At 44.8% G+C, this 243,793-nt stretch overlaps 2 protein-coding genes and 1 long non-coding RNA gene across 8 annotated transcripts; 1 reads left to right on the plus strand and 2 right to left on the minus strand.

The window, feature by feature from the left end:
- Positions 1-21,360: 21,360 nt before the first annotated feature.
- LOC122495823 lies at positions 21,361-101,762 on the minus strand. 3 transcript variants are annotated; one of them, XR_006300614.1, is made up of 4 exons: positions 101,650-101,762; positions 97,630-97,722; positions 75,499-75,614; positions 21,361-23,044 (listed from the first exon to the last, which is right to left on the minus strand). It is a non-coding gene; the product is annotated as an uncharacterized LOC122495823 (long non-coding RNA). The 3 variants fall into 3 exon arrangements; XR_006300615.1 differs by lacking the exon at positions 21,361-23,044 and adding an exon at positions 67,830-68,227; XR_006300613.1 differs by lacking the exons at positions 21,361-23,044; positions 75,499-75,614 and adding an exon at positions 96,025-97,380.
- A 57-nt stretch (positions 101,763-101,819) lies between these two features.
- Positions 101,820-208,868, plus strand: EFR3A (EFR3 homolog A). Of its 4 annotated transcripts, XM_043601777.1 has the most exons (24): positions 101,820-102,060; positions 140,431-140,507; positions 145,170-145,297; positions 147,003-147,153; positions 149,775-149,896; positions 154,852-155,001; positions 155,562-155,699; positions 158,718-158,796; positions 163,418-163,553; positions 165,481-165,648; positions 170,535-170,649; positions 171,601-171,652; positions 174,140-174,312; positions 174,762-174,837; positions 179,670-179,831; positions 180,713-180,844; positions 182,197-182,264; positions 183,235-183,362; positions 184,329-184,379; positions 191,825-191,916; positions 196,698-196,746; positions 200,579-200,682; positions 201,437-201,486; positions 206,466-208,868. In XM_043601777.1, exons 1-24 carry the CDS (start codon positions 102,051-102,053, stop codon positions 206,569-206,571), a joined length of 2,517 nt encoding a protein of 838 aa, XP_043457712.1. In that variant the 5' UTR covers positions 101,820-102,050; the 3' UTR covers positions 206,572-208,868. The 4 variants fall into 4 exon arrangements, with proteins under 4 accessions (XP_043457712.1, XP_043457715.1, XP_043457713.1 ...); XM_043601778.1 differs by lacking the exon at positions 184,329-184,379 and having other exon boundaries at positions 101,838-102,060; XM_043601779.1 differs by lacking the exon at positions 101,820-102,060 and having other exon boundaries at positions 140,446-140,577.
- Positions 208,869-213,016: 4,148 nt separating this feature from the next.
- OC90 (otoconin 90) lies at positions 213,017-243,082 on the minus strand. The gene is made up of 14 exons (XM_043601781.1): positions 242,845-243,082; positions 236,284-236,349; positions 234,920-234,976; positions 232,797-232,971; positions 230,168-230,280; positions 228,162-228,290; positions 227,956-227,997; positions 226,412-226,462; positions 224,402-224,449; positions 222,496-222,549; positions 218,532-218,648; positions 217,341-217,512; positions 214,775-214,881; positions 213,017-213,351 (listed from the first exon to the last, which is right to left on the minus strand). The coding sequence occupies exons 1-14, from the start codon at positions 243,080-243,082 to the stop codon at positions 213,017-213,019; spliced, it is 1,704 nt and encodes a 567-aa protein (XP_043457716.1).
- Positions 243,083-243,793: the final 711 nt, after the last annotated feature.

The following is a 243,793-nucleotide window of genomic DNA, read 5'->3' on the forward strand; positions in this document are numbered from 1 at the left end:
AACCCAGCCGGAATGAAAATGTGACTAGCTCTCACACCTGCGGTGGAGGGCGCTTATTTATTTATTTTTAATTAATTTACGTTTATATAAATTATTGTTAACTTGGTTTCCATACAACACCCAGGGCTCCTCCCAACAGGTGCCCTCCTCGATGCCCATCCCCCACTTTCCCCTCTCCCCCACCCCCCCATCAGCCCTCAGTTTGGTCTCAGTATTTAAGACTCTCTTCTGGTTTGCCTCCTTCCCTCTCTGTAACTTTCCCCCCACCCCTTCCCCTCCCCCTGGTCTTCTGATTAAGTTTCTCGGGAGCCACATGTGACAAAGAGAAAAAGCTCTCGGGTACGTAAGGGAAGAAAGGAATGTGCGGGACGCCAAGATTTCCTCACATGATCTCAAAGGTCTCCTCAGTTCGGGAATTGTTTGATTCCAATAGCACCGTGCCAGGTAGCTTTAGGGGCCACTTCCTGTCCTGATTCCTGCTTTCCTTGTGCCTTCCTTACAAGAGAGACCCTCCTGCTTCAAGAAATCAACAGTCCAGCCACGGACCAAGTGCTGAACTCATGGTATTGCTTTTCTTTATGACCCTCGATCATTGGTATGGTGTTCGATTTATACCTCAAGACACAGGAGCCTGAAGAAAGGGGCAGCATGCCAGGGTCCGCAGGTGTGAAGGGGGCATTGTGGGTCCCACGTTCTTGTACCCACGATGCTAAATCCCTGCTTTGAGTATTTTGCTCAGCAGAGAAAAGTGCACGATGACAGGAGAGGGAGAATGGAACCATCCATGGAGGTAAACGGAAATGGGGAACCATGGAGACCCCGGAGAGAGGCAGAAATGTGTGTGTAACTTTCCAGCTCCCAGGTCCACGTGGCCCAACGGTACATTGTTTCCTGCATTTGACATCCATGAACTTGCCTCTCACGTCTCCTAAGACTCCCCCTTGACTTAGGCTGGCTTTAAAGACCTTTGGTTGACAAGAACATGCTAAGAACCCAAATCAGAATCACAGAGATGCACAGACATCATAGGAAGCACAGACTGTGTACCAGGCTCTGGGAATCATGAGTCATTTGGTTTGGCCGCAGTGATTTTTTTTTTAACGCTTTATTTATTTTCGAGAGAGACGCAGAGTGCGAGCAGGGGAGGGGCAGAGAGAGAGAGGGAGACACAGACTCTGAAGCAGGCTCCAGGCTCCGAGCTGTCGGCTCCGAACTCCATGTGGGGCTTGAACCCCCAAACGATGAGATCATGACCTGAGCCAAAGTCAGACGCTTAACCCACTGAGCCACCCAGGCGCCCCTGACTGAAGCGATTTTGGATTCAACAGTATCCCAGTATGCCCCCAATGGACTAGATACTTAGTTACTAAACAGACAAAAGTCTACAAAGGAACATGGATGTCCTCTCAGAGAACTTATTATTTATTCGTTTATTCTGCCACTTGTACCTGTTGCCCCAGGAGTAACAGCCTGGAAGCCAATGTTGCAGCACTCTCTGGCCGCGTCTATGCAGGATCCCTCCACCTCCTTACCTGCCCAGGCCTGCTGCCTCAGGCAGGGCCCCTGCCAAGCTTGATTTACATAAGGTTCTTCTGTGTATCTGTGCAATCCTGGAACCCCACGAACCCTGAGGACTGGAGCAGACCTTAGAGAGCATCCATCCATCTTCCCAATGTGCAGAAAGGCAGCTAAAGTCAAGTCAGGTAGAGTTACCGTCCCAAGGCCCACTTTTTGTGGGGGCCCCGCTGCGGATTGGCCCCAAGTCTTAAATGGAATGGATTTTCAATGGTAGAAATCCTGAATTCGTAGGAAACTTCTGCAAGCGTTTGAACTCATGCCACAAAGTGAAGAATTCACATTGTTCTTTTTTTTTTTTTTAATTTTTTTTTCAACGTTTATTTATTTTTGGGACAGAGAGAGACAGAGCATGAACGGCGGAGGGGCAGAGAGAGAGGGAGACACAGAATCAGAAACAGGCTCCAGGCTCCGAGCCATCAGCCCAGAGCCCGACGCGGGGCTCGAACTCCCGGACCGCGAGATCGCGACCTGGCTGAAGTCGGACGCTCAACCGACTGCGCCACCCAGGCGCCCCTAGAATTCACATTGTTCTTGGCAGCCATGCACATTGTAACTCTCAGCTACGTCCCACGAGGACACGACCATGGGTCAATCGCTCCATGATCCCTGAAGCTCGCTCCCAGGCCGTCATGAGCTCCGACTGCACCTCCAGTTTGGAAGGGAACAGGCTGGATGGCCAATCTCAGACTTCCCTAGTTCCAAGGAATTTTGAAACTCCTCCCTTTTCGCACACTGTCAGGTTCCCCTCTGTAGCGTCTCCGGCAGGCGGACACCCAGCCCCTGCTGCGATACCTCTGAACGTAAACAGTTTGCTGCTTCGTGAGTCACCACGGTTACCTACCAGAGAGCTCGGATGGCTTCCCGGTATGACTGCAGTTTTCCAACCTGAATGTGACGGGGCAGTCCTGCGTCGTCCTCCAGCCGGGTCTACTCCTTCAGCTCTCTGAAGACCTTCCGGCAATTCCAGTCTTTTCCATTCCATCTCCTCCATCCACACCCCACTCCTTGACCAGCTCCTCTGTGAGCACCCGCTTGCTCTTTCTAACCTCCGTCTCCACTCCTGCATTTTTCTCCAGGAAAGAAACACGGGCATCAGAACATTAGCTCTGGGTTGCCAATTAGCATCCCTAGGAGTGCAGAAAGAGCGGGTTATCATTTTGTCTTCTCAAAGTAAATTAGTACCATTTACCCTTCTCGACGTTACGGCCTTTACCTGGATCTTCTTAATTAAGGGGTCGCACCTGCAATCCTGGTTAAGGAAATCTATGTTTACTCAGGGATTCCCATGAGGACACCGTGTGGAACAGAGAGAAGGCGACGGGCAGAGTGACTGAAGTCACCAGCAAGGAGAGCAGCAGTGAGGGTGGCTCCAGGAAGCAGGGGGAGAATGACTTGGTGGACACAAGGGAATGAACAGTGACCAGGGGTCTCAAGAAAGCGGACTGCGGGGGGGGGGGGGGTGCTCACCATTGTTTGTGGCCCATCTGGCACCACTTCTGTCTTCCTCTGCTAACTCCTTCTGTGATCACCCCACCCAAGTGGCCAGGTGACCCCGGCTGGCCAGACGCCGGGACAGAAACAGGTTGAGACCAACTAGGATGGAGACTTACATAGACCTGATTTAGAAAACACTGCAAAAAAAAAGTGGGGGTGCCTGGGTGGTTCAGTCTGGTGAGCAGCGGACTTCAGCCCAGGTTATGATCTCGTGGTCCATGAGTTCGAGCCCCACGTCGGGCTCTGTGCTGACAGCTCGGAGCCTGGAGCCTGCTTCGGATTCTGGGTCTCCCTCTCTCTCTGCCCCTCCCCTGCTTGCACTCTGTCTCTTTCTCGCTCAAAAATAAATAAACATTAAAATTTTTTTTTTCAATGAAAATAAACATTCCAGGAGTGTCTGGGTGGCTCAGGACGTTAAGCATCCAACTCTTGGTTTTGGCTCAGGTCATGATCTCATGGTTTGTGAGTTCGAGCCCCACATCAGGCTCTGTGCTGACAGCCCAGAACCTACTTGGGATTCACTCTCTCTGCCCCTTCTCTGCTTGAGCTCGTTCTCTCTCTCTCAAAAGTAAATAAATAAACATTTTTTTTTTAAAAAGAAGAGAAGCATTCCACTTTTCCTTGGAAATAATGAGCTGTGATGATCCTATAGTCCTAGAACCAATGGTCTGTGGCTCATCTTTCCTGCCATGTAAAGAGAGCCATCTGGAGAATGAAATCAACACATGGAGGAAAGTTGAACAAGGACATGCTGGGATAGACAAATCCATGATGATCCCATTTCAGCCCCTGGATCTCATCACTGCCGAACCCACGTTTCTGAACCTTAGACATTCCAGGTATAGGCAGTTATAAATCCTCATCTTACCCAAGCCTACCTTCAACCAAGAGTCCTGGCGAACACATGGGTTGAGATAAAAATCAGACCACACGGACAGGTGTAGGAAGAAGTCCTCCAAGAATCTGAGGCATGAATTTGGCACACAATTTGGTACCCACTACCAAGGCCATGGCAGATCCTTGAATGTGTTGGAAAGTTCGAGCTTTCCAATTATCCAATTATCCGCTGAGAATTGCCAAATCGTCTCTCCGGAAAGGGAAACATTTTAGCCCAGAGGAAAGAAAAGCAGCAAAGCTTCAGATACTCACAGGAAGGTGAGCACTGTGTTCCCTCAATTATTCAAGTACCATGTCAGCATAACAGCCGTGTGTCTTGGGTTGGTAGGCTGACGCAGTCTCCCACAAAATAGCATCCGGACAGCCTTCTACTGAGGCCCATGGGCAGACCCTTCTAGGACCTCATTTCGGACCCTCTTTGCGGAAATCGACTTACTCGCTTAACCGACATTATCTTGGCGCCTTCTGTGTTTCAGGCACTGCGCTTGGCATCGGGAAACAGCCATGCACAAGGACAGCAGAACCGCTGCCCTAAGGGCACTCACAATGGAGTTGGAGACATGATTTAACAAGCCATCACAACGTCACTGTGCTAATAAGAGAGTAACAGAGTTCCAAGGGAACACATAACGAAGGTATCTGTTTTCTATCGCTGTGTGTGAAATTACCATCGACTGAGTGTTTGAAAACAGCACGCAGGGATAATCTCAGGGTTCTGTGGGTGGGAAAGCCCAGTGGATTGGGAGGTTCTTTGCTCAGGGTCTAGGAGGACAGAATGAAGGGGTCAACCGGGCAAGGCTCTTATCCGGAGCTCATTCAGTTTGGCAGCAAAATTCTGCTCGGTGTGGTGCTGGCACTGAGGTTCCCGTGTCCTTGCTGGCTTTCCTAGGAGGGTGGGGGTGGGGGTGGGGGCGGGGGTGGGATGCTCTCTGCCCTTGGAAGCCACTCTCATCCTTTCTCACGTGGCTCTTTACATCTTCAAACCGGAAATGACACTTTGAGTCTTTGAATCTAACATCCCCTTTTGCCTTCCTCCTCAACCAACGGCCAAAGAAAGTTCTCTGCTTTTAAGGACACAGGTGATTAGATTCGGTCAACCCAGAAAATTCCCCCCTCTTAAAATCGACTAACATAGGATTTTCATCAGATCTGCAACGCCTAGATTATCGTTTGACTAACTCACCAGGGAATGAAAATCTTGAGAGCTTCTTTAGAATTCTTACCACAGCAAAGCACCTAATCCAGGCTGTGAGAGTCACGGAAGGCTGCCTGGAGGAAGTGGTATGTGAGATGAGCTCAGAAATTAGCTAGAAAGCCACTAATAGGCAGAGCAAAGTTCCCAGTGAAGAATCAAGGGAGATCTAGGCACATAGGAGAATAGGAGGGGGAGATTCCGGATGGCTGGAGTGAAGCTTAGAGGAAAAAGCAAGGAAAGATGATATCAGAGGGCAGAGTAAGGACACCATCATAAACTTTCTAGCAAGCGGGGTGCCCGAGTGGCTTAGTCAGTAAAGTGTCTGACTTCAGCTCAGGTCATGATCTCACAGCTCGTAGGTTCGAGCCCCACATCTGGGCTCTCTGCTGTCAGTGCAGAGCCTGCTTCAGATTCTCTGACTCCCTCTCTGCCCCTTCTCCATTCCCAATTTCTCTCTCGTTCTGTCTCTCAAAAATAAATAAATATTTTTTTAAAAAAAAAGGTTCTAGTAAGCTCTGCCCCACCTCCCACATCTCATTCAAGTGCATCAGGTTGGATGGACCTATGTTAGCTCCCGGTCTATCTGAAATTAAAGCTTTTAGCTTTTTAGCCTCTGCAGGAGGCTGTGTAAGGACAGTGTTTCCGAGTCCCGTACCCCGTAGGCACTAACAAAATGCTTCCCTTCTCCTTCTCATCCTCTTTTTGTGCTCCTGTTTCCCTCGAATCCTAAATTCACAAATTCATTCTTTCACAATATACTGATTGAGCATCTTTTCTGCCTGGAGCGGCTATGCACGGAAGATACGAAGATAAATAGATCCGTGTGAGTGCTTCTGAGGAGGCCACAGTCCAGAGGGATAAACTGATATGTAGTGTCGACAAATAAATCACAGAGCACGCAGGTAGGATCGTCATGGAGGTCGTGGGGTTTGGGAAGTATCCCTTCATAATTTACCCAATAATAATAATAATAATTTACCCAATAATACCCAACTTGTGGTGTGGATGTGGCATCTAAAATAGTCAACCTGCAGGAGCAGAGAGCAAAATGTGGCTGGCAGGGGCTGGAGGAGTGGGGGAAATGGGGGCGAGATAGTTGGTATTGTATACTCGAAACTTGCTAAGAGGACTGCTGCTATGTTTGGGGGTTTTTTAACGTGTGTGTGTGTGTGTGTGTGTGTGTGTGTGTGTGTGAACCAACCGATCCACCCAGGCATCCCAAACAGCTGCTCCGTTAAGTGTTCCTAACACCAAAAATAATGCTCTCCGGACGGAGTCTCCTCTCCCTCTGCAGAGAGGCTGCCGGCATCTTCCTCATAGAGCTGCCGTGGGGGTGATGCGTGTATTAGAAGTAAAGCGCTCAGGGGCGCCTGGGTGGCTCAGTCGGTTGAGCGTCCGACTTCGGCTCAGGTCACGATCTGGCGGTGTCTGTGAGTTCGAGCCCCGCTCGGGCTCTGTGCAGACAGCTCGGAGCCTGGAGCCTGCTTCCGATTCTGCGTCCCCCTCTCTCTCTGCCCCTCCCCCACTCACGCTCTGTCTCTCTCGGTCTCTCAAAAAATAAACGTTAAAAAAAGCAACACACACACACAATTTAAACAAAAAGACGTAAAGCGCTCAGCACCCGGCGTGGCGCACGGTTCAGGTTTTTGGAAGTGGCTGCTGATATAATTCACAGAACCAAGGTTTCTATATATATCTATAAAGTTGCATTAGGTGTACAAAACTGCCAATTTAGTAGGATTCCCCTTCTAGGATTCTATACAGTCCCTTTTCTCAATGTAACTCATCTTAATTTTTTTTAACGTTTATTTATTTATTTTTGAGCGAGATAGAGACAGCGCAAGCAGGGGAGGGACAGAGAGGGAGCAAGAGAGAGAATCCCAAGCAGGCTCCATGCTGTCAGTTCAGAGCCCGATGAGGGGCCCGATCTCAGGAGCCGTGAGATCACGACCCGAGCCGAAACCAAGAATCGGGTGCTCAACGGACTGGGCCACCCAGGCGTCCCTGTCTGTAGCTCATCTCCGTCCAGCCTTTCCCTCGATGGCACCTGCTACAGTAACTGGGCGTATTAGACAGCACCTGCTTCCCTCCCCTTGTACAGACGGGTCCTCAGCAAAGTCTCTCACTTTCTTTCTAGCACAGCTCTTCAAACACAGGAAGACAGTGCTGTGGTCGGCCCCTCCACCTCTGTCCTTCCTTTCCATCTTCTTTCTCTCCCCGTCTTTCCCTTTTCCCTCCCATCCTTCCTGGCTCACTCCCTTCTTTTCTTAGTAAGAATTGCTATCGTTAAGGGCTGGACACATGTGCTAAGCACTCTACACAGATAATGTCAACGTTTGCCTTACGACAACCAGTTTAGTGGATACTATAATCCCTTTTGGCTTGTTTGCTGTTGACAGACCTTGAAAGGAAGGCTCAGAGTGGTGGCGAGGGAACCCCAAGGTCACACAGCTAATGGAGAGAGGACCTGGAGTTTAAACACGGACTCCTAAGTCAAGTGGTTAATTAGACCTTTATTCTGTTTCTTATCCCACTATTTCAAAACTACAAGACAACCATCTTAAGCAGAATGCTTGAGGTCATTTCCCAAAGCGCACACGGTCGGAAGTGACTTTTAGGCTATGAAAATCAATCAAGGCAGCATTTAACCTACAGATTACAAAACCTCCTGACTGGAAGTGTTGAATTATCTTTCTACACCCAGATTGGTCTCAGCACGGGACCAGATATCGAGCGTGGCACATGACGGTCAAGTTACAAGGGACCGTGAACGCCCACTGTGCGTGGCTGCAGAGCTGAGCTCTCACCCAGGCTGCTCCAGGACCAACTCCCCCCTCACGCTCAGCAGCCCCGCCTCTAACTCTGACCCCTTTATGGGACACACAGATGCACCGGCACCTCCCATGTGCCAAGCACACACTGGGCATGTCCCCGTAGGCTGTTTTGTAACAGTGGAGAATGGATCTTCGGATTCGCTTTCCCCATCGGCACCCTGAGGCTTCAACACTATGGCACGCGGCTCTTACAGAGCCACATACAGGGGCGCACGTATTTATTCAGGCAGAGGCTCGCTTGTGGGGGCAGAATGTATCGTCTTCTTCCCTGACTTCCCAGAGCCCATCCCAGGATACAGCAGGTGCTCAATGCACGTGTGCCGTGACGAAATCGGGCACATCTCTCTTCTACGGGCTCCTTCAACAATGGCCTTAAGGCAGAGACAGGAAGCAATGGGTCTCATTTATAAGGTCTCTAAAGATGACTGTGTCTGTTATTTATTCTTCCTGTGGCATAACATTGTAGCCATTCATCACGTGTGCCAGTTCAGTTATTAAACAGCAGACTCAGGTAGGGTGAGTTATTTGCTTCAGTGTGTGCTTCAATTCCTGAGATTTATGGGGTGTGCTCCTGAATGCACACAGTGGAAGGAGGAGCCCTGGGTTGATTGTGGCGGGGGGCGGGGCACGGAGGGAGAGAACTGGAAGTTGATAGAGCTTGCTCCTGCCTCCGTATCCTTCTGGCCCCTAGGATGGACCCACCCTTGCTGAATGGAATCAAGGGACAGGACATGGGGTTTTAGTACTTTTTTAAAAAAAAAATTTTTAATGTTTATTTATTTTTGAGGCAGAGAGAGACAGAGCATGAACGGGGGAGGGTCAGAGAGAGGGAGACACAGAATCTGAAACAAGCTCCAGGTTCTGAGCTGTCAGCACAGAGCCCGACACGGGGCTTGAACTCACAGACTGCGAGATCGTGACCTGGGTCGAAGTCGGACGCTTAACCGACTGAGCCACCCAGGCGCCCCAGTACTTTTCAAAATAATCCTTATCTAGAGAGCAGGCAGATACTCCAGCTTTGCACCAGACAGACCTGAGTTCAAACTCCAGCTTCACTAGATGACCCTCAGGTAGGTCACTGACCCGCTCTGAGCCTCAGTTTGGTCATCTGTGAAATGGGGGGGGGGGGTGATAATCCCTTTTTCCTTGTGTCACAATGAAGATTAAATGAGATGACATACTGAAAGCACTTAGCCTGTGCTCCTCCACTAAATATTTATTCATTTATACAATGTAGGTGGATAGCCAAAAGGACAAATTTCCCTCAGCTGCAATATTTGTCGGCTCGAGCCATCATCGCAAAATATTTGGGTGGCTTGCACAAAACTAATCTATTCCTCACAGCTCCGGAGGCTAGAATCCCAAGTTCAAGGTGCCAGCTGATTTGGTTCTGCAGATGGCCACCTTCTTGGTGTGGGTGTGTCCTCACAAAGTGGGGACAGCTCTGGAGCCCCTTCCTCTTCTTATAAAGACACCAGTCCTGTTGGGTTAAGACCCCACCCTTATGACCTCATTTAACCTTAAGTGCCCCCCCCAAAGACCCTATCTCCAAATATAGTCACATTGGGTGTTAAGATATTCACACCTCTTCACACCCTTCACAACCTATGGATCTGGGGGGCGGGGGGGGGGGGGACACAATTCAGTCCATAGAAGCTACTCTTTGAGAAAGTTGAGCATTAGATGGAACCAGTCTGGAATTGGAAGGATCCGGGCTGCAGTCTAGGCAGGCAGTTGGCAGAGCAATGCCCTGGTTTGTCCACTTAGAAAACTCTTCCTCAGGGGGCACCTGGGTGGCACAGTCGGTTAAGCGTCCGACTCTTGACTTCAGCTCAGGTCATGATCTCACTGTTCGTGGGTTCGAGCCCTGCCTCAGGCTCTGTGCAGATAGTGTGGAGCCTGCTGGGGATTCTCTGTCTCTCTCCCTCTCTCTCTGCCCCTCCCATACACTCTCTCTCTCAAAATAAACAAATAAACTTAAAAAAAAAAAACCACCTCTTACTCAGGCCCAACAGCTCTAATTTTTCTCTCCTCTGTGAAGAGTCTTCTAACCTCTCTCCTCAAAACCAAGACTTCGTCCTTTGAACTAATACACGACTGCTTTCATGTATTAACTAACGTCTCACTCTGTATTGTGTAACTATTCACTCCTTTGTCTCCTCCACTGCAGTATAAACTCCTCCAGGGCCAGGACATTATTTTGTTCACCTCTGTGTCAGCCACGGTTATGACAACAGTTCAATAAATAGTGGATACATGGATGGATGGATGGATGGATGGATGGACGGACGGATACATGGATACGTGGAAACATAGATGGACGGATAAATGTTTTCTCAACAGAAAGGCCAAAGGAGATTCTGAGGCTCAAGAATCGCAAGCAGGTAGCTGGTATCAGAGAGTTCTATCAAGGAGGAAGGAATCTCTCCTACTTCCTGAATTGGGTTTTAGGGCAAAGTCCCAATGTCTGGGAGTAGAGCTAGCAAGAGTGTGGCAGGGACTAGTGCCAGGAAAAAACTGAGGTAGAAGACAGTTCACCAGAGAAGGAAAGAAGCAAAACCAGAAGGCAACTTCAGGAAGAAGTTCAAGGCAGAAGTCGCAGATGTAGCAAAGGCCGTGCACCATCGGCCAAGCAGTAGAGAATCTTGAGCATGAACAGTGGATACCACAGATGCAGGGCTAGTTAAATACTCTGCAATTTAAGGCAAGATTGGTCCTGGTAACTAGAGTTTGAGCCACAGGTCTCAAGCTCTCAGTTATTAGAGTCATGAGACACGATCTACATGGCAGGCTGGATAAGACAAAGTCCTTCGTGTTGGCCAAGGGCTGTGCTGGCCTCTGATAAGTGAGGAAAAGGCTAAACAAGCTTTGATCTCCTTGAGGCTAAAGACGTTCCCCTGCCTACACACCCTCCGTGCCCGAGTGGGGCGGCTCAGACCCCCTGTGCGGGATAAGCTCAGCAGACAAGGGGCAGTTTGGTTTGAGATGGTTCTCTCTTCCTGTGGAAAACAGAAAACTTAAGTTGGAACAATCGAAATTCGGAAGAACAAAAGAGTGGATGAAAAAATAGCTACCATTCACTCAGAGCCAGCTGAGTCCTTGGAAAGATGTTCCCTGTTCCTGCATAGCCTCTCATGTAACTGTTCGCAGCAACCCTGTGAGGTGGGCAATGTTGCACTCACTTTTCATGTGAGGAAATAAACTCAGAGAGGTTAAGTGACTTTGCCAAGATCACAAAGCTCACGACTAGAGAAATTAGGGGGAAAGCCCATTCTCTACATTGTTCTGTGTTGCTTCTTCAGTATTGTGGGAGGCTGGATAATAACGGCCCCCCAAATATACCCACGTTCTAATCCCCAGGACCTGTGAACGTGACCTTCTCTGGCCAAAGGGATTTGTAGATATGATTAAGCTAAAGATCTTGAGAAGAGATTATTCTGAACATCTGGGTGAGCACTGAATGTAATCACATAATCACGAGTGTGCAGGGGGGGACAAGAAGGTCAAAGGAGGAAGCAAGAAATATGACAACAAAAGCAAGAGGCTGGAGTGATTCTAGAAAGATCCAAGGAGTGCAGACAGCCTCTGGCAGCCAGCAGAGGCCAGGAAATGGATTCTCTCCTAGAGCCTCCAGAGGGAACCAGGCATGCCTGGTTCTATCAAGCTGGTTCACTCAGCTTCCGTCCAGTGAAACTGACCTCCAGAACTGTAAATACTACATTTATGTTGCTTTAAGCCACAGCAGCCATGGGAAAATAACACAAATAATAAGATTAAAAAATTGAAAGATGGATGCTAAAAATTTCTAGAGAAATTTTTTTATTATTTTTTAAGTTTATTGATCTTGAGAGAGACTGTGGAGGAAAGGCAGAGAGAGAAAGGAAGGGAGAGAATCCTCTCTCTCGAGACAATTCAATTTTTTATTATTTTTTAAGTTTATTGATCTTGAGAGAGACTGTGGAGGAAAGGCAGAGAGAGAAAGGAAGGGAGAGAATCCTCTCTCTCGAGACGATTCAAGGAACTGGACCTCATGACTATGAGATCCTGAACTGAGCCCAAATCAAGAGTCAGACACTCAACCAACTGAGCCACCCAGGCGCCCCTACAGAAATTTTTGAAAAAAAAAAAAAGGTGCTGGAACACCTGGGTAGCTCAGTGAGTTGAGCATCTGACTCTTGATTTTAGTTCAGGTCATAATCTCACGTTTTGTGGGATCAAGCCCTGCGTTGGGCTCCACGTTGACAGCACAGAACTTGCTTGGGATTCTGTCTCTCAAAATAAATAAACTTTAGGAAAAAAAGAAAGATGTCAACTGATTTCATAATGGAAGATGTCATCGAGAATATGGCCTCCAACTTCAGCTGAAAAATAAAAAGTGTACTGATGACCTCCCACTCCGCCTAAATTCACAATATGCCCATTTCAACTCAATGGAGGCATTTTCCCCCCTGAATTTTCACATATTCTTTTTTTTAATGTTTATTTATTTTTGAGAGAGACAGAGACGGAATGCGAGTGGGTTAGGGGCAGAGAGAGAGGGAGACACAGAATCCAAAGCAGGCTCCTGGTTCTGAGCTGTCAGCACCGAGCCCACTGCGGGGCTCGAACCCACAAACCTTGAGATCATGACCTGAGCCGAAGTCGGACGCTCAACCGACTGAGCCACCCAGGTGCCCCTCACATATTCTTATAACCTATCTCACCACCCGAAAACGTCACAGCCACTTATTCAAGTACGGCACAGGAAATGACATCCACTCGCCATTCAGGTTTGGGTGGTGGCCAGCCAAGAAATCCCAAAGCTGTTCACTGCTGGTCCACTCGGCCCAGATGAGAGGCGTGTAAGGAAGCCCTCCCAGAATCTCCATCCTATTCAGCCCTCGCCATTAACCTTGTCAATCTGGCAGAACAGGGGTTATTTTTAACCACCTTTTTTTTCTATAGGGAAACTGGGACCCAGAGAAATTTGGTGCTCTGCTTAGCATTACACAATGGAGCCAAAATTAATGCTACACAGAAGAGCTCTGGGTCTATGTATTAGCCTGCTCAGGCTGCCATAAGAGAGTATCACAGACTGGGTGGCTTAAACAGCAGAAAGTGATTTTCTCACATTTCTGAAGCTGGAAATTTGCGATCCAGGTGTGGGCCGGGATGGTTTGGTTTCTACCGTGGCCTTGCCCGTTGGCTTGTGGAAGACCATCTTTCCTCTGTGTCTTCACATGGTCTTCCCTCTGTACCCGTGTCCTAATTTCCTCTTTTCAGGACACCAGTCAAACTGGATTAGGTCACCCTGATGACCTCATTTTTTAGCCCATTATGGTTTATTATAAAAGGTATAAATGAACATTCAGAAAAAGAGGTACATAGCGCACAGCACAGACACTTCTGTCCCGCGGAGTTTGGGTGATGCCACCCTCCCAGCACATGAATGTGTTTACCAACCTGGAAGTTCTCCAGACCATTCTGTGTAGAGCTTCTGTGTGGAGGCTCCATTATCTATACTCATGATGGAGGAAGTTGTTGGCTGCTGGTGATTATCATGATCTCCAGCCCCTTACCCCTCTCTGAAGGGCTGAGGGATGGCATTGAAAATTTCAACCCTCTAATCCTGCCTTGGTCTGGTTTCTGTGGTAAACAGCCCCCACCTGAAGCTATGAAAGGGCCCACCAGGAGTCGCTTCATTATTCATTAGCATTCAAGAAGACACTCATTACTCTGGAGATTTCATGCCTAACGACCTCATTTTATTTTTATTTTTTTTATCAAAAAAGTTTTAATTGTTTATTTTTGAGAGACAGAGAGAGGGAGAGACAAACTGCAAGCAGGGTAGGGGCAGAAGAGGGAGACACAGAATCCGAAGCATGCTCCAGCTGTCAGCACAGAGCCCGATGCGGGGCTCGAACCCACGAACTGGGAGATCGTGACCTGAGCCAAAGAATCGAAGAATCGGACACTTAACTGACTGAGCCATTCAGGAGCCACCCCCCCCCCCCGCCCCCAACAACCTCATTTTAATTTAATCACCTCTTTAGAGAACTTATCTCAAATACAGTCACATCCTGAGATACCAGGAGTTTGAACTTCAACACGTGAATTTTAGGGGGATGTATTTCAGCCCATAACAGTCTTTAAGGTTCTGGACCTATGTTACTTTCTGTCTCTATCAAGCATCTCCAAGAATGACACAGTTACCTGTCCACAAGTAACACCAACTAGCACAGCCTTCTCAGGGTTACCATCCCAGAGTTCCAATTTCTACTTGGCACAGCCTAGCTTCAAGGAGGAGACACGGGGGAAGAGTCTAGGCTATCAGAGTCCCAGACTAGTGACTGCACTCAAGTAATTCTTACATAACGGATACAGGAAGAGCCCTCTTCTGAAGCGGTGAAGCCTCCGCGGTCTGACAAGCAATTTGAACTCACAGAAAGCGGGATCCTGCAGTAAAATCAAAAGGGATCTATTCTGGTGCCTCCTCAGTAAGGGATTGCTCTATGCTTCTCTGACAGGTGACCTTTAAGCAAACGCAGTGCAGCCAGATTGAGGGGGCTCCTTCCCAGCAGGGACTGTGAGCGACGCGAGCAACGTGCCAGCCGTCCCCTCGTGTGCCAGCACAGACCCCATCACGGCTGAGGGATAAACAAACATCCCTTTACGAATGTGACCCCAGCTTGTCAAGCAATTTTCCAGTTTGATTACATTTTCAATTAAGTTTTATTCTGAACAATATTTGGAAGTGATACCTGTGGTTCCTGCAAATGAAAAACCAAATTGCTCTGGCAGATTTAGACATTTCCTATGTGGACAAAAAAGGGGGAAAAAACCCAGCACTCAAGCTCTGGATGTCATAACCATTATGCCTCCAGGCAAAGACATTTTATAGTGCTTCCCACACCTTCCCAACCCTCTGCTTCCCCAACATACACACTGACACGTGCATGCTTTCCGTGAACCTCAATTTCTATTTCTTTTTTAATTTTTTTTTCAACGTTTATTTATTTTTGGGACAGAGAGAGACAGAGCATGAATGGGGGAGGGGCAGAGAGAGAGGGAGACACAGAATCGGAAACAGGCTCCAGGCTCTGAGCCATCAGCCCAGAGCCCGACGCGGGGCTCGAACTCACGGACCGCGAGATCGTGACCTGGCTGAAGTCGGACGCTTAACCAACTGCGCCACCCAGGCGCCCCGTCAATTTCTATTTCTGATAGTGGCAAGCAATTATTTTTCTTTCTTGGAAAATCGGTGTAAGTCCTTAGGTTGAGAAAAGGGCCACTGTAGGCCAGTCCATCCCAAAGACAACGTCTGGAATTATACTAGAAGGAGAGATAGGAGAAGACTGGAGAACTATTCATCTCTCTGTCTGTCCCCCGTCCCTCTGGCCACCCCCCATGAAAGCTGAAAGGCAATGACTTCACAATGAATAATAACCACATCTATAATTGAAGGAGCACCGACGATGCACCACCCGCTACACTGTATTCTTCACAAGTAATTTCCCATTCAATCTTTACAACAATTCTGTGTTGGTGATGCCGTTATGAGGCTCATTTTTCAGGTGGGAAACCTGAGACCGAGCAACTTTCCCCAAAGCAGCAGAGACAGTGATAGTGGCTGTGTTGGCAGAGTAATAGCTCCCAAAAATGTCCAGCACCTGGGTGGTTCAGTCGGTTGAGTGTCTGAGTCTTGATTTCGACTCAGCCCATGATCTCAAGGCTCAAGGTGAAATCGAGCCCCGCGCCCGGCTCCACGCTGACAGTTCAGAGTCTGCTTGGGACTCCCTCTCTCTCTCCCTCTCTCTCTGCCCCTCCCCGATTATGCTCTCTCTCTCTCACAAAAAAAAAAAAAAGAAAAGAAAAGAAAAGAAAAGAAATCTCAAAATGGGAAGATTATCCTGGATTATCTGGGTGGGCCCAACAGTAATCACAAGGGCCCTTAAAATAGGGGAAAAGGAGGGAGAAGAGTCAGAGGAGATGTGACAAGAGAAGCAGAGGGCAGTGGTTGCTGACTTCAAAGCTGGCAGAGGGGGCCATGAGCCAAGGAACGCGGGTCGAAGCAGCTAGAAAAGGAAATGGACCATCCCCTGAATCCTCCCCAGGACACAACTCTGCCCACATGGCTTTGAGGTCAGTTCCATGAGCTTCATTTCCTGTGCTGACCCCCAAAACTGCACATAATACAGTTATATTACTTTAAGCCACCACATTAGTAGCAATTTGTTACAGAAGCAATAAGAGACCACGTGCTGGCCCAGCTCTCTCCTCTCGGGTCCAAAAATTGAGCAAAGAACAGCCTTCCACGTTTGTCGAAATCCTGCGGTGGTGGAGGCTCACCGCATTCTTTATCTCTTTGCACCCCAAGGGCTCAGCGCTAGAGGGGAGGTCTGCTGCATCAATCGTACTCACTTAGGAGGGAGGCAAATGAGGACTCGTTGGGGTGAAGGACGAGAAAGCCTTATCCTACTGGACCGTGTGGGCTTCTTTGGGGCAGTGTCTACCTACACCGGGGACAGAAGAGACATCCAATAAATGTTGAGCAGTTGGACACGCAGATGGGTGGATACACTGGTAGATGGACAAATGGCATGCATTCCTCGCACGCAAAAAGTGCTCAATAAATAGCCACTGTTATGTGTTCTAGGTGAGGGCTAAGGGTATTAAGGTCACGACAGCAAAGGTGATCATATACCACCCTTCCTATCGTTCCTACCTCTCCAAAGGGTTCCCAGGGACACAGAGACACACGTGGCAAATGGGAAATTAAGTACAGTGCTATTCCACCGAGAACTGTACCGCCACCTGGAATCCCAGCTCAGGGCTCTGGTAGAGACACACGACTTAGGCTCGTGTAGGACAGATCCTCTACCTCTCCTCCCTTTATGACCACCCCAACTTTCCTACCCCAGAAAGTAAACCTTAGAACCACACACTCTGAGATGATAAAGTGGGTGGAAATATGACCTGGCCTGTACAACTAAGCTCTGGGTTGACTGACACACAGAGCCCCCCCCCCCCCCCCCCCCCGTGAGTGGAAGGGAGCATTAGGGACCCGCTGCTACGCGCAGACCCTGGGCAAGAAGCGGAGCTGAGAGGTCTTTCCAATACAACCATGGGCCATTGTGACTTCGCCTCTGCCTAACCAAATCAACTGCTTTTCCTCTGGTGAAGAGAAAATGTAAGAGGCTTGGGCAGAAACAGGTCAGGCAAAAGACAAAGGCAGAATCATTGCTCTGTTTATCATTACTACGACTAGTTCCGATGATGGACGGACAGATCCTCTGATACCCGTGGATCATAATAAAGAGGAAGCCAAGGCAAAATACGTGGAAGGTAGATTCTCTGTGGTAGCCCAAGGTTCTGATGAAAAGTATTTACCTAGTGGGGGCCAGGCTGTATCAACATAAAAAGGAGGGAAGGATTGCTGTCACCTGAATACTTACCCCAGGCCGGGCACTGTGTGTCACACAGGTAAAGTCTCAAAACAAATGCCGAGGGGTGCCTGGGTGGCTCGGTCGGTTGGGCGTCCGACTTCGGCTCAGGTCACGATCTCGCGGTCCGTGAGTTCGAGCCCTGCGTCGGGCTCTGGGCTGACAGCTCAGAGCCTGGAGCCTGCTTCAGATTCTGTGTCTCCCTCTCTCTCTGACCCTCCCCCATTCATGCTGTGCCCCTCTCTGTCTCAAAAATAAATAAACGTTAAAAAAAATTAAAAAAACAAAAAAACAAAAAAACCCAAATGCTGAGTGGAAGGCATTATCATCTAATTGTAAGGGAAAAAGTACAAGGCTTGTGGATGTACAACAACTTGCGCATGATCACTCAGCTGGGAATTGAGAGAACAAACATTCAAACAGGTCTTTTAGCTTCAAAGCCATACTCTTCCCAAGATGCCCAGCGAGTTCTGGTTACAGTTAAGTTTAGCTGACTGGGGCCAGTCAAAGCAGACTGTTCAACAGATAACTACTCCTTTTGTCTCCTCGGCGTCAGTTTTCCCTTCTTCAGATACGAGCCCCTAGATTTTCCTGTGGGGAACGCCCCTCCCCATCTCTAGACATGTGGCTTGACCGGGGCTGACCCCTGCCCCCAGCTCTAGAGATGGTCATCTGCCTCAGGCTGGTCACACGATTGATGCTGGGAGGGACATGTATAATAGATGTCAATCACAGAACATTTGTGGGAATTGTTGGAGGATCTCTCTCTCTCTTTCTCTCTCTCTCTCTCTCCCTCTCATCTCATCTCACCTCAAGTCACTGAGAAGACAGGGGAGAAACTTGACACAACTGGGACCAGCACTAGGGTGAGACTGCCTGAGAAAGAAGTCAAGGTAGGAGAGACGGAGAAACTCCCAACGACGACATGTGAGCACCTAGATCCGGCCAAGCCCAAAGTCAGTATTTCCTAGTCTTTGTTCAGTTGCAAGAGACTATACCATAACTCATTTTGTTCCAGTGTATTTGAATTTAGATGTTGCCACCTACAACGAAAAGGCCTAAAGAGCAGCATGGGCAACATGATTGGGGTTATTTTGTGCATTTACCTCGTTTCCAAGTGGTAAGCTTATTCCTCAAGGAAGGAAAAGTCCAGGCCTCTGGAATGGGAGTCTGGTCCTCACTGTGCAAAGACATCAGGGCCTAGCCAAACAGACTTGGTTTCCAGAAGACATTCAGTCCTCACCAGGCACTGGAATGCCAGACCTTGAGAAGAGAGCAGATGTTGGGGCCTACAGATGGTATAGCCTGGAGGCGGTGAAGACGGCAAGCCAAAGTTCACCCTACCATACGCACACCGTGTTCACGAGCAGAGACTGACTTCAACAGATGGCTGGACCGAGGCTTCTGATATACTGCCTGCCCCTGTTGGGTCCAACTCATGAACTCAAGCAACCTAGGACTGCAGTTGGTGCCCAACCCCAAACCCCACGGTGGGAAGATGGGCAGAAAAAGGTTGAGGCTGAAAAGTAACAAGTATGGAAAGGGGAAAAGCAAGGGACTTTAGGGTCAACATACACCCAAACGCCTCGGCCAGTTCCCACGGGACATATTGATCTTAGAAAAGAAGTCAAGAGGTTATTATGAGGACGCGCTGAGAGTGCTTGCAGGTAAATTCACCAGGTTACATTTTGTAGCCTCTAGGGTGGAGATGATGGTGATGGTGATGGGGGTGGGGGTGGTGATGGTGGCTGTCGTAGTGCTTTTGGTAGTGGCTGAGGTGGAAGGATAGTCACCATATGTAAAAGGTTTATTATGATCCCAGCATTGCATTAGCCCCATTATTTCATTTAATTCTTACAACAACTCAATGAAGCGTGTATTATAAGCCCCATTTTACCCATAAGGTAACAGAGTCAGGTTACACAGCTTGCCCAAGAGCATAGATAGTAGTGAGTGGAAAGAGAAAGAATGTAAGCCCCAGAGCACCTGACTGCAAAACCAGAGCCTTTAACCACTAGGCTTAACTCAACTTACACACAGTTCTTGGAAGCCTCTGGTCCTCTCCGCTGCCCCCTATGCTTCTCATCGGGCCTGAGCATAACAGCGATGCAGTACTTTGCGTTTCCCTAAGTTCAGGGCAGTTTTCAACACACAGTTCTCTACACCTGTGCTTTCTAATCTTTCAAATAAGACAACTCCGTTTTCATGTCTACGTATTTTGTTGATCCCGATATGGGCGTACTTGTCTTTTTAGTATCATTGACCAAATAAATAAATAAAGTAAACACATGAAAAAGAGCTACTCTAACAGCACACAACCTAACCATGTGGATGATCACAGTAGCACCTATCTATATTCGAAGAATAGTTAATCATGTATTTTATTTAGTAAACCTTACTTATTCAGGCCACAGTCGAGGCTTCATGCATGGAGGAATTGGCCAATAGCTCAGTGGTTGGCCAATTACCACTTCTGGATGTTGTTTCACTAGTTCCTTGGGACTTTCCCGTGAAGAATGTAAAAGTAAATGGTGTTGATCCCTCAGGGAATGGCAGTGGGGTGGACGCTTCACCAGCTCAGCAATGTACGGAGAACTGGAAGCTTCTGTTTCCCCCTTGTCACCCTTGGGGCTTTTGGGGGTTCCAAAGGTTTGGTTGACATAGCCAGGAATTAGGCTTTTTATCCCAGCTCATTTACTAACAGACACTGTATATCTGTAGCTCCGGGCATGAACTCCCATCCCCAAGAGCTTGGTTTCCTCGCCTATACAATGGGACCCTTGAGCCAGAACTCTATGGGTTCTTTCAAGGTGCAATGTCGGATGTTATTTATTCTTTTGCATCTGGTATGTTTCCCCAACCCCACTGCTTCAGCATCCATACTGGCCATCAAAAATAACCTGTATGGGGGTTCCTGGGTGGCTCAGTTGGTTAAACGTCTGACTTCGGCTCAGGTCATGATCTCGTGGTTTGTGGGTTCAAACCCTGTGCTGGGCTCTGTGCTGACAGGTCAGAGCCCGGAACCTACTTTGGATTCTGTGTCTCCCTCTCTCTCTCCCCTCCCCTCTTCTCTCTCTCTCAAAACAGTAAACATTAGAAAAGTAACCAGTGTGTTAAAATACAATGAAAAAAATTTCCAATAGAGAGGGTTTTTTATAGAATATAATGTGCTACCGGAGAACTTGTGAATAATGCCACTGCCTTATTAAATCAATAGAACAGTTCATCAATCCCCTTCCAAAAACAAATGTGAGCACGAAAGGGCAATACAGTCTTTTGAAATAGTAGTTTGGGCTGTTTTAACGTTCTGGCCTATTTGCCTCTCCAAATATAAGATACCGTCAAGTGGTCTCTAGGGTACAGGTCTCGCCTAGACCCCTTGCCGCAGCATCGCCTCTGGAGAACGAGACGGTTCTCTTCGCACAGAGCCCAGGAAAGGATCTGACTCATGGTAAAAACCCACAAGATGTTCAGCTTTCCATTTTTCTTCATCAAAACCGTCGGCTATACGATCCAGATTCATTCTGCAATGCGTCCTCAACATGTGGCCAGTCCGAGCCGGCAGTCGGATAGAGCAGTGCTGTTCAAAGACGGTCCACATGTTAAGGATGGGAACAGAGAGGAAATATTTCGAAATATTTGAGGCAATTTGATATCATCACAATATCCTAGCGTGTGATCTTTTCTCTAGTAATTCATTTTTTTTATTTTTTTATTAAAAAAAATTTTTTTAATGTTTATTTATTTTTGAGACAGAGAGAGACAGAGCATGAATGGGGGATGGGCAGAGAGAGAGGGAGACACAGAATCGGAAGCAGGCTCCAGGCTCCGAGCCATCAGCCCAGAGCCCGACGCGGGGCTCGAACTCACGAACCGTGAGATCGTGACCTGAGCTGAAGTCGGACGCTCAACCGACTGAGCCACCCAGGTGCCCCTCTAGTAATTCATTTTTTATTGTAACGTACGAAAGTACTGCTCTGCAGAAGACGGGAACTTAAGCAAACCTAATCCTCACTACGAGTATTCTGAAACGCACTGAATAGGGGCTTCGCTTACGTAAGGGTAAAGGAACAGTCGTTGTGATTCAAAGTTCGCTCACTCAGCATGTTTATCAGCCTTCACCAGGGGCGGCGTGTCTGGTAGCAGGAGCACAGGATTCAGAGTCAGAATGCGTGGGTTCAAATCCTGGCTCGGACACTTAGCAACGAGGTAACCTTCACAAGTTCCTTAACTATGTGTTGGGCCCAATGTTCGTATCCGTAAAACGGGAGTGCATACCAGACTCATATAGTTGCTAAGGACGATTGGATGAGACAAAGCACATAAACTTGACTTAATGCATGGCAAGCACTCTGTCAGTGGTTGATGATAAAAGCAAGAGTGAAGCACCCACCCCCCAGACGCTAGTTAGGTGACTGAATAAACTGTACCCCTATCCTCTGCAGGAAGACAATGTAGGTAAATCACCGCTATTAGTGGGGGTAGAGCTGAGGGAGCGGTAAAGGGGTGCATGATGGAGGGAGGGAAAAGAGAGGAGGACAGTCCTGCCTAAGTGTTCAGGGTGGGCTTTCCAGACAAGGTTTGCACCTAAATAAGGAAAGGAAAGCTTAGTGTTCCGGGAAGACAGGGGAAGGGGTGGGGAAATGCCAGGCAGAGAGAATAGCATGTTCAAAGGTCCGGGGTGGCGACATAATGGTAAATCTGAGCCCCTCAACAGTTCTGCATGGCTGGATTGTAGAAAAGGGTCAGAAATGGGGAGTCCCTTCAGAAGGACGGGCATTCTTTCTTATAGGCTTCCCAATGCTTACCACACACAGTCCCTGTGCACCGTCTCAATAAATGCTTACAGAATGAACGAGGCTGAATGTCAGACACGCCGTGCTGAGAGTTTGGACCTTGCTGTGAAGCTAATGAGAAGTCACGAAAGGTGATGTGGGGAGTAGAGGGGGGACCACGGTGCTGATTTGAAAGATGGATCAGGGGTGAGGAAGGTGGGGGTCGGGGAGTCCAATCACAGCAGCTCGCGGAGATGGAGTTTTGTCATTCTCTTTCGCTCTGATTTACAGATGAGGAAACAAACGTTCAGAGAACTCACTGACTTGTCCAAGCGTCCATAGATTTCACGGACCCAGGTCTTCCTGACTTGGGTCCCATGCCTACCCTCACTTAGCCCACACAGGCTTCTTTCGGTTCCTACCCACAATCCTGTTTGCAGCAGGTAGAGTTCGATCTAGGGATTCCCTAACTCACTCTCAACTTACCGAGACGTAAATACCAGAAAGGAGAAAAGGATGGGTTTTCAGCCATTAGAGCGTGGCTGTGTGTCCGTGCCTGTGTATCCGTGTGCTGGAACATCAGCTACAATCCCCAAAACCCCTGGCAGAGGGAACGATGCCTGTGTGCACATATACCACCAGGGACCAACAGGGATGCAGAGGAACTCACCTTCGGGCCTGAGAGCAGACGAGCCTGAGCTGTTCAGTTCTGTAACAGGAGAGAAAGGCCAGAGAAAGACGCAGCTGAGAAGAGGGACACGCTTGGGAAGGGATGGGAAGGAAAGAGGCGAGGACACACTCCAGGGAGAAGGAAGCCGAGTAGGTGGTAACAAGGCCAGTGGCCAATGTCTGGAGGCAACAAGAAGGTGCTGAGAACTGGACCCCATCGGGACCCTGGCTTCTAAGCTCAGCTCTGGTCTTGACTCACTGTGTAACCGTGGGGAGTTCGGAGGTGTAGAGCACAGGACAACAGTCCCTGACTGTCGCAATATGCGGTAATTTGCAAACCTGAACCTTAAAAAATAAACGCGATGGGGGCGACTGGGTGGCTCAGTCGGTTAAGCGTCTGACTTTTGATTTTGGCTCAGGTAGTGATCTCGTGGTTGGTGGGATCGAGCCCCACATCGGGCTCTGCACTGCCAGAAAATTCTCTCTCCCTCTCTCTCTCTGCTCCTCCCTTGCTCTCTCAAAAGAAATTTAAAAAACAAACATGATGTAACAAAAGGTAGATACTTACTATCGAGAAAGGCTGAACTAGGCTCAGAGTTGTGTTCTCCCGTTTCTTACCCATATGATCTTGGAAAACTACTTTCTCTCTCTGAGGCTCAACTGTCTTCTCTGCAAAGGAAGGACAACCATGGGGCCCAGCAAAGCTTGGGGTAAAGACTAAATAAAATCATGCATGAAGGGGCTCGGCCAGGCGTCTGGCTCGCAGCCCTCAGTGGCTGGGGGCTGCAATGGTGACAATGAAAAGTAAGATGGAGGGTAGGGGGGCAGAAAGAACAGAGGGGAGCAGGAGTGGAGGAGGAGGGGGCGCCCCAGAGTCATCGCGCAGGCCGCCTGGTGCCCTCCTGGCACATAAGCGTATCTCAGTACCTGTTAGACCCCCTTCTCCCTCTCCCGCGCAGCCTACACGACATCATCAGTCCTGAGACTGAGACCCCCCTGGAGCAAAGAAGAAACAAGTCTGTCAGATGGTTCTTCAACCTCAGGACACAGAGGCAATGGCACCACCTACTGCACAATGGAGGTACTGCCTCTACTCCTCAAAGGGCTCTTTGGAACAAGCTTTTTTTTTTTTTTTTTTTTAAATGTTTATTTTTGAGAGAGAGAGAGAGAGAGCATGGGGAGGGGCAGAGCGGGGGGGGGGGGGTGGTGGGGAGGGACAGAGAATCCCAAGCAGGCTCTGCGCTGACAGCAGAGAGCCCGACAGGGGGCTCGAACTCAAGAACTGTGAGATCACTGAGCTGAAGTGGACTCTGAACCGACTGAGCCACCACCAGACAAGGCTTGCCTCCTGTAGCCTCCCGCCTGCTGTACCCCGTCCTACTCTGTGCGGCCACGGCTGACAACAGGCCGAAACGTGGACGTGCGGCTGTGGACAAGAAGATGCCGCACAAAACGTCACCTCCACCGGGCTCTGCTGTCTCCCAGTCCTACCACTTCTCTCTCCCTAAAACGTAACTGAAACGGACAGATGTTTCGCAAATTCCCTTATCTCAACAGAATCCCAGATCAACGTCCACAAGGGGAGAGCTAGGGAAAGGACAGGAGCCACATCCTATGGGATGCCTGAGCTAGGTCTCCAGTGCTGGTTCCCAGTTTACCAACTCCCAAGCTTGCCCAGCACAAACACGCTCTGGCTTTCAGGGGTTGCCGGAAACCCTTCTCTAGGAAAGCACCCTCTCATGCCCTTCCCCTGCCTTTAATTATTCAAAGTCTACTCATCTCTCCAGTTCTCACTGACTTCCCTTTGCTTTTAACACAATGCTTCAGGGGCACCTGGGTGGTTCAGTCGGTTAAGCATCCGACTTCAGCTCAGGTCATAATCTCACAGTTCGTGAGTTCGAGCCCCACGTTGGGCTCTGTGCTGATAGCTCGGGGCCTGGAGCCTGCTTCAGATTCAGTGTCTCCCTCTCTGTCTGTCCCTCCCCCACTCGTGCTCTGTCTCTCAAAAATGAATAAACTTAAAAAAAATTAAAACAGTGGTGACTCAAAGGGGCACTGGTACCCCAATGTTTTTAGCAGCATTTTCAACAATAGGCAATTCATGGAAAGAGCCCAAATGCCCAACAACTGATGAATAGATAAAGAAGATGTGGTTTATATATACAACGGAATACTACTCGGAGATGAAAAGGAATGAAACCTTGCCATTTGCAACAACATGGATGGAACTGGAGGGCATTATGCAAAGTGAAATAAGTCAGTCAGCGAAAGACAGATATGATATGTTTTCACTCATAGGTGGAACCTGAGAAACTTAACAGAAGATCAAGGATACGAAGTGGTGCATTTTGTGTACGGCTGAAAAGAGAACACTTACACGTGTAAATAAATTAGAGGTTGTTTTAAAGCAGGACATCGTTAGTTGCAAAGACGTATGTTTGGGGTTGAAAGTGCAGAACAGATTGAGGCCACAGGGGCAGGAGCAGTAAGGGGAAAAGATGGGACTGTGACAGAGTTTCAGAAATTTCGGCGGGTGGAGGCAGACAACGAAGGAGGAAATTATGACCAGGCTCACTATCTAATCAAAGCCACAGCTATGGGAATGAGGAGGCTGTGTTTGAGAAGCATTGACTCAACCATGGGCGAGGGGAAGGAAAAAAAGAAAGTTAGGGAGGGAGCCAAACCATAAGAGACTCTTAAAAACTGAGAATAAACTGGGGGTTGATGGGCGGTGGGAGGGAGGGGAGGATGGGTAATGGGCATTGAAGAGGGCACCTGTTGGGATGAGCCCTGGGTGTTGTATGGAAACCAATGTGACAATAAATTTCATATTAAAAAATAAATAAATAAAATGATAATTATTAAAAAAAAGAGAAGCATTGACTCAAAGTATTAAGAATTGTCCATAGCTGTGGTCGGGAGTGTCCCGAAATTGGTGAAGAAATCGCAATATTGTGTCGGCATAAATTCCGGGAAGACAATGGGCATCATTATCTCCCTTCGGGGTTTAGTACAAAGAGCGTGCAATTTGGAGACCGATAAGCTTGTGCTCACATCCTGGGACCACTATTAATGAGTTTTATGGTGCTGGGCAAATGAAGTAGCCTCTGTGAGTCTCAAATTCCCCGTGTGAAAATGAGACAAGCAAAACTGGCAATTGTCTGAGAAATAAACGAGATGCCACAGAGCAAACACTCAACACATGTTCCTTTCTTCCTGGTACTCTTTTTGAGTCTGTGCCCATCCACTCACCCAATAAAATATCTCAACAAGGTCCCTGAATACCACACAATGTGGAACTGATATCAATGTCAGCTGACACAAAAGGAGCTCTTCAAGCTCAGGGTTATCAAAAGAAACCCCTACGAATCAGTCTGTAGATAGAGATCAAATTGTAACCTTGAGCAGGAACATACTGAAATATGCTGAAAAAACCGCAAATAACATACAGGGGTCACAGGCAGGGGAGCACGGTATGGATCACCTGCTCGTTGCTCCTCACAAGTGCAGAGACCTATACCCTTAGCCAGTAGAGCAGGGCGCCATCTGTCTCAGGTCCACGTCCATTTCTGCGGCCGCTGCCCTGTCCTCCCTCTGCGCCTCCAAGCCCAGCTGTCAGCACTGACTTCAACTGTGTCAGAGTCATTGCTGAAACTTACAGGCTTTCTGCAAACATAGAAATAAATGCTATTCCACTGCTCTTGCTTACACAGGAACAGTTAAGTGAAATGGCTTCCCTTTCATTAATATATTCCTTCCTTTTTCCTCTTTATGAATGCCTTTATTCCTTTTTCTCCTCATATTCACCTGATCTCCCTCCCAACGGAGAACTATTCTAAAATTTTCAAACACATTCTGTTGCATTTCTGTTTCATTAACAGATCACGAGACAATGCATTTGGTCATTTTCAATTCTGCTTCCCCCTTGACTACCATCACCAGCCTGTGAGCATCTCAGTGATGGGCTCATGCCTTATTCATCTTCGTTTCTCCGTGGCTTAGGACAGTTTTCCACATAGTAATTCTCCAAGATAGATAGATAGATAGATAGATAGATAGATAGATAGATAGATAGATTGATTCAAGTTCTACAATGTTCCAGAGCCTTAAAGCCTATAAGGCATATCTTGCAGATGTTGCAGGCGTCGTTCTAAACCCCCACAGGAAAGTGTGTCAAATGAATTCTCTGGTTTCCCAGGGCATATTAAAGCTACGTTTATGTGACTTAGCTTGCTGTAGACAACTAAGTGTGCAATAGCATTATATCTGAAAAAGCAACGTACATACCTCAATTAAAAAATAACAACCACCTTCTGAGCTTTCAGTGACTCGTAATCACTGACGACAGATCACCGTAACGGATATAGTAATGGTGAAAAGTTTGAAATATTGTGAGAATTACCAAAATGTGACACTGAGACAGGAAGCCAGCAAATGCTGTCGGGAAAAATGATGCCAATAGATTTGCTTGACGCAAGACTGCCATGAACCTTCAGTATGTTAAAAAACAAACAAAGAAAAAAGCAGCATCCATGGAGCACAATAAAGGTAGGTACAATAAAACAAAGTATGGCTGTGCACAGGCGAAAGGTTCACAGCACAACTCAAATGATTTCACTACACCTGCCAGTGCAATCTGAGAATGCCTTCCCTGAACCCACTGCAAACTGAATGTTAAGAACCACTCTCGGCTGGGGTGCCCGGGTGGCTCAGTCGGTTAAGAGTCTGACTCTGGATCTTCGGCTTGGGTCGTGATCCCACAGTTCCTGAGTTTGAGCCCCGAGTTGGGCTCTGGGCTTGCAGCACAGAACCTGCTTGGGAAACTCTCTCCCTCCTTCTTTTTCTTCCCCTCCCGCCCCCCCCCCCCCACCCCCCAGCTTGCACTCTCTCTCTCTCTCTCTCTCTCTCAAAATAAATAAATAGACTTAAAAAAAAAAGAAGAAGAAGAAGAACCAGTCTGGGCTCTGAGAGCAGACATTAGAAGTAAAGACAGGGCTTTGGCACAGAGCCATGACTGTTATTCTTATTATACGTGTTCCCGGTTGATTTCTCAGCCTTTTTTGGTGGCCGGATCTTTTCACAAAGGTGGGAGGAGGAGTAGTATTATAAGAATTTGCATGTAACGGAGCTGCAACTTGAAAGTAAAAAGTTACCACGGATTCCTAGATGAAGGTGTTAGCTACGCTTCTCAATTGTCGAGGCCACACTATGGACAAGTGTGCTTCCGTGAGCGTGTGTGGGAGCGAGGGGTGGGTGTGGCGTACATGGGATACACACTGCTGTGACCATCGGGGTTGAAAACACTGAAAAGCACCCAGACGGGTTCATAAATAGCCTCCCTCAAATCCCACCCTCCTAGCCCAAGCCCCCCTCTCTTTCCGCTGGACTCTTTTGTAAGTTTCTGGACCTCCCTGCAATTCAATGGCTGAAGAGTGTTCCTGGGAGCATGGATGCCCCAGGACGTGCTCAGGTAGCAATCTTCCTGCCTCCGTTCTTGTTGATCATACCCTGGTTCTTTTGTCCTTATTTTTCGCCAAGTTTCAATAAAACTTTCTTTGCTTCCGTTGTCTCGCCATTAACAGAAAACTGGCAAAAAGCTAAAACGTTTTGCGTTTACAAGGATAAACAGCCTCTTCACCCAGAGAAGGTGAAAGTCTCAAAGGACCACGGGGAAGAAAGAAACACCCTCCCCCACATGCCCTGAGCTGCCCTTGTTGCTTTAGACAAAGCCTCAGTCCACTGGCCAGGGACCCTGTACGTGACCGGCTCAAGATAAGGGCGGAGAAAGCAGACCAATTCATTCCCATGATAGAAAGTTGAATAGAAGCGATACCAAGGGTCAAGTGCCTGGATTTTACGGGATGCTGGAACCAGGTGGCCACTTATTAAAAAAAAAAAAACAAAAAAACAAAAAAACCAAAAAACAAGATTCATTTGTAGGGGTAGTAAAGTTACCCCTCCCCGTTCCCAGGGGAAAAACCTCCGGGGGTGCCTGGCTGGCTCAGTGTGCGGAGTGTGTGACTCTTTTTTTTTTTTTTAGAGAGAGAGAGAAAGCTCAAGCACGCACGAAAGAGAGAGAGAGAGAGAGAGAGAGAGAGAGAGAAAGAGAGAGAGAGAGAGAGAGAATATCTTAAGCAGGCTCCATGGGGAGCCTGACATGGGGCTTGATCCCACGACTCTGGGATCATGACCAAAGCTGAAATCAAGAGCTGGACGCTCAACTGACTGAGCCAGCCAGGTGCCCCTAGAGCACACACCTCTTAATCTCAGGGTCGTGAGTTCAAGCCTCATGATGGGTGGGGAGCCTACTTTAAAAAAGCGAAAACGAACCCAAACTACTCTGGAAGATAATTTTCACTGAAACGTAACCGAAGTTCGTTACGTGGACTGTGAGAAAATTACAAATGATATGAAAAATAGGCTGTTGGTTCTTCCCAACAGATGCAGCTGTGGGTGGGTGCGTATGATGGTGTCTGTGTGACTCTTCCTCGTTCCCTGTGCTAGTTCGAGGGTCCCGTTCTCCTCCAAATAAGGCTTCAGGTGCTTACTCCAGGTCGTTCAGGACCATCGTGACCTCCCAGAGTCCTCTCCACATCCTGACCCACACATTTCAGCTCCCACTTCTAACCGCCAGCTTCAAATTCCCGGTGGCAGGCACCACGCGTACTTTTCCAGTCAATGTCATTTCACCGACTTAGCCACCCGGACCTGGCTGCCACGGCGGCAGGGGGAGAGGCAGCGAAAGGTCCAGGCTCCTTGGAAGGTATGGGGACAGTATGCATCTGCACGGAACGGATGGTTTTTGTAGGCATTAATTCTGAACTAACTCGTGGAGTTCGCGTAAGGTCCAAAACATAGTCAAGAGCCAATAAATCCTTTCTGAATCGGACGCTGCGAGAAGCTAGAAACTCGACCAGTGGAGCCAGCTACCATGTGTGACATCGAGCCTCACGGAGGCTGTGGGCTTCCGGATCTCACGCTGCAGAGAGGAAGTGGAGGATTTCAGGTTTTATGGGGGCTCTTGTGAGGCTGAGGTAAGAGCTGCTGGGCACACGGTGGTGAAGACAGTGGATCTGGAGGGCCATCAGACCTGCTCTCCCACTCCACAGGGTTGGGGGCAAATCACTCAACAGCTTACATCCAATACCTCCCCAAAATTGGAGATGGGGCTATCGGAAACCAAAAGAAGCAAATCTGAAGCAAGCTCTTGGGTGGGCTGAAGAGGGCCGCCCAGCTGGAGGTGCCTGTGAGGCTTTTTTTCCAGAGCAATGCCAGCTCTGAATCCCATGAGGAAGCATCTGATTGGCTCAGCTTTGGTTTGTCTCTTCCCCAAACCAATCAGTCATGGCCCAGGGACAGCGGGTTAGGGAGAAGAGGGTTAGGGGCGGCTCAAGCCCTGGGGCAACCGTGCTGGGTCCAGATCAAATGACATCAAGCATTTACTTCCCTCCCTGACACATAACAGGCATTCAACCTAAGATTTTTGCATGATCCTGCTTTGCAAAGTGTGAGGAGCTTGCTTCCTCGTCTGCTAGAACTTTGCTGAACTTATGCCACATTCCCCAGGGGAGAGAAAAGTATAGGAATGGCCCCTGCCTCCAGGGATCTTAGAGCCTTCATGAGAAAAGCGTCAATACAGAATTAAGGGTTTGAGTTTATGATAGAGATCACAAGTGTCAAAAGTGATAGTGAGACACCTTTTTTAAAAAAAAAACAACACAGGGGTGGTGGTAAATGAAAGGGAATTCTAGGAGACAAATAGAAGTTTTGTAAGAAAAATAATTTGGAAAACATCGATTTTGAGGCTAGACTGGAAAGTGATTTTCTGTTCCATTTCCTTAGCAGTCTCATACCCATAACAAAAATAGACTTATTTATAATGCCATCGATTGCCTTGTGTATAGAACTAAGAATATAAAATAGGAGGGGGGTGCCTTCCATTTTGACAAATGCGGAAATAACAAGGAGAATGTACTGAACATTCCTCCACTGCTCCCTCTGGACCTTTTCTGTTCTCTTCCGACTCCCTGCCTTGCCGAGCAATTTAGTTTTATCCCCACGAATGAAGCAATTCACATGATTTGAGTTTGGCTTTGTTTGTGTATTACTGAGAAATGTCCTATACCTCTATCATCCATTACCTTGAACAATATCATGAGGACTTTTGAATATAAATTTAAGAAAAATGCACCACACACGCACACGCACGCACACACTCCACACTGAGGCTATAGTATTAGGAGATAAATTAACATTCCCACTAATCTAATTCAGGCTCTTTGCCTGTTTGCAACATGGAAATAGAAACATCTCCTAATAGGATGAGAGGGCTGCGCTCTGAATATGCGCCGGCCCGTGGATTTTTGCTAGGACTCTTGCCTTCTCTCCTACACTTCATAGTCTATCTCACACAGGCATTTCAATATTGCCGCATCCTGATTTCCTGCAGCGAGAGGCGACTTCAATAATGAATGGCCCTACAATGCAACGAGACCTTAGGGTAGTTTGGATGCGACATCTTTGAAAGAGGTGGCTGTTGTACAGCTGAGAGGCTGGAGGGGTGTGTGTGTGTGTGTGTGTGTGTGTGTGTGTGTACGCACGCACATGCAAACGTGTGTGTTATGCTGAGGCTTATTTAAAGCTCTTTAATCAAAGAGCTAGCTGGTCGAGGGAGAATCATTCCAACCTTGTCTTTCCTTTATTCTACAAAAAAAAGACATACATATATAGCCAACATTTTTCATGCTTTCTCCCAGGTATTTGGTACCTATTAACCCATTTAATCCTCAAAAACATTCAAGAAAGTACATACGATTATTATCACTGTTTTATAGATGAGAAAACTAAGACCCAGAGAGGTTAAGGAAATTGCTCAGACTTAACAGCTGGCGTGTTCTGGAGACAGGATTTGAACTTGGGCGATTTGGCTCCAGAGCTCATACTCTTACTGAATCCGTTCACTACACTGGCCGAAGACATTCTGGGGTGCCACTGACACACACATCAAAACCCAGGAGATTATTCTGAAAAAGCTAATTTAAAAGACAGTCATGAATTAAAACACTCAATTTCAGGGCACCTGGGGGGCTCAGTCCCTAGGCATTTGACTTTGGCTCAGGTCATGGTCTCACAGTTCATGAGATCAACGCCCACATCGGTGGATGAGCCCGAGCCCTGCCTCGGGTGAACATGAGCCCCTTCAGGTAAACGCAATCCTTATTCAGGTGAACCCCACTTCTCTCTCTCTCTCTCTCTTTCTGCCCCTCGCTCACTTGCACTTTCTCTCTTTCAAAAAAAAAGCTTCTAAAACATTCAATTTCAGCTCCTGGCTCCAGACAAAATGGCTACACAGATCAATGAGAAACACTTCTTCCCCTCTGCCCCGCCTCCTCTCAATAAACTTGTACTCCAATGAACTCACGCCAATGAACTCCCTGCTGTCCTAGTAGAAGAGCTCGTACCCCACAGTATTCTGCAGAGGACTGGCCTCACTTAGGGTATCATGGCCCTTTGCGGGTGCCATGATTATTATTATATCTTTAGGTTGTGTTCATCATGTGCCAGCTTTCTTCTAAGTACTTAACATACATTATGGGATCGAAACCATGCCATCACTCTGTGTGGGTTACTCCTACTGTCCACATATTACGTATTACACACTTTGAGAAGCCAACACTCGGAATTCAAGGCTGAAATGTTATCTTGCATGTAAAGCCCACTGCTCAGGGCCTGGTGCATAACAGGCACCCCAAAATGTTGGCAATTATTATTCCTACCACCCTCCTCATTTATCATGATTTTATTTTTTTAATGTCACTTTAAATGGTCTCTACATAGCTCACTGGGGATATAGTTCATCTTAGGACTCAGAGCCATGTGCTTCCAAAACTTATGCCATGACTACATCCAAAAATTGGCAACAAAACTGTGACAGACCTGACAGCCAGTACGTCTGAAGACTGGTTAATAGATAGAGTGTGTTCAGTGGGGTCTAGCTAAGACTCAGGGAAGTCGAAATAATATTCTGTATATTCTCTTTTGCGCTGGGGCCAATAGTTGAAACTTGGGAGGGGCAAATGCTTAACTCCACTTAGGGTGCATTGTCATGATCCACTCTGATCAATATTGAAATGGGATTTCCTTTGTTTGCATCCCATGGAATCTTAAAGCAGAAGGCATGTAACCATTATCAGAGACTCTGGGAAGACTTTCTGTAAGGTAACGCCATGGAAGGGGTGGCTTCAACTCCTGCTTCCAGATTTGAAATTCAACAATTTATAAAGGTCACGGTGCAGCCCAGGAAACTCCCATTCCTTGTCCCAATCCAGACAGCAAGCCACGGCCTTTTCTTTTGTTCACCTTCCACTCCACCTCTTCTAAGACTCAGGAGCTCAGAACTTACTTGATCAGTTAATGGTGCTGATGTTTCTGGGTTTGGGTGAATCAATACGTCACCCCTTGTAGTGAAAACACACACACACACACACACACACACACACACACACACACATACAGAAAAAGAAAAGAAACACAACCCATACTCTTAATTGAATGAATGAAACATGTTTACTAAAGACAATTAGAAAATATAAAGAAAAAGGTAATTCTCCCATAATTCCTATTAATGTGTGGTTGTATAGTTTTCCAGTCCTCTTTTTTAACTTTTCCAATGTAAAAGATGAGTTCTTAAAATGCAGAAATGGCTTTAAATATAAGCATGTTCTGTGTAGTGACAGACTGGAAATTAGACATATTTTCATTGCAGTATACCAACCACTGAGCACTTGACTCTGTGGCAAGCATTGTATCAGTTATTAGCAACATACAACCAAATAAGTCAAGATCCCTTCTGTCAATACGCTCACAGTCTAGTGCAGGAGACTGAAAAGTAAATAGAACCTAGTCAAGTATGCCTGTAAGGAGGGTTGTGGTAACAAGAAGCATGTATGGGTTTATTAGGGCTCCTAAAAAGAATAATTGCCATCATCACACAAATTATGGTCATCATCACAGGAACTAACAGCACTCAAAATCTTCACATTTATTTTAGCTGATTTCAACTTTAAGACAACCTTCAGAGTTGGCAAGCATTTTTGGTTTTATCTCCACTTTTAGGAGGAAACACAGAAACGTAACGAAAGACCGTGGGCTTTGAGGCCAACCAGACTTGCGTCCAAATCTGGATCCAGGCTCTGACCAGCAACCTGGTCGTAACTCAGTTACTGAATGTACGCACCTACTTCCCAGGATTGGTCTCAGATTGATAAGTAGTATCTATAACGTGCCCGATGCATGGTTAAGTACTCCCTCAAAGGCAGCTTTTATTACCGACCAAAGCTCAGAATGAGTCAGTGACTTGCTCAAGGTCATGCAAGCAGTGGACAGAGCAGGCACGCCAAAGTCTCTGATGCTAATCCTGTCTCCTTCTAGACGGCGCCAATTATAATGCTTAGGTAATCATCTATAGTTGGCAGTGGGCAGTGCCAGGAATAGAACAGGTACCGCGTGTGATCTGTATCCGTATCTACGGATGCATTTAACATTAGTTTCTTTTTTTCTCTTACGCGTTCAGGAAAAAAAAAAAAAAGGTTACATCAAAGTTGTCTGATATGTTTCCCAGTAAAAATCTGCTGCCCAAATCCCCAGTCCATGATGTCAACACTAGAAACTACAATTAGAAGAGGGAATTAAACCTGTAGAGAAATCCATCCGAAAACTACAAAATCTACAAAGTCGTTCCTAGGACATGGCCCATTTGCCTCCTTGGCTGTGACTCCACCCTCCCAGGGACCGGAAAGAAGAGCCCACTGGGGACCTCTGAAGATACCAGCTAAGCATCCGTTTCAGTTTGGCGGGCAACGAGTTCCTTCTACAGAAGAGGTTCATCTTCCTGAGCTCCTGTTTAAAACGAAGCAGGACCGATAGAGAAAAGAATGAACAGTGATGGAGAAAAACCCCCGTGTCGACCAGGGAACTGTTTCCTGACTGTGAGTCAGCAGGGTATCACAGTGTTGTGTAACGTGAAGGCACAGTGCCGGAATGAGCCACAGCATCTGAGAATAACCACAGAATCTGGAGTTGGAAGGCCCCTTACAGCAGTCTTTTAGAAACAATTTTTACAGGGGCGCCTGGGTGGCTCAGTCGGTTCAGCGTCCGACTTCGGCTCAGGTCACGATCTCACAGTTCGTGAGTTCAAGCCCTGCATTGGGCTCTGTGCTGACAGCTCAGAGCCTGGAGCCTGCTTCCGATTCTGTGTCTCCCTCTCTCTCTGCCCCTGCCCTGCTTGCACTCTGTCTCTGTCTCTCAAAAAAAGTGAATAAACGTTAAAAAATATATATAAAGAAAAAAACCAGAAAAAAATTTTTTACAATGCAATCGACAATAGGAAATACACTTCCCAAGTGCAACTCCATATACACATACAAATGAAGGAAATACATAAAACTCTTAAGAAATAATGTCTATCCTTACTACATGCGACACATTCTAATATTGCCTATTTTAACCTATTCTATTCTTTTTCACTTCCCAATAAATTAATTTCTCAAGATGCTAACGGATCACAACCTACAGTTTGTGACGGGGGTGGGGGGTGGGAGTCGGGGTGGGGGAGAGAACTGCTATGGAGAATATCTCATCGATTCCCTGTGCAATACCCATGACAGATCCTGATTCATGCCAGCACGAGGTAATCTTTAGGAAGGTCGAAGTCGGGGCATCCGGGTGGCTCAGTCAGTTAAGCGTCCAACTTCGGCTCTGGTCATGATCTCAAGGTTCATGAGATTGAGCCCCATGTTGGGCTCTGCACTGACCGTACAGAGCCTGCTTTGGGTCCTCTCTCCCTCCCTCTCTCTCTGCCCCTTCCCTGCTTGCACTCTAAATAAATACATAAACAAACAAACAAACTTAAAAAAAAAGGAATGCCAAAGTCATCAAGAAACTTGAATTTACGGATAACGACACGACAATGGAAATACCGCCCACCGTTTAGAGCACATACTAGGTACCAGGCCCGATGCTTCTCTCAATGTCTGTACCATTTCGTCCTCACGGCAATGCTTTGCATGGTTCTGTCATCACTTCCATCTTACAGATGAGGAAACTGAGGCCTCCCCCCAGAGGCTAACTACTTGTCACATATGGTCATCTAATTCATTTAGAGCTCAGCTGTTTGCAGGTGAGGGGGACCCGGGCACCAAGGCTTCTGTGATTTCACCCTGCTTTCTGTACAGGAAGCATGGCGACCCGCGACCGGCCCCAAATGCCAACGCTGATCCAATGAAGCATCCCTGCCTCTCCCCACTCCTCTTTCCTCCGCCCTCAGCCCTGTTGACCTTTACTGCCGGGTCAGAAGCGCTACAGCGGCTCCAGGCATAATCCCACCTGACTGGCAGCTAAAGCACACTGAGATACCACCTCACGCCGGTCAGAGTGGCTACAATGAACAGATAAGGAGTCTATAGATGCTGGAGACGATGTGGTGAAACGGGGACCCTCTTGCACTGTTGCTGGGAATGCAAACTGGTATAGCCGCTCTGGAAAACGATGTGGAGGTTCCTCAAAAAATTAAAACTAGATCTACCCTATGGCCCGGCAATAGCACTGCTAGGAATTTACCCAAGGGATACAGGAATGCTGATACATAGGGGCACTTGGACCCCAATGTTTATAGGAGCACTTTCAACAATAGCCAAATTATGGAAAGAGCCTAAATGTCCACCAACTGATGAATGCATAAAGAAACTGTGGTTTATATACACAATGGAATACTACGTGGCAATGAGAAAAAATGAAATATGGCCTTTTGTAGTAACGTGGATGGAACTGGAGAGTGTGATGCTAAGTGAAATAAGCCATACAGAGAAAGACAGATACCATATGGTTTCACTCTTAGGTGGATCCTAAGAAACTTAACAGAAGACCATGGGGAGGGGAAGAAAAAAAAAGAGGTTAGAGAGGGAGGGAGCCAAAACATAAGAGACTCTTAAAAACTGAGAATAAACTGAGGGTTGATGGGGGTAGGAGGGAGGGGAAAATGGGTGATGAGCATCAGGGAGGGCACCTTTTGGGATGAGCACTGGGTGTTGTAGGGAAACAAATTTGACAATAAATTTCATATAAAAAAAATAAAGCCGGAAAGGAAGAGAGGAGGAGGACTTTTCCGTCAATGTTTTTAAGCTGGAAAACCCTTTTCTGAGAGACCTCAGGATTCTTCTGTTTACATCTCCTTGGCCAGATGCCAGGCACGAGCTCGCCTGGGACCAACCGCGGCCATAACCGCTGAGTCCTCTAAGGTGGGCACGTTGCTGCTCGTACGAAATCATGATTCTCTCGGTAAAGACAAGGCCATGGCCGTGGGGAGAGCAACTCACAGTGTCTGCTTACCTTGGCTTTTTAGCATGTGGATCTTACCCACGTTTTCAGTCACATCTCTCCCCACTTTCTCCCAAGGCTGAATTACCCAAATTGTGCTGAACCTTTTTTTTTTAAGCACTTTTAGTGTGCCGTGCCTTTTTTTTCAATATATGAAGTTTATCGTCAAATTGGTTTCCATACAACACCCAGTGCTCATCCCAAAAGGTGCCCTCCTCAATACCCATCCCCCACCCTCCCCTCCCTCCCACCCCCCAGCAATCGTGTCTTGCTAACCTTAGGTCCTTCATTATTCTTCTTTCCTTTCTCTTGAAACATTCGTTAGCTCACCCCCATCTCTTGTGCCTAGCTACCCCCTACCTTTCTTTAAGGTCTTGGATAAAATGTCCTCTCCTGCGGGAAGAGGTGCCTCTCCGACCCACTCTCTCTGCTGGGCTGACATTGACTGAGTTCAGACGCCCAGTCTTGTGCCCTCAATCCCTCCCAAGGTAACTGGTTTGTAATTAATGTTTATTTTTTCTTTTTATTTTTTTAATGTTTATTTATTTTTGAGAGAGAGAGAGAGGGAGAGAGAGAGAGAGAGACAGAGGGAGAGAGGGAGAGAGAGAGAGAGAGAATGAATGACCAGGGGAGGAGCAGAGAGAGAGGGAGACACAGAATCCGAAGCAGGCTCCAGGCTCTGAGCTGTCAGCACGGAGCCCGACACGGGGCTCGAACCCACGAACCCTGAGATCATGAGCTGAGCCAAAGTCCAAGTCTTAACCGACTGAGCCATCCAGGTGTTCCAATAAATGTTGACTGAATGAGTGAGTAAAAGTCACCATTATTAAGTAGAAAGGGTGCTGTATTTTAATATCATCTATTTTGAATATGTGCCAGAGACTTTATCAGACGATCATACATCACATAACAAAATTGCAAAATATATTCATCCTAATTGTATTCAATCAAAGGGATCAAGTTGCATGTTCAAGGCCACACAGCTTGCAAATGACGGAGACAGGATTCAAAGCCTGTCCTGATTCTAGAGCCCAGGGATTTTCCCCTCCACCACACTGCTGCCCGGATCTCTTCCAGCCCTGGTTTGTGGTATGACCGAGAATAGGGGCTGACAAATATCTTCTATGAAGGACCAGACAGTAAACATCTTAGGCTTTGAGGGACAGAGAGTCTAATCCACCCTATCGTGGCTTGAAAGCAAACATGGAGAATACATAAACACAAATGAGCGTGGTTGTGTCCCACTAAAAATATATTTATGAAAACAAGGAACGGCTAAATTTGACTTACAGGCTGTAGTTTGGAGACCCCTGACCTAGAGCTGCCTAGCTTTGGGTTCTTCAACAGTAAAGTGGATGTTTGGACTCTATGCAACTAACATGACTTTCTGTTCGGAAACCCAATGATGAATTATTGTTCTGAAGCCCAGAAAACGTCCTGTTATTAGTGATAGGATGCATAAATGTAAAGGTTGACTCACTTAGTACGTACGCTTCCAAAAAAATTAAAGAGAAATACACAGAGAATCAAAGGAAGAGTTTAGCCAACATAAACTAACAGCGCAAAGAAAGGAAGGGTTAGCTACCTGTACGTTCTCCTTTGTGTTTGCTTTATATTAAAGCAAATGCTTGCTTCAGCATTTTCTGCTGGATCGAATAACCTAACACCTTTTGAAAACACGATCTTTCAGGGCGCCTGGGTGGCTCAAGTTGAACGTCCGACTGTTGGTTTTCAGCTCAAGTCATGAGCTCACAGTTTGTGAGTTCGAGCCCCACGTTGGGCTCTGCAGTGACAGTGCGGCGCCCACCTGGGATTCTCTCTCTCTCCTGCGCTTTCTGCCCCTCCCCTGCTCGCGCATGCACGCTCTCTCTGCCTCTCTCAAAATAAATAAATAAATAAATATTTTTGTAAAAAAGAAAGAAAGCATAGTCTTTCCATTTTTAGCCTCTACCTTCCCTAAGAACACAAATTCCGTATTTTCTCTAGTCTTAAACATCGATTCTTGCTTTGAGAAGTTTGGAATTCCCACATCCAGGAATAACTGTGAATAGGGTTGGCACAGGCAAGCCGAAGGGACCGCAGGAGAGAAGTAGCTGTTTTTCTCCTTTGTTTCTTTTCCTGCTTCTTTTCTTGCTAGGACCTGCACCCCCAGCCCACTCCATACATGCCTTTTATCGCAAATAGCGTATGCCCCCTTGTAAGGGACAGGAAGTTGGAAGGACCAGGTGAGAAGACCTGACCTGACGAAGCCATCATATGCGTATTCCAGACCACGGGAGCTAGACATCTCTACACCAAGACCCTCTGGCTCCAAGGAGAAACACCTGGGCCCTTGTCAGGGTTCTAACCATTTCCTGGATGCCCGGAGGACACGTAGGTATACCAGACCGCCATCCTCAATAAAAACCCTAGACCCGGAACAAAGACAAGACTCATGCTCTTTTCCTTCCCAAGTCTCCCGGTTGGTCAATCTGTATCTGCTTTCTCCATCTCTTCAATAAAGTCCGCTTTCACCTCCTGTTGGCTCGCATTTGATTCCCATCCTGCGTGAGGCCATGCCAAGGACCCTCTTGGCTGGTCCTACCAGTCCTACGGCTGGTCCCCCTCTGGTTCCTCAGACCCGGCCAGCCGGCATTAGACATATTCATTATAAATCTTCAGAAATCCATAAAGAAATATTTACTCATGAGATTGTCGTGAGTATTAAAGAAGATGATGTGCCCGGCACAAAACCGGACGGAAAGGAGGCATTTCGTACACTGTGATTATCGGTGTGGTTATTAATATTCTTGGTTATTTTAACACTGATGTCAGAGGGGATGCCTTGTTCGTGAGAACGGCGGTCCTGAACTGGAGGCAATTTTGCCTCCCGAGGGCTATTGAGCTAGACTTCAGGCATCTTTGGTTATCACAAGTAGGGGCGCTTCTGGCATCCAGTGAGTAGACACCAGAGATGCTGTGAACGTCCCCCATGGCACCGAAGAGCCGCCCACAGCAAAGAATCACCACAATCACAGCGGCAAAGAGAGCCTGGCACAGTCCCAAACATACCACAGAGCGGGTTGTCAACAAATGTTTGCGTTTGAAGGAATAAATAAATAAATGAGTAGATGAGTAAAGACAGTCACCATCACGGTCACATTTTGCCTCTGCCTTATACGTTGCTAAGGAAAACCGGGTCTGTTGATTCCATGATATCTGATGGATACACACACTACATTAAATGCTCCCCGTCGGCTGTGACCTTGTATGTATTGTTCAAAGCTAAACCTCCAATGGAAGGCAGAGTAATGACACACAACCTCTCTATTGACACTGGGGGAATAAATGGGAGTCAGAGAGTAACTGGGCCTCCTTTGCCTATGTACTAGAATCATTCATTCAACCGTTACTTGAACTCCGCTTTGTCTCGCCTCTGTCCTTGGGGCCGTAATGATAAGAATTTCCTTGGGGCGCCTGGGGGGCGCAGTCGGTTAAGCGGCCGACTTCGGCTCAGGTCACGATCTCGCGGTCCGTGAGTTCGAGCCCCGCGTCGGGCTCTGGGCTGACGGCTCCGAGCCTGGAGCCTGTTTCGGATGCTGTGTCTCCCTCTCTCTGACCCTCCCCTGTTCCTGCTCTGTCTCTCCCTGTCTCAAAAATAAATAAAACGTTAACACCAACAACAAAAAGAATTTCCGTCTCACTCTCTGTCCCATCCCCATTCCACCCCCACCAAAGAGCAGGGTGGCACCTGAACCAAAAATTCCCTGTCGCTCTCAGCGTTTCCACCAACAGGAAAAAAATATCTGCGCAGCCAACCCCAGCAGCACAGAACAGCCCTGCTGGCTCCACGCTGACAGGTTGTATGCATTTTTATGGGGTAGGAATAATATGTGGAGATAATTATGCAGAGAGAGCTGAGGCAGAAAATACAGGAACGGTGGCTGAACATGTAAGCACATAATAACTGGGGAATTTCATGGAGCTCCAGGTGGCCAGAGACTTCAGGCCCCCAGGGGAGGATGTGAGTGTTGTTTGTTGATAGAAAAGGCAGTTACTACAGGAGGTTTTTTGTTTTCTGTTTGCGTTTTTGTTTTTGTTTTAAGCCACTGCCTTAAAGGAAGAAAGAGAAACACTTACAGAAACATCAATTTTAAAAATCCCCCATCTGGGAGATTCTGTCTTCCCATGAAATATTAACCTTGGATTTATTAACCCTTGGATGCCTACAGATGTACTGGAATCCACGATAAGGGAGGAAAACTTTTCCCCTTTCCCCTCCTAGGATCTTCGATCGGCCTACTCGCTAAATTGACATAAGACACATTAACAGGAGGAAAACAAATTTAATTTTGTACGTATGGGAGCTCATGGAAACACGACACTCAAAGAAGTGACCAAAACAGGCCGCTTTTGTGCCTCTGAGACCAAGAAACAATTATTCGTGAAGACGGGACAAAACAGAGGGGTTTGGGCTTAGGGGGGCAAATGAATGAAGAAATAGCAATGTTCCTTATTCCCTCAAATTCTCTGTCTCAGGCCACGGATGCTCTCTCCCCTCTTGGTACAGGGAGGATACCTCCACAAGGCAGATTTATTTCCAGCTTTTAAGGGACAAAGGAGGTCACAGTGTCCTTGTATCTGCTGTTTCGTAGGTAACTTTAATTCAAAATAATCAGTATGCTGAGGCGAAGTATTCAGGGATGGCCTATTCTCCCCACCATACATCCTTGAAAGTTCATGATGTAAGGTTGTTTTTCAGATCTCGGTTTTTCACTGGACGTCTCTCATTAGATTCATGACCAAAAGAAAAGTTAGCAACCACTCAACCACTGCTCCAGAACTGCTCATTATAGCGATTAATGTTTTTGACAACTTAATATGAGCTAAGCATTGCAGTTAAGAATCGTATATTTTCTCTTTTCATTGGAAAAACAACTCTAACGTAGGCTCTTCTACTGTCCCGATGTTGCAGGTGAGGGGCAGAGCCTTGAGGAGCTGCTTGGACCAGAGCGAGTGTGGAGGCCAGGCTCCAACCACAGTGCTCCAACCTAAGTCCAATGCGGCCCCACCCACAGCCCACTGGTGCCACTGCGGCCACGGCTGAATCTCATTTGCTAACTGTCTACATGGCTTCGGGAAGGTGATCTAGCTCCTCCGATCGTTCTGTCGGGTTATCATGAAGACTTCATACCAAGAGTTTAGCAAAGTGTGTGTTACACAGAAAACAGGTCAAGGCACCTGGCTCGGTCAGGTAAGGGTCTGATTCTTGGTTTTGGCTCAGGTCATGACCTCACTGCGCTGACAGTGCGGAGCCTGCTTGGGATTCTCTCTCTCTGCCCCTCCCCACCCCCTCTCAAAAATAAATAAATAAACTTTAAAAAAATGCTAAAACAGGTAATAGCTAGTAACTACGATTATACATTCCAACTATTTAATTTCCTACTGCAGAATGAAATCAGGAAGCACCTTGGCAGATAATCCGCATTCAAGGAGGAGACCTCAAGTGTCCTCCTGCGAATAAGGGGTGATTTCGGCTGTGCCTCAACTCCTCCAGCATTGGAGAAGCCGCCCTGCCCCAATCTGACAGGGGCCATCTGGAAGCGGGCAAACCCAAGGACACCAGGACAAGGCGATGATCAATCCAAACTTCACCACAGATATTTGTGAGCCTTAAAAACGACATTCAGCTGCTGCTGCACTTCTGGTTTTTTTCATTTGCTCCCGAGCGGTTGATCCAAATGAAATAAGAAAAGGGAAGGAAAGTTGAAGTTCTGTCTCTTGGTCAGAAAAATCCTGACGAGATCACTACCGAAATCACTCTCTCCGTGGAGTCGCATGAAAGGATCAAGCAGGCATGGGCTTTGAAGTTTGGCACATCCTAGCCCTGAACCAAGCAAGCTGTGTGACCTTGTGTTTCAGCTTTGCTGACCATCACAACATGCAAGTGTAAAATGAGGTGAAATGTGGGGCGTCTGGGGGGCTTGGTCGGTCAAGCGTCCAACTTCAGCTCAGGTCATGATCTCGAGGTTCGTGAGTTGGAGCCCCACGTCAGGCTGTGTGCTGGCAGCTCGGAGCCTGGAGCCTGCTTCGGATTCCGGGTCTCCTGCTCTCTGCCCCTCTCCTGCTCATGCTCTGTCTCTCTCTCTCTCTCTCTTCTTCCAGAATAAATACACATTTTAAAAAATGCTACGAAAAATATGAGGTGAAATGTCGTATGTCCACTACACCGGAATTAGAACGTTATTAAATGTATGTATTCAGAAAAAGAAAAATGAGGTGAAATGGCCACAACAGCGTTGGCAGGGGAGTCAGATGGGATCACACAGGACACTTGGAAAACAGCTGAAGACAGGCTCTGACGTCCAACAGGCCTCAGTTCGAATCCCGACTCCACCATTTCTGAGCTACGTGATGGAGCAAGATACTACGCCTCTGCAAACCTCTTCCTCCTCCCAAGATAGAACAGTATGAGTCCCCACATCACAGGGTGGTGATGACATTAAGTGAGCTGCTGTGCAAACAGAAAACTCGGTAAATTGCCTGGCAAAAATTTAGGTGTCCAATAAATGCTAACCACTAGGTATAATAACTGATCGTCCTTCACAATTTTTTACGGAGCGCACATTGCTGATGACTACTTCTTTTTAATTGTTTAACATTTATTTATTTTTGAGAGACAGAGAGAGACAGACACAAGTGGGGGAGGGGCAGAGAGAGAGGGAGACACAGAATCCGCAAGCAGGCTCCACGCTCCGAGCTGTCCGCACAGAGCCCGACGCGGGGCTCGAACCCACAAACCATGAGATCGTGACCTGAGCCGAAGTCGGACGCTTAACCGACTGAGCCACCCAGGCGCCCCTGCTGCTGACTACTTCTGAACTGACCTGCGCATTCGGTCATCCAGCATATGCTGAGGAAGTACTATATGCCAGATTTCACGCAAAACTTTACACAACACCTTTAAAAGATTGGAGCTAATGCCTGAGAAAGAAAGCAACACAGAATTCAGGGGGATGTAAACAGTATCCTAAATATTTGAAGAACTATCACATAAAATGAGTTTAGCTTTTTTTTTTTTAATTTTTTTTTTAACGTTTATTTATTTTTGAGACAGAGAGAGACACAGCATGAACGGGGGAGGGTCAGAGAGAGGGAGACACAGAATCTGAAACAGGCTCCAGGCTCGGAGCTGTCAGCACAGAGCCCGACGCGGGGCTCGAACCCACGGACCGCGAGATCATGACCTGAGCCGAAGTCGGCGGCTCAACCGACTGAGCCACCCAGGCGCCCCAGCTTTTTTTTTTTTTTTTAGTTTTACTTAATTAATCTCTACACCCAATGTGGGGGTCGAACTCATAACCCCAAGATCAAGAGTCACATGTTCCATGTTCCAGGTGCCCCCAAAAGAGTGTAGTTTTCATCTCGACATCTCCAGAGAAGAGAATGAAGGCCAAGCCATGAAAAACTAGGAGAGGACGTATTTTTGTTTTGCATAAGAATGACTTTTCCTACTGAATAGATCCATTTAATGACGGGACTGTTAATCTTGAAAAGCAGTGAGCTTCCCATTATCGGAACTAACATGGTTTCGTGGACTTCCATTCCCTGCCGATGGACAGATTGGGTTTCCAAATATGCCATGCTATGTCACAGGTATCTCTGTGACTCGCACATGCTGCTCCCTTCCCCTAGAAAGACCTTCTCTCACCATGTATACACCTCCTAGTCAATACTTGAAGTTCTCAGGATCCTTCCCCAAAGTTATCCTACCTGCTGTGATGCTATAAGTTGTGTGTCCTCTACAAAAGCATTTCCACTGTTTAATTTCTACAATCTATGCCATCCTCAATTTGGCTGCTTTGGGGGCCAGGACTATGTCTCTCACCATTTTGTGTCCTTTTAGGGGCTGACACTGTCTGCACATGGGATCCTCAATCAATAAATGCTCAATGATAATCAGTACATTTCTATATCTTGAGAATATCACAGAAGAAACGCTTTAAATCATTTTAGATCACTTCTATATCTGGTCTGTGTCAGTCGGGAGAGACTAGCCCTGTACTAAGAAACATACAATCCCAAATCTCAGGTATTAACCCCTATTAATTCCTCACTCATCCAGAGTTATCCATAGATCGTAGGCTGGGTACCTCTCCAGTGCACCTGTACTCCATGTGGTGACCCAGTGATTGAGCATGCTTCTTGTTGTGACTTCACTGTCTCAAATCAAGGCCTCTGTGATCACCAGGGCACTAAAATAAGGACTGGACGGGCGCCTGGGTGGCTCAGCTGGTTCAGCATCTGACTTCGGCTCAGGTCACGATCTCACAGTTTGTGGGTTCAAGCCCCACATCGGGCTTTGCACTCACACTGCAGAGCCTGCTTGGGATTCTCTCTCCCTCTCTCTCTCTCTCTCTCTGCCCCTCCCCAACTTGTGTGCTCTCTCTCTCAAAGTGAATAAATAAACTTAAAAAAAAAATGTAAAGAGAGATCGGAGAATCCCAAAGGATTTTTTTCCTGTATCAGGAAGAAGTAACACCCTTCACTTCCGCTCGCACTCCTGGCCAGAACCACTCCATGACCTCACCTAACCTCAAGGGGAACTGGGAAATACAAATTTCCATAGTCCTAGAAGGGAAGACTGAGAAGCGGGATTTGTTGAACTCATTAAGTATCATCTCTGCCACACGGTCGTTGAGAGAAAGTATATTTTTTAGAGTGCTATCAATGTTCACCACTCTTCAAAAATAATGTCTTCAAGCCATTTAAAGTATGTACCGAATTGATGCAAATTGCAGAATATCCATGTCCCTAAATCTTAGGTAGGAATTAAAAGTTATATTAGAGAAAAGGTTTATAAAATATTAATATGGAAGTGTTGTAAAATAATATATAGAGCACGTTTTCCATTTTGTAAACGAGCGATTTTTGTGCACATATACATAAGAAGGCTCAAAGGATGTACACCAACGAGTTAAGCCGGGTTATCTCCAGAAGGTGCCATTCCATATGTTTCCATTTTCTTCCTTGTGTTTTTTTGTATTTCCTTTTTTGTTTTTTTACAAGAAAAAATTATTACTTTTGTTATCAGGAAGAAAAGGAGTTTTTCCTTCTAATTTACCAAAGTGATGTACCTGCTGAGCCAAGAAACTATTAAATCACTCAAGAGTGGAATTATCTTTTAGTGCTTTTTGTCTGGGTACTCCGGGGGATTCGTGAAATCCGCCCAAGAGGAGCAGGGCTTTTGCCTTCTCCTAAAATGAAACGTCTAAAAATAATACCCTGCAGAGTTCAGACTTCACAGGTGAGAGAAGCCAACGCCAAATTTAAGAAGAAAAATCACCAGGCTGTGAAAATTTACAAGCACGGACCGTGCCGGGTGCAGGGATGGAGGAGGGTGGCAGATAACCGAGCGGAGGCCCTGCGATGGCCGGAGAGGTCATCAGACCCATCGGGCGGGGACACACAGAGAGCCTTGCAAAAGGTCAGTAGCTCAGATGGGCTTGAGAAAAGGGACAAGAATATGGGAGAAGGTGAAAGAGAAGTCGGCAAAGGGGAGAAGGAGGGGGACTGGGGAAGAATGGGAAGACAGAACGAGCGATGGAATGTGGGAAAGGGGTGAAAGGGGAGTGGAGAGAGGAGAGAAGTGGACAAAGTGGGGGAGGCAGAGATTAACAGTCTGGGTTTTTGAAGTCCGCTACACCTCACTCCAGATCTCGTCCTGCCGCTTGCGACCTGTGACCCTTTTAACACCTGGCCTCTCGACTTCGCGTTTTTCACTTATTCCTTTGCTTGTTTTTAATCCACATAATGAACGCGCTTAGGAAGCCTGATGGCTTCATGCCGCTAACAACTATCTAGCTGCTCTCTCCCTAATCCCGTTCCCGAGGGAAACCGCTTTCACCTTTCTGGGCATTTACCTCTCAATTTCCAAAGGATAGGCCACATCGAAAGTTCTTTTTCTTCTTCTTCTTCTTTTTTTTTAACTTTTTAAAAAAGATGTTATTTTTAAGTATTCTCCACACCCACAACCCTGAAATCAAGAGTCTCATACTCCGCTGCCTGAGTCAGCCAGGCGCCCCTGAAAGTTCTTAATTCTTCCCATCTGACACATGACCTACTTGACTTCCTACTCAGGAAGATGACAATTTCCCTCCCCCCCCATGGCCAGTCTCTGTTTCCCTGCCCCATCCCCCTGCCACTCCCAGATACAGAGACACTCCCTCCCTCTGTACCACCCATGTCTCAACTTTTGGTTAAATTAGCCCTCTGTTTGATATCAAAATACCATTGTAAATAATGGGGGCACCTGGCTGGCTCAGTAGAACATGTGATTCTTGATCTCAGGTTCATGAGTGAATCTGAGCTCCACATTGGGCCTAGAGCTTACTTTAAAATATGTATATGTTATTCTTGGGACACCTGGGTGACTCAGGTCAGTTGAGCACCTGACTTTGGCTCAGGTCCTGGTCTCACAGTTCGTGGGTTCGAGCCCTGCATCAAACTTTGCATTGACGGTGCAGAGCCTGCTTCAGATTCTCTTTTTCCCTCTTTCTCTGCCCCTGCCTTGTGTGCTCTCTCTCTCTCTCTCTCTCTCTCTCTCTCTCTCACACACACACACACACACACACACACTCATGTATATATATTATTCTTCTAAAAAACAATTTTATTTTTAAGTAATCTCTACACCAATGCGAACTCACACCCCCCACGACCAAGAGTTTCATTCTACTCTGACTGAGCCAGGAAGCTACTACAAAAAGTATAAATTCATTGTACATAGGACAGTTATACTTTCATGGTTGTTTGACTTTTTATTTTTTCTCATTTTTATGTGCTTGGTTTTATGCACTAATGCCTAATTTTTCAGGTTTAAACACTGACACAAGTATATTCATCTTTCAATGGGTCACACATCAGGTGATCTAGAAGCTTCTTTTTCCCTTGGAGCCATCTCTGTGAAAGCCCTCTCTACTCCCTGGTCCAACCTAGAGAAATCGCTTTTCCAGGCCTGCTAATGAGATATCATCCTGGGACGGGCTCTCATCATCAACATGGAGATTGTCTTTGTTTCTGTTCATTGTTGAATCCTGTTTGCTCAACTGCATATCTTTTTAAAGCTTGGGTTACACTCTCAGTTAGGGGGAGAATATCGTCAAATTGTATCCTGAAAGAGTCATACAAAGCAACTTTTTCAGAACTTGAATGTCCAAAAGTGCCTTTTTTCTATTCTTCTACTTAACTGGTAGTTTTGCTGGGTGAAAGAAAGGAAGGAAGGAAGGAAGGAAGGAAGGAAGGAAGGAAAGAAAAGAAAGTTCTAAATGGAAAATCATTCTTTTTTAGAGATTTTGTGAAAATATTACAGCATAGGGAGTTCAGTCCATGGTACTGTAATCATATTGTACGGTGAAAAAAACGAAAAAATATATTATCCAATTAGCTATTAACTATACAGGCTCTGAGGTTGAAAACTCTGACACCCTTCTGATTCTTCACCTCTTTCTTTATGCAAACTGCTTTGAGGGCTTTTGTCTATTTGTTTTCTGTATAATTTTTAGATGCTATTAGGTTCTTTTAATAATCCAGATCTCTTTCAGGGCTCCTGGGTGGCTTAGTCTGTTAAGCATCTGACTTCAGCTCAGGTCATGATCTCATAGTCCATGAGTTTGAGGCGCATGTTGGGCTCTGTGCTAATGGCTCAGATTCTGTGTCTCCCTCTCTCTCTGCCCCTCCCCCACTCATGCTGTCTTTCAAAAATGAATAAATGTTAAAAAAATTAAGAACCCAGATCGCTTTCAATCTGGAATATTAACTCATCCTTTCTAGGAAATGTATTAAACTTTTCTTGAGTAAATTCCTCATCTCTATTTCTCACTTCCTTTTCTGAACTTTCTATCATTCATATTTGGGACTTGCTGGTCTAACTCCACTTATTTTCTTATCTTTTCTAATTTCCTCTTATTTTATTTTTACTCTAGTTTCTGGAAAAACTCCTTCAACTTTATTTTGCAATCTTATTCTCGGAGTTTTTATTTCAGATTTCTCATTTTAACTTCTAGCTTTTCAAAGCATGCTGTTCTTATTTCATGGATGTGTTGATTTACTTATTTCCCTGAGAATATTAACTTATAACTTTTGCTTCTTTTAAACTTCCTCTCTTCCTTGAATTGACTATTTTCTACAAGTTTCACTTTTCTTCTTGTGCCTCTTTTAGTCTGAGCTTTTCTTAAAACCTGGTGACCTTTGGCTGTTCATTCACTTGAAGAATGAGGCACTAAAGGTAACTGGGCAAAGCTTATTGGGTGGTAGCCTTCAACAGGGTAACGGAAAAGGGCCTGGACTTTCCACGTGGGACCGCCAACTGTCACTGTCTCTAGGTTATTGTGGCAGACAGTTTTCCCAGAGATACATTCCCCAATCTCCTGCCTGAGAGAAATAAGCCCAGCTGTCAGCATTCTCACAGCTAAGTGGGGAGTAGACTGAGGTCTTACTGTTTAGGATGAAAACTTTCATGTAGTTCCTCTTGTCTCAGACCAGCATCCTTGAATTCAGCCAGGCCTGAACTTCCAGGGTTAAGTCCTCTGGTTAAATACCCCCAGAGAGTCTATCACTAACTGTCTTTGGCTAGGAAGGCGGGAAATGTAACAATCCAAATAATTCTAGAAAGAAAGAAAGAAAGAAAGAAAGAAAGAAAGAAAGAAAGAAAGAAAGAAAGAAAGGAAGAAAGGAAGAAAAGAGGGGAGAAAAGAAAACACTTTTAACCAATCTTACTGTTTTGCTACCAGTGTATCTATCTGTGGCTTATTTTCTTTTTTTTTTATCTTTATTTATTTTTGAGAGAGAGACAGCATGTGAGCAGGGGAGGAGCAGAGAGAGAGGGAGACACAGAATCTGAAGCAGGCTTCAGGCTCTGAGCTGTCAGCACGGAGCCCGACATGGTGCTCAAACTCACGAACCCTGAGATCATGACCTGAGCCGAAGTTGGACGCTCAACCAACTGAGCCACCCGGGCACCCCTTTTTAAAAAAAAAAGAAAAAAAATTTTTTAATCTTTATTTATTTTTGAGAGAGAGACAGTGTGTGAACAGGGGAGGAGCAGAGAGAGAGTCTATCTGTGGCTTATACTTCCCAAGCTGTTCCAGCCAGGATTCAACTGCACAAATTAACCTGTGCCTTGGCTTCCTCCTTTATGGATACTTAGCATTCAGCCTTCTCTGATATGGCCCCCCAGATACGCTCGCCATCTGCTATCCATCTTCTGAATTTTCGTTGGCATCCCTACGTCATCTCCCTTTATGTGCTCTTGGTCCTTCGTGGGTCAGATCTTTTTTTACTCTAATTTTAGTGGCCAGAAGGCAAACAGTATTTCATCTACCATGTTTAAACAGTGTATGCCCTCGATGTATTTGTAAAATGAACATAATAGTACTGATATCATTCATTTTTTATTTATTTACTTTTAAAGCTTATTTACTTATTTTGAGAGAGAGAGTGTGAGTGAGGGTGGGGCAGAGCGAAAGGGGGAGAGAGAACCTCAAGCAGGCTCCACACTCAGTGCAGAGCCCAACACGGGGCTCTGCCTCACAAGCCACGAGACCACGACCTGAGCAGAAATCCAGAGTCAGATGCTTAACCAACTGAGCCACCCAGACACCCTATATCATTCATTTTTTTAATGAAACTAATGAAGTTTGGGGTGCCTGGCTGGCTCAGTTGGAAGAATGTGTGACTCCTGATCTCAAGGTTGAGTTTGAGCCCCAGATTCGGTATAGAGATTACTCAAGTAAACTTTAAAAAGTTAAAAAAGAAAAGAAAAGAAAAAGAAAAAGAAAAAGAAAAAGAAAAAGAAAAAAAGAAAAAGAAAAAGAAACCAACAAAGATTAAGGTGAATGAGATAACTCAGTGTTTGTCAAACTTCAGTGACTAAGGTACCACCTCATGGTTTTTCCTTATTTTTATTTTTTCCTAATATTTTCTTTAGATTTTTCTATAGCCTGACTTGTGATTTTTTTAGCTAAATAATATCATTTTAAAAGGAAACTTTATATCACAATCATCAATAGAAAGTTAGTACACAACTATTAAAATTTGAAAAATGGCTATCTATAGCTTAAAAACATCTCCCCTCTCATCATAGGTGTCACACGCTAGGAAATGACATGCTTGTGAGAAATACTGAAAACAGTGCATAACTGGGAGGCATGAGAAGAATCAGAGTTTCCTCCCCGGCCAGTATACAATTCTGGACTCGTTTCCCTGGAGACCGTACACAACACACGACCTGCACCTTACCATATTTACCTTTTCTCTGATCTAAAGTGGTTTGAGTGGTGCCCCCCACAAAAGATACGTCCACGTCCAGCATCTAGGAATGTGACATTATTCGTAAAAAGGGTCTTTGCAGATGTAATTAAGGGTCTCGTGATGAGATCGTCCTGGAGTATGCAGGCAGGCCCTACATCCAATGACAAGAGTCCTTGTAAGAGACCGAAGAGGAAACACAGAGAAAAGGCCACGTGAAGACAGAGGCAGAGATGACGCTGTTTTCCAAAGCCAGGCAGTACCTGGAGCCCCCAGAGGAGAGAAGAAGCAGGAAGGGATTTTTTTCCTTAGAGCCTCTGGAAGGCGGGTAGCCTGCCGACACCTTCATTTTTGGACTTCTGGTCTCCCCAGCTATGACGGAATGTATTTCGGCTGTTTTAAGCCACTCAGTCTGTGGTAATTGGCATCCACGGGAAACAAACATGAGACCCCAAATCTGGCAGAAACCACGATGGGTAGTAAAATCTTGTCCCTGAGCTGGATAAACAGACTTTGGCAGCTCCTCCCTGCAAACCCCTAAAGCGTGTTTCAGAGGCTCTTGGCTCTGCATCTGGCATCCAGGATTCAGCAGGGAGCATCGGTCCCATGACTCTGCAAATGGACACAGTGCATGGAGTCAAAGCACCAAACCGTGGTTTCCATTAGCACGAAGTCTGGAAACTGGTCAAAGGCAAATGTCTGCTACCTCTGTGCCTGGGGACCAGGGATCCTTAGCAGGCAGGAGACACAGAGACTGATATAATGTCGATTTCTCTAAAGTTCTTGAAGAAGGTATAATAAAGGTCCACAGATCTGGCTCTGGAATGAGCAGTCAAATGGCCAGTTATATTAGGAGGAATGTGCTTTTTCTCCAGAACAATAGAAAAATAAATCCCTTAGCAAGAGGCTCAGGAAAGCTTATTACTTTCATAAAATATTTTTTTCTTTCCTTTCCCAGGCTTGGTAAAGATTAAAAACGGAAGACAAATTGCACTTCACTGCTTGTTTTTATGTGTGCGAACCAAAAAATTCTGTAAAGATTCAATTAAAAAAATCAATAAAGCTTCTGAAAGAACTATGTAATCTGAAGTTCCCCAGTATAGAACTATAATGGGGGGGGGGAGGGGTACACAGAAAGCTTGCAGAATCACTAATTAAAGAAATCGGCTACAATGGAATCATATTTCCCTGAAATGGTTCTGAATCATCAAGTCTGGGGGCTGGAGAAGGGACACAAGAGATCATTTTGTCATCTTCCAACTCAAACGCTAAACCAGAAAAATCCTTGTCTGTTCTTTTCCATAAGCCTCCAGAAAAGAACAAAAAAAAAAAAAAATTCACTCTCCCTTGACAGTGCAGCCAGTGAGTGAGTCACTGAATTAATAACCACCGAGCATTTATTTTGCACCCAGTTCGATATTAATTGGAAAGAATCTGTCTTTGGTCAGGTTCAACAAATTCAGGTTGGAATGCCATTTGTTGGCAGTTCTATCACCCATCAACTACACATCAAGTATTAACGCGTCTACTTTTCACAACTGTTCTTTGAAGCAGTCATTCTTGTCGGTCTCTTCTTATGGAGAAGAAAAGAGATCTCGTAGAAAGCTAAGATATCTCCACCTAGTGCATGAAATCTAACTTGTATGGTCCGATCTTTTATGCTTTCTCCACCTCATGACACGCTTACCTTCTGCTTCCAGATGATTCTCAGCAGGTGCCTTCTTTTTTTTTTTTTTACGTAGGCTCTACATCCAACAGGGAGCTCGAACTCACAACCCCCAAGATCGAGAGTCCCTTGGGGGGACTCTTCCAACTCAGCCAGCCAGGTGCTGCACAAGGTGTCTTCTTGAGACAACAGAGTATAGGCATAGAGCAAGTATATGAGAACTGCCTTCATAGGCCCTTGTAGATAATACAGACTCCACCACCCACCGGCTCAGCCATGAGAAATCGTCTGACCGCTGACTCTGTTTCTTCATTTAAAAAGAAGCAGAGTTATGCCCGTACTGAGTTGTAAATACTGAATAAAATACCACATATGAAAAGTGCTAAGCAAACAGCCAAGCGCTCCATGAAAAGGTGAGCTACCGTTTTCGTCTTCTCTGAGGGGCCTCTCCCCTCCACGTTGCTGTACCTCTTTTAAAGCAGTTAGTTCCTGGGGCACCTGGCTGGCTCAGTTGGCTGAGCGTCTGACTCTTGGTTTCAGCTCAGGTCATGAACTCGCGGTGGTGGGATTGAGCCCTGCATCAGGGTCTGTGCTGAGTGTGGAGCCTGTTTAAGTTTCTCTCTCTCATCTCTCCCACTATCTCTGCCCCTCCCCTGTTTGTGTGCCCTCTCTCTCTCTCTCTCTCTCTCTCTCTCTCTCTCTCAATCTCTCAAAAATAAATAGATAAACTTAAAAAAAAAAAAGGCAGTTAGTTCCCTCCACATGACCTGGTTATTAACCGCTTGGGTGTCTGGGTCTCCGACTAAATTTTAAGCTCCTCGAGGGCAGGTACCTACCTCATTTTCTTTTCCTCCTGCCCAACAGTGCCCAGGTTGACATCACGTACAGCGCAGACATGCATAAAGATGTGACAAATTCATGAAAGAATAAATGGCTCTCATATACTGCTCTCGGGGCTGTAAGTGGCACACCCGTTTTGGAAACTACTTTAGCAGGATCTGTTGACGTGGAACACGCACAGAGCCAGTAATCTCGCAGTTCTGTTCCTAGGCATATACGTGGCAGAAATGCCTACGTGTACACAGGAAAACAAATACGCGCCGCCAGGACGCTTCGTGATAGCCGAAAGCTCAACACGGATCGCATGCCCAGCCACAGTCGAGTGGACCAACTGCCGTGTTTATGTAATGGAATATCGTACAGCAGTGAGACCAAGTGAGCTGTGATTCCACGTAACGACACGGATGAGTCTCGCAAACATAACCCGAAACAAGAGAAACCAGAGACACGGAGGCACATACTGTGCAATTCCTTTCACATAAAGATAATCTAATGGATGGCATTAGAGGCCAGGACTGTGATTGTTCTCCGTGAGGGGTAATAACTAAGAGAGTTCTAGAGAGCTTTGGGGTGCTTTTCAGGTTCTGTTTCTTCATCTTGATGATGTTTACATGGGCCCCACTCAACTTCTCAAAATTCCTCAAGTTTTGCACTTTTCTATATACATGTTTTATATCAACAAAAAAGGCTTAAGAAATGAATACATAATGGGGCACCTGGGTGGCTCAGTCGGTTAAGCGTCCGACTCTTGGCTTCAGCTCGGGTCATGAACTCGCGGTTTGTGAGTTCGAGCCCCGCGTCGGGCTCTATGCTGCCAGCGGGGAGCCTGCTTGGAATCCCCACTCTCCTTCTCTCTCTGCCCCTTTCCCGCTCGCTCCCTGTCTCTCAAAATAAATAACTAAACTTAAAAAAAAATTAAAAACAAAAGAAATGAATACATAACGAACAAATGAAGGCATCAAAAACAGTGGAACACAGGGGCGCCTGGGTGACTCAGCGGGTTGAGCACCAGACTCTTGATTTCGGCTCAGGTCATGATCTCACGGTTCATGAGATGGAGCCCCGCGTCGGGCTCTGCACTGATGGCGTGGAACTTGCTTGGGATTCTCTCTCACCCCCCCTCTCTCTCTGCCCCTTCCCTGCATGTTCTCTCTCTCTTTCTCAAAATAAATAAAGCAAACAAACAAAAGCAATGGAACACAGTAAAAGGAAGATTTAATAAAGACCAGGATTTGGAAGAGACCCAGAATGGTGTAGCTCCATAGGACCCCCATAATCCAGCTGTTTCAGACTTTTCTTACCTCGTATCTTCAATCTCCCATATACCATGTCCTGCCGCACATAACGATTCAGCGTGACCTACACAGATGATTTTACTGCATTCACTGCAAATTCACTGCAGATTCTTCAGTTACCTTGCATTTCCTGACCCCTTAGGGTATGATGTTGAAATCATTCAGGATATGCCGGCCAAAGGATTAGGTCCCAATGTTAGTTTGAACCTATTCACTTCCTTTTAAACTATGTGGATTTACTTTTCCTCTTAGGAGTAACTCAAGTAACTCAAGTAACCCTAACCACCTCAATCACTTAAGCTAAAGGAATTATATTATTTTTAGCTAAAGACCGTTGTTACAACAAAAATGTTAAACACACAACAAATGGGGTGCCTGGGGGGCTCGGTCGGTTAAGTGTCCGACTTCGGCTCAGGTCATGACTTCACCGTTCGTGAATTTGAGCCCCACATCGGGCTCTGCACTGAACGCTTGCTCAGAGCCTGGAGCCCGCTTCGGATTCTGTGTCTCCTTCTCTCTCTGCCCCTCCCCTGCTCGCACTCTGTCTCACTCTGCCTCTCGAAAATAAATCAATGCAATTAAAAAAAATTAAACACACAGCAAAGCTATGTCCCCACTTGTCATGGATTGCCGGTGTCTTGCCCACGTGACCCTGTTCCAGCTGTTACCGTACAGGACTCAGTACGTCTGCCATCTGTCCCTCAAAATGCAGCGTAAGAGGAAATGCAGAGGCCAGGGCTCCAGTGGCAGGATGATATATGTATTTATATCCCTCGACACCAACGTCTTCAGCTAATGTCTTTACATCATTTATGTCATTTCTGCAAACTCAGATGGCTGTCATAAGAAGTGACCCCTGGCAGTTATTCCTTGGTTGGCTGAAATGTATGCTATCATATTCTTTCATTTGCTTGCAAGGAAGGAAGAGGTCATCAATTAGACAGCTAAGAAAGACTTGTATGAGAAGCTATCCTCTGCAAAGTTGACTGATTGCTTGCTTGGAGTTGTAGGATTGCAGTGGAAATCAAATGATCAAAGAAGTCCAGGGCAATACTTCATACGAGGGTGGTTTCTTTGTTTTGTATTTCACTAGCCACACCCACTTTACTTTCTTGAACTGAAAACCATGGCCGTTCCTCTAGTTGCAAAGATGGAACTGTTAGGACTTGGAGGAAGATGGTGATGTTCTCCGGGGGGCCTTTGGCAGCTCTCACGTGTTCTTGTGAGTGTTCTAAGTATTAGAGACACATGCTGTTTTCCCTAACTCTCCAATCCTTTCCCCTTGTTCTCTGATCAAATTCCTAACGATTACTCAAGCTTTTCTGTAGTAAAAGAGGTTTCCGAGACCTCCTCAGAAAGTTCTAGGGGCTCTAGATTTGTGCCACCATAGTCCTTTGCACATGACTGGATTAAAGCCCGTTAACCTTGATTTTTTTAATCCTGCCCATGTCTTTCTGACCCTACAAGAGTCTCCGTGTCTTACAGATGAAGGAGGGTTATCACAATATACCTGTTACCTACCACATGCGCTAAGCATTCCAAAAATGTCTGCTGAATTATCCTCCTTACTGCAGAGAAGTTCTCCTCAAAAGAAATAAAAAGGCTCAGCAAAGTCCAAATATATGCTCTGTTTCAATTTTTCTATCACTCTGTCACAGAAAGAAAACAGGCTAGTTTGATGTATCGATTCTCACAAAGCCACAGGGCTTTTTCACCCCAAACCCTGTGTTCTTATGGCTGCCTAGGAATTGATTTCTGGTGATAGATTCAGTTTGTTTGTTTATTTGTTTCGCGGCATGACATGTTGATGGACCTATATCACGCCACACTAACCTTTTTCTCCTTTCATGGAAATGGACTTTAAATTGCCCCTTTCCCTCACTTTGTCCATGTTGCCCAGTCTTCATGGATCATTTACAATCGCTGCTCGTGGTTGCAATGTCCCACCCGGTCCTTGGGTAAATACAATATTGCTGATTGAGACACATCCCACTTACTTAAAAGGTAACCTAGGTTTCCCCAGGCCGTGCCAGCATTGCGGTTAAAACACGATTGTCCTAACGCTAATAAAGTCGTGTACTTCCATTTCACAAATTATGGTAAGACTCCATCTAATTCAAATTGCCCCCCACACCAGATTCCTGGGGGTCACGGAGTTTGTCTCGGATCTTTGCAAACAAGTCCTCCAGCCCTACCGTGCGGACCCACCATGCTCTTCCTCCTTTGTTCCCCTTGCTCTGATATCTCCTGTTGATTCTGGCCCTGGAACCATCATGGAGCTGCCTGATGTCTTCTGTGGTTCTGTTAATACCCGCTGAATACCCACTAACACCCACTCCTCCAGTTGAGATAAAAGCTAGTTCGACCAGCTCCCAGGTGGCTGGGTTTGTGCTGTGCTAGGGAGTAACTCAGGACCGGGAAAATTGCCAGTCCCCATGCAACTCTCCACCACAGCAGCCTACAAACAGCACTACCTTAGGGACTCCACATCTTATGGTGCTTTGCTGGAACAGTTCTTTCAGGTTTTATCCTCAGTCCCCTCTTCTTAGGATCAGGCAAGAGCATGGTAGGTAGGTCATGAACAAGCTCAGTGGCAGACATGGGCACTATTCAAAATGACCTTGCACTCCTATATAAACCACTGTATTCCAGACAAAATCCTTTGTCCAAACCCTGTCTTTGCTCAGAGTATCTTCCCCAAGAGGCTCCTAGTCCGTGGTGACTTTACAATGCTCGTGGGCATGTTTCAGAGATCTTTAGACATGGCAGTTACATCTAATCACAGCATGACTGTAGTTTGGGATCAAGATGAGCCCCTCTTTACATAATAGAGACCTCGCAGCTACACCTCTGTGTTGTGTCTTCCGACTGCCCCATGCCGTAGGTTTCCCTGTCCGTAGATCACACACCACGTTTAAAATTGTTCTGTTTCTGGGACTTCTGTTACCTGGTCAGTTCAATTCGATTCAGTAAGAATTTACTGAGCACTTTCAATAAGCCAGATATTTGCCAGTCCTAGGAATGCAGCGATAAATAAAACAGGAACCCTGTACCCCAGGGCTAGTTTCTAGCCTCCTGGAAAGACGATTATTTATCATGAGGACTGATAACTTTTACAATAGTAGTTAACTACAGATGCCATGAGAGCACAAGAGGAAAAATGTACAAAGGTTTTGTTGGCTTGGAGGTCAGAGGAGGCTCCCTGAAGGGGATAATGCCCAATCCGAGGGCTGAAGGACAAGTAGGCACCCCCTGAACCAGGAAGGTAGAAAGAACATAATGAACCAAGATGCTGAGGCATGAGCCTACGGAGTTCTTGGGGCAACTCCAAGAAATTGGGTATTACTGAATCACAGGTGAAGGATTAGGGAAGGGTAGTGGTAGGAGGTTGTATCTATTTGTGGCTGCTAAGGCTTACGACCATATCTTTATATTTAGTGCAATCCCCAGCTCCAAATCATGAGGATTTGCATCTTCTCTATGAGGTTTGCCAAAAGAAAATGTAACAATCCTAACCACCTGTCACTTCGATAAAAGAAGAGGCAGTCTTTCAATTAGGGAAATACTTGTCACGAGGGAGAAGCAAACAGCAAAGATAAAAATAGTTTCTGCTGTAGGTTCTTCTATCACTGGTGACCTACCTTCCACAGTTTTCTACTTACTGTTTCTGAAGGTCTTTAATGGTTGAGCACCTATGCCCCAGATTATTTCCGAGAAAGAGAATTCAGATGCTGGTACTCTATCAGTGAGGCGACCTGCCAAGCTCCCATCTTTGACCCAGATGACTCGAATAGCTATTAGGTTTGGTCAGATTTTTCATATGTTTAAAATTAGAAGGCTTGGGACACCTGGGTGGCTCAGTCGGTTAAGGGTCTGACTTTGGCTCAGGTCACCATCTCACGGTTTGTGGGTTTGAGCCCCGTGTCAGGCTCTGTGCTGACAGCTCAGAGCCTGGAGCCTGCTTCGACTTCTGTGTCTCCCTCTCTCTCTCTCTCAAAAATAAATACATAAACATTTAAAATCAGAAGGCCGTTACCCATAGTAAATGGGTCCCTATGAATTTGTTAGTCCAAATATGTAGTACAATACAAACGAGAGGGGTGCAATATTAAATTAATTAGGATTGGCTAACCACTGTAACAACAAACAAGCCAGCAGATTAATACAATAACCACTTTCCCTTGCTCACCTTGTAGCCCAATATGGTAGACAGGGAGCCCTGATCCACACAGGCATTTATGTATCCAGGCTTCATGCACCTTGTGGCACGACCATCTTCAACAATTGGTCTTTAGAATTGCCACAAAAGAGAAGGAATGTGTAAAGGATCCCATGAGCAGGAAGGGTATATAGCTAGACATGACATACAACACTTTTGCATACATTCTGACTTGTGGAACTTGGACACAGAGTCTTAATGGAATTGCAAGGGAAACTTGGAAATATGGTCTTCCCGGGTGCCCAAGAAGAAAATGAAACCGTTCAGGCCAAACACATAGCGCTGCTTCAAACACAGTAAGGGAGAAGAGAGAACGAGGGCTGACCACGGACTTTTGCAAAGTTGATGGCTGACACAGAGAAGCAAAGAGAAAACATGGAGTTATTGCCCCATTATATCTTTGTATTGAACGCTGGACCATTTGCAGGTGATAATCCGGGATGGACACACCATCCTAGGCATGCAGAATGGCAGACGAGAAACTTCTATACTTTTGTGCTGGGATATTTATCTTTGTGAGTTCAACATTTTTTTTTAATGTTTGTTTATTTTTGAGACAGGGAGAGACAGCATGAACGGGGGAGGGGCAGAGAGAGAGGGAGACACAGAATCGGAAACAGGCTCCAGGCTCTGAGCTGTCAGCACAGAGCCTGACGTGGGGCTCGAACTCATGGACCGTGAGCGAGATCATGACCTGAGCCGAAGTTGGATGCCTAACCGAGCCACCCAGGTGCCCCAGAGTTCAACATTTGAAAGAGGTCTGGAAAGCTGCTGGAGCAAACCAGAGAACGGAGTATGGAACTTTCTAAGCTCTGTTTGTGAGTTTTACTAGCAAATACTATAGTCTGAGAGATGGCCTTTAATATTTTCCATTCTGTGTCTATTACTTTTAAGACTGTTGGCAATTTTTTCCCATATAACAAGATGTCACATTCATAAGAACACTTGGCAACACCCATCTCCAAGGGCTGTTCCTCACTGCCCATGGTTGCAATAGAATCAAATTAAATTCGGGAGAAAAATGTACCTTTTTATCATCCAGGAGCAAATATCTACCTAATGATAGAGCCCATGTAACATTTACACATAGATCTAAAACATTAGCATCTTGGGGAAAATGACAGAAAACTAAGAAGGTCATTTTGGCTCATTAGATCAGCTTCTTGCAAAAAGCTTCACAGACCTTGGAGCTAATTCCACATTTTTTATGTTTACCATTTCACTGACTCACTATTTTGTGAAGATTAGCTTTTCTTCAATTCCCCTAAAAAAGTCACAAAACCTCTTCTTACAAGCATGAGATATTATATGAAATACAAAGCAACAGAATAGTTTGTGGAGAGGCATTGTATCTCAAGAAATACGTTTACGATGCCGGTGTGACACAGTTATTTTGTGTAGGAATTTTATATCTCAACATTCTTTCCCTTTCTGCCTTCCTTCCTCTACCTCTGGATAATTGTCATCATGAATATTATTATTGTGAAAGACAGGATAATGCATGTCAGTTTCTCACCATGCTGGCATAGGGATCAAGTGAGACAACGTACACGTAATCATCTTTGAAGTAAGACAATGTTGCAGTGGCTCTATCACTTGGCCCTATGCAGGCAGAGTGGGCCTCTCTCCACAGCCCCGTGTGCATTGGCCCATGACAGCCTTGTCCCCTTGGACCGTGAGTATCTCTCATGGAGTCAGAACTCTGGGACAGAAACGTGTTTGTGATTGGCTGGGGAAAGGGGTGCTGTGACAACCCAGTGGCCATGCATGTGAAATGCGGTAGGCACCAAGTAGGGCCCCAGAATCAATCCATACCCCATCTGAACACAGAGTTGTCAATGTCCTCTATCCTTAGGCAGGAAGACATTAACTACCTCTCAGCCTACTTTCCTACTTAGGCCCATACGCTGACAAGGAGAATTTCGCTTTTGCCCCCAACTCCAGAAATGTTGGAGAAAATTCATCTGATCTGGTCAATCTCTCCCTCCACAGGAGGTTGGGAGATTAGAAAGAGCATGATATGTTTTAGACCAGAAAGATCTATCTTCTAACTTTTTCTTCCATCCTCTTTGTTGTTTTTGTCTGTCCGAGAATGGGTTGCGAGACACGATCAACAAGTCTCCACACACCTGGATGGATAAGGGTACAGATCCAATCCATGGGCAGGTCCTTACTTTTCGATTTGGAGGAAGGTGGGAGGCAGAGGAAGAGAGAGGTTTATTTGAAAGAATCGATTCACATGTTATAGGGGCTGAGATTATAGAGGCTGCAGTCAGCAAGGGGAAATACAGGATGCCAGGTGTACGGTTTCAGTCTGAGTCCAAAGGCACGAGGATCAGGAAACCCAATGGTATAAGTTCCAATCCGAGTCTGAATCTGAAGGCAGGAAATGACCAATATCCCAGCTCAAAGACTGTCTGGCAGAAAGAATTCTTTCTTACTCCTTCTGATCAATTCAGGCTTTTGGTTGTTCTCAGTCTACACATTTCAACGTTGTTCTCATCCAGAAACACCCTGAGACACAACCCAGAATAGTTGGCACACAGACACAATGTCTCATCCTTTGCTAGGGAATTATTTGTCCTACGTGATTAAAGCTAGTGGTGAGACCACCATTTGACTCCTCATCTCTTCTCAATGGGTTGGAACCCAGAGCAGAGGTGTGGTGAGGAGTTGGCTGCAGCAAGCAGAGTGGACCCTGTGCTGGAGAGCCTCGGTGATCATATGTGAGCAGAGTCGGGAAAGGTAGGCACTGGTAAAACCAACCACCATGTAGTCCTTCAACTCCACAAACACATATCCCATCCCTAGATAAGTAGGCAAATGAGATAATAAGTATATGCCTAGAACATTTGTTACAGGATAAATGGTGCTAAGAGATGTGCCTACAGGACAGGAGAACTCAACCCTTGGCGCCTTCAGGGTGTATCTAGATGATCCCCCCCAACATACTGGTTTCTTAGTTTCTTGAAAGTCTCTCCTCCAGTGATCCCATCCCATCTTCATTACTCAAGCCTAGGAGCTCATCCTCAACCTCGTCATCACCCATAATGAACAACTCCGATTAGTTCATGCCCCCACCCTCCGACCGCCACCTTGTAAGTTCCACTCACTCATCCAATCCCTCCACTTCCCCCTCCCCAGTGTCTACTCCACTGACCCTCCCATTGACTTTCAGCCCTTAACATTCTGTCCTCCTCCAGGGGCACCCATCTGACTCTTGATTTTGGCTCAGGTCATGGTCCCAGCGTCGTGGGATTGAGCCCCAAGTCTGGCTCCTTGCCGAGTGCAGAGCCTGCTTAAGATTTTCTCTCTCTCGGGCTCCGGGGTGGCTCAGTCGGTTCAGCATCCAACTTTGGCTCAGGTCATGATCTCATGGCTCGTGAGTTCAAGCCCCCATATGGGGCTCTCTGCTGTCAGCACAGAGCCTGCTTCAGATCCTCTGTCTCTCTCACTCTCTGCCCCTCCCCCACTATCTCTCTCTCTCTCTCTCTCTCTCTGTCTCCCTCAAAAATAAATATGCACTTTAAAAAAGAAAAAAGATTCTCTCTCCCTTTGCCTCTCTCCCTCCCCCTCTATCTCTAATAAAATTTAAAAAAATACATTAAAAAAAATTCTGTCCTCCCAACCAGTTTCAATGCTACAGTCAGTCAGCACAGACCTGTGGTTCCTTCACCTCTCTGAACCACCCCTCACTTCACTCGCTAAAAAAACCACAAAAATCAACCAATCCATTCATGCTTGCCCTTGTGCAACTGAACATGCCTGGGGAGAAAACACCCAACCACTGTTAAATTGTTAAATCGACTGATGTCGATTTAAATCTATGACCAGGAAAAATCAGTCAATCAATCAATCAATCAATCAGTCTAACACCAGGAACTCAAAAGGGGCCTTAACACTGCTCAGCAATCATCTCAACCTTCCCTTCTCTACTCACTCCTCCACACTCCTAGATCACTATTGTAAAACTCCTCTCTCACCAAATCTTTGTCATTGCCTCTCCTAAGCTCATTTTCAGTGGATAAGCTTGCTTTCTGCGTTGAAAATGGAAGTAATCAGATGAGAAACCCTACACCCTCGTACACATCTGCATTTCCCTCTAGGGGGTGACCGTGGATGGGCTTCCCACAATCCTATCCAAGGCAAAGTCTTCCTCTTGTGCTCTGGACTGCATCCCTCTCGATAACATCTCTTCCACCTTTATTTAATCAAACTTCTCTCTTCTCTAGACCATTTATCTCCAACAGCTAGTGCTCTATGTCCTTGCTTCCTTTTACAGCAAACCTCCTTTAAAGTGTTCACTATATTTGCTGCCTCCATTTTCTCTCCTTAAATCCATTCCAGTCAAGATTTCAACTCCTGGCACCCTCAACAAAAGTGTTCTTTTCATGGCTGCACAAAGATACTCGTGTTGTTAATCCACTGGTCAGTTCTCGGCCTTTTTACCGGACCCGTCAGCATCGGCTGACACCATTGGTTACCTCCTCCTGCTTGACTTTGACACCTCTTTCTTCATTTGGCTTCCAGGACGCCACACACCCTTTTGTGTTTCTATCTAAAGGGGGATCATTTTTGCTCAGTTGTCTTTGCTCCTTGCTCCCTACATGTTCTTCCTGAAGTGTCCTTGCGCTTGGCCCTTGATTTCCTTCTCTGTTCCGTCTCCACTCACTCCCATGTGATCCCGATCCCGTCTTGTGGCTTCAAATACCAACTATACACCAACAGCTCACAAGTTCTTATGTCCAGCCCAAGCCCGTCTTCTGAACGCTAGACTCATATTTTCAACTTCACATCTCCACCGATTTGTACAAGACTTGTCAAACTAACATGTCTGAAACTTAATTCCTCATCTTTCCAACCCCCCCCCCACAAAAAATGTGCTTTCATACACAGCCTTCTTTATCTCAATCCATGGGAACCCCGTCACTGTGATTTCTCAGGCCAAAAACACTAAAGCTCCCCGTGACTCCTTTCTTTTACCCTCCGATGTCAGGAAATCCTACTGGCTCTACCTCCAAAATACATGCACCGCCATCTCCTCACACCTGAATGGCTTTAATAATCTCCTAACTCATCTTCCTCCTGCTACATTTGTTTTCTGATGGTCTATTCTGGACACAGGAAGCAGAGGGGCCCTTTTTAAACATTAAGTCAGATTACATCTCTGCTCTGCTCTGCGTCCTCCTATGGATCCCAATTTCAGAATTCTTACAAAGTCCTTCCTCTAGCCTCCTGCAAGACCTTTCCTGATCTGGGCTCTGTCACTCCCTCGACCTTGTCCGCTCTCTCTATTTCAGCTACTACAGCATCCTTGCCCTTCTCTAGATATTCCGGACCTACTCCCGCCTCAGGACCTCTGTACTATCTATTACCCCTATCTGGATTATTCCTGCCCACATAAGTCCCTGGCTCACTTCCTCACCCCCACATGTCTTCACTACAATGCCGCCTTCTTGGCGAGGCCTACCATGGCCGCCTATCTGAAACGGCACTCGCCCCCTCAAGTGCCATATTCCCTCACCATGTTCCACACTTTCTTTTTCTGAAGCACTACCACCTAACGTTTTGTGAAATTTACTTATTATGTTTATATTTGGTTTCCCTCTGCCTGGAATGCAACCTCTCAAAGAAAAATACCTATGGCGCCTTTTGTTCACTGATGAATTCTAAGCATTTGAAATGGAGCCTGGCACATATGAGGCACTCAGTCAACATTTGTTGAATGCAGGAATGAACTCACAGACGCATGAATAAAAATAAATAGGAATTTGTGGGTAACGGGAATAGCAATGAGGCAGGAAGGCGCCTGTGGCGAAACGTGCCCAGGGAGAAACCCCTGGGAACAGAGAAGGCTAAAGACTTCCAAGGGTGAATAAAATTAAATTTTCTATCATTGCCTCACTGCACTATAGCCTTCTTTTGGTGGTTACAAAAATGGCCATGAGTTCTTTAACATATCTCCCATTGAGAGGTAGGGGTCTATGTTCCCCATCCTTGAGTAAGTGCAGGCTTATGGGTGCTCCGAGCAGAGGCTGGATCACACAAGATCGATCTTACGTTTTCTGACGGGTTGTCTCAAATGGTTGCTCTAGAGATCCCCCCTCTTGGAATCCAGCCTTGTTGTGAGAAGCATTAGCTGCATGAAGAGGCCGTGGGTAAGCGCCCCAGTGGACAGTCCTAGCTGGGCACAGCCTTTGAGTCACACGCAGATGATTCAGGGAACCCCCCGACCCTACTCCACTCCACTGAAATTGTCACCCCCCAGATGAGGCCTCACGTATTGGGGAGTAGAGAAACCCTCTCCACAGGGCACTGCCCGCATTCCCGATTTTTTTAAAAAACAATGACCATAATAAAATTACTGCTGTTTCATATCATTAAGTTCCAGGCGGTTTGTGACATGGCAGTAGTAACTGGGACAATCCCTCCTCCAGAGTCACACGCGGGACCAGTGTGACTGGAACACATGTTTGTGGAGAAGAGTCAGTGAGGGCAGAGAGTAAAGAACCAACCCAGAAGGTGAAACTAATTTAGACACAAGAGTCTTCCAGAAGCCAAACCTCAGGGGCAGCCGTGACCAGACAGAGTACAAGCCTCTAGAAACTAGCAGAAATTTTGAGGAATCTGGACCGCATGGATGGCGAGGTAGGGGCTTGACGTCAGTGATGGCAGGTGACCACACCCTGTGTTCTGAGAGGAAAACAGAGGGTCTGCATGATTCTATGTTAGGTATTATTCAGGATCCAAGTGTGGGGTGTCGGAGATTGCCCCAGTAATCCACTGCACCTACCAGGCGACCTTATGTCTCTCCCTGGAAATCTGGGCCTCTTTCCCCCACCCTTCTCTCTCCTTTGTCTAATCCTGGGGACAAAAGAGCAGAAGTAGTCAAGTGAGTGGCTTGGAGGCCAGCTTTCTGGGTCAGATTGTCCATCTGTAAAGCAGGGAGGCACCCAATTTTCAAACAACCAATGACCCCTCATTGCCTTAGAACGCCATCAAGGTCTGCCCACTTTCATGGCCCCAATGTCACTGCTTTTTCCTCTTACCACTCTGATGCCTTTGCCTTTCTTCTTCTATCTGCACCGACTTTCCCCCCAAGTCTTTGCTTCCTCTGCCGGCAATGCCCTCCTTCCCTCACTCTGTAACGTGGCCATCTGTGAAGGAATGTCCTCCGCAAGGCAGGCTGAAATCTTAGCGTGAACCACTGACAGAAACCTCAACTCTCAGACTTTTTTCCCCGCTTTATTTTGAAGTCAAAGGGGGCGGGGGGAGGATGAAAGCACACCCACATCAGGAAAAATTGTTTACTTATTTATTTTGAGAGAGCAGAGGAGGGGCAGAGAGAGAAGAGAGAAGGGAGAGAGAGGATCCCAGTGATGTGGGACTTGATCCCATGAACCGTGAGATCCTGACCTGAGCCGAAATCGGGAGTCAGAGGCTTAACTGACACCGAGGCACCCCTAGAGACTGTTGTCAGTAAGTGATTCCCAGGGGTCCCTGACTGGCTCCACCGATAGAGCATGTGACTCTTGACCTCAGGGTCATGTGTTCAAGCTCCATAATGGGCGTGGAGCCTGCTTTTAAAAAAATTAATAAAAATAAATGATTCCCAGGTTCTTCTCTAAGAGCAGTTTACGGTGAACAACTTCCTGCCTCCGGAGGCCTACACTGGCCGACTCCTCCTCTCACTCCTTCCTCCCAGCATACAGCGACTAATAAGGAAAAGGTCGATATCACAATTGTGGGGGCATGTTTGTCCTTCCCACCCTAACCTCCTTGACACCTGCCAAGATGACACACACATGAACGGAGCACACACATGTGCGCACACACACATCAGAGTGTGACATCATCATCTCTGACACACTATGTATTGGTTGTTGTTGTTTGTTGTCTGCTTCCCCCCCCCTCCTGTCACCGAATTGTAAGGTCCCTGGGACTTAAGTTTTTTGCTCACTGTTATAGGTCTAGTGCGTATATTATGCAACTCATAATAGGATTCATTCAATATTCAACAAGTGTTGAATGCAGAAATGAATGAATGAATGTAATGAATGATGGATGGATGACTGAATGGTGAAAACAACTCACTAAACTTATAAGAGTAGAAGGGCTGCTACTTATTAATTATGCAATCCTAAGCAGGACTTAAATCTCCTAACGAATGAATGATGGGTGGGTGGATAGATGGATGGGTGGATGGATGGATAGATGGACAGATGGATGGATGGATGGACAGATGGATGGATGGATGGAGGGTAGGTGGATGGATGGATGGTTGGACAGACGGATGGATAACGGGTGGGTGGACAGATGGATGGATGGAGGGAGGATGAATGGGTGGATGAATAGATGGATGATGGGTGGATGGATGATGGAAGAACCCACTTAAGTCACTTAATCAGTAGTTCTGCTACTTCCTAGCTTCACAGTCTTAACTCAGAACTTACACCTGTGTGGGCCTCAGTATTCTCATCTGTGAAAAGGGCAGAGCAGCATTTTAAAAGAAACACAAAAGTTACAGAAGAACTAAGTCTACCCATACCTCCACGTGCAGCTCTAACACCATCATCACCATGCAGACTTTACCTGTTCCTCCAACAGCATCTGACCCTCCTCGAGGTTCCTCTACACCTTCTATGTGTCCTTCTTATGCATGATCACTGAGGGCCGAGAATGTGCTGTGGAGAAGAACAGAACTTAAAGACTGACTGAGAAGAGATCCCTGGAAGACTAAAGGGGGCCTTAGGAGAAAGCTAGAAATGCACTAGGTGGCCTGAGAAGGACTTTTTGACAAAATGAAGAAAATCCACAGGAAGAAAGGAAAATAGAGAAGGCAATAAGGGGAGAAAAAGCAGTAAATGCAGCCTCGACCTTCTTGAAATCGGAAAATTATCTGCATGAAAGTGGTAGGATTTTTTAGAGCAAGGAAGGCATAGGCTGAGGGAAATTAGAAGCCCCATGGACACTAGATCCCCATGAAAAGGATGGGAAGGCCACAGGGTCATTCATTACAGGCAAGGGCACAGGAGGGGATGCTTATGTGTCAGTGATTTTCCTGTGTCCCAGTAGAGACAGCAGCATTTATTTACAAAATGAACAAATTATGCAGGGCACCAGAGGCGGGTCTCAGGACTCAGCACAGTGTGGAAGCAGAGGGACCCTGTGCGTGGTCACTGGTATCCCAGTGAAGAGGAACAGTACCACCTAGCGTTCAGCAGCTTGCACCTACCTAGCTTTTAACATTTCACGACTGAAAGAATTTGCGAATCCCGTTCAGCTAAAACATATTTTGGGCTGACGTATAAACAGTTGATTCATTGCCAAGAATAAATATGCAGTCATTCCTCTTATGCTTTGAGAGAGGAAGGATGGATTGGAAAAGAAAAAGAGGGTAAGAGGGTGTTGAGGGTGCCAATTATGGGTCAGGATACAGCCCTGCAGAGCCTGTAAAGGGAGGCAATCAACCCACACAGGAGATCTCAAAGGCTTCTAATTTTGCAGAGGGCTGTCATTCAACTGGGCAAGGTTAAAGGGGACGTGTGTAGTGAGCTGTCCATTGTGCTAAGGCCTAGGGGACACAAGAGGGAGCTATGCCAAAAAACCCAAGATAGAAGTAAACATCAACGTCTGTGGAAACAAAGAAGGGAGGAATTAACTTGACACGTATAAGGGACCGGGCAAACAGGGTCCTCTTCCCAGCTGTACCGTTCCCTCACTGTGGGTCCTCAGACGAGTTACCTTAAGTCTCTCCGAGCCTCAGTTTCCTCCATGAAAATGATGATGGTAATAATGACCACACCGTATTGCAAGGATTAAAAAATGTATTTGAAAGAACCTAACACAATGCCTAACACCTACAAATATTCACTAAATGTGAATTCCTATTATAGAGGAGGCTTCAGGGAAGGTGTCATTGGACAAGTGACTTTTGAGCTAGATCTAAGAGAAGTAAGAGTTTCATTTTCTCGGCTGAAGAACTCTATCCCCCCTTAATTGAAGGAATAACTCGAGATGGATGTGCTTGGAGCAGTGAGGACTGATCGATGTATGTACCCCTCCTTCCAGACAGATAAATGACTTACTACAGGATGTCAGTGGGTGACAGCTGTCACAGGCAGATCACCCAGACCTCCCAAAGAACAAGCAGGTTACGCCCAGGTGGAGATAGCATACTTTCTGTTGCCAATCACCCTTCTCTGCAGAGCCATGGGTCGAGATTGCAGGCTGTGTCCCTGAGGGTGTTCACAGGCCGTGGCTGAAAACGGCAGGTCAGAGAGGTATTTACTACAGACAGCAAGAAAGGTTATTCTTGCACTTTCTGAGAGCAATCTGCTGTTTTTCTGCCTCTAATGGATTCAGAAGGCATTGTCACTGCAGAAGACCAGGCTGATTCCACCCCAAAGATACTTCTCAACAGCACCTGTGCTTTCCCGGCTGGTGCACAAGACACATTTAAAAATTCCTCGGCTTTAACGATGGAACTTGCAGATTCTCCCACATCCTAATCGATAATCACAGGAACACTTCAGGAAGGAGGAAATAGGTGTCTGTTGTGAAAATGAACAGGCTTCTTTCCCTACACACGGCCAAGAGCAGGAAACCAGTTCTGCACATCTCTGTCTTGCTTAGAGCGCCACCTGCCGGTCCAGAGAGGTGCCTTCCTACCCAGGAGATCTTTTCCCTGTAGGAATCCTACAAAATTCATGCTCCTTCACAACCAAGAAAAATAGAGAACGGCACTGTACTAGGCATCAGTACATGCCAAACAAAGTGCAAGTGACACATGCAACCTAAGAGACATCTTATTTCCAGCTGGGAGGGCAGGAAGAGACATCAGAGCAAAGAAATCAACTTGTGAATATATCAAAGTTAAACTTAACTCAGTGTGAAAGCAATAATCGAGCCCAGCAATACGTGCCTAGCGTTGTTAGGTGCTGATAATACTGAAGGGGATACGGTGTTTTACCATCACAGAGCCAACTTCGATAATGAGTGACAATTAAAATACAGAGTGAGAGGGGCGCCTGGGTGGCTCAGTTGGTTGAGCGTCCGACTTCAGCTCAGGTCATGATCTCGCGGTCTGTGAGTTCGAGCCCCACGTCGGGCTCTGTGCTGACAGCTTGGAGCCTGGAGCCTGCTTCAGATTCTGTGTCTTCCTCTCTCTCTGCACCTCTCCTGCTCACTCTCATGCTCTGTCTCTGTCTCTCTCTCTCTCAAAAATAAATAAACATTAAAAACATTTTTTTAAATAAAATAAAATAAAATAAAATACAGAGTGAGGGGGTGCCTGGGTGGCTCAGTTGGTTAAGCGTCCGACTTCAGCTCAGGTCATGATCTTGCAGCTCGTGGATTCAAGTCCTACATCGGGCTCTGTGCTGACAGCTCAGAGCCTGGAGCCTGCTTCGGATTCTGTGTCTCCCTGTCTCTCTGTGCCTCTACCACTAGCTCTCTCTCTTTCTCTCAAAAATAAATATTTTAAAACTGTTTAATAAAAAAAAAAATAGAGTGATCATGTGACCCAATTATAAAGAGTATGAAGGGAGTCTAAAGAAGACAGAAGGTTGAGGGGTCTCCGAGTACAGTTCTTAAAAAGCTAGACAGGTAAAGGCAAAAAGAGGGAATGAAAGAGGCGTTCAGTTTGTGGGGATTAATAGATATATTTAGGGGTGTAGATCAGAGCAGGGGTCATCCAGGGGGTGCCCCAAATCACTGATGGGGAGGCCCCAGCCGCACAGCTTGTACCGTATCCCCGCATGCCCCAGCCAGGGCTGAGTGGACTAGGAGGGAGCACATTACCCAGCCTGAGCTGGGGCGTTAGAACAGAGACTTCAGGGTCTCTGATTGGGAAGAAAGGCGTCTAACTTGAGATGTCAAGAAGCCAGGACTGGCTGTGCAGGTGAAGCAGAAGAGAAATAAAGTCTTCAGGAGGAAAAAAAAAAAAGTTCCATTCCGGTTCAGCACCTCTCTGCTACTGTTGTCTCTCTCCTGGGTTATTTTAGGAGCCTCCTAACACGCATCCCTGCCTCTGCCCTCGCCCCTCTCAGTCTCCTTTACAGCAGGAGGTGACTCCGTCCCGACTCTAACCAGACTCCTTCAGTCCCTCCTTAATTGTGTCCTAGCGTCAGACCTCAGAGTCGAGACCTAAAACAGTTCAAAAAACCCACATGGCCTCCCCCAGAATCACCGATCTAATCTCCAGCTAACTTCCCTCTTGCTCACTCTGCCCTTCCCCCCACGCCTCTCTGCTGTTGCTGGAAATGCTGCCTCAGGGCCTTTGTGTTCCCTCTGCTCTCAGCCTGGAATCTCTTCCTCCAGAGGGCCAGAGGGCCGGTAATGCAGGCATTCACCCCTTTAAGGATTGTTCAAGTATCAGGGCACCAGGGTGGCTCAGTCCATTGAATGTCAGACTCTTGATTCCAACTTGGATCATGATCTCACGGCTTGTGGGATCGAGCCCCAAGTTGGGCTCTGTGCTGACAGTGAGGATCCTGCTTGGGATTCTCTCTCTCCCCCTCCCTCTCTCTCTCTGCCCCCCCCCCCACGTGTGCTCTCTCTCTCTCTCAAAATAAATAAACTTAAAAGAAAAGATTTGTTCAAATATCAACTTTTCAGTGAGATCTCTCTTTATTCCCCAATTAAAAATTAAAATGCTGTATAATATCTCCTACCCCTTGTCCTTGCTGTATTGTTCCTAGAACTTATCACTATCTGACACACTACAGATTTTCTTTATTTAGATTGTATACCGTCTGGCTTTGACCCCACCACCACCTCCAACTGTTACTAGAATATGGGGAAGAGATTTTAACCAATTGGTTAGCTAATTAATGCATTCGTGGAGTAGATGGGTGCATGGAGAAAGCTCCTTCTGGGTCCTAATTGTTGTTCTAGCTCTTAATTCACCTGCTCCTGACCCTGCCACATACCTGCCATTGGGTCCTAAGTAACCCCTCTGCACTTTATGAGAAATTCTTCTTTGGTTGCTTAAAATAATCTCAGTTAATTTTTGTTGTATGGGCAAACTAAAAAGTCCTACTGGATAAAATGAGAGAACGGTCTTTGAAGATGCTCTATCTGAAATAACTTGTCCTCTAAATATCCCGAAGCCTTGCTCCCTTCCATCGCTTACGTTTCCGATCAGGTGTCTCTGTTATCATAGAGGTCTTCTCTGACCACCTTCTCTAAGATAGCAACCTTCTAGAATGGATCTCAAGTGTTCTCACCACACACACACACACACACACACAAAAGTACCTATGTGAAATGATGGATTTGTTAACTAGCTTGATTGTGGTAATCAAGGTATATGTACATCAAAACATCATATTGTAGGACCTAAATATATACAGTTTTTATTTGTCAATCATAGTGATATACAACTGGGAAAGAAAATAAAATGGCGCCCTTCTGTCTCCCCATCACAGTCTATTCCGACCCAAACTTCACGTCTCTTTGTAGCACATATGGCTAGTCTGATGATATATTTATTTACGTACTGCTCCCTCCACTGGAATGTAAACTCCAGGAAAACAGACATAGGGTTTTTATCACTGGATCCTCTGTGTTTAGAATAGTCTAGCACCCAGCTCACACTCAGTACCTGTGTGTTCATCTATTCTACAAATACGTTTAAAATGCCAGTCACCGTTCCCAGTGCTGTGAAAACACCTGCCCTGCAGGAACCTATGTTCTAAGAGGAGATTTTTGTTAACTGTGAAGTGAATACACTCAGAGGTGAGAAATGCAGAGGCTGTGTTGAAGTGTTGCTGGACCTGAGAGTTGAGACAAGAACTGAACTTGAGAGACCACCATGGAGACCCTGGTGAGTCATAGAAGGTTTTGGTTGCTTGCTTGCCCAACATCCACCTCCCCCCCCCCCCCACCAACAGAACACAGATTTTCTACTGGAGAACTACCCTCCCTCCAATTTCGGCAACACTAGATCGATTCTACCTTCAGCTCTAGGAGCCGCGCTTCAATAGACGTAAGCAATCAGCATGTGACCCTTTGGCCACCAACGTTGGTTTGCAGTAGAACGTGTGACTCAGTTCAAACTAGCAAGGCAGGAAGACATATTCGTTGAAGCTTCTGGGCAGGAAGTGCCTCTCTTTTCCATAGGAACTAAAGGAAAGGAACCGCTTTCCTGTGGATAGCCAGGTTGAAGCTGTGTGTTCCAGAACCCTTGCAGCAAACATGGCTTCCAGAAGCTAAAGAATGAACAGTACAAGGTAGCACGTGGAGGGAAAAGCAACATATAGAAAATGGCAGAGTTCAGAGAATTGCCCTGATGATGTCAGAACCCCCTGGAACAAACTGCCTGAAGCACAACTTCTGAACTTTGCTGTCCTACAAGCGAACACACGTCCTTTATGGATTAAACCAGTTTAGTATTTGTCAAACTAGGAAAGGAATACATGCTTGTTGAAACACGAGAAATAGTAAAAAAATACATAAGACAGAGCTAATCAGCTGCTTCTATGTTCCTTCTCACCCTATCTTCTGAAATATCCAATATTAACAGTTGGATGTTGGTATGGGTTGGAATGTGTCTCCCCAAAATTTCCTATGTTGAAGTCTTAAGTTCCAATATCTCAGAATGCGACTCTATTTGGAGATAGGATCTTTAAAAAGGTAATTAAGTCAAAATGAGGACTACAGGTGGGCCCTAAACCAATAATATTTGTGTCTTTATAAGAAGAGATTAGGACAAACAAAGGGAAGACCATGTGAAGATATGAGAAGACAGCCATCTGCAAGGCAAAGAAAGAGACCTCAGAAGAAACGAATCCTGCCAACACCTTGGTCTTGGACTTCTAGCTTCCAGAATTGTGAGAAAATGAATTTCTGTTGCTTAAGCCATTTAGTATATGGTACTTTGTTATAGCAGCTGTTGCAGACTAATACACATTTGTATCTTTCCACACCTATCTCCTTGCTTTCATCTACACCTACAACGTATCTACACACAACCATGGATTCTGTCTTTGTTTCTATCAAAAGATTCCTACAATACACCCGCTTTTGTCACAAAAAGCACGGGTACTGCTAAAAATCAGCTGAGACCAGTCCATCTCACCTATTTCCTAATTTTACATGCATGTGCATGTAAATAAATATAATTTCATATAAATGCCATTATATACAACTTGGGGTCTGGAGGAAGAGTTTTTTGTTTTTCTGTTTGGTTTTCTCGTTTGTTGTTTGTGTGTTTTGTTTTTGTTTTTGTTTTGGGGGGGAGGTACTGTTTTCTTTTACTCTCATTTCTTCCCCAAGGGTTGTCTCTCTTCTTTTCCTTCATACCCAAGATAAACCAAATTAACCACCTCATGTGTGTCCCAGCACCCACACTTTTCTCTGATCCATGTAATCTTTTTATTGCCAAGTTATAGCATTCCAACCCAACTGCACAATCTCTAGGAGCTGACGGCTATAACACAAAGATGTGCCTTCACCCCATCCAGTCCGGTCCCAGGGTGGATCTCATGATAGTTCACGGTGGACCTCATTGTGCCTTAGGGCTCAGGGGTTAAAATGAGAGCCCCAGATGTGGACTTTGCCCAAAGCCGGAAGCAGAAGAAACATGGCTGACCACAGGTGACCTTATGATTGCCTTTGTTAGCACACAAGAGACACCTACTGGAGACCGTCAAGATTGGTGGGAAAAGCGAAATTGTGCCGTGGCTGCTGGATACCCTGTAGTAGTCGGAAAGCCCTACAAAAACTGTTTTGTTCTCCCCAATTTAACTCTCCCTGCCCCAACGTCGCATTTAGATGATAACATGGGAACAGACTGGTCTCCGAAAACAGCTCAGACGCACTGATGGCAATCGGTTGTTACTGTCTAGTGTAAACATGACTTATCTGTGTTAACAGCAAAATTACACAACCATGTTTTTGTGCCTTTATAGATCCGTAAAGTATGAGAATGAGACAAGAAGTTCCCATTTACCTTCCTTTTAAAGACTCGAGTTATGGAACCAGTCCTGTTGCACTTTGCTCAAGGTGATCTGTCCTCAGCAGGGTAAAGGCAGAATAGATCAGAGAGACTCCAGACCCAAGGAAGTGCTGTGAAGAGAACAGTGGAATTTCACACAGGATGGCCTCCAGGTACGTGCCATTCAGAAACCAGCTTTGTGGCCGCTGAGCTCACAGTTTTAGGCCACACATCTACACACCAGCAGCCTGTCTGTGCCCTACCAGGAGCTTTATTTTATGCAGCAACTGATTCCACCTCTTTCTCCAGCGTGAGATAAATGCTCATTTGGGCTCGCACACTAGAAATACCCTGTATTTCAGAAACAGAGTGCTGGGGTGCCTGGGTGGCTCAGTCAGTTAAGCGTCTGGTTCTTGATTTCGGCTCAGGTCCTGATCTCATGATTTGTGGGTTCGACCCACACATCCGGCTCTGTGCTGACAGTGTGGAGCCTGCTTGGGATTCTCTTTCTCTGTCTCTCTCTCTCTGCCCCTCTGCTGCTTGCTCTCTCTAAGATACATAAATAAACTTTAAAAAAGAAAGAAAGAGAAAGAAACAGGGGCGTCTGGGTGGCTCAGTCGGTTAAGCGCGTCCAACTTCAGCTCAGGTCATGAACTCGCATTTCGTGAGTTCAAGCCCTGCATTGGGCTCTGTGCTGACAGCTCAGAGCCTGGAGCCCGCTTCAGATTCTGTGTCTCCCTCTCTCTCTCTGCCCCTCCTAGCTCATGTCTCTCCCTCTCAAAAATAAACATCAAAAAAAAATTTTTTAAAGAAAGTTTTACAAAAAATAAATAAAAGAAGACAAAATGGAGGGTTTTACAAATAGATAAACTCTTCAAAAGAGATTCTGAATAAAAGATATGCACAGGTTAACACATGTGAAGATGGAAAAAAAACAATGATAATCCTCTCAAGCAACAAGTGCAAATCAGAACCATAATAAAATATTTGGGGTCAATAAAACAGCAAAATAAAATGCAGTGTTGGTGAAAATACAGGGAAACTGGATTGTCACACAGTCGATGGGAGAATAAATTCGTACAAGCTTTCCAAAAAGCAATTTGATAATTCATAAGCAAATAAACACATGACTACTTTTGAACTGCAACTCTGTTTATGGATGTTAATTCTGGTATACGAATATTTATTGTCTTAGTAAGCTGTTCATAATACACGAGGCTGTTAGTTTTTCTTTATTTTTTAATTAGGCTTCAGACCCAGCATGGAGCCCAACACTGGGCTTGAACTCACAATCCTGCGATCAAGACCCTGCGACGAGAACTGAGCTGAGACCACGGGTCAGAAGCTTAACCAACTGGGCCACCCAGATGCCCCGATATATGAGGTTCTTAAAAATATGAATGGAAGAAGCTTATCGATGGGGGCATCAAAGGCAAGCTGAGGACAAAGCACAAGCTGACACGCCACACACACCCCCCCACACCAGGTGGGACACCTGTGACGTTCTTCAGGCTCTCCTGGCTACCCAAGAACAAAGGAAAGGGAAAGACAAGTGGTTAACTGATAGAGATCGCAGTCCTGCGGGATGAGTCTCAATCAGTCTGCAACTTAATGATTTACAAAAACAAAACAAAACAAAACAAAAAAAACAGGCAATCTCCAGAAACCTATAGTCAGAGTTTCCTGGAGCCCTAACATCACCCTCCCGTCCAGTGATGCGGGGAAGGAAGACAAGAAGAAAATGTAAATGAAATGAAATTCCTTTGTAAACTGGAGCCCACCGGACAGATGCTTGAGGCTGGTGGAGTAGAACATTTCTCCAGCAACTCCCTACTGTCTTCATGTTAATGCTTTGCTAGGGGGAAAAAACCGCCTTAGCTTGACAATAGCTGGGCCTCCAGTATCTCAGGAGTTCTCTTTAACACACGAGGTTTCTCTTTGGAAACCTCCCTTTTGCCTTTCCCTCCCCCAACTCCACAGTATTTCACCAGTCACCCCTCACCACCCCAGTGCAGCTCCTTCTGCCCCCAGGTCCTGTCCCGGGGCTCTAATAAATCATCTTTTGCACTAAAGACCTCTTAGGAACTCCTTTTTGGCCATCGGCTCCTGACCCCACCCTCCCTCCGAAACTTCATCACCTTCCTGGATGTAGTTTTAATCCCCAAAGGCTAGAGGGATTCAGATCATTCTAAGTGCCTACTTACTGCACCTTTTAAAATGCTGCTACACCCACTGGTCACCATCGAAGCTAAAATAAGGAAGACAGTAGGCTAAAGACTTACTGCATTGGTAGACCGCTAATTCACCTTGCGAGAGTCCCAGACCCCCTGCCCTGGACGTTTTTAGCCTTCTCGTGCCCTCAGCCTGGACAAAGCAGTTGGCTTTGGAGTTAGACTGGTCTCGCACTTGTCACTCATTATCCATGTGTGAGGTCAACTGTCAGGCTTTGGGCTTCAAGGTCCTCATCTGCAAAAGGGGGGGTTATGTTCCCTGCCTCGGGGGGTTCTGCAAGGATTAACTGAAAGAGTGCACCTTAAGTGCCGACCATGGTGCCTGGCGCTTAGGAGTAAATGGGCAATAAATATCCCTGTATGTGTGTAGCTGGGGACCGTCCAGAGCAGCAGTGAATTTCTTGGGCCTGTGACGGAGGGGCTGGCTAGTGTCTCCGCTGTCCCCTTGTGAGTGAAGCATGTGAGGAGTATGGTGGTCTCATGGGTCAACAGCCATTCCTGGTGCTTTTATTTTTACTGCCTTTGTAGCAGAACCTTGATAAATTACAGCTATTTGCACGAAACTGGATTGCACAAATTGGGTATCTGTGTCCACGCTTTGCTTCAATCTCATGCTGAGGTAACGGGATTATTACAAAGTGTGTGTGTGTGTGTGTGTGTGTGTGTGTGTGTTTATTCTCTTACTACGGTCAGGGTCTTTTCATCCATTTCTTACTTAGTAGACAGTAAAATCCTTTGGAAATAAGGACACAATGTTAGGGAAGCACTTCCTTCTTTCTTCTTTTCTTTCTTTTTTTTTAATTAAAAATATTGTTTTAATGTTTACTTATTTTTGAGACAGAAAGAGACTGAGTGCGAGCAAGGGTGGGGCGGAGAGAGAGGGAGACACAGAATCTGAAGCAGGCTCCGGGCTCTGAGCTGTCAGCTCAGAGCCCGACGCGGGGCTCAAACTCACGGACTGGGAGATCATGACCTGAGCCAAAGTCAGATGTTTAACCTACTGAGCCATCCAGGTGCCCCTCTTTTTTTAATTTTCAAAATAATAATAATAATAATAATAATTATTATTATTATTATTATTATTTTGCTATAGCACTCCTCAGTATCTGAAATGGTCGTATTTATTAAATGCTTCATTATTCACTATCTTTCTCATCCCCTGGACTATGAGCTCCTTGAGGGCAGAGAGCACATCTGGTTGTTTTTTCACCCCTGTTCCTCTAGTACCTAGATCAGTATCTGGAACATAATTGGCGTTCAGTAAATACTTGTCAAAAGAGAAATGGAAAAGGGGAATATGCTTTTGTGAAAAGATTTGACCAGCCTGAACCAGAGGAGCCACCCGTGAGGCCCAGCTAATACGCTGTTTTGAAAAATTACTAGGTTACTGAATGTCTATTAAAGTCCTGAACAGGGGCACACGGGTGGTTCAGTCAGTTGAGAATCCAACTTCAGCTCGGGTCATGATCTCACGGTTCATGAGTTTGATCCCCACGTCGGGCTCGCTGCTGCCCCAGCTTGGGGCCCACTTCGGATCCTCTAGCCCCCTCTCTCTCTGCCCTTTCCCTGCTCAGGCGCTCTCTCTCTCTCTCTCTCGCTCTCTCTCTCTCTCTCTCTCTCTCATTCTCTTTCAAAAACAAATAAACGCTAAAAGAAATCCGGAACGTTTGCTTTTCTGGAAAATTACGTGACTTCTGGGAGCACAGTACAAACCCAACTTTTACTGTAAGCAACTGACACTGCTTCTGGGTGATGTGGACTCTTCTCCCCAGTTTCATCCCCACTGATGTGGAGAACAAAGGCCAAAGAAATACAGAAAAATATTAAACTTTCTGGAGCGCCTGGGTGGCTCAGTCGGTTAGGCATCGATTCTTGATTTCAGCTCAGGTCACGATCTCATGGTTCGTGAGATGGGGCCCTAAGACAGGCTCTGCACTGAAAGTGTGGAACCTGCTTGGGATTCTCTTCTCCCTCTCTTTCTGCCCCTCCCCAGCTCATTCTCTCTCCCCCTCTCTCTCTCTCTCTAATAAATAAATAAACTTAAAAAAATACAAATATTAAACTTCTTTGTAACTTACATCCCGTTGACAAATACTTGAGACAGACCAAGTGACCTTCCTCCAAGAACTCAGCTGCCTCAATGTGAATACTTTGCTAGCAGCAAAAGGCAACCTTAGCTTGACATAAACCTGACCTCCAGGATCCAGTAAATCTTCTTCAGCATATAAAAATCCCTTCGGACTTCCTTTGTCTCTACCTATGCCCCGAGATATACGTTAACAATTATCCTGCAAACATATAGCCAACTGATACATATCTGAAGGGTCTCACGACTGAGACAGTAGTAAATGACCTCGTCCCAATAGCAGCAAGCCACTCAAGGGCCTGGAAACCTTGCTTACAAATTCCTTAGAGACTTACACTATCTCTAACCCCCTCCCAGCTTGAAAGTATATAATCAGTCACTTCTCACAATCCCAGGGTAGCTCTTTCTGCCCACGGGTCCTGTCCCCATGCTTTAATAAAACCAACCACCTTGTTTGCACCGAAGACGTCTCAAGAATTCTTTCTTTTTTTTTTTTTTAAAGTTTTATTTATTTATTTTGAGCGAGAGAAAGAAAGAGCAGGGAAGGGGCAGAATCCTCCTTTGAGGTGGGGCTCAAAGCCACAAACGCTGATATCTTGACCTGAACCAAAATCAGGGGTCAGATACTTAACTGACTGAGCCACCCGGGCACCCCTCAAGAATTCCTTCCTGACTGTTCGCTCCCGGACCCCAACATTTCACATCACCTACCACCAAGTCTCCCTCTCGAGAACAGAAGAAAATATTTTTAAAGTATCCCTGAATCCCAACATCCTTAGCAAACACTCTTTATGCTTTTACGAAGTTCTTCGAGATTTCCATTGTGAAAACACGGTCAGATTTCATGGTTGTTGTTCATGGTGCAGCAACACTGTAGCAAGATTACAAACACATAGACAGTCTAAAAATATCTTTGCACATGGTGTGGAGAGAGATCTTCCAGAGTATCCTCTGAAATATCACTCAGAGTAAAAATGCCATGAGGCTGTACTCTCATTATTGTGGGTTTATTCCTTCTTCTCATTCACTTGAAGGTGAGAACATATTGACGACAAAGATGCCCTTAGGCTTTTGTTCTTCTACAAAGAAGTTTCCATGGAGTTCAACAGCTCTCAGTGAATCACTGTAAGACACTGTGTTAACTTCCTGTAGCACACCAGGGCCATCAAGGATTTTCAACACCTTAATACTGCAACCATCTCTCAGAACATATGCAAGCCGCCTCTTAAGGAATGCAGAAACAAAATAGTTCTAACGCATACAAAAATTTTTAAGAAGAAAAACATAGTAAACGGCAGGGGGAGAGAAAAATTGCTAAAGGCTCCCTGCATTCCCTGTAAAGTTTTAATCAGGCACAATTCTGTTGAGCCTGGAATGGGAAGAGAATAATGAGCTTCTATTTCGGGAGGTTATGATCATCAGAAATCCTGACAATACTGATTTACTGCAAGGCACAAAAAAGCCATGGCCTCAGCTGGCAGGGTTGAAGTGCGTCCAGTTCCAATCTCTGTGGAAAGGGGATTGGTGCTTGACTAATACACCAGATCCCTGCATTCCAGAGCTCATGACTGTCTAATCTATAAGGACTCAGGCACAGATTTCCTGGTTTTTTTCCCCCATCTTTTCTAGTGTTTTAAAAAAAAAAATCTATTCATTGATGCAGTGGGGAAGGAGCTGAGAGGACACACAGTCCACATCCTTTTTCAACCAGTGGGGATACCGAGGCAAAGGAAAGTTCTCTCAAGTTCAACAAACAGGATGGACCCACCAAACGGCAAGGAGTTATTTCTACTCTTTGTTTTTAAAATGATAGGATAAATTAGCAAATTTAAAAGCAGCAAATCCCACCGTTCTACTCAGTAGACAAGTTTCATCCGTGCGTGCATAAAGAGTTTCGCCATTGGCATAACAAAGACGGTTATTTTCAATAAAATCGATATGGCTTGATCATGAGACTGGATGTGGAGGCAGAGGACGATAGAAGGTGCAGACCTCTAGAAATCTGATTGGGGTAATCCGACATGGGTAAACCCCTTATGCGTTCCATCATCCCGAGAAACATCCCGAGAAAGAAGGCAGGACCTCATTTTCACAGCCTCCTTTTCAGCTAGACTCAGCCACGTGACTTCTGCACCACCAATCAGATGCTCCAGAACCAGATGTCTATTCAAAAGTGAGAGGTGGGGTGGGGGTGGGGGGGGCGCCTGGGTGGCTCAGTTGGTTAAGCGTCTGACTTCAGCTCAGGTCATTTATCTCGTGGTTCGCAGGTTCCAGCCCCGCATCTGGCTCTGTCCTGACAGCTCAGAGCCTGGAGCCTGCTTTGTGGATTCTGTCTCCCTCTCTGTCTGCCCCTCCCCCGCTCGTATTCATTCTCTCTCTCTCTCTCTCTCTCTCTCTCTCAAAAATAAATTTAAAAAGTTCAAAAAAAATTTGGATGCGTCAGCTGGCTAAATGTCTGATTCTTGATCTCAGCTCAGGTCTTGGCCTCAGGGTCATGGGTTCAAGCCCCACATTGGGCTTCACTCTGGGCATGGAGCCTAACAAAACAAACAAACAAACACACAAATAAGAAAAAGTGAGAAATAGAAGGAGGCTACCAGCACATGGAATTTATTTTTCCAGAGAAACTTGAGAGTAAAGTAGCAGAAGTTCAAGAATACAGAGGCTGGCAGGAGGCCTGGGTGGCTCAGTCCCTTAAGTATCTGACTTGGGGTCAGGTCATGATCTCAAGGTTTGTGGGTTCAAGCCCCGCATGGGGCTCTGTGCTGACAGCTCAGAGCCTGAAGTCTGTTTTGGATTCTTGGTCTCTGTCTCTCAAAAATAAATACACATTAAAAAAAAAAGTTTTCTTTTTTAAAGAAAAAAAAAAAACTTGGAATGTGTACATAAACCCTTTCGAAAACTAGAGAGGTCTTTTGTCAGCTTTATGACCTAGAACTGTCTTTCTCAAAGACCTGGGAGCCCTTTCTTTGTAGTATAAACATTAAGGGGGATACCCCTGTTCCGGTTCCCACCCCAGGCCCCTCTGTCTCCCTCTATTTCTCTCAGAGGGTGGGAGCCTAGCTTGAGTGGGTGCCTTTTTCCAAGTTGTAAACTAATCTCCTGTCATAAAGATATCAGAAGTTTGTTATCCCTCTGGAAAAAACCAATTAGCTAACGCAGAGGGTCGCCCCAATTACCTCGTAAAGTCAGGATGAAGTATGTGTGACAAATGGTGCCATCAAGTCCCCTGACCTGGGGACTAGTCGTTGTCGTTTATCTGGAGAACAGGCAAGTAACGGGTGGCATCTGCTTGGCCTGTAAGAGGGTGAGACCCCTCCTCGCGATCACTTAGCAGAATGCGTCGATGTGCAGCACGTTCTGCTTTGGCGCTTATTCGATAACAAGTCTGCAGAGAGGTTTTCTGGGTTCGAAGATTTTGTTTTTAATTGTATCTCCCAGGAGTAGGCGCTCTGTCAGCCCGGCTGAGGTCCCCGATGACAGCCAGCTGCCCACCGTGGGAATGAGCCAGCCTGGATGTCAGGCCCAGTAAGCCCTCAGATGACTGTAGCCCCGGCCAATATCTGACCGTAATTACACGAGAGACCAGGCCAGGCCCCCTGGCTGGAGCAGTCAATCGTAGAACCATGAGCAGTAACGACAAATTATTGTTTTAAGCCGCTAAATTTTAGGGGAGTTTATTCTACAACAAGACATTACCAAACAAACGACTTGTTCTAGCAACTAAGAGCTGACTGATACATACAACCTCTTCTTCTGTGTGATGAGTATCTTCAGAGATAGGGGTCTGTTCCATCTCTGAACCCCCGTCTTAAAACGGGTGTTAACTTTTTGCACAGAGGGAGTTACTAATACGTATTTCTCTTAAATCGCTTTTTGGACAGATTGCAGTTTCAATCAAGTAAAAACAACAAATTGGATGCAATGCACGTCAGTCGAAATGAACTGAAATGTTTTTATCTAACAACTGCTTCTAAAAAGCATTTTCTCCTGTTTACACACTCCACAGATTATTTCCCTACAGTTGAAAGCCAATACATGGGAAAGTACATGCAGGAAGTACCCAGACTTTTTCATTTATTCAAACCATTTCATGCTTCTGTTCACGGCAGGTAGCACCACGTCGGGTTCTGTGCCTACTTGCCCCCCATTTTAATGGTGTAATTAAAAGCCTTCTATTTGTTGACCAGAGGGACCTCTTCCACAAGCATCCACAGAACATTGTCAAGATTGAAACCAAATGATTAGGCGCAAAAAATGCTATCTGCAGGGACCCATTGTTTCATTTCTGTGGCGCGTCAGCCTGTGCATGTAACAACTGTTGGATTATGTTTCCACAGATGCGGGGTGTCTCCTGAGCCTTGACTTTCCCACACCCCTGACATAATACTGACTCGCAGCCTCCACAGCAAAAGCAGTCCAGACGCTGCCTTTCTGCTTTTTCCAGGATGTGTAAATGCCTTTTAGTTGCAATTTAAATTGAATTTTGGAAACTTAGAACTGGTTTCCTTAGTTAATCTGGACCTTCCCAGCGTGATTAGTCCCTGACACAGAGGCTCAGGAAGCACAGGTTCACGGCATCACTTTCCCATTCTTTTCCCCATCCATTTAAAATTTTTTTTTAACGTTTATTTATTTTTGAGACAGAGAGAGACAGAGCATGAACAGGGGAAGAGCAGAGAGAGAGGGAGACACAGAATCTGAAACAGGCTCCAGGCTCTGAGCCATCAGCCCAGAGCCTGACGCGGGGCTCGAACTCACGGACCGTGAGATCATGACCTGCGCCGAAGTTGGACGCTTAACCGACCGAGCCACCCAGGCGCCCCTCCCCATCCATTTTTAAAAGCCTCATGGCAAGAATCAGCAGACCATCCATTTTTGGCGAAAGGACTGTGGAAAGATGTAGTGAGTGACAGCTAGACCACAAAGTCCGTTGCAGGCGACCACCTCGTGCTCTGCGCTGATGGCGTGGAGCCTGCTTGGGATTCTCTCTCCCTCTCTCTCTGCCCCTCCCCCGTTCACACACACGCTCGCTCTCTCTCAAAATAAATAATAAACTGTAAAATAAATAAGTAAATAAGCAAGTGAGTAAATAAAAATAAAAACACAAAATGTTATGGGCGCACCTGGGTGGCTCAGTTGGTTAAGTGTCCGACTCTTGATTTCGGCTCAGGTCAGGATCTCACGGTTCATGGGATCCAGTATCGCCTCAGCTTCCTTGCTAACAGCACGGAGCCTGCTTGGGATGCTCTCTCTTCCTCTCTCTCTCTGCCCCTCCCCCTCCCCCACTCATGCTCGCTCGCTCTCTCTTTCAAAATAAATAAATAAATGTAAAAAAAAAAAAAGACAAAATGTTAGTATGCACATCCCAGGGTTGCAGGGCAGCCTAAAAACAAGAATGTAGGCAATATCCTGAGTACTGTGTCTGGTTCCTTGCACAGGAGTAAATCAGTGTCACCTTTGATGACTGTCACATCCAGGGCAATACTGGGAGCAAGTTGGGGGCACTGTGCTCTAAGAGAGACATCACAAGATGCAGAACAACAAGAGAAGGAGGACAAGGAAGAGGGGCAAGAAGAGGAGGAAAAGGAAGAGACAGAGGAAGGAGAGGAAGATGGCCAAAATGATGATGGGCCTTGACATAATGAGAACTGGGCAAGAGAAGAGACATCACATCCGGAGGGTATAATGCAGGAAGGTCATGAGAACCTAAATGCCTCACTGCTAAGGAAACAGACCTCATCATTCAGCATTTACATACTGAATGCAGATCTTGTGCCCAGCATGTTCGCAATATTTTTAACAAATTTGCTAATGTTATTTATTTTTGAGGGAGAGACAACGAGAGAGAGAGAGAGAGAGAGAGAGAGACGGAGTGCAAGCGGAGGAGGAGCAGAGAGAGAGGGAGACACAGAATCTGAAGCAGGCTCCAGGCTCTGAGCTGTCAGCACAGAGCCCCACGCGGGGCTCGAACCCACAAACCGAGAGATCGTGACCTGAGCTGAAGTCGGACGCTTAACTGACTGAGCCACCCAGGAGCCCCGGCATGCTCACAATATTAAATGTAGATATGGTTACTTCCTGCATGGAACTTACAGTCGAGAAAGGGTAATATCAACCAAATGCTAATGAAAACACACGTTTGATGTTCTGTTGTCTTTTGCACATTTAGAGTCCTTTGAAGTCCGTGGCATGACCTTCTCCTGATACTAAAGCAAAAGGTTATTTCTGAGTCAGAGGGAGATAAATTAGACATCACTGGTATTTTCTTCTTTACACATTTAGCTTCTGCATTTTTCAGATTCTCTATGATTGGTGTGTATGTCTTTTAAAAACATATCTTTTCCATTAGACAGATTGTATTTTCCTCTCCAGCTGGAGTCATTGGCTCCTACAAAGATTTTTGGTTCATGCGATCAAAAACTATTTTCTCCCACTCTGCATCATTATAACAGCATTTGGAAATTGTAGTTGGTTTATGTGGGCTTATACTAAAGTTATTAACAGAATGTCTTAATATGACGGGGAAGATGTGTTTTATTTCATTGTTAGCACAATTACAAAACAAATAAAGAAGGTCAGATTATGTGAAGAACAATTTTACTGAATATTAGAATAAATAACTACAGGGGAAACTATCCTTAAAAGATTTGCAATTAAATTGGGCAATTTTAAAACTGACTTAATAAATGTGTAAACCCTGGCACCTGTCTAGTTATAGAAAATTGTATTACTTTACCTCCATGGTGAATGAACAACCATATCAACAAAATCAATGACATTTCTCTTTCCTTTTCCTCCATGGCTCATTCTTCATGCTGTGTTTGTTTATCTGAGTCATCTCCCGGTCCCTTATGCTCATACTTATGCATCCCCCCAGGCTTGCCTTTTCTGGTATCATTTAAAAGTGTACAAACTTCACTGTGGTTTTGGGCAGTTAGTCGCAAACTAAGCTTAATAGCAAAATGAGGGATTCCATTTGCCATTGCTCGTGAATCATGGGGGTTTGGGGCCAGCTAATCCCCTCTTGGGGAAAGAAGATTCCTATTCATTTCGCTGCTAAATATCTATTCCTGCCGGCTTCTTTCCTCTCCACCTCATCTTTGCTTCATTTCTAAACTGCTCAGGTAAAAATTCTCTCTTCACCATTAATGATGATCATTAATCACCAAACTCAAGGACCTATTCCTTTCCCCATTACAGACTTCTGTAAATGAGACATCATCTTCCTTTAAAAAGCAAATCTCAATTTTTTTTTAATGTTTATTTTATTTATTTTTGAGAGAGAGAGAGAGAGAGAGAGAGAGAGCAAGCAGGGGAGGGGCAGAGAGAGAGGGAGACAGAAAATCCAAAACGGGATCCAGGCTCTGAGCTGTCAGCACAGAGCCCTACTTGGGGCTCAAACTCACAAACTGTGAGATCATGACCTGAGCCAAATTCAGATGCTTAACCAACTGAGCCACCCAAGCGCCCCAAGTCTCAGATTCCTGAGGTTGACAATTTGAGGGGAAAACTTCACACGGTTGGGGAAGCTGGACCTGTAAGCCCTACCTTCTCCTAAACTTCACCTTCCTCTTTGAGAGACGCTTATCTCAGAGAGACCCAGTGGTATCTGTGTTTTTTCACCGGGAGCCAATCATTTTTTAACAGTCTCTTTCTCTATATGACAAAAATACATTTAGTAATAATCTAAAAAAAATTTTTTTACCATTTATTCATTTTTAAAAGGCAGAGAGAGACAAAGCACGAATAGGTGAGGGGTAGAGAGAGAGGGAGACACAGAAACAGAAGCAGGCTCCAGGCTCCGAGCTATCGGCAAAGAGCCCGACGCGGGGCTCGAACTCTCAGACCGCGAGATCATGACCTGAGCTGAAGTTGGCCACTTAACTCATTGAGCCACCCAGGTGCCCCTTTTAGTAATAATCTAATAATCAATAAAATCAAATATAATCTTGATTGATTTTTTTTCTTAACTTTTTTTTTTTTTTCAACGTTTATTTATTTTTGGGACAGAGAGAGACAGAGCATGAATGGGGGAGGGGCAGAGAGAGAGGGAGACACAGAATCGGAAACAGGCTCCAGGCTCTGAGCCATCAGCCCAGAGCCTGACGCGGGGCTCGAACTCACGGACCGCGAGATCGTGACCTGGCTGAAGTCGGATGCTTAACCGACTGCGCCACCCAGGCGCCCCTTAACTTTTAATTTAAGGGGTGCCTGCCTGGCTCAGTCGGTAGAGGGTACAACTCTTGATCTCGGGGTTGTGAGTTCGAGTTCCATGCTGGGTGTAGAGATTACCTAAAAATAAAATCTTTAAAAAAACATAAAGCAAGGGGCGCCTGGATGGCTCAATCGGTTAGGCGTCTGAATTCGGCTCAGGTCACAATGTCATGGCTAATGGGTTCGAGCCCCATGTCGGGCTCTTGTGCTGACCGCTCAGAGCCTGGAGCCTGTTTCGGATTCTGTGTCTCTCTCTCCTTCTGCCTTCCCCCACTGATACTCTCTCTCTCTCTTTCAAAAATAAATAAACATCAAAAAAAAAAAAACACATCAGTGTGACTGCTCTGGGGGCTAAGGAAGAAATTAAGATAAGGCCTTTTAAAAAAATAAAGCAATTAATTTAAAAAGGATCTTTAAAATTAAAATATCATTCAAAATCAGTAAAACAGTCCATGTATAAACTGAAATGTAAAATGGTTCATGTATAAACTGAGATGTGCCTTTCCAAACAATATTATGTAGCAGAGTTCACAATTTGCTGTTTTAAAATTTAGACACAAATAAAAGCTACAAGTTGTCACTTAGAATTGAAGACCCTCAAGTTTGCCTCTTAATGTTCACAGTCAACGCACTATCATTTATTCCAATTTTGCTATTTAAATAGTAAATTGTTAAATAGTGTTAAATAGTGTTAAAAATTTTTAAATAGTGTTACGGAGATGTGTCGTAACACAGGATTTGGCGATGGGCACTGAACCAGAAGCTAGCTCGAGTAATTTGGAATCGCTCTGAACCCACTCTCTGAATGTGTGTGTGTAGCTGTGTCCGTATGTGTGGAGGCTGATTTTTATAACTGGGAGCTCTTTAAAGTATTCCAAATTGAATATTACGTTTTATTGTAAGCAATAAAAATGTGCCAATTACATGTAAATTACTAGAACTCACAGTAACCACAGAAATTGATTAGCCCTTAGACAAAAAACTTTTTCAGAGGGCATTTTATCACTGACTTTTTTATAATAGCTGGCACATGGTGATAATAAAAGCAAACGCACTTTTAATATTTTTTTTTTCATCGTGGTCAAGTCCTCTACAAAGAATGCCTCTTTATAGCCTGCGTCTGCAATGAACCACAGCCACCCACGGCCTGGCCTTTGGTAAGCCAACGGAGAGGCCTTCTCCAGCCCTTCTAACTCATAAGCAGATCTCCTTCTTCCTATTCCCATTTCTTTTTATCACAGGACACTATTCCTTTGCTTCACAGCACTTAACACAATTCATAATTAGATATTTGTTCACGTACTTTCATTGTCTACCTTACTATGCTGCAGTCACCGTGAACTGGTGATAGTTGGCTGTGTCTATCCCAGCACCTGTTGGATACCTGGCATATAGCAAATACTCAATACATTTTTTAAAATGAATGAACACATACAAGAATGAATAAGCTAAAGTCTTGTTCAGTTAGCAGTGGCCGGGGGTGGGGGGTGGGGGGAGAGGGGAGCGCAGATGAGATAATGTAATATAAGATTCTAATTTATCCAGGGGCGCCTGGGTGGCGCAGTCGGTTAAGCGTCCGACTTCAGCCAGGTCACGATCTCGCGGTCGTGAGTTCGAGCCCCGCGTCAGGCTCTGGGCTGATGGCTCAGAGCCTGGAGCCTGTTTCCGATTCTGTGTCTCCCTCTCTCTCTGCCCCTCCCCCGTTCATGCTCTGTCTCTCTCTGTCCCAAAAATAAATAAACATTGAAAAAAAAATTAAAAAAAAAAAGATTCTAATTTATCCAAAAATAAAGCAGTGATGTGGCATGACTTGGTGTGCCCTGACCAATATATCTACTCTAATTAAAATCATGAGAGATGGAAGTATATAAATCAAATGTCCACAGGTGAGAAATACAACTATCAGGAAGGGCAGGAGTTTGCAATGTTTCTTGTATCAGTGCATTGTTTCTTGTATCAAATATAGATGAGAAACCAAACCAAGGTAGCTTAGTAAACCTCAGGACTGGGGCCAAGAGAATTGATATATGCTTCAAATGTTTAACTCATTAAACATGTGAAATAAGTCATACAGTATGGTGAGTTATTTGGAAAAAGTCCCTAACGGTTGGGGGAAGGGAGGGAATGGACAGGTGGGAGCAATGCCTCATCTCTGCAAAAGGATACACAAAGAGTGTCTGAATCTTTGAGTCTGGTTCCCCTCCCTTAAGACCATTTTATATGAATCCACCAAAAATGCCTCTTTGGTTCTCCTCTTTCTACATGATATTGCTGATAGTTTCCTCTGTTGGCTAAAAATTCTCTTGTAACTGAATCTGATGGGAATGACTACCGGCTGTGTGGTCAGGTAGAACTGATACAGCATCCTGGCCCTGACAGCTCCCTGCCTCAGTTTCCTCATCTGTAACAAGTAGACAAATGACACCCATCTCACAGGGGACTGCGGGAATTCAGTGACAGATGGTGTTAGATTAGCCTGTTTTAAGACTTAGAGGCCCAGCTCACAACAATCACCTTCACTGTGCCTTTCACCCACAGGCGTGGTCCTCAGACGTGAGATGTATACTGTCCACAGGGCTGTTACCTAGCCAAATTCAGTCAAGCTTGGTCCAGATCAGTGCCGCCATCCAGGGGACACATAAACTCATGAGAACTAAGCATGGTGGTTGTTTTAAGGCCCTGAGGTTTGGGGCAGTGTGTTTGTAGAACTATTATAGCAAGAATAACTGCTGTGCCATCTGGATACGGCAGCTGATTGAAACAAGACGTGTATCTGACTCAAACCACACCGTGTATTTTCCTGGGAATGTGGGGCTAGAATGAACACAGAAGAGTTCAACGTGGGTTGCTGGTATTTTGAGTACGGCAGATAATAAAATCTGAGAGCTGTGGAATGACCATCTGTAGTCACGTGAACCGCATAGCAAAATAATCCTTCTGCAGAGGGAGAGGCAAGAGAGAGCCGTGAGGAAGGTACATGACTTCCAATGTTCCTCATGACTTTCCTTTTAAAATGTATTTCTTTATTTTGAGGGGCAGAGAGAGACAGAGAGAGACAGAGAGAATGCCAAGCAGGCTCCATGCTGCCAGCACAAAGCCCGATGCGGGGCTCGAGCCCACTAACCCTGAGATCATGACCTGAGCCAAAGTCAGACGTTTAACCGACTGAGCCACCCAGGTGCCCCCTGATGACTTTCCTTTTAATTCCAAGTCATTTTGAGCTTGCTGCATCCTGCCTTTGTATTCTCATAATAAATTCCCTCTTCGTGTGTGTGTGTTTAAACTAGGTTAAACTGATTTTGATACTTGCAAATCAGATTTGTTTAGATACAGATTTTTTTTTTAATCTAGAAAATTACCTTGTATAGAGCAGGTACTTAAACAACAGTTCTAATATCAACAATTGCATCAATTAGATCACAGGTAAATTTGCTTTTCCTACATTTGGCCCAATAAAACTTTTTTTTTTTTAAAGTAGACTCTACACTCAATATGGGGCTTGAACTCATGACCCTGGGATCAAGAGTCACATGCTCTATCCGCTGAGCCAGCCAGGCATCCTGGCCCAATAAAACTTTTTTTTTTTAATGTTTATTTATTTTTGAGAGAAAGAGCATGAGCAGGGGAAGGGGCAGAGACAGGGGGACAGAGGATCTGAAGCGGCCTCCATGCTGACAGCAGAGAGCCCAACGTGGGGGTCAAACCCACGAACTGTGAGATCATGACCTGAGCCAAAGTCAGATGCTTAACTGACTGAGCTACCCAGGCACCCCAAACTTTTGTCTTTAATATACTTTACCAATGTAAGTTCATGCATTGCATTTCTTCCACTGTAAAATGCCATCAATTGCAAGATAAGCTATGGATTTAATCATAGTGTTTTGGGGAGAAACAAGAAACTCAATGGATGTAACTGTATTTTAAAAATCAATCAACAGAACATATATCGACCTATATAATTATAGCGTATTTCACATTAATTTCACAATCTAAGTTTGACTTTAAGCCTGCTTCACATTCAGCACCCAAAGGTTCTTCTGAATCACATGTGTCTCTCAACAGCTCTGCGTATAATCATGCAGACACGCTGCTTTTTCAAGAACTTCATCTTGGCCTCTATTGCAACTGTTGCTTTGATGGCATTATTTGGAGGCTAATCCAAGTATACAAGAGTTTTAGCTACATTCGTTATTTGATTAAGTTCATAGCGTCACGTTTGTGTGTGTGTGTGTCACGTATTTTCACTTAAATGTACTCTTGCTGAAAGTAAAACACTTTCTCTTAGAACCAGTCAGAAGCATTTGCAGATGGAACTGTGGATGATGAATGATGGCTTGCTGCATGATTTAGTCACAGCAATTCTCCTAGCTTTGCAAATTCTCGTTGTTGTTGTTATCAATGTTCTAGACAGATGTGTGATCTACATGCGGAGACTGGCCATTTCTACTGTTTTTAGTTTTATTACCTGCATACGTGGTAACTTCTGTTTCATTTATTTAAAGTTTATTTATTTATTTTGAGAGAGAGAGAATGCATGGGAGGGGCAGAGAGAAAGGGAGACAGAAAGAATCCCAAGCAGGCTTCACACTGTCATCACGGAGCCTCATGAGGGGCTCCAACTCATGAACCATAAGATCACGACCCGAGCTGAAACCAAGAGTCGGACGCTTAGCCAACTGAGCAACCCTGATAACTTCTGTTTTAATGCTGCACTCTAGCCTGGTCCTTTTGAGCTCATTTAAGCAACAACTAGGAATGCACATTCACATTAAAATTCCACCACATGTGGTCCTATTAACGAGAGCAATGCTGGAACAGTCCACTGGGATTGACTTGTTTCAGGAAGAAACTTACACTGCTCCTTCCAAGGATGGCCAGTTTCAGCTGACATCAAAAACATCAGGTGGATCCTTATTCCAGAAACACTCAAAAGCAAAAAGCATACATCTTAGCATTGAGCAAATCTGGTGCTCTGATTTTATAGCTTAACTCTTTGAGCCCTGAGCATTTCCTGATCTCACATTAGATACCTCCAAGGTAGGATATGTATGTTCTCTCTGATGCTCCCAGCACCACTGTACTAGCTTCTGTGCACATTTTGGATGCAGCAGGGTAGTTCGAATCGTGCACTGGCCAAAAGTACAGGGAATTCGTGTCTCCAGGTGTGAGACTGTGATTCACAGGAAATACGCATTTGGTCATTCACATGACCAATATATTGTATTTGGTGGTTGTCTGTGGTTCCTAGTTCACGGCTACTAGAATCTTTGGAATTTCCTGTGATGAGTGTGATAAAGATGTATTTTGTTATGTTCACAAGGTGACTTTTGTGGGTTTTTTTAAGTTTATTTATTCCTTGAGAGAGAGAGAGAGAGAGAACATGCATGTATGAGCGAGCACACAAGTGGGGAAGAAGCAGAGAGAGAGGGAGAGAGAATTCCAAGCAGGCTCCTGACAGGCAGCGTGGAACACAACACGGGGCTCGATCCCAGGAATCATGAAATCAGACCCGAGCCAAAACTAAGAGCTGAATGCTCAACCTACTGAGCCACCCAGGCGTCCCAGGAAGGTGACTTTTGGAAAGCCCCAGGGAAACCCAAGGGTGGGGACTGGTGGCCAGGAGGACCAGCCACGTAAATAGAGGATTGGGACTTTCAGACCTTGCGTCCCTGCCCCCCACCACCAGGGAAGGCAGAGAGGCTGGAGACTGAGTTCAATTGCAGGTGGCCAATAAGTTAATCAACCATACCTGTGCAACGAAGCTTCCATATGAACCCAAAAGGGCACAGTTTGGAGAGCTTCTGGGTTGGGGAAGACGTGCAGGTGTGAAGAAAGAAGCGTGCCTGGCGAGGGCATGGAAACTCTGAGCCCTTTCTCCACACTTCGCCTTATGCATCCCATCCATCTGGCTGTTCCTGAGTTATATCCGTTTATAGCAAACCAGTGAGCTGTAAGGAAAATGCTCCTCTGAGTTCTGTGAGCTTCTCTAGCAAATGAAACTAAAGGAGGGGTTTGTGGAAACTTCTGACTTATGGCCAGTTGGTCGGAAGTACAGATGACAGGGCAGACTTCCAAGTGGCATCTGAATTGAATTGCCAAGGAGGGGTCGCTGGAACCTCCAATCTGTAGCCGCATGGTCGTGATGCAGGTTGTCTGGGTCCAAGGACCCAGAGGAGGTCCTGTAGGACCTTGGCTTTGGGCGGGATAGAAATCCAACATGAGCTGATAGGAAGTTAAGAGCGGAGTTTGCTGAAGGCAGAGAGAGTGGAGATATAGAGTGTCTGGGAGAGTCAGAAAGGAAAGGAGAGCGGGTCTCCCTTTTGCCTGTGATCTGTCTGGTGCACACGTCTTCTCAGGCATTTGGGAACAAAGATGAGTGCTCAGGTGTCCTCCATAAGTCACCTGTACCCTGGATCCAGAGCTCTTGGTGAGTCAGTGGTCTTGGGAAGTTCATGGGGACCCTGCCTGGTCAAGATGTTACCTATTATGCTGGAAGACATCATTAACTCCTTGACCTCGACAAGGAGGACATTATGTGCCCTGTAAGGTGTGTATAAGGTGGGCGTGTAGGTCCTAGCAGGAATAGAAGCAGGAAGGGGCACCTGGGTGGCTCGGTCAGTTAAGTGTCTAACTCTTGGTTTTGGCTCAGGGGCCAATCTCATAGCTCGTGGGTTTGAGCCCTGCATTGGGCTCCGTGCTGATGGTGTGGAGCCTGCCTGGGATGCTCTCTCTTCTTCTCTCTGCCCCTTCCCTGCTCTCTCTCTCTCTCTTAAAAATAAATAAACTTAGGGGCGCCTGGGTGGCGCAGTCGGTTAAGTGTCCGACTTCAGCCAGGTCATGATCTCGCGATCCGTGAGTTCGAGCCCCGCGTCAGGCTCTGGGCTGATGGCTCGGAGCCTGGAGCCTGTTTCCAATTCTGTGTCTCCCTCTCTCTCTGCCCCTCCCCCGTTCATGCTCTGTCTCTCTCTGTCCCAAAAATAAATAAAAACGTTGGAAAAATAAATAAATAAATAAATAAACTTAAAAAAAAAAGAGTAGGAGCAGGGAAAAGGAGCAAAAAAAAAAAAAAGCGGCTTTTCATGGAGTCCCTCTGGCCTCCCTGTGTCAGGCAGAAGCAGAGGACGCAAGTCTAGGCTCGGGACGCGTGTCCGTGGCCAGGGAGGGCGTGCCATGGCAGTGGCACTTTGTAGGACCGAGCTCTTCGCCCAAGGACACTGTCGCTATCTCGGGGTAGCATCAGAATTGAGCCGAATTGTGGGACCCCCAGCTGGTGTCCAGAAACCCGCTCATCGATGTGGGGAAACCCTCCCATGCTCCCTCCCCTCCAACAGTGGTTCCTAAAATGCCGGGTTTGTCCTAATTCTTGCTCTTTTAAAACAAATACATTCTGCAGTTGAAAATCCAAGACGCAGAAACACCTACAGGCCACTCAGACTCCTTGAGTCACCAGTAAGAACAGCGTTCCCCAACATTCTGGTGTTCCAGAATGGGAACTTTTTTCTTTTATTCTTCTCATCATTTCCAAACAGATCTGCCCCTCCCCACCTTCATTTCATTGGATAAAAAACTGTGTTTGGCTGCCACCAGGTTCCTGCTTCAAAGGCCTAAAGTTCTGGCTTTGTTTCCAGCTACCCCTCCCCCCACTCAAGGCTCAAGGTAAGTCTGATTAGCGGAGATCTTGTCTAACTGCAACTCTGTTACCTTATTTGAGACAAATTCAAGAGGCAGATGTCTCTGTCTCTCACTCTCAACTGCTACACAAAGACTGGGAGAGCACAGTTTACGGACAAAGATTTCCTTTACGAACTTCACCAGCATTGCATGTCCCATGGGATGTAATCTTTTAAAACTAAGTTTTTAAGTTTATTTATTTTGAGAGAGACAGAGAAAGAAAGAGAGCATACGCCAGGGGGGAAAGGGCAAAGAGAGAGAGGGAGAGAGAGTCCCAAGCAGGCCCTGAGCTGTCGGCACAGAGCCTGACGTGGGGCTCCATCCACAAACCGCGAGATCCCGACCTGAGCTAAAACCAAGAGTCAGAGGCTTAGCAGACTGAGCCACTCAGGTGTCCCTAAGAATTATTTTAACTTACTTGAAAACAATATTCAACTGTCACAGTTTATTTCCATCTTCTCAAACACAAGAGGAAATCTGACAACTCTGCAGTGATCCATGAAAGAGGACTTCACCTACTTTTGTTTGGACCTGGAACCTTCCTAACTGATTCTTTGCAGCTTATCTCTTAACTCAGGCAAAAGACCCTACGGGCCAAGCATCCTGTGATGGGAACAGAAACCACCCAGCCAAACAAAAAGGACTGCCCTGAGCCAGCCAGACTGCACGTGACCCCAAGACACGGATCGACTTGACCTTCACTGCCTACCTGCACGTACTCACTGACCTGTGTCCCACACTTTCTTCCTGTAAACCTGGAAGTACTTCTGGCACTTTGGAGACTGTCTTTCGAGACAGATGTTACTCCGCGGTCTTCCTGGTGTGGGCCTCATTGACACAAATTCCTTTCTGGTTTCACCTCCATTCGTCCCATGGCGAGCGGCTGAATTTGGTCTGTTTGGGACCCCTGGAACCAGGTGCCCTTGCCACCTGGCACCCGTCTACAATTACAATCGCAATTTCTCCCCCAAATGAGAACTGATACGAAACCTACTGGCTTTCCTAAGAGTCTTTGAAACAGTTGGAAAACATAATTCCTCTTCTGAAGGGCATCACAGTTCCCTCAGCAGAGCAGACTGGAAGAGAGGCCCTAATTGTTGTTACCTTCTGTTCATCTCTACCATCTCCTGCCAGGCCCTCTGATTTGCTCCGTGGTTGACTCTTTGGACTGTCTGTAGTTAGGAGTTTGGGCTTGGCGGCCCATGAACATAAGTTCAAATTCCAGGGCCATTATACCTACTCAATCTCTCCAAGCTTCACATATTAAAGCAATGGAGATACTCATCTACTCAATTTTTGTGAGGATCATGTCAGAAAATGCGTGTAAAGTTCTTAGCACGCTACTTGGCACAAATGAAGATCTTGATAAATCATACCTCCCACGATGACTTTTCTACAACGGGATTAATTAGCTACAGTTGTCGTGATAACTAATAATAGTTACAACTAATAGTTATAACTAATAACTGATAATTATGTAGTGACGATTAGCAATTGTGATTATGGGGTGCATAACTAACCACCCCAAACTTAAAATAAGTGGCCTTAACATACCTATTTTATTTAGCTCATGCTCCTCTGTGTTGACAATTACGGCTCGTCTCAGTGGGGTGGTCTGATGTTGGTCTGGGCTAGACTCATTCTTGAATCTTTGCTGAGCTGGTGGGTTTGGCTGATTTATGGTGGCCTCATCTGGAATGGATGGAATGACTGGGGCCTCCCCTCCAAAAAGAAGTCCAGTCTTCACATTTTCTATGTCTCTGCCTGCCCAACGTTTGTCATTGTCTCATTGGCCAAAGTTGCAAGGCCCGCCCGGATTGAGTGGAGAAAGAATGTACTTCTGGGAGAAGTCAATTGCGAGAATGCATACAGCCAGGGGAAGAAATTGAGGCTGTTTTTTCCAGTCTACCACAAAAAGCCTCTTCCAAAACTCTGATTTACCTGTTTGCTTGTCTCTGTGTCCTTGAGGTTTCTCTCTTCACTCCTTCCGTGTTGTCTTCTTTTTCTCCTTCAAATGTTTAATGAGCACCTAATCTGTTCAACGTAAAGGAGATACAGCAATGATTAAGATTTGATCCCAGTTGTCACAAAGGTCTTGGAAAGGACCTCACTGCCTACGGTGCCACCATATTTAAAGGAGTAATTTTTTTCTCTCTTTTAACAGCACCACTACACTCTGTGTTAAATGCTAAAGCTAGCTAGCATTTCGGTAAGTGACAATAAAAGAGAATGCTTTCCTCTAATTGTTTAAAATGATAGTGTTTCTAAGGAATGGTTTCCAGCTGTTTTGGCTGATTTAATCAAGAGCTCTTAATTATCACCAGACTTTGCTCCCTATCCATTGGCAATGTCTTTACAATGCACAGAGGACCATGATAGTCGGCTAATGGGATGATCGGGAGGTTGTGCCTCGCACGGTGTTCTAGTTGGCACAGAAAGGGTTGGTAATAACCTTCTGGATTAGAGGTTTGTCTTTTTGATTTGTTTTCATGCATGTTTGCAACTAGTTTGGGTAGCATATGAGTGCGAAATTTACTCTAGCATTCAGAGGGCAGTGATCTCAAAATGCATGAGCTTAACTGGCATCAGAAAGGGCTCAATGAGGTATATGACTCTGAATTAGAGCCTCATCTTGCTTAATTCTTCCCTAAGGCAACGGAACTCAACCTGGCTGCTTACAAACACCCGGGAGCTTTTAATCTAGGTCCAGGCCTAGGCCATGCGGCAGACTAACTACTTTAGAATCTCAGGAGTAGGACCCAGGGATGGGGCTTATTTTAAAGCCCCCCCCCCCCCCCCCCCCGGTGATTCCCAAAGTTCAGTCGAGCCTGAGAACTATTGCCTTGAGGAGATCCACAGAACATTACAACACAAGGGAACATCTCTTGATTTTGAAATTGAGGAAAATTAAGTCCAGGGAGGTCATGGATTGTCAAAAGGTCAGGGAAGGGGGAAGGCAGGATTCAAACTCAGGTTTTCTAAGTCTAACGTCTGTGCCTCAGAAGAACTGGAAAGGCCCAAGTCACTATTAAGCAATGACAGAAATAAAATGGAACAAAATGACACAAAAAGGGCACGTCATTGATATAAATACTAAACAATAAAGGAAACGAAGCAATGAGAGCATCACACTGCATCACGATGACCTTTTGGGAATAAACTTTTGGGAGAAGCCTGCTTGTAGTTAATTCCTATAAGCTGCCAATCTGCTGGCAATTACCTTTGACCACTAAAACATGTGCTAATTAAAAGTGCATGGTCTCTGTGCCTGATTTAGAAATTGGAACAAATAAGCGGACTAAACTGGAAGCAGCTATTTTGGGCAATTTGGCTAAAAGCTAATGTTCCAATGGGATGTCAATGATGATCTTCCCAGTATCACTTTAACTGACAGTACCAGGCAGGCGTTCTTTCTGGAAGAGGAATCTAGCAGCCCATCTCTGTGTCAGCGAGACGTGATGTGCACGTACAAGCACTAGGCAGTGTGGGGACTGACAGAGACAGATAAAGCCCAGTTCCTACCAGCCCAAATTGGGCTTCAAAAGGGGAGCACTAGCAGAGGGGATGGAAGGGTGTTTGCCAAAGGGGAACAGAAGGAGTGGTCCCGGAGAGGCTACCACACTTAGATCAAGTCTAAAGAAGGGGGTGGCAGAATCAGTCCTCTCAGAAAAAAGGGGCAGAAAGGAGCAAAGGCAGGAGGTGAAACAGAGGATTTGCGAAGGCACGGGGGTCTGTATGGTAACCGTGTTACCAAAAGCCCACGTGTAAACCAGAAAAACACTTACGTATGTTGTATGCGATCCTATAATTATGACGCAATTATTCCTGACTTTCAGCTGTCCTTCCTCCGAATCCTTTGGCTGCTGATTTTATTCCTGGCAACAATACAAACCAAAAGACCAAGGGGATTTAAAAAAAAAGAAAGAAAGAAAGAAAAAAAGAACCAAACTCATTACGGGCCAGACTCTCTCAGGGCCTTTGGGATTTGCATCATTTTTGAGTAATGTAAGCAGAGATGTCTGTCCTTTGGAACCATATCCTCCTTCGGCTTACAGGGCACTGTGCCCTTTGGATCTCTTCTATCTTTCTTTGGCTCCACACCCTCCCTCGGCAGGCTTTCTCTGACTCCTGGCTTTAGCTCCTGTCTGTGGGCCAAAGCTTCCCAAATCTCCAACCTTGAGATCCCTCCACCTGCCTCAGCCTGGTATGCCCAGCTGCCTTCAGAACTATTCACTGCCTTCAGAACTAAGCAAAGATGCCACATGGAGCTTAATGTGTCAAGGAGAAACTCACATCCTCTGTTCACACCCCTCCCCAAAGCAACATTCCTTCCCAACTTGTCTACTGCTCTCCCAGTATCATTCGTTTCCTTAGTCCAGCCTTGGAGTTACATAACTAACAGATGCCTCTCTTTTGGTCCCAAGCCAGTAGCCGACAACTCCCAGGGATTTTTCTGCTGCAGTAAGATTCAGCTCATTCCTTTTTCACAGCCACCACTAAGACGAGGCACCGAATGCTCCCTTCAGTGTCAGTCCTAAGGACTCCCCTCCAAGGTTAATGTCACGGTGTATACTCCACAGAACCCGGCTTCTGATTATTTAATGTCACTGTTCTCACAGAGAACCTAGAATGGTTTCCTAAAGGACAAATTTCCAGCTTGCAAGGTTGTTCATTAACTAGTTCTATTTTACCTGCTTTCTCCCCCCATATTCATTGAATACATATGGACGTCGTTAAGTAGTTACTAAATTAAAATGTCCTAGCCCCCAAACGGTGTGCCAGGCAGGGGATACAGAAATACGGACTATGGTTTTTGCCGGTTTCTGAAAAGTGCCTAGTCCGGTGGTGGACTGTAAGCACTGATGGCAGTTTAATTAGGAGTCAATGGGGAAAGTGGAGAGGCAAGTTAAGATACTGTGAAAGTCTCAGGGCAAAAACTGAGAGCAGGAAAGATGTTAGAGATGATAAAAATATGCACCAGTGTATTGAAGGGTCCTCCAAGTACTTGGTAGTTTGGCATTTACTCTTTAGCAAGAGACAGTCTGGTGTATATCCACTGTATACAATCTCCTCTCATCTGCTTCTGTGACTGGCTCTTTTTTATGTTTATTTATTTTTGAAAAGGAGCGAGAGAGACAGAGCACAAGCAGTGGGGGGGTGGGGGGGGAGGGGAGAGACACACACAGGGAGACAGAGGATTCGAAGCAGGCTCTGCACTGTCAGCACAGAGCTGGACGCAGGGCTCGAACTCACAAACCCTGACATCATGACCTGCTCTGAAGTCCCATGCACGACCCACTGAGCCACCCAGCCCCCCCCTGCACAGTATCATTTCTTAACCTTAGAACGCTGGCACTGCTTTCAAAGAAGAAGTTTCTCAAATTTAAATACTTATTTGAAACGTGTCATTCAGTGGATTTAGTTCAAGACCTACGAATCTGCTTTTTGACAGGTTCCCAAGTGAATCAGGCATCAAAAAATCCTGAACCTCTTTGAGAATGTTTTAGACCTCTGTGGCTTGCTTCTATTTCTCCATGCATACGGTCCACTGCCCACGGGGCCTAGCAAAGTCTACGTGCTGTGCCGAATGTTCTAGGCTCCAGGTGTTCGCTCAGTGTGGTGACTATTAGACACAACGATTACTGATGGCACTCAAGAGTCAAGAAAAGTGGCACAGCCAAGTGGCATATAATGCCTCCTGAGGCTTATAATGTCTCTGAAAGTCACCAGTAGGAGCAAGAGGAAATTACATTTTCTGTCCTCTCAAAAAAAGTGCTCAGCCATCACCCCGAACGACCTCAGTGCGTCTCAAATCATGCTTTCAGAGAATCAGAACGCACTGCAAGTTCAACAGTTTGCTAAAAAAAAAAAAAAAAAAAAAAGGTCTACTCATGCCCTCGATGCAATCACGCACACCCTCACAGACATTATAAGGCGGTGCAACAAATATCGCTGACGTACCGCGAGTAAGGACTCATGCAAACGACAAAACGAAGCTCGAAGTTACTCTAGGCGACACTTTCTCTCCAAGTCCCCCACCTCCGCCCGCGCCCGGCCGCTCGGGTCCGCTCCTGGGCGGGGCTCGGCCGTAGGGCGGGGGCGGGGCCGGGGCGGCGGCGGCGTGCTGACGTCAGAGCGTGGGGACGCCCAACGCGGCGTCCGGCGCGCGGCTGGGCCGGCGGTGGCGGCTGTCGCTGGCCTCGTTGCGTGAGCCGCGGGCTCCGCGTCCGCTCCGGCCGCCCTTCGCCTTGCGCCCGGTCGGGGCCTCCGCGGCCCGGCGCCGGCCCGCCATGGTGCCGTCGGCGCGCCCTGCGCGGCCCCGCTGAGCCTGGGTGCGGCGGCGAGCGCGGCTCGGGGTCACCATGCCCACCCGTGAGTGGCCGGCCGAGGGTCGGGCCGGGCGGGGGGGCGTTGGGAGGCGGCGGCCCGCGCAGCGCGCGCTCCCGGGTGGCCCGCTGCGGCGGCGGGGAAGCCGGGCCGGACGGGGGCGAGCCAGGGAGAGCCAGGAAGTGCCAGCCGCCCGGCGAGTTACTTTCGTTTCGGCTCAGCCTGCCCGCGGGGAGGCGTGAGTCCGTTGCACGGACGGGGAAACTGAGGCCCGAGCGTTAAGCATGCCCGGGGAGTAAGTGGGAGAGCCGGAGTAACCTAGACCTGTGGGACTTCGAAGTCCAGGCTCTGTCCCCAGCTCCGTAAGACTTTATGGAAATGCTGGAAGTCACCGCGGTCGCTGCGCCGTCTCCTGCTGACTTCCTCGGGGGGTGGGGGGGCAAGGCGTCGCCTGGTGGGACGCGGGGTTCCTGGGGGGTCCGGCCCGGCCCAGAGCCCCTCCTCCAGGCTCGCGAAGTCCCAGCAGCTTGAATTTCTCCCCGTTGGTAACTCGCCGAGGTGGCTGAAGTAGGTGCTCTTTTGGGAACTTGTTAGGCTTCTGTGCCCCAAAGTGTGGCTGTTGGACCACCTGCTTCCGATTCACTTGGCTGCTGATTACAAGCGCTGTTTGGGGTTCTTCCCAAGGCACATTGACCCCGCAGCTCGGGCCCCGGAATCTGCGTGTTTAATAAGTGGCCTAATAAGTGTTACTGAGGGACTCTGAAGTTTGAAAAACATTGCGTGTTGGGGACATTTGGACAGACGGGGTAGGACAGTATTACTAATGACCCATTTTAAAACGACCCGGAGAATTGCATTGTGACTTGAAACCTAGTGGCCCATATGTGTCTGTGCAAACTAAGGAAATTCCCTAGTTTTGCACGGAGAGGAAGCATGAAGATGATGGATTTGAAACTGTTTTCAATTAGGGCTCTTTTGAGTAAGCGTTTCATATTGTAAAATCTGTAAACACTTGAAAATACGCTTCCAGTTAGCTCACATTTTTTAGAATCCATAACTCCTAACTGTCCTTATTTTGGTAGACATAAAGGGACACTGGATTTCCAGGTCAGCCTCAAATGCATGTTTTGTTTACTGGCGGGTAAAGAGGAATTTTTTTTCCGGATATTGAAAAAGGTTTATGTGATGCTGTGGCAAATCTTTAAATGATCTTGATGGAACGATTACTTTTAACTCGCCCTATTTATGTGGGTAAGGTGGATTTTGTGTTCTGAGCACAGTAATGTGTGTCCTTAACTCATGGTCTTGAAGTTTGTGTTCCTTAAGTATGTCAACTTATGTTTTAATTGTATTCCTCTAGACTGGAGGAATATCATCATCATCATTATTGTTATTTCTTTTATATTGTTTATGATTTCTGAATGTATGTTCTTGTTATCCAGGAATATTTGAGATGAGCATTGTGCTAATCTTACTTTGAGAAAGGAAAAGGGAGAGGCGGTGTAAACACCTACCTTTGAAAGTTAAGGCTTCAAGTGGAATTTATTGGTCAAATGGCAATATAAGTTATGCTGTGAAATTAAATTTTTAGTGCTAAGATTATCTAGCCTCATGGAGAGGATTCAGAAAACTTGTGTCTCTTTTTTTTTTTTTCCCCAAATGTTTATTTTGAGAGAGGGTGCCTGTGTTTGCACACACGAGTGGGGGGAAGGGCAGAGAGGAAGAGAGAGGATCCCAAGCAAAGATCCATGCAGGACTCAATCTCAGGACCAGGAGATCATGACCTGAGCCAAAACCCAGAGTTGGATGCTCAACTGATTGAGCCATTCAGGTGCCCCATTTACAATGCAAAATGAGGCAAGGATGAACCATGGCGTATTTGCATAGTTAGCGATGCGGATTTTATGGTCTGATTGGAAGGCTAGTGAAATGTTTGAGTTATCTCTCATTATCGTTGGTCGTATTTGTTGTGGTACAGTTTCTGTGATTGCGTAAACACCTAGTACCAGCTGGCAGGACTCAGGTGAAGTGGTTGAGTTCACGCTGCCTTTTGTCCCTCTTCGTGGCGAGAACCACCAGCATTGCTGGGATAGTTCAGTGGACCGTGGTACTTCTTAGAAATCCTGCGTGGAGAATAAATGTCAACATAGGCACTTTCTTTGGGGATGTTTTTAGGAAGGAATCTCTCTCCAAATCAACTGAACTTTTTAATTTATCTTTTTTAAATGTCAAATGAGTTCAGAGGCTCAGTTGCAAGCTGGACCCGTTAATCCTTTAAAGCTTTAGTGAATGAATGTATTGCTTTTCTCTTGGGGATGAACACTAGGGTCTCTCAGACTAGAACTCTGAAAGTGACCCTTGCTCTCAGCCTTCGAATTATTCTCCTATTGCTGTTTGGTTGCTAATTTGGAATATTGATACTGTCAGTCATTGAAACCGGTGTTAATAAGCAGAATCTGATGGAGCGTGGTATACCCCTGAAGGCTAAGCAATTGCATTATCACATGAATGTTAACTAGTAGCTTCGTTGGAATTATTTTGGAGAGCCGGCAACTCTTTTGCAGAAAGCAGCTACCTGGAAGGATGCCTGACAGGAAGCTGCCGCGACAGGAATAATTCTGTGGTTATGTCACTATATTCAGCCAGTCGTTTGCAGTAATCACTAAGCACAGATTTTAAGAATGTTTCACTAAATGGTCTTTTCAAACCTACAAGCCTACAATTTGATACATCATGTCTCTAAAGGCCTTTATTTCAGCTTCTCCTTTGAAGGACCGTGAAGAAACATTTTGATCTTAAAGATTGTCAGACCCTGAGTCGGAATTGGAGTGGAAGCGATGTTACAGCTTAATCCAGCCATTTTATTTTCTTTTTCGTTTCAGGAGACTGAGACCCCCACGAGCCTCAGTGACGTGGCTAAGGTCACACCTGGAACAGAGCCAGGGCTCCAGCACACATCCAGTCCCTAGAATCCTTCACCGCGAGGAGTGTAGATGAGGTTTAGTTTTGGTGTTTAGCACCACGTTGATAGTAGTTTACCCTCCCCCCCCCCTTTATTCCCTGCGATTACATGAAGATAAAAGTGAGTTTAGCCAAAACTTAAGTCAGGCATGTAAACTTCTAAGAAAATTTGACATTTTTGCCTTTGCTTCTGTCTTGCCGCAGGACTCCGGGCAAAGAAGGCTGAGGGTTTCACCGGTGTATTCAGAGGATACTTGGTTCTGTAGGCACAGCCTTCCCGTTTTAGTGAAACTGCTTATGTGAAAGGGGTTCCCGAGCTGACAGTTGCCTCGAAACTGGTTCAGTAAAACGTGCTCTTTTATAATCTATGTAACATTATTGTATGTTGGCTAAGGGGAACTGAAACTCGTAACCATTGTTTGCTACAAACTATACTTTCAGTAATTTGTGGTTAATGCTTTCTTTTCTCATTTAGATGTCGGCATTGATACCTGGTCAGATTTGTTAAGCTGTGGTAATGTGGTCACTTCATGTTTGTTTTTTTCCCCACCCATGAGGCTGATTATATTTGACTTATTTTTCAGTCTGTTCTTATGAAAGAGGTGCAAGTACTGATGAATTGTGAAGCGAAAGATGCATGCTGGGTGGAGAGGTTCCATCTGGAAATGCATTACCAGCAAATGACGTATTCCTGGCTTGTGAGCTCTTTGTGTTCATTGGTTCTGTGCACCTCTCCTCCCCCTTCCACCCAGCACCTGTGTGTACTGCCAGAGTCCCAACTGAAGAATTTTCTTTCTCACAGTGACCTTTGGCCTGAGACTGGTGACTACTAGATCTCATCTTTCAGTCTGTCCCCACTCATGGGGCATGGGACATCGAAGAGGGTGTAGATGGTGGGAGGTGAGGCTGGAAGAGATAGGAGCCAGAACTTGAAGGATCTTGTATGCCATGAATGAACTTGACCAAAACTGTGTTCATGCGGTCACAGTCACTGACTGTCCTCTTTATAGGCATACTGGCCATTTCCAATAGACTGATTACTTTATAGAAACTTAAAACTTGCTGTTAGTAATAGAGAATTAATTATTGAATGTTGTTGCGTGCCAGGCAGTATACTTTGTGCTTTATGGGAAATGCCTTATTTCATTATTTTCTACTTTGTGGGAAGCCCTGATTGACATATTATGGAAATGGAGAGATTGAAGTCCAGGAAGAGTTAAGCAGTTTGCCTGATTACAGTGAATGGTAGAGCTGGGATTGGAACAGGTGGGTCTGGCTTCAGAGTCCTAGCTTTTTTTCGTCCTACACTGTTCTGAGCCAGGCAGGAGTTGGGTCTACCAGATACTATCAGTTTCACCATTACTTTTGCTCAGCACTGTGCTTAGTTACATAACAGGTGCTTGGTAAACGTTGAATCAGTGAATCTTAACTGGAGTCACAGAAGTTATTCTTTGGATACCAAAAGCTGAACTAAACCTTTTCCCATTAAAACAGTGTTATGAGAGTTCTATAATTCATGATTAGGTTCTTAGCAGGCCTGCCTCTAACATTGTCAGGCTAAGAATACAGATGGAAGCTTGAAAATTGTAGTCTTAATCAGGATTTCTCAAACTTTGCTCTGTTGATGTCTTGGACTGGATAATGAATGTTTTGTTTGGGAGGTGAGGGCTGCTGTGTGCTTTGTGGGGTTTAGCAGCAACTTGGCCTTTACCCACTGGAGGCTAGTAGTAAATCTCCCTGTTCCCCAAAGTTGTGGCAGTCAAATCTGTATCCAGACGTTGCCAAATGTCCCCTGGGGGAGTCATCATTGTCCCTGGGTTGAGAACCACTGATTTAAATATTTAAATGTTATAGATCAGACTCTTCCTGCAGCCCAGCCTGCTCTCCTATCCAGGGTCCCTGTAGACATTGCCTTCTCAACCTGAAGGCCCAAAGGAACCTGCAGTCTGATCTAGTCAGTAGTGAGCTGTAAGGTCAGGTCAGAGTCAGGGTCAGGAAAGACCCTTGACCTTGTCGGGCAACTTTGGGGAACCTAGGCAGGTTCCCCTTTGCCCATACCTTGCTTTTCCATCTCAAGATTTCCACACAGTTCTAAGTACCTTCCAGAGCTATACCATGTGGATACAGGGGTAGGTGGGCGGAGTAAGCCCAGCTTTCTGGAGAACTTATCTGCCACGGTGGGTGATCTGGAGTGAGCAACTTGAACCAGCAAGTGCATCTTTCTCTGGTTTTCTAGGCAGTGATTTCTAATATTGCCTCTCCGCTCGCTAGCCCACAAATCCCTCTAAACGAAAAAAAGTCCATTGTTTTGGGAGGCAGAGGCCCTTTTTTTCCTGAGTCCAATGAAGGTACTATCTTAGGAGAAAGCTACATATTACCCATTACATAGCTCTGCTTTGGTATGGAATGACCCAGTTGTCATCAACAGCCTTCTGTAGGCATGGGATAGATTGCAGTGGACAGATCTGATTTCATGTAGTCTGTCATATCCTCCCTTTGCATATCTATTTACTGCTGTCCACCTTCCTTTAGGTATTATTAGATAACATGATTCCAATTTTTACTAAAGAAGGAATCACTGTGTAGGTATTTTTATTGTACTTATGAATCAGACAGTCTTTCTGTATGAACTAGTTCTGTTACAAACTCCACTTTAAACTCCTTTGGAGGAGCCCCTGTGTAGACAACGAGTACCTCCTTATCCGATAGTGTTAGTAGAAGGTGTTATTGATGTTGAAGGAAACAGGTTCCTGGCATTCTCAGAAATGGAGAAGAGGGCACAGAAAATCCCAGTATGGCTCCCCCCACTTTAAGGAGGAAAGTGTGGACCAGTAGATAAGATGTGAGCTGTTTGTCTAGGTTAGGGCTTCTTCAATATTTTTGCAAAACAAACCCTGTTGAGAATCTGATGAAAGCAGATTTTCATGTAAACTTTTGCATAGTTTCAAGAGATTCAAAAGCATACTGAGATGTATCCCCTGCAGAAATGGAGATCACCAGAATGGCAGTTGTTCTTCGACCAAAGCTTTGTAATTCAGGTTGTAGAAGAATATCATCGTTTGCCAAATATATCATGCCGTTTTTAATTTTATTTGTTTGTTTTTGAGAGAGAGTGTGTGCGCTCCTGTGTGTAAGGACCAGGTGGGGGAGAGAGGTGGGGAGAGAGAGAGAGAGAGAGAGAGAGAATGAATCTTAAGCAGGCTTCGTGCCCAGCACGGAGTCCGACTGGGGGTGATCTCAGATCATGACCTGAGCCGAAATCAAAGAGTCTGATGCTTAACTGATTGAGCCACTCAGGTGCCCCCATGTCATTATTTTGTAAAGACTTAGAATTGTTGGTTCTAATTTTTATTTTTTAAATTAAAAAAATGTTTATATATTTTATATGTACTTTATGTACTTGTATATGTTTTATATTTGTATATGTTTGTGTATATTCTAAGTACTTTTTTCTTCTACTTTATTGCCCCCTATTTTACATGCTTTTTATAATTTTTTCTTACCTCTCAGCTAGCCGACTGAAACCTTTTCTTATAATGTAGATGAATATTCACAAAGGCTTTTCTAAATTCAGCATGTATAAAGAGAGTTCATTTAGGAACTGTAGGATCACCGGAGAGGGAAAAATGAAATTGAATTGAATTTTACAGCTAAAAAGAACATTTAGTGCAATCATTAAGAGGAAGGTTAAACCAAGTAGGTTAAGTGTGCCAGTCAGCTGGGTAATGGGGTGCTGCCAGAACCTGGGTCATCTGAATCCTGGAGGGGTGTTCACAGCTACATACCCTTCATACTGCCTTCATATGGGATAGAAGGATACACGATGGAAGTATTACAAAAATCTGTGGCTAAAGATGTAAAGGATTTAAAGCTAATGTGAGGGGCGCCTGGGTGGCGCAGTCGGTTAAGCGTCCGACTTCAGCCAGGTCACGATCTCACAGTCCGTGAGTTCGAGCCCCGCGTCAGGCTCTGGGCTGATGGCTCGGAGCCTGGAGCCTGTTTCCGATTCTGTGTCTCCCTCTCTCTCTGCCCCTCCCCCGTTCATGCTCTCTCTCTCTCTGTCCCAAAAATAAATAAACATTGAAAAAAAAAAAAAATTTTAAAGCTAATGTGAAACATAAAAAATTCGATATTTGCAGTTTTTTTCTAAACCAAGGAGGACACCAATTCTGTGTGGTTAAAGCATACACCTATGCTTATAAAAGTCTACGTACAAACATTGATAAAGATTTTGGGGGAAATGATTACATTTCATTAATAAGGAAATGCAAATTAAAAGCTGGAATCATTTTCGGATTGTCAGATTCCCCAAGACTTTTTAATAATAACAGGCAAAGGTGGTGAGGTACAGTACAAAAGGTAGAAGTTTAAATTGGTACAGATTTTTTTGGAAAGTAATCTGCAATATTTTATCAAGTGCTCTAATACTTCTGTTCATTGACCCAGTAATTTCACTTTTGGGAATCTATCCCTGAGAAATTACTGAAAACAGACGGTACCAAGGTTTCTGCACTGAGATGTTTATTGCAGTAATATCTATAAGATGGTGAAAACACAGAAACTTCTGTAGCCAATAATGAGGAAGTGAAATTGAATGAGGAACGTTAATGCAACCATTAAAAATGATACTTTTGAATGTGCTGAGGTTATGAATTATTTTTATTTTCTTTGTAATTCGTGTTTTTCAGATTTTCTATGTAGTTAGCATATAGTCTACAATCAGAAGAAGGTGCTTAAGGCTCTTTACAGCTTTAACGTAATTTTTTTTTAAAATTTAAATTTTTTTCACAAAACTGAAATGAAACATTAAAATACTGCCCTGAACTGGCTTTTGCCTTAGTCCACGGAAGAGGATTTTGATTGATGGATCAAATAGTGTTGGTTGTATATATATCTGGCTTAGGAGAACACTGCCTTTGTTGTCTGACTACAATTGCTGTCCTATGCTGGGAGATGTAAAATGCTGGGAATTACTTTGAACAGTGGTTGGTGGATAATGTTCTTAAATAGGAAGTAAAATGATGGGGCTTTTTTTTTTAATCATTGGTAATTTAGTCTGAAAGGAGGAAGAAATCTGATTTATTAAGTGGTGGTTTCAATCATGAAAACCTGAAAGGTTAAGATGAGTCATTATGTGTGGGTTCAATTTATTAGGAGTTTGCAGGGTCTTTTTGAGTGGGGGCGGGGAATGATTGTGTGTTCTAGAATGAATACAGTTCTAGGGAAGTATGATTGTAAAATGAACGCTGGCAATTCCTCCTATGATTAAGATGTCAAACCTGTCAAAATTCTCTCATTTGTATTTGCCGGCTTCGTGCAGTTCTTGAAATGAGCTTGTTCTTGCATATGCTCTAAAGCACACAGGAGCTACTGTTACTTTTCCTCTTTCCATGTAGGCTGTCATATTCTTCCATCTGTATATTTATTTACCGCTCTTTAACTTCAGGGATTATTAGATAGCATGATTCTCTTTTTATTACAGAAGGAGTCACTACTCAGATTTTTTTCATCGTACCTCCGAATTGAGAGTTTGCTGTGTTCTAAAATTAGGCATTAAATTTTTGCTCTGCAGTCTTCAAAAAGACCTCTGTCCTCCTAAATGCTTTTTATTAATTTATTTATTTAGCTTGTTTTTATTCTTACCTGGTGGGTTATTCAGCTGTACCTTTTTCTTTTCACTAGCTGAACTCCAGGGTATTCCTGCTGCCGGAGTTTTCTGGGTAATGCTAAGTGTTCTTCACACCCCTGCTATTTAATTGACTTTCTGAACAGCTGTCTTGGCAATTTGCTACAGAGTTCTCTGTGCTGTGGATGCACTTAACTTTAAATGGATCTCACTCCTGCTGGGCAGAGAAAATGAAGTACAAGGTGTTCAAGTCTGCCATTGTCAATTCCTGGGACTTCATAAACTTTGTGGAAGGTACTGTGTCAGGCTGAAGGACTGGCCTGGAAGTTGAAAGGAGCGGCCCACTTATGAATATGACCCAAGTGGACTTATGAACTTAGTTATAAGTATTTTTACTAGCTGTTTGACCTGATAAGTGGAAAATGATACTACCTGTCAGGGATACTTAGATGCGGTAGAACTTACGTAATTGTGCTTTAGAGGTAGAAATACCTCGTGAACGTGTTATTAGAATCAGTATGTGTAAGGGCAAGGTAGGTGCTTCTTGGATTATTACCATTTGCTGTCTGAGGTTCCAGGAGGGCTTCTGCAGACAAGAGAGCACTCGAGGCAGATGGGTAGTGGCTGGGATTTGGGGTCTGAGCCCCTGTGGCCTTCTCTTGTTCTCATAGCTGGGCTGTACTGTGCGAACGTCAGAGGTCCACTTTCTTCTGCAGTTCACAGCCCTGATTAGAAACAGCTTACATGACTTGTCCACTCCTTGGTTCACCTTTTCTCTTGGTTCCGTCCTGGTTCTTTGCTTGGTCTTCTGAGGATGGGAGCATCTTTGGGAGGCTCTCCAGGTTTGTCTTACTGCACCAGGTGCGTGAAATGGAACAATTCAGGGGCAGGAAGAGAGTGATGTACGTTTGCTTCGGTTCAGTTCTGTTTCTGTTACCTTTACAAAAGCTCCGTTCCCTGGCACAGATTCTCCTTGTTGGTTCCTAAGAATCCATGTTACTGATCCACATCGGAGGCTTGCACAAGGGAAGCTTGAGCTACCTTTAGAGCCAAAATTTTCAAAGTGTCTTCCATGAATGTATAATAGGGACTGTTGAGCGAGCAGGTGGGCTTCTCTACCTGACGCAGCCACAGCTGGAGTAGCTTTTTATTGTGGGATTCTGCATTCGATTTCTGTAGGGAAATAATGTTGGCTGCTTTTTAAAAATTTAAAATTTATAATCTTAGTAGACTATGCCCTCAGACAAAAACATAAGATGTTTTAGAATTAAAAGCTTAGGAACTGAGGGGCGCCTGTGGCTCAGTCGGTTAAGCCTCCGACTTTGGCTCAGATCATGATCTCGCGATCCGTGTGTTGGAGCCTGCGTTGGGCTCTGTGCTGACACCTCTGAGCCTGGAGCCTGCTTTGGATTCTGCATCATCCTCTCTCTGCCCCGCTCCTGCTCGTGTTCTGTGTTCCTCTCTCTCAAAAATGAATAAATATTTAAAAAAAAAAAAAAAGCTTAGGAACTGAGAGGCAGAAACCAAAGCCATCGACCTGATGCGTCTCACCTCTTTTGCTCTGATGACCTCCAGGAGTGGAACTGTCTGCTTTCTCCTTGTAGTCGTTTCAGTCACACAGTCATAGGTGCTGTCAGTGTGTTATTGGAGTCACGGATGTTCTCTTTCGGTTTTCTCGTTTTCCTTTGGATTTCTCTTAGGGATTCATTCATTCAGCAAATTATTTTAGTGCCTACGTTGGCAGGGCCCTACTGGGTGGGGAATATAGAGATGAATAAAGCAGTCTCTAGCTTTAAGGAGTTAATAGAACCTTGTGTAGATGGCTGTAGCACAAAGGACGCGGTAAGCACCCTAAAATGGTGCTGTGGAGTCTAGAGAAGAGACTGCAAGAGGAGGTGAGTGCAAGGTGCCGTCAGAAGCCCGAGGAGTGATAGGAGAAGCATGGATTTGGGGAAGGTGTTTGAGGTGAGTCATGGGGGGGGAAATAACTAGAAGCCAGTTGAAGTAAGTCATTGGTACTGGGGAAAGCGAAGACTTGAAGGTGTGTGCGTGTGTGTGCGCGCGTATTTGGTAATTTTGTCTTTTAATCAACACATTTATTCAATCCCTGCTACGAGTCAGTTTTCATAGACACTGAGGGTACAGCAGTATGCTCATACTGGGCACAATGGGCGTCATCATGGATGTCATGCCTGCTCTCATGAAGCTTAGTCTCGTGGGGAAGACAAGTCCAGAGCACGTAATTACGCTGACCGGGCAGGGAGCTTTACGAGCACCTGTACCTGTTTCCTTCACCACTGTATGTAGCTTTTGATGTAGTGCTTGGCCCGTGATACACATTCCGTGTATGTTGGTAGAGTAGCTCAAATTACTAAGAGAAACACAGATTGCTATGGAAACACATAAGCAAGGTTGGAGGGAGAACTGTTAGAGGTTATTAAAGTACAGTAGCCTGAGCGATGGGCTTTGAACTTGGATGATGGTAGTGAGGCAGATTGCAGTGGACCAGTCTGTATACTGCTGGGGAAGTACAGTTGATAGAATTGATTGGATGAGGGGTTGAGGGAGAAGGAGGAGTCAGAATTCCTCCAGAGTTTCATGCTTGATCACTGGGGTGAACTGCTCTGGTTCATGCTTGATCACTGGGGTGGACTGAAAGTCATATAGGAACTTTCTGGAGAAAGAGCAATTGGGGAAATTAGGATGGAACCTGAGTCCGTTTTAGGCTGTGATAAGTGTGTGATGCCTGAGAGGACGTTCAGAGCGCATTTGTAGTGGGTGAGATTACTGAAGGATAGGCTGTAAAGAGAGTAAAGAGGCTCAGGGCAGATCCTTGAGGAATGTGTCCACTTAAGGCTTAAATAGGCAGAGGGACCAAAGAGGGAGCAGGTGGCGCATAAATCAAATACCGCTACGACCAGTGCATGACAAGAGCTGTGTGAGACTCAGATGAAGGTCCATTTATTTATAGTAGCACCTGAAACATTCCAATATAGCAAGAAAAGGGGGGAAAAGTGTCTTACTGTTTGATCTGATGCTACGACAGCTTGTGAAGTGCTAGGAAAGAAATCTTAATTTAAAGCTTAGGGATCGAAAGACGATTGTGTATCGAAACCATGGTATGTACCGTCCTGTCCTTAAGTCCTTAACTGTCTTGTCACTGCTTTCTGGCTGGGGGAAGGGATCGTCATTCTAGGTGGAGAGGACGTGAACTGTTCTATGATTCCTGCATAAACATGCTTAATTGTGCAGTTTGCAAGGAGAAATGAAGGCAGCTCCACATATGTAATAGAAAAATTTTCATGTAGAACTGAATTGTTAGTAACTTGTCTCTTGTTGTCTTTTTTGGAGTCTCATTATTATGTGTGTGCGTGAAAGAACCGAATGCTTTGCTGGCGGCAGGTCCGGTGCTCACGTAGACTTGCCGATGAACTGCTTTCTCTCTCAGATGTGAGAGGTGTCTGCACTTGAACTGTCCCCTGAGAACCTCCACTAGCTCTTTAAGTTCTCCACACGATTTTCTCCCCTTACACAGCTAATGCTGCTCTTTTTTCCCTCCGTCCATTGTTTTCTGTGTATTTGCTGACTGTAACTGAGTAAGCAGCCTCCATTCTTCTTTTAGAGAGCGTGAGTGAGGGAGAGGGCAGAGGGAGAAAAGAAAGAGAATCCCGAGCATCTCCGTGCTCTGCGTGGAACCCGACGCGGGGCTCCACTCCACAACCTTGAGATCATGAGCAGAAATCAGGAGTTGGATGGATGCTCACCCCGACCGAGCCACCCAGCACCCCTTGCAGCCGCTGTTCTTTATTTCAGCAGCATAGAAATATTGCTGCTCTTTTTGTTGCCTTGATAGGGTACAGCAGCATGCTGGCTAAGGGCTGAACAGCTTTTAAGAATTTTAACTCTTGTGTAGTTAGCATGCAGTGTGGTACTCGTCTCAGGCGTACAGGAGAGTGATTCAGCAAATCCGTACGTCGCCCAGTGCTCATCAGGACAAGTGCACTACCTAGTCCCCATCACCTATTTCTTCCGCCCCCTACCCACCTCCCCTCTGACCAGCATCTTGTTCTCTTTACTTAGGAATCTGTTTCTTGGTCTGTCCCTCTCTCTTTTTTCCCTTTGCTCACTTGTTTTGTTTCTTAAATTCCACATATGAATGAAATCATACGGTATTTGTGTTTCTCTGACTTATTTTGCTGAGCATAATTCTCTCTGGCTCCAGCCATGTCATGGCAAATGGCAAGATACCTTTTTTATGGATAAATAATACTCCATGGTGTGTGTGTGTGTGTGTGTGTGTGTGTGTGTGTGTGTACGTACTCATACGTACATACTACATCTTCTTTATCCAGTCATCTATCCCTGGACACTTGGGCTGCTTCCATAATTTGGCTCCTATAAATCATGCTGCTATAAACATAGGGGTACAGTTTTAAAGGGCTGAACAATTTTAAAAGCTCTGTATCCAGTGGTTCTGAGGACTAGGAAGGGATGAATATAATTAAATGTGGTTTGGCTGCTGAGCTTTTGTTGGAATGGCAGTTGATTCCACCATCCTTAATTTTTTTTAACCTAAAATTGCATTGTATTTCAGCCTTGCTAAACAAGTTGAGTATTTCCATGAAAGATAATTTTCCATTGATTCTTTAAAATTCTCCAGTATAAGTATAATTAAATATAAAAAATATATAAATATAATTTATGTATTTTGTAAATATATAAAAAATATAAATACATTTCAACAGTTGCAGTAATAAAGTGACTAGTACAAATATATACAGATTTACAGGTTCTTGGTGTATAACAACATCACAGAAAGTTGCTGGTATTTTTTCTTCCATGCATTAGTAATAATGTTTTTAAAAAAATTTTTTTTTGGGGGGGGGTGCCTGGGTGGCTCAGTCGGTTAAGCCTCCAGCTTTAGCTCAGGTCATGATCTTGCAGTTTGTGGATTCGAGCCCTGCATCAGGCTCTGCTGACAGCTCAGAGCCTGCAGCCTGCTTCAGATTCTGTCTTCCTCTCTCTCTGCCCCTCCCCTGTGCGCACACACACTCTCTCTCTCAAAAATAAATAAGCATTAAAAAAAGTTTTAAAAAATTGGTTAAAAAAATTTTTTTGATGTTTATTTTTGAGAGCGCACGTGCAAGTCGGGGAGGAGCAGAGAGAGAGGGGGACAGAGGAGCCAAAGCTGGCACTGTGCTGACAGCAGGGAGCCCGATGCAGAGCCTGAGTCTGATGCTCAACCCCACTGAGCCACCCAGGCGCCCATAATGTCTTACTTTTGAAATCGAAAATTTAGTAAGCCTTGGAAGTCTTACGGGGGCATCAGATTTTACTTTATGATTCACTAAAAAAATATGAGAAAAGATTAGATTGCCCTCTTAGCAGTTTGATTAACTAAAAATCAATTGTATGTACTGACTGTGATGATAATGTGTGTGTGATAAATTAAAAGAAGTCTTAGGCTTTTGACTTTGTGTTACTAAAATCTCATGATTGGAGTGAATACAAAATGTTTGGAGTCTCTGCTTTAGTTAGAAGTTTGGGGAGACTATATCAAACACTGAAACTTGGAGGTTTAAGTTAGGAGCTTAATATTTTTTTATTCAGCTTTTTGCTTATTAGCAAGGCTTATCAACAAGTCTGTGGTATATTTTGCTCTCTTTATTTTTTTTTTTTTAAATTTTTTTTTTCAACGTTTATTTATTTTTGGGACAGAGAGAGACAGAGCATGAACGGGCGAGGGGCAAAGAGAGAGGGAGACACAGAATCGGAAACAGGCTCCAGGCTCGGAGCCATCAGCCCAGAGCCTGACGCGGGGCTCGAACTCACGGACCGCGAGATCGTGACCTGGCTGAAGTCGGATGCTTAACCGACTGCGCCACCCAGGCGCCCCTATTTTGCTCTCTTTAAACTTGGGATAAAAAATAACTTACAGTATGCATTCTGTTTAGGTACATAATTAACGGCGCTACCCGTCTTTTCCTTTACTGTTTAATCAGAAAATGTAAACATCTCAATTCAGATGAAAATCTTTAACATATGGCATAGATGCTGTGGGTGTTGTGAAATTTATAAGACTCAGGGCTGTTGGTATATTAGATGTATTTGTAATTGTGGAAGTTACAAACATCCCCAGCAGATTTAACACTTTTGTTACTCTATGACTAATGGGGAAATAGGAATTTGTTAAAATTTAAGTAGTTGTGGGATTTTAAAGCTGATTTGAATTTTGCTTGATATAACTTATATCCTCCTTGTGAAATATTCAGAGGGTTTTAATTAAAAATAATGCATATCAACCTAGTTAAACTGAAAAAAATTTCAGTCATTGTCTCTGGTAGATTCTTTTTGCTCTTAAGAGTGACAAATTATTATGTTTTGATTGAAGGGTTTATTTTTCTAGACTATAGTGCCTTAGTTTTTAAAAGTAGAAATGGTATTTGTTGGTGCTTTTTGGAAAAGAGCTTACTTTAAAAAGTTCATAAACCATCACTCCTATCACTTTTCGTTATCCGTGTTTTCATTTTGTATAGTAGGGTAGCAGTAGGGTTTTAAACCATGACCTTAGTGTTACAGATGACATGTTAAGATCACAATAGGTCTAATGAGGGAAGTAATTGATTTTTAAAAACACCTTTATTGAGATATAATTTGCATCCCGTAAAGTTGACCTGTTTGCAGTGTATAGAAAGACTGGATCTTTATATAAACCAAAAACCCTGGGAATTACCTGAGCAGTGATTATAAACATGAATTTCCAGATGCCCCACTTTTTTTCCCCTCCAGATTTTGTTTCAGTAGGACTCACATTTTGATAAATACTAGGAGACTTGCTAAAATGAAAGGTCTGAAATTCCAGTTCTTTTTAATCTCCTCATTGTAAAGAAGGTATTTTTATCTGTGCGTTTTTAAACTTGCATAGTATACCTTTAAGTTTAAACCTCTGAAATCATCCAGTATCAGATTACCATAATCACAATATAGTCATAGTTACCGAGGGGAGAAATCACTGTACTTTCTTCTCTGCCTGCTCTGTCTCTAAAGCAAAGGATTCCCATGTTATCGTTACAAAGTAGTGGGGGCTCTGGCTTCAAAACCGGATATTGCTTAAAGTACGGGTTTGCTGCTAGGATTTGGGGAAAGGTTGCACGGCATCGTTTCCATTATTTTCCTTATTGATTTGGGGACACTTGTGCCAGAGCGCGCTGTTGTTACAAGCGGAAACTCAAGTGCACAGTGAATAGGAAAGCCTTTTAAGGAATCCCGGGCAGTGGTCATCGTTTGGCTGTTTGTGAAGTCCTGGGGTTCTCCCCGCCTTTTCTCAGTAGTCGAGTCCTCCATGCAGCTCTTGCTTAGTCTCTGGTGTGCTGGAAATTTAGCAGTGACTTTTTGTGGAGGCGCTCTAAAAGTGTAACAAAAGCATCTCCTTCTTTCCCCCTACATATTCTTATATTCTTAGGGGCATTTTATTTCCTTTTTTTGTTTGTTTGTTTGTTTTTATTATAGCACGGGGAAAAGGACCCATGAGCAGAAAGAGCTGCTTCTTAGGGACATTTTAGAGCTCAGAATAACGTATAAGTAGGAAAAGAAGAGAATTTCTAGAAGTGGAATGTTTTGTAATACGACACATTCTCAGGCTGGGTGTCACTTCTCCATTCTCTGCCATCTGACTTGGTTTTTGTACCATGGTAACAATAGTATAGTCTTGGCAGCTGCATAATATTTTGACTGTGTTACTTCAGTCTCTGAACTAAACGGTTCAGTTTTTTTTTCTTTTTTTAAGCCATTTCAGGAAGACAGTGCGGTGCATAAACTGTTAAGAGCACAGGCTCTTAAATGGATCCAGCAGTTCTAGCTGTGTGACCTTGGATTAATCTTCCTTTCTTGCTTGCTCTCTTTCTCTTTTTTCTTTCTTTCTGTTTATTTTTGAAAGACCAAGAGAGACTGAGCACAAGCAGGGGAGGGGCAGAGAGAGAGGGGAGACACAGAATCCGAAGCAGGCTCCAGGCTCTGAGCTGTCATCACAGATCCCAACATGGGGCTCAAACCCACAAACCATGAGATCATGACCTGAGCCGAAGTCGGACGCTTAATTCACTGAGCCACCTAGGCGCCCTGGACTCTTACTTTTGTGATCCCCTATTTGTAACCTGTAAATGTTGATGATTCATAATAGGGTTCTTGTGAACATTAAGGAAGATAAAATCAGGAATATAGTAGATATTCACATATTTGTTAAATGCATTTTGAAAGAATCAGACTGGCAGATAAGGAATAAGAGCAGGGATCCTGGGGTAGATTAGGCCCCATAGTCATTTGGTTAGGTCTTCAGGTTTTCTTTTTTTTTTTTTTTTTTTTTCTTTTTTCAACGTTTATTTTTTTTTTTTATTTTTGGGACAGAGAGAGACAGAGCATGAACGAGGGAGGGGCAGAGAGAGAGGGAGACCCAGAATCGGAAACAGGCTCCAGGCTCTGAGCCATCAGCCCAGAGCCCGACGCGGGGCTCGAACTCATGGACCGCGAGATCGTGACCTGGCTGAAGTCGGACGCCCAACCGACTGCGCCACCCAGGCGCCCCAGGTCTTCAGGTTTTCTACTCTTTGCACTATATCCTTGAAACCAGAATTTGTGTCTCACGGACCTTGCATTTAGCAGTGGGTGTTGTGTTAGTTTGCCTGGGGCTGCTGTAACAGAGGAGCACAGACTGAGTGGCATAAACACTGTATTGGTTCACAGTTCCGGAGGTCCGAAGTCTGGAATCAGGGTGTTGGCAGGGTCTTTCCCAGTGCTGTGAGGGCAGTGTGTGTTCCAGGCCCCTCTCGCTGACTGGTAGATGCCCCCCTTCGTGTTCACGTGGAGTTCTTTATGTGTGTCTGTCTCTGAATTTCACCTCTTTTACAGATACCAGTCTTTTACAGAGACTTGTCAGATTAGGGCTGCTCTGATGACTTTATTCTAACCTAATTACCTCTGCAGGACTCTGTCTCTTAATAAAGTCAAATTTTGAGGCACTGGGAGTTAGACTTCAACACCAGAATTTAGGGGGCGATACATTTGAACCTATAATAGGTATGTTTGAGACATGAAAGTGAAAATTTTTTTTAGTTGTAAGTTTCCATTTTTAAAACCATGCTTATCTAATAAACTTTGATGTAAGCTGGTGGCATAGTCACTTTTTCTTTTACCCAGACCAAACAGTCATTTACTTAAACTTAAGTATATTTGGCTCCAGAAGAAGATTGGTGGAATTGAGCAAAAATTCTTTCTTTTCATATCTGTTATTTTGTATGCTTCTGCTGGGATTGGGAAAGAATGAGTTTGAATAACTGAAATATCAAGGAATGAATTACAAACTCTGGGGGCTGACTTCAGGTCATTTTGGCATTGGAATCGATTTCAGAAAGGGCACATCGCTGCTAAGTAGAGAACTCATGGGTGTACATGCCATATGAAATTTTACTTGTGATAGTTTCCCAAGGCCGCTGGAACAAGGTACCACCAACGGGATGGTTTAAGACAACAGAACATGCTCACTGTGCTGGAAGTTAGAAGTTTGAAATCAGGGTGTGGGCGAGGCCCTGCTTCCCGAGGCTCCGAAGAAGAATCTTTCCTTGCTTTGTCTAGCTCTGCTGCTTGTTGGCAGGCCCGAGTTCCTGGTTTGTGGCAGCATAACTAATCCCTTCCTGTCTTCCCATCGCCTTCTTCCCTGTCAGTCTCCATGTCTTTCTCTCTTTATAAGGATACTGGAAATTGATGAAGAGCATGCCTTAATCCGGTAGGACTTCATTTTAACTTGATTAGCTGTGCAAAACCTGTTTCCAAATAAGATTACATTCCTAGGCATCGGGTTAGGACTTCAACGTATCTTTTTTGGGGGGAACACAGTTGTTCCCACAGCATTTGTTCATTGCTTTAAAAAGTTAGCTTTACTTTTAATTTCTTTCTCTAATCTTTTAAGTATTCCTGACTTGGGGCGCCTGGGTGGCGCAGTCGGTTAAGCATCCGACTTCAGCCAGGTCACGATCTCGAGATCCGTGAGTTGGAGCCCTGCGTCGGGCTCTGGGCTGATGGCTCAGAGCCTGGAGCCTGTTTCCGATTCTGTGTCTCCCTCTCTCTCTGCCCCTCCCCGTTCATGCTCTGTCTCTCTCTTTCCCAAAAATAAACGTTGAAAAAAAAAAATTAAGTATTCCTGACTAGTAAATGGACAACTTTGTTACCACAAATTAATGTACTTCAGCCTGATAACTCGGAACTGTCCACTGTCCTGACTGCTAACCCATTGCCTTGGTTTTCCAGGTAGAGAGTTATGGTTCATTTTTTGACTGTCTGTTTTAACTGTTTGTTGCAAATTCTTATTTTTTTAATTTCTTTTTCTTTTTCTTTCTTTTCTTTTTTTTTTTTTTTTTTTTTTTTTTTGAGAGAAATAGAGTGTAAACAGGGGAGAGGGGCAGAGAGAGAGAGAGAGTGAGAGTCTCAAGCTCAGTTTGGAGCCCCACTCAGGGCTTGACCCCAATCCTGGGGATCATGACTTGAGCCAAACTGACTGAGCTACCCAGGTGCCCATGTTGCAAATTCCTTTTAAAGTTTCATTTGTCTCATGCTTTCTTTATCAACTCGGTGTGATGAGTTATGTTTGAAATTATTGAACCTCCTCATTTATAACCTGTAGTAGATTTCACTTCCAGGAGTCTGGTAATTGGAATGCATATTGACTACTGAATGCCTATAATTTTTTAAGATGGATTATTCTGTATAGATAGAATGGCATAAACAAATGAATGGGAAGGAAAAAGTTTGGGGCTTGATTTGAGAGCTATGAGTATTCACAGTTTTTATTGTGAAAGATGTTACTTATTTGGAAAGTAAGGCTGAAAAGGTGGAGACTGTGTCTAAGACCAACCTGGCAATGAAGCATAAACAAATTAGAGAGATCCTTATTTTGGCAAAGTTCAACTGACTTCATTTTGAAAATCTTTAAATAAATATGCGTGTATAGCTAAAATAGGCTATGAAATTAATCATGTCTGTTTTATAAATGAGTGATTTGGATTTTTTTGGTGTATTCTGATTAAACTGTCTTATAAATTGTCTAATTGTGGATACTATATTAACCATCTTTTCCAGTATATTCTCAATATTTCTGACGTACAGTGAAATATTTCATATGTTCTTTGTGTTCATTTTGCCTTGTAATTTCACAGCCTTTTCAAAGGCATATGGAAAATGTCAGTTTTTCTTTTTTTTTCCCCACTTTTACAAACTGAAAATGTCACAGACAACTTCTGAGGAGGAATAAAGGCTGTTTCTGTGAATCTGGGTTTGAACCAAAAACTTCAGTAGACTTTCTTGTTACCTGCATGGCAAGTTAATCTAGAAGGAGAATACTAAAGCATGAAAATGAGGAAAAAATGGCAACCGACATCAGCTAACTAGGTCAGCTAACCGACCTTCTTCGCCAGAGTGCAGTGTGGGAAGCACTGCGTCCTCTGACCCAGCCTTTTCTTCAGCTTTCCTTAGAAATCCGTGTCCTTTGACTTACAAGGAAGTGGGAAGAGTAGCGAGTGTAGATGAATGAAATAGACTCTGAAATTGTCCTTTGTAGATTTAGTAGTTCTTTCTTTTCTTTGAGTAATTAAAAATCTAAAATCTGCAGCACAGTGAACATTTTTATGTTCACTTTGAACATTTAGCTTGTGTTGTAAGTTCCTGTTGACTGCTTTACCGTAATTGCTGTATCGTGCTAAGAGTTGCTTATTCACATAGCCCTTCATAGGTCATAAAGAAGAATGTTTAAGGGTGCCTGGGTGGCTCATTCAGTTGAGCGTCCGACTTCAGCTCAGGTCATGATCTCGCCGTTCGTGTGTTCGAGCCCCGCGTGAGGCCCGCCGTTGTCAGTGCTGAAGCTGTCAGCACAGAGCTCGCCTCGAATCCTCTGTCCCCTCTCTGCCCCTTCTGTGTGTGTGCTCACACACTTTCTCTTTTTCAAGAGTAAGTAAACATATAAAAAATGTTTAGTAGATTGTTTCTCATGAGAACTAAGGACCAGTATTACTGAAGTATGATTATTAGCTTTTTACACCATGGGAATAATTTCCAGATCCTGCCACCAATAATTTTGTATAGTCAGAAATGATATTAATTTACATCTAATTAAACTAAAGCTATTTTAATAGAAATCTGAAAATCTGATTCTATTACTTTTTTTTTTTAAGTTTATTTATTTTGAGAGAGAGAATTGCAAGCAGGTTCTGCACTCTGACGTAGGGCTCAAACTCATGAACCGTGAGATCATAACCTGAGCCAAAACCAAGAGTTGGACGCTTAACCAACTGAGCCACCCAGGCACCTTCTGATTATATTTTTAAAACTTTACTCTTTATGCTGAGTTTTGTACATTAAATGCTTTTAGGTACAGTTGTCTTAAATTATATGGGTTTTTTCTAATGTTCAATTTAGAGAGAGAGCATGCACATGAGTGAGTGGGGCAGGGGCAGGGCGGGGGGTGGGGGTGGCGGGGCAGAGAGAGACGGGACAGAGGATCTGAAGCAGGCTCCTTGCTGAACAGCAGAGAGTCCAGTTTGGACTCGAACTCACAAATCCTGAGATCATGACTTGAACCAAAACCAGACACTTAACTGCCTGAGGTACCCAGGTGCCCCTTAAATCATGTTTTAATAGAAAGATCTCCATACCTTACTTTGTCTTTGATTCTGCATTTTCCCTCATAGCTATGAAGGTAATTATCTTACAGTTTTTCACTGAGTGAGTTAAAAAAAAATTTTTTTTTGATGTTTGTTTATTTTGGGGAGAGAAAGAGAGACAGAAGCTCAAGTAGGGGGAAGGGGCAGAGAGAGAAGGAGACAGAATCCGAAGCAGGCTCCAGGCTCTGACATGGGTCTGGAACTCACGAGCGGTGAGATCGTGACCTGAGCCGAAGTCAGATGTTTAACTGACTGAGCCACCCAGGCGCCCTATCCAAGTGATTTTTTAAATCTTTTGGCACAGCCAACAGACTGCACTCATAATTACATTAGTTTCATAATGCCGTTTCCCTGTCGACACGTTTTGGATCGTTCCTACTGTGTACAAAGTGAAACTTCTTGTCCGTGTGTCCAAGATCTAAAGTTTCAAGGAGAGAGTGTATTAATATGTGCATTTGTACAGCTGCTGCTAGTTTATCTTACTGGTTTTTTTCTCCTAGGCTCTACAGCTGAATCAGGAAGGTTAGTGATTTCGCTACTCTAGGACAGCCTTTGTTTTCCTCAGCCTTTCTGGAATACCTGTTACCTCTGTTTATTTTCTTCCTGTTCAAAGGCTGGCTCATAGTTCAGCTCTTTCGCAATGAATAGCTTTTTCCTAATCGTTTCAGCTCACAAAAATCTTTTCTTCTTCTGATCTCTACGGAATTGCCTATTCTACTTATTTTACAAAGTTCATGCTTGGCTGAGCTCACTGTTCTCATCCTCTAAGAAGCAATCTGAGGCTTTTCTAGTTGGAATTTAATTTCTTATTTCGCTTATATTTTGTTAATACTGTTTATGTGTAGCTCTTTCTTCTACCCTTTCAAATGTGTGAGTTCTTGTTAAGTAGTATTTTCCATTGCTGGTCTTTTCTGTACCTTCTGCAGTACCTTTTATAGTACCTTTCAAGTAATTGGTAGTCATTAATGTTTGTTTGCATTTGGGCAAGAACGTCATGTGCATTTAGTAGAGAATCGTTACATTACTTAGACTGACCTTTAGTTCGACAGCAGCTGGTATATTATCCTGCGTGGAAGCTCTTAGGGAATTATCAGTAATTTTGCCTACTTCTATCCTGCGTTCTGTTCTTTGTGGGCATCCCGTGATGTCATCATTTTTACATGATGTCCTTTCAGTGTTTGAGTAATACCTGATATTTTAACGTTTACTGTTTGATATTGTGCGCTAAGCATTTTTTTTAACTAAAAGGTTTTTGTTAAGATTTATGAATTGCATGTAGTAACTTCAAATATGCAGTGCCACAGTCCGTCCACAGTTGGTCAAACCAGTTTATTTTTGTAGTTTATTTTTTGCAGAATCTGTGAACTAGGGCAAAACTCTCTTCAGTTAACAGTAAAATACCTTACTGGCTGTTGCAGGAAGGTAATGCATTGTGCCCATTTCTGACTAAAATGTGATGACAAGCATCCAGAGAATTCTATAGAAATGCTTATGAAGAAATTTTGATTTCAAAGTTCATTAAATAGAAAACACAAAAACAAAAATGATACAGATATACTTTTACAAATATCCCAATGGAAAAATTCTCAAGAACAAGTCATTTGTTTTGTGTGGTAGAAGAAATTTTAAAACAAACAAAACCTCCAGATCTTCTCTCCTTCTGCAGACTTTGCTAATAAGGCACAGAACAGAGAACAGCAGTGTATACCGTGAACATTACCAGGGTCATGTTGCTAGGCAGCATGGCTTCAAAATTATGCATACTTTGAAAATCAAGAAATGGGGACGCCTGGGTGGCGCAGTCGGTTAAGCGTCCGACTTCAGCTCAGGTCACGATCTCGCGGTCCGTGAGTTCGAGCCCCGCGTCAGGCTCTGGGCTGATGGCTCGGAGCCTGGAGCCTGGAGCCTGTTTCCGATTCTGTGTCTCCCTCTCTCTCTGCCCCTCCCCCGTTCATGCTCTGTCTCTCTCTGTCTCAAAAATAAATAAATGTTGAAAAAAAAAATTAAAAAAAAAAAAAAAGAAAAAAAAAAGAAAATCAAGAAATGTACAGAATGGAACATTAGATCAATATTAGTTCTTTTTCGGAGCACCTGGGCGTCTCAGTCGGTTAAGCGTCCAACTCCTGATTTCGGCTCAGGTCGTGATCTCATGATGCTGAGATGTCCTGAGATTGAACCCCGTGTTGTGCCCTGTGGTGGGCATGGAGGCTGCTTAAGATTCTCTCCCTCCCTCTCCCTGTACTGCCCCCCGCCACGCTTATTCATGCACCTGTGCTCTCTCAAACAAAAATATTAGCTCTTGTTTATTTTAAGGTTTTATGTTTAAGTAACCTGTACACTCACCGTGGGGCCGATCTCTACACCCTACATGGGGCTTGAGTTCACGACCTGGAGATGAAGAGTCACATGCCCCACTGACTGAGCCAGCCAGGCACCCCCAGTTCTGATGGCTGTTTCAGAGGCTTAGTTTGTTGATCACAGATTATAGTGTTTTAGTCACAGAGTCTCAGAATGTATTATGTTGATTTTATTTATTAAAAAAATTTTTTTAATGTTTAATTTAGAGAGAGAGAGACAGAGCACGAGTGGAGGAAGGGCAGAGAGAGAGGGAGACACAGAATCTAAAGCAGGCCCCAGGCTGTCAGCATACAGCCCGACGCGGGGCTCAAACTTAACAAACGTTGAGATCATGACCTGAGCTGAAACCAAGAGTCAGACGCTTAACTGACTGAGCCACCCAGGCACACCTATTATATTGATTTTAAAAGGTTATTATTTATCCCTTCTGTGATTTCAAGTTTACTTAACTTCCTTATAAGCCTGTTGATATATACATATATACATATATACATATATGTATGTACATATATATGTATATATCATTAAGATCAACAGACTGCGATACAGTTTTTTTTAATGTTATGGTACCACATTTGAAAGACAGTCACATTGACAGCGATGAAATTTAAGAAAGGAAAAATGTGTTTGTACCTTATTTTTTTGTATGATCATGGAATCAAAACCCTAAAGCTTTATTGTGCCAGAGTTATGCAAAATGAAGTATCATGCCATACACATGATGCCACATACTAAAAATTACATTTAAACTTTACTATTCTTACCTTAGACAGTTACTTGGGGCCTGTAAGGCTTTAGACACAGAAGCAAATATGGGCATCAAAATCCGTATGATGTTACTTTGTCATAAGGTGGATCTTACATACGCTCATATACAAAATAAAATGGCTTTTGGTGAGACATAGTCTTAGGAGCCAGAATAGGTTTATTAAGAACTCACAGGGGTGCCTGGGTGGCTCAGTTGGTTACGTGTCTGACTCCTGGTTTCAGCTCAGGTCAAGATCTCATGCTTTGTGAGATTGAACCCCACTTGAGGCTCTGAGCTCACAGCAGGAGCCGGCTTGAGAGTCTCTCTCTCCCTGTCTCTCTCTGTCTCTACCTGCTCCTGCAAGCATGCTCTCTCAAAATAAATAAAAACTTAAAAACAAAAAGAACTCACAAATCTTCAGTTAAATTATTCTGTATGTGTTAGTGGTTGTTATTTATTGATCTGTACTTTTTGATCTCTATCGGAAATTGAATTTTCATGTGTTCGTTATTTCAATAAAAAAAAAAAAAAGTGAGCACTGTTAGGTAGATGAGTAAGATATAACCCCCAGTCTTCGGAAACCAAACTACTGCCAATACATGGAAGTAAGTGCGGGAACAGATACGGATGTGAAATTACAAAGCTGTGAAAGCCTTGTCAGTTCCCAGCCTTTTAGAACTTCCTGTTCATCATCATTTCCTGAACATTCTGACAGTAGTTCTGTAACCACAGTCTTAAAATTGTCTTTGATGATGAAAAATAGTGCGACAACTAGAGTCTTTTGAATTTTACCTTTCTAGATTAAGAACTTGAATACACGCTTCTTGCATTTCTGGCACCTTGCAAGCAGAAGATACTTCATAAACCTACTTTGGTTGGTTGGCTAGTCATTTGAAATAGTTAAAATATTCTTTGAATGTCTGTCCTGGAAGAACTCCTCAAATGTGGCCCTTCTGTTAAACTGTATCTCTTGTTAGAATAGGATGAGTGCCTAATTCTTGACCTTATTAGAAGAACGGCCTGCTTTTATCATATGTTCAACACCAAGTGCTAAATGAAGGGCAGGGATTCTGCAGACATGGTAAATTTCCTTCTGATCATTATTTTAGTAGAACTTCTGTTTTGCAGTTGTCTCATTCTAGTCAATTTTTATTTTTATTTTTTAAATTTTTTTAATGTTTATTTTTGAGAGAGAGAGACAGAGACAGAGAGCAAGTGCACCAGTGGGGGAGAGGCAGAGAGAGGGAGACACAGACTCTGAACGAGCTGTCAGCACAGAGCCTGACGCAGGCCTCGAACTCGGGAGCCGTGAGATCATGACCTGAGCCAAAGTGGGACGCTTAACCGACTGAGCCACCCAGGCGCCCCTCTAGTCAATTATTTTATCCTTCGTTATTTACTCGAAATGTCAGAACATAATCCATTTCTACATTTTAGGTAAAAGATTTGTATGTTACTGAAAATGAATTGAAACTGTTGAAGTATTAACTAGATGTTTATGAGAGATATTTTATATTATCTGTTTTTTTTAGTAAGATTACAATCTTACTAAACAGTACAATCTTCCTATTTTAGTAAGTTTACAACCGTGAACCATGTGATCAGTCTCTCTCCTACCTCAAGTGTCCAGTCTCCTGGACAGTGATTTGTAGTCTGGATATTCGTACTCGCCACTGGTGTCATTTGTGTTTGGTCAAAATGTTTAATCTATCATGAAATTTTAATTCACATTACCATTAAATCTGAGATTTTTTTTGTTTTTAAAAATGATCTTATAGAGTGTTGTTTGAAGTTCTTGTGTCCTTTATTTACGTCATTGGTACTTTTGTAGAAGGTACAAGATTTGGAAAACTTCTTTGTTTTTCTAACACTGTTCTTTCATAGTTTTCTTTCCGTTACTTCGTTGTCTTCTCTGTCACTTCCTCCTCTGCTGATCATCCCTTACACGTTTGCCTTACCAGCGTTCTCCCAAACTCCCTCCTGTTTTCCTTTGGTGACTCCCAGCTAGCTGCTTTGCTATTGCATGTTTTTAAGTTTATTTGTTATTTAAAAAAAAAAAATTTAATGTCTATTTAATTTTGAAAGAGAGAGCGTGAGCGGGGGAGGGGCACATAGAGAGAGAGGGAGACACAGAATCCGAAGCAGGCTCCAGGCTCTGAGCTGTCAGCACAGAGCCCAAGGTGGGACTCACACTCACAGACTGAGAGATCATGACCTGAGCGGAAGTCAGACGCTCAACTGACTGAGCCACCCAGGCGCCCCTTTCACTCTATTTTGTCACTCATTATTGAAGTTGGCTCTGTCAGCACAGAGCCCAATGTGGGACTCAGACCCACGAACTGTGAGATCATGACCAGAGCCGAAGTCGGCCGCTTAACCAACTGAGCCACCCAGGCATCCCAGGTTATTTATTTATTTTCAAAGAGACAGCACTGTGAGCTGGGGAGAGGCAGAAAGAGGGAGAGAGAGAGAATCCCACAGAGCCCAACGTGGGGCTTGAACCCACATACTGTGAGAGCATGATCTGAGCTGAAATCAAGAGTTGGACTCGTGTGCAAAATAAAATTCTTTCTCTCCTTTTTGATACCCTCTTCCCACCCCAGGATGTATCTTCCTCTGTTCCTTGTTGGTCAGTGACACCACCATCCAGTCGTGTGTCCAAACTGTCCTATCTCCTTGTTATTTTGGCTCCTCCTTCTTACCTTCTATGTTCAGTTGGTTTCCAAGTTGGCTTCATAGGTTTGTCTAGCCTTCTCTCTGAGGTTGCGGAACTTTGTGTGTTTGCAAATTAAAACCACACTCTTGTTTAAACCTCAGAGCTTTCTTCACATGTGCGGCTCCGTCCACCTGGAATGATAATCCTCCCCTCTGACTAATTCCTAGTGTTTCTTCAAGACTCAGTCGTTACTTCTTGCGGGAAGATTAGATGTTGCACCGCTGTCCTCCCATAGCACCCTGGTGTGCCATAGCAGTCATTACACAAAGTAACAGTTCTCTCTGTGATGGTCTTTGACGACTAGAGCATGAGCTGCTGAAGGCCAGAGACTGTGGCCTGGGTTTGTGTGCCCTGCATTCAGCCTGGTACCTGGGGCGTGGTAGGCCTCATTATAAGCTTGCTAAAAGAATACATGGGATCGAGTATACAGGCTTTTCCCAATCAGATACATTTCTGAGGCATATGTATTTGTTGTGATTTTAAGAGGGTTGCAATGGCACCTTTGCCCCCCTCTGAGTTGGGAACCAACTGAGAGAAATCTAAAACTCAGTCTAATGCAAGTCAATATATTAGCTCTGTTACTAGTAAAGCTGGGTCAGAGGATGTGACTTGACTTTTGTCTGTCGTCAGGCTTGTTTGTCACTTGCCCTCCGAATCTGGACTTTTTCACGGTGTGTCCAAGGGGCAATCCCAGGTGGGCAGAGCAGGCATACTGAGCCTTCTTCGGGGAGGGCATCCTGACTCCAGCTTGTTGGTGACCCCATGTGGCCATGTGGAAACAGGTTTCCGACCCAAATACACTTCTGTGTGATACCAAATATCACATAGAAGCAGGAAGAGTGGCTTGCAGAATGCAGTCTGGAGAGAGACCCTCAAGAGTACATTTGTTCATTCACTCAACAAATACGATGTGGAGCGCTCACTGTGTAAGTGGTGCTAAGAATGCGGTTTGGGGTTATGTTTCGGGTGTGCCTAGTTCCTTCGTCCGACTCCCCAGTAAAATAAGACATTCTCTTTCTTTTCTTTTAGTGTTTATTTTGAGAGAGAGCGCGTGTGTGTGCCCTTTGAGAATCTCCCTCTCTGCCCCTCCCCCTGTGCGCATGCTCTCTCTCTCTTAATAAATAAACATTAAAAAAAATAGGAATTCTGGTATCTCATCCTTAGAGATTGACTCAGAAGTCCTGGGTGGGGTCAGAGAGTATTCAGTTAAAAACAGTGCTCCAGGAGGTTTTTCTTCAGCTGGCTTGTAAAGCACCCTAAGAAAAGCATTGATTGTACTGTGGGAACCTAGTTTGCTCGCCTAGGATTTCTTGTGAGGTGAGCTTATGAAGAGAATAAACACACTGACACAGTAGACGACTTGTGAGTGTTGACTTTGTTAGGGGAGTTGAGGACAGTGGTAGTTGTTTTCTGGTGTGATAGTGTTATGCGTATGGTGGAAAAGGCAGCATGACGATATACGTAATCCTCCCCAGAGACTGAAGGTGAATTCAGTCTGTTGCCGTCCTTAGGATTTTGTGTGCATCTGTCTTTCGTTTTTAGTAAAAGAATTCTTGTTTCTGTAACATTAATTCCTTATAATCTCGCATTTATTTAAAATTCTTGATGTTAGCCAATTTTGTGAATTAACACGTCTCACAATGCTTAGCTTATTAGAACGTTGACCGTGGTAGGCATTTTATAAAACATTTAATTATAAATGTCCAGGAAATTTATCAGTTAATGAGCTTTATACAAAAATTATTGCAACTGACAATTGAGATATTAAGGTTGTAATTAATTATCATATACTAGAAAAATTAAAGCTAGGTATACTCAATTTTTTTTTTTTTTTTTTTTTTTACTAGTTTTCTGTTTCTTTTTTCTTTTATCTTTATCTTCCTTGGCTGGATTGTTGCTACTTTTCCCTTATTTTGTATTTTAAAAAAATTTTTTTTTTAATGTTTATTTTTGAGACAGAGAGAGACAGAGCATGAATGGGGGAGGGGCAGAGAGAGAGGGAGACACAGAATCGGAAGCAGGCTCCAGGCTCTGAGCCATCAGCCCAGAGCCTGACGCGGGGCTCAAACTCCCGAACCGTGAGATCGTGACCTGAGCTGAAGTCGGACGCTCAACCGACTGAGCCACCCAGGCGCCCTGAGAATCTTTTTTTTAATTAATTTTTTTTTTTAAATTAATTTTGAGAGAGAGTGAGTGCTCCTGAGCAGGAGCGGGGGAGAGGGAGAGAGAGAGAATCCCAAGCAGGCTCTGCATTGTCAGCACAGAGGCCAATGCAGGGCTCAATCTCACCAACCATGAGATTATGACCTGAGCCAAAGTCAAGAGTCAGAGGGTTAAGCAACCGACTGAGTCACCCAGGCACCCCGAGAGAGGGAGAGAGAGGGAGAGGGAGAGAAAATCTTAAGCAGGCTTCACGTTCAGTGTGGAGACTGATGGTGGGGCTCTGTCCCACGACTCTGGGATCATGACCTGAGCCGAAATCAAGTGTCAGTCACTCAATCTACTGAGCCACCCCAGGTGCCCTAATATTTTATATATCAAATAAGGGAATCCCATACCATTTCAGTTTTCAATTCTGCCTCATCTCATTACTTACCTCTGGATGTCGGGACACAGGAGTGCTGTGCTCCCCTTCCAAGACTGCCACCTGCGCACGTTTGAGGAAGGCCTGTGGTGTGCAGGGTCCAGGGATGTGGTCTTAGAAGTAGGGATGGACCACGTGCTACGTCCTGACTGTGGTGGAGACAGGTGTGAGTGCTTTTCTTACCTGGCGGCAGCTCTGGTTTCAGTGTCATCCGCTGGATCCTTATTGTTGTGGAAGCCAACGTCCGGTGAAATGAAGAGACAATTGCATTTTCTGATTTTAATATTTGTGGTAATTTTTTTTCTGTGTGTTAATTCCAGGAGGTTTTCAAATGGAATCTTGGGGGATTGCATTTTCTTTTTTTTATTTTTTAAAAATTTTTTTTTTTTTCAACGTTTATTCATTTTTGGGACAGAGAGAGACAGAGCATGAACGGGGGAGGGGCAGAGAGAGAGGGAGACACAGAATCAGAAACAGGCTCCAGGCTCTGAGCCATCAGCCCAGAGCCTGACGCGGGGCTCGAACCCACAGACCGCGAGATCGTGACCTGGCTGAAGTCGGACGCCCAACCGACTGCGCCACCCAGGCGCCCCGGGATTGCATTTTCTAAAAGCCAGGATTATTCTATATTTTATTGCTTCTGTTTTGGGTAACTGCTGAGGAATACGTTTCGAATTAAGTATGATAGTGTACTATACTGTAAAGTTAAATGTAAGTATAAGTCCACAAATTGACTAAGTAGGAGAATGTTTAATACATATTTTTTTCTTTAGAAATTGTGACACTGGGGGGAAACATGTTAAGTGTAGACTGGTCATTTGACTCAGAGAAAAGCTGTTTTTTCCTGTGGACAGTGGGTGTCTCCATGTAGTTTTGAAAGTATGTCAGAGATGTGTCTGTGTGACGCTTGTTGTAGACCAAGTATTGCAATGTAATGGAGAGAGAGAGAGTCTAATGGGGCCATTAGTCCCAGTATTGCCTTTGTTGTCCTCTTTTCCACGAGGGTTCTGTGCCTGGGGATAAAGGACAGGTAGTGAAATGGAGAATGAAAGGAGAGAAGGTATAGAATTACAAGTGGAAAGAGTTGTGTAATAAAATATTCCTCTAATGGATTAAAATCCTCTTAAAAGGAACACTTTCCTGACGATAAGACTATTTTGTTCCCGTTTCTTTGACCCCGTATCTAATTAGTCACCAAACCCTTCTGATGCTTCCTTTGTGCCGCCTCCCACATTCCTTCCTTTCTAAAAGCTGTGGGCCATTAGAAGATGCATTTTGGTTTTCCCATGTGTCATGCTCCGTAGTGAACTCTTGCATTGTTCCATCGGACTGTAATTGTCCTTCACTGTCCCCAGTTTATCCTTATAAGTGAGTGCATTGGTTCTGCGTGGCAGCTCTCGGCTGAAGTCCGTGTCCTGCATAAAGCCTCTTCATGTGAGCTCCTAGTGCTTTCTGAACCTCTGTGGGTGACCCTTAACACACTGGAGATCCCTTGTCCTTATCCTTTAATGTTGTCCGAATCTTGCCTTTGTCTTCTTAAGTAGATAGTTACATTTTTCTTTTTTCTTTTTTTTTAATGTTGATTTATTTTTGAGGCAGAGAGAGACAGCATGAATGGGGGAGGGACAGAGAGAGAGGGAGACGTAGAATCCAAAGCAGGCTCCAGGCTCTGAGCTGTCAGCACAGAGCCCGATGCGGGGCTCGAACTCACAGACCGTGAGATCATGACCTGAGCCAAAGTCGGAAGCTCAACCGACTGAGCCATTCAGGTGCCCCGATAGTTACATTTTTCATCCCATGTAGTTCTTCACACAGTGGCTGTGTACACGTTGAAGTACAGGCATAATAACATCCATGTTGTAGGCTTTATATATAGCATGTACATGTATGTGCATATGTATATTTCTATATCAAGTTTTTTTCTTGGGACTGGTATGTATGAGTGGGACTGTAATATTGAGTCCTTTTAATTGTACGAAGCAAACATCTTGTTCTGACACTAACTGAATACATAACTTGAGTTTTAATTTTAACCTTGGAGAAAATTTTATGTGATGCTGCTGACCCTTAAAGGATTCTGGATACATAGAGCTACGGTTACTGAAGTGAGAGATTTTTAGAATCTTCTAATAGAAAAACAGTCTGTCCCTTTTCACCTTGATTATGGATGGCCTCCTGTAGGACTAAAAATAATGCATGAAGTGTTTAAAATGATTCAGTTGACATTGGCCTCTGTGTGTTGGAGCGTTTTGTGGTGGACAGTATACTTTCTTGATGATAATTTTGATTCTTGCAGCACATATGTGAGCAGATACTAAATTTGTTTTATCTATCCGTGAACTCTGGGTCCTTATTCATTTAGTGAAGGAATGTTTTAATAAATATCTGCTGGGGCGCCTGGGTGGCTCAGTCGGTTGAGCGTCCAGCTTCGGCTCAGGTCACGATCTCACGGTCCGTGAGTTCGAGCCCCGCATCGGGCTCTGTGCTGACAGCTCGGAGCCTGGGGCCTGCTTCGGATTCTGTGTCTCCCTCTCTCTGACCCTCCCCTGTTCATGCTCTGTCTCTCCCTGTCTGAAAAATAAATAAAAACGTTAAAAAAAAAATAATAATAAAATAAATATCTGCTATATGCCAGACATGCACAACAATGAGTAAGATGTATGGACTTTCTGTTGGAAGGACTCTTGTTCTGGTGGTAAAGGCCGACATGTAGATAAATATGTAAATTACTGCAGTTGTAGAAATATACATTGAAGGCATAAAGAATCAAAATCCTGTAATCATAGCTGTTCCCATTTAAAAGTATGCAATTTAGTAAGCCTTAAATATGGCATTGAATTCCCAGTGTATTACTTGTAAGAATTGGGATAATGTAATTGCTGTGTAGAAGATGCAGATACTATTCTGCTTCTGTAGATCATAAAAGAAAACTAATTTGAAGTCATACAGTTGGTTCTCATAATAGGGTCTAAGCATTCTTCAACTCCAGTGTCAGTGTTAGTAGTAACTTCCTTTTGTTTTAGAGGATAGATTTATCCCAGGTACCCAGTGCTGTGTTGGTGTTCAATAATAGAGACATTAATGGTTTAATAATGGAGACATTAATATTTCTAGTTAGATTTAACTTATCATTGGATAATATAGTTTATTGAAATAAGTAGCTTATTTTAAAAGGAGTCTTGGGGCACCTGGGTAGCTCAGTCACTGGAGCGTCAGACTCTTGATTTCGGCTCAGGTCATGATCCCAAGGTCGTGGAATTGAGCCCTGCATTGGGCTCTGCGCTGAGCGTAGAGCCTGCTTGAGATTCTGTCTCTCCCTCTGCCCCTGTCCCCTGATCATACTTGCTTTCTCTCTTAAAAAAAGAAAAGGAGTCTTTATTAATTATTCAGAACTCCTTCGCACCCCCCACCCCCAAACTCACACCCACATAGCAAGCAAATGTTGTCACAAAGTACTCACTGGTGGGCCAGCCTCTTGGAATACTGTCCCATTAAGCAGAATTCTCCCAGCACCTTTGTGTGCTCGTGTGCCTGATTCGACCTATTTTTAGTTCAGCTGTGAGGTTTTCTGTTCAACTAGCTACTCAGGTCCTTCCCTGAATGCCTCTGTGGGTAAGGATGGGTTGGAAATTAATTCTAACACCTCACCATCAAATTCTAACACAGAAGAAGGAGGCTGCCAGAGGTCAATGCACCTCACTCCTGCCTGAGATGAGGGCCAGGGGACATTGGTGAGTCCGCATGAGAATGATGTTAGTAGGGAGTTAAGGAGGAGAAATTATCTTGGGGTGCCTTTAAAGAAGAAATGGTTAATTTAGGAGTATGCAGAATTTGCTAAAAAATACGTTACATGTTTTTACGTGGCTTCTATGTTGCAGGCACTGCTTATGTGTATTATTATAGTACCCCTAACCCTGAGAGCTAGTACTCAGCCCATTAATCGTGGAGCCCCATGAGCCTGCCTGTATACTCATTCAGCTTGGCACTTCTTTGGGGTCAGTTTTTCTGTTTCCAGCTGCACCCATGTTCCATTTTCCCATAATTCTCTCACTTGAGACGTGCTGTTTGTACTAGCGTATCATAAGTAAAGTTCTGAATTCCTTCTGCTCCAGGAGAATAGTGGACTCCGTTCTCCTTTTGTACTGGAATTAAATATAAAGGGAGAATCCTGTTGACTGCTCAGATTTGCCAACTGCTTGAGGCATTCTGTGATACGCTTAGTCCTTTGGAAAGAGAACGTTGGGAAGGGGTTAAAAATAGGGTGGTCTGGGGTTCAGACGAGTTTATTGGAAGGGATTAGAAGCGAGGATGGAGAGAGACTGAAGGAACGCTTTAAGGGAAAAAAGCGTGTAAGTAGCTTTATTTTTTTACTTCTTAAACTCTCAAAACCTGCTTTCATTGAACTAGCCACACGTTCTTTTGTAGTATCTTGTTTAAACTCTTTGGTCTTGGCAGCAGAATTTGATATGGATATTATCAAGTTCTTGATAGCTTTACACTTGATGTCAGCAGCCAGTAAGATAAGTCACAGTGCATTAGTGCCCTCTGCTAATTAATTGCAAGTGACGTGAACTAGGCACGTCCTGAACAGTGGTGTAAGGATCCAGAAGCACAAAGATCGACTAGAAAGTAGTCTCTTACGACATGAAAAACTACGTTCAGGTACCTGCAGCTGAATTCGAAAAGCCCTACGAATTGACTTCGGCAAGGGAGTCAACCCCGTTTCTGTGGCTGAGTAGGTCAATGATTTCAGTTTACTTTGCTTCTTGTCATGTTTACAAGTACAGTGTTCTCTTCCTTAAAGTAGTTCATGTTACTTCTTTTGTGATTACTGTCGCCACAGTCATTTTGACGTTATATTCTCTTCAACATGTTCTATAGAAATATGAGTACATTGAAAGTTTGAAGCCTGGTTTCATATGTTGTCTCTGTAGTTGGTAGTTTTTCATTAATAGTAAGTAAGTAGTCAAGAAATTGTTTTTGGATCATTTTGGGTCTTCTGGAGAAACTCACTGTGATCCTTTCTTTCCCTGCATGGCTGTGCATTCCTGGTCTGTTCGTCACACTCATTCCTGCAGTCACGGTCGTGGTTTGGTTTGGAAACTGTCTAGTACTTGATTGTAGTGTGGCTGTTACCCTTTGAAGCCATCAGATCTGGGCTGGAATCTCGGCTCCGCTGCATTCCTTACCAGCAGGGTGCTATTGGACAGATGGCCTCCCTGAGCCTGTATCCTCATTTATCCAAGGGAGATGGTAACCACTTCAGCAAGTGGGTGTAGGAGTAAGTGAGGGATGTTGTAAAATACTTTGTATAACGCTGCACACGTCATGTTCAGAAAATGACATTTTACTGCCTCCGCCCCCCCCCCCCCCGAACTGGTACTGATACTGTTATGAAAGCTTATTGTGAACCATATGCAGAATTTGTTGAGATTTTTTTTAATTAAAAAAAATTTTTTTAACAATTTTTGAGAGACAGAGACAGAGCACTAGTGGAGGAGGGGCAGAGAGAGAGACGGACAGACAGACAGACAGAATCTGAACAGGCTCCAGGCTCCACGTTGTCAGCACAGAGCCTGATGCAGGGCTGGAACCCATGAACCATGAGACTATGACCCGAGCCAAAGTCCGACGCTTAACTGACTGAGCCACCCAGGCGCCCCACCCCAATTTTTTTTAATGTTTATTTTATTTTTTAGAGAGAGAGAGAGAGAGAGAGAGCGAGCGAGCAGGGGAGGGACAGAGCGAGAGGGAGACAGAGAACCTGAAGCAGGCTCTAGGCTCCAAGCTGTCAGCCCAAAGCCCGACACAGGGCTTGAACTCACAAACTGAGAGATCATGAGTTGAGCCAAAGTCAGATGCTTAACCAACTGAGCCACTCAGACACCCCAAGATTTTTTTAAAGTTTATTTATTTTGAGAGAGAGAGAGAGAGCGAGAGAGGCAGAGAATCCCAAGCAGGGCTTGATCTCACGAACTGGGAGATCATGACCTGAGCCAAAATCCAGAGTTGGACGCTTAATGCACTGAGCCACCCAGGCGCCCGTTTGGTGTGATTTTTGAACGATTGGTTTACAAGCAAAGGTTTTCATAATGTCTTTAAGATTATCTCTAGGGCCCTCAGGCACCTTCTGCTTACCCATTGTAGTACTTCTCTTACTGCGTTACTAATAATATCTACCTTTTATTGAATGCTTGATATATATTATATTGCTTGAATATAATTATATTCATATATATGTTCATATATATTATATGCTTGAATATAATTATATTGCTTGAATATATATAATATTGCTACCTTTTATTGAATGCTTGATATATATTATTGAATGCTTGGTATATATTAAAACTTTCATTTTTTAATTTTACCAGTAAGTATGAAGAAGGCATTTATTACACCATTAAACTGATGAAGAAACATAGGCATAGTAAGAAAAAGTAACATGCCCACCCAGCTAGACAGGAAGAGACCCTGAGGTCACCTTGGGCCTGTCTGACTGCAAAGCCCATTCCCTTTAACACCATCTGGCCTGTTTGGCATTTTCCTTTTTACTCCCGTTTCTTGCAGTGGACCTGAGCTTCCTGAAAGTAAGAACTGGATTTTGTGTGTATTCCAAGTTCACATTTTTTCTAAAGCCTCTGTAAAAGCAATGTGTACTATCCAAGAGTGTCAGTGTAAGTGCAACCTAATGGTATTGAGTCTTTTCTTATCGAAAGTAACATACCATTTTGATGGGGACCTTGAGGCAGTAAGACTTGCTTTTCAGTCCGCTGTCAGTCTCCTTGCCACCGTAGCAGCTGGAGTGTGCTATTTTTGGCCTCGCGAAAGTGTTAGCAGAGCGCTCATCTTGATCTTCTTACCAGGTCACAGGCGTTTTTCGTCATTGCATTCCGTAGCTCGGTGCTCTGTATAATGAGCACTCGATACGTATTTGATTTTAATTCTTCAGTGTGTTAATATTTATCTGAAATATTTTTATATTGTCGCGGGCAGAAGTAGAACTTTTGCTTACTTGGCTCTTACCTCCCTCCCCTCCCCACTTCTTTTCCTCTAATAATAGGACCAGTGTTTTTTGCTTTAGGATTCTAAAAAGAGTTCAGGTGTTTTGGTGTTAGTTAATTGAAAAATTCGGACTCTTTAGAATTTTTTTTCTTCTGTTGAAGTAGAAAACATTCTGAACAATAGCATTTTTACATTATCAGCACATAGTGCCAAGTGTATATTGGTGAAATTAATAAACTATTTTTTAAGTAAGTTTATAAACTCAAGAGCAGGGATCTTTTCTCTTTTACACTTTCTTGTATGTGTGGCATCTGGTATGGTCTTAGGCAGATGGTAGGTACAAATAAAATATTTGGGTGTTGACTGATTTGACCACGGGTATCTGTGGTGTTGTGGGAAGAACATGGGGTTACGGAGTTAGACATGGGATGCTCACTTAGCCACTGCTGTTGAGTAAGTTACTTGTTCAGTTCTGCTGTACATCCCACTCCCGTAAAGTAGTGGTAATAATGCCTCACTAATTTGCTGGAAGTGTTACATAATGTATGCACAGTACTCTGTGATCACTAAAGATGCTGTGCAGAGCTTAAGTCAGTCTTGTTTTTATCAGTGCTTTATTGACTCTGCTCTGCTGCAAATCTGTACTCAGTCTTACTTGTTTTGGCCAGTGCTGGGTGCTCCGTTGACATTTAGTATATGACTGCATGCATGAATGGTACATACTTCATGAGCAAAGTGAGATCTGGAGAAGTTGTCTCTTGCATAATCTTACTCTATGAGATAGTCGTAAAAGTCTGCTTATATCTACTTCTTTTAACTTCTAGCTCAAGCAGTCTTTCATACTATATTTTGGTTTGTAAATACATACAAATGTACACATAAACAGAGACACACATACCCTAGTTTTATAAATCATGGGAATAATTTTATAGTGCCTCCAGACCAACATTCCTGTTACTAGCTTTCAGGACAAGAAAACTGATCCCTCTCACTTACATGGTTCTTTCCAGATAGCTAATATGCTTTACCCAAGGCCATGTAGGCACTTAAGTGTAAGGCTTGGAATGTACCCAGATATTCTGGATCCCGATCCATTGCTCTTTCCAAGATACCAACGCCTGAAACTATAATAGAGCAGGCTTGGAGCATTTTTGAAATTCCTGGACTTCCCTTTGAGGTTTTGTCCCCTCACTAATGTAGTTCCTCATATGATGCCTTGTGTAGATAACACATACTGAGTGTTTTTGCCAGCCACTAGGAGCAGACCGTCTTTCAAGACCCCTGTGACAGGTGCTGTAGGTGGATTGGGCCAGGCAGTGGGAGAGTGGGGTGTGCGATGCAGAGAGTAGTGGGAGATGAGATTAGAAAGGGGTAATGGGGGTATGGATTATATGTTTGCTTAAAGGGTGAATTTGGTAAGTTTTGTGTATGTGTGTGTACAAGCGCACACTTGCCCCCAAATGATGTGAAATGGAACTTTGGAATGATTCATTAATATATTCATTTTGATGTGGTGTCTTTGGGGAGGGGAGAGGAGATTTAACTTTTTATTTCTTAATCGGTAATTGAATTCACATGCCTTTTTTTTATTATCAGTGCCAGTTTGAAGGTTTTATTTTAAATAATTCATTAATATTCAGAAGCCTGAATTTCTAGGTCCGTTTACAATATGAATAATCTCGATACTTTGTGTTTTTACTCTGTTTTGAATAGGAGTGTGTTGCTGCTGTTCTGCTTTGCGTCCTCGCTACAAACGCCTGGTGGACAACATATTCCCTGAGGATCCAAAAGTAATTTGATCTACATCTACTGATCCTTCTCTTTGCTGACCCATCCTTCCCCCCTGCTGACCTCCCTAAGGTTTCCCTAATTTCATTTCTCTACTTTTACTCCTAAATCTCATCCTGTACACTGCTATTTTTATATTTCTCTTTTTCTACTTCAAAATGACCCATGCTTGCTTGTCTAATTTTCACTGATCCTTTTCGTAGATCAGTCTAAATTTGGCATGATGGACAGATGGCGTCCTCTTGTCTAGATAGTTCCTATATTTAAGTAATACTTGACAAAAATTTATGAGCTGGTGCCGGATTATTTGTACGAAATGCTAAGAATACAGCTGTGAACACAGACCAGGTTTTCTGCTCTCGCCAAGCTCACAGACAAGGAAAAAATTGGCAATTACAGTGCTGTGTGAAAGAATGTTATGATGAAGCACGCCGTGCTCCTGGAGCAGGTCGGAATGATACCTAACGTGGGCTTGGAGAACAGAGGCCTTCAGGAAATAAAATCTGCACTAAGATCCAAAGAATAAATGGGTTGGCCATTCAGTTTTCAGAAGAGAATTGAGAAGTAAAGGAAGCATGTTCCAGGCAGAGTTTGTTCTCTTTTTACTTAAATGCTTTAAAATTTTTTATAACCGTTAAACTTTATTGTGGAAGATTGCAGTTTTCAGAGCAACTATATTTGAATGATTTTGTTTGACACCGTCCTGAGTTTTCTAAGTTACCTTTAGTCCAGGGTTAAATGGATATGAACAGAAAAATGTTACATGGGTTTGATTTCCCAAATTTGCTTTAAAACGTAGTCAGAGTGCCTGGCTGGCTCAGTTGGGAGAGCGTGTGACTCTTGATCTTGGGGTTCTAGGTCGAGTCCCATGTTAGGTACAGAGATCACTTAAAAATTTTTAAAAAATCTTTAAAAAAATTAAAACGTAGCTAATTACAGAAACCTTTGGTGATCTTAACAGTGATTTATATATTTCATGGTATATGAGATATCTCATTTTAATGAAATCCGATTTCAACATTCAGCCATTTAGAAGAGGTTAATCAATTACATACTATTGACTGCCAGATATCCTGGATAATTTGTGACAGGTAAAAGCCCTAAGATATGATACGGTACCTGCCTTACATAGCTTTCCATCCATTGCCTGACATAAAGCCAAAGCATACTAAATATTAAATCAAAATGCATAAATTAGTAAGCAAAATGTTAAGTAAAACAGGTGGTAAAGTTTTTGCCTCTAAAGCAGAGGTTTTGCTGTGGGGTGGCAGTCTCTGGGAAGCATTCTCGGAGGAAATGAGATTGCTGAGCTTTGAAGGATGTATGCCATCTGGAGAAGTGAGATTAGTCTCTTTGTTGCAAGTGAGGGGCCTGAAGAGAAAAGACAGAGGAGTGCAGGAGAAAGCAAGGGGTACGTTTGAGGTGAAGACCCTTGAAGTGAAGGTTTAAATAGCCTCATTGCAGAGGGTAATGGGTGGTAATCGTGCTGACCATGATTTCTGATCTGAAATTCCAGACATGTCATTTAATAGACTGAATATTCAAGTCATTTCCTTGAGGAGTCTGGGACATATGGTTACTAAAGATAAGGTGGAGGCCAGATTATAGAGGAATGTGAATGACAGACCGGGCTTCTACTTCGTCTGCTTTAACTCCTCATAGGCAGTGAGGGACTTTTGATCACCGGAGTGCTGATAGGTGGATTAGATTAGTGATGACAGGTAGAGAATGGTTATATAAAGAGTGTTTTTGCCAGCTATTGACTGACTGATTGATTGCCAAGTATTAAATAAGATTTGTTTAAATGGAGACTTAAAAAAATTTACATGAACCTCGCATACATGTGGCAATCATAACCCAGTTGACCTTATTTGTTATTATTAATTTATGCAACAACAAAAAAAGGTCTCGTGTGTCTAAAACAGATCAGGCAGTAGGTGCCCAGAGTGCAGGGGTCTACAGGTTACAGTCCCTGCCTTCAAAGAGCAATCTAGTGAGGGGGACAAATAACCAAACCGTTTCTTATCATTATTAACCATGTGATCTTGGACAGGTACCTCAGTTTCTTATCCTGAAATGGAAATTATAAATAGTACCGATTTTATAAGGATCTCATGGATATTAAATGAGTTAATAGAATTCTTGGCTCACCCTTTCTTCCCTAGTGCCCATGACAGTGCCTGGCACATGGTTAGTGCTTGATTAGCATCCGCTTCACGAGTAAAAAAACAGCGTGACGGAACACAGCGATGAGGGCAGTGCGCTGAGCTGAAGGAACGTTCAGGAGGGGCCTCTCAGCCAGGCTTGGGAGGGGGGTGGGAGGGCGCCCCGAAGGCTTTTGGGAGGACTTTGAGACCTGCAGGATGAGTAGGAGTGAGTCATCCCGGTGAGTCAGAGAAGCATCCTTAGGCAGAGGTGAGTTGAGTGACAGGAGTCCACAGACCAGTCAGACTGCTTTTTATAATGCTAAAAGGCGGAGCAGTGGTAGCCTGGAGAGGGAGGAGGACTGCAGAGGAGGACATGACGAATCTTCTGCAAATGATAGAAATGTTTTGGGTCTTTTTTTTTTTTTACTGGTGGTTTCATAGATCTATGACTCTAATAGTTCAAATTATATACTTGGGTGTAGTTTATTTTTTATCTTATTTTAAAAAATGTTAATGTTTATTTATTTTGAGAGAGAGAATGAAAGAGCAAGAGAGAGAGAGAGTGCACCAGGGAGGGACAGAGAGAGGAAGAGAGAATCCCAGGCAGAGCTTGATGGGGGGCTTGATCCCACGAACATGAGATCATGACCTGAGCCAAAACCAGGAGTCGGCCACTTAACTGACTGAGCTACCCACGTGCCCCTTGGGTGTAGAGTATTGTGTATAAATTATTCCTCAATAAAATCAGTGAGGGATTAAAAAAAAAATGGATGAGAGGCAGTCATATTCAGCTGATGATGTGGAGGGACCAATACAGAAGGAGAGGTCAAAAAACCAGGAGGGGCCACCTAGGTGGCTTAGTCTGTTGAGCATCTGACTTCGGCTCAGGTCATGATCTCATGGTTGGTGAGTTCAAGCCCGTTGGCTTTGTGCTGATAGCACGGAGTCTGTTTGGGATTCTCGGTCTCCCTTTCTTTCTGCCCCTCCCCCGCTAGTGATCTCTCTCTCTCTCTCTCTCTCTCTCTCTCTCTCTCAAATAACCATTAAAAAATTTTTTTAAAACCACCACCACAACAAAAACCCAGGAAAGAGAGAGGCTAACTGATGGAGTGAAATCCTGGGCCGTATGAGGCAGACAGAAAGAGCATAAGCAAACGTTTCTCTAAGATGAGTCCTTTGAAAATAGGGGTCTTTTGTTTTGCATGGGGTAGGGTTTCTTAATTCAGGTTCTATTGACCTTCTGATCTAGTTAGTTCTTTGCTTTTGGGCTATCCTGTGCATTGTGGGATGTTTGTTAGCATCCCTGGCCTCTACCCGAAATGCTGGTACACCCCCTGCCCAGCTGTGACAACCCAAAATGTCTCCAGACATTGCCCCACGGGGTGCAGTCTCCCTGGTTGAGAACCACTGGTCTGGAGGGCACTGAGAAAATGGGGGTGGAGGGTTGCCAGTAAATTCTACTCCAGTGGCTTCCATCTTCTGAGAAGGAGGAGAGGAGCTCATTTGATGTCAGAGAGGGAAGAGAGGTGGCTGTAGGAGCAAGTTTGAGGACAACCAAGTAGGTAAAAATAGGAGGGATTGACTCCATTGGTGATGGAGCAGTAGTAAGGCAAAAAGCCAGAGAATATGGAGGGGCCAGTAGAAAGCACAGATTTATAAAATTTTCAGTTGTAGATTCACCATTTAACATAATTCTTTTTTTTTTTAAGTGACCTCTACACCCCATGTGGGGCATGAACTCATGACTCTGGGATCAAGAGTCGCGTGCTCTTCTGACTGAGCCAGCCAGGCGCCCCTAGCATAATTTTTCTGTCTTCCTTTCCACCTCCTCTGACAATCCTAAGGAACCCTTAGTTTCTTGGGCTATATATGACCAAGAAGTTTAGGCTGAGAATTGGTTTGTTGTCTAAGGGTGGGGAGAACCATCGGACCTGTGGCCTGGGTCTCCCTGTAGAGGGCAGAGACAAACGAAAGTTTGCTGATCCCACACCAGGGGACTCTTGTTTTTTTTTTAGTATGTTGGATGAGCAGAGACACACGCAGTCCTTAATACATTCTCATTTATTAATTAAGGCTTTGTAATGATATCAGCAACTTTGAATCATTTTAACAACATGTTCACTGTCGTCTATGTAAAGGAGTAAAATCGACAATGTAACTGTAAAATTTTAAAATCGAAATAAATTTGTTTGAAATCTTTCCACATTTTAAAATACATCTCATTCCTTGCATATTGCAGTTAGTTGAGCAGTCTCTATTTAGGAAGGTGTTACAGTAATTCATCACTTATGAAGGTATATTTAAATGTTCTGCCTAAATGGGACATTTGTTTAACTTTCTGAAAATTCTGTATCCAGAATGCCATAAAAGGAGATTATCGCCAGAAAGTTTCAGCCTAAAGGATGGATTTAATCACAAATCCAGAAGGGGGCATGTGAAGCAAGCAATGCTTGGAAATAAAAAAAGTATCTATGAAGATGTGGACAGCCTACTTACCTCGTTCTTCTTAACTTTTAGGATGGCCTCGTTAAAGCAGACATGGAGAAATTGACATTTTATGCAGTATCTGCTCCAGAGAAGTTGGATCGAATTGGTTCTTACTTAGCAGAAAGGTTGAGCAGGGATGTTGTCAGACATCGTTCTGGGTAAGAAAACTAATCGCTGCTAACACTCTATCTCTGAAAATGCTTCCTAGGCTCAATCATGCTATGAATTGTTTTGTCATCTAGTCGCACAGAGATGCTCTGTGGAGGATAAAAGTTGGAATATTTTACAGGGAAATATGTCATACCATATAGATGCTTGCAGCTTTTATTACTTTCCTGATGGTCATGGGTTTTTATGTTGTTGTTGTTGTTGTTTTTTTTTTATGTCTATTTATTTTTGAGAGAGACACTGTGAGTGGGGGAGAGAGAGAGAGAGGGAGACACAGAATCAGAAGCAGGCTCCAGGCTGCAAGCTGTCAGCACAGAGCCCCATGCGGGGCTCAAACTCACAGACCATGAGATCATAACCTGAGCCGAAGTCGGCCGCTTAACCGACTGAGCCACCCAGGCGCCCCCTGATGGTCATGTTTTAAGAATAGACTCATGTAAGTTAATGGAGTGGCCTTTGGCTTAAACATCCATTAATTTTTGATATTTTAATATTTCTCTAATGGAAATAGTAGAAATTGACTCTCTTAGGGGCGCCTGGGTGGCGCAGTCGGTTAAGCGTCCGACTTCAGCCAGGTCACGATCTGGCGGTCCGTGAGTTCGAGCCCCGCGTCGGGCTCTGGGCTGATGGCTCGGAGCCTGGAGCCTGTTTCCGATTCTGTGTCTCCCTCTCTCTCTGCCCCTCCCCCGTTCATGCTCTGTCTCTCTCTGTCCCCAAAATAAATAAAAAACGTTGAAAAAAAATTAAAAAAAAAAAAAGAAATTGACTCTCTTAGTGTATTAATGCGATATTATAATTTAAAAATCAGTCTCTAAATTTGAAACAAAGATTCTGTTAACCAACCGATTTTTATCTATCAGTGGAATAATAAAAGAGATAATGAACGAGAACTACATTAGGCTTAGATATTAAAGGTCCAGAGTATGTAAGCATGCTGATTTGAAACTGTGCTGACTGTATCCCTACCTATAAATGAAGGTCTGCCTTCTTAGTCTATTCTCTGTGGATGAACAGTACTAACTTGGATAGTTTGGATTACAAATAGTTTTCCATATTCATTTTATGATCCTAGTTTTCTAGAGAACTCCATTCTTCAAGTGATACTGGTTTGCTCTGCTTCCAAATTATTAACTGCTTAGAACACTATAGTGAGTCTTGATACAAAAAGTTCTATAATTATTGAAGCAAAGGTATCTAAAGTCAATTTTCATTTGTGGTATGAGCTTTAAAATCTGATGAATTATAGGGTCGAATTTATGAGCTGTTTACTGATGATATTCTGTTGTTGTTGGTAATGTTTTTGTACACTTACATTTACAAATACAAGTAGATTATATTGGAAATTTTAGGCACATTGCCTATAGTAACTGTTTTGGGTTAGATACGGAGATAATATGGTTAGAAGTCTGGAAAATGGTAGATGTCCATGTTTACAAAGAAAACTGTACACAAAGCTAATGTTGAAGCTCTGGAAGAGTTTGGAGAGGAGGGAAAATGGTGCCATTTTGTATACTTCAGCATGAGGGTTATTGCATAATCTAAGATCGTTAGTACTTGTGAGAAGTTTTCACTTAGAAACTACTAAATTTGCCTTTCTCTGTCCTGCGCATTTACATTTAATTATTCCAGTAAAGAGCACCTAGGAGAATTTGGAGAGCTAGAAATGCTCTGACATTATTGTTCTCTTCTATTTAGGTATGTTTTAATTGCTATGGAAGCCTTGGACCAACTTCTTATGGCTTGCCATTCTCAAAGCATCAAGCCATTTGTAGAAAGCTTTCTGCATATGGTAGCAAAGCTGCTAGAATCCGGGGAACCAAAGCTTCAAGTGCTTGGAACAAATTCTGTGAGTAAAACTATTCTCTAACTTTCAGATTAATAAGCATCTCGAGAATTGGTCTCTTAGAATGTTTTTGCCTGGTAAAGACACCTGCTCTGGTCAGGGCGGTGGGACAGACAGCACAGATGTGGAGGATTAGAACTCTGCTCAGTGGGCGGGGCATGTGACTCTTCATCTCGACGTGTGTGTTGGAGCCCCAGGTAGGGTATGGAGACTTTTAAAGAATAAAATCTTAAAAAAAAAGAAAAAAGAAAAGAAATAGCACCGTCTCTATCTTTTTTGTTGCTCCTTGTGAAACCTCCACTACCACCTGATCATAAAGAGCATTGGGAAATCTTTTGGCCATAAAGTCGTAAAAGTTCCTTATACTCGAAGGCAGCAGGAGCTGCTTATGTCAATGACACCTTGGTCTGTACTCTAACTTGTGACTTTCAATAAATGGAAAGAGAATAAAGTTTCTCCTTCTAAAAATTTTCCAGAACATTCAACTTTTGAATGGTCATTTAAAAAATTTCTGATTTATTTAAAGTAATACGCTTATTGTAGCAAATGTGGAAAATTAAGAAAATATGAAAGAGTAAACAAGACGTTTGTAATTCCAGTTTCTGAAAGTAATCCTTCAGTCTTTTTCTTTTTTTAAAATATGTATTAGAAAGTGGGGAACATGTTATAGATAGACTTCGTGGGTTTTTTTTTCCCCACTTAGATTTTTTTTTAACATTTCCTGATATAATTTAAGGTTTATTTTTATGAAAAATATAAATAGTTTAATCTTTTCTGGAACATCACGCAGCCAGCGTGTAGCGTGAGAATCTTGAAAATTGGAGTCTGATCCCTACCCACCAATGCCCGCATCACCACTTAATGTCAGTGTGGACAAATGATTTCACCTCTTGAATTTCAGTGTTGCTGTCTGTAAGATGGGGAGAAGGATATCTTCTTATGGGGCTGTTTGAATGATTAAATGGGAACTTGCGTGAACCACCTAGCACAGTCCCTGGCACAGAGTAGGTAATGAATGTCTGTTTAATCGCAACGAGGAGTAGTATTTGTGGCCCTTTTCTAGATAATATGAATCATAAAATTAGCATTTAAGACTGGTGACTTAGCTCCGGCAGAATTAATTTAGAAATGCCTTGGTATCATTTCATTTTCTCACATCTGTTCTATTCTTATTTCAGTTTAGTTTTTAGGAAAGTGTTGGTAAATCTGGTTGAATAATTCTTTTGGTGACAGCCTTTCGAGCCATCAGTCTGTATCCTAGCAGGTGTTCATATATATTTAAATTTGTAAGTAAAGTCACAGTGTTGCTTTAGGCGGTCTAGTACCCAGAAGTAACACATCACTGAGTGACTGGAAAGTTAATGAGAAAACAAAGTACACAATAAGGAACCTTAGGGCCAGGTCTGTGAACACGTAGGATATTTAAAACTTCCCAAATACATAGATTTTTTTTTTTTTTTCATATCTAGAAAGGAGGTAGAATAAATTTTACCATCTCAGTACTTTTCTTCTCTGTTGAGTGTACATTTCTTTCAGTTTATGTTCCCTTTCCTTGACTCATCTAATTGGTGTAAGTATTACTCATGCAGGTGTTATGTCACAACTGTCAAGGAAGACTTGGTGTCCATGATTAAGGAGTACAATTTTCTGCAGGTTTGGTTAGGCCCAACTGAGGTTATCATTGAAGCACTGTCTGTATCTAGGAAATGTAGAAGAGCTTTAGAGGAAGACCTTTCCTTCTCTCAGAGAGCGGGCTCACTCACTCAAACTGGATTAAAAAGTTAAATTTAATACTTATAATGCTATATTCCTGATTTTCTAAAGTTTGTTAAAAATTTCCTTTTTTATTTTTTTTATTTTTGAGAGAGAGAGAACACGAGCAGGGGAGGGACAGAGAGAGGCAAAGAAAGATTCCCAAGCAGGCTCTGTGCTGTGAGTGTAGAGCCTGACGTGAGACTCGAACCCACGAATTGCAAGATCATGACCTGAGCCGAAACCGAGAATTGGACACTTAACTGGCTGAGCCACCGCAGTGCCTCCAAAAGGAACTTTTAATTTTTAATTTAATTTAATTTTTAATTTTCTGTTTCTAATGTTTATTTATTCTGGAGAGAGAGACAGAGCACAAGCAGGGGAGGGGCAGAGAGAGAGAGACAACGAATCCGAAGCAGGCTCCAGGCTCTGAGCTGTCAGCACAGAGCCCGACGCAGGACTCAAACTCACAAACTGCGAGATCATGACCTGAGCCAGAATAGAGGCGCCTTGGTGGCTCAGTTGGTTAGGCATTCGACTCTCTATTTCGGCTCAGGTTATGATCTCAGGTCATGATGTTGCAGTTGGTGAGATTGAGCCCTGGGTCTAGCTCTGTGCTGTCCATACAGAGCCTATTTGGTATTCTGTCTCCCTTCCTCTCTTCCTGCCGTTCCTGTGCTCTCTCTCTTTCAAAATAAATAATAAAGTTAAAAAAGTTCCTTTTGTATGTATGTGGCACTTGTGATATTTTATATATTTCATTTGCTACTTACTTGGATAGTTCTTGTTAACGTAACAAATCTTGGATGAAAGTAAATGTGTTCCATACTTTCAAAAAGGTGATAACATGTTTATATTGTTTTGTTTTTTAGTTTGTCAAATTTGCAAATATTGAAGAAGACACACCGTCTTATCACCGACGTTACGACTTTTTTGTATCTCGCTTCAGTGCCATGTGTCATTCCTGTCATAGTGACCCAGAAATACGAACAGAGTATGTATTTACTCTGGGACACAGGGAGCGGTTTACTGATGAGTACTGTGTTTGTATATTTCATAATGATTACCAAAGGAAGTGGGAAAATACTATACATGCTTTTTTCCTAAAATAGGACTTTCTGTGGCTGTTTGAAGGATTGGGTGGAAAGAGTGGTTTCTCAACTTAGAGTAAACTTCGGAGTCTTCCCTGTCACCTGGAATGCCCTTTCCCCCCTCCCCTGCCATCCCGTCATCATTTCTTGTTCCTTTTGCTCTAATCAAACCAGTGGTGTCTTTGCTGTTCTTGAACACATCGGGCGCAGTTCTCCTTCAGGGCCTTTGGACTAAATGGTCTCTGCCTCGAATGATACCCTGGCTACCCATGGGCTGTCCGCCCTCCTTTGCTCAGCTTCCTGCCCACACGTCACCTCCTCAGGAGAGTCCTCCCCTGCTTACCTTTTACTTACTAAATATCAACCCTCCCATCCCGTTCCCACTTCCTCTTTTATCTTCTTCTCATCTCGGTTTCTGTTCCTCCATAGAGTATGAATTCCAGGAGGACGGAGTCCTTGCTTTGAGGGCTGTTCTATCACTAGCACTTTGCATAGTGCTGAGCACATAAGGGGCTCTCGATAAGTACTTTTCGAATGAATACATAAGTGAATTGAATGAATGAATGTCTGTTACTGAATGTTGTCAGTCTGAAGTTATCATAACAACCGATTTGGGTATTTTTAAACATTTCTTCTAGATACTTCCTAGTAATCTGGAATCAAATACTTCTCTACAAGCACAGTCTATAGATTGATATTTATGTCGAAATGAGAAGCTTTAAAGTTAATAATTATAATCAAAATGACCTTGGTAAATACATAAAGTAGTTTGAGCTTTACCATACTACACTGATACAGACTAACCCGAATTCAGACAGTTATTATAGGCAGTTTATAGTCAAGATTTAGCTCGTTTGTAATTTTTACTTTTAAAATGAGGGAATGTGCGAAAATATAAGGAACTAGCTTTTAGTGTGCATGCTATATTGTTTACACAAACCAAAACAAATGTGAGAAGTTATTTTAACTTGGAGAAAGAAAGCTGAGGTGATTTAATAGCTCTTATCAGATACAAACATGCTGTCTGACACACTGTATGTATAATTCTTCCTCAGTTTAGTATTGGCCATTTAGAGTTGCTGCTGTACCTTTATTACGAGTGTAAAGCCTTAGAAAGGTAGAGATAACTGTAATCGTCTTGTTAATTTCCTCTTTCTTCCAACCACAATTAAAATCTTTTTTTTTTTCCTACCTGAAGGACATTTAAAAAGTGTTTTATAAAATTTGTCCCTGGAGCGCCTGGGTGGCTCAGTCGGTTAAGCGTCCGACTTTGGCTCAGGTCATGATCTCACGGTCCGTGAGTTCAAGCCCCGCGTCGGGCTCTGTGCTGACCGCTCAGAGCTTGGACCCTGTTTCAGATTCTGTGTCTCCCTCTCTCTCTGACCCTCCCCCATTCATGCTCTGTTTGTCTCTGTCTCAAAAATAAATAAACGTTAAAAAAAAAAAAATTAAAAAAAAAAAAATCTGTCCCTGTTCTCAGAGACTGACATTAACTTGTTAATGGGGCAAAAAGGTATAGATTGGCTAAAGAAAAGGACACTTTTTTTCAAGATTTTGACCATTTTGTTTTCTTAAAGTAAATTTGCATAATGCAGAATTTTTTTGGTTTGGTATTACAAATATTAGTAACCTCTACACAGACATTTCTCAAATTTTGGTTGAAGTGAATTTTACATATAAACTAGTGTAGGTGAAATGTGTTTGTGATATCCATAATGTTTATGAAAGGGTACATTTAAGAAGTTCAAAAATTTATTATTTATGGTGTCTTATTTTTAAGTATTTACTGCCCCCTAGTGAAAGATTTTGTCTTGTGAACATATTTTCATGTAACATTTTTCTTTAATATTTACAAAAAGAAATTTGAAGTTTTGTAAATACAAGTGAAAAGCCTTGGGGTACATTTTTTTAATTCTGGGTCTTCCGAGAATTGTATGATATTTGAAATTCCGCAGTGACATTCCGTTTGAATGCTGAAACAAATGAGTAAACTAAAATGCTTCTAAGATACTTACAGGGTTTGATTTTTTTTTTTTTGCCACAAGTAAAAGTCCTTTTTACTTTTTTAGGTTTTTTTAAGGCATATTAGTATTCCTATTTAGCTTCTCGCGTAGTTACTTATAATTTCCTTTATTTTTAGCAAAACTGTATCAAATAGAATTCAGGGGGTCTAGAATATGGGGCTAAACACTGTTAGGATTTTCTTAAGATATTTGCCTTGTAGAAATGGTTCCCACCTGTAAAGTTGTACATCATAATCATAAGCTCTAATTTACTGAGCAGCCTTCAGTTAAGGGTGCAATCATCATCATCGTCATCAAAATGATGAACAGTAGTAGGGGCAGCTAACGCTTACCCGGTAACTACTGTGTGCCAATTTACTTAACATTTTATCGGCTAAACACGGTATGTGAATTAACTCATTTAGATCCTTATAACATTCCTGTGCCCCAGGCAAGTTCTATTTTACTGACAGGGAACCTATAAAATTCCTTTAAGGTCATGGCTGGAATATATTGGTTAGGCCAGATCTAGATCCGAATTGGAGGCCAGCTGTGTAGCCGTAGACACCGTCGGTAGTTCACGCCTCCTTTGAATAAGGGCATCACCATCTGCTGGGTCTTGCTGTGTCACGAGGCGCCGACCCACCCTCCTCCTGGCGTCTTGTTTGTTGCTGTGCTCTGTCCCACCTTTGCTCGGTCTTTTCATCAGCCGGGGGGTAGCAGCAGGCACACGAAGCAGACACTGTGGTAGTAATGCTGGGCTTGCCCATTTGTCGTAGCTCTGTAAGAGTCTCTCGAGACTTTGTTTTAGAGAGTGGCATGTATAGGTACAGCTTTGAAATAGGCAAAATCTGTCTTTTTTTTTTAATTAAAAAAATGTTTTATTTATTTTGGGGGCAGAGAGTGAGCAGGAGAGGTGCAGAGAGAGGGGAGTACACAAAATGCGAAGCAGGCTCCAGGCTCCAAGCTGTCAGCACACAGCCCGATGCGGGGCTTGAACTCACAGACCTTGAGATCATGACCTGAGCCAAAGTCGGATGCTCAACTGACTGAGCCACCCAGGCACCCTGGCAAAATCTGTCTTTATGTCTCCTGTTCACTCTCTTACCTGTTCAGTATCCTGTTCTCCATCTGCCATTCCTGAATGCCTGTGTTATATCCCCATGGCTTTGTAAAGCGTGGTCACCCCCTTCCTGGTATCTTTCATTCTTTAAAACCTACAGCTTTTGGAAGACTGCTGACTGAGCTGAATAAATCTCTGTTGATGAGTATTTCCAGTAGTAGCAAAAAAGGAAGTAAATAACAGTCAAACTGGGCCCAAAGGAAGTTGGTTTTGAGCAGTTGGGTGACCAGGTTAGCACTGTTTGTGAGATTTTTCCTCCTCAGCTTTTGTATCCTATTTTTTAGTCATTTTTCTTCTCATTCTTCAATCTAAAGGCTTTTTTTTTTTTTTTAACGTTTATTTGAGACGGAGAGAGTGCAAGCGGGAGAGGGGGTGGAGAGAGAGGGAGAGAGGATCCCAGCAGGCTTCTCTTTTGTCAGCGCAGAGCCCGATGTGGGGCTCCAGCTCACAAATGGTGAGATCATGACCTGAGCCAAACTCAATCTACTGAGTCATCCAGGTGCTCCCAACAGGATTAAAAAAATAAATAATTAAGAGCGAGGAAGAGCTTGAGGAAGTTGAGGGTTGTGGGTGGGGAGGGGAGGGGAAGGGAAGGCAGCCATCTCGCACCGTGCAGGTAGCTCTTAAGTCACCCATGGACGGGTGTGTTTAAAATGGCTGAGCTGTTTGTACTCGTGTCATGATAGCTCTCATGTGTCACAATACCTTTACGGGAACCAGCTTAGTTCTCTATCTCCCTGGACTGCAGGGAGAGGCCCTTTGGGAGAAACCCTGAACAGATCTGAGGAAGCACTGAAAGGTGTTCAGGAAGAGAGAAATCCTGTTTTTACTCAGCTTCCGAGATTTCTAGGCAAAAAAGGAAAAGAATCTAGTTCACATTAGTTTGGATTATTGTTGTCCCTTAGGAAGGCCTAATGCTTTTTTTTTTTTTTTTTCCAACGTTTATTTATTTTTGGGACAGAGAGAGACAGAGCATGAACGGGGGAGGGGCAGGGAGAGAGGGAGACACAGAATCGGAAACAGGCTCCAGGCTCTGAGCCATCAGCCCAGAGCCTGACGCGGGGCTCGAACTCACGGACCGCTAGATCGTGACCTGGCTGAAGTCAGACACTTAACCGACTGCGCCACCCAGGCGCCCCAAGCCTAATGCTTTTTGATTGCATTCTTTTTTATTGAAAAATAATACATAGACTTGATATTAGTATATCTTATAGTCCCTTTAAACTTTAAGTGCAGATTTTAAAAAGATGTTATTCAAAGTAAATCTGGGGGTGCCTGGCTGGCTCAGTTGTTAGGGCACGAGACTCTTGATCTTGGGGTTGTGAGTTCGAGCCCTGCATTGGGGCTAGACATTACATTAGTAAATTAAAAAAACAAAAAAATAAAGTAAATCTTTTTTGGAACTGCCATACCTCTATCTTAGATTTTTGAGATTTTAATTTTTTAGATTTATTGTATTATTTACATTTTGTTGACTGGAGATAATATTTACTTGGTCTTGATTCTTTTAACTAGACAGCCAGAGCAGACGTATTTAAATAACTTTTTTGGGAGGTGCCTGCAAGGAGCTCCTGCAAGGAGCCTGCTTGGGATTCTCTTTCTCCCTCTCTGCCTCTTCCCCATGCACGCTCGCTCTCTGTCTGTCTCCCTCCCCCTCTCTCAAATAAATAAACTTTAAAATGTTAAAAATAAATCATTTTTTTTCATGACACATTTTTTTTCTCTTTTGTAGAATCCGAATTGCTGGAATCAGGGGTATTCAGGGAGTGGTTCGCAAAACAGTTAATGATGAACTTCGGGCTACCATTTGGGAACCCCAGCACATGGACAAAATTGTTCCATCCCTGTTATTTAACATGCAGAAGATAGAAGAGGTTGACAGGTATTTAATACAGATGTTCAGGTTGAGGGTGTGTTACTTTTGTACGTGTGCATGTGTGCTTGCTTGCCCGATAAGAAAGTTGTGTCCTTAGTGTTACATAAAGAGTGGTCTCATAAATGTGAGGGAGTTGAATATGTGCTCCTTTGAAAAATTACTCATCTTCAGTGATCACATTAGGCTTAGTGGACCACAGATTATTACTCATACACTTAAGGTTTTATTTCTTTTAGAATAAATTTACACTTGCTGCTTATTATTGAGCATCCAGTCGTACTAAAAGCTGCAAGTGTGAGAAGTTCTAGCCGAACATCTGTTATTCTGTAGACCTCCAGGATGCTCTAAGGTGGTTAGATCTAACCAAAATAATAATGGTAATAATAACCGCTATTCACCATTTTAAACAAAAGGTTAGGCTGTGTTTATTTCCTTTATTCTTCTAAGATATTTGGGGATAAGGAGAAAACATTTGCACATTGCCGAGGACTCAAGTCTGTTAGCTGTTACAACTAGTGTCGCAATTCTTGCATACGGTTTTCTTCATTTCTCCTTTTCTCCTCCAGTCGCATAGGCCCTCCTCCTTCTCCTTCTGCTGCTGACAAAGAAGAGAACCCTGCCGTGCTGGCTGAAAACTGCTTCAGGGAGCTGCTGGGTCGAGCGACTTTTGGGAATATGAATAACGCTGTTAGACCAGTTTTTGCGTAAGGAGTTGATATCGTCCTGGTTATTTGTGATCGTGCCATGTCAGTTCTGTGCTAATTCACTTACAGAGGACACATTTTGCTGGCATGAGTGCGTTACTGGTAGAAAGTGTAGCATCGTGGGAGGGGTATAGGCGTGAGTCGGCCGCCGTATTTTTGAGTGCCGTTCCAGCACTGTACCAGCCTTTCCCCTGAAAAATGAAATCCAGTCAGTGCTTGATGTCATATGCATCATTCATTGTGAATTTTTCTCCCAGGCCTTGAGATGCATATGCAGAGTAAAATATTCAGCAGTGTCCAAATGTGATGTACCTCTTTTTAGTAACTTCTGTGGTCATTTTTCCTAGTCCCTGGTTCTGTTTCGTGGCTTGCTTTTTCCCGTGGCTGGATTGCCTTAGTGCACATGCACTTCTCTAAATTTCATCTTACACCTGGTGACTGGTCAGAGCAGGACTATTAAATATCTCATGGGTACTTAGACTCTCCCCCCAGGGAAAATGCATGTGTGAACTTTGAGTTTCTCCACAGAAACATTATCGCTTAGGCCTTGTTGTCAAGCCTTCGTACGGTCATCAGATGATAGATCTACTGTATAATAGGCTGTGTAATTTCTGGCCGTGTTTGCTAGTCTTTTGTTCATCGTTTGCCTCATCCTTTTCCCTTCCCAACTAATAATGTCTTCAGAGACATTATTTGACTACCGATTAGACTATGGTATTAGACTTTATACAGACTACTGGAACATAAGGAATTCTTTATTAAAGGCAAATATTTAGGTTAAAGTTGAGCTTTAGTTAATAAGAGTCTATAAACCATGAAATTGTACTAAAAATCATAGAATCATTAGATTTCCAAAGGGATCTCTGATTCTTCCACTGCCTGAAAAAGAAAAATTGAGATTTTGTGTTTAATGACTCTGTGGACATATGGAAATGCTACTGAGGAAATAATCAAAATGATGTCAGCTGTAACAAAAGGCAGATTTATTGTTCAGTATCCAGACATGCTGATTTAATAACGGAATTCTGGTTTTTATGTTAATACTCTTATTAAGTGAGAGGTAATCTCTAAGGCCTTAAAAATCTAGAGAGTGATTGTAGAAGAAAGAAGCTACTAAATTAACTGTGCTTGAGTCGGGTAACCTGAAGTGGGCTTTATTTTTACTATGTAGAACTTAGTGGACTTAAATCCTGGTCAAATGTTAATTAATTAAGTTTTTAATTAAATGTTAATTATATATTAGCTATTAATTAGCTAATTAAATAGTAAATGCCTAAGATACCATGTATTTGGGGGACTAGATACATAAATAAAACTGTCCTCGTCTTCAGCAAACTTTTTTTTTTAAGTTTGAGAGAGCACTCTCATGCACACGTGTGTGCACAGGGGAGAGGCAGAGAATCTTTTTTTTTTTTTTTTTTCTTTAAATGTTTATTTTTGAGAAAGAGAGAGAGAGTGCACGCGAGTGGGAGAGGGGCAGAGAGAGGGAGGGAGACACAGAATCCGAAGCAGGCTCCAGGCTCCCAGCTGTCAGCACAGAGCCCTATGTGAGGCCCAAACCCAGAAACCTCAAGATCATGACCTGAGCCGTAGTTGTTTTAGGTCTTCTCCCTTTTTACTTCCTGGCTCCTGAGCTCTCTAACGCATCATTCATTCCTTTGCTTCCCTGTGCTGTGTTCTAAGGTACTTTTCCAGATTTACTCATGAATTCTCTCTTCCTGCCTAATTTGCTGTTTAAACTGGTATTTAGTTTCTAGTTTGGCCCTGTATCTTTTATAAGTGAATGTTGTATTTGGCTGGTTTTTTTTTTTTTCAAATCTGCCTGTCATCTTTGGTAGAGTTTTATTCAGTTGTCAAATTTGTTTTTAATTTTTTTTTTCAACGTTTTTTATTTATTTTTGGGACAGAGAGAGACAGAGCATGAACGGGGGAGGGTCAGAGAGAGAGGGAGACACAGAATCGGAAGCAGGCTCCAGGCTCCGAGCCATCAGCCCAGAGCCTGACGCGGGGCTCGAACTCACGACCGCGAGATCGTGACCTGGCTGAAGTCGGACGCTTAACCGACTGCGCCACCCAGGCGCCCCCAGTTGTCAAATTTTTATCACCTTTTTTTTTTTTTTTTAATCTTTAAACCTAAAAGTGAACTTATTTTAAATTTTGAATCCATTAATTCCAGTGATACCTCCAGTCCTCAAAGATGAGACTCTGCCTCTCCTTCAAAGTGGCTCTTTAAATCCTAAGTTTGAGCTCACATTCAACGTAACTTTTATTTGTGGGACTTCTTTGAAGCCTGGATTTGTGGTGTTTCCTCCATAAGAGGCTTTATTTTGCTTCTGCTGAAGGCACAGGCACAGGTGTTCTGCAGGCATCACTTTGAACTACATCCCTCAGTTTTTTGATCCACATGGATATTGTGAATTCTGGTAAATCACAGTGAAAGCCTGAGTACTGGGTGTATGGTTGAATTCTTTGGAGAGAATTCTATGGTTCCCCTCAGAGGCAAGACCAATGCGTGCTAGTTTCTTGATAGTTTTCTACAACAGAAAGTTCCCTGAGGCTGTCATCATTTAGGGGTCCTAAAATGATGCAGGGATTTCTGGTCTAATAGCTGGCCTTTCCTGAGTGGGCCCTAAGCTTGCTCTCCGGTCTCCTGTGTATATAACCCTTTACGTCACTAGCTGTCAGCCACCAGAGATCTGAAGATACGCCTAGGACAGCTGCTGACTTCACTGTAACTTAACCTCTCCAGATGCTTGCCTTCTGCGGGGTTTGAACTGAGGGACTTTCCTTTCTTGCCAGCTCATCTAGGTATTTCAGAGTCATATATTCCAGCCTTTTATTGTTGTTGTTTTATGAAAGGATCTGGCAGTTGGGGAAAATGTATCATGTTTCTGAAAATGGAGACATGAACTTTCTTTTAGATAGTATTCTTATGATAAGCTTTGCATATTGTCAGCTTCTAGAGGAAGAAAGCAGAATCGAAAAAGAAACTCTTAAACTAACTTTCTTTAATTACAGGCATTTAGACCATCACAAACTATGGGATCCCAATGAATTTGCAGTTCACTGCTTTAAAATTATAATGTATTCCATTCAGGTAAGAATTGGTTAAGTATTTATCATATTTATATAAGTAATTTTGTTTTTGTATCGATAAGCATACCATTAGAGGTAGGTATACAGCATGTTCTTAGTTTCGTTTTTTGTCTCATTTTAATTTACCACTTATTTTCTTATTTGTCAAGATGAAAAGATATTTAATAAAAAGTAAAATATCTTGTGATGATGTTTATGGTGCGTATATTTAAATATATTGTGTATTTATGTTTCACTGATAAACTGGTAATGGAATTGAAATTCATTACAGCAGCATATAGCTGGTAATAATCACTAGCATTTATTGAGTTTATACTGTTAGAATAGTGCATGTATCAACTCCTCCAGCCTTTATAGAACCTGACGATGAGACACTCGACTGCCGAGGACCACACCTTAGATTTCCCCAAAACCTGAACAGACCCAGGTAGCTCTTAATTCAAGTGGGGATTTTAAGTCTTTTTTTTTTTTTTTTTTTTTTTTTTTTTACACAATCCACATTTTTTTCTGCTTTAAAAAGTCATCCTTAATTCAAAGGAGATATGGTAGTAAGAAGCAGCATAGCTTTTACTGTAGGTCATACGAATATTTGCATCCTAGATGTGCTCTTTACTGGTTGTGTGAACTTGGGCAAATTATTCGGTCCCTCTGAGTTCTAGGTTTCTCGTTTCTGAAACAAACAAAAATTATATTCAGGCACCGAATAATTCATTTATATTTTAAAATAGAAGTACCATTTGTGAAGTGCTGGCTGTACTGTGTCCCGTGACTCTGCCAGTAACCTATATGCTGTCGTTTGGTCCTCATTTTGTACAGCAGTAGGTATTGTTATTATCCCTCCGCAGATCAGAAAACTAATCTTTCGAGACGTCAGATACCTCGCCCATGGGCACGCAGGTAGACAGTGAGGTCAGGATTGAAACTGTGGCCATTCTGTTCCACAAGTTTTGGTCTAAATCAACCAACCATTAAGTTAAAGTTAGCATTCCAAATGTGAGTTTTCGATAAGTGGTAGTTACAATAAAGCCGGTTCGGATGCGGTAGGATAATTTTAAAAATTTATTTTCTGCTTTTATTGGGTTGTAATTGATATATAACATTGTGTAAGTTTAAGGTGTACAACGTAACGATTGGGTATACGTATATATTGTAAAATGATTACCACAGTAGTTTTTTCAAGACCCATTGCCCCACATAGTGTTTTTTCCATCTTGTGAGAACTTTCTTGTAACATTTTATTATTTTTTTACTTATTTTTTTAAAGTTTATTTATTTTGAGAGAGAGCAGGGGAGGGGCAGAGAGAGAGGGAGAGTGAGGATTCTAAGCAGGCTGTGCACGGTCAGCGCAGAGCCCGATGTGGGGCTTGAACTCACAAACTGTGAAATCATGACCTGAGCTGAAATCAAGAATTGGACGCTTACCCAACTGAGCCACCCAGGCGCCCCTTATCAGAACTTTTGAGATTTTTTTAATGTAATTACTTAGTAGGTTAGAAGTTGATCTGACAATCTGTGGACATAATTAAGACTATTCTCCTGATCTTTTGTAGTCTTGTATTTCTTCATTTGCCCTCCTCGTTCACATTTTGTTATTAAATTGTTTTTTGCAAGAAGTAAATTAATAAAGTGAAAAAAACTTAGGGAATTCGATGAACACTTGCTGATTAAATGTTAAGAAACTGCTGACCCGCAGCATATTTTTGGAAATAGCTTTAAGTATAGCATATGTTTTATGAAGTCCATTAATCAAAAATTAAATGGTCATACCTAGTAGAATGGGAATTTGTTTGATAAAACTATCCTGATATAATTAAAACTTCTGGTAAAGTTGTTTTCATTGCTGTTTACCTTAGAATTGTTTATAGGGATCATTCTTAGGTGACATTTCAAACTCTTTCCGTAAAATATTGAACTAGCTAGTCTGACCAGAGTTCGTATTCTTAAGGGGTTACAATAGACGTAGTTTCAAATCGTTTCACATATAATAGGACATTTGTAGCAAAGGGAGACTATTTAAAGCTCATCTTCTGTTCTAAATTGACTTGTTAAAGGTAATAAGATGTGATTAAGAACCAGGCCCTGAAGTTGGACCAAGATCCACAGCTCGGCCTCCTTAGCGTTTCTGTGTGACCTGCTTCACTCGCGCCATGAAGTGCACCGAGTGATTGGGGTTGGCTGCTTCCCGGTGTGGATAAAATGTGATAACACGTATCCGGTGTTTAGAACAGTGCCTGGCACCTGCTTCTGAATCAAGTGTTTTCTGTTGTCATTATTGTTATGCTTAACCTTGTAATAATATGTGATCCCAGGAGTCACCAATTAAACGGTGGTAGTGGCTAGATTGAGCACATTTCCTGTGATAGACGCAATTTTAGGTTCTTTACACAAACAAACTCATTTAAGTGCCACAACAATCCTATGAAATAACTGTTTTTATTTTCTAAATATTGTAGGTGAGGAAAACTGAGGTACGGAGAGGTGAAGTAGTCCTCTCTCTTTTTTTCTTAAAGTTTATTTACTTTGAGAGAAGGAGCGAGCAAGTGTGGGCACACAAGTAGGGGAGGGGCAGAGACGGAGAATCCCAAGCAGGCTCCGCGCTGTCCATGCGTAACCTGCAGCCCGTCACAGGGCTGAATCTCACGAGCGTGAGATCATGACCGGAGCCGAAATCAAGAGTCGGACGCTCACTAGGCCACCCCAGTCCCCGGACGTAGGTGCCCCAAAGTAGTCCTGTCTTAAGTTATAAGCTGTTAAGGTCTAAAGTGATGGAGCCTGAATTTGAATTTGGGCACATCTGACACACTTAACCACTCTATCCTGTTGCTTCTTTTTTTTTTTTTTTTTTTAATTTTTTTTTTTTTCCAACGTTTATTTTATTTTTGGGACAGAGAGAGACAGAACATGAACGGGGGAGGGGCAGAAAGAGAGGGAGACACAGAATCAGAAACAGGCTCCAGGCTCTGAGCCATCAGCCCAGAGCCTGACGCGGGGCTCAAACTCACGGACTGCGAGATCATGACCTGGCTGAAGTCGGACGCTTAACTGACTGTGCCACCCAGGCGCCCCTATCCTGTTGCTTCTTAAAGCTACTCATACATTAATATTGTTTTAAAATTCCCTGTGAGGTGAGCTGTGTGGCAGGCACGCGATAGCCCAGTAAACCAGCGTCAGAAACTTACAACGCGAAGTGTAATCCACCGCATTGCTGTTTGTGCTCCTTTTCCAAGGTGGTGTTCGCAAGCGGTTGTGAACAGGTGCTTTGCTTTGCTTTGCTTAGAATAGCCCTGCTTTATGTGGTGATTAATACTCACTCACTCTCTGAAGTGTCCGGGTTTGGACAGATCAAATTGCCATCCTGTTTATAAGACAAACTCTTACTTGAGTGAGTTTCATGCATCAGAAGCACCCAGCTTCCCGTGTGAGAAGTTCACTTTTGTGTTTTGCGTAAGTTTTGGCGTTCCTCTGTTTTAACATAGCAGAAAGTAAAGGTGAAAATGTTTACCTTGGGTTGTTGTAAAAGTAGATGTGTTGTGACAGAAATGCCAGAAATACTTGGAGACGAATTCGGTTTTATTGATAGAGATGAAGAAGTTTTTTGTTTTTTTTGTTTTTTTTGTTTTTTGCTTTTGAGCAGAGTAGCCATAATGTGGGGCTAACATAATACTGCTTATTAGTGTAAAACCACCCATTCCAAAGGAGGAAAAAAAGCTGACCAGTCTGAAAATTCAGAGAGTGGTGAGGCCTATCAGAAGGCAAACACAGACCAGGAGATTCAGGGCCATAGTCCTTTTTATTTGTTTGTTTTTGTTTTTTTACAACTTGGTGGTAGACCCATTCATGACTCCTGGGTATAGTTAGTAATTTAAAAAAACACAGCTTTGCTACTCTGTTAAACAAACAAAAAAAAAGAAATCGAAGAGTATGTAAACACTTTCTATATATTCTATTTTAGATTTAAGTCCCAGTAGCATTCATTGTGATTGATCAGATTTATCTGTGATAAAATTTCCTTTGTAAGTTATAAATCGCAAAGCTTCTGATATCTCCTGGATTTAAATTTAATCAGGTGTACATTGATAACATTTTCCTTTTGGTACTGGCTTTTGATGAGATGGAAGTTTTGACTGTTTAGCATTAGATATCCATAAGGAGAAATAATATTTATCGAGTTTGGGTAAGAGAAAAGTGCTATAAATGTCATAATCTTGTTTATTTTTAAATACTGTATTTGTTCTATTGTCAAATTATAAGAGTATATAAATGCCTTTGAAATTACAGAGAAGTATGAAGAGAATAAAAACCTCTCATGAATCCTGGCTACTGTTGATATTTAGGTGTATATAATTCTAGTTCTCTATGTATTTTTAAAGAAACATTAAATTTTATTAAGCATAGTATTTTGCAACTTGTTTTTTTCATCCAGGGAATTATAAATATTTTCCGGTATCCCTATTTGTTCTTAAAAAGCATGGTTTTTAATGGCTCCATATTGTTTCGTAACACGAGTCCCAGCCTCCTGTAATTGCACATTTAAGTGTCACATGGTTTTTCACTCTTTGAGAATTCTGCCAGTGTGCGTATAACTGCTCATACGTTTTTGTATACTATCTTGCTTCTTTTAGGCTCAGTATTCTCACCATGTAATTCAGGAAATTCTAGGACACCTTGATGCTCGTAAAAAAGATTCTCCACGGGTCCGAGCAGGTATCATTCAGGTTCTATTAGAGGCTGTTGCCATTGCTGCCAAAGGTTCCATAGGTGAGTGTCCACCAAAAAAACCCACAAAAAACCAAAAAGCTCAAATAAAAAAATTAATGCATTAATCTGTTCCAGAGGTTTTTTTAGTAGGTATAGCAGTGTATGGAAGACTCTTTAAAAATACCTTAATGTGTTTTTTTTTATGTTTTTAAATGTGCTGTAATGTCTCTTGAAATTTTGGGGTCGCATGATTCTCAGACTTCTTTAGTGTACATGCGAGCATTTTCCTCCATATCAGCTTCTCCTTCCCTTCTTCCTTTTTTCTAATAAAGATTTTTGAAAACCAATTATATGTTACACGTTTGGGAGGATCTAGGTTTAAGACACTTATGGTTTACTTGGAGTTAGACAACTCTCTCTAAGGCTATAATTCAAGGCAGAATTTGTTCACATACCGTAAGAAAACCAGAATGCAAACCAGGAATGGAAAACAGGTTGGTAAGAGCAAAATCTTATGTAGCCCGTTTGGCTAGAATGTGTGGTAGCATGGAGGAAGTCACAGAAGTTGCTTTAACGTTGTGGCCAGGTCGTGGACATAATTATACCATTGATTGATACTCTTAAGAGAATTACTGTAATCATCAAAGATATGTAATAGGATAGATCATTCATCTGGCTGCAAAACGTAGGACACTTTGGAAATAACAGGTGGTTGTCATCATTGTAGGCACTAGGGAAAGAACTTGACCTTGGAGGGCAGCACAGGAACGGGAATGTAAACAGGATTCAATAACTGACTGACTACAGGGGTAATAAGGAGAAGGGACAGGTCATGTCATTTGAAGAATGGAAGAGTCCATAGTAGAATTACTGAAGTTAGAAGGAGAATCTGGTTATGGTTTCTTTGCTTCAAAATCAAAGTAGAAATACATTAGCTACTCAAAAACTCTAATGCTCATTCAGTGTCAGCTAGGGAGTGGGCCTTTTGGATATGGACTTTTTATTGCTCATCTTGTAATTTATCTCAAAAAGATGAAAGCAGTCGTTTAACTGGAAAGTTACTTAATTTGAAATATTAAATGAAACATATGTTGACTTATCACATTACTGTCTATTATGTACAAGGTACCATGTGCTAAGCTCTGTACATTTAAAGAAGTATTTGAACATGGCTCCGTGTCCTAGATAGGGAACATTGTAATTAAGAGTTGAAGGTGGACATAAAAACACTGATTAAACTATAGTGTGATAGATGCAGTGACACATATGTGCAGAGTATTTATAGAACTGAAAGCAGAGAGCAAATTTCATTGACTTGAATCTGATGAGTTGGCAAGTTTCTAATAATGGAGGCAAATTCCTTCTTCATCCTCAAAAGTTGCAAAATAAATTTCCAACATTACAGTGGGCTATAGTACCGTAATCCCGTGGATTCTGACACAACAGTTAAGGTAAATATTGTCCTAATACACATTATTTGTCTAGTACACATGATTATATGGATGGAAAGTTTTTGGTAATATTTATACGCGCATACACATTTTGTGTGGTTTGTACCAGAGGTTCAAACGGTGAGTTGCTCAGAGATGCCCAGTAAATGTTTGCTGGAATAACTAGGAAACTTTCTTTTTTTTTTTTTAATTTTTTTTTTTTCAACGTTTATTTATTTTTGGGACAGAGAGAGACAGAGCATGAACGGGCGAGGGGCAGAGAGAGAGGGAGACACAGAATCGGAAGCAGGCTCCAGGCTCCGAGCCATCAGCCCAGAGCCCGACGCGGGGCTCGAACTCACGGACCGCGAGATCGTGACCTGGCTGAAGTCGGACGCTTAACCGACTGCGCCACCCAGGCGCCCCAAGAAACTTTCTTATTTAGGTGTTTCTCATTTAGTTTTTCACTACTCTGGAAATACCACAAAATTTGAGAAATAGGAGAATGGTTTCGAGCACATAATACTGGAAAAGCTCACAGTAGTGTTCATTTCCAGGACCCACGGTGCTGGAAGTCTTTAACACCCTACTGAAGCACCTGCGTCTCAGCGTTGAATTTGAAGCAAATGATTTACAGGGGGGATCTGTAGGCAGTGCCAACTTAAACACCAGTACCAAAGACAATGATGAGAAGATTGTGCAGAATGCTATCATCCAGACAATAGGTGAGTACGTTTCACTTTTCAAAACTATCGTGTAAAATTGTGATTAAGAAAGCTCTCGCTGAGAGTGGTCTCTTACGGTACATTAGTCAAAGGTGGATGAATGGTAGCTTAGACTTTTAAAAAACTTTATATTCAGAAAATAAGCAAACATAAGAATAGGACAAAGAACACTGTATACCCTTTGCTCAGATTCATCTGTTAATATTTTATGCTATTTATTTTACCATTTACTCTCCCTCCCTGCATTTCTCCGTGTGTGCACACATGCGTGTATATGTGCATATATACGTATATGTCCATATACAAATATAGACATGTAGAGAGGTAGGTACGTACATCCTTGTTTTTTTTTTTCTCTAACCCATTAGATATTAAGTGCATATACACTATGGCCTTTTACCACAGAGTATTTTTCCAAAAAATAAGATATTTTTCTTATATAACCAGAGTACAGTTATTAACGTCAATAAATTTAACATTGGCACAGTACTATAATCAAACTTCTATATTTCAGTTTTGTCATTTGACCTAATGTCCTTCAGAGCATGTTTTTCCTTAGGTCTAGGATTCAGCCTAGGATCATAAATTGCATTTATTTGTAATATTTCTTTAGTTCCTTTAGCCTGGAACTTTTCATTTATGAAATGTGACTTTTAACTGTACACCACCCCCTTTGTAAAAAGAAAAAAAGAATTTCCCATTCGGGTTTGTCCAGTGTTTGCCCATGGTTAAGTTTGTCTGTGCATTCCTGGTTGGATGCTCCATAAGAGAGAAAGTTCTTCTCAGAATGTTACATACAGAGGTGCACAGTGTGCTTTTGCTAGTCATTGGTGATGTTCGTTTTGATCACTCAAAGTGTTCTGTCTCTCTGCTCTACGGTTTCCGTTTTTATCCTTGCAAATAATAAACGGTCTCTGAGCATATACTTTCAGACCATGCAGATGTTCTGCTTTTCACCCAGACCTCCCCCTGAATTTAGTAACCGTTCAACATTCCTACTGAACCAGTCTTTACCATAATGTTGCAAGTGGATGGTCTGTCAGGTGGCACTCTGTGTTCTGTGGTGAGTGGTCCTTTTTTCTCCCCTGTGTATGTAGGTAGGAGTGCAGGTATTTATATCTTTGTTGGTATGAGCTTACGGACTTGTGTTTTCATGCTGCATAATTCATTCTGTATTATCACATCTTGGTGCTGAAGTTGTCCCAGATTTGGCCAATGGGAACTCCCCTCTTTCCAGGTCTTCGTAACGTCCCATTTCTTTTGAGCACCGCCTTACTGGTTTAAGCTGTTAACGACTCATTTTATATTTCTTGCCCCAGCCATGGAATCCATCATTTCTCAAAGAGCTTTGGTTTCTTTTAGTGAGGAATGGTATTAGAAACCAAGATCTCGTACTCACTGACACCCTGGGCTTTAATTTCATATGTCTTTTGTTGTTGTTGTTGTTGTTGTTGTTGTTGTTGTTGTTGTTAAACATGGTTAATGTACAAAGGGTAAAAGAATAAAGAACTTCAAAAAAAACAAAAACCAAAAAACATGGTACACCTGGGTGGCTCAGTTGGTTGAGCATCCGACTTCGGCTCCTCGTGATCTCACAGTTCGTGAGTTCAAGCCCCACATCGGGCTCACTGCTGTCAGCACAGCACAGAGCCTGCTTGAGATCCTCTGTCCCCCTTTCTCTGCCCCTCCCCCACTTGTGCTCTCATAAATAAATAAATAAATAAATAAATAAATAAATAAATAAAACTTTTAAACAGCCATGAGAATTTTTGGGGGGAAATAAATGATTTGACTGTATTTAAATACAAAGTAAAGTAAGCAAATTCCTATTCTACTTTAACCTCCTCCTAATATCTTTAGAATTTCTAGATCACGTTTTAATGTAACTGTGTGATTGCTATAATAATTTCAAAATTGAGTTTTGTTTCTGGGACTTAGCACCTAATTTCTGATGGTTACTAATGGTTTCTGCTAAAAATAGAGTCATATATAAATTTCTTCTGGAGCCCCGGTTGTGCCTTCTTTCTGGGTAATTTCCCTTAGAGTAGGCTACTTATATTTATAATAGTCCTTTGGAATGTTTAATACAAAGTTTATTTTTTTTATTTTATTTCTAAAGTTTTATGGACATGCATATGTGCATTATGGGTCTGCATTCTGCACTTAACTGTTGAGCGTGTATATACACCAGGCCCTGTACTAGGGCTTTGTGATGCATGTGACTCTCCCCTTGTGGATGAACATGGTTTATCTGTTTGGTGTAGTACCTGTTCCACCTAGCTGTGATTTTATCATGTGCGCGGGAATCGTCTTCATGAGGGCAAGGGCCCATGTGTGTCTTATTCAACACACTGACACATAGTAGGTGCTTAAGATTTTGGGGAGTGAAAAGACCAAATAGAATGGAGGCCAGTATTAATTACCATGGCATCTCAATACAGCAGAGACATTCTAGATGTTGCTTAAAGCAATTTGATCAGTATATGGTAAACCTAGCTTTTATGATGACTCTTAAATTTATTTGGCTTGTTTATGGATTTTTATGATCTATTTTTTTTTAACATTTGTTTTTGAGAGAGGGGGGTTGCAGAGTGCGAGCAGGGGAAGGGCAGAGGGACAGAGGGAGACACAGAATCTGAAGCAGGCTCCAGGTTCCGGGCTGTCAGCACAGAGCGCGACGTGGGGCTTGTACTCTGGATCCGTGAGATCGTGACCTGAGCCAGAGTGGATCAGTTACCCGACTGAGTCACCCAGGCGCCCCGGATTTTTTGTGATATTTTAAGATAGTATATCAAATCAATTCTTGTTTTCACAGAATTAATTAAATTGTGACTTCTGACTAATTCACTGTTACTGTTTCACTCTAGAATATTTAATTTATTGTTTTTCAAGTACTTTGTTACAAAATAAATATACAGCAGACACAAGCAATATTTCTGTGATATAGCACATTCAGAATAACATGAAAATTAAAACATGAGAGAAAAGAAATGCAGTGTGGCACGGTGAGTAAGATTTGTATTCAGTCACACTTCTGATTTCCTCAATATTTCTTTGAGAAGTTCTCAGTACTCTGCTACTTATCAGGTCACGTGGATCATGCTGTTGGACTAGGGAGCAGGGCTGCTGTGCCTTTGGCACTTGAAAATGCGAGGTTGTTGTCAGCTCCTTTTTTTTATGGTAATCAAGAGTGCAGCTCCCTGCCATGTTCCTCCTGGGGGCTCCTTAGCACTTCTGCTCCATTCAGATACAAACAGTGGCTACAGAGAATGAGTTCCTTTCGGGACTGTCCTCCCAGTTGAATATGTTGGAGACTTCCTGCCCTTGTGGTAATGACTGGCTTGCTTGCAACAGAAAATCAGTGTCTGTTTTTATACAGTGATTAGGAACATATCTAATTGGGTTCTTGGACCGTTAAAGGACCTTACAGGGAGGGAGGAGAGTGTAATAATAACATGGGCTTTGGAAATGAATAGCCCTCACCCAGGCCTTAATGTTAGGTGTGTAATTTTTTTTTGTTTGAGGGCTTAACCTCTCATTTCCTCATTTCCACGAGAGGCAATGAAGGTTCATAACAGTACCTAGACTCATCAGGTTGTGTGAAGATCCAAATACCTCTTAAATATGTGCTCTTGAAGTATTAGAATGATATACTTTATATAGATTGAGCCGTGTTAAGATTATGAGATTTTTGATTGCTGAAGTGTATGATAATGGGGAAGGACTTTATCCCCAGATCCAATCAGATGATAAATAGAACAGTTTGAGTTTGCATAGTTTGTAAATTCCAGTTATAGAAACTGAAGAGTTAAATTGAGAAACTATTCTTCAAGAAATATTAAAAACAAGAAGGTTTTTGTAATGATTATGTTGCATTTTAAGAACTGAACAAAACTAGCATGATTTGATACCTGTTCTGGTCTTTCAAAGAAACAACAAAGTTTGAAGTTTGAGTAAGTGATAACTAAATGTCTTAAGTCTTTTAAACTAGGAAGTAAACCATTAAAAGCCACAGCAGATAAATTTAAAATATCCACAAGACCTAAGAGTGTATGAGAAAAATGACAAGTAAATAAGTTATTACTATTTTTTTGCATTAGTTGAGTTATACGTATTGAATTAACCCATTGGGTTAAAATGTAAATCTGGTTCTTTGTAATGACATTCTACAACATCTCAGCAATTTTAGGAAGCCAAAGTAGTGACCAAATTTTTTACTTCTTCACCAAAATTACCAAAATTGGCCTAATTACTGGCTTCCTTACCAGAAAAAGAAGTTAGGCTCACAATATGCAAACAAGAATTTCATCAGAAATACTACCAAAGGGTTTTTTTTTTTCGTCCTTTTTCTAAAGGTCCAACTCAAATCGATGATGGTTTGCCACTGTAAACTATATGCAAAAGACTGTCAGACATTTACTGTTTTATCTAAGTATTAGTCTGTACTGCACATCTTCTACTATACATGATTAAGTAATTTTGGACAAAAGAAATTAGAATACCTTTAGAGTTAGGGGCACCTGGGTGGCTCAGTCGATTAAGCGTCCGACTTCAGCTCAGGTCATGATCACATGGTCCGTGACTTCGAGCCCCGTGTCAGGCTCTGTGCTTATAGCTCAGAGCCTGGAGCCTGCTTCAGATTCGGTGTCCCACCCACCCTCGCCCCTCCCCCTCTCGCACTCTGTCTCTGTCTCTGTCTCTCTCTCTCTCAAAAATAAAATTAAAAAATTAAAAAAAAATATTTTTAGTGTTATATGTAACCAAAAGACATTGTTTTACCACATATTGAAAGCTTTGATTAAAAATGTGTTATGATTTTGTATTATGGAAAAATAACCTTTTCAATGTGTAAGATTTATCCTAACTTGATCCTAATATTTTCATAGGATTTTTTGGAAGTAACCTACCAGATTATCAGAGGTCAGAAATCATGATGTTCATTATGGGAAAAGTACCCGTTTTTGGAACATCCACTCACACTTTGGATATCAGTCAACTAGGGTATGATTATGTAGTTTTCCTGTGTTCTCAATGTATAAATTTTAATTTAATCTTGGATTTAATTTCATCGTGATGTTATAAAATGGTTTTTTTTAATCATTAGTAATAAAAATCCTGTGGAAAACATTGTTTTTATGGCACTAGATTGCTAACCAGTTGCATCAACATTGTGTGATTTTAGAATCAGTTTTCAATATATCATACATTCTCAAGTTTTCTATGTCTTATATTGACTAGGTTGAAGGTTTATTTAGCTTGGACATTGTCTATGTACCTATGTGATGTAGGGTAACACTTCAGATTTCCTGTCATAATTTTAAAGATGAATGTCGCTTTTGCCAGAATGTTGACTTATTCCTAGAATTTTAGAACTGAGAGTGATTTTAAAGATCATATGTTTTGGCTTCCTCATTTTATAGTTTGATTTGATTTTACAACATGCTACAGCTTTAGTTTGTAAATATTTGTGTGTTTTTAATTTAATAAAGAAATGATAGTCTCAATTTGATTTATATTTGACATTAATTAGATAACCTTTTCCAGTTGTTAGCTCTTTTTTTGAATCATCTGTCCATTCCTGCTTATGGATACATGTTAAATAGTTACTATGTCAGTTATATTCAAGATTAATACATTCTCCAATTTGTAGCATCTTTTAGCTGGGGTTGTTTCATTGTGGGCTCATATGGTTGAATATCATTACATTATTGGTCTGTTTTCTTTGAGAGCTAGCTAATAGCTTTTTAATTTCTCTTTGAATTTTTGTGTTTGTGTTTTACATAGAACTCTTTAATTTATATGAAATTGACTTGAATATAAAGTGAGCCATGACTTTAGCTAGTATGAAAACAGTCTGTAACCAAAATAGAGTTTTAAAATTAACCAATAAAGGAAATAATGTTAATGTCGATAACTATTAATAAGATAATACCAGTATTTTGTATATCTTAGGGATTTGGGAACCAGGCGGATTCAGATAATGTTGCTGAGATCTTTACTTATGGTAAGGCATTTAAGATAAGTGAAGAATACACTTCCATTATTGCAGAGGTTAAAAGAACAACTTGACGTTATCAACATTTTCTTGTACTGTAAGATACTATCTATTTATGGTTAGTCTTTTCCCTATGGCTTATATTCTTAAATATTTTATTTTATTCCTTTACTGTTTATTCCTCACTTCTATCATCTTATTTTGACCTCCACAATGACAAAACATATAAAGGGTGGAAAGTATTGTGTTTCATACATGAAGATGCTTGGGCCCAGAGGCTTGGAGCTGAAGACTAGAACTCGAATGTGAAACCATGTTCTTGTTACAAATCAGGCCATTTCTTTCGTACACTGACCAAATAATGACTTCTTGTTTGGATAGCAATTCAGCTATAAATAGCTAAAAAGGAAAAGCATACCTAATATGTGAAGTCCTCTGAATATTTTATAGTAATTATTTTCATCTTTGATTTGACTATCTAGAACAAACTAGGAGCTGATTATTTGGAATGTGTGTCCTTTCCAAATCTTTATCTTTAAAGATCTTTAAAATCTGTTTTAGGAAATCTTCATTATACACATGATCCCATTTTTTAAAAGAAATATTTCATACCTAGAGATTAGAAATATCTTTTGTGTTTCATTTTTAATTCTGGTTATTGTGCTTGCCTTACAGAAGTTTTCAAAATATGCCAACATTTATCAGTCCTTTCATATGTTTTGTGCCTTCTTATTTGTATGCTGTTTAAGAACCCTTACCTCCTCGGGGCGCCTGGGTGGCTCAGTCAGTTGGGCGTTCGACTTCAGCTCAGGTCATGATCTCACAGTCCGTGGGTTTGAGCCCTGCATTGGGCTCTGTGCTGACAGCTCAGAGCCTGGAGCCTGCTTTGGATTCTGTGTCTCCCTCTCTCTCTGCCCCTCCCCTGCTCATGCTTTGTCTCTCTGTGTCTCAAAAATAAATAAAAACATTAAAAACATTAAAAAAAAGAACCCTTACCCCCTCTTATGATACTAATGCATTTTGTTTATATTTTCTTATAAAAGTTTCTCAAATTTGGCTTTTTTTTTAAATTTATTTTGAGAGAGAGAGAGAGAGAGAGAAAGTGCATGCTTAAGAGCAAACAGAGGAGGGGCAGAGAAAGAGAGAGAGAATCTCAGGCAGGATCCATGCTGTCAGAGCAAAGCCCAGTGTGGGGCTCAGTCGCACAAACTATGAGATGATGACCTAAACCGAAATCAGAATCAGACACTTAACCACCTGAGCCACCCAGGTGCCCCTAAAATTTAGTTCTCCATAGCTGCATCTTTGAAGTTGATTTTTGTCTGTGATGTGAGACTTGGATATATTTTTAACTTTTCTAGGTGGGTAGCAGTTGTCCTACCAATTTCCTTGCTTACTTATAAAATCACCTCCGTCCGAGGGACACCTGGGTGGCTCAGTCAGTTAAGCCTCTGGCTCCTGATTTCGGCTCAGGTCGTAATCTCACGGTTGGTGAGATCGAGCCCAGTGTTGGCCTCTGAGCTGAGTGTGGAACCTGCTTGGGATTCTCTCTTTCCTTCTCTTGCCCACGTTCCCCTCTCTCCCTCCCTCTTTCTCTCCCTCTCTCTTTCTCTCCCTCCCTCCCTCCCTCCCTCCCTCTCACTGTCTCTCTGTCTCTCTCAATAAATAAATAAACATTTAAAAATAAATAAAATCACCTCAAATTGTAGTAAGTGCCCAAATGTAAATGTCAGATGTTCATATTTGGAATCCTGAATGTAGAGCTTCCCCACCTGGAATTTCTTTTGTTTTTAAGCCTTTTCATTAAAAACAAGTACCCTGAATAAATCGTCTCTAATCCTAATTGTACCACTTAGTCACCCGAATGAATGTCTATGTGGTATGGTTAAAATGTTTAATAGCATTTAAGTATTTTCTCTTTAAAAGCTTTAAATTTGGAACATGGAGATGACATCCGGAAATGTCAGAGCAAGTAATGAATAAAGTACAGCTTTCCAAAATAAAAATGTATTCCTGTTAACCTAAACTGTTTACTTTAGAAGAAATTTGCCAATTTAAATTTAAAATTTTGAGGTCTTACTTGTACTATTTGCTACCTAATACCTTGTGTCCATTTAGTACTGACTACCTGTCCCATAGATTCTTAACCCTCTCTGAGCCTCTTTTCTTCACCAAATGGGGGTACACACTGATGCCTGCCTCATAGGGATGAGGAGAAGATGAGGTTAATACTCATACAGTACATCTTTAGATTCGTGCCTGGCACATGGTAAGCATGTGCTTGTATTAATTTTATTCTCTTCATTATGGTATTTTTGTTAATTCAGTAAAATCCTCACTACCTTAGAAATTTCCTCTTTGTTTTTCATTCAGGGTTATGTTCATAATTGCTGTTTCCCTAAGTTTATGGTTCTTATAAAACAGTTTGAGCATTTTATCAAAGAAGGATTCATAACAAAAGTTTTTTGTTGCTTTGTTTTTCCTCCCTGTAATCAGGTAACCTCTGGATATAAAGCAAAGACAATTGTTACTGCACTGCCTGGGTCTTTTCTGGATCCTTTGTTATCACCATCCCTCATGGAAGACTATGAACTGAGACAGTTAGTCTTGGAAGTAATGCATAACCTCATGGATCGCCATGACAACAGGGCAAAACTTCGAGGGATCAGGTATTGGGCCATTTTCAAATAGGCTTAATGATAATGTTTTTAAATTTAATGTATTTAATATTGTGATTTTTTTAATCTAAGATTTTTAAGATTTATTCAAAGTTTAATTGGTATTGAGGCAATTTAATTATTAATTAAGAGAGCAAATGTTTAAAGGTCTTTCAATGCATTTGCAGAGATCTCGTCTATTAGTAATCGCTAGTTATGTGACTTTTATTTTGGCTTTGCTTTAAACTTAGGAATGACAGGAGTCAAGATGATTTTATGAAATTCCCCTTAATTGAGGTTGGCAATTCAGTAGTATCATTACATATAGGCTTATTTCAAATGCTCATTGAAATGTGTTGAAAAGTTCAAATTCCTGAGTATAACTAACTATGATATGCCCTAGAAGGTACGATTTTATAACTAAATGTGCTATTCATGAAAAATTGATCTGTTGTCTCTAGAATAATACCAGATGTAGCTGACCTAAAGATAAAAAGAGAAAAAATTTGTAGACAAGACACAAGTTTCATGAAAAAGGTAAGATTATTTTCATAAAAATAATGCATGATATAAGTTATAGCTGTTTGACTTGTTAGGTAGTTATATATTGATCTGTGACCTTAAAAGGAAGCCATTCAGGTTTGGAGTTGGAAGTCTCAAGCTGCCATCTTTTTTTTTTTTTTTTTTTTTTTTTTTTTTTCTCGTTTTTGAGATGGGGGGAGGGGCAGAGAGAGAAGGAGACACAGAATCCGAAGCAGGTTCCAGGCTCTGAGCTGCCAGCACAGAGCCCAGTGCGGGGCTCAAACCCACAAACTGCGAGATCATGACCTGAGCCTGAGCCGAAGCTGGATGCCTAACCGGCTGAGCCACCCAGGCGCCCCCCAAGCCATCTTTAGCCCTCCCACCTTACCACACCTATCTTGACGGTATCTCTTCTAGCCTGTGTTTAAGCATTGTTGGATGCTACGGTAGTTCTAAATTCTTCCTTTGAGTAAAATGTCTCCCCGTAATTTCTGTCCCACACTCCTCTCCACCCCAAACACACACACTGATTCCACTTTTAATGGCTTGTTTTGGAAAATACTTACCACTATTGAAGAAATAAATATAATGAGTGTTTACTGTATTAGGCATTATTCTGTGCATTATTTGGGATATGAAGATGAGGTAGGCAGGATTTCCTCCCTTCTAAATCATACTTAACTAGATTTTCATTATGATTACTTAAATTTATTTATTTATTTATTTAGAGAGCAAGCGCACGTGCAAGTGGGGGAGGGGCAGAGAGCAAGAAGGAGAGACAGAGAGAGAGAATCCCAAGGAGGCTCTGCACTGCCAGCACGGAGCCCGATGCCGGACTTGAACTCACAAAGCTTGAGATCGTGACCTGAGGCCAAAGTTGGACACTTAACCAACTGAGCCATCCAGGCGCCCCCCGATCACTTAAATTTTGTAGGTTTCTTGGCTGGTAGCTGAATTTAGAAAATCATGACACTTAAAAGTTATTTAGCATAGTGAATAATTTTTCTGTGTATTCTTCATCCAAAGCTTGAGTATTTGCTAGATTCTGAGCTCCACATTGGGGGATACAACAGTCTCCATGACACAAACATGCCAGCTGGCTTCAAGATAATCCCAGTCATGGTGGATAAGTGCTTTGGTCTTTAGAGGTGCAGGGAACAGCAGACAGCCCCATAGGAAGATAGATGCAGACGTCTATAACACCCGTTCTTTTTTTGGCTCATTACTAGGCCATGCTTTGTCCCTGTCACCATCTTTTATTTTGCTATTACTGTTGATTGCTGTGTTTCAAGTTAATGTCCCTACAGTTTAAAACTTCATTGAGGGCTCGCTCGCTCTGTCTGTCTCTCAAAAATAAATAAACATTTAAAAAATGGAAAAAAACCCCTTCATTTGAAAAATGATTTATAGGGGTGCCTGGGTGGCTCAGTCGGTTGAGCGTCTGACTCTTTATCCCTCAGGTCACGATCCCAGGGTCATGGGATTGACCTGTGTCAAGCCCTCCTGCTCAGCATGGAGCCTGCTTCAGATTCTTTCTCTCCCTGTTTCCCCCACTTGCACTCTCTCTCTCTCTCGCTCTCTCTCTCTCTCGCTCTCTCTCTCTCTCGCTCTCTCTCTTGTTTTCTCCCTCTACCCGTTTCCCCCACTCACAGATGTGTATGCCCTTTCTAAAATAATTTAAAAAATGATTAATGAAATACCGTCACTGAATTAATGGGAGTAAAATGATTCTTTGTTTGGCTATGTTATATATGAAAAAAGTGGTTAATAAATAGGGCAAAGGCATTAACTCTTTTCAGCTTTTACTTTTTCAGTATTTCTTTATATTATCCAGTTAACGGAAGAAGTTGTTTCTCATCACTGAAGAAATTTTAATCATGATAAATAGAATGAATTTTCAAAACTCATTGATAGTTAACTTTTATTTTTTTTTTTATTTTTTTAAAGATTTTTTTTTTATTTTTTTCGACGTTTATTTATTTTGGGGACAGAGAGAGACAGAGCATGAACAGGGGAGGGGCAGAGAGAGAGGGAGACACAGAATCGGAAACAGGCTCCAGGCTCCGAGCCATCAGCCCAGAGCCCGACGCGGGGCTCGAACTCACGGACCGCGAGATCGTGACCTGGCTGAAGTCGGACGCTTAACCGACTGCGCCACCCAGGCGCCCCGAGAGTTAACTTTTAGGTTTTGACTTTATATAATGACATTAAGCAATCTTGGATTTGAGGACTGGATTCATTTTATTTTATCTAGTATGACAGTAACAGAAATACTCCTTTTCGTTGCTTAATTTTGCGAGCCAACCAGTTTGGAAGGGTCCAGTTGGACTGAAAGATTAGACTGTTATTCCATGTCTAAATTATTAAAAGTTTTGAATTTTTAAAGTTCTCTGGATTAGTTATCCTTCCATTTTATAATGCTAAATGACTGGCAAAGCGTTTGGTACTGTTAGTATGAGCCATTTCTTTCTGGTATATCGTGGTGTAATCTGTTCATTTTTTGTCAAATTCAATTTTATTTTTATAACTGGACAGCCTTTTTCATTTACCTTCCAGTTTATTCTGTGAGTCCAAACGTTGCTTGGTTTCTTACGCAACTTTAACTGGCACCTTGTGGCGATATCAGCAGAGGCCTAAAGGAAGTAAAGTTGGGGCTGTCTAGTCAGGGGATGATGGCTCGCCCTCTGGATATCACTACCCAGCCCAAGACTGCTCCATCCCCGCGCCTTAGGGACATCTTAGGCTTTGGGTCTGTGTTTGGAAAACCGCGTCCCAGGCACGAAGCTTCACAGTTGACGTTGGGAGGCGCTCCTTCGCCTCTCATTTCCTGACGCGGCTGCGCTTCCGGGCACAAGGAAGAGCCGTCGCCGCTCAGTGTCTGGTGCCCAAAGCTCTGCTCCTGACCGAATGTCGCCACACGGGGGAGCTCTCGGGAACCGTGTCGGCGGTTCAGGGGATCCCGCGGAGGAAGAAAGTACGAGTTGTTTTGAAATGGAGCAGGTGCGGCCCCGTCCGCCTGGCCCCACAGCGGAGGCGCCGCCGCGCCCGCCCCACCGCGGCCCCGTGTCTGCCTCGGCGGGAAATGCCTGTTCTTTCATGAGAACGGACTCGTTGCCTTTCTTTCCCCCCCTTCACGGTTTGCCACCTACGTGTTCATCTGTAGCTCCCTGAGCAATACAGTAGCAGGGTTTTGTGAGTTTTTGTATTTTGTATGAAAGGAAGCAGACCGTGGCGCGTGTACTCTTCGGTCTCCTTTCGTTTAGCTCTGCTTGGGTAAATTTTGCTCACGTGCGTAGCCGCGTAGTGTTGCGGACCACGAGCACACTAAGTCACGCGTTCTGCTGCCGGGGACGTTTGAATGGCCCTTAGTTTGGGGCTGCCGCGAGTGTTACTGTAGCGCGGTGTGCTGTGGGCAGCCCGTTTCTCTGAGGCCCGTAGGAGAGGCCTTGCCGAGTAAGGGGTCGTGGGTTCTTCAGATTTGCTAGACCGTCCAGACCGCTTCGCGAAGTCCTCACGCTGATTTGCGCTCTGTTATCGTAGTACGTAATGTTCGATTTTCAAGTTGTCTAACATGATGGGTACGCAGGAGGTAGAAAACCACCTTGAATCGCTTAAGGAGCCCGGTATCTAAACTCCCACGTGTGCGAGCTGTAACGTCGATCGCGTTCGGGAGCCACAGGATTCCGGAGAGGGTCGGGGAGGGCCCGGTACATACACCATTGTCACACGCCCGAGCATAGAACCATGTGAGAGAGCCAGACTCTGGACTCAGGAGACTGTGCTGGTCTCGCCCGTCGGCTCTTTGCCCGACGTGAACAACCAGACGAATCTGCTGAGAAACAAGTCCGGAGTGTTCAGGTCAAGTCCCTCCACGTCTGAAAGACTAAGCCCCTAGTGTTCTTAATCCCGGCTGCATGTCAGAATCACCTGGGGAGCTCTGTGCTTCAAAAACAGCGAGGCTTGGGCTCCGTAACCGTAAATCGTATTGGGATGGGCAGCAGGGAGGGTAGAAACACAGTGGTCATTCCAGCCGCCCAGGGATTGTAGCTTCAGTTCGTGTGGAGAACCAGTGCAGCGAGTTGAGTTCGTGACCACGCGGTGACTTCAGATGGGAAACACGCTCCTGTTTTTGTCAGCTCTCACTTAGCAGTTGGCCCCGTACCCAGGAATGCTTTGGATAGGGAAAGCCTCCGTATTCTGTATCAACTTACTTAGATTAGTTTGGTTTGGGGGGACCCTTTTGCAGTCCCTGGAGTGGGGTAACCTCTCCCTCGTTCGTATAGGGCTCTGGGCTGGCCTTTGGTCCCCCACGGTCCCTCCATCGTCCCTCCACGGTCCCTCCATGCCAGACTATAGCAGAACCTGCGGGTGCTCCTCCCTGACAGCCCCTGAGCCGCCTCATAGGAGGCTGCCTGTGAAGGCCCGGAGCCCGAGCGCATTTCCCCGGAGCCAGACGTTTTGTTTTCTTTTATCCTTGCCAAGGCTGCGTTGCAGAAGTCTCTCCCGTGATTCTGTCAGCCGTTTCACCTTTTTCCCGAATCAACCCATAAGTTGCTTTTGTCTTCTCAAATGATCACTAAAAGCATTTTCATGGTTTACACTAGAACTGTTTCCTACTTGCTGTTTTTATTTATGACTCATTCTTCAACTCTGATGTTAGCTTGTAGTTCGTTTGTTGGTATTGATAGTCGTAATACAATACGATCATCTGATTATCAGCTTCAGTTTCTCTTCCATGTTTAGTTATGTAACAAGAGCTACTGTGTACGTGGTTCTGGGCATGGGACATCTGTCTGTACTACACTTTAAGCAAAGTCATCTTTTTCCTCTGTCATTTCCCTTTTCAGAATGGGCAACAACTCTATCGGCACATATATTTGGGCTGTAAAGAGGAAGACAATGTTCAGAAAAACTATGAGCTACTTTATACTTCTCTTGCTCTTATCACTATTGAATTGGCCAATGAGGAAGTGGTCATTGATCTCATTCGATTAGCCATTGCTTTACAGGTATGCTTCCGTCATCTTTCATTGAAGAAAATTTTTCTTTATGAACTAGATACCATCTTTATAGTGGTGTTGCCTTTATCCAACGTCATTAATTTCATTTTTATTTTTTTAAGTTTATGTATTTATTCTGAGAGATGGAGGGAGAGGAGAAGGGGCAGAGAGAGAATCCCAAGTAGGCTTTGTGCTAACAGCGCAGAGCGCAACTCAGGGCTCGGACTCATGAACCGTGAGATCAGGGCCTGAACTAAAGTCAAGAGCCGGACACTTAACCGACTGAGCCCCCCAGGTGCCACAAGGACATGAAGTTTAAAAGGGAGGCGTCTACTTTTAAATCTAAAATACTCAAGGTTATGATCACATTCATTCTTTTAACAAATACTGAATGAGCATTAGTTGTGTGCTAATTTTGTTCAAAGCCATGGGAATACTGTGATGAAAGAACAGCACGGTCCCTCTGCCCATGCTCTCGGTCTGGCGGGGGAGAGGGTCAGTCCATAGCCGTTACGAATGTAGCTGTTTAATCGGAGTGTAAGCGTTATGTATTAAAAGGGCGGCATGTAATGGGAATACGTATCAGATGTGTATTTTAATGTAAGATACATGTATGTGTATGTGTGCATACATATACACGTGTGTCTTTTTGTGTATTTCCTGCCCCCGACCCCAAAAGACTTTCCTAAGACAGAGCTGTTTGAGAGATTTAACTCCTCTGTATATGGACATTTATTTTCCTTTTAGAATTCTTTAAAAAATAACTTCTTATAAGGTGACATTTTTATCAGCACTCCAAACGACCTGCCGTTTTTCAGGATAGTCATAGAGAAAATGCTGGTGGAGCGTAAGACCTTGATCTGTCAGCCATGTTTGTTTTTTTATTAAAGGACAGTGCGATTATCAATGAGGATAATTTGTCCATGTTCCATCGCTGTGGAATCATGGCTCTGGTTGCGGCCTATCTCAACTTTGTAAGTCAGATGATAGCCGTCCCAGCGTTTTGCCAGCACGTCAGCAAGGTATCGTATTTAGGAAAGTTCTTCAACTTGATTTCTATATAAAAATGACTGATTTTCTTCCAGAGATGATGATTTTCGATTTTGATGATTGTGTGTCAAATTATAAAGATAATGCTGTAAAAACATGCATCGCTTTTTTAGTAGTGACTAATTGAAACTAAAACTACAGCTAGTGTTTATATTTTCTTTGGTGCCTGTTGTTTTATTAGAACTTTTTTGTGTGGTGGTCAAGTAGAATACGTGGTTTTCTTCTAGAATAAGTCATGTGAATTCTTACATAATTGTTTTCCCTTTAAACCATTATGAATCTTAGTATCGAAATTATTTTTTATTATACTGGTTTAGTTATTGTTTTAAGCCAGTCTGTTTGAGCCAGATTTCAGAGGTTGAATGTTCTTTTTTAATGTCTATTTTTGGGAGAGAAAGCATGTGCACATGCACAGGGAAGGGACAGAGACAGAGGATCCTAAGCAGGCTCTACACTGTCAGCAGAGAGCCCAGTGTGGGGCTCAACTCACGAACCGTGAGAAGTCGGTCACTTAACCAGCTAAGCCACCCAGGTGTGCCTCCACAGGTTGAATTATTGGAGAAAACGTTCAACTATATTCAGCTTTTTTCAGCAGTACCTCATTTAATAGCCACTTGCACAATTTAATACATGTTTTCACTTACCTGGCAGAGAAAGTCCACTCTAATTTTTATTCTTTAAAGATATCGGTCAAGGAGAGCCTTATTTTTATAATATTAGAAGCACATCTCTCAGTCCACGCTCAAATGTAGGTGTTCAGTGCATTCTAAGAAAGAAAACATTGATTCGTTAAGCAATTGTTTGAGCTAATATTTGATGCCTGTCATGAGAGATACAGATGTTACAAAAGCAGATTGCCCCCTCCAAGTTGCCCCCAGTGGGGTGGAGGGGACAGATCCCAGAAGCGCATTGAGACCTCATGCACGGGCCCCAGAAGATGGCACAGGAGAGGGAGGGTGCTGAGGGCCCAGTGCTTGGTCCAGGGCAGTGGCATTTGAGAAAATAGGTGTTCTTATCCTGTTGTGGTAGGCTTAATCAAATGTAATATGTTCTTGTTGTTTTTTACCATGTGTATTATTTTATTCTCATGGTTTTGAGACCTCCTGAAGTTTTGAAATAATAAATGTGAAATAATTTGAAATAATAAATGTGAAAATAAAATGAGCATTTTGGGCTCTAAAATGTAGCTTAAATTCCAAAATAAAGTGCCGGTGTTTTTAATAAATGTTTAATTTCTCTGTTTTTAGTTTCCCGAATTTTCACAGCCAGGTTGTGAGGGGCGAGGTTTTCATTTTGTTTTGGTTTGTTTTTGGATATTTTTCAGGTGATTGAAATTCGAACTATGGAAGCTCCTTATTTTCTACCAGAGCATATTTTCAGAGAGAAGTGCATGTATGTTGATTCTCTACATTTTAAGGAAGGGGTACTACTGACTTAGAAACCAACCCATGGCGATTGTCAAGGATTACACTCCTGCTGGGATGGTTTCTGGTGGTTTATAACAGTCGTTTTGGATTTCTGTCATTTAACGCATCTGACTTCTTCCTTTGCTATAACAAAGTTCTTGTACATTATAAATGTAGACTCATGCACACATGGAGTCTATCCTTGGTGAAAAGCCTTACCTTGCCTTTTTTTTTTAATATGGAGATATATCTCTAAAATATAACATGTTCTCATAGATAAATAAGCCAGCCTTTAAGTGAATGCAATACCCTGTTCGAGACCTTCAGTAAAAGGTAACGGTACTCGTCGCATGGTGGGAGAGAGAATGTTTTAAGGAGAATCAGTGTTATGCCCTGCATTCTCCCTTGCTCTTCAAATGGAAGATATATGTGAATAATACTTTATTCAAACTTGAGGCTGCCAAAGCAGTGCGATGCTGAAAGTGTTAGCATAAGATAGTAAACGGCAGTTTGAACAGAAAGTGAACCTGGATGCTCCTCTTGGGCAAGTGCTTCCTAGCATTTAGCATCGTAATACGTGCTTCACTCATCATCAGTGAGCTGCACTTCTGATTTTCTTCTCTCAGTTTTAATTAGCATGGAAGTTAAAGATGAATTGATTCCTTTTCATCATCTGATGTGTGAAGACCCACAGAATAATTAAGGCTGACTTGCCCCATTGCGATGTTACTGGAGAAAGAATCCCAGCCGAATGCTTAACATATGGGACCACAGGCCGTGCGTTCTTATGGTCCAATTAGTCACCAAAACGACACCGATTTGTCTGTTACTAATTACAGTTTAAGTTGTGTTTATCGTTGTCTTTAGGCATTGATCTGGAGTGCTTGCGTGTTAACTTATTTGTGCTCAGTAATTTAAATAATTCTGCATGACTTTTGTTTTGATCACCCTGACAGGCTTCCGAAATCTTTAGAGAAGCATGACAAAAGTTTATGCTTTTTGACCAACAAGATCGCGGAGTCACTAGGCGGAAGTGGTTACAGTGTCGAGAGGTTGTCGGTACCGTATGTGCCGCAAGTAACAGGTAAAAGGGGAGGGCAATTCGAACCTGACTCCGGTGATTACGTTTCAGTAACGTTTCCATGAACTCAGTTAGCAAGGTGCTCGCTTAAGAGGTTTCTCAAATGCTTAAGAGGTTTTATTTTCACTTTAGAATTTTGCGCTTGAAAACCTTTAGCCAATCCCTTAAGCCCTGTGATTTTATCATGAGCGGTTTGAGGCCTCACGTGATTGTTACTATACTTAATACATCAGTGTCGTACTTCAGACGAAGAAGCAAATGGAAATCTTTCCTCATTAGCCCATGTTGTGTTTGGCTTATGGAAATTTATGTAACTTGTTTAATTAGTGATCTGTGCCTGTTGAGCCGAATGAATTAGGCAACTGTGGTTATTGGAAAGAGTGCAGACTGTTTGCTGTGGAAGAAACCTTCAGACGCTTTAATAGGTTTTCCTGTGTGTGCCGTATATTTCTTTCTGTTCCTCTCATTGCCTGAAATAATTCTTGTTTTGAAGGCAAAACTGCTGCATGGTATCTTGCATTTAATTTTTACCTTAAAAACGAAATCCAAGCATTTCTGTCCTACGCCTCCATTTTCATTTGATAATTGGATAAACACTCAGTTTTCTAGCACAACTAGTTCTTGCTTTGGAGATACCTCTCTTGTAGATGAGAACTGTTTGGTTTGAGTTAGGTAGCTCTCTGGATTAATCACTAAAAGTAGTACAATCTTGGTAACCAGCTGTCTTTTTTATAATGTGGATCCAAAATAGATACATTTATTACAAGGATATTTCATAATCCTCTGAGATGTTAATGAATGCTTTTGCATTTTCTTTTACATTCTGTACTGTAAAAGATTCTATACCTCATTCGGTAGTCCTTGCGGATATAAAAGTGCTAAGAATAAAACATCAGTACCGTTTTGTAATTCAAAAGATTTTTTTTTTAAAGACTTTTAAAATATTTCATTCTTATAATTTGGATTTAGCTCTCTTTCCTTCAGACAAAAAGCCTCACAAACCCAGGCACAAGCGCAAAGGTAAATCCAAGTGTCAGTTTGGCTTTTGCCCTTCCCTCCCCGTCCTCTAGGAAAATAGCTTCGTAAAATTTCCCTTGTAGAAATGGAGCCAGTGGCCTGTTCGTTTTATATGGTTATAAGTTCAGTTATTAAGTTTCCCTTCACCTTCCCAGTAGCCATAGTGTATTTTCACCCCCTGCTATTTCCTTTTACCATGTTCCTTTAACTCTGTAATGAGTAACAATTTTTAATGAAAATTATGGTGCTTTTTGGTTTTTTAACAGATGGTTTGCTCTCCCCCCTAACCCCCAAGAGACCTATTCTCTTTCTTAATGCCTTGCTATCATTCACTGGAGAATTCTGAATATATTTCAGTGTATACTTAATTATGTAACTGTATAGAAATCCCTCAGTATGAATAAGATTTTTTAATTTATAAAGATTTTGATAGTTTTTAAGAGAGAGGGAGACAGAGTGTGAGCAGGGGAGAGGCAGAGAGGGAGGCACAGGATCCGGAGCAGGCTCCAGGCTCTGAGCCGTCAGCACAGAGCCCGACGCGGGGCTCGAACTCATGAACCACAAGGTCATGACCTGAGCCAAAGTCGGACACAACGGACTGAGCCACCCAGGTGTCCTAAGACTTTGATAGTTTAGAAACAGTCTGTGGCACATACGTCCTGCCTTAGTGCAGAAAGAGTCCGAAGATGCAGGGATACTTTATGGTATGATCAATTGGTTATTAAAATTTCTTTGTGTTGGGTAACCATCTGATATTTATTTTTAAAAGTAGGGGATTTAAGAATAATACCTTCAGGGGCGCCTGGGTGGCGCAGTCGGTTAAGCGTCCGACTTCAGCCAGGTCACGATCTCGCGGTCCGTGAGTTCGAGCCCCGCGTCAGGCTCTGGGCTGATGGCTCGGAGCCTGGAGCCTGTTTCCGATTCTGTGTCTCCCTCTCTCTCTGCCCCTCCCCCGTTCATGCTCTGTCTCTCTCTGTCCCAAAAATAAATAAAAGTTGAAAAAAAAAAAATTAAAAAAAAAAAAAAAGAATAATACCTTCAATAGAACACAAAACATGTTTAGTTTCTTGTGTACCATGCGTGTATACCTGTCGTCATTAAAATATTAGCAGCTGTTTAGTGTGCCTTAACTCCATGCCAGTCACTAAGATAAGTGCTTGTATTCATTTTCTCATTTAATCTTAAAAATGATGAAGAGGGTAGCATTATCTTTGTTTACAAATGAGAATAATGAGGTTGAAATGAAATAATTTGATGAGGGAACACCACTAGAATGCACTGCCTTGCCTATTCAGTTAGGTGCTTAATCTCTTGATTTTGCTAACTCTTTGCCACGTACATCAAGATTGTTCAGTCATCCCTGTTGATCCAGATGGAGTTTTTCATGCATTCCACAAACCCTGACTGATTGCCTACTATATATCAAACATGGGGATTTTTGAAGATAGAGTGATATTAAGGATTAAAATCTAGTAGAGAAGGCAGACACATGATTGAAATGTAATGGCAACTGGTTTGAAAGAAAGAGGAATGGTCTGCCTAAAGTTTGTCGAACCATTGGTGACTGACATCTAGTAAGCGGTCAATGAACGTTAGGTAGTTACAGCATTTTTCTTCTATCTCAACCCAGAATTTGAGTGAATAGTGCATGTCTAGGCATGTGTGAAGTGCTCCTCCAGGAGGGGTACAGTAATACCCCTCAGCTAGATCAATCAGAGGTGCCAGTGGCTGTAGTAAACTTGTCTAAATAAGTACCTATGAGTATTTACAGTTCTAGCTTCTGTGCAAACAGAAACAGGAATGAACGAGATAGGTAGAAGCCTCTACTTTCCCAAAACTGATAGTCTTCCTCAACGGGGTTCTTCATCTTGGACCACAGAACACGGAAGAGGATTTGAATGATTCTTTTCTCAGTTTTCCCAAGATGGTGTTTTACCAGTTTTGTGCCACGTGCATAGGAAAGAAGCTAATTCATGATACAGTTTGTCCCCCAACAGGGTAAATAACTGGGCAGTCACAACAGACCTTAACGGCTCCGATCAGAGAAGTTCCGGGGTCCCGGGCAGCAGTGAGGAGAGCATTCGGTTCAGGTTTGATGGGCCAGCGATGTCTTCCACAGGGAGAAATTCCTAGGCTGAGCCTGAAGCGAGTGTTAGACACGTGTTTCCCGCAGAAGTGACAGCACGTATGAAAGAGTGGAGGGAGGCAAGAACATGGCTTTTTCAGGGGATTAGTATTGAATAAGTCTACTTGGACTGAATCGGCGGAATAGAGTTGGAAATTGTAGAACCAGGTCGACTAGTTTGCACTCTTCTGTGAGCAGTGGGGAGTCACTGAGTGATTGTCAGCAGGGGTAGGCACTGTAGAAGCATTCCTCTGTTGTAGCTTAGCACGGCGGAGACGGAGCACCGTCTTTAGAATGCTCTGTATCAATCTCCAGGAGAGATGACGGAGTACAGCCGGGTGGGTGGCTTCTAGAAAAACGTACAAGAAAGAATTTGGAAGCAGTCGATTAATATGGGGGGGCAAAGAGAAAGCCAAAGATTTTGTCGGGGTTTCTGCCTTGGACGCTTGGGTAGGTGGCGCCCCCCTGAGGGCAAGAGTGGAGCGAATTTGCTGCTTCATTTATTTTTGTCATTTGCTTTTGTTTTGGAGGGTTGGGTGATATGACTGAGTTTAAGCAAAGAAAGGAGAAACCATGCATTTCAGATGTAACTGCCTATGTGTAGTTTTGGGTCTTGGCTGATAGAAGGAAGGTGTTTTTATTAACAAATGAATAGGAAAGAGTGGCTAGTTTTAGGGGACTGGCCTCTTGTCGAGTATCTTTGACGCCATTCCAGTCGGGGGCCCTGTAGTCGGAGTCAGGGCTGGGGTTTGTGTGGGAGTTCGGAGGTTGTAATGAGAATTTTGAAATTAGCGGAATGGGGGACGCTTGCAGGAGGCCCAGGGAGGAGGCCTTCTCGGGGTGAAGGAGTGAAGAGAAAAAGAGGATGCGGGCTTGGCTCTGCCTTCGCCACACGGCCTTGGGCTTGTCCACTCGTCTCTCATCTGTGAAGCAGGAACTGTAGCTGAGCCTTTTGGCTTAAATTGGTTAGATACGTGAAAGCACTTTTAAAAACAACAAAATGCCACATAAACATAAGAATAGTATTAGTCGTTTTTCAATTTCTTCATATTTTTAGTCGGGATTTTGATTTTTGTTAATTTGTCCTATTGATCAAAAGCATTTATAACACAAGAATACCTTTATCTCCGTTATCAAAACCTGTTGTATATCAATCAGTATATGCTTATAAAAGTATTTTCTCCTTTGGAGAAATAGTAGAGGTTCTGGTTTAAAATCTTTTTTTAAAAAAGGGATTGTCTTCTGTATCACACTGACTTTTTATTCCATGGCGACAGTGACTTTTTAGTTGTTTTTATTCTGTAAATATGCATCAGCTCTAGATGGAATTTTGTGTTTTTTCTTTAGGGCCCGGAAAGTTATATCTGTATGAGCCGTATTGGCATTAAACTATGACACTTTGAATTTTGTGTAAATTACGTGTGAAATTTCATTTTGCCACAGGTAGATTTTTAATGGAATCTGAGTGGTATAGCAGCTCTAATTACATTTGTGACTTAATATATACAGCGAAGTCAGTTCCTGTGTCTTACTTTTTTATAGAGCCATGGGAAATTACATTGAGAACAATTTCACGTAGTTCTGTGCCATTCTTGCATTCACACTGTCTCCTCTGTTTCTTAGCCATTTCAGTGCAGTTACGTACGTTATACACAGATAAACCAAGTGGCGGCAAAACATCACTGAAGGAAATTGGGCATAGCTCTAAGAATTGCTTCTAACATCCAAGTTCTAGTTAAAAACAAAAAGAAGAGATGATGATTACCACTGTGAGTAGCAGATCCAGGGTGCAGAGTAGCAGGCGGGATGGGAGAGTGGAGAGGGCACGGTGTCTGGGAGCGCCCCAGCCCCCTTTGAGGAAGGGAACCCTGGGTCTCTGCAAAGGGTGTATATATCAAGACACTGAGGTGGTGACAAGGCAGTTCTCTGGAGTCAGCAGAACAGTCCGTCCGAGAGGCTGCGGTGAGGTGGCATTTCACTAGGCTGGGGAAGGGTCAGGAGCAGATGCAGGTGGCCCATGGGGACGAACGAGGGCATCATCCTTGTCAGCTTCCATCCTGGGAACTTTGTATATGAGATCTGATTACAGTTGGCACCTGTAAGCAGGTGACTCTGTAGGTCCAAAGAAAAAAGTTGTGAATATACAGCATTAGAGTTTCCCGTTACTTTTTTTTTTCTTCCCTTTAAAAATGTTTAATCTTCAATCCACTCCTTCTGGACTATGTTCTCATTGATTTTGCCACTCAGTGATTCCTTTCCTGCGCCCATGCCTCTCTTCCCCCTTTATTTTTATCTTGGGCTTAAAGCTGACTCTTCCATACCATGTATCAGCCTATGTATTTTAACCTGGAAATCCTTTTATGGGGTTCTCTGTGAGAAGCAGGTTGTTCCTCGTTGTGAGTTCTGAGGAGACCTTGACACTTGGCCAGCTTCGAGGGCAAAAGCAAGTCAGCCGTGACAGTGCCACTGATGCCATCGTGTTTGCTAATTTATATCTGCGTGGCAGATGCAAAGCACAGAGTCTGTCACTGAGCCCTGCTGTGGTTGATGAGAGAAGGTGTCTGTTTACATGTCTTAGTACAAGGCCCGGGAAATGTTAGAAGGGCAATGACGACTGAAGGGTGATGGGGAAAGAGCAGTCGTAATGGATAGTAAATTTTTATGGGTAGAGGAAAGAGGGGTAAGTAGAAATAATTGGAGTAATATTTGATATTTTGAGGAAGTGATATTCAAGTAGGCCTTGAAAGACGAGAATTTGCATAGTGGTGAGGATATAAAGAAGGGCAGGTAAGAAAGTATTTCCAGTAGGGGTTTCTGTTTGTAGGGAAGTATGGAAGGTAGACAGGCCAAAGTATGCTCAGAGATGGGAGAATAGCACATTGAACTTGAACACTAGATAAATTAGGGGGCAGTTGAAGTTACTGCTGGTAAGCCCAGAACGGCTTTTTAATTCCTCAAGAGGCGGGTAGCTTGGCGGAGTGATGTGGTTAGTGTTTTAAGGAGCTAATGCTGTGATGGTGACATACAGGGAACATTGCAGAAAGGGCTGCGATCGGTCAGGATGGACTGGGTCAGTGATTCTCAACTGAGGGTGATGTTGCCCATGCCAATGAATATTTGTGAGTCCCGGGGACATTTCTAGTTCTCACCACTGGGGCAAGGAGGGGTGGGGTAGCCCTACTGGCTTCTAGTGGGAGAAGCTGACATCGTGCAATACCCAGAAACCCCAGCCCGAGAATGATCTGGCCCAGAGTGTCAGCGCCAGCGCTGAACCCTGGCTAAGTTATGTTGTGGTAACAAACTTGTAGGGTCTTGGTGGTTTAAAGTAAAGATGTGTTGCTCAGACTAGCTGTGCGCGACTTCGTGATCCCATTCGGAATCCAAGCCGAATGGGGCAGCTGCTCTCTGGAGCACTGCTTGTACTGTATCGGCCAGAACTAGTTACATGGTCCCTCCAAACCACAGAGAAGCTGGAATTGCAGTCCTCCTGTCTGCCTACAGAGACGGTGAACTACCACATGTGATTAACAGTGTTAATTACTACCGTGGAAAGCTCCCTTGGAGTAGAAAAGTAGTCGGTAGGAGAGAAACCAGTTTCTTCATCTCTGCCGGCCTTCATTTAGTTCTTCATTCTTGACCCTTTCAGTAGAAGAAAACCACAGTCTGTACAGAATAGGGTTAGAAAGATGGGGTATTGCCAGCATATGAAGTGACTGTGCTGTTAGACATGGGCTCTAGACCTGAACTTCCCAGCTGTTGTTGGGAACATGCCCGGTGTGTGGATACTGATCTCCTCGGCACTTCCAGTAGCTGAGTGGGTCCTGGGGCCACCGGAGCCTGCAGTGGAGGCAGCCTCTTCCACCTATCGCTGACATGTTTTAAGCCCAATTTCAAAAGCTTGGGAAGCTTTACATTAGTCAGGGAGCCGTATTTGTTTTAAAATTATAATTGAGACGGAAAGTGATTTACTCTGGAAACAGCACTCATAGCTGTTCATATAGAAGGGAGAGCAATTAGATCATCTAGGAAGCCATCCTAAGAATTGAGGCGAAAAAGATGAAGGATATTAATGACGGCACTCTTGAAAATAAATAGGTCAGTGTGAGATAAAGACAGTTTATTAGAGATGTGTTAAAGTTGGGTTTAGAACATGTGGAGTAGAACTGATGAATAGAAAATTGGAAATAGTGAGCTGGGGCTCAGAAGAGAGAATGCACTTGTCCAGTTCCAGCCATGGTTGAATAAACCTCTAATTCTGTGTATCGGGATCCTCAAAGTGGCTTCCGTTTTTCTGATGAAGCCATGACTATTGGATGTTCTCCTAGCACCCTGTGCTTCTCCATCACACCTCATCATTCGTGTAATTGTTTTCGGTCTTCGCCTTTAGTCTGGAGTGGACTTCATTCGGCAGTCTGCCCCTCACGGCGAACATGGTGCCTAATCACTTAATAGATGTGCTGAATGCGGAAAGAGAAAATTGAAGTAGGAAAGCATGTATGGGAGGAGATTATAATAAAAAAAAATTGAAATTTCCATGAAGTAATTAGGCAGGCAGTGGGCCAAGGAGTAGCTGTTGAACTGACTGGTTAGGAAGACACAGGATTTTTATGAAAAAAGGCCTCCCGAGAAGAGCAGTTGAGGGCAGGATTGTAACTCGGTCTAAGAAGATGAGGCGGCAGAAGGAACAAGTGAGCCAGTGTGCAGAAGGGAGGGGCAGGGGGCTGCGCCGGAGCATCGAAGCCAAGGGAGGGTTTTCGGACCAGGTGGTTGCCTTGAGCAACAGGTCAGGAGCCAGTGGAGTGGAGTGGCCGGGAAGGGTGGCAAGGAGCTCCTACCCGGGGCAGCAGGCCCTTTTGGTCCACAAGTGTGGTTCGTGGCATCCTCGCAGACGTGGGCTCCCGAGTTGCCCCCTGGAACCAGTTAGTGCACAGCTTTCGCACTTTTGAGGAAACATGAGAGCTATAGGGGCAGTATTGGGAGTTTTCAGCAAAAATGAACATACCCCATTTAGATTCTGTAATCCCTCCCTTTAGTGTTGACTTTTAGTTTTGATTGCATTATCAGGTAATGGTACTCTTGCTGTTGCGAATGCCCCTTATTGAAAAATAAAACTATTAACCTTATTTCAGTTCACCCCACCAATTTTATTTTTTTAATCTGCTTGATGCAATTTAGGAGTCTGAGAACACAGTGCTTTTATTTAGAAAGAGTGAAACAGACTGTCTTTAACTTTCTAAAATTTTTTGAAATCTGAAGTAGAATTTATAAAGGACATACTATTTCTCACTAGCAAATAATGGGGAAAATACAATTTTTATTTTAGATGAAGATCGACTTTCTAGAAGAAAAAGCATTGTGGACACCGTATCCATTCAGGTGGATATTTTGCCCAACAGCATCCCTTCTGATGATGTGGTAAGTTGCTGAAGGTGTCCGGCAGAGGGCTTTCTTGAGAGAGACGTCAGTGTAAAAGAGTTTTGTGCCCCTCCAGACTTTTGAACAGGAGCAAATAGAACTCTAAATTTCCCCCCAACTCAACAAAACTATTAGTACACTAATCTGATTTAGCCTTGAGCTTATTTTTTATTCATTTTATGAAACTCAGCTATCGGTAAAGATGCATAAACTTAACAGTATGTATTATGATGTCATTAGATCTTACATTGTAATTTAGTGTACTAAAAGGATCCGTGAAACAGAACTAAGTTTTTTTATCAGTAAAAAATACCACATAAGGCCTGTTATTATAAATTAGGAAGCTCTCCAGATCCTGTTTATTTTTAAAGATTTATGAAACACAAATTTTGAGAATAAACGAAATTGTACAATCTCATGCGAAGGCAAATATACCTGAAAGGTTTCAAAGCCTCATCTATAAGGGAAAGTTTTTTTATCATTTGATAGTAACCGTAATGAGTTTCATGTAGGCTACGCTGTGTCAATGCCAGATGTAAGGACTGTGGCTTATTTGAAATGTCAGATTTGATGCTCTCCTCCTGTTTCAATGGAGCACAAAAGTGTACCCTCCTGTGCTTTAGGAAGAAAAAGCAGCTAGTATTGTCTACGACTTACTCCACACAAATCGCCAGAGAATTTTTTGATAGTCCAATAGAAATGCCGGAATACCAGCATGTCAAGCCAGCCTTCTCCTTGGGGCTCGCTTGCCTTCCTAGTTATTTCATTATTTCTCATGATACAGTATAAAGAAGAGATCATCCGTCTCAGAAAGGGGGAAGGAATTTGCCTGAATTCATGCTTTCACCTCCTTCTTCCCCACTCCCCCTCCCAATCCTTGTCAGCTCACCTTCGGGAATTAAAACTTACTAGTGGCCAGGCCACAGCTGACTGGCTTACATCTTTTTATGCTGTTCAGTGCCCCACAGTAAGTAGAATTAATCAGCTTCATTAAGAAATTATAAGCAGAATGTCAATAGCAATTGAAGAGGCAGTTAGTATTCATTTTGAAATGTGGCAGGTGTAGTTTCTTGCCAGTTTAAGGCTCAAGAAAAATCATCTTTTCTAAATTCACCTCTTCAAAGCCATTTTAATTTGTATACTTTTTACTAGTCAGGAAGGTATTGTGCTAGCTCTGTGTTTTAATGATCATGAATTTCCTGCTGTTACCTTTTGAGGGAAGAAATCAATCCAAAGCCTTAGTTTATATATTTTATCAAGAGTATGCAATACATTTTATTGACTAGTATTCCATCCTCCTTTTGTTAACCATTTTTATTTAAAAAAGTATATATATAGCACTTCAGATTATTCTGAAGAGTCGATCTGTTTTGATAAAATGAACTGAAGAAGCATTTGTACAAAGACTTAACTACAGTAAGATTCTTACACATAAATTTTGCAATTAAAAGTCCATTAATACATGTGTTAACTTCTTAAAGATCCTGTTTTCTCTTTGCTCTGAGTCCTAAGTTAAAATTTGCTACACACTGAGCTGAAAAGTACAGGTTATTAGAAGATTTACCTGAGCACGTTGGAGTTTCAAACTCGTTTACCATTATGGAATATGATTTTGCATTATTAGGAATGACTGTTCAAATACCAGAAGACAAAATAACATTCCCTTCTAGGCCAGAACTAATTAATTTCATAGTATGGACAGGAGAAATTCACATCAGTTAGGTGTTCACCTGACAGTTGATGGTGTAACAAAATATCAAACTATGGTTAAGTATATTTGCTAACAATCAAATAAGAAAATTGCTCATTAAAAAACATTCTTGTATTTGATCATAATTATTTGAAATTTTATGTACATCATCTCGGTTCATCCTCAGATATATCCCATGTCTGCTTTTAGAGCTTGTGACTTTTTTCAGAAACTCAGATTATATAGCTGAGATCCTAGCAAACTTCTGTTTCCCTAAATAAGGACTCAGATTGTTAGCAGTAGTCTATTGAAATACCTGGGCTACTTGAGGTTTGTCACTAGTAATGTTTGCAATTCAAACCTTTGCCCACCATGAATCACTTAGTGAACTTTATCTAAAAATTGCCCTAGATAGATAGATTAGAGATATATCTCTTATCTATATATTTATATAGAAATCTATATATCTATATAGATATATGGATGGAGATATATAGATGGAGAGATGTCTAAAAATATTCAAGAAGATAAATGGCTAACATGGAATAGAAATGTCTCTGCCCCCTGAGGTAAAATTATCAGCTTGACTAATAGCATAAAGCAGCATTGACATGATTCTTTGATCTCTGAGCATTATGGGCATGACTGATATGCATAATGGATATGAGTAGAACCTGAAATCACCACTTGGTTCTTCTCTCTAAAAGATAATAGTCGGTGTTTGATTATTTGGGGGAATGGATGGGAGGCTGTATGTGTAACATTGCATTTTGAGTGCATATTGAAGTTTTCTTCGTACAAAATTAAAGTCGCTGGCTGGCTGCAAAGAATTCTTGTTTAGTCCAGGACCAGCAACAGACCCTTATTTTACATATTCATACCCTGCCTTTTCCCAAATGCAAGTAAAGAAGCTTGCATGTGTGCTAACAAAACAAGTCTGGTGTAATATCAGTCAGAGGCTGCTCTCCTAGGTGCCATAAAATTACTAAGGTGTCCGTGAAAGTAACAGAGCACCTGGACCGATTGACAAACAGCAGATTTCACGCAGCCCCAAGGGCGTTGTACAGTCTAGGGTAGAGTTACAGATCGTGAATAAGGTTCAGGTCACCAAGAGTAAAAGGGGTGTTGAAACTCCCCGAGGCTGGTGCCTTTGCACCGTTTCTGCAGAGCCCCAGTGCAAGCGGTGTGTGCAAAGGCAAACACACTGGAGTTTGGTTGGGCGCCAGCGAAGGGGTGGCTCGTCTTCAACAGCTACTTGAGCGCATTGGAGTCTCAGGCTCGTTTACCGTTATGGAATCTGATTTTGCATATTAGGAATGACTGTTCAAATACGAGAAGACAAAATAACATTACCTTCTGGGCTAGAACTAACTGTGTGAAAAAGACGAATCATTAAACACTGGTATAAAGCAGTTGGTCCTTTTTCCTTTTTAAATAGGATTCAGATTCACAGAAGGGAAGTTGGGAAACAAGATGGAAGCCAAATTACAGAAGGCTTTGACACCCACCTGAGGGCTTTGTATGTAATCTGGTAGGAAGTAGGGAGACCCTGGAGTGTGGGGAGTGTCGTTATCGGAGCTATGCTTTCATGAGAGGAATCTCAGAAGCGTGACCGGGCTGAACTGGAAAGAAGAGACTGGAAGTAGAGAGGCCAATTAGTGCATCCTTTTAATAGTCTCCACCTTGGGTAAGGAGGGCCTGGGGTAGCCAGGCTGGAGATATGGAGGCAGGAGGGCAGTCGCCTGTTCTAGAGCAGAATGGGCAGGGCCAAGAGGTGACTTAAAAGGAGTCGGAGAAAGGAGGTTAAAAAAAAGAAGGGAGAGGGACATCATGATGACGCGAATTCGGGAAGACAAGAACCCACAGAGAAGAAGGGTTTTTGGAATAAAGTACTTCAGCTTTTCACGTACCTGGGACCAGACAGGTAATTTTGACCAATTGTGTGTCACAAGAATGCTGGCCTTGTAGCTTCTTCGGTGTTCTTTCCCCTGTACTGTAGCATTTCCTCGAAAGCCTAAAACTCCTGACCAGTTGTAAGAATAACAGTGGTTTTTTTTTTTTTCATTGAGATATTAGATTGCTTCTAAGTACCAGTAATGAACGAGCCAGAGCCTAATCCTGTGTCTCTGCTCCAAATATCTAGAACAAAGCAACTGAAGATTCCCAAGTTTAATCTGACTTCACCTAGAAATATGAGCCCTCAGTGGGAAAACGGAGGTAGTGGAGCCCTTGCTGCTTGATTTCCCGCTAAAGCCTTTGAGTTACAGAGAAGCTCAGGTGCCCGGCACGAAGTCTTGCTTTCATTAGTCTTGCCGCCTTAGCCTTAGCGAAAGACGCTCGTGAGCTAAAATTAGGGACGACCAGAGGCCCAGGCAAGTACGCAGGTATCATTTCTTCACTTTCATTCGGAGGTACTGTAGTAGCTGGGTGTGTTACTCCCGAAAATGCACTCGTGCCATAAAAACTATGACTGCCTTATCATAAGGCAGTTGATTTCATGCCTTTTATAAAGGGTAGTTTTGGAGAGTAGGTCTTGGTGGTTGACCTAAGAACATCCAGAATGTAATTATTTCAAGATGTTGATTAGCTGTAGTCATTGAACACTTGCCCGAGTAGCGATTCTTGCTTTTTCTTAAACCGTGTTAAAATTTTCAGTTTATTTTTGAATAGTAAACTGTACGTGGCACCGATAATCTAGACGGTGGAGAGGCCTTGGTTTTCACGTGTTACATAGCTGGACCGTATGTACACATGGTCTCTGCCTTGAATACCTCCAAGCACCGTTTGCCTACGAAGCCTGGCTCAGCCAGCGGGACTCGGGCCTTGCCCACGCGGCGACTGGGGATTGAGTTCTGTGACTCGGTGGTGCTTCGGCTGCCGGGAGGGGGCTGATGCCGCCAGCCTCGCAGTAGTCACTGCAGTAGACCCTTGTCACCACCAGGGACAGAGTGGATGTAATCACAAACCCGGCGCACACAAAGAAGGAAAAAATCTGTTGAAATCTGTTCTTAGATACTTGTAACTGGGTGTAGGTATTATTTGTGTGTTGACCTTTCGTAACTCTGTTTTACGTCAAATCTCTTTTCCCTAGGTTAGTAACACTGAAGAAATCACCTTTGAAGCACTGAAGAAAGCAATTGGTGAGATTTTCGTTCACTCTCCTGATGCTTTGCCGGCTGGCTCACCGCTGTCCCCTTCCTGGATTAGGTGCCAGTGTAAATACACACGGCATGGCGTTTCTGTGTGGTTGTGTAATGGATTTATTCAGCCACATTTTTTAGACTTTTACGCTTGTCCTGTCTTGTCATAGGTTATTCTTTTCCTTTGCAAAGAGTGACTTTCTTAGAATCCTGAAAGCACATCACTATTTCGATGCCACCCTTGTCTGGTGACCAACTTGCGGGCTTCACGAACTTCACGAAAACAGCATGTTTCCTTTTGTAGGAGAGAGAGGGATGAAAATTCTGAAAAGACCTGAGAAAATTAAACAGTAACTCGTAACAGGCCTGTCATGTACTGACAAGCGTGTTTCCAACAGGGTGAGAGAAAGAAGTGTCCTGAGGTCGTCAGCAGGCACGATAGCACCACGTTAACTCGTGCGGTTTTATAGGCGAGAACATTGGGGCGGGGAAATTAAACTCTGCTGAGGTCACATCGCAAGTAAATGCTGACGCCAGCTTTCATACCCACATCTCACTGATTAATCTTTTTACTTCACATAACATAGTACTGTGGGGTTTTTTTCCTCTTTGGCCTTTATGGAAATAAATTATATCTGGTATTTTGCCTCTTTTTTAAAAGTTTGAAGTGGTTCCTTCAATTAAGTTTTGTTTTTTTTAATGTTTTACTGACTTCTGAGAGAAAGAGCACAAGCTTGGGAGGGATGGACTGAGAGAGGGAGACAGAGAATCTGAAGCAGGCTCTAGGCTCCGAGGTATCGGCACAGAGCCTGATGTGGGGCTTGAAACCCACGAACTGTGAGATCATGACCTGAGCTGAAGTCAGACGCTTAACAGACTGAGCCACCCAGGCGCCCCTAAATTAGGTATTAATATAAATTACTACTAGGCTAATGGTGCCTTGTTCACAATTCATTTCTAATTGGCAAAGCAGTATAGAGTGGGAATTGGCTCTCAGAGATGTTAGTTTAAGAAAATCGGTGTCCAGGAAAGGTGGAGTGCTCTAGCACCCATCATACATGAAATGAAATCTGACCTTTCCTGGCTTAATCCGTGAGAGGATTTTTTTGTGACTGTAAGACCATGGCAAATTTGCCAAAATAAAATTGAGCTCCGTGAGCGACTTTGAACCCCCATTGGAAATGTACAGTCTAGGGTAGCGGTTCTCATAGTATGACTGTGGCTCCTGGATAGCCAGTGGTGGCTCTTTCAGGGGACCGTTCAAGTGAAAAAGTATTTTCATCCTAACATTAAGGCACCGTTAGCCTCATACTGCATCGGTCAACATGAATACAGGCAGTGGCATTACGCTAGACCGGCAGTGGTCGTATTCTTCAGCACACACAGTTATTTTAAAACGAGATTTTATTTAGGAATGCTCTTAATTATAAATTATTTTATGAAATCTCAGCGCATGGGTACATATCTTTGGGAAGTACACATAGAGCACTTGGATTGCCTTGATATGCGAGCTTACGCTAGTCGATTTTTATAAGGAACACCATTTTTACTTAAAAAAAAGACTGATGGAAGACCTATGGTATTTGGTAGACATTTTTTGGAAAATAAATGAAGCTGTGACTTCAAGAGAAAACACAAAACCGTCCTCACTGTATTTGCTTGTAATGATAAAATCAGCACTTTGAACCAAAATTAAAATTTTGAAACTTTTGTCTACACTGGAGAGTTTGACAGGTCCCCAATATTTAAAGACATTTCCAATGAGATCAGCTGTACTAACCAACAAATATGATTTTAAAAATTGTGTAATGAAACACGTCTGTATTTAGAGAACCTGCATAAATCACTGGGTCATTATTCCAAATGAGCGTTGCATGTTACAAAGTCGTGCATAAATAAGGGTCATTCGGAGTGCAAAATAGATGAGTAGATTTTACCATGACCAGTTACAAGAAATGTATTAGTAAGATTTCACATTTCATATTGCACTTTTTTTTTTTCATACTCATGTATTTTGAGAGAGAGAGAGAGAGAGAGAGAGAGAGAGAGAAGGGCAAACAAGGAGGGGCAGAGAGAGAATCCCAAGCAGGCTGTGTGCTGTCAGCATAGAGCCTGATGCAGGGCTCAAACCCATGAACTGGGAGATCACAACCTGAGCCAAAATCAAGTCAGACGCTTAACCAACTGAGCCACCTAGAAACCCCATATCGCAACTAACTTTTAAGAAAACTACCACCTCTCGAGGACTGTTGGAGTGTGCAAGAAGAAATTCTCACAGTTCTGTGAAAGGCTGTTAAAATACTCTTTCCCAATACATATCTATGTGAGGCTGGATTTTCTTTACATACTTCAACGAAAATAACACATTGCAGTGGATTGGCTGCATCTGCAGGTAGAATCCAGCTGCCTTCTGTTAAGCCAAGACATTAAAGAGATTTGCAAAAATATAAAACAATGCCACTTTCTTCACTCAGTTTTTCATTTTAAAAAGGATGGTCATTTTTTTCATTAAGCAAATCTTGTTTATGTTAACATATAATGGTTTCATTATTTTTAAATGGCTTATTTTTAAATGAATTAAATATTTTTAAAGTTTCTAAGTTTTATAACATGGAAAATATCAATGGATAGAATACATTTTTAGAATACTACTTGATTTCCTTGTAACTTTCAAGGATGTGAAAAGGACTCTTGAAGCCAGAAAGCTTGAGAACTGCCTAATGAGCATGGAAAACAAACTTGCTGTCTCCAGGCCAAGTTTAGGTGGAAATATTTGCAGAAATTGAATATTTAAGACCAGGTTGTACATGCCTCATCTTGCCCAAGTCCCCCCTATCTTCTGCTGCTTTTACCTGACCTGATTTAAACACGTATGTCTCCTGCCTGGCCTCTGGCACGTTTGAATTGCTTGCCCCAGTCCAGCGAACAGCAGAGAGGCGGTCATAGTTCTCTGCCGATAGTCATTCAGAAGTATATACACTCTTCACCTTGGTTAATCTACCACAATTTCAAAGGAAAGTACGCAATGCCTGTTTCCTTTTGACCTGCTCTTTATGCTGTTTCCACTTTTTAAAACTAGCTAATTATTATCCGCAGTTATCTACCTGAAAAGCAGGCTGGTTTAAAGAATGTTGAAGACAGTGCGTTTCGTTCTATGAAATTCTCCACCAGGGGAGCCAAACAACAACCTGAAGAATTGATGGGGCGTTAAACAGACCATTAATAAGAAGCCATAAAGTGTCCCTATTTTCATATTCTTCAGCAAATATACACGCTAATCAGTATCAAGACAGGCATTTATTTACTTGACTGTCTCACAAACTTTGGTCGGACCACCCAGCATGTTAAGATAAAATGTCTTTCCAAATTGTAAATAAATGGAAAAGGCTATAACAGTGTGGTTCCAAACGGCTCTGTATTTCAGTTGTGCCATTCAGTATCAAGTACGGCAGACTTTTAATTTCGTATCTCATATGTATGAGGGCATGAATATTCATGAGGGGATCATCTTTCAGGAAGGACCTTGAAGTTGTTTCACACAGAGGGAGTTGTCACCCTCCTATTTTGGTAAGAGAGACAAAGGGAGTCTTTGACAAAGGGTCTTTTACTATGTGGCTTTAACCCTTAGATTAAGAAAAAACAATTATATATATGCGCTTTCTAGCCTTCTAGACATTTCATGGAGGTTGGGTCTTTTGCTTTTTTTCTTTTAAAATTAGTCCTGTAAATTACCTTTATTTTTGATTTATAGATTATTTGCTTTTCTGGTTTTTGACAAGTTTCAATAAAAGTCTGTATTCCCTTTAACGGGTCTTTGTAAACATTTCTATAGATACCAGTGGAATGGAAGAACAGGAAAAGGAAAAGAGGCGTCTTGTGATAGAGAAATTCCAGAAAGCACCTTTTGAAGAAATAGCAGCACAGTGTGAATCCAAAGTACGTGAACAGTTGGTAAAGGGGGTGGGGGTGGGGTTTGATTTTTGTGACGTTTTGGTAATTAGTTGGTAGGTTCTGAACTTTACGCAGATCAGCGGGGCACGGGGTAATGTGTCAGATAGGGGCTGAGGGCTGGCAGCCTGGCCACAAAGCCTAAGTGATGTCTTCATTCTTCATGTAACACAAACTGATGGAAATGGCAGGTCGCAAACCACACGTGGGTGGTTCCTGTGGCCGTGGTACTTGTTGTGCAGTGGCTCTCTGGGATTTTGCTGTGGGTATTTTGTCTTGTGTGTGTGTTGGTTTGTTTTTACCAATGAGACTAGGAAACGGATGAAAGAAACTTTACATTCAGTTCCAGCATGTGAGAGAAAACCAAAACATGAAAGCCTTCTGTGCCATGAGCCTCATGGTTGTACTTATGCTTTGTCTTTTTTTTTTTTTTTTAATGTTTGTTTGTTTATTTTGAGAGGGAGTGTGTGCACGTGTGAGGGAGGAGCAGAGAGAGAGGGAGAGAGAGAATCCCAAGCAGGCTCTGCACTGACAGCGCAGAGCCCGATGCGGGGCTCGATCCCATGAATCATGAGATCATGAGATCATGATCTGAGCGGAGATCAGGAGTCAGATGCTTAACCACCTGAGCCATCCAGGCGCCCCATATGTTTTGTCCTTTAAATTGCATTTGTGTTATTACAGGTGGGTATTGGGGAAATAAAATAATCCTTTCTTAACATTTTTTTTTTCTCCCTTATAGGCAAATTTGCTTCATGACAGACTTGCTCAAATACTGGAACTCACCATACGGTAAGGATTTTATTACTACAAGAGCAATAAAGTAATAACAAAATAGAAACTGTTAAACCCTTGTAGAGTTGTGGCTGATTATGTTTAAGTAATTGTGCTTTTCACTCAGGGCAAACATGAGATCGTAGAGGTGCCTCCATCTTGGTAGTCATTCTGCTCCCTGGACAGACATTGGTAGCATTGCTTCCAGTGTCTTCTACCTCTCCTAGCTTCCCTTTTTAGGTCCCTCCTTCTTCCTTCCTTCCTTCCTTCCTTCCTTCCCTCCCTCCCTCCCTCCCTCCCTCCCTCTCTTCCTCCCTCCCTCCCTCTCTTCCTCCCTCCCTCCTTCCCTCCCTCCCTCCCTCCCTCTCTTCCTTCCCTCCCTCCCTCCCTCCCTCCCTCCCTTCCTTCCTTCCTTCCTTCCTTCCTTCCCCGTGGTCCCAAAAGATCTGGGTAATTTGGGAGACTCACGTTCTAATGATGAACTTAACCAGATAATTTCTCATATTTAACCATTTTGATCTGCAAAAAAACTGCAGTTTCATACGATTCAACCTCACAGTTCTTTCCAGGGCAAGACCGATTGTACCTGTGTGGATGGCTCACTACAATTGCTAAAGTTTCCTTGGGTGGTCCTAAGTCGTATCCATTTTAGTCCTGTTGTAAGTTATCTTATGTCCTAAACATTTGGTACCTAACACATTTGGTCACTCGGCTACTTGCTTGTGTTGGTTATTAAGTCGCGAAGCACAAGACGGAGAAGCAGTGGCAGGTTCGGTCTAAGCAGACAAAAGCACTCTTCTGTGACCTCAGTGTGGAAGGGGACCTTCGTCTGACGTGGCACCGTGTTGGAGCCAGAGTTCAGAGCTGTGCTTTCGGAATTTTTTTTATACATCAGCGGTATAATTTATATTTTAACTTGATTAGCTAAGCCTGCTTTGCTTCAACTCCAGTGTTCTGTAAACAGGAGAGGCAGGTACGTGCTGTGTGGCCCACGTGTTCTTTTAGTTCAGCCTTTCTTCTGCCATTGTATGCGAAGCATGTTGTCATCAGTATCACATCTCATTCTAGGCATTCCCCCCACCATTCCTGCCACCCTCACTAAGCTACGAATTCCTCATTCACAGAATTTCAGAGCAGAGACTCAGACAGTAATATGCAGTATGTGACATACCTTAGATTCAGAGAAAATCGATGTGTGTGGGCACTTACTTACCTGCTGCCTGTTAATTATAACAGTAACTGTCTAGACTGTAATTGATCTTACACTACATGTTTTGTATCTGTTCCTTTTGCTCATTGTCACGACAGCCCCGAAAAGCTTAGGTAAATGGCTCTTTTTTCATCTTCTGGGTAAAAACACTGAGGCTTTAGAGAAATCCAGTAACTTGCTGAAGGTCATCCAGCTACTGAGTGGAAAAATCCGAATTCATATCCATAACACATGTTCTTAAAAGGAATGTTGCTAGGACCCACAATATTACATTTAATCACACTGTCCTAGCTATATGGCTTTAATATTTTAGAATAATGATTATGGCTAATTCTCTTTTATTGGCATTGCAAATCTAATAGCATTTATTGAACCCTTACTAATAGTTAATATTTATCGAACGCTTATGCTGTTCTAGGCACTGTGCTAAGTACATTATTTCATTTAATATTTATAACAGACCTTAAAAAGGTTAGTGATTAATTTCACTTGACAAGTATAGAAACAGACACATAGAAGTTAGGTAATCCATCCAAGATTACCTAATTAGGAAGGCGTACTTCTGGATAATTTACACAATAGAGTTTTGGTTTTGTTTTTTTTTTTAAGATTTTATTTTTTTAAAGTAATCTCTGCACCCACTGTGGGGCTCAGACCCACAACCCTGAGATCAAGAGTTGCACGCTTCACCGACTGAGCCAGCCAGGCACCCCCCAGAGTTTTTGGTCTTGTTTGATGTATTTCTTCTTGTTCATTTGCCTACTCTAATCGCCGGACAGGGGAAAGGGTTTGTATTCTCAAGAAAAGAAACAGGACAGTCTTGCACTTCAGACTCCATCGTTCTTTCGTTCCCTTTGACCTTAGTGCAACGAAAGGAAATTACAAGAAATGCAAAGAAGTGTGAAAATACAATAAGAATAAACAGCCCCACAGGTGATCCAGTTATTGGAATTAGTAGACAAGAACCTAAAAATACACACACATGCACATGTGCCACACGCACACACACGCCAAAGAATTTAAAGGAAAAGATACACATGTTTGAGCGGAGAAAAGGAAACTGAAAGAGAACCAGATTGTAATGCAAGAACGGAGTGACACAGTATGTGAAAGACAAAATTTCATAGGATGAGCTGACCGTATATTGGACATTATAGAAGAACACGCCTACATTGCTCACGGGAGAGAAAACGTGCAATCACTGTGTAAGACTTTAGTGGTTACTCACGGAGTTACACATATACCTGCTCTTGACCCTGTAATCCCATTTCTTAGTACTTACCTGGAGAAATGAAAACTTATTTCCACAGAAAGACATGCACGTGAATGTGCTAGCGGCTTTTTTCATAATTACCAAATGTCCCTCAACAGGAGAGCGGATAGATAAGAGACAAATAGGGCTATCTTTAATAGAGTGCAGTACTATTCAGCAGTAAAAAGGAACGCGTTTCCTTCGGTTTTAAACAAACAAAATGAGCAAAAGAAACCAGACAAAAGAGTATAGCTTGTGTGGACCATTTTTACAGGCTGTATGAAATTCAGGAACCAGCAACACTAATCTTCAGTAGCAGAGATCAGAACATAGTTGGTGGATGTGGGCACGTGGGAGTAGGGAGAAACTGACTGGTTAGGGACACAGGGGACCTTTTTGTTGAATGACAAAAGTGTTCAGTATCTTTACTGGGGTGTGCTCACGCCAGGGTATACGTTTGTCAATTCTTATTAAACAGTACACTTAAAACCTGCATTTCACTCTGAGAATTAACTCTCAGTAAAAAATAAAGGGATGTTACAAACTCTGGAATGGTGATTACAAAGTAATTGTTAGTTCCCAGAAATAGAATAATATACCAGGAAAATAGAATCAACTGAATAACTTGAGAACTGTTTACAGTTAGATAATATTTGTGCGTACGTTAACTAAATTCATTACCGTATGGATGGTAATTAAAATTTATTTCTGTATGTTCATAACTCTAAATCACTAACAAACTCAACTGTATATGACTTATATGAAATAATTATAAATCTCTGAAAAACACACAAGAGCACTTTACAAATGGAAACTCATACCTTGTTTTGAATAGAAAGTTAGTATCGTAAAGACATTGTTCTCTTCAGATGAACCTGTAGTTTCAGTCAGAAATGTTCACACAGTCATTTTTTTATTCTTGAACAAATGATGCCAAAGACAGTGTGGAAAGACTCCAGTATAAAGCAGTGGGGAGCATGCTGTGGAAGAGAACAGACAGGGAGCTTGCTGGGTAGGAAAACGTGATCTAGATCTTTGGTACTGACAGAGGATTGGGCTCGTGTGCAGGTAGGGGGAATTCCAGGGAAGAGTTTGGAAATACAAATATCTGTGGTAAAGATAAGAGTTTAGATTTTCAGGGAAAAGAGCAAAATGCTTAATAAATCCTGTGTGGGCAACTGCTAAAGACTGTTGACCAGCAAAGGAGGGAGCATGGGGGCATTCTTCACGAGTTTTACCAAAACAAAATTTTAACCCATTGTTTAGAAATACACATAGAAATACTAGAATTATACAGGAAATTTTTTTAACTTTTTTTTTTAATTTATTTTTTGAATTTACATCTAAGTTAGTTAGCATCTAGTGCAACACTGATTTCAGGAGTAGATTCCTTAGTGCCCCTTCCCCATTTCGCCCACCCCCCCACACACCCGCTCCAGGAACCCTCTGTTTGTTCTCTAGCTTTAATAGTCTCTTATGTTTTGTCCCCCTCCCTGCTTTTACATTAGTTTTGCTTCCCTTCCCTTCTGTTCATCTGTTTTGTCTCCTAAAGTCCTCATGCGAGTGAAGTCATATGATATTTGTCTTTCTCTCATTTTTTTTTTTATGATCTTAGTGTAGGGAAAGTTTTCCTTAGCATTCACAAAACCTGGAAGTCATAAAATCATATTGATTTCTTTGGTAAGATTTTTAAGCATTTAGCAAAACAAAACCCAAAACACAAGGCTGAGACTCAAAAAATAAACTGTGGAAAAGTATTTGTTTCCCACACACGCAAAAAATTAGTTTCCCATATTAAAGAGACAAAAACATCTGAGTACGACAGGCTGTGGACTCACAGAGACAGTTTATTTTAAAGGAAACAGAAAATCTACGAAGATACTTAGCACTGGTAGTGACCCAAAAATTAAAAATCAGAATGAGTTCCCCTCTGCCTGCCAGATTGGCAAAGATTTAAAACCAAGAACAACAAAAGCAAAAGAGAACAGGTACACTCCGGATGGAAGTCTAAGTTGCTGGTATTCTGGCAATATGTATCAAAGTCAGAATTGTGAGTATGCTTTGATTAAGAAATTCTCCTTGTAAACCTGGAGACGGGATAAAATTGTGTACGTATAAGACCTGTGAACATTATTTATAGTAATGGAAAGTGGAAATGAACTTGCATTTATCCACTGGATTCGATCAGTTGCAGTATAGCCACATGATGAGATACCATGCTGTCAGCAAAAGAGGACAACGTGTGTACATAAGAAAGATTTTTCTGCTGGTGAAACAAAGCAAGTTTGAACCAGAATGGGCATGTGCCATCCTGTTATTAAGAATCACATCTGCATATATTCAAGAGGCAACGTCTGGCTTAGACTTAAGACCAGCTTGGTATCCCCACCTCTTTTCCCAGCTAGCCTTGTAGCTGGCCGGCAGTATGACAGGAGGAGTCTTACTCTGCTGTTCGCGGGTAGTTGTTGGGATGCTCGGTGAAACGAACAGCCTTTAAATGGACCTGCTGACAGTGGCTTGTTCTTCTGTTTACAGCCCTCCTCCTAGTCCATCGGGAACACTGACCATTACTTCTGGGCATGCCCAGTACCAGTCTGTCCCAGTCTATGAGATGAAGTTTCCAGATCTGTGTGTGTACTGAGTGGCTCATGAAGACCTCAGCATAGGATCTAAAGCCTATAAATGAAGGCCCCGCTGAGTCTTCAGGGTTTACTTAATGTGTGTTAACATGCTTCCTGGGAATAACGGTGAGACTTCTCTTCAACCAAATCTTGGCACATACCGCATTGAAACGGTGGAGCTGTCTATGGTTGAGAGTACTTTTGAGGGTCGGTTTCTGTCACGATAGTTTCTTTTGAGCTTCCTGTTGGCTTCCAGAGTTGGACATGTATTGGTCTCCCATCATTCCATCGTTCAACAGTGTATTTTAAACTTTTCACAAACAGGTAATTTTAAAAGATTATGCTTTCAGAGGGTTGAAGATGCATCAGGTGTCTACTGTTTTTCTTAAACATCTACACAACTGCTTAGAAATAGAATTGCTTTTGTGTCTGGTTATCTGCAAAAGCAAATACATACAAATATATTGCTGATCTTGGGGCTGCAAAACTGTTCTGTGGCTTGTTGTCCCCATGTTTTAGATGTTGTGATCTGTAGTAACATGTGCTAGGCATTCCTCAACTTGTTTATGGTAAGAAGACATCTCTTGAATAATATTCCTAGAATATGACCAACCCTAAAATCGCCATACTTAAAAAGCGTCTAGTTTTCATAATACTGTGTTGTCTGCCAAGAGTTGACCATTCTACTTGAGAGAAGCTTAGAGCTTACTCTTGGCATACCAAACCGTGCAATATTTTTTTACATCATAAGATGTATTAGTTTACAGAATATACTTTGAAACTATAGTAGTATTTTGCTGTGGCTCCATTAATTAAATGAGATCTGTATTTAGTGTAAGAAAAAAAAGACATTTAAAACAGCTACTAGTTCACCTGTGAAGAGTGTGTACATTTTGATTTCTTCCAAAGCACATTATTTACATTTTTATATTGTGCGTTGTTTTAAATCTTCGTAGTCAAAAGATTCTCCAAATGGGCTTTTAATTTGTAAGATTTGAACTGTAACTTGTATGCATCTGTTTAGGATTTGTTATATTACACTTGAAAAGAGTGCCTATGGCTTTAGTGATCAAGCGTGCTAAGGATTGTCAGCGGAAGCTTCTGTTGATTGAGGCCACCGGGACTACACGTGTAACATGTGCTCCTAGCCCCACAGCGTTTCCTTAAAATTATGTGCATTTTAGTGAATTCCATTACACAGAGAAAATGAGCAACTTTCTTTGCAACTCATATAAAATTCTCTTAGGTCATTTTTATAGAATAACCTGTTTATAATTATATTGCCTTTTCAGATTCAGTTTCTTTTTACAAAGAACAATATACATATCAAACATTGTAGCTCAAAAAACAATTCGGTTTTTACCTTTTTTGTTTGAAAAACTACAGTTGAGAATGGCATGTTAGGGGTTTGTGTATATGGCTGTTGGGCACCTTTGCAAGGAACAGAAAAATGTACGGAAGTGGCAAAAGAACAAGCCTGCCTCCAGTTTTTTAATAAACTGACGTACGGGGTCTCGAAGCCTCTTGCAAAAGGTCCTAGCTGTCTAGACCCAGAAAATGATACTCGGGCCTCCCGGGCGGTGTCGTGAGTGTTTATCTGCAGGATAACAGTGCAGTCGGCACGGGGGTTGGATGACCTTACTTCAGCTGCCACTGGGACTTTGCCTCTTGATCAGGTAAAATGTGTCACCACATAATAGGCCAAGTTTTATGTTTTCTATTCCCCTTTTTTTCTTCTCTATTTTTAAAGAAGGGTGTTAATTTTTGTGCATTTAAAAACATCTGAGCAGGGGGACACACAGAAACAACCATCATCCACTTGGATGTCATTTTATAGATGAACACTGTGTGCTTTTGTATGAAAATATATATAATTTAGTGGTATAAGTAAAGGAGTTATATATTCATTTGCACTCAGTGCAAAACAAACTTTGCTCTACAAAATTTCATGTTTCTCTTGTGATTTAAAAATGCATGCATTGCATGTAAAGGAAAACCATTTGAATTAATGTTTCTCACCCCTTTCTCTTGGTCTGTTTGTAAACTGTTGATGTGGGTTTTGCGGGGGTTTTTTTCTTGTTGTTTTTAAATCACAGTAGACTTCTATATATCCTAGATAAATAATGGTTCCCAAGAAGTGGATCTTTGCTTTATTTGTCCCTTCTAGGAGACCGTAGGAGATCCTGCGGGTAGGGGGTCACGTCCAAGCCAGTTTGGAGACTGAAAGTTTACGATTTGTTGAAGTTCACTTGTATGGCTATATTTTTGTAGATATTTAAAACTCTTAATAAACTGTTAATCATTCTGTTTTTGCTGTGTACACTTGCCTCATTTTTTTTTCCTTGACATTGAATAGCTAACATATAAATGTTCCTTAGATTTGTGTTGCCTCTGACTGCTTAGAGTTTGATTGTCATCGGAGTTGACCTGAATATACACGCACGCGTGCGCACACACACACGGTACACCCCTTAATGCTTCTGTACTCGTTATCTTTTAGAATAATACTACACCTCACCAGCAATTAGCATCTCTCTTCTTTCTGTCCAAAAATGGAACTGATTTGTCTTATTCATGCCAGTATATGTAGCAAATGTAACAAAGTGAGCTTCTTGTAATGTAAAAATTCCCTTTGCAATTCCGATGGAAGCAATAAAACAAAATCAGATTACTTCCGTATAAGTGCATATGTATAATAGTGACTGCATTTACCAAGTCAAGTTTGCTTTCGCTAAAAATGAAGAGCTCTAGGAGGAATCAGGTTGCCAGGGGGCCGCATCCTCACATACGTCGAAGAACCAGAACGGCAGCTGCCAGTCGTGACGAGATGTGGCGAAGGTGGAGCTCGGTGTGAGCCGGGAAAGCTTCGCTGCCCTCTCTGCACCAGGCTTCTGGTTTGCATCTCTCCTTGTCATATAAATTCTCTCCAAAAAAAAGAGCGGCTCCAGGTCCCTCCGCCCCCTGGTTCGCTGATGCTACTTCCGGGAAGCTGCTGCATAGAAGGAGCAGCCTGTGTTAAGTGCTGTGTCACTTGCTTTTCTTTCTAGCCCTAACTTGTTGGATCCTGTCAGCCATTCTGATGAAGACTGATCTCAAGCACCAAGTTCAAATGAATGAAAAAGCAGAGCCAAGACAGAACATCAAGCCCTGCCTTCTGTTCGCTGTCTTTGCCTTGTACTTGCGCTTTGAGTCACAGGCAGACTCTGAGGAAGGCACGCTCATAGGCTGCTGTAGGAGAACCTGGGCTAAGACACAGGCTTACACGCGGGGATTGTTCTGGGCCTCGGTCCCAGCAAACCCGGCCAGGGCCCGGAACAGTGCCATGCAAGGAGAAGGGCTCATTAGGGAGATTCATTTATGAATTGTGTGTCACTGTAGGTGACCGGAGGTCCATCTCAGCACTGCCCACCCAGGTGATGAAAGCCGGGGAAGCGTGCCTTTCATTTTCCAGGGTGGCCTGTTGCAGGAGCTACCCCCTGCCCCGCCCCCATTTCTGGAATGTGTACCTGAGCACCGAGTGGTTTCCCACGGTGCCCCATGCTTCCTTCTCAGAGGAGTACTGTGTCAGATCGAGAGGAGAATGGAAGTTCGGAAGGCAGATGTCGGTCCCCCACCTCTCTGAATGAGGCAGGTGGAAGCCTATGTGGAACCGGTTGTCACCGCGGTGTGCGGGTTAAGAGGTAGGGTTGGATGATGTAGAGTCAGGTAAAAGGTGTTCAACAGAGTACTGTCTAGTTTGGTATTTAAGCTAGGAGCATCAGATTTATAATTTTACACTTTAAATCAGTCAAGGAAGGGACTTTTAAAGATGGGAGATTTTAGGGCACGTTTGCATGTTGATTAGATTGTCCTAGAAGAAAAGGGATAAATTGATTTTAAAAGGAAGTATTTACAGGGGTCAAACCCTGGAGAAGGCCGTAGAGTGTTGTACACAAGGCCTTGTGGGAGGGATTGACCTTTGATCCAGATTAAGGAACACTTCATTGTAAGGAGACGGAAGAGAAAGACTGCAGGTAATTTTGTAGCTTTGGCAGCAGGAAAGTGAGGGCGTTCCCATTAGAAACCTTCACTTTTTCAAAGTGGAGGGTCAGCTGAGACCATTGTTGCTGGATGATTCTCTCTGTGTCTCTTGTGTCCGTGCTTGTCATGTGAGCATGCAGACACCAACAGCCTTTATTTAGCCTGGACCACCTCCCCCAGAATGTAGTATAGCAAACAGACTATGGGAAGGTAGGGATGGTGTCTCCCTTTGGAGCCAAGGGCAGTCCTGCTCACTCTCATGTAGAAAGAGAATGTGTTCTGGGATAAAGGTCAGGTGGGCTTACAACCAGGATAGTTTTAGGTTACCTAAACTCAGGGTTCTCCCCTGTAATGAAGCCGTGTGTGTGTGTGTGTGTGTGTGTGTGTGTGTGTGTGTGTGTGTGTGTCTAGTCTGCATCAGGGCTCTGAGGGAGGAGCATAAATGCTGCTGGGGCTACTGCCTTTACTATAGGTAATGAAGTCCTTTGTCTCTGACCCAGGTGTCTCGTGTCCTCTGCCAGCATCCATGCAGTGCACATCAACTAAGCTGCAAGGAGGGTGAAATCTCAGACCCTTCACGGTCCTCCAGAGTCATGAGCTGAGTGCGAGGGGAAGGTGTGGGGAGGTCTGGAGAGAGGAGCTAAAACCAGACAGTTGTCCTGGAGAGCAGGAACATCAACTTTTTAAGAAGAGGTTGAGCACCCGCATGAGGTTTAAAGGTTGTGAACTACGAGAGTGAGGTGGGTCACGTCAGTTTTTCTTTTCCCTGAGCAACAACCAGCCGCCTCCGGTGAAGATGTGAAGGCAGATGGTCGCCATACAAGTGGTAGGCTGGCACCACGACTGCCAGTGGGAGCAGACAGTTGGTAAATCGCTTTGGGCTAAAGGAAGGAGGAACAAGCCAGCAATGTAGTAGTTGGAGAAACTGCCATCGGCGACCGGCCTGCGTCTGCCATCGGATGCGTGCTGGCTGATGCCAACCGCTAGCACCTGCACTTCTTTGCCTGAAGGCTTTCTCTGGGCCCCGGAGCCCACTTTGCTCCCACGTGCCGCAGGCCAGAAGGCAATCTCTCCCTCCCCAGGAGTATTGGCTGATCTGCTAGAAGCTGACGTCCTGATCTCTCTCCTCTCTCCGTGCACGTATTCTACTTCCAGCTGCACCTGGTTTGCTAAGGCACCTTTCACTATCTTTCCTGTCCTGTTTCTTTGGTCTCCGGTCAGGCTTTCCCTCACTTTCCAACTGAACTTGCTCTCAAGTTCTTGCTTTGAGAACCCATAGTTTAGTTTGGGAGAACCCAAACTTTGGCTGCTAGTTAAAGTCACCTGGTTGAAAGGTGCCAGTGTGTTGGATTCATCGAGAGGTGTCCTCACGTGATCGCCTTGGAAGGCAGGGAAGGATGTCCGCTGTTGGCTTCACACCACAACCTTTCAATTTCTTACCCTGGCCTCCCAACTTCAGAATATTTGTCTGCCGTGAGAAGGTCAGCAACACTGAACTCTAGCGGGTCTTGAGGAGCAGACAGGGACTGTTATCTCCCTACCAGACACGTGGTTTGTGGGGGATTGGGAACCTAGGATGTGATATGAACCAAGGAGTTTGTGTTCCTACCAAATATTGTGGGGGATTCTGGTAATACCCTGCCTTCTGCCTGGTACCCGGTCAGGTGAGTGGGTGGATGGAGGGATGGCTAGCGTTTCAGATATTTTACAGCTACCGTGATACTAATTTGCCTCTGTCAGCATGGGCATTTAAACCCCCAAAACTTCCAGCCACTGGGATAAACCCTTTAAAAACAAACAGACAAAAAGTCCAGGACCTGAGACAAGCGTGGGCAGTGATCCTTCCTGGTGGTGGCCGTGGCCCATGACACATGGCCACTCGTAACAACTAGAACGGCAAGTATGTTTTCAGGGCTCCTACCGGAAGGTGTGTTATCTCAGTTCTTCATAGACATCCCCGGCGGGTCATTGGTGTCCCGTAGGTCATAAGATCGATTAAATATGCTCCTTTGTTTTTAATAGAAGAAAAAGTCATCTTCAGTTATCATACAGTGGAGATAATAATAATTGTCTGCTCCGTGGCTCTGTCTTCTTACCTTTGACATCTACCCATGCACCGGTATCTACAACATGTCGTGAAAACCAAACCAAAACCAACACTGATGGGAGTATTTATTGAGATGCCAAGGTGGGCTGAAGGAAGTACAGAGCCCTCGTCCGCCCCCTCTAAATGCGCATTCCCACGCGGGCTGACACTGCCGTGCCAGGGTCGCCCCGGCCCTCTTCCCCTTGAGCCTGTGCTGAGGACAGAGAGGAGGATGCTCTAACGGGAGGAAAGAGGTCTGGAGAGAGGAGCTAAAACCAGACAGTTGTCCTGGAGAGCAGGAACATCAACTTTTTAAGAAGAGGTTGAGCACCCACATGAGGTTTAAAGGTGTGGGTGTGCTACAGGGTGTGCTCGTCACTTCCTCTGGGGATCTGTCTGGGGCCATGTTGGTGCCTGGTCCCCACACCACCCGGCGGCTTCCCCAGAGACCTTCTGCTTCTTCTCAGGCCCTCCACGTGGGGCGTGGCCTCCTCGCTGTTCTCCTCAGAGCTGGAGCTGAGGGAGGAGGCCGCAGGCCCTCCGTGTGAGCTGTCCTCACAGGACGGCCTGTGGCCCTGGCACTCTCGTTTGCCCGAGGACTTGAGGCTTTGGTTAAAGAAGGCAGAGGCCATGCACTCGGCCGCCGTCTGGTCACAGGCACAAAGCAGCTTCGCGCACAGGCTCTGCCCCACACCTTTGAGGGCGAGAACAGAGTAGCGGACGTGAGGGAAGGACGTGGCCGGCCTGTCTGGCCCTCGGCCCTGTCCCCCCTCCCGCCATCTTGTTACCTCCTGGCATCCAGCATACGTGATCTCCCTGCTGGGAAAGTTCTCCCTTTCTCCTCCCGGTTAACTCCTACCCGTTTGTCAAGACTCCCCTTGGCATCTGCTCCTCTAGAAAGCTTCCCTGACGCCCCTCAGTAAAGGGGGGGGTCTTTCCTGTGGACACTCATCAAAGCCCAACTATGGTTCTACCTTCCAGCACATTGTGTGTTAATGACATTGTGCATTAATCATCTGTTTCCACCTTCCCCTCTTGCTGGACAGACGACCTTGCTGGCAGAGCCCATGTGCTCAAGCACCTAAGTAAGTCGATCCCTGACACCCATTTGCCGAGTTAGCGCTCGGGAAATACTTGTTGGAAGGAACCGTTACTTCTCTGGGCCAGACTTTCCGCCTTCGTCAAATGGAAGTAGTTGTTGTCCAATCTGTTTTAACGTTGCCAGACAAAATACGGGATGCCCAGTTAAATGTGCATTTCAGACAAATGTGTTCATATAAGTTATGTCCATTCAGGGCATGCTTACACTAAATTATTTGTTTATCTGAAATGCAAGTTCATGGATTTTTATTTGCTAGGTCTGGCAACCCCACCCGATTTCTCGAATGTTGCATGGCATGGGGTTGGGGGTGGATATCATGCGTGTGATGAGGAAATGAAGCCAGTTCTAAAAGCGGGCTCGAGGCGCGTGAGAGTGACGCTCGCTCACAGGGACGCCAGTTCTCAGACGTCCCCGCCGAGGCTCCCGGGGGAGGGGGGAGGGGGCCGTAGGCACATCTCTCCCATCGGCCAGGGCTCTCCCTTTTTCTGGGGTTCCTCGGGGGTCTCACTTGGAGAAAGATTTCTGCTTCTTAGGAAGAGAAGAAAAATGCCACGAGACCCTTGAGCACTTGAGCACGAGGACTCTGTCCTCGGTCCTCGGCAACATGGTTTTCCGGGCCTCACTCCTGCCACCGACTTGTTTCTGCCTGTGTGACCCTGGCCTTGGCCACCGCCTCATAAAGGGGAGACTCGGCGCCCCTTCAGAGGATAGTTGAGCGTATTAACCGTTAACACACCCTGTGATCTCAGGCCAGCACGTGGTAGGCACTGCGTATGCACGGGCTGTTGATGTTATCCCCGGTCCCCTCCTCGCCAGCTCTGCGGGCAGCAGGTGACTTAGCCTGTTGAACTTCAGGGCCCTCGTCAGTATAGGGTCCTATCTGTGCCTCACGGTTAAGAGTGTTAAATCACATTCTAGACGAAAACGTGCTGGGGGAGCATCAGTAGGCAAGAGCCGTACGTGACGCTGACATGAACGAAGGGAATGGCTCGCTGCACGGGCCCGCGGCACTTACACTTGGCTGTACCATCCACGCACTCCGCCGGTGACCGAGGAAGCCCCTCGAGCAGGCAGCCCAGCCTTCTCACCTGCTCCAAGCAGCAGTGGTGGGAAAAACAGCACCTAAGACCAGGGACAACCCAGCTGCCCAAGGTGCTCCTTCAAGGCCTGCTTCTCCCATAATCCCTACAGCAGTGAGAGAAGCCAAGGCCGCCTTTCCAACGCACATAGGACCACTATGTGTGGCTGTTTACGTTGTGCACTGCACAAAGATGCCACATCTAAGACCGTGTCAGTCACGCTGTATGCATCTTATTATTAAAAATGTTCTTTTTTTGTATTTTTATCACAACTCTGTTGACTGCAACGCATTTCCTTTTCATTACAATAATTTGCCCACAGATGGAAATAGTCTTGAGGAAGGGGTGCTGTCTTTCGTTTACACAAAGGAACCACATGGATTAGTGACCCCACTGCCTCTAACCTTTTACATAATAGAATAATTAATCCCACATCCATAGGGCACCCCCTTGGCCCCCAGCCTTGAAAGAGAGCAGAGCATAAATGAAAAACAGCATCTAGAAAAGTGTCCCACACGGAGCAAGACCTCAGTAACCGTATGGGAATGAATGAAACAGTGTCTTGCTTTTTAACCTGATAAAGCCTCACAGTTGCCAGTGTCCTCTAGCCACACGGGCATCCGAAAGCATCTGGTGACACCTCCAGCCCATAGGAGATGCCACTCCCCCGAAATCCTCCCTTTGCAACTCGTCCCATCCTTAAATGGTGCTCACGTGCTGTTGGAGACCACAGCCAGAGCAGGGCTCAGTCACAGCCTTTGGTAACGCTTGTGCTCAGCCAAGGTATCAGCTGTGCCTGTTGCCAGCAACCCCAGTGTGCCCGTCACGTTAGCTGGTGGCTGGAGGTCCACGTAGGCAGCCCCACTCAGCTGTTGTTACGGCTGAGCCCCACTGTCTGGTGCATGCACCTGCCCGGGGTCGGGGGTGGTGGGTAGCTAAAATAATTGTTAAAATCTGAAGGCAGTGAGTGAATGAATCAGAAATCACGTATGATCAAAATGCCCTTAAAAGTCACCACCGTTGCCCAGAATGTAAAGCATACGTGGTTTTGAAAAGACCCCCTTGCGGAAAATGGTATCAATTTGAGAACCTCTTCCTTGGTCAAGGCTGGCTGGCAGTGTTGATTCCTTCCCTGTGAATGTCAAGGAAGCCATATTGACTTCTTTGGTCAATATGCCTGGTCGTACCTCATGTTTTTGTGCAATATGGCCGGTGGTCAGGAGGCCTCCAAAAGCATCCCCCTATCCTTCCATGGGACCCTCGGTTTCTACTCCTTGCCCCATCTGCCTGAGTGCTGTGGCCTCAGGGACAGTAGTATTTACGTTGTTCTCTGTCTTGGAGAGCGGAGGGCGTGCTGTTGAACTTCCGAGTGTAGACAATGTATGATTGTTATACACTCTGCTGGAATAAACACGTCTTCCGTGTCACCCGGTGGGAAGGAAGTTCGGAAGGTGGCCTGTGCAGCCGAGCCCCTCGCTTCCTCCCCACGAGATTCCCTGCAGCGGAGCTCGATGACGGGGTGAGGGCAGAAGGGCCCGTGGAGGTGAGTGACACGGGCGCCCAGACACCATCGCACCTACAGGTGACATGCCCCATGTGCCTGCCATCCCTGCTTCCAGGATGGTCTGTGGCTGTCGATTTCCCTTCGGTGGCCCCCCCATCCCAAGGGGCCTACGCCTCTTGAGCACCGAGCTCTCCACTGGCCGGCCGTGGGCCTGGGCGGTCCTCATGTGCAGTCGTTAACGCCGTATCAACTCTGCCCTCAGAATATTCCTGCAACTCCTGTCTAGGTCGGCTCCTGCCCCGTTTCCTCCGTCCCCTCCGTGGCATTTATCGCGTTGCTGGTCTTTTTGTCGCATTGCCTGTCTCGTGCCCGGTGCAGCACTATTTGCTGTAATGGCACTGGCCGCGTGTTTCGATCTGCTTGGTTCGGGTGTAACCATTTGTGTGTCTCCCACGCCTAGCACGGTGCCTGGCACCGAGCAAAAGCTCAAGAAATGCGGGCTGAGTGCATACGCGAGGGAATGGACATACTCATCAATGCACGAGGTCGCTGAAAATTCTTCCAGGAGTGGCGGCTATAAAACGTAGCGGTTAGACTTCAAAGTTATTGAGAAGCTGAATTTCACTGTGGCCACCTGCAGGGCACCCTGAGCCGGGGGGGGGGGGGGGGGGCTGCCAATGTGATGTGTTGGTCATTGCAAAATAGGCAGATTTGGGGTCATTGCAAAACAGGCAGATGGACTCTCTTAGGGCAGCAGGGCAGTACCTGGGGCAGAGCTAAAAGAGCTCTAGACTCCCCACCTGGAAAGGTCTGGACCCGTGTGGGTCTGCCCCTTCGTAGCTGAACGGCCTTAGTCAAGGCTGAGCCTCAACTGCTCATCAGGAAACTGGGCCCATGATGGCAGCAAGCCGTCCTGAGTGGCCTAGTGCTTCTCTGTGAAGCCGCGGCCAGTGGGCCCTCTCAGTGACCGCCGTCCCGCCACCCTCGCTCGTCCCTACCTGTCCAGGGCATCCCTCGGCTCGCCTTGTCCTTCTTGCCCACAGTAGCAGCCGTAAGCTTCAAATTCCTCCGGGCATCGGGACGTCAGACAAAAGAGCATCTCTCCCAGCTGAGGCATCGCCCGCGTGATGTTCCTGCTTCCCAGGTGCAGGAAGGTGACCCGGTCACAGGCTGGCGAGACACAGGACTGTCAGGAGGGCAGGGAACACTGGGACGGCATTCACGGTGATTCACGTGGCTACTGAGGGTCCGGGGAAACTCTGTGTCCTCGCCTCCCCCGTTTCCTGGGAAAATCGCCACCGCCAGTACACCCCCCTCCCCACGCCCCCCCACCGCCCTGTCTGCTGTGTGGCACAAGCTGTGTTTCAGAGAACAAGCCTTTCCCTCCAGGCTTCTGCGGCCCTCGCCCAGGCTCCTGGTCAAATCCCCCTGAGGGGTAAGGGGGCTGGTCAGGACTCCAGGTGCTTTTCGGCCACATCTGATTACAGAGTGGAGGGACTGTGTCCACCTGAGGCCCTGGCAGGGGCCCAGCGTCCTGGGGGCGTCCTGGCCGGCCTCCCAGGCTTCCTGACCCCACCAGGAGCCCCCGCCTTCCGCCAGGGCTCTCCCTTCAGAGGCCCGGATTTTCTTTCTCTGCCTCCGCCTCTGCCCTCCTCCTGCACCCTCCTCCCCACCCCATTCCCTGCCTCCCCTGCCTGCAGCTTTGGCCAACTTAGGCTACGGTCCACCGCGCAAACCCCGCGATCACATGGTCGGTGGGGGGGAAACCGAGGAACCAGGGGCCTTGCGCAGGGCTCCCGGCCCGGCCTCCCTCTCAAATGCAGCTCTCTCCACTGCTCTGCTGGGAGGAGGGGAGAGAAAGGGAGGGTTAGGAACGCCCCGGTGTTTTCTTTCTTTCCAACAACCGCGGTGTGGGTAATGCCACCCACGCTCTTCCCCCGGGGGCCAGCGTGAGGGGTGGGAGCGCGAGACCAGCGGGCCCCTTTCCCCGGCTCAGCAGCTGAGTGGCCACAGGCAGGTTAGGGCCCGTCTGTGTCTCCTGAGCTCACCTGGCAAGGAGCGGCCCCTTGAGGTAGCACCGACAGGAGATCACAGCGTGATACCGTGGCCCGAAGGGCTCTGCTCCCGACCCACGCGGAGGATCTCAAGGCCGAGAGAGGCCACGTGCTTCTCTGCCTGCTCCTGCCTACCTTTTCCAGTTGTCTCCCCTGGGCCACTTTTGGTGGAGGACGCAGCAAAGCCCAGAGACTTCAAGCCAGCGGGGACGATGGTTACACCGGGTGCCGAGGCAGCCGTCTCTGCGGATCCTGAAAATGCACAGCGTGACGGCTCATGTTCAAAAGGTGGCCCAAGAAGACATTTGCAGGTGGACACACGATCAAGGCCAAATGCAGACGGGTGTTTCAGGAGAACAAAGTGTTCGGGTAGTGTCCTCGATCTGGGTTTGCAGACGTCAGGGCTGAGTCTTGGGGATCCGCGGATGTTGCGTGGGAATTTCCAAATGCCCGCGATAACCTCGAAGCGGACAGGAGCCCATGCCACATGGATGACCTCCCACAACGAGGCCTGTCACAGCCTGCCAGGCCTGTGTGTGTGGTGTTAACCGCCATGCACCTGCCTGCAAGTGGGGGGGCCTGGCATGGTGTTCACAAGTGAAGGAGTGGGGTGCCCGGGTGGCTCAGTCGGGTAAGCGTCCGTCTTTAGCTCAGGTCATGATCTCACGGTCCGTGAGTTCGAGCCCCACCCACATCGGGCTCTGTGCTGACAGCCCCCAGCCTGGAGCCTGCTTTGGATTCTGTGTCTCCCTCCCTCTCTGCCCCTCCCCTGCTGACTCTCTGTCTCCCAAAAATAAACAAACGTTTAAAAAAAATTAAAAAACAACAACAAGTGAAGGGGTAACAAGCACAGTGCATCCTGAAGCCAGCCCCTGGTACTCAGTAGTGTTGGCGAGCAGGACCCCGCCTCCGACTCCTCGGAATACGGGAGCAGCTTCTCGTCACACTCCGAGTTAGGTGCCAGGTCCTTGCTGTGGCCGTGAGGCGGCCAGGGGTCTGGCCCTGCCCACCCCCCCACCCCCACCCCCAGGCTCCCTGGCACCGTCCAGATTTGCTCTGTGTCTGCCCCATCTGTTCTTTTGGCCAGAGGTAGGGATGTCTCCAACCCAGTCTGGTCCAGACAGAGGGAGCCTCGTGGGCTCCGCCCCCACCATCTGTGGACCCAGAGCGCTGGGTGAGGCTGGGGCATCTCAAGGGCCCCCTGACTTGCAATCTTTCCCCAGATCTGTCATGTTGGTTTGCTTCATAGCCCTGGGCTTCTGTGTCCTTGCTCAGCACTCCGTTCCCTGGGGGTTGGGCACACAGCCTTAGTAGCCCTGTTGTAACCTCTGTCTAACATCATGCCCCCTTCTCCAATCCCATAAACAGAAGCCCACGCGCGGGTTTCTTTCCATCGTGTTCCAAACTGCTGGGAGCTGACAGATTCTCTCCTTGACCAGCCTCTAGCCGGCCTCCTCTGGGCCTTCTTCTCGGCCAGGCCTCAACCTTGACCTACGAGAACTTCAAATTCACGGCACAAACTCTTTCATCCGTGCCCTGCCCCCACACTAAGGAGACACTCACCAACCCCAGCCTGGTGTCCCCAGGATGACCCAGCCTCCCGCTTCCCCTTGACTTCCTGCCTGAGAAAACTCAAGGCAGCCAAGAGAACTTAACAGCTTGAGACGCTCCCTGACCCAACACTTGCCTTTGCCTAAGTTTTCAGAAAACAGCCCCCTCCCCCCATTTTGGAATTTTTTGCTTCCCGGATTCTGCAGGAGCTCCCAATAGCTGTCCGCCCTCCCATTCGCCCTCTCAAAGGCCCTCTCACCTCCACCCAGATCCTAGCCAAGCTCAGGGATCCTGGAGTCTCCCCTCCCCACTGCAGAAACATGAATAAAATTCGTCTTGCCACTTTTTTAAGTTTATTTATCCACTTGGTGGGGGGTGGGGAGGGGGAGAGGGAGAGAGACACAGAGAGAGAGAGAGAATCCCACTCAGTGCAGAGCTCAACACAGGGCTCGATCCCACAAACCATGAGATCATGACCTGAGCCGAAGTTGGATGCTAACCTGACTGAGCCACCCAGGCGTCCCTAGCCTCTCTCAATCTTAATTTCCCCATTTCTAAAACTATGTTAATAATACCTGTGTTAAATGTTTATTTATTTTGAAAGAAAGAGAGCGCATGAGAGTAAGGGAAGGGCAGAGAGGGAGAGAGAGAGAGAATCCCAAGCAGCCTCTAAGCTGTCAATGTAGAGCCTGATGCGGGGCTCGATCTCACAAACTGCGGGAGCATAACCTGAGATGAAACTGAGAGTCGGACCCAGGGCCACCCAGGCGCCTCAATGATACCTGTTTTGTGTGTGAATAATCCTTCTAGCCGAATGCCTAGCAAGGAGGCAACGGTCAACAGCAGCCGTTAGAATCGCTCAGGGAGGGTGATGACACATCTGGTCTGGGGTTGGAGGCTCTCCAGGCGGAAAACTCTATCGGCAGATGGAGCCCCAGAAGCCCGTTTGTCTCTCCGCTGAGTCTGAGCGTCCTGCTAGAAGCCCTCCCCCTCTGAGGAAGAACTTTCTGGATCGTTGGTGCTAATCAAACGTGAGACCCCCCACCTCATCCCCTTAGAGGAGGGCCTGTGGCATCCCTCACCCTGCCTGAACGGCCACCCCAAATGCCTCTCGCTCCCCAACTCCCAGGCTGAGAAGGTCACTGTGCACCTGAGGGCAAAGTCGGTCCAAGTCTCAGTACCCTCAGCTCTGACACTGGGGACCCACCTCCATAAATTCGGTTAAGGTTTGGGAATTCTGGAGGCACCTGGGTGGCTCAGTTGGTTAAGTGTCTGACTCGATCCTGGCTCAGGTCATGATCTCATAATTCATGGGTTCAAGCCCCCACGTAGGGCTCTGCTTGGGATTCTCTCTGCCCCTTCCACTCTTGAACTCTCTCTCTTTCAAAATAAATAAACCTAAAAAAAAAAAAGATTGGAGAATTCTGTCCAGGCCTGGTCCAAAGCTCCCGGAGTGAGAGGCCAGCCACTCTTGGGTACAAAAACCACTCCTTTCAATTTTCCTCGGAGGGGAGAAGGAGGAAAAATGAGCTACCGTGGGTCTTTTTTTCTATTAAAACAATAGAGGTTTTTGTTTGCTTGCTTTTAAATAATAGTACACGGTATTGGTCATGGGATCCACAGGTGAGGGCCAGTTTTTCTCCAGGGCAATTTGGCAACATGGGGCGAGCCCTACAAGGATCACGCCCTCAGTAATTCAGCTTCTCGGCATTTGTGGTGACAAATGAATCCGAAGTGGTGGGTTTAAAGCCTAAATCTATTATTCTCAATAACAGATGTTAGAGATAATTGGCTACATACATTTATGGTCTTCCGTACCAGAAGCTGTGGTACAGCCACTCAAAATCATGTTATAGGAAAATATTTAATATCAGGGGAGTATCACCTCATTAAAAAGATTTTTTTAATGTTTATTTATTTTTGAGACAGAGAGAGACAGAGCATGAGCAGGAGAGGGGCAGAGAGAGAGGGAGACACAGAATCCGAAGAAGGCTCCAGGCTCTGAGCTGTCAGCACAGAGCCTGATGCGGGGCTCGAACCCACGAACCTCCGTGAGATCATGACCTGAGCCAAAGTCGGATGCTTAACCGACTGAGCCACCCAGGCACCCCGTCGCCTCATGTTTTAAGTGATAACAGCTCAGACTTGCAAAGCCACGGCACCAAGCGATCTTGGTTCATGTTAATTCATGTTAATTAAGGTCATAGAGCTGCCCTGCCGCTGGGGAGGCAGTAGAGGGAAATGCCTCCAGCTTTTGAAAGTGGCTGTCTGTATAATGTGACATGACGGGTGATTTAAATAGAAAACAATACACAGTTTTCTATATTTTTCTAAAAGCATCTCTTTATCAGGTAGGCTTCCCTTTCTTTCTACCTTTTCTTCCCTTTCTTTCGAACTGGACCTACCTTTTAACTTCCTTTGTCTGCTCTTGGGAGAGGGTGTAAAAGGGACTTGGTTTCCATGGTTCTTCCATGTTTTAGAAACACCAGATCCCATACACGTATAGGGATGACGGTTATATGCAGGCGGGAGGACCCGGTGTGCTTACCCGGAGCGGGTATGGTCCGAGCGGCTTCCGTGCCTTGCTGGCCTTGGCCCGCGCCTGCCCACAAAAAAAGAGAGACGGGATGAGTGTTGACTCCGGTCTGTCCCACCCTGGCTTCCAGAAGCGGTTGCCATCCCACGGGCACAGGAGGCAATGTGCTCGTTGCTCTGCCCCTGGTTACCTCCCAGGAGCTGGTGGTAATGGCTGGGTCGCTGCTAAGCCAAAGAGACTGCCCTCCCCAGACACGGGCTTGCTGGCAAAAGCAGCCGCGACCTGCAGGTCTTGAAGCAGGTGCATCTTTGAGCTACTTGAGGAAAGCAGACTTCTCCAGAGTTTCAACCAACAAAAACCTTTTTTTAACCACGTATTTTTGAACGAAGAAGAACAAGGCAGCAGAAGGGCTCTAGTTGCCTGCTACGTGGCTTCCGGGAGACTGCTGAGCCCCGGTTCCCTGCGAAATGAGATTGTTGTTGTTTAACTGCGATTAGGCTCCTACTACGCTATAGACTGGGTGTTTGTGCTTCCCCCAAACTCATGTGTTGAAACCTGATTCCCAGCGGGATGATCTTGGGGACTTTGAGAGGCAATTAGGTCAGGAGCAGGGAGCCTTCATGAATGGGATTCGTGCCCTTACGAAAGAGACCCCACAGAGCTCCCTGGCTCCTTCCACCATGTGGGAACACAGCAAGAAGGTGGCTGTCTAGGAAGCAGGCATCCCTGAACTTGACCATGCTGGTGTCTTGAGCTTGGACTTCCAGCCTCTAGAACCATGAGACATAAATTTTGTTGTTCACAGGCTACTGACATTTTGTTGTAGCAGCAGGAACAGACTAAGACCTACTACAAGCCAGACACAGTATTAAGTGCGTTGCTCGTCCTAAACAACAACCCCACAAATTAGTACTGTGCTCACCCTCACTCAGAGATGAGAACGGGGGCACACAGAGAAGACAGATCACTTACTGTAGGTCATGGAGCTAGGAAGTCACAGAATGCAGTTCCCGGGGCCACTTGGCCAAAGGTGGCTGTCCTAACCACTGAGCTAGGGGGCTGTTGCACTTCTGGCTGTACTACTGAGGGCCAGTGGTGGTAACTCCCAACACCATGGGGGAAGGAAGGAACTGCCTTAAATTCAGTGTGTCAAAGGTCAAGATTGCCATGGTGATACGTTGAGATCGGGCTCACGAGTCTACTGCTGTGAACACATAAAAGTGGCCACAGAACCTCCGGGGTTCTAAGCCGGAAAGATGGTTCTCTTCAAAGTAAAATTCGCAGGTTCAGAACGAACGGAATACTATGCTGTCCTACCCCAGGCAAACGACTGCCCCTCAGAGCGCCTCCTTTATCTGTCAAATGGGGCCTCCTAGGACCAGGGGGATGAACCCAGAGGATGGGCGTAGGGGCTTAGGAATGGGCCGACATATTGAAGTCCTCCGTGATGTCACTGCCTGTTAACCAAGGAATCTATTTATTCATTCTTAGTAATTAGTAAATGGTTATTATGAGATATATATGCTTATTAGTAAAGAGTCCATGGTTATTCATCACCACAAGCGAAGTAAACGATTAGATTACTTCTTCCGAGGACACGTTGGCCTAGATGTTTTTAGGGACGAGGCTCTTCTCCGTGAGTCACCACGACACGGAAGAGGACGGAACGACAAGAGACAGAACAAGTCTTACAACCTGAGACTGGGTTAGAGACCAGTCCAGCGAGGCTGGTGCTGAGCCACCTGTAACTTTTAACCTCCCGGAGCCCCAGTTTCCTACATCATCTGAAAAATGGGTATACTAATGTGTCTTCTGGGGCTGGTCAAAGAGCCGTCATCAGAACTGAGCATGTATATTCAGATGGCATGTCGCCACTGGCTCCCGTGCTGTCCCCTCCTGCGGAGTCTTCTCTGCTTACTTGTCCTGGAGGGCGTGGTCAGCGGGTCGGCTCTGGTCTCAGGAGCCACTGTGGAAAGAAACCACTCAACTTCAATTACCCGCCCAGCTCAGCACGTAAGCCAGGCAGGGGTCGCCTGCAAACAAAACAGCTTTGGGGGCCGAGGGACTGGGGGGCTGAGGAGAGGAAGCCCGTGGCGGTCTGATCAGGAATATGGACACGCTAGTCTCCATTAAGTGGACGAGGGGCCACATTAGCACCAGGCCTGTTTGTAGGCAAAGAGACCAGCCAATGGCCCCTTTGGGAGAACGAGACACTATGTCCCCTTGCTGGAGCGGGTCCACGGGGGAAGGCACCCGAAGGGGGGGTGCAGTCTAGCGGTAAGGACAGAACGCCATACAGGCCTCGAACCCCAGCCTGCCACCCAGCTGCACGTCTTGGACAATTTCTCTCTCCAGCTCACTTTACCATCTCTGTGTGGGGTTGATGATTTCACCGGGTTGTGTGAGCGTTAAATGAGATTTAATATTTGAAGCAAATTGTCCAGTGTCCCGCATTGTTTTTTTCACAGCCGCACCAGACTTCGGAAGAAGACGCTGGCCCAGAATCCCCCCATGCTCTGTCTCATTTCAGCCCCTGTCACCCCGGAGGACAGCTGTAACCATCCCTTTCCAGGGGCTGCTAAACCCTGGCTCGGCCCTCAGCCTGTTTTTGCAAATAACGTCTTAGCGGAACATGTTCACACCCATCCAGGTACCGACGTTATGGTTCCAGTCCAAATGACCGAGTTGGGTCATTGTGACAGAGACCCTGTGGCCCACAAAGCCTAAAATATTTACTCTCTGGCCCTTTACAGAAAAAAAAAAAAAGGCCAGTCGCTGCTCTCTGAAGTGAAATGGAAGATTAGAGAGGGCGAACCACGCTTTCAGAGTCCTACAGCTGAAAAACGGGAGAGCCAGGAGACCATCCCAAAGCTGCCGGACTCCAAAGCCTGGTTGTTGCATGACACGATGGTGAGAACAGTCACGGGCCCTTTGTCTTTTTCCCTTGTGACCGAAGCTTCTTCCTGCATTCAGGCTCCCTCCTTTCCTGGAGGGCATTTGTGGGCACTGCGAGGTCATGGGTGTGCGTGCGTGAGTGCTGGGGGACCGACGTGTGAGTGCACGAACTCTCTTTCGCCAGTTAGACTCTGGGTTCCTTACGAAGCGTGTTTTCTCTGCACCATGCCCAGGGTGATGATGGCTCAGGCTGCGGTAAGTGGAAAATGTGCCAACTGAGGGTGATTCGGAGATTGTCTCGTGGGCAGCGAAGCCCGAGGCATAGCCTCGGTTCCTGATGGAAGTGGCCACTGTGGGTCATGCGGGGAATGGTTGCCGTGCGGGCAGGGCACATGGTGAAGCTTTGGCTGGGTTCGGGTGCCATTTCCTCTTTTCCTAGACCTCGAGTCCAAGGCACGGGCTGCCCGAGAGCTGTTGGGGATGAGATGCCCTTGGACATGGAGGGCAGCCGGGGATCAGCTGCACAGTGAGCTCGTGCGTCTTTTCTCACGGCAGCAGCCGCGGAGGAGAGAAAGGCTCAAACCTCTGGGAAGGTGGCGGTGCAGGGCGATCCCCCTGAGGCATAGAATTGCCAAGTGTGGCAAATAAAAAATACAGGATGCCCAGTTAAATTCAGATTTCACGCGAGCGACAGATCACTCTTCAGGATGAGTATATCCCATGCAAATTCTGCGACATACTTATACTAAAACAGTATTTGTGGCTCATCTGAAATTCAGCCTCAGGTGACCGAGGGTGACTATCCTGCATCTGACAATTCTACCGAGGTGGGAAGAGGGGTGTGGGAGAAAGCAGAGCAAAGAGAGAAGAGATGCGGGGGTCGGGAGGAACTGAGGGGCTCTGGAATGTTCTTGAGCAGTCTCAATGCAATCCCGGGCAGGGGGCATTTTAGGGGACGTAGTCCCAGCAGGCAGGCAGATGGCACAACCACAGCGTGGGTATTTGGGCTACACGCCGGCCCCCTCGTGCTCACCTTCTCCCGAAACGGCCATCGCACTGGTGTCTGCGGGGTCCACAGGAACCACTGGAACAGAAAGCCCCGAAGCAATGACTGATGGAACACTGCGCCCAGACCAAGTGCCACGGGTCTCAGAGGACAGGCTGGGACTGCTGGCCCGAGACGGGAGGGGGCCGCGAGAGCTGTTGCCAGACAAGGGCTTTCGTTCTGTCTCAGGGTTTCCCTGTCTCCCCTACACCTCCCGGGACATGGGATGCTTACGGGGCCCCAGCACAGGAGGGGCTGCAGCCCCTGCTGGGTTCTGGCCGGGGAAGGTGACCCTAGCAGACCCAGGCTGTGGCAGTGAAAGGCCTGCAGACCTCGAGGGTTTGTGAACCGTGATATCCCGACTTAGAAAGACCTCCGTTCAAAAGGGAGGCAGACGGGGGCGCCTGGGTGGCTCAGTCGGTGAAGCGTCCGACTTCGGCTCAGGTCACGATCTCACGGTCCGTGAGTTCGAGCCCCGCGTCGGGCTCTGTGCTGATGGCTCAGAGCCTGGAGCCTGTTTCGGATTCTGTGTCTCCCTCTCTCTGACCCTCCCCCGTTCATGCTCTGTCTCTCTCTGTCTCAAAAATAAATAAACATTACAAAAAAAAAAATTAAAAAAAAAAAGGGAGGCAGACGGCACGGAAGAAAGAGAACCAGACCCAGAAGATACATCGAAATAGGACACGCACACACACACCCATAGCCACGCATGTGCGCACGCCTACACCAGCACGCTCCTGCGCACGTGCACGCTCACACGCGCGGGTGCGCTGACCTCAGCTTCTTTGACAAACACCGCGGGGCTGGGAGGGAGACCCCAGCCCCAGGAAAGGAGGGGCGCTCTGCCAAAGCGCACCTCGAAATTCCCATCCCCGGGCACCCGTGGCGTCGGGACGGAGAGGCCGTGCGATCCTTGGTGAACGAGGAACGCCCGGCGTGAGCTGAACCCTCGCTTTTCCCGTAAGACGCATGTTTTAGGGTAGGAATGAACACTTGCTGGCTTCAGTAGGCGGCCTGTCTTAAGAAGAGGGACCGAAAATAGCCTCCCCTGCAAGGAGCCCCTGTCTGGGCCCAGACTGCCCTTTCTGCGGTAAGTTCTGGAAGGCGGAGGAGGGAGGAAGCCTGTCTGCTCTTCGGAGGCCTCCGCGGCCAGGAGCTCGCCCAGCCACGAGGAGCCTTGTCCTCCATCAGAGCACTGGACCCTGTCCTGCCCTCCTTGTATACCAGGGCCCCGACTCTAGAGCAAGAGAGAAAGCACCCGGGGTCTACACCTTAACTGGATTAAACGCACCCCTGTCCACGTGGCAAGGAATGATGTTTGCATGAGGGCTGCTTGCTGTTGGATGTTTGAACTGGGTTTCTCAGCAGTCATGCTGTCTCCTGGGCAGGGGAAGGTAGGGGGGGACATCTCCAGTGCCACGGGTCACTCAGGCAGGCCCGGCGGGGGGGTGGGGTGGGGTGGGGGTGTCTCTTAATTCCAGCTGTAGCCTGGCCCCTGTGGGCCGAGGAGCAGCCTCCTTAGGAGGCCTTACCTCTGGGCGGAAGCGTGGTCCCCTCTCTCGTGCTGGGCGGCTCTGCAAAGAAACACATTGGGAAGCCTGTTCAGGGCAGCGGATTGGGGGACTGTCGGAAGGGGTCGGACTCGCCTCTGAGGACACACGGCAACCAAGGCTCCCGTGCCGGCTCCCGCCCCAGCTTGTCAGGCCCCACCACCGACGCGGGGCCCGGTTCTTCCCACCTGGAGGCTGAGCCAGACAGAAGGAAGTGTCCAGAAGGTTCAGGGAAGAGTTGATGCTGGACTGAGCCAAGCACTCTATGGCAACCTTGTCGCAGGTACACAGCAGGTGCTCGCAAGGGTCCTCGGACTCTGTGCACGGAGCAAGGGCAGAGCAGGTGGGAGGATGTCACTGGGAATCCCAAGAGCTAATGCGACCTTCCACCCTGACCCCGATCTGCCTGCCAGGGTCCCGCTCCCCCCGTGGGCATCCTGCTCTCACCGTGTTGGCTCCGCGAGCTTCGGCTGCGCAGGCCCAACCTGGGTTCTGTGCCCCCTACTCTCATGCTCACCCCCGACCGTCGGGCCTCTACTTTCGACCTGTTTACAGTGTGACCACATATCCCCACCTCCACACCCTTCCCTGGGCCAAGCCCCCATCTGCTCGTGCCTGGGCTCTGTCAGTGGCCTCCCCCCGCCCCCGCCCCCAAACCTACTGCCCTGTCCACGCTCATCGAGGACAAGCCTTTCGAGACTCAGGGCAAACCATGTCTTTCCGGGGGTCTAGAACCTTCCGATAACTTCCCAATGGACCTAAAAGCTGCGCTCGGAGCTCATCTCCTTCCTGCTTCCTCACCCCCTTTCTGACTGTCTGGCCTGTCTCCCAAGCACGGGGGGCACCGCGTACATCGAGGCACACCCACAAGCCGCTGGCATGGCGGTGCCCACCTCCGGGACGGCCGCCAGCTTGCTTCCCGCTGCGCCTCAGTCTTGGCTCCGCGGGCATCTTCTCAGGGGGCCTTCCCCCCCCCCCCCAGTCCTCTCTGTGCCTTCCCCTGCTTTATCTCCCTCCACAGCTCGTGTCGCTAACACACTCTAGCACTTGGTTCTGGTATTTTTACAGTGCCTGGCAGCCACGAGGAGATTTGAGAAGGTCAGGATATCCCCAGGACCTAGATATCCAGTGTAGGTAGGTGCTCCCAGTGTAGGTAGGTGCTCAGTATGCACCTGCCGAATGAATGGATGGATGGATGGATGGATGGACGGTGTTTTCCATGCTCACTGTGCAGGGATTTAGGCTCATGCTCTTCCTCACTCCTTTCCCGACGCGCCACACTTCAGCCAGTCCTCGCTAGCTGGACTTTGGGGTCAGTGGAACCCGGGTTCAAACCCTGACGCTGCTACTTAGCCGCTTATGTGACTTTGGGCAAGCTGTTTAATTTCTCTGAGCTTTCCTGCCCCTATTCGAAAACAGGGAATAATGAGTCCATCTCATAAGATTGTTAGGACAATCGCATCTGCTGGGTATAAAGCCTTTGGCACATGATAGGTGCCCATAAAGAACGGATCCAATGTACCGTGCCCCCAAGGTGCCATGCTCGCCCCCACGCCTTTGCCTCTTCTAATTCTTCTGCCGGGACCGTCTAGGGACGTGAAATACAATCCCTGGAGTGACATGGGGAGCAGGGTGCCGAGCTGAGGTTTGAACCGACTCAGCAGCAACCACAAACCTCATCCGCCCATCACTGCCTTATGCTTCTACTGCTGACTTCTTAACATAGGCCAGTCACCGTGGTATCTGTTTCACACGGGAGCACTGTTTACGTTTAACAAAGGTACCCCTGTTTTACCTTGAAGCATTGTTTAACTCAATTCTCAAAACACATCTCTGCACGGGGTTTTCTCCTCCCCGGGCAGAGGTTCTGACTTGTTGAGTGACTGTTCCAACATCACACAGTGTGGGAGCTGCAAGCCATCTGCTTTCCCAAGCTCCCAGGGTGGCTACAGTCTAAAATCATAAATCACACAACCTGCGGATGGGCTATTCTTTCATGTCAAGAAGCATTTATGGTGCCTCGACTGCATGCGAGGTACAGATGCCATAGATCCAGCCCTCGAGGGGCTCGGAGCAGAGGCGATGATGTTGTCCGTGGCAGTGATGATCAGGGGGGACCCTGGGAGCCCTGGGCCTGGGACTCCTGAGCTGTCGTTTCTCAGCCCGGCTCCCTGAGACACCGGGAGATGCTCACCACACGTGATCGTCTTGCTGACGCAGTTGACATCTGTGCTGAGCTTGGCAGGGTCCTGGAGACAGTCCATCTCGGCGGCTTCCTCATAGCACCTGCGATGCTGGAAGCAGCAGCTGCGGCAGGTGGGGGAGGCCAAGGTGAGAGCGTGGGGGAAGGTTAAGAGAGGGGAGTCTGCCATTGTGGTGTCTCTGGAGGATTCCTGGCAGTGATGTTTCCAATAGAGCTCTTTGCACACACACGTGCATACGCATGCGTGCACATACATCTGGGTGATGTTACCCGTGCAGCAGGTGCTATTATCATTATGAGCATTTATATACATGCGGACTGAGACGTACAAGGCTCAGTAACTTGCCAAGGTCGAAGTCAATCTCAGAGTGAGGCTGACACTAAAATGGGGGTCAGGAGGCTCTTGCAATGCACACAGGAGGTCAGTGGAGACCAATGTAAAGAAGAAAAAGTACACAGGCAGCTCATAGCTTTGGGCAAGCTACGAAATTTCTCCAACTGCCTAACTCAAAAATTTGGGGGATTCAGGGAAACATCCATCAGGGGCGCCTTGGTGGCTCAGCCGGTTAAGCAACCGACATTTGTTTTTGGCTCAGCTCGTGATCTCATGGTTCGTGAGTTCAAGCCCTACATTGTGCTCTGCACTGGCAGGGCAGGTCCTGCTCGGGATTCTCTCTCTCTCTCTCTCTCTCTCTCCTCTGTCTGCACCTCCTGCACCCTCTCTCTCTCTCTCTGCCTCTCTCTCTCAAAATAAGTAAATAACCTGAAAAAATATTAAAAGTTAAAAAAAAAAAAGAAAACATCTATATAGATCTTACCGTGAGGTAGGCACTCAATACATGATAGCAATTATTCTTGGAATCTGCTATGAAGGTTCAAAGTAGAAACATCCAGTCCTCCAGGAGTTTGGAGATCCCCACCCCCGTCAACTGAACTGTGCAAAGTAACCGAAATTGGGTGTGGCCCATCATTCCACCGGTTCGGGGGGCCATCACTTCTTCCATCATTGAGCCTATGGTGCATTGCTGCTTCATTTCTTTGACTTCTGGCTAGGTGTTCTAGGCATTCTAATAATTCTAATAATTAGAAGTGGTAAGGGAGAACCTGAAAGGAAAATACATTCCCAGAAATGGTCCGAGCACCATGCCGCATGGATCAGCCTCTTTCGGTCGGAATGTCAGTGAGCTGGTTCTGGGAGTCAGTTTGCTCCTGGTCCCAAAGTTGGGAAAGTGCCCTTCTGGTGCAGAGGCAACTGACATCCTCTCTTGGAGACGTGGAAATGAGAGAGAGCTCTTGCTTGATTCCGAAGCTGTTTCTCCTGCTCCGGCAAGGATATATCACTTTTTATGTAATTACTTAATTTTAATCTCCGAAAAGCAATTGGAGTTAATTTGCTGAGCTCCTACTATGTGCCCAGTGCTGTGGTCCACAGTGGGGGTGCACAGAAATGACATGGTGCAGCTCCCCCCCCCCCTCCCGCTTAGAGTTTGTTGAGTGGAGCGTGAGACAGACCGTGTGCACGCGCTGTCCCACGTGGCGGGTGCAGGGCAGGGAAGGGCAGGTTTGGGGAGCATGGAGGTTGCATTCAAAGAGGGTGTCCTAATGGAGAGACTCCGGGAAAGACAACGGGCTGTCCCATCTGCTACTAAGGGGAGTCCTTCCCACTTCTATGAGAGCACACACTCTGTCACGCTGGCTTTGGGCACAGGTGCACACGAGTGGGTGGGGACATGGATCCCGGGGTAGAGGTGCCCTCCCGCTGCCAGTAAACCTTTTGCCAAATCCCTGGCAACACTTGATGCATCTAACATTTTAACTTTTCTTCCTAACCTGATGTGTCAAGGTAGAGGATTTGTTATAATTTCCCCTCCCTTGTGTGCAGGGAGGGCACGCACTGTCATGGGGCCCCTTGTGTCTCCTCTATAACCCCCACTAGCTACCTACGTCTTTGAAGCAGGGATAGGATTCTGTCTATGTGCACATGTCAAATCTTTACTTATATATTTTAAGAGAGAGAGCGAGAGCAGGAGAAGGGCAGAGACACCGAGAGAGAGAATCCCAGGCAGGCTCCCTGCTGTAAGTGGAAAGCCTGACGGAGGGCTCGATCTCACCAACTGTGAGATCAAGAAGCCCTGAGCCGAAAGCGAGAGTCAGACGCTGAACCGACTGAGCCACCCAGGCGCCCCTAGGATTCTGTTACATTAAGCAGAGTGTCCATATGGGATTGGCTCACGTTTGTGCGAAAATTAAACGGAAACCTTCGTAGTTACTTGACCCCTGCTGGCCAGGACTGTTCTGAACCAAGAATAATTTTCCTGGGGAGCTTGTTTTAAATTCAGATTTCAGGTTCTAGGTGAAGGTAGTCTTGAGTAGGTCCGTCTGGGATGGGCCCCTGGAATCTGCATTTTAGCAAGTATCCCGGTGGTTCTGATACAGGGGGACCCCACTCGGAGAGTCACTACTCGGACGCTTTGCATGTGAGACAGAGCCAGGATCCTGACAACTTCCCAGGACGTGATACGTAGCCATGGAAAGATGAGGAAACCAGTCGCTTCGCAGGGTAGGAGAACTAAGCTCCTGACAGCTTTCCCAAATATCAGCCAGGCCTCCCAGAGCTCACCTGTCAGACGCGTCCACAGGTGGTCCCTCCATCTCAAACCTGCAGGCACAGCCGTAGTCCTCCAAATCCCGGGGGCAGAGACCGGCCACACACTTCATGCCATTCACGAACTGGAGGAGCGCGGGGAAGTTGGTGAGGACGGCCTGCAGCCAGGTGAAGTGGGAGCCCAGGCAGTCTGCGGGGAGGGGACAGCAGGCCAGGTGCTGGGGACCAGGGTCCGGGAAGGAGCCCCTGTGCCCGGGACTTCCTGCACCACGGCAACCTACTAAGCACCTACTGGTTACTCAGGGTCGTTCTGGACAATGGGAAGGAGGCAGGTTTGTGAGCCGTGGTCCCTGCCGGTCACCTCCAATAGTCACGTACTTTCTTCCTTACCCACAAAGCTGAAAGGCGCTCAGCGAAGGTGAGCCCCTTCCGCAAATCCCTGGAGGATGTGTCATGCTCATTCTGGGTTCGTCATGCTAATAATCCTGGCTTCCATTACAGTGAGTGACCTAGGGCTGAGCACGTGACCCAGATCTGGCCGAAACAAGGGGAAGTCGGTTAGAGACATTTGGGAATTGTTTCTTTCATAATAAAGGACAAAGGCATGGAAGACATCCTTTGGCTCTACACCTTTCTCCTTCCTTGAATATGGGTGAGGATATGTTGGCTGGGGCTGTGGCAACCACCTTGTCACCATGAGGCCCCAAGCCTAATATCGAAAAGCCAGCATGCTTAGTTGGAACGGTGGAGGAAGAATGGGCCTCTGACACCTGCTGATACCTCCGACATCTGGGGCTTTCAGATGGCTTCTGTGAGATGATTAAATGCCTTTGTTATTTAAGTCACTATGAGTCTGATGAGTGGACCCCAAATGATACAGTCGTGGCCCTAGAGAACGGATACAGACACTAATAATTTGGGGGCCCCTATTATGGGCCAGAAACTGCTATGTGCTTTAAATAGGACAATAGTTAAGAGTGATAGCAAGTCACGCCTTAGAAAGCATTCGCTTGGCCCATGATCCCATAAACTTCCCATTAATCTGGCAAGGCAGATGCCACTCTGTCACTTCTGTTTCATAGGTAAAGAAACTGAAGGTCAGAGATATGCCCGAGGTACCAACCAGCAACCAATGATTTGCCCTAAACACGAACGTTCCTGCGAGCAAAACTGGCAAGAGAGCAATTTCCAGGTTTTTGACCTCGAGCGGCACACCCACCCTCCCCATTCTCTGCCTTTCTGGTTGCAAGATGGTTAAGTGCCAAAGGGGGTGTGACCCCACAGCCATGATTCTAATGCGCAGGGTCACCCGTGGGAGCTTGGGGAGGTCCACGAGGGGTCTGTGAGGACTATTCCCTCCCAGACTCTTCGAGTTTTTCCTACCCCATTCAAACTTCCATTCCCATGGTTTGTTTTCACATGGCCTCGTCGGAAAACGAAGAAATGATTCTATATGGAGGGAAAAGAGCTGCTTGCGTATGTATGTGTGTGTGTGTGTGTGTGTGTTTATATAAATATGCATTTTCACTCAAAAACTTAGTGGGCACCTGCACTGAGTCACATGCACACCTCCAGTGCAGTCCTCTACCCGTGTTGTCTAATCCCACAGCAGTTCAGAGCTCCTTGCTCCCTGTCAATCACGGTATCCAGCAATCGATAGTCACGGGATAGAAACGTAATTGATAAATAGAGCCCTTGACCCTCTTTGAAATTCTTAGGCTTTACGTGTATTTGTTAGCTGGGGAGAGAAGAGCCAACCACTAATCTCTGGACTCAGAGGGAGCGTCCCCCTTGTGACCTGGGCAGGTCACATACCTCTCTTAGGCTGGATTCCTAGCCTGGGCAACAGGGGCGCCATTCTCTCCACAACCCCCCCCCCCCACCGGCCCCGCCGCCCGGGTTGCAGACTGATCAGGACTAACAAAGTCAGGACGATGCAGGCACCTCGCAACCCAGTGACACGCAATGCAATACGAGACACCACTGCTCCTGTTGGAACCCGGATCACATGGTTCAGAGCTTGGCTGGGGCAGCGGGAGCAAGGGAGCCCAGAGAGCTGGTAACTTCCTTAGATTTCCCACATTCACGCACCCCGTGCCCTGACACCCGGCAGACAAGCAGTTTGGCATTTCACTTACCAAAAATGTCGGCCACACTTTCCGCGTTTTTAAACGCCCCTTGGAAGGCTGTGAGATCTAAGTGGAAAGCAGAGGAAACAAGTCGGCGGGCCCTTCCCCTGCCCTGCCTCCTCGCCCCGCCCCGCCCCACCCCTGTGAAGAGTAAGTAAAACCCTTTCTCTTTCTCTAAGGATGGATTTGCCCTCGGACTACCTTTCTAGTAATGCGGGTTACCATGGAGAGGCCATGGAAATGTGTTAGTAAAGCAACACGGCCCCTGGAGGACGAGATGTATCTGGACGGGCGGGGACCCCGGCTGAACTATAAATACCTAGTGGGGAGTCATCGTGTGGGGACCCCCTCAGTGTGATGACCCTTGCCACTGAGCATGTCTCTTCTGGGCATCCTGGAAATGGTACCTATGAAATCGTTACTGGAGATACTAATTGTACTAGAGAATAAAGCTTCTAGGCCGGGGCAGGTCCTGTGGGTGCTCTCCGTGAGCCCCATTCCCTTGCATCTGAGCTGCTACCTGGGGGGGAGGGGGCTCCTGGGATCCTGATGCACAGATCGCCCGGGATGCTCTCGCTGGAGAGAAAGGGCTGTCATGGCCTGCTGCCACACGGGGTTTCCCAGCCTTGTTCCCATCAAATGCCAAGCATGTGCTGTGAGTCTATACGTCTGTTACAAGTTCTCCCCGGACTGGGCATCGCCCTTGGCCGGGGGGTTATGGCATTTGGAGAGGGGCCAGATTGTCATTTGGGTCTGGGTGGGACCAATCACTTTGCTTGCGTGGGCTCATGCACAAATAATTTGGTTGACTCAGCTCGCCTCTCTGAAAGGCTGGAAGTGAACCCTGAAGTTGGGGCAAGTGTGGCCGGCTGGTTCGCTATGCATTGTGTCCTTCAGCGGTTTAAGAGCCCACCTGAGAAATCTTTACCCTGTCTCACCAGGAAGACTTCCCCCTCCCAAAAAACCAGTTATGGATCTTCCTTTCTTATAGGTTGAGCCCTGGAATGCATTGTCTTTCTTTCTCTCTTTACCTTGCCTTCTAGGAGTCTCAGAGCTCAATCTGAAGCTAAAATACCGTGACCATATTACCCCCATGATCAACCCATTTACTTCCATCTCCTGTCCCCCTTTCAGCTGACCTTTATCTTTTGATGGGAGCTTTAGCGCTTTGTCTCCGAAGAGAGAGCCATGGTGGGTCAGACAGGAGGGGAGACAGTTGAGGGAGAGGCTTTTGAGCCCCATTTGAATCACTGTGCCTACAAGAGCCACAGCAGTAAGTGGTGTATTTATAGAAAGGGTCATTTTCTCTGCCAGTATCCCAGACAACTTCCTTCCCAGCTAGGTCTCCCAAGAAAAGTTCAAAAAACCCTTACTGATAGTTTTTGAGAGTCCTGGAGGCAGCTCCCGTGGAAGGTGTGGGGTGTCCAGAGGATGGCCCCCTATAATCGAGGAGGACAGCAGTGTTAGCAGGAGCAGTGTCATAACCCACTTGCTGGGAGGGGCAGCCAGCAGGCAAGGGGATGAGGGGACGCAGGTAAATTCAATTCGACGTATATTTTTCTAGGACCTACTCTATGCCGGGTCTCTGGGGTAGCTGTTGATGAAAATAAGGTGGTCCTACTGTCTCACATTGGTTAGCCTTAAGAATGGCCTTCTGATGGGCAAAAGACGTGAGTAGACACTTTTCCAAAGACGACATCCAGATGGCTAGCAGGCCCACGGAAAGATGCTTAGCATCGCTCATCATCAGGGAAATACAAATCAAAACCACGAGGAGATACTCCTCACACCTGTCAGGATGGCTAAAATGAACAACTCAGGCAACAACAGATGTTGGCGAGGATGCGGAGAAAGAGGATCCCTTTTGCATTGTTGGTGGCAACGCAGGCTGGTGCAGCCACTCTGGAAAACCCTATGGAGGTTCCTCAAAAATTAAAAATAGAACTACCCTATGACCCAGCAATTGCACTACTAGGTATTTACCCAGAAGATACAAAAATGCTGATTCAAAGGGGCACATGCACCCCAATGTTTATAGCAGTGCTATCAACGATAGCCAAAGTATGGAAAGAGCCCAAATGTCTATCAACTGATGGACAGATAAAGAAGATGTAGTAAGGACTCCTGGGTGGCTCAGTCAGCTAAGCGTCCGACGTCGGCTCGGGTCATGATCTCGCGGTCCGTGGGTTAGCGCCCCGTGTCGGGCTCTGTGCTGAGAGTCCAGAGCCTGGAACCTGCTTCAGATTCCGTGTCTCCTTCTCTCTCTGCCCCTCCTCCATTTGCACTCTGTCTCTCTTTCTCAAAAGTAAATAAACATTTTTTAAAAAAGAAGATATAGTAATATACATACATAATGGAATACTACTCGGTGACGAAACAGAACAAAATCTTGCCATTTGCAACAATGTGGATGGAACTAGCGTGTATTATGCTAAGCAAAATAAGTCAATCAGAGAAAGTTAAATATCATATGATTTCACTTATATGTGGAATTTAAGAAACAAAACAGATGAACATTGGGGAAGGGAAGGAAAAATAAGGTAAAAAGAGAGGAGGCAAACCAAAAGAGACTCTTAAATACAGAGAATAAACTGAGGGTTGCTGGTGGGGTGGTGTTGGGTGGGGGGATGGGCTAGATGGGTGATGGCCATTAAGGAGGGCACTTGTTGGGTGGGCACTGGGTGCTATACGTAAGTGATGAATCACTAAATTCTGCTCCTGAAATAAAAAATAAAAGAAAAAAGGGAAAAAAAAAAAGAATGGTCTTCTGGCTCAGGATAGAGAGGTTTGGGGACTCATCTGGAAGCTCTTGCTGCATACAAAGCATACCATTTTGATTTAGGTTGCATGTTTGGAGTGCCTTGAGATGAAAAATTGGGGGAAATAAGCACAGGCAAGGAAAGGACCCCACCCCAGGAAGCCTCTAATCAAGGACAGGGCTTTCCCTCTCTATCGGCAGGCAAAATGACCAATGACTGCCAGGGGTCTGTGCACCCCGAGACTCAGCTCCCGACCCTGCATTTATCCACAGTGGAGTCACGGTGAAGGGATGCAAATGTTGAACTGCATGAGCTACTCAGGCAGGGAGCCAGCTGGACTTGGCCTTTTCCCAGCCTTGGCTGTCTCCCCAGGGGCCTGGAATCCTCATTATGAAGCAGGGGGGTCTACGAGATTCCGGAAGGGTGGGAGCAAAGGCCGTGATAGCAGATGAACTTGGATCTGCAAGATCTGACACCATGGATCAGAGAGGCGCTGTGAAGCCTGGAAAACGTGGCTTACTGGCCGGTGCACCGTGGACGCTCAAATGTCACGGCAGCCGTTCATTATTAATTATTACCATTACTACTGTTATGAGCAACTCTTTCCACTTGCTGCCCCCTTTCCCCTCCACACTAACAAGTGGTTTGCCTTGCTTGGCCCTCACCTTCATCACCGACCTCGTCATCGCCCCCGTGGACTTATCCCGGGGACGCAGACATCGTTAGCAGGTGCCTGTCTGCCGGGGAGCAGCCCCCCCAACTACCAACCCCGTGGGCTCGCGCTGGGTCCCTCTGCGGCCAGGCCCTCCGGGGATGGGTTGGAGGGGACGCAGCCTGGCTCCCCGGCTCCTCGCACGACGAACTTTCAGCACGATGAGCTGGCCCCAACTCCCAGCGGGATGTGCTCTGCGGCTGTGGCCAGGCGCGTCCTCTCCCGTCCTCCGGATTCCTGTTCCCACCGAGGGGCATTCGCTCCAGCCCGAGAGCCATGGGCTGTACGAGGACTTGACAAGGTTCCGACCCGCGGAGACCCAGCACCTCCTTCAGCTCCAGGTGGGTCCTACCGCGGAGCCCACGTGATTGCTCTGGCACATTCCACATTTGGTCTAATTGCCTCGGACACGATTTCACCGGCGTGCCAGCCGACGGCTAAGAGCATCCGCGGCCCACTCCTGCGGCAACGGTAAAGTGCCGCCGGGTCCTCGCTCGCTGGCTCACGGGTACTGCCCCGGTGTTCTGGCGGGTGGAGGTGGTCCGCTCGCGGAGAAGTGCTCCCAGTCCTCTCAGGGGGTCGACACCCACACATTTCATTAGCAGCTGCAGAAGTCGCCGTGGATCTTCAATTGTGGATCCCAGAGGACTGGATTCGTTCACTCGCCCGCTCCAGAGGGATGGCAGCGGGGGAGACGGGGGGTGGGGGGTCCGAGGGGATGAGGGGGACAACACTCGGCAGAATAAAACGGATTCTGGCTCGGCGAGGGCGCTGTTCGAAGGGAAGGCAGCTGGCATCCGTTCTGTTCCGGAATCTGTTTTGCAGGCATCCCCTCCAGTCCGGCGCTGCGCCCGGGGCCGTGGGGCCCCCTTCGCTGTGGCCGTGTCACAGACACCGAAGCCGAGACCCGAGGAGGGCAGGTCTAGCTTCTTCCGCCCGGACACGTACGGCTTCCCTGGCTCTGCCCCTTCCTCACTCTGCCAAACCATCTCCGACTTTGAAGCTGATGCTTCCAGGATGCTTATCGTTTTCCAGACCCCAAACGAATTCTTGCCGTGCTGGCTTTGCTTGTGCGGTGCCCTGAGCCTCGGGCGCCTGCTCCCCTTTGTGTCACTGGCCCTTACATTTTCACGTTCTGCCCAGAGTTCCAGAGGGCCTACCCGACCCCCAAACCGGGCTGGGTTAGGGACACCTTCCCTGGCTCCCGTAACGCCGGGACGCCCTTCTCTCGCTGCCCCTGTGACCCCGGGTTGCAATGACCTGGGTCGGGGACCGTTGCCTCCACTAAACCAGGGGCTTCCTGAGGGTAAGAACGCTGACAAATGTAAGCGCGGTTCAGCAGACATCTCTGCAGTGAACGAATGAGCAGCCCGTGATTGAACTATGCCGTCAAATGGCCAACTTATCAGCCAGTGAGTGACGGCCCAGTGGAATCACGGAATCCTCGCCTCGTAACCTTTACGCAAAATCAGCCATCTCTAGAGAGTGGAAGGGCGAGGTCTGTCGGCGGTTATGAGCGGTGTCTCATACGATGAAGTGTTCTGCCCGGAAGATCAGCCGGCAATGCACAAACCCCACCCGTGTCCAGCCGCCTCTCCCGCAGGTTCTGGCAGGCGGACGCACAGAGGACAGTGGGGGAATGGGCACCACTTCTGCTGGTGATGGGGGCCTGTGTCGAGCTCCCTGGTGGGGAAGGCTCAAGGGTATCTCGCTCTCCTAACAGGCCTGACCACCATCCCACCGGCCAACACTTTGGAGTCACGAGCCAGCTCTCAGCGAAGAGAAGAGAGAGGGTAACCTGGCCCCGGGCGTGCCGAGGGGGCCGCTCCCACCCCTGCCACAGGGGTGAGGAAACACCCCGGAGAGAGCCGTGGAAGTGTACAGAGACCCTCCACCCTGTCCGCACGCCCCAAAGCCTTGCCTCGACGTCTGAGTCAGATGGCCCTGGGGGTGCGGCTTCGAGAAGGCGCCCGGCAGAGTTCCGGCTCTGTGCCTGCGGTGCTCGGAAGCCCGAGGGGGCTCTGCACAGAGTTCACGTCCCCCATGGCTGCTCCCGGCCATGACCCAGGAGGTGCACCCCAGTGGCCAAGCTTCCTGGGGCACACGGGACATTGCTTATGGACTCCTCCCTAGGGGCCTTGCCAGACTTTCCTCAGACCGAGCTGTGGTCAAGGACGCACCCACCTCTCCTGTCCTGGTTGCAGTCCTGCCATCCCCCAGACGTCTGCAGTCTGGGCATCTGTTTCCCAGAGGACCCAGACCAAGGCACCACTCCCGCCTCTTTGAGACTAGGCGTGCGGGCGGAGACCTCAAGCACAGACGGGGGCGCCTGGGTGGCTCAGTCGATTAAGCGCCGACTCTTGGTTTTGGCTCAGGTCGTGATCCCATGGTTTGTGAGTTCGAGCCCCAAGTCAAGCTCTATGCTGTCAGGGCAGAGCCCGCTTGGGATTCTCTCCCTCCCTCCCTCTTTGCCCCTCCCCTGCTCTTGCTCTCTCTCTCTCTCTCCCTCTCTCAAAATAAACAAACTTAAAAAAATTAAAAAACAAAACAAAACAACAAAAAACAGACCTCCCCCCCCCCCCCCCCCCCCCCCCCCCCCCCCCCCCCCCCCCCCCCCCGCAGCGCCTGGACCAAAACCTGGTGAATTTGTTGGCTGGGTAGCGTAGAATCCGTGGTGGTCACACACTCACCCCTGCAAAGTCAGAGCTGCAGGTATGGGACATTTAAATCCACACGCGCATGTATATGTTTGCACTTCAACTTTCTATGGCTCTATTTTTTTAAAAAAATTTTTAAATGTTTATTTATTTTTGAGAGAGGGAGAGTGTGTGTGCAACTTTCTATGGCTCTGGTTTTTAAAAAATTTTTTTTAACGTTTATTTATTTTTGAGAGAGAGAGAGAGTGTGTGTGTGCAAAGGTGTGCACGGAGAAGTGGCAGAGAGAGGGAGACAGAGGCGCCAAAGTGGGCTCCATGCTGACAGCAAAGAGCCTGATGTGGGGCTCGAACTCATGAACTGGGAGATTGTGACCTAACCGACTGAGCCTCCCAGGTGCCCCAACTGTGGCTTTAATTTTTTTTTAATGTTTGTTTATTTTTGAGAGAGGGAGAGAGAGACAGAGTATGGACAGGAGAGAGGCAGACAGAGAGAGAGGGAGACACAGAATCCAAAGCAGGCTCCAGGCTCCGAGCTGTCAGCACAGAGCCTGACATGGGGCTCGAACCCACAAGCCGAGAGATCATGACCTGAGCCGAAGTCGGACGCTTAACTGACGGAGCCACCCAGGTGCCCTGATGTGATCTCATTTTAAAGGATAGGGAAGAGACTGAAACGCTATAGAATATTTCATAGTTTTATCATAAAAAAAAGGACGGACACCAAGGCCATAGTTGGAATTTGAACAAGACAGTCAGGGTCTGGGTAAAGGTGAAGCCACTGGCCCTGGGGACCCAAATCACGACAAAATGGCTTTAATGAGGAAAAAAAACCATCCTCGAAGGAGCTAAATAATCAATAGCAGCCCGTCAAGTTCTGGAAGTGGGATTGCTCCTTTGTCGTACAGGGAAGGTCTGGGGCGGAGCTCGGGAGCACCCAGAGCTGAAGGAGAGCTTCGGGGTCCTCCGTGAAGTGCCTACCCTATAACGGGTGCTCACCGATTCCCGGGGAGCACGCAGATCTCTGCGCGTCCTCTACCTCGGGTCACGGTCGAGACCAATTCTCAATAATGTTGACCCCCTCACTACTGTGTTTGGAAGGGAATCTTGCAGAGGGAGGCTCAGCGTGTTGGTCCCCAGTTTACCCGAACACGAGGAGGGAAGGAAGAAATGGCTGGGTAAATGGGTGACGTCAGTCACTAGGGAGCCAGAGCAGTCCTAGGAAGGAAAGAAGGAGGTGGGGGGCTTCGAGAGCTGCACCAATGTGCAAACGAGAAAGGAGGGAGCCGGAAGTCTCGGAATCGTCACCACGACTCCACGCGAACTGGAAATGAGTGCCCGGGCTGCCAGGGAGCTTGCTCGGATGTCTTCAGGCTCTGGTGGTGCGGGACCCCGGTGCGGGGTGGAGGTGCCTTCGCAGCAGACACACCTACACAGGGGTGTTTCCTGTTGCATGTGGAGAGGACTGACACACTCCGAGGAAACGAGCGAAACACGGGCCAGCGGCCGGCGAGCAAAGGCAAGACGAGATGTACCATGGGGAGGAGGAATGGTTAAGTGGCCACCCTGCCTTGTGCTCTCCCTGGATCTCCTCCTCATCGCCCATCCCGCACCTCGTGCCCCGGGCAAGGTCCTCAAATATCAACTGAATTGAATCTGTGGCCCATCATTACTGTTTGACTTCCATCCCTCCCAGGCAAGGGGATAAAAGTAGTAACAAGCAAATAAGATGACATTTGACAGCACTCCCTACTGTTCATGTTAATTACATAACAAGCCAGAAATTCGGTGGAAGATACCGTTACTCACCGCCGTGAGGGGCCATCAGCATACTCAGGAGAAGCACGATCATAGCGCGAGGGCAAAGGAAGGGCTGAGGCATCCAGGGAACAGCCTCCTGGGAGAGAAGTCGGTGGAAGATGATGAGTACGCTTTCGGAAATCCCAGGAAGTAAGAACGCCCACGAGCTCTTTGTCCCATAGCGCACTGAGGTAGCAGGAGAAAGCCCTAGGAGGGTTTCTGTCCCAGCTTTGCCACTAACCAGCATCAACTAATGACAGTCAGCAGATCACTTTCCCTCCCTGAGATTCAGTTCATCCATCTTTAAAATGGAATCTGAACCCGGGCTCCTTGAGGCCACAGATCTGGTGTCATTTATTCATTTTCCCCATGGTCCATTATTGTGCTGCGGCAGGCACATCGCAAGGATCCCAGAATGCAAAGTGAGCGAAAACCTCTCCTTATCTGTGAGTTGTTCACAGAATAATAGGGAAGGGAGGCAGGTGAACAAGGGCTATAGTTTGACTTTTGTAGACAGAGCTGTAAATAACCCATATATTGGGCTACTGGGGCATTCTGAGTATATACCTTCAGTAGTCTGACTTTGAACCTTACCAATGCTTGACAAAGGAATAAATTTGGCAACCACAAGGTGGCGCTGCCTGCCAACAAACAGTGCTTTCCTGAGGGACTATTTCTTCCTTCCCCATGGCTTCTGAGCGATTTGAATGCCTGGTTGCTGTCCTAGCGTTCAAGAGACCATGCCTCAGGGACTGCCATGGGGGTCGTGGCAAGGGGGCAGAGTCCAAGAACTGACCGCATTTCAATCATAGCGCCCCGTGATCTGAGCAAGTCAACAAATATTTACCTTCAGTAGGCACTTAGTGCAAACAGGTCAACCATGTATTTAATGGGGAAGGAAAAAACATTAAAGACCAGAGGGATTTTAGAATAATTTTAACTCCCTGGGAACATAACT

The sequence above is a fragment of the Prionailurus bengalensis genome, chromosome F2 (assembly GCF_016509475.1).
Source record: "Prionailurus bengalensis isolate Pbe53 chromosome F2, Fcat_Pben_1.1_paternal_pri, whole genome shotgun sequence".
In the NCBI taxonomy this organism is placed as follows: domain Eukaryota; kingdom Metazoa; phylum Chordata; class Mammalia; order Carnivora; family Felidae; genus Prionailurus; species Prionailurus bengalensis.

Bases quoted from the DNA above. Each gene is read 5' to 3' on its own strand.
- EFR3A (XM_043601777.1), top strand. The intron at 184,380-191,824 runs GTAAATCCAAGT...TTTTTATTTTAG, and splicing joins ACCCAGGCACAAGCGCAAAG to ATGAAGATCGACTTTCTAGA. The intron at 196,747-200,578 runs GTGAGATTTTCG...ACATTTCTATAG, and splicing joins AGCACTGAAGAAAGCAATTG to ATACCAGTGGAATGGAAGAA.
- OC90 (XM_043601781.1), bottom strand. From the start codon at position 243,082: ATGCTGGTTAGTGGCAAAGCTGGGACAGAAACCCTCCTAGGGCTTTCT. The intron at 232,972-234,919 runs GTAAGTGAAATG...CCCTCCCCGCAG, and splicing joins AAGTGTGGCCGACATTTTTG to ACTGCCTGGGCTCCCACTTC. The intron at 224,450-226,411 runs GTGAGCACGAGG...TTCTTTCCACAG, and splicing joins GATGGCCGTTTCGGGAGAAG to TGGCTCCTGAGACCAGAGCC.